General features: G+C 51.7%; 6 protein-coding genes and 1 non-coding gene across 7 annotated transcripts; 5 read left to right on the top strand and 2 right to left on the bottom strand.

The window, feature by feature from the left end:
• Positions 1–61,273: 61,273 nt before the first annotated feature.
• On the bottom strand, positions 61,274–65,401 carry ZNF511 (zinc finger protein 511). Its single transcript, XM_056851066.1, has 6 exons — positions 65,306–65,401; positions 65,070–65,161; positions 64,415–64,619; positions 63,661–63,785; positions 61,862–62,053; positions 61,274–61,343 (listed from the first exon to the last, which is right to left on the bottom strand). The coding sequence occupies exons 1-6, from the start codon at positions 65,399–65,401 to the stop codon at positions 61,274–61,276; spliced, it is 780 nt and encodes a 259-aa protein (XP_056707044.1).
• A 283-nt stretch (positions 65,402–65,684) lies between these two features.
• Positions 65,685–79,611, top strand: TUBGCP2 (tubulin gamma complex associated protein 2). Its single transcript, XM_056851285.1, has 17 exons — positions 65,685–65,852; positions 66,258–66,386; positions 66,492–66,677; positions 66,914–67,073; positions 67,526–67,733; positions 67,894–68,093; positions 69,314–69,503; positions 69,912–70,057; positions 70,889–71,069; positions 71,953–72,133; positions 75,439–75,611; positions 75,847–75,975; positions 76,948–77,068; positions 77,859–78,002; positions 78,131–78,259; positions 78,776–78,939; positions 79,494–79,611. The coding sequence occupies exons 1-17, from the start codon at positions 65,685–65,687 to the stop codon at positions 79,609–79,611; spliced, it is 2,727 nt and encodes a 908-aa protein (XP_056707263.1).
• Positions 79,612–82,905: 3,294 nt separating this feature from the next.
• LOC130479008 (erlin-1-like) lies at positions 82,906–92,973 on the bottom strand. Its single transcript, XM_056851286.1, has 11 exons — positions 92,894–92,973; positions 92,454–92,535; positions 92,223–92,269; positions 91,726–91,787; positions 90,161–90,286; positions 89,246–89,319; positions 87,077–87,135; positions 85,832–85,923; positions 85,088–85,177; positions 83,270–83,349; positions 82,906–83,112 (listed from the first exon to the last, which is right to left on the bottom strand). Exons 2-11 carry the CDS (start codon positions 92,487–92,489, stop codon positions 82,906–82,908), a joined length of 873 nt encoding a protein of 290 aa, XP_056707264.1. The 5' UTR covers positions 92,490–92,535; positions 92,894–92,973.
• Positions 92,974–93,089: 116 nt separating this feature from the next.
• Positions 93,090–108,669, top strand: CWF19L1 (CWF19 like cell cycle control factor 1). Its single transcript, XM_056851065.1, is given in 14 exon segments — positions 93,090–93,124; positions 93,233–93,335; positions 98,128–98,206; positions 98,669–98,770; positions 99,476–99,690; positions 100,486–100,604; positions 101,261–101,345; positions 101,442–101,553; positions 102,125–102,283; positions 104,025–104,104; positions 106,114–106,323; positions 107,005–107,124; positions 108,092–108,189; positions 108,525–108,669. Coding segments are annotated over 14 exon segments (1,662 nt in total).
• TRNAA-GGC (transfer RNA alanine (anticodon GGC)) lies at positions 95,685–95,756 on the top strand. Its single transcript has one exon. It is a non-coding gene; the product is annotated as a tRNA-Ala (tRNA).
• Positions 108,670–124,520: 15,851 nt separating the features above from the next.
• On the top strand, positions 124,521–191,015 carry PNPLA6 (patatin like phospholipase domain containing 6). Its single transcript, XM_056851064.1, has 36 exons — positions 124,521–124,805; positions 125,486–125,551; positions 126,855–126,942; positions 127,064–127,146; positions 127,623–127,720; positions 128,462–128,602; positions 132,234–132,393; positions 132,682–132,762; positions 133,286–133,414; positions 134,392–134,472; positions 135,580–135,730; positions 136,371–136,454; positions 136,561–136,667; positions 136,914–137,105; positions 137,667–137,744; positions 140,259–140,464; positions 141,308–141,439; positions 141,753–141,876; positions 143,930–144,043; positions 144,647–144,722; positions 144,923–145,063; positions 146,084–146,147; positions 151,359–151,527; positions 153,819–154,001; positions 155,587–155,705; positions 156,079–156,235; positions 156,914–157,030; positions 158,765–158,834; positions 175,508–175,624; positions 176,125–176,241; positions 182,158–182,306; positions 184,346–184,498; positions 186,688–186,804; positions 188,302–188,398; positions 189,539–189,654; positions 190,932–191,015. The coding sequence occupies exons 1-36, from the start codon at positions 124,521–124,523 to the stop codon at positions 191,013–191,015; spliced, it is 4,446 nt and encodes a 1,481-aa protein (XP_056707042.1).
• A 353-nt stretch (positions 191,016–191,368) lies between these two features.
• On the top strand, positions 191,369–234,503 carry MELTF (melanotransferrin). The gene is made up of 18 exons (XM_056851062.1): positions 191,369–191,451; positions 192,833–193,004; positions 193,988–194,189; positions 196,683–196,837; positions 202,866–202,965; positions 207,273–207,455; positions 208,103–208,262; positions 211,786–211,853; positions 214,426–214,613; positions 217,893–218,073; positions 224,307–224,458; positions 225,793–225,889; positions 226,468–226,665; positions 229,170–229,329; positions 232,300–232,367; positions 232,456–232,643; positions 233,924–234,122; positions 234,253–234,503. The coding sequence occupies exons 1-18, from the start codon at positions 191,369–191,371 to the stop codon at positions 234,501–234,503; spliced, it is 2,805 nt and encodes a 934-aa protein (XP_056707040.1).
• Positions 234,504–281,953: the final 47,450 nt, after the last annotated feature.

The following is a 281,953-nucleotide window of genomic DNA, read 5'->3' as shown; positions in this document are numbered from 1 at the left end:
TCCAAGAAATAAGAAAGCTGCCAAAGAAAGGGTTGTAGCAGGGAAACACAGTGTGGTGTCTAAGACAAAATTACTATGTTTTATAACAATATGTTTTATTACTATGTTTTATAACAATCGAAAATAAAGATAAAGCTTAAGAAAAACACCAAAACATTCATAGCACCAAAATACAATCTAAGCAATATTCCGGAAGAGTTTAAAGACCATGTAAGGAACAGATTTGCATTACTAAGTTCAAGTGAATGTAAACCTGAAGAACTATGGGTGGAAACTAGAGATATTATCAAGGAAGAATGTGCAAAGACTATTCCTGTAGCCAAAAGAAAAGAAAAACCTCGATGGATGTCTGAGGAGACTCTTAAAATTGCCAGAGATAGACGAGAAGCAAAAGTAGAAGGTGACAGAAATAGAATCAAAAGTCTAAGTGCAACGTTCCAGCGACTAGCACGTAGAGACAAAGAGACCTATTATAATAACCAGTGTCAAGAAATAGAAGAGAACAACAAAAAAGGAAGAACAAGAGATCTGTTCCACAAGATCCAAGAAATCAAAGGGAAATTTAAAGCACGGTTAGGCATGCTGAAAGATCAGCATGGAAATACATTAACTGAACAGGACAAAATAAAGAAAAGGTGGGAACAATACACTGAAGGACTATACAGAAGAGATGAAAGGATGACAGATTCTTTCCAAGAAGAATCTTTTGAAGAAGAACCTACAGTTTTAGAAAGTGAAGTGAAAGCTGCATTGAGAGCAATCGGGAGAAACAAATCACCAGGAGCAGATGGGATATCAATAGAGCTATTCCAAGCCACAGAAACGGAGTCCATCAAAATCTTGACAAGAATATGCCAACAGATATGGAAAACAAAACAATGGCCCACAGACTGGAAACAATCCATTTACATTCCAATTCCCAAGAAAGGAGACATCAAAGATTGCAACAACTATCGGACCATTGCATTAATTTCTCATGCAAGTAAAGTGATGCTCAAAATCTTACAGCAAAGGCTGTTACCATATATGGAACGAGAAATGCCTGATGTTCAAGCTGGTTTCAGAAAAGGAAGAGGCACTAGAGATCATATTGCAAATATACGCTGGTTACTGGAGCGTACGAGAGAATTTCAGAAGAAAATCAGCTTGTGTTTCATAGATTACAGCAAAGCTTTTGACTGTGTGGATCATAAAAAGCTATGGCTGGTTTTAAAGGAAATGGGTGTGCCACAGCATCTGATTGTTTTGATGCGCAACCTGTACTCTGGACAAGAGGCCTCAGTTAGAACAGAATATGGAGAAACGGAATGGTTTCCAGTTGGCAAAGGTGTCAGACAAGGATGTATTTTATCTCCCTATCTCTTCAATCTATATGCAGAACATATAATTAGGAAAGCTGGATTAGATTTAGATGAAGGTGGAGTGAAAATTGGAGGGAGGAACATTAATAATTTGAGATATGCTGATGACACTACATTATTGGCAGAAAATAGTGAAGATTTGAAACAACTATTGCTGAAAGTTAAAAGAGAAAGTGCCAAAGCAGGACTACAGCTGAACATCAAGAAAACAAAAGTAATGACTACAGGAGAATTACACAACTTTAAGGTTGACAATGAGGAAATTGAAATTGTTCAAGACTTTCTATTCCTTGGCTCCACCATCAACCAAAAGGGAGACTGCAGCCAAGAAATTAGAAGGAGATTGAGACTGGGAAGGGCAGCCATGAAGGAGCTAGAAAAGATTTTGAAGTGTAAGGATGTGACTCTGGCCACCAAGACTAGATTAATTCATGCCATCATATTCCCTATTACTATGTATGGGTGTGAAAGCTGGACAGTGAAGAAAGCTGATAGGAAGAAAATAGATTCCTTTGAAATGTGGCATTGGAGGAGAGTGTAACCAATTCCGTGGACTGCCAAAAAAACAAATCTGTGGGTTATAGATCAAATCAAGCCTGAACTGACCCTAGAAGCTAAAATGACTAAACTGAAGCTGTCGTATTTTGGTCACGTCATGAGACGACAAGAGTCACTGGAAAAGACCGTCATGATAGGAAAAGTTGAGGGCATCAGGAAAAGAGGAAGACCCAACAAGAGATGGATGGACTCAATCACGGAAGCCACAGCCTTCAATTTGCAAGATCTGAGCAAGGCTGTCAAAGATAGGACATTTTGGAGGACTTTCATTCATAGGGTCGCCATGAGTCGGAAGCGACTTGACGGCACTTAACACACACATAACAATATTCCAAAATGACTGAGCTTTTAGACAAGCACAGTATATGAAGAATGTACCAGTGAATACCTTACATTTCCAACAAATATTATTTTCATTAATATCTAGTTTATAAAACTTAAGAGGTATCCAGTAGACATTTGTAACTTCAGGTCCAATGATATTTTAATATATTGGGCATGCTCCTCTGATCCTGGAAATAATAGGTATGCATCATGACTAGCATTCATTTTCACTAGTAGCCATGGATGAACTTGCCCACTCCCCTCTTACAGCCTTCCAAGTTGGCAGCCATCACCACATCCTTGGGCAGGGAGTTCCACAATTTAACTATGTGTTGTGTGAAGAAATACTTCTTTTGGTCTATTTTGAATCTCTCACCCTTCAGCTTCAGCAGATTTAGAGCAACCAAAATGATTAGGGGACTAGAGCAACTGCCCTATGAGGAGCGATTAAAACACTTAGGGCTGTTTGGCTTGGAAAGAAGGCAGCTAAGGGGAGACATGATAGAGATCTATAAAATTATGCAAGGCTTGGAGAGAGTGGACAGGGAGAAGCTTTTCTCCCTCTCTCATAATACTAGAACGCGGGGTCATCTGCTGAAGCTGGATGGGGAGAAATTCGAAACAGACAAAAAGAAGTATTTCTTCACACAACTTGTGGAACCCCTTGCCCCAGGTTGTGGTGATGGCTGCCAACTTGGAAGGCATTAAGAGGGGAGTGGACATGTTCATGGAGGAAAGGACTATCCATGGCTACTAGTTAAAATGGATACTAGTCATGATGCATCCCTATTCTCTCCAGGATCAGAGGAGCATGTCGAATATATTAGGTGCGGTGGGACACAGGCAGGATGGTTCTGCTGCAGTCGTCTTGTTTGTGGCTTCCTAGAGGCCCCTGGTTGGCCACAGTGTGAACAGACTGCTGGACTTGATGGGCCTCCTGGGTCTGATCCAGCAAGGCCTTCCTTATGTTCTTATGTACCCTGCATTCTGGTATTACGAGAGAGGGAGAAAAGCTTCTCCCAGTCCACTCTCTCCATACCATGCATAATTTTATAGACCTCTATCATGTCTCCCCTTAACCGCCTTCTTTCCATGCTAAAAAGCCCTAAGCGTCCTAACCGCTCCCCATAGAGCAGTTGCTCTAGTCCCCTAATCATTTTGGTTGCTCTCTTCTGCACCTTCTCAAGCTGTAAAACTTCCCTTGTCTAGTGAAAGTTGTAAAGTCAGTAAAGCTGTATGAGGCCTTTTTTTCAGAACTCCACAAAGACCACAGAATATAGCATTGGTTTCATGGGGGTGGGGAATCTGAAGAATGTGTACTGGTAGTCCACCAAGACTATAAATAAGTCTATGGATAATATTCATTTTTAGGTTATTTATTGCACACAATAGTGAATATATTGAGAGAAACAAAAAAGTCTTCACCTGCTGGCGAAAGACACGAATACAGGGAGACATTTAAAGTGCTGAGTGACCCAAACCAAAGGCCAGCCGAAGAAGTTCGGGCTTAGAGGCCACCTCCCCCCGGGCAGGGCAAATGATTAATTTGACAGCCAGAAACCCGGCCCGTATTCCTCTACTATCTGGATAGGTTTGAGAGCAGAAGTTTTGGGATCAAAGAAGAAATAAGCAGCACCACTGGTGCATCAGGCTAACATAATCTCTTGTTCAAGGATTTTTGTGCCTGTGGTATCTGTCCTTTGATGGTCAGCGTAAGCCAAAGGCTGTGACACACAAACCTTGTCCTTCTGAAAACTGGGGAAAGGGAGGCCTTCTTCTCTCTTCTGCATGCCAGAGACCCCTTCTGCATGTCGGAATCACTCCTGTTTTTCTTGGAGTTGGTCCACAAGCACTGGACTCACTCGGGGGGGGGGTCTTCTGCACGGCTGCCCTCAGTGTGCATTTTCACAGCATTTTCACGCAGCTGAAATAAAGAGGATTTTCAAGGGAGGGGGTTGTCGTCATCAGTGTTGGTATCAGTGTCCCCCCCCCTTATTTTTTAAAAGAACGGCCCTAAAATATTGTTTCAGGGCTGTAGTGCTGTAATGATAATTAAGCAGGTTTTCTGAATTCCCAGCTTTCACTTTTTTAAAAAAAGCAGGTCGCTAGCCCCTTCCCTCATGGAGATAAGCCTTTTCCCTTATATCTCCACAAGGGCAGGGGAAACTGGGGGTTCAGAGAACCTGCTTAAACGGACATTACTACAGCGTTAGATCGATATTTTAAAGCCATTCTTTTGGGGGGGAAATTGAAATCACTGTCTTGGGGGTGGGGAGAGATTTAACAAAGGGTGGGCTGGAAGTAGGCAGGAGTGGGTGGGACAAAGCAAATGAATAGAAACACACAAGGGAAAAGCTGATTCAAAATCAGCTTCCAGGAAAAGATCAAGTTAAAAGTGGTATCAAAACAGCCAGAAAAAAAACAGAGGGGGGGGGAACAGAAGTGAACCCTAGAGGCAGAAAAATGTGTGCGGAAATCAGGGGGGAAACTGAAGCAATATCAAGGGCCTTCTGCACATCCCGTAAAAGGACTGAATGGGGCGGGGGGGGGGGCTTCCGTTTAGAAGCATGTTGGATGTAAATATACACTCTCCTCTGTGACCAGATTTATTATCACAAAGTAGAGACGACGCCAGGTTTAAGAAGCAAAGGGAGAAAAAAGCTTTTTTTATTTTGCCAGGCAAAAGAGGAAGACATTTCAGCCCTTTTCGGGTTCAAAAGTGAAAGTCTCCTAACAGACTCCGCCTAGTCCTCATATTTATACTTTTCCAGAGTTCTTTGTTTTAAGAGGATTTGAATATCTCCTCCTCTCAAATCCACCCTAACTCTGATCTCATTTTGTGGTCACATGTATATGATCTCATCTGTTATTTGGTGATATCCTGTACCAGATACGAAAAATCACCTGCTTTGTTCAGTTTAAGTTAGACAGGACTATTTTCTACTGACTTATATAAATAACCACAGCTTACAAATATAATAGAAAAATAACATTTTTCCAATATGCTAGAATTAAATTAATTAAAATCTTACACATCCCACAGTCCCCCCTCATGATCAAAATCAAAATTATTTTGAATCTTGATCATTTTATTATATTAACTTGCAATTTTAAAACAATAATGTAGACACAATGTTTCCCTAGCCACTTTTTTTTAACCCAAAGGACCAAATAATACATCAAAATGGCTTTCTAAAAGAGTCTCAAACATCTACTCTTGTTCTTTAGCTAACAATTGTGCTCTGGTTTCCAAGTTTTCAATCATAAGTCTTGTTGATTTCTGAATAAAAAATTAAGTTCGCCTGCAGGTTCGACCAACCACTTCGAGCCTCTTGCGCATGGACTCTCTCCAGTTGCAATGGCGTTGGCTGCCACGACGTCATCTACTGCCCTTCTGGTCTTGACCTCACACGGTGGTAGCACTTTCTTGCATTTGGACTAATGGACCCAGCCTTTCTTTCTATTTACCTTCACTGCGACATCTGTGGTGAAAAGAATTTGGAACGGACCCGTTTACCTGAGCTGGAGAGTAGTATGCTTTTAAGATTTTACAAACACCCAGTCTCCTATTAAAAAAGAATGGACAACAGAGTTTAGGGGGAGAGGTTGTACAACACAAGCCAGTTTTTTTTGGGTTTCCTTCAAAGCTGCACTTAAAGTTTTTTATATAGTTTTTCATATATCTGTTTCCAACCTCTTTATTGGGTGTTCCCTGATTCTAAAAATGCTAAAAGAGACATTTATACAGAGCCTCAAAGGGCAACAACTTGTGTGGCCCCCGGGCTAATATACGGATGCGTGTCAGTGTGATAGGCAATACATCTGACCATTTTAAATTAGTTTTTTTACAAATTTTAATTAACATCTTTTTTTAGGGTCTGATTCATTTTTTTTTTTTACTGTCCCTGATAACTGGGGTCGCCAAGCCATGTAAAAACTATATTTTATTTTCATTTTTTTTTAGAACTGTTTTATAACTTCCCTAACAAATAACCCCCTCTGTCTACATATACCCTTTGATATGTTACATGCTTTTGTTATGTGTTTTGTTTTTTGATAGATGCCCTTTCCATTGTATGATTGCAAGAATATTTCTATTAACCCTGTTCCCCAGATGACTATTTTAGTGTAATTGTGTGAGGATGTGTGTGATGTGTACCCTTAGGCTTTTTTCAACCACCCCCCTCTTGTTTCTGTAGTCCCTACTTTTGCCATCCAGTTCCTTTTCTTCTTCAGTGCAGGGCCCTGTAGGTGGTAGTGTAAAAACTGGGGTTAAAGTCATTACCATATCACAGGATGTTGATTTTGCTGTAGTCACTTTTGCCATTTCATCAGCTCTGCAATTTCCTTTGGCCTTCTTGGTATGTCCAGTTTGATGTTATTGTCACCTGTAACTAAATATTGTCCAAAACCTGTAAAATTAAATTTCCATGCTTTACAGCTCCCCACTAGCTGTCAGGACTCCTCGTTCTTTTCAGATGTATTTATATGCTTGTACAACTCCAAAAGCATCTTTGCTGTCAGTATAAATGTTCACAGTCTTACCTGCTGCTTTAAGTAAGGCCTGGTTCAATGCATATAATTCGGCTGCTTGTGCTGAAAATGACGCTGGTAATGGCTTTGCTTTAAGCACTTTGCACTCAGTCACCAGGCTGTATCCACTCTGCCTTTTTCCACTCACCACTCGAGAAGATCCATCAATCCAAATTTCGAGATCTGCGTTGTGGATAGGCTCATCTACCCGTGCCATGGTGCACATATCTACAGTCTGTAGACAGTCATGATATTCCTCCAGGTTAGTTGTTACAGGCAGCAGTCTAGCAGGATTTTTGTAAGCCACTTGGCTCCTTTCCGTTGTAACAAAATAGTCACTGCATGAGGGCAAAACACTCTGATTGGATGTTCAATAGTCAATTTCTTTGCTTCCTTCACAGCCAGGGCAGTTGCAGCTACTGCCCTCAAGCATGGAGGCCACTCTTGTGCCACTGGATCCAGCTGTTTTGATAAATAAGCTACAGGTCTTTCAGTTAGCCCACAAGTTTGTGTAAGGACCCCCGCCATGCAACCCTCTTTTTGCAGGTCAGGGATACCCAGAGCTGGTGCTGTCATCAAAGCTTGCTTCAGCTCTTTTTACTTATGTGCATTTTCAGGTTCCCACTACAATACTTCTGGTTCCTCATCATGGCATATTTTTATAAAGTCTCTGGTTAGTTTACTATATTCTTTTATCCACTCACGACAAAATTTTAATATTCCCAAGAAGGACCTTAGCTGTTTCTTAGTTTGAGGGAGTGGCATGCGATAAATAGACTTCCCTGTGTTATTTTGTGTCCCAAATAAATTACTTCCCTTTGGGCTACTTGGAGTTTTTTTTTTTTGAGACTCTATATTCTTTCTGTCCTAAGAAATTCAGCAATGAGATCGTTCCCTCTAACACCAGCTTCCCTGTTTTTGCAGAGATTATCTGGATTCTTTCACCCCAGGAGAAACAGGTCCTTAGAGTTGGCATCCAGTGGAATGCTAAAAAGGCATTTATCAAATCTGTCACACTAAACCATACATGGTGTCCTGATGGGATGTACAGGAAAGTGTGAGGATCTGACACCACTGGATACCCATGTTGAACAATTTCATTAATTTCCTTTAAATCCTCAACTAATCTCCATCCTCTTCTCTTTCCTTTTCTACCTGGCTTTGGCAATGCCAGAATAGGGTGGTTGTCTCCCATTTGTCAGCAACTGCTGTACTACTGGTAATTTTAACTGGCATTTACGCTCCCAGTCAAAGGTTACCTGTATGGGTGAAATGTTCAACTGGCCTGCATTGTCATCTTGCACTTACAGCATTCGTTTACAAATAATATATATACTATTTTTTTATTAATGATGCCACTTTTATGTTATAACAACATAAAAACAGAAAAACATAAAATAAAAAGACACTGTCCTTCAGTGTTACTCCTCTGAAGATGCCCGCCACAGCCGCTGGCGAAACATCAGGAAAGAAAACTCCAAGACCACGGTCACACAGCCCAGATAACCTATGAGAACCAATGAACTTTGACCGTGAAAGCCTTCAACAATATCCTGGCTTTAATTTGACTGTGTTTTAAAACACTTAATATATTAACATGATTTCTCCGTCCCTGGAGAAAACAGGCACCTAGCATCACCAATATCCATCTCATTGAATAACCATAACTATCCTCTCTCTTTATAAACCCTTCTGCTTTCCTCTCTTAAAGTCTTTCCCAACCATATCCTCAGCCCTCTTAAGCCAAAACACTTGCCCCTTCACAACACACTCAAAACATGCTCTAACTTTCTCATAACTTACTTATTCCCTCATATTAATACACATTGCCTTTCCACCTTGTAAGCATTTCCAGTCTGTTTCTTTTCTTATAAAGTTTTATACAGTTCACAAGACTCTGCTTTCCAAATCCCAAACACTTTGACTTGACCCTTCCTCCTGCGTTCAGCAAGAGGGCTGGTTCAGTCAGAGTTAACTTAAAATTCCTTTTTTTTTTAATTTTGTTTCACATTTTAAACTTTAGAGAAAGAAAGGATCTTCTGTTAACAAAACAGTATTGCTGCCTTGATTTACGACCAGTCTGATAGAGAGAAGAACAGAAACACTTTGAAGCGGAGAAAGGAGGGGCATGGGGGATTTTTTCTCTTCCAGTCTCTTCTTCAGAAAGAAGACAACCATATTACTTTTCTCCCAGCAAAGAACAGATTTTCAACAGAAAACAACAACAACACACACAACAAAACCAGACTACTCAAACAATTTGATTTCCTTTCGGCAACACAGTTTGAAGGGAGGAGGGAAACTCCTTTTGGCTGACGCCGTCCAGTATCCCAGGCTGGCCCCATAAAAAATAAACACGTTAACATTTGTCAAATAATCACATAACCCTTTATAAAATACTTCACAGAAAGAGAGGACACATAAATCACGCTGGACAAGACAAAACACAAAACTTACGTTCCCTTTTCTAGGCATTTACCTCTTCCAGTGCCCTGGAGGCAACTGGAAAAATTCCGGATCAGCACAGGATTTCACAATCCCTGGCTACTGCTTTTCACACTGACAATAAAATACCATTGGCTGAACCCTCTGTTACAGCCCCCGTTACCATTCCAACTCAGTGGCGTCCCACTGAGCCCCTTATCCATGGTGGCGTTGCTTCTGCCTTCTCCTCTTAGAAGGGCTTACCTCTAAGAACTGCCCCACCATTAAGGTCCCGTAATTCCTTTCCGCGGTTCCTTACCTTCAGCCCGTTGCTTCTCCTGGGTCGGTTTAAAAGTGGGACTCTGCAATTGCACTCACCCCCAGATGCTGTGTCTGCCAAGCTTGAGGACCAGCGAAATCGCCGGGTGCACCTGTCCTACAAAACTTCGACACCAGTCATCTATGGGCAGTTGACAACCAGATGTCCCATCTGGGGTGCCATAAATCTGTTGGATGTAAATATACACTCTCCTCTGTGACCAGATTTATTATCACAAAGTAGAGACGACGCCAGGTTTAAGAAGCAAAGGGAGAAAAAAGCTTTTTTTATTTTGCCAGGCAAAAGAGGAAGACATTTCAGCCCTTTTCGGGTTCAAAAGTGAAAGTCTCCTAACAGACTCCGCCTAGTCCTCATATTTATACTTTTCCAGAGTTCTTTGTTCTAAGAGGATTTGAATATCTCCTCCTCTCAAATCCACCCTAACTCTGATCTCATTTTGTGGTCACATGTATATGATCTCATCTGTTATTTGGTGATATCCTGTACCAGATACGAAAAATCACCTGCTTTGTTCAGTTTAAGTTAGACAGGACTATTTTCTACTGACTTATATAAATAACCACAGCTTACAAATATAATAGAAAAATAACATTTTTCCAATATGCTAGAATTAAATTAATTAAAATCTTACACATCCCACAAGCAGACAACTATGATTTGCCCCCTTCTCCCCTGGGACAAAGGCTACTCGCCTCGGGCCCAGGCCAGCATTTCAGCCCAGCAGACTGTCAAATGCTTGGCCAGGGTGGAGGAAAGGATTTTAACATTTTCTCTTACTGGTGTAACAGACCTCTAACGCGCACATCGAAGGGGGTCCTTTCCGGGCTTTTAAGAGCCGTGCAATATGAGCTTCGTACATTGCTTGTGGTGAAGAAATCAAGCTCCCTCTACTTTTAAATAAATGAAACAGAATAGGAGAAAGATGACCCATAAATATTTTATACCATTCAGCTGAGTAACCACCAGGTCCAGGAGACTGGTTTAGTTTCATGCTCTTTATTACAGTTTGAATTTCAGAAACTGTGATTGGGATGCCAGACGCAATTTCTGTTTCTCAGAGAGAAGAGAGAGTTTGATTTTATTTTTAAATGAATCCGTATTGTGGTGGTGGATGTCTGACTGCTTGCTATGTAATTTTGAAATAATCTGTTGATATCGGGCATTTTCCTAAATATTTCTCCCTTAGGAACATACGTCATTGGAATCAACAGATCTAATTGTCAACATTGCCAAATCTAAGGATATTAAATCCAGAAATTAGAGCCAAGGATAGAATTGAAAGATCTTCCTTTCCTCAGTTAGCGCGGTTCCTCAGTGGAACAGGCTTCCTCGGGAGGTGGTAAGCTCTCCTTCCCTGGAGGTTTTTAAGAAGAGGTTAGATGGCCACCTGTCAGCAATGCTGATTCTGTGACCTTAGGCAGATGATGAGAGGGAGGGCATCTTGGCCACCTTCTGGTCACTAGGGGTGTGGAGGGGGGAGGTAGTTGTGAATTTCCTGCATTGTGCAGGGGGTTGGACTTGATGGCCCTGGTGGTCCCTTCCAACTCTATGATTCTATGATCCTACAAAGTTGAAAAAGCCTCAAGTTTAAAGAAAAATCTGAAATGTGGAAAAAAAATTTGGAGGATAACCCCACACCCCGCCAAATAATAAAAATATTGCCTATAGCTGTAAGAAGAAATGAATGCCCTCAGGGGCTGTTCGTAGGCATACATTATTGCCAGCTTTCAAGCCTTGCTTTCTGTGAGTAAAAGGCAAGGGGAGGGGCTGTTTTAGCCTTTGGTGGAGGACTGATCAAGGGCAGGGCCAGAGGAAACCACTGGGTGACTTGATACTGTTCAAGTTGCGCAAGGTTCTCGGGTTCCTTTGCCAGGTCTAAGTCAAAATGCCTCCCCTGCAGTGAGCTGCTCCCACTTTCCCACTGCTCAGTGGTTAGTACAGAGCGTGTTTGACAGGCCCTGGTTTGTCCAGGCTGGCCCTGCAACCAGGGCTGAGTTCTTGGCAACCGCTTTCAGAACACTGATGGGGCTGCAGCATCGGGTTGTTTCCCAGCTGACTTTGCCCTCACATGAACACATGAAGCTGCCGTATACTGAATCAGACCCCCTTGGTCCATCCAAGTCAGTATTGCCTACTCAGACGGGCAGTGGCTCTCCAGGGTCTCAGGCTGTGAGGTCTTTCACATCACCTACCTGCCTCTGGTCCCTTTAACTGAAGATGCCGGGGATTGAACCTGGGACATCCTGCATGCCAAGCAGAGGCTCTACCACTGAGCCACGGCCCCTCCCCATGGCATCTGAACTGGAGAAATGCTGTGTGTTTGCTTCCCCCCCCCCCACTCACACCCTTGCATCCCTTTTGCTGGCCATGCTCCTGCAGTGGTTTGGGCCAAGAAACCTTCAGCTCCTTTGTGAAAGATTTTGCAGAGGGAACAGGAGACCTAGGTTGCCAACTGCCAGGAGGAGCCTGGAAATCTCCTGCTATTAGAATTGATCTCCAGACAGCAGAGATCAGTTCCCCTGGAGAAAATATCTGCTGTGAAGAGTGGACTCTACGGCATTACACCCTGATGAGGTCCCTCCCCACCCTAAACCCCATCCTCCTCCCCAGGCTCCATCCCCAAATCTCTAGGAATTTCCTAACCATTAGCTGATGAGACAGCAAGGGAAAAGTCTGCTGCTGTACAAGACTGTGTGTTGAGTCAGTGGGTGGGGAAGTCATGGTGAATGATAAAGGGGACTGGGTGGGACCGCTGTGCTCCTGTGCTCCTGACTATGTGAAACTACCAGATAAGCACCGAATGTTGACGTGTCATGTCTTAGCATGGAACTAGGATAAAAGTTCATTCCCCAGTACAATCGGGGCTCAGTCTTTTGTGCTTGTTAATGCGGGCTGAGCCGCAGCTGCAATAAAACTGTTTTCTCGACAAACGGTCTCGGGTCTATCTCGTCCACGAACCCCCGTTTTTCTGCAACACTGGCAACCTGGAAAGAGACCTTCTTCCTGCGCATCAGATCCTGGCCTAGACTGTGAAGCTCACAAGCGTGAAGGACGCCTCCATGTATCAAGAAGAGCCATGCTATTGAAAGAGGTGGAATTGCAAAGGAATCCTCTTTCCGTGAAAAGGGAAAATAAGATCTCAGCTGAAAAGGATGCATATCATTATGCCGTCAAATTGTCTCTCCTTCTGCAGCCTCTTCCGATTCTCCTCATTGTCACTTGTGGTTTGGCAAACTTAATTGTAACACGCAATTAAAGGCTTGAGCTGTTCCAGGGACTCAGGGAAGGATGCGACTGGACGAGGGTGGTGATCAATGTGGAAGTCTGACTGTCAGTTCAATTTTGGCCGGCTCAGCGAGTTCATCTGTCCTCACCAGCTTTGCCAGTAATTGCAACCACGGAGGGAGAACAGAAGGGGCTTGTGCAGTGGGGGGGGGCTTCTGCCGGGCTCCAGGAGGGTTCGGAGTAGGACAGCCATATAGCCCTGTTGACCCAGATTCCCAGATTTCATCCTCAAAAAGCAAGTCTCCGGGTCATCGTCACTGGGAGATAGGAAGCAATATGAGTAAGGTTTCCTGCTTGATTTGTTCAATGGAAATGGACCTGCTCCACCTTCCCTCTGCTCTGACCAAACGAGAGACATCTTGGCTGGGGCGGGCAGGGACCGCGGCAACTGTGGCCCGTTTTGTTTGTGTTTTGTACTTCTGAGGCTTCAGCTGGCTTATGAGGAAGTACCAGTAAGGGATGATCTGGAGCCAGGGGGGAGCAGGGGAGCCAAGGATGACTGTGAGGAGCTCCAAGAGGGTCTCACACAAATTGGGCTAATGGGCAACGATGTAGCAAATGAAATTCAGTGTTGCTAAGTGTCAGGTGGGGAAGGCACTGGCAAACCACCCCGCAAACAAAGTCTGCCTAGGAAACGTTGGGATGTGACGTCAACTCATGCGGCAGGAATGACCCGATGCTTGGACGGGGCCTTTTACCTTTACCTTAAGTGTCAGGTGATGCACGCTGGGGCAAAAAAAAATTTTTTTTTTTCGTCCTTTCTTTGCTCTGCAAACCGCCTTAAGTTTCAGTGAGAAAGGCAGGCTATGAATAAGCTAAATAAAATTAAATAGATAAAATAAATTACCTGCAGCCTCTGCTGCATAAGGGTCCTTCTCTTTCTCAGGCTTTGGGGAGCAGGCCTTTCTTCGCATGCAGACAGACAGACTGCCCCCCCCCAACTTAAGACAGCTGCTCACCGGCAACAACGGACCACCCGACAGAGATGCTCTTCTTCTGTCTACATTGGACGAACGGGTCAGTTCCCGCATGAGCCAATCAACGAATATAAACCTGACATAAGATATTGCAGCATTCAGAAACCAGTTGGGGAACATTTTAATCTTCCTGGGCATAGTGCTGTCACAGATCTGAACGTCACTGCTCTACCAAAACAGCAACTTCAAAGGAAATCTACAACACCAAAGTGCTGAATTAGAACTCGACAGGAAATTAAACACTACATGTCATCCTAGCTTGAAGAGAAACTTGGATTTGCTTACTCAGTACAATCTCTTAATGGCTCTACAGGACCCACTTTATAGAAAGTTCGATTGGTTGTTTTTAAGGTGTTGCATCATCCTAAATTACTGGTGCTAGTTAATTTTCGGGTGCTTGAAACTGCATCTTCCTTGATTAGCTGCTGTTTATTCCTTGAATTTTTGTTCATCTTCTCCCCATGAGAGGCTGGGACCTCTGACCTCCCTCTTCATCTGTTATGGGTAAAAACTAAGCACGAGGCAGTCCCTGTCACAGAGAATTAAGCCTAAAACATTTATGTTAGGATCCGCACCGAACCTCTCTCTACCCGCAACTCCTCCTCCCTCCCTCTCTGTAACTTCCCTGGAAATGTCTGCAAAATGGTTTCTTTCCAATATGCATCTGAAGAAAGAAGGGCTCACTCATGCAAGTTCATGCGAGAGCCAGCGTGGTGTCATGGTTAAGGGCGGGGGACTCGGACCTGGAGAACCGGGTTTGATTCACCACTCCTCCACATGAGCGGTGGAGGCTAATCCTATACATGAAGCCATCTGGGTCACCTTGGGCTAGTCACAGTTCTTTCCGAACGCTTTCAGCCCCACCTACCTCTTAAGGTCTGTTGTGGGGAGAGGAAGGGAAGGCTTTGAGACTCCTTAAGGTAAAGAAAAGCGGGGTATAAAAACCAACCCTTCTTCTTCTTCTTGCTGGAATACATCTTGTTCTTCTTAAAGGTGCCACAGGATTTCTGTTTCATTTTGCTACAATAGACTAATATGGATACCCCTCTGGAATTATCTGCTTGGAGGAGGCCGAGGGCTTTCCCACAGATTCAATTTACTCCTGATTTTCTTGACAGTTGATCCATAAGCATTGGGGTTGGTTTGGGCAGGGTCCTTCCGCACGTCAGCCCTCCCTCTGCATTCTCACAGTTGTGGAGTCAGTTCATTTCCTTTCGTACGTGCCTAATAAATAATCGGGATTTTCAAGGAAGGGGGCTGTAGTCATCATCAGTGGCATCACTGGTAAAAAAAATTGCTTGTTTATATTGATCTATCAATATGTTTTCAAAACCGGCACTGAAATATGGATATTTTTATACTCTGTTGTACTGGTAGGTTTAGCAGGTTCTTTGAATTCCCAGCTTTCATCTTTTTTAAAAAGAGAGACCCATCTCTGGCCTCTTCCCTGGAGGAGATATATAGGGAAAGGGCAGATTTATTTTAAAAAATCAAAAACGACACTACTGGTATTCCGGGAGGGGAGGAGAGGGAGTGGATTGACAAGATCAGCAGTCCAATCATTGAAAAGTGGGCTAGAAGTGGGTGGGACAGAGGAAACCAACAGAAACCTTACTCACGAGGAAAAAGGCAACTCGCAATGGGGTTTCCGGGAAAAGCATCCGGGAAAAAGTGGTCTCAAAAGAACCGGGGAAGAGGGGGATGAAGGGAAAAGGCACAAAAATGCATGCAGAGATCAGGGCTAAAGTGTAGCGCTATGGAGGCAGGACTGGCGGAGGGAAAGCCCCGGGGGGGGGGGAAAGCCCCAGGGGGGGGGGAAGGCTGGAGTTTCTGCAGGGGAGGTTTGACGTCTTAATTAGTTTCTCCCCCCCCCCAGCAGCTTCATCCGCATCCATTCCCCTTCCTCACAAAGGCATTAAGTCTGCTAAGAGCCCAGGCTAAATAACTGTATGACAAGCAGAGTCTTACTAACAAGGGAATTCAATTAGCTTTCTAAACTGATCCCACAGGCCAAGAGACGGGGTCGGAGCTAGACGGGGGGCGGGGGGGGGAGCAGTGTGGGGCCCTGGCGTGGGCAGAGAGGGGGCAGAGTGCGGGCCGCGATGGCAGTCGTTGGCCAGAGGTTGCGGCTGCCGCCTGGCTGCTGCAGGGAAGAGGCTGCCCGGAGCACCTCCTGCAGGGCCAGCTCACCACACCACAGGACTCCGTGTTCAGAAATACCTAGAGATTTGAGGGTGGAGCCTGGGGGTGGTGGGGTTTGGGAAGGGGAGGGAACTTGGTAGGGTATAACGCCACACAGGGCACCTTCCAAAGTAGCCGTTTTCTCCAGGAGAAGCGGAATAAATGTTTTAGATTAATAAATAATAAGTACGCAAGCAATCCGTGTAGTCTGGAGGTCAGTTGGCCCCCAAAAATCCAACTGTCCTCAACCAGGGCCAGAGCTTTTTCGGCCCAGGCCCCGGCCTGGTGCAACACCATGTCCAGTGAGGTGAGGTCCAAACCCTTCAGGGCCTAAAGAAATTCCGCAGGGCCTGTAAAACTGAGCTATTTGGGCAGGCGTACGGTTGAGGACAGCGACGGTCTGTTCAACTGGCACCCCATCTATTTGCACGATCTGAGCAAGGCTGTCAAAGACAGGACATTTTGGAGGACTTTCATTCACAGGGTCTCCATGAGTTGGAAGCGACTTGACGGCACTTAACACGCACACACACATTCCATCTAGCCGGACTCTCCTCCTCCGAGCTTGCCCTGCTTTGTGCCAGCAAATGGGTTAAACTGTCACAGCTGCTATAGTAGCAACGTTATGGACATTTTAAGACGCCTGGTTTTATTGTAATGTTCTATGTAACGTATAGTTTTTAAACTGTCTTTAGACTGTTGTTAGCAGCTTTGAGTCTAGCTTCAGCCAGGAAAGGGCAGCCTAAAAATTGAATAAACTAAACTAATTCCAGGAGCTCTCCAGACCCCACCTGGAGGTTGGCTACCCTAAGACCAAGCAATTTTTTGTGGCTCATGCTTCAGTGAGCCAATATGACACCCGCATGAAGCAGAAGATACTTTTTCCAGCTATTGGGCTGAAGAAGCCCAACACAAAACGTGTTTAGGATATCTACATCACATGGTCCAGGTTCCAGATTTTCTTCCGCATCCCCCAGATTTTCTTCTGCACCCCGGACACCGGGTCTACTTACCTGCGTTGTATTTGAGACCTCAGTCCAGCGGTCTGTCAGCTCTCTCAGCACCTGGGCTGTATCTCCCGGTTTGCCGACGTTTGCTTTTACCGCAGTCTACTTGGACTTCGGACTTTGCTATATTGGGGGTTGCATGATTGGGGGGTTACCGATGTGTCTTTGTACACAATTTGGTTTTTTTGTTTGTTTGGCTTGTTGCATTCCTTGTATTTTTGTATACATCCTTGGTGTAATAGATATACTGTAAGGTTGTTGACTGAGCCTTGGTGCTGTTTATTTGCTGGGTGCCTCTCCCTACAGCACCTGTTTTGCCTTTGTTGTAGGGGTCCCCTGGAGAAAATGGTCACTTTGGCAATTGGACTCTATGGCATTGAAGTTCCTCCCCAAACCCCGCCCTCCTCAGGTCCTGCCCCAAAAGTCTCCCGCCGGGGGCGAAGAGGGACCTGGCAACCCTACACGTGTGTGAAGGACGCAGACAAACACTGCCATTCGCCACAGATGAGAAAGCTCTGAAGCGATGCGTCGTATGTGCCTTGAGTCATCCAGACTGCTCATTCGGCTCGGGCCCTCCCTGGCTTCCCACCTGTTGGCCATGCAGCCTCTTGAGCAACTGGAGGAGGACCAGCCCGGGGTGAAGGCATCCAATGAGCCAGCCAGTCTTGGGCATGGGGCCCGTGCGGAAGCGCTGAAGACTCTGGACTCATCTCAGCCCCTTTGGGCTTCCTTGCAGCCATGAGCTCCAGTCTCCCTCCCCTTCAGGCATCGTTGTGTCGCTTTGGCTCATTCTGCAGCAGGAAAAGCAGCTCTTTGTATCCAGTACGGAAGGACATTGAGCTCCTCTTCAGGATTCTCGGCATGCTTCGTTTCCCAAAATTACTCTGTTATTTGTGCAATCCATTCATCCCTTAACGAGGCGCTAATGATGCTTTAAAATGGAGGGCAAGATTAATTCCCCGAACCCCTTAAAGTCATCGTGAAATAATTCTGGGAGGAGGAAGGGAAATTGGAGAGGCAGACTGATGGGCCAAACGGGGCCTGAAGGGGCCACTCGCCCCTCTCAGCACATCCGTGCGCACCTGACTCAAAAATGCAGGTGTGACATGTGGCTTGCACTTTGGCCAGGGAGTGAAAGGGAGGGCCACAGGGCTGTCAGACATAACCCTCTGGTCTCAGTGACTGCTTCAGAATGCTACAACAAGGGGAGGGGGATTAGGCCACCCCATTTTGAGTCTCCTTGTCACAATCATCCCTCTCTGCACCTGTTAGAATCATAGAGTTGGAAGGGACCACCAGGGTCATCTAGTCCAACCCCCTGCACAATGCGGGAAATTCCAAACTACCTCCCCCACACACACACCCAGTGACCCCTACTCCATGCCCAGAAGATGTTTGAGGGAGACTGATGTCTCCATTCCATGGGTCTTATTCCCAGGAAACAATTATTATTCTATTCACAGTAACAGACAGTCAAGTGATTTGTTTTGTTATGGTATTTCCTGTGGATCAGGGCCATGGGAGGGGGGCAGATAGAATTTTTGTTGGGGGGGAGCTCCTGGTGGCTGTCGGCAGCCCTCGATGCCCTCCCTCTCTTGAGACCTTCTGTGCCCCTCGGCCTCTGCAGCCAATGTGGTGCCAGTCTGCAGCCAAGAAGAAGAGGCTGATGATGGCCCCGAAGCGTCTCCCAGGCTTCCACCTCTGGAAACAGCCGGGACGTCTCTGCCTCTGGGGCTGTTGAGCCTCTGCTGCAAGAAGCCCCCAGGTAATTCCCCCCCCCCAACACAGCTCCCATTCCACGGGCATCCATTTCCCCCGGTGAGAAATTCCTTGTGACATTTTCACACAGACGCTGTTATGAATAAACCTGTTCCTCTCACCAGCACAAACCACAGTTGTAAAAAGCAGAACTGGTTGTGGAAAGGAGCCGACAGTGTGGAAAATCTGTGCGCAGGGCCCAGATCCAGCAGCCGGCCCGCACTCCTCTTGAGCAGCTGCGAGATTTGCGCATGAACAGCAGCGTTGAGTGTTCAGTCTGTCATCCGGTGCGGCTTCTCGTTCAAGCAGCTCTCTAGACTAATTGCCATCCTCTGCTCATCCATCAGGGGCTCTTGCTGAATTCTGGGGGAGAGAGGAAAACAGCCGGGGCGCAGCCGGGCGGGCCGTGGGGGGCCGTGGGGCTCTGCTTTCTGGGCACTTGAGGGGTCTTTGGGGGGGGCAGCAGGGGGATAGGACTGATGTCTTGTTTCCCAAAGAAGGTAGGGGATCAATTGGGAATGGGCTGGCAGAACTCCCCATTGCTTTGTAAACATGACAGTAATGCCAGCAAAACTGAGAAAAGATGGTCCTTCTCTTTGTTTCATTTTTGTTTTGAAATTGTGCTATTCACAGTTTTGATAGCCTAATAACGCCATAATTGCCTCAAGTCTGAATGACGACCAGCCATAATATGGAATAGTTTGGGAGCAGTTTAGAACCTGATAATTGGAAAGATTATGATTATAACAAAGCAAACAGTAAATTAATCTCCACCAGGATAATGTGACTGAGAAACACATCCAAAAGAATGTGGGATCTTTGTGTGTCTGACTTCCTTTTACCAGGGTGACACAAAGTCATTACGCACACCAATTAACTGAAATGTGGTTCACAGGAAAGGGGTATCCTGCTGGTTTGGACAACAAGCTATTAAGTTGTGAGCAACATTCATTGCTACGATGGCACAGAACACATTTCTGTAAAACAACTGAAAGATCACAGGAAGCCGGGGTGGAGGAGAAGCTCTTGTTGCCAAGGAAAAAGCTCCTTCTGAGGTGCTTGCATGGGGGGGGGGATTGCAGGAGCCATTCAGAGGCAGAAACACCTGAGTTGCTCCAGCAGCTCGTCTTGCGGGAATATGGGGTGTGTGTGTGTGTGTACACAATAAAAGCAGCTTCTTCCTCTAAAAGGACCGTCCCTTCCACGAGGTTCCTGGAAACCACCCCAAGTGCTGTTTCCCTGAGAGAGCAAAGAAGACTCTCTCACCACCTGATCTTCCCACACATGTTATCAGCTGAAATCTATCCCCAGCTATAGCCCTTCCTTGACTTTTGGCTGGCTGAAAACATCTTTTATTTTATTTTATTTTTTAAATTTACTTCATGTATAGCCCATCTTTCTTACTGAGACTCGAGGAGGACTACAAAATATAGAAAACAGTTCTGACAGTATAAAATATCCAATAAACAACGCAATAGGGTTAGGATAACAAAACTAGAAACTAATGCAAATCCCCCCCCCCCAAAAAATAACCTGCAGAAAAAGGATGGGTTACAAAATTGAACCCGAGGCAGCACAAGGAAGGTGATACAGACCATCACAATGCAATTGACTATAATCCTGTTTCCTTATTCCATTATATTGCATATCCATTACATATATTACATAAGAACATCAGAAAGGCCCTGCTGGATCGGACCGAGGCCCATCAAGTCCAGCAGTCTGTTCACACAGGGGCCAACCAGGGGACTCTAGGAAGCCCACAAGCAAGACGACTGCAGCAGCATTTATCCTGCTACATTACATGAAAATATATTTTTAAAACATCTTCAATAAAAATGCACACAAGATGTACAGGTACACCAGAAGGTGAGATAGGGATGGGTGATCCATGGAGAGCTGTCAGGGAATTCAACGGCCTTCAGTCAAAAGGCAAGTCTGCATAATGAGACTGACCAAGGTGGGGACCCCTATGAGACCTGTGGGTCAGGGGTCCCATCCTTTTCCTCCCATCCCCCTGCGGTCCTTCATCTCTCTGGCCAATGCGGGAGGGTAGGGTTGCCAACCTCCAGGTGGTGGCTGGCAATCTCCTGCTATTACAACTGATCTCCAGATAACAGTTCCCCTGGAGAAAAGGGCCGCTTTGGCAATTGGACTCTATGGCCTTGAAGTCACTCCCCTCCCCAAACCCTGCCCTCCTCAGGCTCCGCCCCAAAAACCTCCTGCCAGTAGCGAAGAGGGACCTGGCAACTCTGGTGGGGGAGTGCCTCGCCCCTTCTCCCCCACCTGGAGACCCACAGCACCGAGAACAGCATCCAGCTCCTTGCTGGATGCAGTCTTCCCCCCTCCACCCCTTGAGCTCTCTCTCTGCAGTGCCCTTTGCCCTCCGACAGCAGCCAGGCCCGGCCCGGAGAGAGGGGCGCTGGAGACCGGAGGCAGCCTCTCCCTCCCAGCACAGGAACTGGCCGGCTTGTTCCGCTGTGCCAAACAAGCACCTCTGCAAAGGCGGGAAGCAGCTCTGCCTCCTCCTCCCCTCTCGCCCCTGGCCGGCCAGGCGGGCACGGAACCCGGTTCTGACAGTGAGGAGATTGATTTTCCTCTCCTGATGGGCCACATTTTGCAAGAAATCTGTCAGGATGGATCTATGGCAAACAAGCTACACACACATTTAGAAAAGTTTATCCTCCTCCGCTGCAGAACGCAGCAGATTCTTCATGGTTAACCCAGAGCCTTGGCTTCAGCTCACTATTTGTAGAGGCCTTGGTGAGAAATCTTGCTATTGTGCAGGGGGGGGGGGAGTGAGGCCCCAAATCAGGGGCAGAAGGGTCCCGGTTTAAGCCCCACCACTGTGAGCTAAAAGGTTAACAAGAGGAGGGCTGAGAAATGCCCTTCTTCCTGCCTGGACAGTAGGGTTGCCGGCTCCATGTTGGGAAATACTTGGAGATTTGGGGGGTGGAGGTTCAGGAGGGCGGGGTTTGCTGAGGGGACGGACTTCAATGCCATACAGTCCCATTGCTAACGTGACCATTTCCTCCAGGGGAACTGATCTCTGTCGCTCGGAGATCAATTGTAATAGCAGGAGATCTGCAGCCACCACCTGGAGGCTGGCCACCCTACCAGAGAGGTGCGGATAGAGTAGATGCTGGTGGGCCCGGTGCAGCCGTTCGCTCTGCTTGTTGGTCTTAGAGGATGGATCTAAAGAGTCTCTCCCGTCAGGCCACTGGTCATTCTCGCCCAGCATTGTCCACTCCCTGAAGCCCTCACTCCCCCAAGTGGCCAGGAAAGGGGGCTTCTTTCTCAGCCTTCCTAACTATAAGGCAGGTCTGGTGCCTCCATGGGGTTGCCAGGTCCCTCCTGGCCACCGGCAGAAGCTTCGCAGAGGTGGGGGTTGGGGGGCAGTGATCTGCACTCCCAGTGCAAGGAGGACGTCACTTCTGGGTTCACACAGAAGTGACAGCATTGCGTTGGGGATGCCCTAGCACTCTCCCCACAAACTCTATGGTGTCCATAAAGTTTTTGGGGGGCAAGAATGCTAGCATGTCCCCTGGCATGACGCTGGTGCTTCCGTGCCAACCTGGAAGTGACATCACTGCGCTGGATGTTCGGATTGCTCCCCCCCCCTCGTCCGCTGGCCTTCTTCCTCCCACTGACCAGCTGAGGGTCGGTGGGCAGCCACAGGAATTGGCCGGCGATTGCCCACCATTACAGGGCCATTGGGACCCCTAAGCCTCAAGGCTCTTCCTGTCCTTGGCCCCCAGCAGCAGAACACGACTTTCTCACCCCCCCCCCACTCCTCATCCCACTGTAAATGGACAAGATCAACAGGTGCCCGTACCGGTGCCTCCTCTGTAGTGAACCCCACCCGAGGAGGTCAGGAGGGCTCCCGCACTTCTGGCTTCCTGCAAACTGTGTAAAAGAGAACTCTTCAGGAGGGGCTGCATTTTCACAGAATGGTTAAGGAAGACATTTCCCTAGTGGGAACTGGACTGTGGTCTATACTACTAATATGTATTCTCTGTTGCTTTATATTTTTATCTTGCTCTCACTGCACTGAATATTCACAGTTTCTTGCATTGGGATGTCATGTTTCATGCTGATGCCTTCTTTCAGATTTCTGCTATCCTAGTCCTACCATGTTCATAGAATCATAGAATCATAGCATTGGAAGGGCCTAAGAGGCCATCTAGTCCAACCCCCTTCTCAATGCAGGATCAGCCTAGACCATCCCAGACAAGTGCTTGTCCAGCCGCTGCTTAAAGACTGCAAGGTAGGGGGAGCTCACCGCCTCCCTAGATAGCCGATTCCACAGTCGAACAACTCCTACTGTAAAAACCCTAACCCTAACCCGCAATTTAAACCCATTATTGCGAGTCCTAGCCTCTGCTGCCAACAGAAACAGCTCCCTGCCCTCCTCTAAGTGAACAGCTCCCTGCCCTCCTTCAAATACTTAAAGAGAGCAATCCTGTCCCCCCTCGACCTCCTCTTCTCCAGACTAAACATTCCCAGCTCCCTCAGCCTTTCCTCGTGGGGCTTCTTGGTCTCCAGGCCCCTGATCATCCTCATCGCTCTCCACTGCACCCACTCCATTCTGTCCACATCATTTTTTAACATTGTTTATGTTGTTTATGAGCTGTTGCCTCTTTGCCATCTTCTTCACCTGTGCTGTGTTTCTGACAGTCTTTCAGACCCGTGGAGAAGAGATTCCACAAGACCAAGCCACCAAAGGCACTTGCGGGCAAGAGGCATGATGAAGCAGGCACCAGTGTGGAGGCAATCACATCTGACAACAGGAGCTCTGACTCTTGAAAGCTCCTATCCTGAAAACCTTGTTGGTCTCTAAGAAGCCCCTGGACTCGAATCCAGCTCTTCTACTGCAGACCAACATGGCTACCCTCTGAAAACATCTGCAAGGGGATCTTGAGAAGAACAGAGAAAACTGGGAGGCGATTGAGGCTGGAAAGAGCTGAGAAAATGGGTGACTTCAACCACCCTCACATTGACTCAAGAAATGCACGTTCTCGTTGTGAGAAAGAAACAAAATTTCTACAGCCCGCGAATGATTGTGCCTTGGAAGCACTCGTGATAGAAACAACTGTGGGGCAAGTGGCCCGAGTCTTGATCCTGACTGGTGCCCAGGAGCTGGGGGGAGATACGAGCCAACCGGGACTGCAGGGGACTTATGCTTGTGAAGAGAGAAAGCGGCCCCGGATGTCTAGTGGGGCCCCACATTTCTTTTCAGATGAGGAAACTTCTCATAAATTAGAGGACTGGTCGAAAAGGAGATTGAAAGGGAGAGTAATAGGGTTGCCAGGTCCCTCTTCACCATCGGCGGGAGGTTTTGGAGTGGAGCCTGAGGAGAGCGGGGTTTGGAGAGGGGAGGGACTTCACTGCCATAGAGTCCAATGGCCAAAGCAGCCATTTTCTTCAGGGGAAATTATCTCTGTTGGCTGGAGATAAGTTGTAACAGCAGGAGATCTCCAGCTGTTATCTGGAGGTTGGCAATCCTAGAGAGTAAAGATGGGCAAATATGTTCGGGACCCTCGGATGGTATTTCAGTCTGAAAATTTGGGGCTTTTCAAGTGAGAAAAAAATAACAAAGCCGGGGAACTGGTAGAGGTTTATAAATCTAGGCACGAGGCAGAGAAAGCAGACAGCAAAAGCCTTTTCCTCCCTCTCCCCACAAAACTCGAACATGGCTCAGTGGTGGAGAAGTCGCTTTGCATGCAGAAGGTCTCCGGCTCTGTCTTTGACCCTCTGTTTAAAAGGATCAGGCGGGAGGTGGCGCAAAAGGCCTCTTGACCTGAGAGACCCCGGAGAGCTGGAGGTGCCGACTTGGACAGTCCAAGGGTCGGACTCAATAGAAGGCAGATGCGTATGTTTCAGACACATAAAAGGAAGCAAGTGCTCTCGCCTTCATTAACTTCATTAACTAGTGGCCACCCCTCCCTGGAGTCTGGGGGGGGGGTCAAGAGGGTGGCCTTTACCCTCAAGCAGGGCTCGGTTCGGCCATAAGTAAGTGTACTCTTGCAGGAGTGAATCCTCAGGCCATCTTCCCTTTGGCATCATCCGGGGTGCGTAGCGGCAGCCCGTCTCTCTTCATGCTCCTCTCAGGCAGTCGGAGGAAGGGGGTGGGGGGCCGCACACCCAGGCGGGAGAGGCGCGGCCCTCTCGGCTTCCGACTTCGAGGCTCAGGGCCTGCGGAAGCTGCTTCGACCGGCCGGTCAAGGTTGTGGCTGCCTTCCTGGTGGAGGTTGTGGACGTGGCTCGGATGTGGCCTGGGGACAGCCCACCCAGCAGGCGGCTCCCATCCCGGCAGGGAGCCTGACGGGAGGCGGCAGAGGTCTCTGGGAATGGCCCCTTCCAGCCTCTCTACACACAAGGCCAGGACCCGGGAGAACTTGATCACACGTCTCTTGTTTGCCTCCCGCCTCCCCGTTGTGGACTCACTCGCCGTCTGCCTCTGTCGACATGCTAAGAGAAGCGAATCTCAGCAGCTACTCAGGCCTCAACCCTCCACTCGCATCAACCGCAGGCGCCTTGTGGACTCCTCCTGTTGCTAAGCAACAGCTTTCTCAGCATCCCTGCGACCTTGGGATTTGGGAGGGGGCTGCTACGGCTGCAGGCCAGAAGAAGGGGAATCCTCAGCAGGGCCAATTTGGGGAGAGCCGTTTTCTGGATCCAGTTAATGGGTGCAGAGCGACCGGTGCAAGAGAGCGCCGAATGTAGGTTTGCCTCCATTAACTGTGAATATCCGGACTGTGCCGAGGGTTAAGGGCAGCCCTCCTCCTTCTGGCGAGGTGTTGCCCTAGAGGGTTTGCCCAGAAGACCTGGGGAGGCCAGCGCCAGCCAGATTAGGAGGGACTGATCCTCCCCCCCCCCACTCCTCCTGACACTCAGCACAGGGGCTCCCCTCACCCCACCTCAGAAGGCAGAGGCCTGACTCCACCTGCCCCACAGAAAGGGACAGAAGCAGAAGGGGAGGGAGGTTTAACTTTGGCATCTGTTGAGCTCCTCAGAGTATTGCCCCCTCCCTTCCTTCCTCGGCTTCCTACTTCTCCAGCCTTTGTGCTTCCCTGGGGCTCATGAAGCCCCCCCCCCCGCTTCCTGGCTGGCTGCCCTCCCTCCAGGTTTCTCGCCAGTCCCGTCCAACTGGAGGGGGCGGGAGGTTTGGCCTCCTTCTGTCTGCTCCTCCTGCCTCTGTTTTGTAACTGAAAGACGAAACCGTTTTATTGCTGCGCTCATTGCAGCAGATGAGGAGAGGTGGTGCCATAATCAGCGAGGCAACTGCTTGGCACTTATATGGCGCCTTCAGTGCTTCAGGAACCCAGCACTCCTTGCAACAGCTTTAGGAGGTAGGCGCCTACCAGCCTGTCGAGGCCCTGGGGCCAGAGCCCCTGGGTTCAAGTGGCAGATGGCAGCCGAGAGTGTTCCACCGGTCCTTTCCACTGTTGCCCAGGCTCCGACCCTGTTCCCGGGCGTGGACCCCTCTTCACCGTGGCGAGGGAGAGGGAGGCGAGGGAGACGCTGGCCTCAGGCGCACAAAGCTGAGGGGCGCAGGAAAAGTATCTCGTGACTAAAGTCAACATGGTGTTGCTCTTGCTCTCGTTATTTGTGCATTTACCTTTTCACCAAAATAGCTACTATGAAAGTCTAGGGGGCACAATTGTATACTCTTGCCTCGGGTGCCGAAATAGCCAGTAATGTCTCTGCCCCCCCCCCCCATCAGATATCTGACCAAGGGAGCTTTGGCTCTCCAACGCTTATCCCTCGTCGGAAATCTTGTTGGCCTCTAAGGGGTTGCTGGACTCTAACTGAGCGGTTCTTGTGAGCGGCAGTTTCTGCCAATTGGCCCAGAACAGTCAATAGGCAAATCAGCCTGTGGTTTCCTAGATTTGCTCTGGACCTTTTTTTAAAAAATGGTGTGATGTTTCCTGCTTCATAATCCCCAGGTAGGCCGGGTGGGAGAGGGTCGTTCACCTGCAAGGGCTTTGCATGTTCATTTTGGCTGCTCATCAGTCAGAAACAACAGAGACAAGGAGCCACCCATTTCCTCCAGGTAAATTCAAGAACATTGACTTTTGTGCAAATAATTTTCTCATTTTAGTGCCTGTCCTAAATGAAACCAAAACAGTCATTTGGCTGCAGGAAACCTGGAGCTGACAAATGAGCGTGGGCCTCGGGTGGGGGAGGGGGAGACACGGCATCCAAGAGGGGGGGGGCATCTTGCAACGAGGGTCCATTAACATTTGCGTCTGCTTGTCCTTCCGCTGTTTTTTGACTGATTGGCTAATAACTTAATTTGTCATTTTGACATCTATGGAGAGTTCATACTAATTGTATTTAATGGAGTGTGATAAACGGAAATATTTTCAGTTGTTTGTAGTAAAAGGTAAATATGTTTCTGAATGGAAGGCTGTAAAACATCCCCAGCGCTGAGTAAATGCATGCAAAGGAACACAGCTGAGAAGCCAGGAAAACAGTCCTTGGAGAACTCCAAAGATGCCAGAGGAAGAGTTCTCTGACCAAGACCAGGGGGGCATCAGTCAGCTGGCTGGGAAGATGAAAAAGAAGAAGAAGAAGAAGAAGAAGAAGAAGAAGAAGAGAGTTGGTTTTTATCTGCTGACTTTCTCTACCTTGACTTGATTAAGTAGAATCAAACTGTCTTACAATCTCCTTCCCTTCCTCTCCCCACAACAGACACCTTGTGAGAGGCAGGTGGGGCTGAGAGAGTTCAGCAAGAACTGTGACTAGCCCAAGGTCACCCAGCAGGCTGCATGTGGAGGAGTGGGGAATCAAATCCAGTTCTCCAGATTAGAGTCCACTGCTGCTGGCCACTACACTCGCTGGCTCTCCATGATGTTTCCATGATGGCAAATGATTAGGGTTGCCATCTCTGGATTGGGAAAAGCCTGGAGATTTTGGGGGTGGAGCCTGAGGAGGGCGGGGTTTGGGGAGGGGAGGGACTTCAGTGGGGTATATAATGCCGTATGGTCCACCTTCCAAAGTGTCTTGAGTAAAGTTTACTAACAATACTGAGGAGGCTGATTGGATGATAATTTTCAGGGTCTGGTTTTTCTCCCTTTTTTTGTATATTGGGACAATAATTGCAAGTCAGTGTCCTATTTTTGGCCCTCCAGAGGAACTGCTTGGGCCAACTGTGTGAGGGAGGATGCTGGACTAGATGGACCACTAGGCTCTTCTTATGTTTTTAAGAGGGGATCCGACTCTTGACGAAGGAAGCTTTGTGTTTTTTTGGTGCAGGAGGCCCTGGCAGGTTTCTAGATTGCAAAGTTCCCTTTCTCTCTCTCTCTGTCTCTCTCCCTCTCTCATGCTCAATCACATACAAAGCTGGGAAATGGTTGTGCCATTTTAGGGAGTCAAAGTTCTGTTTCATTAAGCCCACTTTGCAAAAAGAGGTGAGGAATTACCAGGAATGCAACAGTGGAGAAACTTCAGAGGGTTTGAAAGTGAGTGCTTAAACTCAATGATGCTCTCACAACAAAAGGAATTCAAATATTCTTTTAAGGGACTTGAAGTGTCAGCCTATTGAAAGGAATAGATGTTTGTATATTTATTACTAAGTGAGAGTCATCTGGAGAACATAAATTGGTCCATGAGAAGATAATTCCTAATCCAAGGGAAGTTAATAAAGTGTAGATCATTACATACTATTCAGAAAACACTTCATTTTTAATCTGTTTGGGTGCATTAACCTCCACAGAATTAATCTTCACCAGCAGAGAATATTAAAAAAGAAAAACCTTAACTCCTTCTGATCACTAAGTATTGGTCCTTGTGTGGTCCTTCCATGTGGCTGGGTTGTCATTTTAATGTTTAACTGTCAGAGTTGAGGGGTGGATTTGAGCCATGCCCAGGCCTCTCTAGGTCCAGGATCTCTTCTTTAGGAGGACACACCTGGGAGAAAAGGGGAAACCTCCCAAAGCCCCTGTGCATCGAGGGCCACTGTTTCCCCATCTGCACCCTCAGAGGTGCGGAATGTGCCACTCAAGTAGCCCCTGAAGTCAAGCAGGGCTCGCCAGTGACACATGCAGGCAAAAGAGAGGCACATGGGGGAAATGCAGAAGACCAAGTTCAGGGAATGAGAAATCCCATGCCATCCATCCATTCTTAGTCCAGAGCTGCTGAGAAGAAAAGCTTAGAGGGGCACAATTATGGAGGTCCTGGAGCCAAGCAACCCATCTGCTCTATTTCCATGTGACTGTTGGGTTAGGTCTGGGTCACTGAAGGGGGAGGGCAGAGAGAATCCTTGCCAGGGACCCACGGTGGCTCTCAGCAGGCCTGCACATCAGCCAGCCGTGTCACAACATCATCACTTCCATGTGCACACATACCCCTTGAAGGCTCAGTGGTAGGAGCCTCTGCTTGGCATGCAGAAGGTCCCAGGTCCAATCCCCAGTGGCATCTCCAGTTAAAGGGACTAGGCGAGTAGGTGATGGGAAAGACCCTTTTCTGCCTGAGACCCTGGAGAGCCGCTGCCGGTCTGAGCAGACAATACTGCTCAGGAGAGTCTGGTTCAGTAGAAGGCAGCTTCATGTGTGACAGGTCCCATACAGCAGGCCAAGAGGTACCTGACTGTTGGTTCAATCGCATAACTTTTCTGTCTCCCAGCCAAATGATCTGTGGTTCATACGTAACCATTCTTTAATGGCTATTTCTGGAGTAATTAGCCTTCTTCTTTGCACCAATCAAACTCACTAAATCACCAAAAGCCCTGACCTGGATGGCCCAGGCTAGCCTGATCTCATCAGATCTCAGAAGCTAAGCAGGGATGAAGATGTCAACCCAGTGTGCGGCTGCTGTGAAAAAGGCAAATTCCAGGCTGGCCATAATTAGACGAGGAATAGAGAATAAAACTGCTGATATCATACTGCCCTTGTACAAATCTATGATGAGACCACACTTGGAATACTGTGTACGGTTCTGGTCACCACACCTAAAAAAGGATATTGCAGAGCTTGAGAAGGTGCAGAAAAGAGCAACCAAAATGATCAGGGGGTTAAAGCAACTGCCTTATGGGGAGCGGTTAAAACGCTTGACAACAGTACATGTGAAAGAGATCTGGGAGTCTTAGTGGATCACAAACTGAACATGAATCAAGAGTGTGATATGGTGGCTAAGAAGGCCAATGCAATTCTGGGCTGCATCAATAGGAGTATTGCGTCTAGATCCAAGGAAGTAATACTACCACTGTATTCTGCTTTGGTCAGACCTCACTTGGAATACTGTGTCCAGTTTTGGGCTCCACCATTTAAGAAGGATGTTGACAAGTTGTAGTGTGTCCAGAGGAGGGCAACCGGAATGGTCAAAGGTCTGGAATCCAGGCCCTATGACTTAGGGAGTTGGGTTTGTTTTGTCTGAAAAAGAGAAGGTTGAGGGGAGACATGATAACCATGTTTAAATATTTGAAGGGATGTCATGTTGATGAGGGAACTAGCTTGTTCTCTGTTGCTCCAGAAACTAGGACACGGAGTAATGGATTTAAACTAAGAGAAAAGCGATTCCACCTAAACATTAGGAAGAACTTCCTGACAGTGAGGGCTGTTCGATGGTGGAATGCCCTGCCTCGGAGGGTGGTGGAGTCCCCGTCTTTGGAGGTCTTTAAGCAGAGGCTAGATGGCCATCTGGGGGAGTGCTTTGATTGTGGGATCCTGCATGGTGGGGGAGGGTTGGGGTCGCTGGGGATGTGGGGGAGGTAATTGTTAATTTCCTGCATTGGGCAGGGGGTTGGACTAGATGACCCTGGAGGTCCCTTCCAACGATATGATTCTATGATTCTATGACCCTGGTGGTCCTTTCCAATTCTATGATTCTATGATCCAGCAGGGCTTTTCTTATGTTCTTAGGTTCTTGTGGTTGATCCCAGCTAGTACTTAATAGGAGACCACGAAGGAATACCAGGATCGCTACATGGAGGCAGGCAATGGCAAACCACCTCTGTTAGTCTCTTACCTTGAAAACCCTATTGGGTTGCCATAAGTCGGCTGCAACTTGAAAGCACTTTACAAACACACAAATCACCAAAAACTATATGTGTTCACTAAACAAATCCATCCCTTCTACAGCTGCTTGTGAAAGGCAGTAAAAATCAATTTTCTTTACCAGTGGAGTTCAACGCACCTCCATAAGAACCCTCTTTTCAGGGCAAAATTCAAGTCCAGTAGCACCCTGGAGACTGACAAAATTTTCCAGGGTGCAAATAAGAATCTGACGAAATGAGCTCTTACTCATGAAAGCTCCTGCCATGGAAAATTTTGTTGGCCTCTAAGGTGCTCCTGGGCTGGCATTTTGTTCTGCTACTACAGACTAAGGTGCCCCCCCCCACCTGAAACAGTCTTTTCTGGAAGCTGTCTGTTCTGAAGCGCTTTCTTTGTAATCTGTTTTTATTAAACATTCATGTAATTGCAAAGGAAATGAGTCCAGACAAATCATTCACAGAGAAACTGTTTTATTTAAGGTCCAAAAGATGCATTGTGATGGGATATTAAGTCAGATGCAAAGCTGGAAGGTTCTTCCTATAGAGGCCGGAGCTGGACAGTATAAGTGAATTTCAGCCCTCACCCATCAGATGCTGGGGGGGGGGGGCAACTGGGAGCATTCTTGGCTGGAAGCAGGAAATTGGGGGTGGGAAATGCTTTTCAATCTAGTGGCCTAATTAAAATCAGAATATACAAATTGCATACGACACTCTTGTTTCTCTCTGCTTGGCTCTACCCATACCTGTCTGGACTGGGAAGAGGGTTCAATGCTGGCACACCTGCGACACCCGTCCTCTCCACCACACAGATAATGCTGGGTAGAACAACAGAGCTTCACGCCGATACCGGCGGTCCTGGCGAGCTCGTGCCCTTGCAAAAGACAGCGGAAAGATGGCTCCATGGCCCAGTGGTGTGCCTGCATCCAAGACCGCCTCGCGCCTGTGTCTGAGTGGAGGATCCTCTGCCGCCCCACCACTGGACAAAGAAGGAGTCCCCTCGGTTGGAGCCAGTACCACCAGGGCTGGGTGGGCATTGCAGCAGATGCCAGAGCGGCTATATCAGCAATGAGAGGGGGGGGGGGGTGAGCAGCTGCTGCTGCTTTGCTGTGGGGGAGGGTCACCTAGCAGTGCTCTGGCACTATTGTCCGATGGCCCTACTCTGAAGACTCTCAGCTGGTAGGAAGGGGGGCAGGAAGAGGTGATATAATAACCATCTTTAAGTACTTGAAGGGCTGACATATAGAGGAGGGTGCTGAGTTGTTTTCTGTTGCCCCAGAAGGTCGGACCAGAAACAACGGGTTGAAATTGAATCAAAAGAGTTTCCGTCTAGACATTAGGAAGAATTTCCTAAGAGTTAGGGCGGTTCCTCAGTGGAACAGGCTTCCTCGGGAGGTGGTGAGCGCTTCTTCCCTGGAGGTTTTTAAGCAGAGGCTAGATGGCCATCTGTCAGCAATGCTGATTCTATGACCTTAGGCAGATGATGAGAGGGAGGGCATCTTGGCCATCTTCTGGGCATGGAGTAGGGGTCACTGGGGGGCGGAGGTATTTGTGAATTTCCTGCATTGTGCAGGGGGTTGGACTAGATGAGCCTGGTGGTCCCTTCCATGATTCTATGAAATCAGAGCCCCCTAGGAAACACTTGATGGAGTTTACCCCACGGGTCCCATCGAGTGGAAGTTCCCTTGAAAAGAGAACAAAAGAGGGGGGCTTTTCAATATGGAGGCAGATATTGGGGGGGGGGAGGTGCTGAAGGCCATCTAAGAAAACTGACCCATCAGGTAGCTTGTGCTCAGAGAAACCCCCCCCCCCAGGTGGCAGAGAGGGGCCTGGGCCCTCCCACAAGGGATTGCCCCGGAATCTAAGGATGGAGAAGAGGGTCTGTCGGTGGCTACTGGCCACGGAAGCACCACGTTCAACCCCTGAGCCAGGAGGCAGCAGCAGGGGAGAGGCCTCAGCCAATGTGCAGTGTGGTTGGACCTCCACAGGAACTGGTTGTGAACTGTGTCAGACAGGAAGCTGGACGAGATGCCCCCTCAGTGGCCTGATCCAGGAGGGCTCTTCTGGTGTTCTTATATTCTTATGACCCAACCAGATGTGATGCTATAAGCATTCCAAGAATGGGGCTCCCAGCATTTTTCTTTCTTTAAGCATGCCGGAGCCCCATCTGGATCAGGGCCTATTCAAAATGGCCCTGCAGAGCTGCTATTTGATCAAACGTACAGGTACACTGAATGAAGTCTGTGGGGTTCACAGCGAAATGCCTGGAGCAGGGCTGGAAAAGCAGCTGGCGGAAGGACTGAAGGCCCAGAATCTTCCCATGGGTGCTCAGCCACGTGCCTGATATTGAAAGGCGAAAGAAGGAAACGGAAGGGCTCTCCTTCTTTTTCAGGTGCACATGGGGTTGTTTATTCAAAATATCTTCCCCCTGCCTTCTCTCCACAAGCTCCAGCTGGCTAGCAAAACAGCAGAAGCTGCAACCTGCAGGACAGAAACACCACAAGTGTCCAACAGGTTAAAACCAACCCAGAATTAACCCACAGAGGTCAGCCAGGACAGAGTGAACACAGCGAAGAAACCACAACATTCAGAAACCAGTGGGGGGGGGGACATTTCAACCTTCCAGGACATTCAGCTGTTGATTTATGAGTAGCAGTTCTCTTACAAAGGGATGTCAAAGGGAGATTAGAAAGAGAGACCGCTGAATTACAGCTAATAATAGGGTTGCCAGGTCCCTCCTCGCCATCAGCAGGTGATTTTGGGGGCAGAGCCTGAGGAGGGCGAGGTTTGGGGAGGGGAGGGACTTCAATGCCACAGAGTTCAATTGCCAAAGCGGCCATTTTTCTCCAGGTGATCTGATCTCTATTGGCTGGAGATCAGTTGAATTAGCAGGAGATCTCCTGCTACCGCCTGGCAGTTGGCAACCCCAGCTAATAATGAAGTTCATAACAATGCATTCTGCTGGATTGAACAGAGATCTGGGATTCCTGTCTCATTACCAATGCTAATTTCTCCACTCCTACTATCCATCTGCATATCACACCTAATCCAATCACACCTGCTGATGTCATTCACTTGCTTTTGACATTTACATTGCCATTGTGTGTCTAATTCAGTCGTCTCTACTTAAGGGCAGATGGACTCTATTTCTAGCTGTATCTGAAGAAGTGAGCGGAGACTCACGGAAGCTCAGACCCTGCCAAAAATGTTGTTATGTTAGTCTTTAAGGTGCTACTGGACTCTGGCTCTTTCCCACTGCTACAGGCAGACTAACACGGCTGCCCATCGTGATCCATTTCCTGCATGTGGCCAAGTGAAGGTTCTCGTGGCAGCTGCTCCGGCAGGCCGTTCCGGAGGAAGGGGCCCCCTGCCACTGAGCATGCAGGCGACTGGCCTGCTGACAAATGGACCAGCTTTGGTGACAGGGCCACCAGGAGAAGGCTCAGCCCATTGGAACACAAAATTAAGTAGGTGGAACGAAGGGGGAGCATAGCTCAGAGCATCTGCTTGATATTCAGAAGGTCCCAAGTTCAATCCCCGGCATCTCCAGTTAAAGGGGCCAGGCAAGTCGGTGATGTGATAGACCTCTCAGCCTGAGACCCTGGAGAGCTGCTACCAGTCTGAGTAGACAATACTGGCTTTGATGGACCAAGAGTCTGACTCAGTATAAGGCAGTTTCATGTGTTCAGCTGAATTTAGGGGAGGAGCTGTGGCTCAGTGGTAGAGCATTTGCTTGGCATGTGGAAGGTCCCGGGTTCAATCCCTGCCATCTCCAGTTTGAAAAGGAACAAGCAGTAGGTCAAATGAAAGACCTTTCTCGACTTCCGCTAGAGACGCTGATCTGAGCGCCACGTTCCTCGGGAGTTCCCGAGGGACTCATGAAACGTTCAAATTAGGGGTGCACCCTGCACCCCTACCTGGCTCCTAAACAGTGGACCGGGAAGCAGGAACTCTCCTACAGCCTTGACGAGTGGTCTGAACCCCATTTTTCTGAGCGAGAAAGACTCTCGCGGAATTGGGTGCAGTCCCGCCGGCATCGAGGGAAAATACAATGCCGAGAACGTTTCTTTGGAATCAGGCTCAGATCTCCTCTACCTATTACCACCTAAGCAACCACATGGAAGCAAGAAAACCTACTCTTCTAAAATTTGAGTAAGTGACAAAAACTCTTTTGTTTTACCTGGCTCTGGAGGTTCTGAAGGATTGCCAAATACATCTATTAAATCCAAGCCTCCCCACCAGATGTATAAATGACTCTTAGGAAGAAAAAAACATCAGATAAATCGGCAGGAATCCTATCAATCTGATCAGTGGGTAGACATAACAAACAGGATCTTTTGAAAGACGTTACAACTACCAATCAGATACTTCGATGCTGAAAGGGGAGGGAGGAAGAAACCCCCCCTCCTTAGGTGTCGTCTTTCCGTCTTCAGTGCCTAATGCCATCGCGAGAGTATCATAGATCGTGAGACCGGAAGTGTGGCTCCCTTGTGTAACTGGCAAATAATTCCCAAGTTCCTGGACAAGAGGAGGTAATGGAAGGTCCACGGTCCTGCAATCTTTTGGGTATATCCTGTTCTCTGCAGCAGCTCTATACTAGAGTGTTTTCAACTTGATGGTATTCTAACATTAAAGTACTACCAACAATACAAGAATCCTGTTGAATTATCTACAAACTTTTTTATTTTTTGGTGTATTTGTCTGGACTTTACCAACTAAGTTTCAACAAAACCCTTAAAAGCAGCAAGCATGGAACGTGCGTTTCAACAGATGGATCAACTACTTGCCATGATAAACACCCAATGTCAATCTATTAACCAAAAACTGGATACTATTCTGGATGTAATAAAAGACATAAAGGACCAAGCTGCTACAACGAAGTCAGACGTGAAAGCAGTGGATTCTCAAATTGAGAAGACAGCTGAAGATCAGAAAATCCCCATAAAGGAAGTGGAGAGCCAGGATAAACAACTAGACGCTGCATCCTCTCAACAAGAAACTGCAACAGACCAGCTGCTTACGATGGATATGAACGTGAGAGACTTTGATTTTTGTCTTTACAATTTGCCTGAAGAATTCTTTGATACTAGCTTGGAGGACTTGAAGGGTGGAAAGGCTGGAGCTACTGGGATCTCTCTTTATGATTTTGGAATTGAAGAAATTACAATGCAGGTTTACTATGAGAACTCTATGCTTGCAGAGGGAACTTTACCAACAATTGGTTCTTGTAGGTTATCCGGGCTGTGTAACCGTGGTCTTGATATTTTCTTTTCTGACGTTTCGCAAGCAGCTGTGTCACTTGACACTGAGAGACACTGTCCTTCAGTGTTACTCCTCTGAAGATGCCGGCCACAGCTGCTGGCGAAACGTCAGGAAAGAAAATACCAAGACCACGGTTACACAGCCCGGATAACCTACAAGAACCAATGACCTCTGACCGTGAAAGCCTTCGACAATATTTACCAACAATATCCAAGGATGCTCTTTGGTGTTTGGTGTTAATGAGGAAAAGTGGAAGACACTGGAAATTCTGGACAAAAGGACTGGCTAAAAAAGTCTAGATTTTTTTGGAAATAGACAAGGAACTGGTTAAAAGGTCTGATTTTGGTAATAATGGTATAATTTACTATATTAATACATTAGAAAGACAATTTATAATGAATAGGTGTTGGGAGACATGGAGGGTTTATGGAGAAACTGTTTTATACAGTAGTTGATAATTGTTATTTATTGATCTAATCATTTACTATTAATGAGATTTATTAACTTTTTTCTTTGTTAGTATTAATTATTTTCTAATGATTATATTCAATGCTATATCTTTAAAACTGTATGAGATTTAGTTTAATGAATGTAATTAAAAATATTAGGATTAGAATTGTTGATACCAAAGAGTATACAGGTTTATCAATGGATGGAGGAAGACGTAGGGGAAGTCCTGTTCTTTTTCTTTTTACCTTTATATTAGATATACTTTCAATAAAAACATAATTTTTGATGGTTTTTAACAAATGTAGAAATGTATATGCTAGCTTGTTTCAGAAAAATAATAAAAATTACTTTAAAAAAAAAGTCCTTTCTCTGCCGGAGACCTTGGAGAGCCACTGCCAAACTGAGTTGACAAGACTGACCTTGATGGATCCAAGGGGGTTTGAGTCAGTATCAGGCAGCTCCGTGTGTGTTTGTGTGAAGCCTCATCAGGGCAGAAAGCACAAGCCCTGCCTACCCACGGGGAATGGGCTGCCTTCCTCCGGGTTTGATGGGGCTCAGAGCTCTTTGGTTTCCAGGGGGGAGGGGCCAGTTGGCCAGGCAACATTTTCTGGCCCTGCAGCCTGTGGTCTCCACAAATCAAAATCACAAAATCACACAAGGTTGGAAGAGACCACCAGGGCCATCCAGTTCAACCCCCTGCCATGCAGGATCCCACAATCGAAGTACTCCCGACAGAATGATGGCCATCTATCCACAAGCACAGTAAAGGGGTGGCCCCTTTGTAATGGCCTGCGGGAGGAGCTCCTTCAAGACCAACGGGATTTCCCAGCGTATAAGTTTTCGTGACTCAAAGCTCCTTCCTTCTGACAAACTGAGTTTTGACTCATGAAAGCTTCTACTCTGGAAAATTCTGTTGGCCTTTCAGGTGCTATTGGCCTCAAGTTTAGCTTTTCTTTTTAAACAAAAAACCCATGCAGAGCAACATGCGTCACTGACCATTTGGCCAGCTGCATAAGAGAGAGCTGGTCCTGTATGAAATGGGGGCACTGGTAAATCATGGGAACACATCCCCAATCCCTGGAGGGTCAAGAGAGCAGGGCTGTGCCCACGTGCCCCTGCTAGCATTTCAGAGAGAGGCAATCAGTGCCCATATTCACACCTGCCTGAGGTCTCTCTGTTTGCCCGTTCCTTGTCCGGGGAGTGGTGGGGCTGGGCTGCCATAGCGGCCTGGGGGGCTTCCAGCTGCCCTTTGTTGGGGGGTCCCAGCCATCCCCTGAACAGAATTCTTCCAGGCATGCTTCTCCTCCGCCTCTGTGCTGAAACTGCCATTATCCTCCACCTTCCATATGTAAAGGGTTTTCTGGTAAGGCCCAGCAGGACTCTTTCATGCCTGGTTCATGGCAGTTTCCAACCTGGAGGCATGTGGCTCGGAAGCTGGGGGTGTTGCATTCAGCGCCCCCCCCACCATGCGGAGCCCCCTCACTGCCTTCCCCATCAAGGATGGTTGCAGAAGAGGTGAGGTAAAGCCACAATGAGGCAGGAGCCCCCCCCCCAGGGGGTCCGGAGACGAAGCACGTCTCGATTTGAGGAAATGAGATTGGATCTCCTGACAGGGCAATGAAAGGTGATTGACGCTCATGGCCTCCCAGGAGCGAAAGGAGGAGGCTGTTCATGGCCGACAGATGCAAATGTATGCAAAGTGATTCAAGGAGCCTCCCCCCCCCCCACACATCTGTGGCTGGCGAGAACACTTGTTTGTCTTTTCGGTCTGCAGTGTCAGAGGGGCTGTTTGCTTGTGCCCAACTGGTAGCCACCGTGGGTGCTGGAGTTCAGAAGCAAAAATCAAACATGCCTCCAAGCTCTTCGAAAACCATCTCCAACACAGATCATGTGGAAATGCTTAGCAACATTACGCTGGGTGTGTCTCAGCAGTTCAATTCCCAAGCCCTTTCTTCAGCTTCTTAAAATTAATGCCACAGATGGGTTCATTTCCACGTGAGTTGCATGTGTCTGTCAAAACCGATGATTGCATACGTGGACATCATCAGGTTGTACAAATTTCTGTGTACAAATTTCATAAGAAGCCACAATCTTCCATAGGATACGGCCGTTTCAGATTCACAGCAATATGGAATCCTTCTTCAGTCCTTCAAATATTGCCTCCAAAAAGCCTTCAAATTTTGCTTCCAAAAAGTGTGCTGTCATACACAAACTTGTAAATCAGGTTACAAAAAGATGTCAGCAAAGTACATCACATAATGCAGCATTATGTGATGTACTTTGCTGGCATCTTTTTGTAGCCTGATTTATGCTTACCCTAGGTGGGATGGTATCAAGTTTGTGTATGACAGCACACTTTTTGGAAGCAATATTTGTAAGTATATAATCTTGTATTTTTGTTATTGTGAATAGCTTTAATCTTTAATAGTATAATTGAGATGTACATTTTAACTAATAGGAAGGACTGAAGAAGGATTCCATATTGTTGTGAATCTGAAACGGTTGTATCCTATGGAAGATTGTGGCTTCTTATGCAATTTTGTACACAGAAACTGGATTGCTACTGTTACTCTGTTGAGACTCTTGGAAAATTATTGTGGTTCGTTGCTGTATATATTGTACATATTGATTGTTAGTTTGTTGTGTGGTTACCTTGTTGAGTACAATATTGTACATGTTTTCACTTCAGTAGCTTATATAAATCGCACCGTTTTGTACATGACTGTTGCCCCTGTACTGTAATCCTCCAGGTACTAGCTGGAGATCGCCCGCTATTACAACTGAGCAGGTGCCAGCCAAGGTGTGGCTACAAAACTGAGTTCTGGATGAGGAAGCCCTTGGGGTGAACCTCACCTCTGTCGTGAATTCACCAGATGGCCTGAGACCAACCTCTCTCTGAGCCTCAGCCCTGGGTCGATCGCATGTCGTCGGGAGAGCAGTTGTAATTCTGGGAAGATCCCCGTCTGGAGGAAGGCAACCCTATGGACTACTCTTCTAGTCAGCCCCCTGATCAACTCTTCCAACAAAGAATCATTTATGATGACGAGACACCTCACCTCCACAGCCCAAGATGCTTCAGACGAACAGACAGACCCCAAAGAGGCACAAACCACCCGGCCTTCTGCCCTGAGAGGTGGCGCAGCCCCCGTGGCAACAGGACAGAGGTCGGCCGACGCGGGACACGAATTGTGATTCCCCCAGAGGAAGAGCGGGAGCAAATTCCGAGGATCCTTGGGACTCCTTGTGCCGCTCCAGTTACATGGCTGGGATGTCTCACATTTCTCTGGTTGACAATTATCTATATTTAGCTGATGAATGAATAACTGGCCCTGCTCTGACAAGGCCCGGCAGCCGGGGTGGATTTACGGGGCTAATTTCGGCCGGCTGTGATTCCTTTGGTGTCATCTCCTTTGCAAAGAAATTAGTCCTCCTCTCTCTCACCTGCTCTCTGAGCTTTTTGTGGCTGGCTGGATTTTTAAAAGCTAAGGAGTGGGGTTGATTTAAGTGCCTTCTTATCTTTCGGTGGGGAGGGGTATAAAAAAGCCGGCTGGCATTTCAAGCTTTATGTTGCCAGAATATGCAAAGAGGTTTGCCCCATTCATGGGAATGTGCACATCTGCAGAGAAGTGTGGTTTGGGTGATCGGAGGCATCCCGGCATGGCTAAACCACTACGGGCTTTGTGCATCGTTGTGGATGTAGAGTTGCCATCTTTGATCTGGGAAATTCCTGGAGATTTGGGGTGGTGGAGCCTGACAAAGGCAGGGTTTGGGGAGGGGGTTGGGGGTTTCCAGGTCCCTCTCCACCACCTCCCCCTCCTCACCCCTCTTTTCTGCCTGCCACCCGTTAACCCTCAGAGCAGAACAGGCACCTGCTGTCACCAACCAGTTTAGGGGGGTTAATTTGGGGAGGCCCATGGGGGGCACACACCCCTTCCCTTTAATTCCCTGGCTGGCAGCACCGCCTTCCACAGACATAGGGTGGCCCAAATGTGCTACCGAGCCTGAGATGTGAAAACCCCAGCAGAGCTTCTAAAAGATTTATTAAAGGATTATATTTAACAGGAAAGCAAAAAAGTGCAGTTTCCACAAGAGTGAATAGTTGGCCTGAACTTTAGTTCCAGAAAAGATCCCCCTGCCCTCACACAATAAAAGGAAATGGGGCAAGAAATAAGAATAGGGTTGCCAACCTCCAGATAGAAGCTGGAGATCTCCCACTGTTACAACAGATCTCCAGCCAATAGAGATCACTTCCCCTGGTGAAAATGGCCGCTGTGGCCATTGGACTCCACGGCATTGAAGTCCCTTCCCTCCCCAAACCCTGCCTTGCTCAGGTTCTGCCCCAAAAACCTCCCTCCGGTGGCAAAGAGGGACCTGGCAAACCTAAATAAGAATAAAATCATAACACATCTGCCTTGAACTGGTTTCTGCTTCACCTGTCTCATCTTTGTCCAAACTCTGGAAACCCCCACTTTCCCTCGCGGGGGGGGGGTCACCTCCCTACCCACAGCCTCTGCCTTGCTGGGCATCTCCAGGAAGGGCCACGCTGCACTCTTGGGGAAGAGGGTCGGGTACATTTCAAAGGCTCTGCTGCCTTCCTCGGGCTCCATCACTATTTTCCCTCCAGCATGGGCAAGGGCCAGCCAGCCCCTTCGCTCCTGAATTTCCTCTGGGAGATCTAGGCAGGAAGAGAAGGCCTATTCCCTCAGGGGCCAAGTGGCCAAGCCCTCAGTGGGGGGGGGAGGAACCCCCTCCCCCCCCCCGAGGCCATGTTGCCCACCACCACTGGCAGGGAGTTTCCATTTTTTTCATTTTCAGTGAGATAAATGTTTTTAAAATGCAGACTTGTGTTCTTGCTACAAGTTACAGGAAGTAAGAACTTGGAGTACGGGGTTCAGCTTTGGGCACCACAGTTTAAGAAGGATGTAGACAAGCTGGAACGTGTCCAGAGGGGGGCAATGAAGATGGGGAGGGGTCTGGCGACAGTGAGGAAAGGTTGAAGGAGCTGGATATGTTTAGCCTGAAGAGAAGATGACTGAGAGGTCTCATGAGAGGGAGGGCATGTTGGCCATCTTCTGGGCAAGGAGCAGGGGGTCACTGGGGATGTGGGGGGGGAGGTAGTTGTGAATTTCCTGCATTGTGCAGGGGGTTGGACTAGATGACCCTGGTGGTCCCTTCCAACTCGATGATTCTATGATTCCAGGTGATATTACCATCTTCAAGTACTTGAAGGGCTGTCACAAAGATGATGGTGCAGAGTTGCTTTCTGTTGCCCCAGAAGGTTGGACCAAAATCAACAGGTTGAAACTAAATCAAAAGAGTTTCCTCAGTGGAACAGGCTTCCTCAGGAGGTGGTGGGCTCTCCTTCCCTGGAGGTTTTCAAGCAGAGTCTCGATGGCCATCTGCCAGCAATGCTGATTCTGTGACCTTAGGCAGATCATGGGGTGTGTGTGCAGGAAGGGTTGCATCAGTGTTTGGCTCTTGTGGCCCTTTCTTGCATGCCCAGGGTAGTGCCGATCGTCACTTTGGGGTCAGGAAGTAAATTTTCCTCCAGGCCAGATTGGCCAAGGGATCCTTTATGTTGAAATACTTAACCGTTAGTTCTATCCACTCCCCCCACACTCCACCCCACTCCCCCCCCCCGAGATATTACCTCAAGCTGGACATCAGCCGCAGCAGAAACAGGCTCTCCTTACAGGGAATAATACTGGCATCATTGAATCGAAGATGACCTACATTCAACATTATTTAACTGTTTTGTTTTAAAATGTTCCATATTCGATTGTATTTTATTGTATTTAATCCTGATGTTAACCTCCCTGAGCCCGGCTTGCTGGGGGGGGGTGGGGAGCAGAAACACTGGTGACACAGACCATGGGACCTCTGTGCCCCTGGTCCCCGTGGCAGGCGCTTCGGGCTCCCCGGTGGAGCCAGCTGGCCAAAAGAAGAGCATCCAGTCCAAAATGAAAATGCAGCGCCTAAAAAGGGAAATTTGCTGGGCTGGCAAAGATTGTTTGGCTGCACCGTTGAGAAGCTCCTCATTGACTGAGAACGAATTAGGAGGAGGCAAATAATGACCCGGCGGTTGGGAGGCCGGCCGGACAGACAGGGGTCTGCACTCTTTGCCTGATGGCCATCAGAGCCCCCTCGGCTGGGGTGGGAGGGGGCCACAGGGGTTTCAGCGGCGAAGCCATCCAGGCACGCCAGCCACAGCTTGTTAGGACCGGTGCTTGACTGAGATGGAGCAGAAAGGGGGGGGGGAAGCGCTTAATGCCGCTCTTTGCCTTGATCTGAACAGTTTTAAATTAAAAATGAAACGGCAGATCACCTTCGCCCGGCTTATGATTATGGCACGTTGTGCCCTGTGATAGATGAAGCTCATCCCGGGCATGAGTGGCAGCTCAATCAGGCGAGGGAACTGCGGAAGGGGGGGGGGCTTCAAGGCAGAGCTTGATAACACTTTCCGTGTTCTTGAGGGAAGTGGAGAGCAAATCGCTTGACTCCAGCAGATCAGAAAGGAAACACTTGGCCCTTGACACAAGAGCCTTCTTGGGAGTGCATTAGATGGAATCGTTCGTATTCCCCAAAGGCTGTCTCATACCAGGAGGGAGGAGGCTGACTGGGGTTGCCAACCTCCAGGTATTACTAGGAGATCTCCTGCTATTACAACTGATCTCCAGCTGATAGGGATTGGTTCCCCTGGAGAAAATGGCCACTTTGGCCATTGGGAGGGCATTGAAGTCCCTCCCTTCCCAAACCCCACCCTCCTCAGGCTCCACCTAAGTCTGACTGACTCCTGGGACTTCAGGAGACCCTAGAGGTTGGGAGCAAGACAGACCCTTGCGAAGCGGGATTGGCACGTAGGTAGGGTTGCCAAGTGCCCGGTGGTGGTGGGTAAAATCCCGCCAGCTGATGGCCAGCGGGCACCATAGAGTTTTGGCCGAGATCGCTAGAGCGTCCGCATCACTTCCGGGAAAACCTGGGCCAAGCCAGGCTTCTAGACCCATTTCCAGGGAGAGTTACGGGCCCATTTTCTTGAATGAAAATGTTGGCCCAGAAGGCTATTTTGAGAAAGAAAAGCTGCAGCACCACACAGCTCTCATGGGGCCAGAAGTAGGGTTGCCAACTTCAAGGTAGTAGCTGGAGATCTCCTGCTATTACAACTGATCTCCAGCCGATAGAGATCAGTTCCCCTGGAGAAAATGGCCGCTTTGGCAATTGGACTCTATGGCATTGATGCCCCTCCCCTCCCCAAACCCCTCCCTCCTCAGACTCCACCCAAAAAACCTCCTGCCGGTGGCAAAGAGAGACCTGGCAACCCTAGCCAGAAGACAGACCTCACGGACTGGAGGCGGCTGGTTTGAGAAACACCGGGAAGCCGCCCACTTGTCCGGTGCCATGGGGGGGGGGAGAAGGAGAGGGCAGGCTGGAGTTTCTGGACCTGACAGATTAATGGGTCCCTTTGTCAATTGCAGGGGGAGCCCACCTACCCACCCACAACTCAGTGAGGCCAGGGGGCAGATGCTGCAGGGCTGCCTCTACCATGGGGCCCCCGCACAGCCAATATTTCCAACGTGGAGAATGTAATTTTTCCGAAGAGTGGATACTTCATTTCCAGGCAATTTGCCATATTAAAATGTGGGAGAAGATCTCAGGCTCTTGACATTAACATTCAGATCTTTCAAATTTGAGATAAAACAGGTCTCTAAAAACGCGGGCAAGATGCGGGGAAAGGCAGGGGGGAGAGTGAGGCAACCTCTGATGGTCGGAAACGGCATGCAGAATCCAAACACAGAGTCCCGAGGTCGTCAGAGGGGTGACCACGAGGAAAACAGCCGTGAAGAAAAGACCCCAGAGAAGCGGGAATCTGGCAGCTTTGCAAAACCGCATTATGTCGTCTAATACAATACACTCATTATAGGGCACAATCTACTTACCTTGATTTCAGATAATTGGCTGTCACTGCCTCATGTAATTAGCCAGACAATTAAGCACCTGATGAGGGATTCGCCACAATTGGCAGAAGTCCCTGGGTCTTCTGCTAGAAGCGGGGGGGGGGAGGTCCTCCTCTTCCTCCATCTCCTCCTTCACTTTCCCCAGCTTGGCAATCATAAGAGACACTCCGAGCCACCAAAACCCCATTGGGGGAGCTGGCAAAGACGGGCATTTAGCTTCTTGGGAGGAACAGCACCGACTGCTCCCTCGCCATAGTGGGACCAAGGAAGCCGTGAGACACGGGCCACTATGTTTCAGAGGAGGGCAGAAAGTTCAGGCTGAAGATTAGTTCAAAAGCATGTTGGGTATGTCTCTCTGAAAATTTCTATGACTCTTTTGTGAGGCATTTCACAGACAAAATTGCTCATATTGTCCGCAGTTTGGACTCTGTGGTTCAATCTCTGTTCAGTCTCAGGATGCTTATCAGAGCGCAATCTGGTCCCAGCTGTATGGATTACTTTAAATTGGTGCGGCCTAATGAGCCAGCAGCTTTGAAGTGTGTTGTCCTCCACGTCTCGCCTTGCCCCTTGCCCCTCTTGGCTGGGTTGGGCTGGTTGAATAGGTCTGGGAGGTTATAAATGGCTGTGGGGGTGGAGGCAGAGCCAAACAAGAACGAGGTGTACCTGAGCCCAGGTGACCTCCATAATTCCTGGCAAGTGGTCAACGGTCCATTCTTGGGCAAAGTGCTCAAGCATGTGATAGCCACACAACTTCAGGTGGTCATAAAAACATCAGAGGAGCCCTGCTGGATCAGACCAGTGGTCCTTCCAGTCCAGCATCCTGGACTGGCATAGTGACCAACCAGTTGCTCTGGAAAGCCAACAAACAGGGCACAGAGGCCAAGACCTTCCCCTGAGGTGCCTCCTAACACCGGGCTTTAGAGGGTTAAGGCCTCTGGATGTGAATATATCCTTTACTCACCATGATTAGTAGACATTTATGGACTTCTCCTAATCTAACCACCCTTTAAAGACATCTATGCTTGTAGCTATCACCACTGTTGGGGAATTCCACAGTTGAATTACTTATTGAGTAAAGAAATGTTTCCTTTTACTGTTGCTCATCAACTTTATTGGGTGTCCCCAAGTTCTAGTATTATGAGATGGAGGGAAGCTCCCTCTATCAATTTTTTCCACCCCATACATAATTTTATAAACCTCTATTATGTGTCTCCCCCCCACCCCCACCCCAGCCTTCCTTGTTTGGTCCCAGACCAAAGATGGCCATTCACCATCAGCCCAGTTGCCCTTTTCTGTACTGTTTGAGGTACTCCTAAAATTTCTTCAGGGGGAAAAGCCCCTGTACACACTGTTTTGAGAATTCGACTGCAAATACTGTGCAAATACTGAGATCTAATGAGATCGGGCTAGCCTGTGCCATCCAGGTCATTTATTCATCCACAGTGAAAATGCAGAGCTTCTGAACCACACGTGAGTCCCTCCCCCCTGAAAACTCTGCTTTGTAATTGGCTGTGGCATATTTGTTTGAAATATGTCACCAGCACCCGCCAGCCCCACAGCAGGATTCTTTCCTGAACTGAATGGCCATTTTACAGCCAAAGAAGAGAAGGGTCTGGACAAAAAAAAAAAACCACCCATTTGTTTCTGCGTAATTCTAGGTAGGGGTCCATAAGAACATAAGAACAGTCATTTGTGACATTCATTGTTCCATTGGTAGTCTTGCACTCACAAGCTAAAAAAAGATGCTTTCATGCCTATAAGAGGATGTGTATGAGGGGAGGGCGGCAAATCAGCCCGGCTCTGTTCCATCCTGCCGAGAATGGAAATGGGCCCACACTTGCTGTGAAACTGACCAAATAAGCAGCCTCGTGGTATTCCAGCATTATTCTTTAGCTAGTGCACTTGCAAATGGCTTTGAAGGGAGGGGCTGGATGAGGGATACAGACATGTGGGAGGGAGAAGTGAGAATGGGCATGGCGAGAAAACCCTGAAGTGACAAGTATGCACGGGAACGGCTTTTGATTTGAGATCGAGGCAAACTTTAAACTCAGGGTAAAACAGCATCCTGAAAACGCAAGGAAAACATGAAGGGAGAGCGAGGTGACTTCTGAAGGTTGGAAGATACATGCACACTTAAAATGAAGCTCCAAAGTAGTTGGGGGGGGGGGTGACCACGATGGGAACAACCGGTGCATAAAAGACCACAGTCTCTTGCCTTGAAAACCCTACAGGGTCCCCATAGGTCGGCTACAACTTGATGGCATTTTACACACTCACATCTCCACCCATAGTGATTCTGTGTGAGAATTTGTTCCCCTTATGTTATGTTATCTAGGTTGTTTCACTCTGTGCCATCTTTGATAATGTATAGCAACACCACCAACAACACACCCCAGCCTGGCCTGTCTATAGAGTTCACATCCACGGACAACCATGCCCCATTGGTTTCCCCAACTCCACCAGGCGTGTGAAACACCCACTAGATCTAAAATGTCACTTTGGCACCTGCCACCAACCACTCGAGCTCCTCCATCTTTAATGGGAGTCAAAATATATAAATTAAATAAAGCAAAGTGAAAATCTCACTGAGGTTCTCTGCAAGAGAGGATCCCAAGTCAAATATTCATCAGTGGGAATCAACACAGGCTCCTCAATTAAATCCTTGATGGGCGAGTGTTTGTAATGCTGCAGCTTAATAACAGCCCCACACCTGTTGCTTATAGGGCATCACCTGCTTCAGATGAGTGGATGTGGGGAGGGGGGTGAGGATGGTCTTCAAAGGCTTCAGGAAACCCTGTGATGAAGCAAGGGTGCCTCCTGCTGGCCTCTGGGCTTTATAGCACCCCAGGAATCCCAGGAAGGAAAGCCAAGAGATGCCCTTGTAAAGTCACTTGGCCTGGCGGGCGGCTGCAGGAGCTGGAGGCAAAGGGGGGGAGGGGGAGAGCATCGGACACTGTAGAACAACCATGGAGACTTAATGATTTACAGTGCAATCTTCAATGGGTCTACTCAAAATCCTACTCAAGTCTACTCAGTGGGGTTTACTCCCAGGAGAGTATTCTCAGGATTGCCCTGTTGGCTCCAGAAGTGGTTGATATCCGTTTATTAATTAATTGAAAGATTTATACCTGCTGGTCCATTCAAGGCACTTCATAATCAGCATCTTTAAAAACAGTTTCATAATCGCTTCATAATACTTGCAATTAAACAGCCACTATGACGAGCTCAGCCAGAGTCCGTTTCAGTGCCGCCTCCTACACAGAGTGGCCCCGGGGGGGGGGGCTGCCCCAGCAGCCCCTCGCAAGAGCCTGGCCTGCCTCTGTCCTGAAGAACAGGAAGATGTGGGCGGGGGGCTTTCCAGACCCCCCCCCCGCCTGCTGCAGGCCATTCCACAGCACTGAAAAGAGTCTCGATCACCCCAAGGGGGGTGGGGGATCTGCCTAGGTCCCGTCCTGCAACATTTCAGCAGGCCTCTCTGGCTCAAAGCAAGAACTATTGACCAACCGGGAAGACGAGGCAGCCGGTCTCTTCCGCGGGGCAAGAACAACGAAGCCCTTTACAGATCACAACCAGCTCCTTGCACTGAATCCCGCCACCCCACCCCACCCCCAAGACACCAACAGCCAATGGCCACAGTATCCACAGCAATTCACACCAGTGGACATAGGGAGTGGGAGCATTTTGTGCAGTTTCTTGGTGTCCTTCAGGGGCAGCAGCTCAACTCAGGTCATCTACGCACGGGTACCTCAACGCCACAAAGGCCAGTGGCCCAAGTGGCCATTTTCTCCAGGTGAACTGATCCCTATTGGTTGGAGATCAGTTGTAATAGCAGGAGATCTCCAGCCACCACCTGGAGGTTGGCAACCCTAGGCTCAGCAGGCCTCAAGCCTCCGTCGGGCTCACTGCCCAAAGCTCTGGAAGTACCCCGGGGCCCTTGCCAGGGGCCCCACAAGCACCCCACAGCACCAGCCTGCCTACTGGCACCCCGGGAAGAGCACGGGGGACTTAGTTGGCCACCCCTGGGTCTTTTCCAAGTGGTTTTAGAGTTTACCATAAGTACCCGTAAATCTGTGCTTTAATAACGAAGTAAAAGATGTCTTTCTGAAATATCCTTCTTTTTTTGTCCTGTTTTAAGCAAGATCAATTATCTTTGCCCCAGACATTTTAACTGCTATTTAAAATATTAGAACCCGCAATTAATTTTTTAAACCATATGAATCAATCTAGTCCCTTTAAGTCTCATTTGGAAATATTGGAACAAGGGAAATTATTCCTTTCTCTTTTTTCCCCCCAGCCAGTTCTTTATGTGAAGGGAAAAAAAATTCCCTGCTTAGAAAACATTTTAATTTTGATCAGTGCTTTTTTGTTTTTAAAAAAGGGTGTGCCGTGTAACATTGGGCTCTTTCCTGAGAGCCCTTAGATGCAAACCCCCCACCCAGGCCCCTCTCTGTCCTGTTCCGGGGTGAGGGTGTGTCCTAGGGTTTCCAGGTCCCTCTTTGCCACCGGCGGGAGATTTTTGGGGACGGAGCCAGGGGAGTGAGGGGTTTGGGGAGGGGAGGGACTTCAATGCCATAGAGTTCAATTGCCAAAGCAGCCATTTTTCTCCAGGTGATCTGATCTCTGTCGGCTGGAGATCAGTTGCATTAGCAGGAGATCTCCTGCTACTACCTGGCAGTTGGCAACCCTGGTGTGTCCCTGCTGCCTCCTGGCCTTCCTTAACGTCCCTTACTTATTTCCACTGCCACCAAAGGCTCCCGCCTTCGACTTCTTAGTTGGACCCACAGAACAGGACGGCTTAGTTCATAGAATCATAGAACTGAATCCTAGAATCGTCGAGTTGGAAGGGACCTCCAGGGTCATCTAGTCCAACCCCCTGCACAATGCAGGAGATTCACAACTACCCTCCCCCACACACACCCCAGCAACCCCCTACGCCATGCAAGGAGATAGATTTGGTAGAACAACAGAACGATCAGCACATGGGGATGGCTCCGAGGTAAAAGGGGATCCTTTAAATAAGACAGTTGCCTTCTCTTAAACATAAACAGAGTTTATTTAGAAGTAAAACAGCTTAACAGTGGTGCGTACCACCACAAAAAAAGCCCTTATTTTGAAGATCATCTGGTGAGTGTTTTCTCCATATTTTCAATATAGAAAAATTTCCAAGGTGATATTTATCAGCTTCCTTTCTTTCTAATTTTATTCTCCACACTGAAAATCAATTTTGCAATAATGTTGTCATATAGATTAGGAACTTTTGATGTGAATTTATTCAATGTAAATAGTCCCTCCTGGGCTAGACCGATCCCTCCCTCCTAGCGATAGAAAGTGTACCAGTCACAACTATTTCCTTCGAAGGCGGTCCAAAGTGAGAACTTGGTAGAGGCAGAGTTTCTGTAGGAAGGGGGCCTTCGCCCTGGACGCAGCACAGCTTTGCACAGCGGCGCACAGACTTAGGAGGGGGCCGGACTCCCCCCCCCCCATCTCTCTTAAAGCTCAGCCGCTCTCATTTCCACTGTGCCATAAATGTTTTACTAGAATCTCCCAGAAGAGCTGCAAGTGACCCAGTCCATGGAACGGCTATTTTACATTAAAGGCACGGTAAAATAACTGCTGGGCAGTTTACAGTCCAATCGAGTCAATGTCAGCGGAAGGACTCTGGAGGCCTGGCTGGCTGCTCAACGGCAGGCGCGAGCCGAGAGCGAAGGGGAAGACCCACGGGCCGCCCAGCAGCACACTGCGGGGTGCCCCCTGCAAGTGGTTGTCCCTGGTCCTGGGCCAGGACTCTAGCCGCCATGCGATGACACCTGCCTAGGGTTGCCAACCTCCAGGTACCGGCTGGAGATCTCCTGCTGTTACAACGGATCTCCAGCCGACAGAGATCTGTTCCCCTGGAGAAAATGGCCACTTTGGCAGTTGGACTCTATGGCACTGAAGTCCCTCCCCTCCCCAAACCCCGCCCTCCTCAGGCATCGCCCCCCCCAAAAAAAACCTCCCGCCGGTGGCAGAGAGGGACCTGGCAACCCTATACCTGCCCCAGCTTAGGAGGCTTTGACCCTGTTCCGCTGGAGCAGAGGAAGTTCCACTCCCGGCACATGGTGTGACCTTCCGCCTGAGGGTGGCTCTGGGCCTGGACCCTGCAACAGCAGGGAGCCTCTGGGCATCGCAGCCCTCGCATCCCCGTGGACCAAACGCAACTGCCAGCCTGCTTCCTTCTTGAGCCAGCGTGGTGCAGCGATTAAGAGCGGTGGTTTGGGGGGGTGGATTCTGATCTGGACTCTGACCAGGTTTGATTCCCCTCTCCTCCACATGAGTGGTGGAGGCTAATCTGGAGAACTGGGCTGGTTTCCCCACTCCTCCACACGAAGCCAGCTGGGTGACCTTGGGCTAGTCACAGCTCTCTCAGCCCCACCCACCTCACAGGGTGTCTGTGTTGTGGGGAGGGGAAGGGAAGGTGATTGTAAGCTGGTTTGAGTCTCCCTTAAGTGGTAGAGAAAGTCAGCATATAAAAACCAACTCTTCTTCTTCTCCTTGGACACCAAGAAAGGTCGGTTAAGAGAGTCTCCCTGTCTACATTAAAGACAAATACAAAATCAACTCCGTACACATTTCTTAGCACTTTCCTGGCTAATAATGGCAATGAAGAATTATTAAATTTACTATTACAGGTTTTCAAAGTCGTGTGTGTGTGTGTGTGTGTGTGTGTGTGTGTGTGTGTGGCCAAATGTCCAGTTTGGAGGGGGGGGCACCTTGCCAGTGTCCAGTGGCACCGCAGCGCCCTCTGCTGGCGTTTCTATCCTTCAGCGGGCAAACAGTTTGTCTGTGAAATAAAAACAAATTTAATCTAGAGCTGAAATGATCTCTTCTCCTCTTTATTTGAGAGCCTGAAGCGGCTGCAGCACCAAATCTGAGCTTTGAAGATGTTAATTTGATTGACAAAGAGGACAATTTCGAAATGATCTCTGTGGAGAAGCTGATCTGTTATCAGTTGCTGCAGCCCATCCATTGCGGGCGGATGGCGGCCCCCAAACACCCAGCGTGACGTCTGAGGAAAGAGTGATAAATTGGGAGACTTCAGAGTCATTTCAGCCCCTTTGTATTTCTACGGAAAGAGGCTGGACAAATGGAGGGCTCTGCGAGGGTTTCCCCGTCTGTCCTTCCACGCCCCCGTACACAAACCAGGCAACGCTACGGGCGGAGCTAGAGTTTGAAAAAAATGATGGAGCTTAAAAAAAAATATGGCCTAGGCAAGAAAGTCTTAGCCAAGACAAGATCATACTCACAAACTTTTGTTTTGTTTTACTTTATTTTATTTATAGACACTCTAAAACAATAGCAACCCAACGGTGCTGGAAAGGGTGGGCTAGTAGAGCCAGCTCTCTCAGCCACCCCCCTAGTAGAGCCAGTAAGAGCACTGGGACACCTCCCAGTAGGCGGAGGGCTGCCCCGGGGCAGCCCTGTGACAGATGGCCTGATCCCGGCCCACCCAAGCATTGGGGTTCTATGATTCGATGGTTACTATCTTGGGGAGGGGCCGTGGCTCAGTGGAAGAGCCTCTGCTTGGCATGCAGAAGGTCCCAGGTTCAAACCCTGGCAGCATCTCCAGTTAAAAGAACCAGGTAGGCTAGCCTGATCTTGTCAGATCTTGGATGCAAAGCCGGGTCATCCCTGGCTAGTATTTGGATGGGGAACCTCCAAGCAATACCAGGGGCGTGACACGGAGGCAGGCACCACAGAACCACCTCCAAACATCTCTTGCCTTGGAAGCCCTACGGGGTGGCCATAAAGTCAGCTGTGATTTGATGGCCAAAAAAAAGGAAGTAGGATAGAATCATAGAGTTGGGTAGGAGGCCCTGCTTATAAAGTGGTACTGAGCGAGAAGCACGGGGATCGGGGGGGGGGGGATTGGTTTTACTGACATATCTTGGTCAAGGATCAGATGTCCCACCAATAACATAAGAATAAAAAACGATTGCTTGAAGAGTATTTAAAATGTAATTAAAGCACTTCTAATTATAGAATATTATTCTAATTAAGGCTGACAATGAGGAACTTGAAATTGTTCAAGACTTTCTATTCCTTGGCTCCACCATCAACCAGAAGGGAGGCTGCAGCCAAGAAATCAGAAGGAGATTGAGACTGGGAAGGGCAGCCATGAAGGAGCTAGAAAAGATTTTGAAGTGTAAGGATGTGTCACTGGCCACCAAGATCAAGTTAATCCATATCATCATATCCCCTACTACTACGTATTGGTGTGAAAGCTGGACAGTGAAGAAAGCTGATAGGAAGAAAATAGATTCCTTTGAAATGTGGTGTTGGAGGAGAGGGTGACGGATTCTGTGGCCTGCCAAAAAAACAAATCAGTGGGTTCTAGATCAAATCAAGCCTGAACTGATCCTAGAAGCTAAAATGACTAAACTGAGGCTGACGTATTTTGGTCACGTCATGAGACGACAAGAGTCACTGGAAAAGACAGTCATGCTAGGAAAAGTAGAGGGCAGCAGGAAAAGAGGAAGACCCAACAAGAGATGGATGGACTCAATAAAGGAAGCCACAGCCCTCAATTTGCAAGACCTGAGCAAGGCTGTGAAAGGTAGGACATTTTGGAGGACTTTGATTCATAGGGTCACCATGAGTCAGAAGCAACTTGACGGCACTTAACACACACACACAATTATTGGGGGGAAGTAGTTCTAACCACAAATCTCAGGCTTCATATAGATCGTTGCAGTATTGTTTGTTTGTGTTGTTTCATTCAGAAAGGCATTCAGTAGCCCACATTTATAACCACTAATACAGATTAATACAGATCCCTGTACATGTGAAGGATGGAGGGAGGGAAAGTCCACCTTTCACTACTTGGATAGATAGTTAGGAAATATTAACGTGACTGTTCATACTGTTCACAGAGGTTTGCTGTTGTATTATTTAGTATGTTTCAACTTCCCAGCCAGGGTAGCTGACATCCAGTTTCCCTAAGATGGTCCCTGCAGCCACAATTTCCTCTGCCCCCACTAGAAATATTATTAAATCAATATAATGTTATTAAAAATATGTGCATCAGTTCCTCTGAATTCCCAGCTTTCATTTAAAAATAAATATAGGTGTCTTGCACCTTCCATTGTGGAGATATAAGGGGGAAAGCATATGTCCACAATGAAAAAATACAGAGATGTACTTTTTAAAAAAAGAAAAGAAAGCAGCATATTCAGAGAACCTGGTCGACGTTGAAGGCCCTGGGATTCTGTCCCTCCTGTCCCTCTTCTTGGCATCATTATAACACTATTCTGAAATAACGATCCTTTAAAAAAGTCTTCACCCCCCCTTCCCACAAGGGCTGATCCTTCAGCATCCATACCTGAGTTTGAGGAAAGAGCCAGCAATCCCTGAGAAGGCAGCCCTTCCCTTCCCGCCCTCTCAGCGGTCAATTAATTTGCCTGGGAGGAGAAGAAAGAGGCGAATTCTTTAAAGAAATGGAGAGTAGCCCTGGGAGGTCTCAAGAGCACTTTGGCTGCTCCCCACCCCCGACATTCTCAAAAACGAGGCCTTCAGAAGATGGAAAAGCAGCAGCACCCCCCCCCCAAAAAAAAACCGTGGGCTGCAAGCAAGAGGCAGGACCCAACTAGCCCCTGGGCGGCCTGTGAGCCAAGCACCACCAGGGCACCAGCCTGACCCACCTCCTGAGAATCTCCTGGCAATGTGGTGGGGGCGGGGTGCTTGAGCTTGCCACCGCAGGGGTGTTGGCCAAGGGCAAGCCTTCCCCCCTCGAGACTTCTGACAGCTTCGGTTCAGGCCCCATGGACCACGCGACAAGTAAAGGGGATGCCACTTGCAAGCAAAGTTCTGGGTTTCAAGGTGGCCGCATCAGGAATCAGCACCGGGGGCACTTGGATTGCAGAACACAGCAGGGCAAAGGCACAGACAATAAGGACTCTCCCCTTCCCCACCATTTCCTCTTTTCTTTCCTTGGCAGCCCCCATAGCCTCTCCCCTTTCCCTGCTTCCTTCTCTCCTTTCCACCCACCAGCCAACCTATTGTTATGCCCCCCTTCAGATTTCCCTCCTTCCCTCCCCCTGGCAGCCTCTCCCCAGGAAAACTCTGACACAGCTGCGTGGGGGGCCCCGGTCAGAAAAAAGTTGTGTGGGGGCTGCTGCCACCCAGCTGGGACTGAGTTGCACAGTAGCCCCTGTGGGGCCAGAGCCCCGTCGTCTGGTGGCTGCCCCTGGGTCTGCCTGAGCCCTAGTCCAGTGTGTGTGTGGTGGGGGTGACAGTAGCTGTGGCCAAGCAGGAGACCCTGAAGCTGTGAGTTGTGGTCTGGGGTGAGGCCCTTTCGGGGTTGGCTTTGGCCGTGTGGTCAGCTGTCTGGGCTTCAAGTGGATCTGAAATGGCAGCCGAGGTGCTTTCGGGGGGGGGGGAGCTATGTTGGTCTGCTGCGGATCCAAATCCAGGAGCACCCCCAAAACCAACAGGATGTCCAGAGTATCCCCTTCCAAGCTCCCTTTGTCCAGGCATCCTTAAAGTCCAGGTGCCAGTCTGCCAGCTAGGGCACCCGAGTCCGATGTCAGGATTACCGGATTGGGACCTACCCTGGCCGCAGAGAATCCCACCTCTTGACCCTCTGTGCCACAGTCCTGAATTCCAGATGTGGATATGATTGAGATAAGATGCAGGAAATGGAGAGAGAGAGAGAGAGAAATGCTGATGATCGAGGGGCTCGCATGCAACCATCCATCTGTGTGCACTGTCAGTATCCTACCCAAAAGCATTTCTCGCCAAGACTGATTCAAATGCATTTGATGTTTAAAGTTAATGAAGCAAAATTATTCATAGGAATGAATTGTTAGAACACAGAATGTTTCAAAATTCAGGAAGTACATTTAAAAATGGTTCTACTATCATTGAATTAGAGAAGTCAAGGACCTCAATTTATCAGTGCGAAAATGTTCAAGGTGCTTTAAGGTAATCAAAAGTGAGGAGGAGAAAGATGCGCCAGGCGTCTCGGCTCGTGATACAATTGCCATTAAAGCCCTGCCAGATTATGGCTCAGGCGGTCACGTCAGGTGCAAGATTTATTACAGAATAATGCATTTCCAGGGGGGAGAGGACCGAGTCTTCACGATGGACGTAAAAGTTAGCAAAGAGACGGTGATTAATATGTGACCCAAGAGACACGGCTGGGTTGTGTCACATTCATGGAAACTCCCCTCCAGAAGCTGCCCCTTGCTTTGACCGTGAGTTGGCTTGACTCACCCCTGCACATCTAACACCTGGCTCTGGATTAAGGTTGCCAACCTCCAGGTGGTGGCTGGAGATCTCCTGCTATTGCAACTGATCTCCAGCCGATAGAGATCAGTTCCCCTGGAGAAAATGGCCACTCTGGCCATTGGACTCTATGGCATTGAAGTCCCTCCCCTCCCCAAACCCTGCCCTCCTCAGGCTCCGCCCCAAAAAAACCTCCCACCGGTGGCGAAGAGGGACCTGGCAAGTGGCAACCCTACTCTGGATCCTGCCCTTCTGTTTTGAGGACTGCGGGATAAAGACTGCAGTCAAACATTTTATGTGGGGCTGGAGAAGGAAAAGCTAAACCAACAGTGAAGTTGGGAGGGTTCAGGCTTAGGACAGAGGTCGAGGAGTGTAAGGCACAGAAAGGGCCTGGTGATTCAACAAGGCAACTGCAAAGATGGGAAAGCCGGGGGAAGGGGGCAGAGCCAACGAGGGAGGGAGGAGGTTCTTGTATCCTGTTACTTCCACTGTGTGAGACAAGATGCTGGATGAAGACTCTGGAAGCAGACAAGAGCGGCTTGGATAGACCAAAGGGAGCCTGGCCCCTACCTTGAGGAGACATGCCATTTCCTTATGTCTCTTTGAGGGAAGAGGCTAGAGACTTACTTTAAAAAAGAAAGAAAGAAAGAAAGCTGGGAATTCAGACAACCTCCTAAACCTATAATTACAACTGTATATCAATATAATGATATTTCAGTGCTGGATTTTTTAAATGCAAAAGCCCGGAGTGGGGTCACCAATGGAACATATCGGCTGCCTAGGATGGTGGTGGTGAGGCTCCCCCTCTCTGGCAGTCTTCAAGCAGAGGCTGGACAAACACTTGACAGGGATGATCCAGGCAGATCCTGCATTGTGCGGTGGGGGGGTTGGACTAGATGGCCTCTATGACCCCTTCCATGGTTCTACAACAGCACTCTCCCTTGAAAATCCTGTTCACTTAAGCATGTGTGGAAGAAAATTAACTGACTCTGGAACTGTTAAAATGCAGAGGGAGGGCAGATGTGCGGAAGAACCATGCCCACACACGACCCCAAAGTTTGTGGGTTGACTGCCAAAAAAAAGCAGGAGTAATTTGAGTGTGTGGGAAAGCACCCCCTATCTCCCCATAGTGAGGAGAACCCACTTGATGATACCCTTAAGCAACACGTCAGGTGGCTGCACAGAGGATGCCGGCATCACCCCCCCACCCACCCCCACACACACACATAGGTCATTCTACACTCCCTCCCGCTCCTCCCCTGATCCTGCCCTTTTCCCTGGAAGCTTAATGTACAGGGTTTTTCCTACCCCGCTTTAACCTCACAACAATCTTGTGAAGTGGGTTAGGCTGAGACAAAAGGGGTTGGATCCACTGCAGACCCCTGGCAAAGACCCCCAGTCCTCCCGGCCGTCCCATCCCCCCGCAGCCCTTTCTGACCCTGAGAAAGGTGAGACGAGACCCATAAAGAGCAGGTTGCATTAAAGGAACCCGGGTGCAGCCCAGGCCTGACCACTGTTGCCAGAGAGCCCCCAGCTGATAACGGAGGCCAGAGGGAGAGAGAGGCACACGGTTGACGCAGAAGTGTGGACTAATACCACCACAGAGGGGGATGAGGCGTCCATTCAAGGTAAAGCCCCTGCTTCTGGGGTGTGCTGTTCGGGGGGGGAGGGGTCTCTTGACCTCTGTTTGATTTTTGTGGGAACTTTGGGCATTGTAGTCCCAGGGTGCTGGGGGACCTTTGACGTCATCCTTGGGACTGCCCTTGTCTTCACTCAAGAAATGTTTATATGTATATTAAGGCACCAATGTGACGATGCCAAGACCATTACTCAGCCCTCACTTACTCAGGGGAGGGGGATGTCCTTTTTGACCTTGGGCTCCGTGATTACAGTACAAAGAACAAAGAAGCCATCTAACACTTTTGTAAGAAGATTTTGCTAAAGCCTGAAATTGTTGCATCCCTATTAAAGCAAACGAAGCCTGGCCTTTCGCAAAAGGGGGGGAAATGCAACAATTTGACAGTGACAGAGGTCCGTTTCTCCTCTTCCTGGTTTCCGTTTCAGTCTAATCCTCCTCAAATGGCATCAGTCCTCTCGCACTTGTGATCATGACTAAATCTCTCCACTTCACAAGGGAAATGCTGCATTTGCTCCCCAAGGAGAGGTTACGGGGGCTTTTGTGCTTGGAAAACACCAGGGGGGAGGGAGGGAGGGAACCCCAGGGGGGAGCCCAGGGCCTCTGAACAGGTATCTGATTGATGGCATGGGGGTGGGGGGGGGGAGAGAGTGTAAAAACAGCAAGAGTTCTGTGGCACTTTGGGGGCCGGAAGCCCCCTTGGCCAATGTTATGGTCCAGCTTCTGGAAGACGTGACCTGGAAGTCTGGCAAACGAACATGTGATTCTGAACAATCCATTTGGCAACGGGGGGGGGGGGAAGAGGCACGGTTGCCCACTCTCCCTGCATGCAGCACCAGCAGAGGAGGGTCCCTCTAGTGCGACCAGCCACCTCCAGTCTCCTTCCGGGGGGCCATTTGGGGTGACAGTCCACATCCGCTGTCCCCTCCCACGTTCTAGAAAAAGCCCCCCCGGGAGACTTGGGCTCCTGCTGGACGTTGTTCTGTTTTGGACACCGGAAGAGAAAGTAGGGTGCCAGAAGGGTCTCCCAGAGGCACATATGATGGTCGCCACTGAGATTCCCTTTTGGAGGGTCTTTGCTCTCCTCCCATCGCAATCCCTGACTTGGGCCCAGCTCATTCAGGTCAGACATCGTCTGGCTGTGGGCATCCCAGAAGGCAAAAACCCAAAAGATCCCACCGAGAACTATACCTATTGTTGCCCCTCCCCCTTCTTCCCAGGAGCTGAGGGTCACACATGCGGTGTCCCCCCCCCTTTCTCCTTTTATCGTCACAGAACCCTGTGGGGCAGGTTAAGCGGAGAGAGTGGCCTGGCCCAGGGGAGCTGAGCTCAGGCTGGAGGACCCTGGCTGCGCCAGAGAGAGGCCCCACCCCACCGCGCCCAGGACTGGGGCAGCAGACCTTTGATCGAGGCCTCTCCGCGGTTCCGAATCGGTGCCACGGATCCTTCTGCGTCCGCGTTCTGCCCAAGGGAGAGTGGGACCTGCACTTGCATCTCTTATCCCCTCCCCCATAAAATCACCAAGTTTGTGGGGATCACCCACCAAGCCTGAGCTCAGCGGGGCAACCGAGGGTCCAGCTCAGGAGTCCCAACATGGTGTCCAGAGGTACCCCAGCTCCCACCAAGGGTTTCTAGAAAATGGGCAGGGCCATTGGAGGTTTGACGGACTACAGATTTTAAAAGCATTGCTTGGATAGCAGCTGCCACCACGGCACAAGGGCCTGCACTGCAGGACGGAAGGTCAGCCGTTTTGAGGACCCCACCTCCTGCATCAGCAGTTTTGCAGTTATGCCCACCACGACCGTGTCAGAACTCCAAAGGTGCCCAGACTCAGAAAGGTTGAGGACCCTTGGATGAGCTAAATGACACATATGGCGTGAGCCAAGACAGAGGTCCCCTGACCCTCCTCAGTCACACGGACTATCAGGGGACTCACCTGCTGAAGCGCCCGTTGCTTGCTGAGTCCGGTGAGCAATGGGAGGAGGGGATTCAGGCTTCCCTCCAGTGGCATTTCCCCCAGTGGGTATGGCCACAGGGGAGCCCATTTGTCCCCAGGGAAAACAGCCCGTTTGAGGGGGCTGATGGTCCTGTCACCTGGACCTAGATAGTGGTGGCTGACCCGGCTCTGGAACTGAGCTGCACTGGACAAGATGAGCAGCCACCCAGCTCAGGGGTGTGTGTGTGCGTGGAAGCCCCAAAGCAGGGATAACAAGCAGGTTGTTCCCACCAGCTGACGGGCTTCTGCTGTCACATCTGGCACACCAAGGAGCAGCCAACAAACGAGGCTGAGAGGGGCCATCCACTGCCCAATCTTTAAGCGACAAGTTGTAGCGGACCGAAGTGGCAGCAAACGGAGCGGCAGCCGTGGTATCGGTTGCTTGGGGGCATCTGCGAGAAGCAGGTAGAGCCAGAGTGGGTCAGATGCCAGCCTAGGGGAGGAGTTCCTCTGCCCACACAGGACTGCGGCTCCAGCACACGGAGAACGTTCAGCGGCAGCCCTTGAGAGGAACGCTGAAACGTTCAGCCGCAGCCCTTGAGAGGAACGCTGAAGCCTCCTGGGATCTGCAATCAGGATTGTTCTTCCATCCCTCCAACCCTTCAGAGTAGCGGCTTTAAGCACAACAGCCCTCCCCCCCCCCATTAGCAGGGCTGTAGAAGCATCCCCCAAGGGAACCAAAAGACCACATTCCCCAAGGGAACCACAAGACCACGGCTGAATCAACAGAATAACTTCACAGAGCCAGCCAGCCCCCTGCCAGGGCCAGATCCTTTTGATCTAACACCTTCCTTGGAGAATTCTGGAAACCGAATGTGGTGAAGAGGCAGTTTTCCTTCAGGAAGGATTCGAGCAGCGTTCCTTGGACTAGAACGAGTTCAGCCCATTCCAGGCTGTTGCTGGTGAGCCAACTGCCAAACAGAAACAGCCTGGCTCGCTTGTTAAAGGTAAGAAACCCTCCCCCCGGAATAGCCCGGGGGCCACTCGGTCTCATTCTGTGAATACACAGGGATGGTCGCATCCGCCCTTTCAACCCACGGAAGCGACCCAGCAGTTATGGGGAGTCAGTTGCCCTCCTGCTCTCCTTCCCCAGGTGTTCCTCACCTCAAAGAACACTTTGGAACCCCCCCCCCCCATTCTACCCACCACCCACAGGCTGCATAAGAACAGACAGGGAGGAATGGGCGGCTCTAAGCTGAAAGGAACCTTCAGTGACAAAACCCCCTCGGACTGCATTTGGCCCCCAGGTCGTGGCTTCTCACTCTCGGCTCCCACTAGTTCTCTCCTCATCAGACTTTAAACTCCCGGAGGCAAAGAAAGACAAAAACACAGGGTGAATTTTTGGCTTATATTTTGGAAACTAACAGGAAGCCCTTCTATTGGTCTCTGAGGGGACAGACCTCCCCCCACCCCTCAAGCTCCAGACGTGGGCCTGTGAGTGGCTCCCCAGAACATCGGCTGTTCCACTGCCCTGACGCAGTGAGCGGAGCTGTGATCTAGGAAGCCCCTCCCCCGGTCCCACTCTTGGTTCTGCCCGAGACCCACGGGTGGGGGGATGGGGGGGAGCCACTCTCTCTTGGCCTCACCCCCTCATCTGCCACTTGGGGACCAAGTGCTCCTTGGGGACCCTTTGCTCCGTGGTTGTAAGGACCTCTGAGATCATGTATGTGCAGCATCAGTCCAGAAGGACAATACAAATGCTAAGTACTACATAAGCATCTGGAGGTGCTTAGGACCCACTTTCACCTCAAAATCCATCCCTTTTTAATGGCACAAGTATTGAATGGAGGAGGGTGAGCGGCAGGAGCAGGCAGCTGTGGGCTCTGTGCCCCCTGAAGGCAGGAGACTGTGCCAGCCGTTCCTCTGCCCTTGCAGACGCCAGAAGCAGGCCCATTCCCTCCCACAGGTGTGTTCTGCCAGGCAGTGCCTTTCTCCTTGGCTTCCGAAAGCCCGCCTGGAACAAGGACTATCGTGCTCAGGCTCTTTTCTTCCTGCTTTTGAAGCCACGGGCGGCTCCTTGCCCGAAACAAATGCTGGGTGGGATTCTGGAAGACAAAACACAAGGCCACTTCGTTAGGTATTTATTTATTTTGAAAATGTATGCGGCACCTCTCCAGAGACCTGCTTCACTAACCCTTTAGCTAAAATCCATCATAAAGGTTTAATAAATTATTACAAATTGGAACAATAATTAATTGCAGCTGAATGATGTCAGCGAGAGGCTCTCTGCTTTCTGATCTGCGTGATCTTGCAAAGCTGAGGCTGAAGAACAAAGCAGCCGAGAAAACACCCAAACCAACGCTGGGCATTTGGACAGACAAAAATGACTTGGTCCGCTGGTCTGTCAAAGACCAGTCAAGTATTTTTAAAGTATTAGTTTGATTGAATGTTTTAAGGGAAGGAAGGGCACATGGAAACCTGAGGCAGTTCCAGAGAGTTTTATGCTAGAATGAAAACATGCCCCGGGACTCCTGCTTGCACAAAAGCATGCGTACCAGGCATAGCAATGAAGTCAAGAAAGAAGATGGAGCCAGGCTCTTCCAAGGTGACAGGGGAAACAGACCTGGTTCTCGACAGCCGTGTCTCAGGCGCTGGCAGGACCCACGTGCCCCCCACCCTGGGCTGGAGGGCCTGATCCACTGCGGTCTCACTAGGGCCAACCTCCATGGCATCCCCTGGTGACGGTTCGCAGCCTTCAACGTTGACATCCATTGGCACAGCGGGATCTCTAGACGGAGGCTTCATCGTTTTTGAGCTGTGGCAAAAAAAGAATAATTTTCTGGGCTTTTCCCTCTGGGCTGACAAGATATTGATTCTTTTATTTTTCCTTTCTTTAATGGTTCTGCTCAAATGACCAATAGGTCTTATGCAGCACCATGCTAACGCACAACAACCAAAGTATTTAATATCTAATATATGCCCATTTGTTAGATAGATAGGTAATTCATTTACGGCACTTAGCCAGTCAAAACATGATAAAACGGAAAGCATGGACTAATAGATTCTTACAATCAAAGAATTACAGTCTGAGTCATAAAGCATTTTTAAAACAAAAAAAAGTATTGTCAAAGGCTTTCACGGTCAGAGTTCATTGGTTCTTGTAGGTTATCCGGGCTGTGTGACGGTGGTCTTGGTATTTTCTTTCCTGACGTTTCGCCAGCAGCTGTGGCAGGCATCTTCAGAGGAGTAACACTGGGGCTCCATGCAAGATCGCATCTCGTGGAGTTGCAATGATCATGAGAACGGTGATGAAGCAGCCCAGAACTACACGGGGGGGAACTTGCCAATGATCTCAGGGCAGCTGGGACCATAGTCACCATGAAAACAGTTGGTAACACACTACGCCGTGAAAGACTGAGATCTTGCAAAGCCCGCAAGGTCCCCTTGCTCAAGACAGCACATGTACAGGCCCGTCTGCAGTTTGCCAATGCACATCTGAATGACCCAGAGGAGAACTGGGTGAAAGTGTTGTGGTCAGATGAGACCAAAATCGAGCTCTTTGGCATCAACTCAACTCGCCGTGTTTGGAGGAGGAGGAATGCTGCCTATGACCCCAAGAACACCATCCCCACTGTCAAACATGGAGGGGGACATATTATGCTTTGGGGGTGTTTTTCTGCTAAGGGGACAGGACACCTTCACTGCATCGAAGGGACGATGGACGGGACCACGTATCGTCAAATCTTGGGTGAGCACCTCCTTCCCTCAGCCAGGGTATTGAAAATGGGTCGAGGATGGGTATTCCAGCATGACAATGACCCAAAACACACGGCCAAGGCAACAAAGGAGTGGCTCAAGAAGAAGCACATTAAGGTCCTGGAGTGGCCTAGCCAGTCTCCAGACCTTAATCCCATTGAAATTCTGTGAAGGGAGCTGAAGGTTCGAGTAGCTACACATCAGCCTCGAAATCTTAATGACTTGGAGAGGATCTGCAAAGAGGAGTGGGACAAAATACCTCCTGAGATGTGTGCAAACCTGGTGGCCATCTACAAGAAACGTCTGACCTCTGTAATTGCCAACAAGGGTTTTGCCACCAAGTACTAAGTCATCTTTTGCAAAGGGATCAAATACTTATTTCACTCATTATAATGCATATCAATCTCTGACTTTTGTCTTCTGGGTTTCTGGGGTTTTTCCTGATGTTATTCTGTCTGTCACAGCTACAATAAACCTACCATTAAAATTATGGACTGGTCATTTCTTCGTCAGAGGGCAAACGGGCAAATTCAGCAGGGGATCCAATACTTTCCCCCCTCACTGTATGCCAAGCTCTGCTCTCCTTCCAGCAAATGCCCATTTCTGCATATTCGTCCATTCCAAGGCAGAGCGTTCCGAGAAAATTAAAACAGTGAGCGTATTTACCTTTTTGGTTTCATAGGTTTATCAAACCTGAAGTCAGAGGGATACTGGTGTATTTTGATCAAATGGTCCTTCCGGTCCTTCCTGCTCTTGAACTTCTCCGTGCAGCTCTCCACCAGACATTGGTACTAGATGAAGGAAAGGTCCTTCTGTTACTCGGCTGCTCTCTGTAAAGTCAAAAAACCCACCAGGTAGCTCTCACCTCCGGCAATTTCCCAGATTTCAGATGTGCAGGGATAATAAAAGCACGAAAGCGAATCCTAGCCAGCCCCTAGCCCTCACCAGCTGAGTCCCAGGGCTTAGTCACCAGCCTCAGGGTTTCTTGTGTTTGCCCTTGTGGAACAGAACAGTGGAAAAACAGGCAAAGAGCTACCTATCGTAACAGCAAAGGGACTGGTGGGATGTGTGTGTGGTGGGCAGGAGAGTCCGTCGCTCAAAGGGCAGAGCACCCGCTTTGCATGCGGCCGGTCTAAGCTTCCGTGCCTGGCACGGGTGGCCGAAAGGCTTTCAGCCAGTGGGACTGCTGGGAAAGGCCTCTCTCTGCCTGGGCCCGCGGAGAGCCACCGCTGTTCTGAGCAGGCAATACGGAGGCTGATGAACCAGCAGTCTGGCTCAGAAGGTGGCGGCCTTGGGAAGCTTTGGAGATGAACACCTGGGCTAGGGATGTGGTGATCCTGCCCAACTGACACGCCCACGTGTGCCGGGTGTGGCTGGCTGTGTTTTCAACGGGGGGGAGGGGGGGCCTTCGCAGGCTCACCATGTCCTGCTTCTCCGCCATGACCTGGAAGAGGGAGTCGTGCCACTCCAGGAGGTGGAGGTCCAGCAGGTGGGCGGAGGGGAAGGACCTCTTGCAGGCGGCGCAGACGTTCCTGTGCAGCAGGTCGTAGTGGTGCTCGTAGCTCTCCAGGGTGCGGAAGGCCTGGCCGCACCCCGCGCACGGGCAGCAGAGGGAGTCGGCCGGGCTGGAAGACAAACGGCCAGGCGGGTCAGCCCCCCCCCACTCGCCCCACCCCCGCCCAATGGCCTGGGCAGGCTGCAGCCGGAAAGGCTTCGGCCTGGGCCTGGAAGAGAGAGGCCGCTCCCGGCCCCACCCCCATCGGAAGCACCACGCAGCTGCCTTGATCCTGAATCAGGCACCCCCCCTCCCTCCCTCCCCCCGGTCCACCCAGGCCAGTCCTGCCCCCTCAGGCGGGCAGCGGCTCGCTCGCTCTCTCGGGCAGGCAGGGGCCCCCAGCCCCACAGGCCTCACTGGCTGGTTGGGGGGGGATCCAGCCTCAATGCAGGAGGCGGCAGGGGGCAGCGGGGACGCCCCCTTCGCCCAGGCAGCGCGGGGGCTGGGTCGGGGCCCGGGAGGGAGGGAGGGAGGGGGCCCGGCCCGCAGAGAGACCCTCCCCCCCCCGCGCCCGGCTCACCCGCCGCCCTCCTCTTCCTCTTCCTCCTCCTCCTCCTCGGCCGCGCCGCTCAGGAGGCCCCTGAGGTGGAGGTGCCGCCGCACGTCGCCCTCCTGCACGGGGGGGGGGAGAGAGAGATGGGGGGGCGGGTGGGTTTCAGCCTGTGGGGGGGTGTGGCGGTCCGCCCCCCCCCCCGCCAGCCGGCCCCAGCCCTCCCCCCGGGTTGGGTCGGTGGGCGGGCCGGGCCGGGCGGCTACCTCGAAGAAGGGGTGGGCTGCCGGGAGGCGTCGGCGGGCGGGGGAGAAGCGGAAGGGGGCCCCCGGCGGAGGGGGGGGCGGCGGCGGCGGCGACATCCTCCCCTCACACCCGCCCCGCGGCCGCCGGCGCCGGGGGAAAGCGGGGAGCGGAAGCGGCCCCGGCAACCCTCCACTTCCGGTTCCGGGTGGGGGGGCGGAGGGAGGGGCGCAGGCGCAGCGCAGCGCAGCGCCGGCCGCTCGCGGGCAGGGAGGAGGGGGAGGGGGAGGCGCCGCTGGGGGAGGGGTCCGTCCGCCCCACACACGCGCACGCGCTCTCTCTCCCTCTCTCTGCGTGGGGGGTGGGGGTCGTGGGGCCCCCCGGGGTTCCGCGGCGGCGGCCATGAGCGAGTTCCGGCTGCACCACGACGTGAACGAGCTGCTGAGCCTGCTGCGCGTGCGCGGGGGGGCGGGCGGGGGCGGGGGGGAGGGGGCGGAGGGCTACATGGAGCTCCTGCAGAAGAGCCGCGGACCCTTCCTCACCACCACCGTCTCCGCCCTCGGCGCCAAGGCAAGCGGGGGAGGGGGGGGCAGGGGGGGATGCGAACCCCCTGGCGTGGCGCGGGGGGTGGGGGGCTGGACTAGAGGGCCTCTGAGGTCCCTTCCCGCTCTTCTATGATGCTGCGGGGCAGAACTGAGGCAGACGGTGAGAGGTGGGGCGGGGGGGCACCTGGGCCATTCTCTGGGCATGGAGCAGGGGGGGTGTCCCTGGGGGTGTGGAGGGGGGAGGGGGTTGCGAGTTTCCTGCCTTGTGCAGGGGGTTGGACTAGATGACCCTGGTGGTCCCTCCCAACTCTTCTACGATTCTATGAGGCCCTGGAAGGGGGTGGGGAGAGGGGGGGGGTCCAGGCCCTTCCCCCCTCCCCACTGACACCCACCTCTCTCTCCCCCCCCTTCCTCACTTCCTCCCGCGCAGGTGAAGCTGGCAGAGTTCTCCCGCACGCCCGAGGACTTCCTCACCAAGTACGACGAGCTGAAGGGCCGCAACACCCGGCACCTCGACCCCCTCGTCTCCCTCCTCGCCCAGCTCGCCGACCACAAGGAGGTGCACGGATGGGGGGGGAGGGAGGGAGGGAGGGGGAGCCACCACCCCCCGTCCCACTCCCTCCCCCCCACCAGGGGCTCTGACCTCTCCCTGGTACCTTTGCAGACCCTCCAGTACTTGCAGCAGAACGCCAAGGAGCGAGCGGAGCTGGCAGCAGCCACAAGCACCGGCCCTTCCTCCTCCTCCTCCTCCTCCGCCGCCCCTTCTGCTGCCCCCAAGATGACCGTGCAGGAGCTGGAGGAGCTGCGGAAGCAGCTGGGCAACGTCACCACCAGCTCCACCGCCCAGCAGGTAGGGGAGACTCCCCCACCCCACACACACCTCGCTCGACTCACTCAAACACTGAAATGTGGGCAAGACGGTTGAAGTTTGGTCATCAGAGAAATGCGCTGCCCAGGGCTTCTATCCTGGGACAAGCGGTTGCCCTCCCCTTCCCTCCTTTCCCCTGTGCCTTTGCTGCTGAATGAGGCGGCACAGCCAGCCGTCGGAAGGCCCGGTTTGCTACCTGCCCTCTCTTCTCTCGGCAGCCTCTGGAATCTGTTCGAAAGACGCTCAGAGAGAAGCAGAACAAGAAGAATTCCGGCCAGCCCATTCCGTTGTTTCCTGCCTGGGTCTATGAGAGACCGGCGCTTATTGGGGATTTCCTCACTGGCTCCAGTTTGAGCACAGACACAACGGTGCCCATAGGTGAGTCTTGAAGAGGAGCCCAGGAGCTCTCTGCTTCCATCTTAGCTGCGCCTTCATCTGGAGGTTTTATACTTTGCTTTCTTCCCAAAGCCGCTTACAACACAGGTCTCCCCTCCTGTGTTCTGTGCTCACAACAACCACCCTGTGAGGTCAGAATTGTAATTAATGTTTCGTGGCGATTATTCCTCAGAGTTGTGTAACAGTAAACTGGGGCGGGGGCTAGGAGGTTAAAGCCACGTAATCCAAATAAACCAAGTTATGAATTCATCTGGCTATGCAGGTCAAATCAAAACCACAGCTAAAATTGTTGTTTCCTTCTTTTTTACATACTTTTGTCTTTTTTTCTGGTCACCCTGAAGGTGGCAGAGATCAAGAGAAATGCTTTTGGGGAAAGGCTGACTTTGTGCCCTTGAGAAATGCTCCTGCTTTCTACCCTCGTGTTTCTTTACCAGGATCCCTGCCCCTGGCATCCCAAGAGTCCTCAATTGTGGAGGACCTGCTGTATGTTTTGATTGGCGTGGACGGCAGATATATCTCTGCTCAGCCACTGGTCGGGAGAGAGAACCGAACTTTCTTAGTGGACCCTAATTTGGACGTGTCTGTCAAAGAACTCGTCACCAGGATTCTTCCCGTTGCTACAAGTTACTCCATAGTAACAAGGTACCAGCTTGGGGGGGAAGGGTCTCTCTTTTTTTTCTCCTTCCTTGCTTTGTTCCAGCATTTTTTTGTGCCTTCGATCTCCGGCAGTGTTGTGGAGCTAGAAACGGCCAGGCGTGCATTTGTTTGTGTGGGAGACCTCTGACACCTGCCTTCTCCCCAGGTTCATAGAGGAGAAGTCCTCCTTCGAGTACGGGCAGGTGAACCACGCGCTGGCAGCCGCCATGAGGACCCTGGTGAAGGAGTACATGATCCTAATCACCCAGCTGGAGCACCTGCAGCGCCAAGGGCTGCTCTCTCTCCAGAAGCTCTGGTTCTACATCCAGCCCACCATGAGGACCATGGAGATCCTGGCCTCTCTGGGTGAGGGGGGAGCCCTTCTCTCTCTCTCTCTCTCTCTCTCTCTCTCTCTCTCTCTGGGGGCTGCAGATTCTTGCACAGTTCTCGTCCTCTGAAATGTTCTCCTTAGAGCACTCCCTTTCTCCTTTGGCCTTCCATCCAGGGCCCAGATCACTTAACGGTTTCTTGACTGAGTGAGAAAAGGGCCTTTTGTGCCTGGCCAGATGTGTGGCTTCTGTGGAGGGCTGTGCTCATCGGAGCAGACGAGACACCGTCCATCTGCCGCTGCCCAGAGCAGAGGGCTCTCACAAGCACCCTCCCCCCAGCCCGCAAAGTCAAGTTGCCTGGCTGACACTGTTCCTGGAGGACTCACCATCCAGGCTGTTAGAAGCAGCATCTTTTCAGGCCCTGGTGGTAAATATGCAATAGTATGACGCTGGAGCCCTTTCTGAATGGAGAGGGAGCCTCTTGCAATCCCAGAGGCTTGTCTAGGAGAGGGAGCGCTTGATGTCGGCCAGGGCGTTCGGTGTCCCAGCACCATCCGGAGGGTCCTGTGGCTCCTGCAAGGCCCCTGAGAAAAAGGGGATTGGGACCTGCAGGAGTCCAGGGTTGGGATTCTGCCTAGATGTCTCTGCAGATTTCCCCCCTCATGCAGGAGAACTCTGATCAAGTACTTGAAGGGCTACTGTATAGAGGAAGGTGCCGAGTTGTTTTCTGTTGTCCCAGAAGGTCGGACCAGAACCAGCGGGGTGGAATTAAATCAGAAGAGTTTCCATCTAGACATTACGAAGAACTTTCTAACAGTTAGAGTGGTTCCTCAGTGGAACAGGCTTCCTCGGGAGGTGTTGGGCTCTCCTTCCCTGGAGGTTTTGAAGCAGAGGCTAGGTGGCCATCTGTCAGCAATGCTTGTTCTATGACCTTAGGCAGATGATGAGAGGGAGGGCAACTTGGCCCTCTTCTGGCCATGGAGTAGGGGTCACTGGGTGTGTGTGGGGGAGGTAGTTGTGAATTTCCTGCATTGTGCAGGGGGTTGGACCAGATGACCCTGGTGGTCCCTTCCCACTCTATGATTCTGTGATTCTATTATTCTATTTCTAGGGGTCCCCCAGGAACAGCATCTGGGAAGGGGGTGTTGGGGGCTTTTTGGGGGGGTCAGTAAAAATCCCCACTCAGGCCCACAGAAATCTAGGCAGGATCCAACCCCAGGGTGGAGCCAATAGAAGTCCCTTTTCCTTTTCCCTCAGCCGCTTCTGTCGACAAGGGGGAGTGCGTGGGGGGCTCCACGCTCAGCCTGCTCCACGACAAGACGTTCAACTACACGGGGGACAGCCAAGCGCAGGAGCTCTGCCTCTACCTGACCAAGGCCGCCAGCGTCCCCTACTTTGAGATCCTGGAGAAGTGGATCTACAGAGGGATCATCCACGATCCTTACAGGTGGGCTCCTTCCGCCTGGCTTTCTGGCAGACTTCTTAGTTGCAGCGATGTCGGGATAAAGTGGGTTTTGTCAAAGCACAATTGTGTGGATGGAGTAGGGGTGTGTGGGTTTGTGCACAGGAAACCTTTTCTCCTCTAAATTGGTGGAGCTTTTATTTCAGGGTTCTGTGCAATTATTAACTTAGCAATATGCAAACTAGAGAAAAATAAAAAGTTTTGCCTGCTTGAAAAACCTTGCAAAGTTGCTCACCTTAAACCCCGACTGGTGTCCTGGCTGTAAGCGGAAGAAGTGCCCTGGCCAGTTGGGGGGGGGGACACTGAGCCCCCACTCCTGATCTCTGCATTGAAGCCTCCCCGCCCCTGATCTCTGCACCTTCCTTCAGGTGCTGACCTGTTTTAATTCCGCAGTGAGTTCATGGTGGAAGAACATGAGCTGCAGAAGGAGAAGATCCAGGAAGATTATAATGATAAATACTGGGATCAAAGATACACCATCGTCCAACAGCAGATTCCCTCCTTCCTGCAGAAGATAGGAGACAAAATACTGAGCACAGGTAAGGAGCAGGGACCGGGGCCTCACCAGAGACAGCATGCCCCCGACTTCAGCGAAGTTCCAGCCCCTGGCGCTGCCGTTTTGTGTCTGGGAATTCAAAATCCTGCCATAGCTTGTTCATTTTAATAGCGGCTTGCTGGAGCAGGAGAAGGTAACATACCGTATGTCTCGAGGAGAGATGCTTGTCACTTAAGAATCTTAAAAGACAGAATATTAAAAATTTCCAAAAAGCTCAACCCATAATTTGCTCTCTGGCTTATTCAGAACTGAGCCGCTGGTTGCCAAATGACTTTGTGCTTCACCTAAAGCGTGATTTTCAGGAGCCTTCAGCATTGACCTCACCTCCAGGGTGGGGGTTGACTACATTGTGTGGCAAGATTGGTGAGACCTTCTGCAGTGCCAAACCCCTTCCCCCCGGGCTCCATTCAGGTGCCACCATATTCACAAGCAAGCAACCGATGCCAGTCGGTGTGCCTTTGCCTGCTGCTTGGCCTCCTCTCCCTCCCCCCCATCTTGCTGTCTCAGTGCACTGGAGGCTGTAAGGGTGGAGGCCGCTCGGTGGAGTGCTGTCTGTGGCTTCCGGCATCACAGCAAGCCGCGGCAGTGACCGGCTGCGGCTAAGCAACCAGCTGAGCCCTGCTTTGGTACCAACGTCCTCAGCCTTTCGGGTCATCTGCCTGCAGTGGGAGGCCGTCCAGACCTTGTTGAGCCTCTGGGCCCCTTCCTGGCACAGTCAAGGACAACTGAGCTCCACGGAGGTGTCCCTCTACTGACCGAGGCCTTGCTGGTCTGCCTTCGTCTTCACCAGAGTTCCACTTCCTCCTTCCTGCAGGAAAGTATTTAAATGTTGTCCGGGAGTGCGGCCACGACGTTACGTGTCCGGTGGCAAAAGAGGTCATCTATACTTTAAAGGAGCGGGAATACGTGGAACAGATAGAGAAAGCCTACAACTACGCCAGCAAAGTCTTGCTCGATTTCCTGATGGAAGAGAAAGAACTTGTGGCCCGCTTAAGGTTTGCTTCGTTCTTTGATAGCAAGAGTTTTAAATATTTCAGAGTATTCTTTTCATTGCAAGTTGGCCGTGCTGCTACACGTGTGTGGAGGAGCGTTCCAGTTACCCGGGACTTTGGGGAAATTTATCACTGAAACTCAAGCCAAGTTTGGCCTTCCTATCTACCGAAGCGTGGAACAGGGGCGCCGTTAACCTCAGCGTCTCTTGTGTGATGGTCATGTTGAGGCTGCAGGGGGAACCTTGCCCCAAAGCACACCTGTGCTCTGCCCCAAAGTCCACCACCCTCTGCCCTTGGCATTCTTCACTAAAGGAACTTCAGGGGTCTGGCAGCACCCACCTGCACCTGCCTGAACTGTCTGGATTGTCCGTTTGTGTGTATCCCTCTGGGATGCGCCACATAAAATAACTCGCTGGCTGGCAGGCAGAAGCCACAGCAAGTGGGGGGGGGAAAGGTGTGCCTAGAATCCTGAAGGACCCCTCCATTGCCCCCAAAAGTCCCTCCTCTCCCCCGCCCATTCTTCTGTCTCAGTTCTGTTATGTGCAGTTCTGTTATGATTGCCCCCCCCCCCAGATTTGTAGCTAAGCCCATTGTGGGGGCATATGACTCACTGCTTTCATGCTTTCCTGGGAGAGGTGAAACGGTGCAGAAATGCACTCTGGAATTGAGCTTTCATGGTGAAGTGGAAAACCCCCTTGCTTGAGTTGTGGGTCTCCTGTGTGTTTTTGGTGCGTCTCATCTAGTAGCGTCTGTCGCATGCTGCTTCCACCCCTCGGTTGGTTGTCTGTGTGGCTCTGGCAGTCCTCAGTTTGGTGCCGCTTCTGCCTGGGCCAGGTCTCGATTTCCTGTTTCCGTGTCAATTAACTCGCTCCTTTTGAACAAGCAGGTCAATCAAGCATTACTTCCTGATGGACCAGGGTGACTTCTACGTGCACTTCATGGACCTCACGGAGGAAGAGCTGAAAAAGCCTGTGGAGGACATCATCCCTACCAGATTAGAAGCTCTGCTGGAACTGGCGTTGCGGATGAGCACAGCCAACACAGACCCTTTCAAGGATGACTTAAAGGTGAGCGCCAGAGTTTCCCCCGCCCTCTTTCCCCAGCCTCTGCTTGATGAAGTCAGGCTGCAATGGGGGAATTTGTCTGTGCGCCTGGGATACGAGGTTGTGGCGGGCAAGCGTCTAGAACTCACATGGCCTCCGGGCAGGCTCCTTGAGGACGGGGGCTGCCAGAACTGTGGGGCAATTTGGGAGAGGTTGCAGCCAGCACCACCCCCCCAGCAACTGCCTAGTGCTGCCCTCCATGTTGGGAATTGTGATGCCCTGATACATTCAGGGTGGCTCACAATAGTCATTAATAGCCATTTCTACAAAATGATTAACGTAAACAGCATTTAATCTTGGTCAAGGCTGAAGGTCCTGAAATTAAAATGAAGTCACCGCAGCAACACTGTGGCTTCCTGGAAGCTGGGACTCCACGGGTGTGCTGTCGTCATGTGGATGAGAGGTTTCCAGTCTTGGGGCTTCCCGATGGAGGTGGCTCCACGGGGGGAGACCTGGGAACTCCTTCCCACTTGCACAGCCCAACAGGAGGGGAGCCTCTGTGTCCCTGCGGAGGCAGCGGGCAGCGTCTCAAACTTTGGCTGGCTCAGAAGTGATCCTCAGAGGCTTCCCAGTGGGGCTCCTTCCTCCATGAAAGTCCAGTGCTGTCCAGCCATCTGTCGCTGCCTCTTCCGAGGCTGGTCGCTTCGCAGAGTCCCCTCTCCTCTCCACCAGAGAATTAACGGGCTAAATATTGTCGAAGGCTTTCACGGTCAGAGTTCATTGGTTCTTGTAGGTTATCCGGGCTGTGTAACCGTGGTCTTAGTATTTTCTTTCCTAACTTTTCGCCAGCAGCTGTGGCAGGCATCTTCAGAGGAGTAACACTGAAGGACAGTGTCTCTCAGTGTCAAGTGTGTAGGAAGAGTAATATGTAGTCAGAAAGGGGTTGGGTTTGAGCTGAATCATTGTCCTGAAAAAACTATCAAAGGTAATGTGCTAATCATTGTCCGGTAAGTCTCAAGATAATGTGCTAATGAGGGTGTGGTATGTTAATATGGAACCATTGTATCCTGAAGTGATCTGTTAATGTGTGAAATCCTAAGCTAATCTGCATGGCTATTGTTGACTGCAGTCTTTGTTAGTCTGGAGGTTTTCAGGACAGGAAGCCAAGCCTTATTCATTCTTAAACTCTCTTATTTTCTGTTAAAGTTGTGCTGATGTTTATGAATTTCAATGGCTTCTCTGTGCAATCTGACAAAATAGTTGGTAGAATTGTCCAGTCTTTCAGTGTCTTGGAATAAGACCCTGTGTCCTGTTTGTGTCAGTCCATGTTCAGCCACTGCTGATTTCTCAGGTTGGCCAAGTCTGCAGTATCTTTCATGTTCTTTTATCCTTGTTTGTATGCTGCGTTGTGTGGTCCCGATGTAAACGTGTCCACAACTGCAAGGTATACAATATACTCCTGCAAAGGTGAGGGGGTCTCTTTTGTCTTTTGCTGATCGTAGCATCTGTTGTATTTTCTTGGTGGGTTTAAACACTGTTTGTAGGTTATGTTTTTTCAAAAGTTTCTCCATCCTACCGGAAGGTCTACCAGAAACCAACTCACACAGATCGCTACTTACACAAAAACTCCAACCACCACCCCCCACAGAAAAGAGGAATAATCAAAACATTAATGGACCGTGCAAGACGGATCTGTGAACCACAGTTTCTCAAGGAAGAAACTAATCATCTAAATCACGCACTGCTAGCAAACCTCTATTCCAAGAATGAAATCAGAAGGGCCATTAAACCAAACAAAAATCAGAAAACTCAGGAAAAACAGTCTCCCATAGGAAAGGTATTCTTGCCATTTATTAAAGGAGTCACTGATAGGATGGAGAAACTTTTGAAAAAACATAACCTACAAACAGTGTTTAAACCCATCAAGAAAATACAACAAATGCTACAATCAGCAAAAGGCAAAAGAGACCCCCTCACCTCTGCAAGAGTATATCGTATACCTTGCAGCTGTGGACATGTTTACATTGGGACAACAAAACGCAGCATACAAAAAAGGATAAAAGAACATGAAAGATACTGCAGACTGGGCCAACCTGAGAAATCAGCAGTGGCTGAACATGGACTGACACAAACAGGACACAGGGTCTTATTCCAAAACACTGAAAGACTGGACAATTCTACCAACTATTTTGTCAGATTGCACAGAGAAGCCATTGAAATTCATAAACATCAGCACAACTTTAACAGAAGAGAGTTTAAGAATGAATAAGGCTTGGCTTCCTGTCTTGAAAACCTCCAGACTAACAAAGACTACAGTCCACAATAGCCATGCAGATTAGCTTTGGATTTCACACATTAACAGATCACTTCAGGATACAATGGTTCCATATTAACATACCACACCCTCATTAGCACATTATCTTGATACAGGACAATGGTTAGCACATTACCTTTGTAACTTTTTGCAGGACAATGATTCAGCTCAAACCCAACCCCTTTCTGACTATATATTACTCTTCCTACACACTTGACACAGAGAGACACTGTCCTTCAGTGTTACTCCACTGAAGATGCCTGCCACAGCTGCTGGCGAAACGTCAGGAAAGAAAATACCAAGACCACGGTCACACAGCCCGGATAACCTACAAGAACCAATTAACGAGCTGTCTGAAATACAAGCATACGTGTGATCCAAAAGCCGCTTTTGCTATGAAGCCCCCCCAAAGGGAGGGGAAGGGAAAGGGAGTTCCTTCCCCACCCAACATGTAAGTCTGCATTGTAGGGAGGAAATGCACGAGGCCGGTTATTTTATTTTAGCAGGCATAGGAAACATGCAGAATCCTCATATTTGCAATGCAGGTGACTTCAACGGAGGAACGTGTCTTTGCACACACGTTCCCAATATTACATACGGGATCCTTAGTTGCCAGGTTGCATTCGCTCTGCGTCCCTTCTGAGAATGAACTTTATCAATCTCATTATTTTCCAAATTATCCATCACCAGATCAGAGATAAACAAACATGCAGGGTGAAATATGCTCTTGTTTTCAGAAGATGTGCTGTGTGTTCACGTCCTGCTCAGGCGCATTCCTAAGGAGCCGCTTCTGCTGGCCTCCTTGTCCTGGCCTCCGGGCGCTGCTAATAATGGATACCGGCCAAGATATTTGGTGTGTGTGTGCATACGTGCGCCTGTTGCTGGCTGTTTGGGTTTGCTTTGAGCCCTGGGGGCTGTAAGCGTAGACTCGTTTGTGTCGCCGTGTTGGGCTTCAGGGTGTTGGGCTTAGCCTGAAGCGTCGTGACCTGGTCTTCCTCCTGGTGCCTCTTTCTAGGTTGACCTGATGCCCCACGACCTCATCACACAGCTCTTGCGGGTTCTGGCCATTGAGACCAAGCAGGAGAAGGCCATCATCCACGCGGAGCCCACAGAGCTCTTGCTGAGCGGCCTGGAGGCCTTTTCTTTTGATTACATTGTCAAATGGCCGCTCTCTCTCATCATCAACAGGTAAGTCCTGCTGACTGATGGATCTCCCTCGGGGTCACCATGTGACGTCGGAACCCTGCTGTGAGGGAGGGGACGTTTCGGCCTCCCTGAGTGCATCTGAGGGCTCCTGGGGTGGGGGAAGATGGGCGGGTGGTTTGTGGCGTGGGGACCCCCGGCTGGCTTGCTCGGCCCATGCCGCCATCCTTGAGCTGCCGAGAGGCTTCTGTGCAGCGCACCCCCTTTGTTTGGTCTCCAGGAAGGCCTTGACCCGCTACCAGATGCTCTTCAGGCACATGTTTTACTGCAAGCACGTGGAGCGGCAGCTGTGCAACGTCTGGATCAGCAGCAAAGCGGCCAAGCAGCACTCCCTGCACTCGTCCAAGTGGTGAGGGCTCTCGCTTTCTCGGCAGGAGAGTCTCAGCTGTCAGATCAAGGTGCCATTCACTCCCCCCGCCCTCCCCGGTGGCTCAGCTTCTCTTTCCTTGCCTGCTTGGGGTCTTCCTCTCTCAACGGGGAGGGGCTGTGACTCAGTGGCAGAGCATCTGCTTGGCCTGCAGAGGGTCCCAGGTTAAATCCCCGGCAGCATCTCCAGTTAAAGGGACCAGGCAAGTAGATGATATGAAAGACCCCTCTCTGCCTGAGACCCTGGTCTGAGTTGACAACACTGACTTCAATGGACCAAGGGGTGTGTGATTCAGTATAAGGCAGCTTCATATGTTCATGTGTTCAATGGAAAAATCTGGCGACCGGCATGGGAGAGGAGGCCCGCATCTGCCTGTGGGCTCATTTGGGTAGATTTGTCTTTTTCAATCGCCCCTTTCCATGCCTCTGCCTGCTTCAAACCGCCAACGGAGTGCCTCTTAGAAGGAAACCTCAGACCTGGAGCCTGGCGCTGCCCAGATTTCCCTGGGTGACGGTGGGGCCCTTTGCTTGCTGTAGCAGAGCTGGCTGCCCTGATGGGGTTTAGTGGGGAGATGGGCTGGTCCTCCTTCCCCCATCTCAGGTCTCCGCGGATCTCCCCGGCCCTTCCTGGGTGGTGTGGAGGAAGTGGGCAGCGCCTCGGCTTCCTTGCCCAAGAGATGCTGCTCTGTAGCCCCTTCCCTCAGGCCTGGGGGCAATTTGGTGCGTTTCCTCGATGCTTCCCCTTGTCCGGGCCGAGCTCAGTGATCAGCCGGGCTTGTCCTTAGCCCTCATGTGCCCTGGAGCGCCGGGAGAGCGGAGGCTCCTTCGAGGCAGCTTATTCAACCCTGGACCACTCTGGTAGGGTATTCCTCGCCAGGCACCCGGTGACGCTGGTGTGTTCTGCGTTCCCGACCCCTCTGGGGAAAGGCAGCTCACGGTCCCCTCTTCCCTCCAGGTTTGCTGGGGCGTTCACTCTGCGTCAGCGCATGCTCAATTTTGTGCAGAACATCCAGTACTACATGATGTTTGAAGTGATGGAGCCCACGTGGCACATCCTGGAGAAGAATCTCAAGTCGGTGAGTCTGAGCTGGGGGCGGCCCTCTCTTCTCGGGAAGAGCCTGGCAGCGGGCGTTCGAGACAGAAGTCTCACCCGCCTCTGCTCTCTTCCATCAAGAGTAAATGGAGGGCCCGTGAGCTGTGCCCTCTCCCTGCAGGGATGATGGGGGGTGGGGGGGCTGCGTGTTCTGACAAGGCCAGGCAAACTCGACTTCATCCTTGCCAGGCCAGAGAGCAAACCACTGAAGAGTTCTTTGCCCTTTCTGAGAGAGGCTTCGGTGCCAGGCTGGCCGGCTCTTGGTCTGCAGATTGCCAGATTAATTGCTCAAAGGTTTTCACGTGCGCCCGCCTTGGGGACCCTGACTGGGTGGGAAGGCAGCTCAAAAAGTGCTCTTCTTAGTAATAAGCGCCAGTGATTGCATGAGATGACTCTGTCGGGGGATCGCTTTTCTGATGTGCGTGTGGCTTGAGCCATTCCAGCAGTGCTAAGGATGGCTCCCTGTGCTCAGAGCCCCTGACTTTTAGTGCTGCTTCATTCTCTCTGGGTCACGCCTCACGTCTAAGTATCCTCATCCAGGTGTGGCATCCTCGGCAGCCCCAGGGTCTCTGGCCCATGGAAGCGTGAGTGGAAGGAACGGTGGGAGGCGGTCAGTCTGAATACTCCTCCAAGGGGGGGGGGCGAGGTGCTGCCGTCACAGCTGCCTCCTGCTGTAGTGGTGGACTCCTCCTCCAGGCTCCTCCTGGGCAGCAGCTAGTCTGAGGAAGAGAGCCGTTGACGGGCCAGGCGGGTTTCTCTGCTGTGCCCAACAGGCCTCCAATATAGATGACGTCTTGAGCCACCACACCAGCTTCCTGGACAACTGCTTGAAGGACTGCATGCTGACCAACCCGGAGCTGCTGAAGATCTTCTCCAAGATGATGTCTGTCTGCGTCATGTTCACCAACTGTATGCAGGTGAGCCTTTGTGCTGCGGGGGAACAACGCCTGGCCTTGGGGAGAAGGGCCGGCGGCGGCATGCTCAAACGGCTGGGGTTGCCGGGGAGTCTGTGCTGATCCTTCTTCTCCTGGCTTCGCCCCACCAGAGGTTCTCCCACAGCATGAAGCTGGACAAGGAGCTGGGCCGCCTCACTGTGGAACACGGGACCATGCGGGGTCCCCCGACTGAGCAGGAGCGGGTGGAGGAGTCCACAAGGAAGCACCTGGCCAACAGGGTAAGGGGAGGGGGTTAGCAGGTCACAAACATTGTGAGGCTTCAGAGATGTTGTTCTACCCATTGTCCATGTGGTACAGTTAGCCATGATTCCTTATTGTCTTCCGCAAACATATGTTTGGGGAAAGAGTCCCTGTGAGCATGTAGAGTGTGCATTTTCCCCTGAATGGTCCAGGACTCTTCCACAGTTTTCCCTTATTGCTCTTTGCCTTCGAGGCACTGAGGGTTTTTTGGGGGGAGGGGTAGCTCAGTGGTAGAGCACCTGCTTGGCACGCAGGAGGTCCTGGGCTTGACCCCTCTGACATCGAGGGGGGTGACCTGAGGCCCCTCTGCCCGTGGGAGGAGACCATGCTGAGCTTGATGGACTGGGGGGGGTCTGGGTCCGCATCGGGCAGCTTCACGTGTTCAGAGGTGCTAGCTGTGTTTTAAAATGCCCCCCACCCCTGGGGGAGGGCACGCGGTTGCTCTGCCAGAGAGTCCCCGCCTGAGGGAGGTGCCTTGTCTGGCTGCCCCACAGCTCCTGGCTGAGCATGCGGAGGCCCTGCAGGTGACGTCCGGCTTTGAGGCCACCATCAACAAGTTTGACAGCAACTTCTCCGCTCACCTCCTGGATCTCCTGGACAAGCTGAGCCTGTACAGCACCAGCGACTGCGAGCACAGCATGATCAACATCATCTACAGGTGAGGAGGGGTCTCCAGCAAGGGCCCTCCTGGGGGGGGGATGCTGCTGGGGGGCCGGGGGGCCCTCTCCAGCCTCCTTCCTCTGGGCACAGAGTGGGGGTGGGTGGGAGAGGCAGTGGGAAATTCCCTGCGTTGTGCAGGGGGTGGGGTTGGACTAGATGACCCCGGAGGCCTCTTCCGACTCGGTGTCCCTGTGCATCTGACCTCCAGAGACACAGGAAAATGTACGAGGGAGCCAGCGTGGTGTAGTGGCTAAGAGTGGTGGTTTGGAGCTGTGGAGTCTAATCAGGAGAACCGGGTTTGATTCCCCACTCCTCCACATTAGCGACGGAGGCTAATCTGGTGAACTGGGTTTGTTTCCCCACTCCTTCACACGAAGCCAGCTGGGTGACCTTGGGTTAGTCACAGCTCTCTCAACCCCACCTACCTCACAGGGGTGTCTGTTGTGGGGAGGGGAAGGGAAGGTGATTGTAAGCTGGTTTGAGTCTCCCTTAAGTGGTAGAGAAAGTCGGCATATAAAAAACCAACTCTTTCTTCTTCTCTTCCTCATCCAGGCTGGACTTCAACGGCTTCTACACGGAGCGCCTGGAGCACCTGTCTGCCGAGCGGAGCCAGAGGGCCGCCGCTGCCACCCAAGCAACCCCTGCCCGAGTCGTGGTTGCCGCTCAGTAGCCTCCCGCTGGAAGGCGCACGTGCTGCCCCAGGGGAGGGACTGAGAGCGCATCGTGTGGGTGTTTGTGCGGCACAAGCTCCGTGGCTGCTGCTGGTGTGTATATGTAAAATGATTGTTTCTGAGGTGCGTCTACACTTTTATACACAAAACTAACTTGTACAGTTGTGTGTTTTACTTAAAAATAAAAATCTTTAATGGGCTTTGGAAGTACGTATGCCTCAGGGTCTGCTTGCAACGGAGTTGGGTCAAAACGGTGTTTGTCCTTTGAGTGGCTGCGTGCACTAGATTGGGATTTGTGGGGTCTGGTGCTGGCTTTTATGTGCTTGGATCTCCCCCCCCCCCGGAGGGGGTCACAGCTCAGACTGAGCATGCCCGGAGGAGGAGGGAGAGCCATCCCGTTCCCTTCCCACTCCATTTCTTCCAAAATGTACAAGTAGGTTGCAGTGAGTTCAAGAGGCGCTTGTTGCCGGGAAGGCAGGAGAGTGGTGTGCTGGCACTTGAAGGACAACCTGTTTTTTACTGCTTGTGGTGCCTGCGAGTCACACTGATGGGATATGACGACCAAACCGACGGGCCGTCCAGTGAAAGGGGAAACGGCCAGATGCCCAGCTGAAGGCAGCCTGAGGGGCAGCCCAAATATCAAGGGTGTTGTCTGAAGGGCCGGTCACAGGCGGTTGGTGTATGTGCCTCACACAGGAGGGGAATCCGCCAGCAGATGCTTCCATAGATCTGGTGGAACAAGGTGTATCTTGTGGGCGGGGCCTATGCGTGACATCATAACCAGAGGTCTGTCGTAAGTAGGAGGGAAGATCGCTGTCGTTTCATGTGACAGCCTGAGCGGCAGATGAAAAAGGCTGTTGCTTCTCCAGCGTGCAGCTGTGACGTCAAGACCCAGGGAGCGGGCTCTTCTGCCACTTTAGAAGCAGCCAGGGCAGGAGAATCATAGTTGGAAGGGACCACTAGGGTCATCTAGTCCAACCCCCTGCACAATGCAAGAAATTCACAAGCAGCCGCTCTGAGCCCGACCTTCGGGTTGGGGAGAACGGGATAGAAATGTAATAAATACCTCCCCCCCCCACACACACTCCCAGGGATCCCAACTCCATGCCCTGAAGATGGCCAAGATGCCCTCCTTCTCATCATCTGCCTAAGGTCATTGGATCAGCATTGCTGACAGATGGCCATCTAACAGCAATGCTGATTCTATTAAGTAACTGATGAGAGGGAGGGCATCTTGGCCATCTTCTGGGCACGGCCAAGATGCCGTCCCTCTCATCAGCTGCTTAAGGTCATAGAATCAGCACTGCTGTTAGGGAAAGTGTAGGCTGTAGTCCCACAATCACTTTCTGTCTTCCCCTCTAACCTGACTTACAAGACAAGCCAGGTGGAAGGCACAGAAAAAACCAGCCACAGAAGCAACAACCCAAGGCAGTGGTCAAAGGGACAGAGCGATGGACTGGTGGGAGCCCCCGTGAGGCACGGGTGGCCTCGGGCATGTCGTGGGGTCCACTCACACATCACCGTACCAGATAAGGCTGCCTGGAGGCTGTGGGGACCATGAAGGGAGTGACAGTGTGCTGGGCACGTCTTCCCCACAGGCATCTGCTTGCTTGATGACGCATGACACCGCAATAGCGTTGCCGGTCGCTGCCTGTCCTGTGTTGGGGAGAAGCCCGAGGTGTTTCATAAACAGCCGGGGGCTCCGAGTGGTTAATGCAGAGCGGTCTCCTTCCCGAAATACTGCTGAGCAGTTGAGAGTGCCTGTGTCGTCATGGTAGACATCCCAAACCCCCCACCTCCCGGGAGACGAGTGTCTCATCAGTGTAGGGGGAAAGGAGTGCCCAGCCTTGAGGAAGGATGAGCAGAAACTCTGGGATCGCTCCTGGGTAAGAAACGGGGCAGGTAAGTCCCTACCGCAGAGGCTGAAGGCACAGCAGGCGGCAGAGACGGTGGCAGCAGCTCCCACAGCAGACGAGAGCCAAACAATATTCCTTCCTTCCATAACACCCACCCTCTGCCCAAAAAGGGAGAAGCCCCGGCACAAGATCAGGTGCATCTCACACAGACACCATAAGAAAGGTTATGAAAAATAGCTTTATTTTTCCCTTATTCCAAAGTTCAGTATTGCATATACATTTGACAAAAGCAACTTTGTAAAAAAAAGCCCCATCACAGATTAAACATTTCCAGTCATTTAGAAACACTCTTGCAGGTAGCAAGCCAAGCGTTTCACAGATAAATCAGCATTTCTTACCTGACAAATAGTTTTTAATTCGGCAGCTTGTGTGCCCCCCTCCACCCCACAGAAAGCCTGAGCTGAATCCCATTTACAATCCTTGCATTTTTAAATTCACAGTCTGAAGAACAACTAAATATCAGAGATGAGGAATTTGGCACCCCAGCAAGGATGAACTTGCAACCGCACCCCCACCCCCAAGCTCCCACTTACTGTAGCAGTATGCCATGGGGCACCCCCAGCTGGGCAGCAGGCTAATAGGGGCATTATGAATAATGCAATAAGTATCTACTCTGCAGTGGCAAATGAGCCCCCCCCCCACTTTGCCTTTTCCAGCAGAGACAACAGTCAGCCTCAAGCATTAAGCTTCCCCCATCTTCTGTGCCTATTAGAAGTGCCCACCCGGGCTCCTCTCAGCCATTCCTCTCCAACTTCCTGTAAGAAGCCTTCAGGCGGCATCTTGCTCCAATAAGTGAGGGCAAAATGCCAGCTCCAAATGCACAAATGGAAGGCTTGCCTGAAAGCCCTCCCCCTGGAAGTTTACATGGGCCTCCTTCGGGAAGACTTTGAGGTCAGGGTGCTTTGCCATCAGAGCACCCTATTCGGAATCAGTTCTTTGGCCATCTGCAAATAACTGGCCTCGGCCTGGCTCTTCAAAGCAACTGAATCTCCCTGAAAAGCCCAGAGCTAAAATCAGGCCCCCTGGAGTTCCCGCCAGACACCCCCCCTCCCCACAGGATTCAGTTCAGAAGCAAGACGCCCGTGTGAGTGGGACAGCCCAAGAGGTAGATCCGAGGGCCTCCTTGGGGGGTCACGTCCTCCAGCACGGTCAGAGCGCTGTGCTCACCATTGCCTGCAGAGGACCACACAAGATCCAAGACCGTGTTTAGGCCACAGAAAGCAAATCAGTCTTCTATATTATGACAACAACAACATTCCCAGATAAGGCAGATGTGAGCCCAAGGACCCAGGCACCAGACTAGCCATGAGTTCGGACGACTGAGGCGACGCAGGGCAGGGCTCATGCCTCTGTGCCCCCCCCCGCCTTACTGAAGCATCACGTGGTGCTCTCTCTGTGCCTGAGGGAGCCTCCCCCAGTCCTTGAGATGAGCCGGCCCCCACCGGCAGTCCTTGCAGCCACACAGTCGAAGGCACAGGAGCCCAGGAACAAGCTGGGAGGGAGGCTGTCTCCGAAATACAGCTTGCTGTTGGTGGCGATGGCCTGGTACTTGGCCAGTTCCAGGTAGGCTGGTGTGAGCTTCACCTGTCGAGCGAGTGAGAGAGGGTATGTGAAGAGGCCTCCGAAGGACCTTTACACTGCACGACCCTGGAGAGAAGCTCCCAACACCACCAAGAGGAGGGGAGCGGCTCTGGGTCTCTCCCTCTCCTCGACTGCAGGTGCAAAAGGGATGGCAGCTCACCTTGTTCGACACGGCTGCCTTCTGAGCAGTGTAGTAATGCGCGTCTGCCTTCGCCTTCTCCCTCGCTAGGAAAGCAGCATCTAAGAGAACGACAAGAACGCCTTGCTAGGCAGGGCTACAACGGGAGGTCCCAGTGGGCAGCTGGGGATGGGGGGTGGGGGTGGGACTACCTGCCAGCAGCTCACAGCCCTGGTCTGAGCACGGTCAGATCCTGAGAAACCCATTTGCTCTGCTAGTTTGCTCAGGCAAAACAAAACCTGAAAAAGCAGGCTCAGAAGGCAAAGCCCACACCGGCTGCTTTAGTCTGGCAGCAAGCTGAGGCAGGGAGGGGGCCTTGCAACCAGCTCAAAGACCCCGCCTGTCTCTCCAGGCGGGGCCTCCAGAGCAAAAGGGGAGGTTTGTGCTAAGCGCTGGAAGGCAACAGAGGATGCAGCTCTCTCTGGTTCTGAGGCCTGAAGTAGAAACCTCCCCGCCTGTGTTTGGGGTTCTTTCTGCACCCAGGAGAACCGCCAGTATTTTGCAGGCAATAAAACACAAGGCTTCCGGAACCACATGAATGACAGCACCACCCAGCTGTATCTCTGCATCCCACTGATCCGGAGGGTCCAACTCATCCCCCCCAGCCATATCTCTAACTCAGCACGGAACAGAGAGAACTACCTTCCTCCCCCCGCCCTCTTCTCACCTGCTTACTCTAGGCTGCCAAAATGGAAACTGCTTCTAAGTAGTGCCTACGAAGCGCTCTTACCCTGATCCCCTTGACCAGCCTCAGCCATGCCCTGGATTCTTCTTTGCTCCCATATCCAGTCGCCCAGCTGTGCCCCCCCCCCCCCCGGTACAAGGCCAGAGAGCCCACTCCAGCCCCGGGGCTACAGCCACACGACTGCAATCACCTCGACACCTTCCTCTCTCTCTGCCTCTATCCAGACCTCCACAGCCAAATAGTTCAGCTCTCCTGGCATTCAGGCCCTAAAGTGTCCTCTTTCAGACTTTATTGGCTTTCCAATCCCCATTTAAAAGTCATCAGCCCCATCTTCCCCCCCAAAAAAGTGACTCAAAGTGGATTATAATGTAACTTAGAAACAGCAACGGCAAACATGAGCAGCCCAAAGAAAAACCACTTCTCAGTAGTTCTGCCATGCAGTGCCCTAAAAACCAGGGGAGTCAGCATTCACCCCCCAGAACAGGAGGTGCGGCTGCAGCAGGAAGACCACCCGGTAGCTGCCCAACCGCCCTGCCACTGGGACGGCGAGAAGGTACCGCTCTCCAGGCAGGTCACGTCAGATGCACAAGCTCCCACTCCTCATATTTCCAAAGCTCTCCCGTCTCCCCCTTTCTCAGTGTCTCTCTCCACTCCTCCAACAGTGGTTGGGAGGTCTTCCTGGTTGCCGAGTCCATGTGTGGACCCCCTTCCTCCTGAAGGACCCCTCGGCCTTCCCTCGCACCCCTCCTCAAAGGCCCCCTCTTCCTGGTGGCTGGGATGCACTCCCAGGGGCAAGCAAGCGTTGGAGCACATCTGCCCGTGTCTTGCATCTCCCCATTCTCCAGTGGAATGCCAAGTGGCTCACGGGGGAAAGGGGGACTCCCGGAGAGCCCCCCCCCCGCCCAGGTGCTGCCCACCCCCAGACCTGCCCCTGCTTTTCTTCCAGGCTTGGAGCTGGGGAAGGAAGGGAGATGCTTCGAGCCCCGAGCGTCTCTGCACAGAGGGCAGCTGGCCACACAGCAATTGCTGGGCCGAGCGGCCAGCCCTCCGGCACGGAAGCAGCTCCTGGGGACAAGGAACTTTCGGAAGGGGAGGAAAGAGCTGGTGACACTTACCTTCCAGCTCAGAAATTCGCTTGCCCGTTAATGTTTCCATGACCTTCTGCTGGTTTTGAATCTTGGCCACCTGAGCCGCCTTCTCTGCTTCTGCAATTAGACATCAGCCCATCAAAACCGACGGCCGCCTGCAGCTCCAGCAGCCATGGCCGACACAAGCTCCCAACAATGCCGGCGGCGGCAGGCAACTCACCGGGCATTTTCTATGCAAAAAAATTTAAATATGGAAATAATGTCCGCAAAAGAAGGCAAAGCTGTCGGATGCCCAAGCACCGGGGGCTTTGTCCATGCGCCCATCTAACAGCCCCCTGGCACCTGTAGATAAACAGACTGTATTGCCATATGTGGGGCGGAAAATTTTTCCATGGGAAATTACACCATCCCGCTTCACTGCTCCAGCCTGAAGAAGAGACCTCAAAAAGCGTGGGCACGCCGACACGGGTCGTTTGGACGGTCCTGATAAAAGGTACGATGCGGATTGTATTCTGGGGTTTTGAATTTGTTCTTTTAGATCAGCCCTGCTGACCTGCTTCCTGCTCCTTGACCGCCCCCCCCCCCCAAAGCAGGCCACAGCAAGAAGCTCCAGGACTTCCTCTTTCTGGGGGAGGACTGCCAATGGAAGCCCTCACCATGGGCATCTGCCTGGCTGCCCCTGAAGCCGAACGGCCCAGCCAGGGAACATTCCGCTCGGGGAGTGCTGGAGGGGCTTAAACCTGGGGACTCCCCAAAAGGGCAGCCAGTTACCTATGAGTGCCTTCCTCCACTCCGTCTCTGCCTCCTTCTCCACAACTTTCTGCTTCTGAGTCGCGATCAAGAGTTTGGTCTTTTCAGTTTCCCTGCAGAGCAAAACAGAAAATACTTCTCCAGCTACCTGCTGCCAAGCCCACTCCACCGGCCTAATTTCCGTGCCTCCAGCACCGGCGGGTCAGAACAGCCTGTGGCCCTTGGCGCAAAAGCAGCGGTGGCAGGTGGCACCTTGGGGTGGGGGCACAACCACCCTCTTGACCGGCACTTCCTATGGGTTTCTTCCACTGAAACAGCACCGTTGAGCTTCCCACGTCCTCATGACAAACACCACAAAAGAGTAAACGATCCCACTGCCGGATGAACTCCTCCCCCCCCCCTGCATCTGCTTCCTTTTACGCCTTCTATATGCCCCTGTGTACCTGCACACAAACACACATCCCCGCTGTTCCACCATCAGTTTAACGGAAGTTTCTCTAAGAAAGGCCAAGTTTTAAAATGTGGGAGAGGGGGCGATTTACTTTCCCCCTTTGCTTAACCATATACTATGCAAATGTCTGATCAAGTCATCTTTGTAAAACTCCAGCATCTCTCGTTTGGAGTGCAGGACGGTCTAAAAGCCGTGGGGACACAGGTGGAGAAGTAGGGCATCCTCGCCAAGAGTTAATGCCCCTCCCCCCCACACACACTCTCTACGGACATGGCTGTGCACATCCACCCTCTTTAAGGAACAAATCTGGCAGCCCCAGTCCCAATCCTTGTGAGCCCCCTCTGCTCACTCCCCCTCCCTTGCAAGGACTCTCCATGTATTCCTACTCCCTGCTTCCCGTTCTGAATCCATAAGAGGGCGGCCAGTTCCTTTATCCCGACTGCTAATCTGGCCCAGGAGTCTTTGGTGAGAGACCTTACGGAAAAGCTGTTTGGAAGTCCACAAATATAATCGACTCCAGGCCTGGAGTACCTGGCGGGGGCTCCGGAAGAGCCAGGGAAGCAGCAGTGTTCAGGCTACGCGTGCTCACCGCCGGTTCTGCTCTTGCAAGGAGTACCCACAGCCCCACACCTTCAGGTCTCCAGGAGCAGCCAAACAACTACTCGGGATGTAGCTTCACGTGGCCTCTAAGGGCACCGGAGAAGGCACGTAAAGTAAGCTTGGCTACTGGCCCAGACGCCCGGGTCCTGCCCCCCACCCCAGCAAGGAGCATGCTGATGCAGGTCCCAGGTGTCACTCCAGCAAGGAATACTTACACAAGTTCAAAATTCCTCCGAATGGCTTCAGGGATTTTGGGCTTTGTCACACGCACAGCCTGCATGGAAAAGACAGACCGCAGAAGTCCGGCTGCAGCCTGGTGCTGGGGGCTCTTTTCCTCAGCCTGGGGCCACTCGCTCGACGGACGGGGAATACTCTCTCCACACACACACACCCCCAATCACCAGCACACTGTTCAGCATATTTCCGGCAGGCTCCCCTCTTGCACCTCTCCTCATGGGGTTGGGAGTGGAGAAAAGGGCCATCAAGTCATAGCCAACATATGGTGACCCCTTGAGGTTTTCAGGGCAGAAGATGAGCACAGGTGGTTTGCCATTGCCTGCCTCTGCGTAGCATCCCTGGAATTCCTTGATGGTCTCCCATCCAACTACTAACCAGGGCCAACTCTGCATAGCTTCCAAGATCTGATGAGATCGAGCTAGCTTGCTATCCAGGTCAGGGCTGCACCCCTTCTAAAAGTAATCCCCTGTGCAAGAACCGGGTCATTACTGATCCATGGGGTGACCTCACATCCCAACGTTTACTAGGCAGATTATGTTTACGGGGTGGTTTGCCAGTGCCTTCTCCTGTCATCTACACTTTACCCCCAGCAAGCTGGGTACTCATTTTACCAACCTTGGAAGGATGGAAGACTGAGTCAAAACCTTGAGCCAGCTACCTGAAACCGACGTCCGTCGGGATTGAACTCAGGTCGTGAGCAGCTGTTGACTGCAGTACTGCAGCTTACCACTCTGCGCCACCAAGCTGAATGGCACCCCTCCTAACGATGGCAAATTTCTGGGAATTCTGAAGCCACAGGGGGAAACAAACCTCAAGAATTTTGGGAAAGACTAAAATATGCCATACTTTCCCATCAACCTGACATTTATTTTACTAATTTAGCAGCATAATACATAATTTTTATAACAACATACAAAACTACTTTGGCATATTTATAGAACTTAAAAGTATAAATATCTTAGTTTTCTATGTGAAAACAGCAAATATACTCAATATTTGAGAGCTGTAAATAAGTGTAAGGATGTGTCGCTGGTAGTCAAGATCAAGATAATTCACACCACAGTATACTTCATTACTATGTATTAGTGTGAAAGCTGGACACTGAAGAAAGCTGACAAGAAAGTAGATTCTTTTGAAATGTGGAGTTGGAGAATAATTCTTTGGATACTATGGACTGCCAAAAAGACAAGTGGGTGCTAGATCAAATCAAGCCTGAACTGTCCTTAGAAGCTAAAATGACCAAACGGAGGCTATTGTACTTTGGTCACATTATGAGAAGACAAGAGTCACTGGAAAAGACGAGAATGCTAGGGAAAGTGGAAGGCAGCAGGAAAAGAGGAAGACCCAACATAAGATGGACGGACTCAGTCAAGAAAACCGCGGCCCTCAGTTTGCAAGACTTGAGCAAGGCTGTTAACAACAGGATGTTTGGGAGGACATTGATCCATAGGGCTGCCGTACATCAGAACAACTTGACGGCACTTAACACATACACACAAGCCGTGGAAAAAAGTAAAAATTGAAGATAACAAAAGATAATGTATGTTATACATTTTGAGCGAGAAAACTGTTTTCACGCAGGCCACCTTTCCTAGAAATCTCGCTGGCTGCCTTTTCCTTCTGAAGATGTTCCTTGGTGATGGGTGCTGCTCTCAGCCCACCCAGCTCAAGCGCAATGCTCCCCTGGCCACACCCTTGAGATTTCAGCAATCAATGCCTCAAGAGCAGCAACAGAAAGAAAGGATCTTGGATGCTGCCGCTTTGGCCCGCTTGCAGAAGCAATGCTGCAAAGCTCCTTTCTGCACAGAATGAAGGAGGCTAAAAGCAAGGGGGTGGGAAAAAACCCTCCTTTCCTTTTGGGGCTTGAAGGGAACTTGGGCTACTAAGGGTGCCTAACTTTTATCCACACAGCAATCCCAGGCGGTTTGGTACCCCACCAGAATGTACCGGGAACCTCACTACACCTCTTAGTTCCTACCCAAGGCCTTATCCAAGACCATAATAACCATTTATGAGGCTCTTCATTTCCAGATGCCACTTGGGAAGCCTTTTCAGGCCACTCTGCAGGGCAGAAGCCCCAGCGAGCCACAGGGCCATTTTTGGCTTTGGGGGCCAGAATGGGGAGGGGGTGGGAGCAGGGGGCCTACCTGAATGGTGATCCCTGGAGCGATGGCGTTCAGGTCCTGCTGCAGCGCAAGCTTCAGGTTGTCATCAATCTGATCTAGGAGCCGGGGAGAGGAGAGGGGAACAGGGGTCATTGCCCAGCCAGTGGGGTGTGGAGGCTTCCCACAGCTCTGTCCGGCACTCGGGTTTATTTCTATCACATCTGCCAGCTGACAAACAGAACCTATCCTAATTCAACACACTGATCAAACAAGGGGCAGACAGGGAAGGAAAAAGGGGTCCCTGAAGAGGACCCTGCGCCTGGCCCTGCACCCCCCTCCCCAAGGGGTGAGGGAGGGAGGAAGAAAGAGGCAGCACGCCTCCCCCACACCATTTTAAAGCAAACCAGCTTTCAGGTTATCGTCTGAAAACTGTTTTTAGGAATTTCCCTCTACGCCCAAGTCACACAGAGAAATCTCACCTAATCTCTTCTGAGAGTTTCATGCAGAGAAATCTGATTTGCTTATCACATTTTTGCTGATGCTGATTTGCTTATGCATTTTTATAGAAAAATATCAGTCTTACCTTATTCTAAAACTTTGTGTGATTATTATCTGACTCAATGATTGGTTCTTAACTATTGATAGGTTAATTGAACAGTTGCATCTAAGAATGCATCTGATATGTGGCCATTATTACCTTTTCTCATGCAAGATAAGAAAACCAAACTCAACTCTAAATCTCTATTAAAAGGCAATAAATCTAATGCTTCTGCAACTCTTTTTAATTAGCTGTTAAAGATAAAAGAAAACCCTCATGCAGCCAGAAGTCACCAAGAGCTGAACCTAGCATGAGTCCACAGTACAGGGGAAACCTGCCTGATCAGCAAGGAAAGTGACGATGCAGAGGCCCCACAATATGGCGACGGCTCTTGGGGGAAGAGCTCAATGTACACTTACCAAAGAGCTCAATGTACACTTCCTGGAGGGTGTGGGCACTGCAGAACTGGTTGAGCTCATGGTGGATCTTGTTAAAGATGAGAGCCTTGTCGTAATTGGCAGTGAAGTTCCGCACGATGTCGTAGACTGGGGGGGAGGCGGGCGGGAGGAGAGAAATATTGCGAGGTCACATCAACCAAGAACACTCCAAACAAAACACACGGCTACGTCGGCCCCCTGCGCTTCTCACCAGAGCCCCACGAAGCCTCAGCAAGTGAAGCAAGTCTGGGAAGAACCCACTGGGGGCAGCTGTGAAGCTTCCAGACACATTCCCCTTTTTGGCTCTCCCTTCACCCACCACGTTGCTTTCAAACATCCCCCTGCAAACACCACCATGGTTTCAGGATGTGTAGCTATGTGTTGCTACTGTGCTCTGGGCATGCATCCTGGTTGGCGCAAGAGATGCCCAGAGCAGTGGTTGCAGAAAGAAAGAAAAGCCTGCCCCTGTGGCCACTGGAGTTCTGTGCCCACTGGAGCTCCCCAGGGTCTTCAAATGCCGCATCTTTTCTTGCTGATACCGTAGGAGGTTTCCTTTCCTCCCTCCCCAAGACTGTTTTGGACGCCTTAAGGAGAGGATGCCTATTACTTTGTGCAACTATGCCCAAAATCTGTACACCTGCAGCAATCTCTTCTGAACCGCCTGTAAGGACGGGATAGCCCAGGAGAACGTGTGTGGGTGGCCGAATAAGGCTGCAACCCATCCCCTGCCCAAGTCTGCTGCCCAGATACCCTCAACCCCAGATTTCTCCTTTAAACCTGCCCCCCCACCACCACTCCAACACTGCTTCTCCTAATTCTACGTCTGCAGCCCAGGTCCCAAAAGTCCCCTGGACATCACCCCCGACAGACCTGCCCTGTCACCTCTGCTCCCACCCTCCGTAGCTGGGTCTTCCCTTTGCTCTGGGAAGCCTTCCGGCACACCAGTCTCCTTGCAAAGCATTCTGGCAGCCTCACATATGCCAGTCAGTCCACCCGGCTCAGCGCTCCAGGCCCAGCCAAGGGGCCAATTGTCCGAGCAGCTCCAGTGGCACTGGGGGGCGGCTCCTGGTCCCACCCCCCACCATGCTCAGGGGCACCACCGGCCTTGGTGTCCTGCCTGCAGGCCTTCCAGGCCATCTGGCCGGCCCCAGCGGGAGACTGGATGGGACTGGGCCCTTTGATCTGGTCCAGGAGCACTTCTCTGATACTCTTGACTCTGCTGCTTCCTCACTGTCAGCCCCTGCCAAATCAGCCCAACTGACTACGCAGTGAGATCTCTACCAACTGCTTGCTGTCATGCTGAGTTTTATTCATAAGAGATTTTGCCTGTTTCTTTCACGGTGCCGTTCTGAACCTCTGTGTCACTGTACGCACTGGGCACACTTACTCTTTGCGCTTGTGTCCAGTTTAGGAAACACAGAGAAAACAATACTAAGCAAATGCATCTGAAAGCCCTGGCAGAGAGAATTCTCAGCCCCTCCAGGCATCCTCATCAGTTACCACCCCCCACCCCAATGTCTGATGAAGCACTTCCAAGACAGCATTACCTGCATGCGGTGCCAGCATGTTGACAACTTCAATTCTATCGATGTAGAGCATGACTCCACCGCTAAGAGAAGACGGTGCTTGTCAGTGACACCGGACAGATGTTTGTTCCCTGAACCCACAAGGCCATTCAGCCCATGCCTGTTCAGATCACACAATGCATCTCTCTCCTGTTGCTGCAGGCAGGACTTAATCCTGACGCCCAGGAATCCTCCCTGGGCGGCTCAGCTGGCAGCCAGAGGAGGAAGAACTGGCCGGCACAATAACAGCTTAACCCCCAAACTCCCACCAGGGGTTTTGCACAGCAGGAACTAGTTAAGACTCTGGTTTTCAGAGCTTCTGTCTTACGTGGGCCAGGCTGAGCCAAACATCTGTCTGAGCGCTCTGTGACAGACCCACCAGGGAGTGGGGGGCCCTCCCCCCCTCTCAACCCCCCCCCCCAGGCAAAGGTCCCGGCCGGACATGCAGAGAGCACAGCCCCCCCCGGGGGGGGCCCTACCTGGTCCCACAAGGCACGTTCTTCACCGTGTCGGTTTGCAACGTTGTCTGAAACAGAACAGGAAAGGCCGCTTAATGCTCGGCTGGGCCTTGGCCAGGCCGGGCCCCCTGACCCCCCCCCACCGGCAGCGTGGCCCGGGGAATGCCGGGGCCGCGGCTGGCAGCCAGCCCAGGGCCTCCAGCAGCCGGGTCCCCCAGCCCCCCCCTCCCTCCGCCCCCCGGGGCCACCCACCTGCACGGCTCGGAGGGTGGTGACGAAGGGCAGCATGATGTGGTAGCCGGGCCCGCTCAGGCTGGGCAGCAGCGCCCCGCCCCTGCCGCAGAACAAGAGGGGGGGTGTGGGTGGGTGGGGGGGACACGGGGGGGGCTAGGCGGAGACCCCGCCCGCCCGCCTCACCCCCCCTCCGGGCCCAGGCAGAGGGAAGGGGGCGGCGGGGGAGGGGCCTCTCCTCCGCGCCGCCCCCACACGCCCCCCACCCCTTCCCACATGGGCCCTGCCAGCAGCCCAGGCACGGGGGGGAGGGGGGAGGGGGGAGGGGGGAGGGGGGAGGAGCAAGGGGATCGGCGCCCCCCCCCCGCCGCCTCTCTCCGCCCCCGCCCGCGGGACTCCCCGCCGCGGGACTGAGGCGAGGCCCCGGTTCCCCCGTCGGGTCCCCCCCCCGCCCCACCGACCTGTAGTAGAGTCCCCGGTGGCCCTCGGGCACCTGGTGGAGGGCGGCGGCCAGGAGCAGGAGGAGGAGGGCGGCCCACGCCCCCACCCACCCCGCCGACGCCCACCGCCCCGCGCCCGCCATCGCCCCACCGCCGCACTTCCGGCGCACGCGACACCGGAAGCGGAAGCGCCGCCCGGCAGCGCGCGGGCCGGAAGATGGCGGCGCCGGGCGGAAGGAGGCCGCTGAGAGTGTGAGGAGGGGGGGTGCGTGTGTGTGTGTGGGGGGGTCGGCGTCCTCCCCTCCCCCCTCCCCTCGGCTGACCCCCCCTCTCTCTCTCTCTCTCCCCCCCCCCGGGCAGGCTGGCGTGCGGCGACGCGGAGGGGCGCCTGGGGACCCTCTTCCGGCGCGTGGAGGCGGCGCGCAGGAAGGCCGGCGGCGGCGGAGCGGGAGGAGCCTTCGACGTGAGTGGGAGGGAGGGAGGGGGGGGCGCCGCCTCAGAGCCCCCCAAACCCCTCCGAAGCGGGCCCTTCTCTCCAGGGCAGCGCGGCCTCCTCGGCCTCTCCCTCTCTCTCTCTCTCTCTCGCCGGGAGGGGAGGGGAGGGGAGGGGAGGGGAGGGGGGCGACGACGGTGGGCTCAGGTCCCCCCCCCCGCGCAGCCTGCGAGTGCTTCCCCCGGGGCTAAGCCGGAGCCGCCCCTCTCTTCTCCTGACCCCTCTGACGGGAGGGCTGCCTCGCAGCAACACAGGAAGCCCCCCCTTCTGCTGAGTCAGACCCCCCCCCGCGCACACACACACACACAAACACCCCCCACCCCGGTCCCCCAGGGTCAGTCTGGTCCACTCGGGCCGGCAGCGGCTCTCCCAGGGGTGTCTCAGGCAGAAAAGGGCCCTGCCCACCCCCTGCCTGCCTGGATCCCTTCCACCGGAGATGCTGCCTGCCGGGGATGGAGCCCCGGGGCCTTCAGTCAGGCCGAGCAGAGGCCCCACCGCCCTCCTCCACACGGGAAGCTGCCTTCAGGGTCCATCAAAGTCAGTATGGCCTACCCAGACCAGCAGCCGCTCTCCAGGGGTGTCGCAGGCACAGAGAGGCCTTTCACATCACCGACCTGCCCTGGATCCCTTTAACTGCCACTGGCACTTCCAAATCTCAAAACGTCCTCTCTTTGACAGCCCGGCTCAGGTCTTGCAAACTGAAGGCTGTGGCTTCCTTTATAGATTCAATCCATCTCTTGTTGGGTCTTCCTCTTTTCCTGCTGCCCTCAACTTTTCCTAGCATGACTGTTTTTCCAGTGACTCTTGTCGTCTCATGATGTGACCAAAATACGACGGCCTCAGTTTAGTCATTTTAGCTTCTAGGGTCAGTTCAGGCTTGATTTGATCTACGACCCACTGATTTGTGTGTTTTTTTGGCAGTGCACGGAATCCGTAACACTCTCCTCCAACACCACATTTCAAAGGAGTCTATTTCCTTCCTTTCAGCTTTATTCACTGTCCAGCTTTCAGACCCATACATAGTAATAGGAAATGCGATGGCATGAATTAATCTAGTCTTGGTGGCCAGTGACACATCCTTACACGTCAAAATCTTTTCTAGCTCCTTCATGGCTGCCCTTCCCAGTCTCAATCTCCTTCTGGTTTCTTGGCTGCAGTCTCCCTTTTGGTTGTTGGTGGAGCCAAGGAACAGAAAGTCTTGAACAATTTCAAGTTCCTCATTGTCAGCCTTAAAGTTGAGCAGTTCTCCTGTAGTCATTACTTTTGTTTTCTCGATGTTCAGCTGCAGTCCTGCTTTAACACTTTCTCTTTTAACTTTCAGCAGTAGTTGTTTCAAATCTTCACTATTTTCCACCAATAGTGTAGTGTCGTCGGCATATCTCAAATTATTAATGTTCCTCCCTCCAATTTTCACTCCACCTTCATCTAAATCTAATCCAGCTTTCCTAATTATATGTTCTGCATATAGATTGAAGAGATAGGGAGATAACATACATCCTTGTCTGACACCTTTGCCAACTGGAAACCATTCCATTTCTCCATATTCTGTTCTAACTGTGGCCTGTTATCCAGAGTACAGGTTGCACATCAAACCAATCAGATGTAGTGGCACACCCATTTCCTTTAAAACCAGCCATAGCTTTTCGTGATCCACACAGTCAAAAGCTTTGTTGTAATCTATGAAACACAAGCTGATTTTCTTCTGAAATTATCTTGTATGCACCAGCAACCATCGTATATTTGCAATATGATCTCTAGTGCCTCTTCCTCTTCTGAATCCACCTTGACCATCAGGCATTTCTCGTTCCATATATGGTAACAACCTTTGCTGTAAGATTTTGCTGTAAAATCTTTGCTGTAAGATTTTGAGCATCACTTACTTGCGTGAGAAATTAATGTGATGGTCTGATAGTTGCTGCAATCTTTGATGTCTCCTTTCTTGGGAACTGGAATGTAAATGGATCGTTTCCAGTCTGTGGGCCATTGTTTTGTTTTCCATATCTGTTGGCATATTCTTGTCAAGATTTTGATGGACTCTGTTTCTGTGGCTTGGAATTGATATCCCATCTGCTCCTGGTGATTTGTTTCTCCCGATTGCTCTCAGTGCAGCTTTCACTTCACTTTCTAAAACTGTAGGTTCTTCTTCAAAAGATTCTTCTTGGAAAGAATCTGTCATCCTTTCATCTCTTCTGTATAGTTCTTCAGTGTATTGTTGACCTCTCCCTGAGACCCTGGAGAGCTGCTGCCAGTCTGAGTAGACAATACTCACTTTGATGGACTCTTAAGGGTCTGATTCAGTATAAGGCAGCTTCATGATGAGGGGCTGTGGCTCAGTGGTAGAGCATCTGCCTGGCATGCAGAAGGTCCCAGGTTCAATCCCTGGCATCTCCAGTTAAAGGGACCAGGCAAGTAGGTGACGTGAAAGACCTCTGCCTGAGACCCTGGAGAGCCGCTGCCGGTCTGAGTAGACAATACTGACTTTGATGGACCAAGGGTCTGATTCAGTAGAAGGCAGCTTCATGTGTTCCCAGCTTTTCTTTATTTTGTCCTGTTCAGTTAATGTATTTCCATGCTGATCATTCAGCATGCCTAACCGTGCTATAAATTTCCCTTTGATTTCTTGGATCTTGTGGAACGGATCTCTTGTTCTTCCTTTTTTGTTCTTTTTCTTTACACTGGTTATTATAATAGTTCTCTTTGTCTCTACGTGTGAGTCGCTGGAACGTTGCACTTAGACTTTTGATTCTGTTTCTGTCACCTTCTACTTTTGCTTCTCGTCTATCTCTGGCAATTTTAAGAGTTTCCAGACATGCATTGAGGTTTTTCATTTATTTTGGCTACAGGAATAGTCTTTGCACATTCTTCCTTGATAATATCTCTAGTTTCCACCCATAATTCTTCAGGTTTACATTCAATTGAATTCAGTAATGCAAATCTGTTCCTTACACTGTCTTTAAACTCTTCAGGAATATTGCTTAGATTGTATTTTGGTGCTATGAATGTTTTGGTGTTTTTCTTAAGCTTTATCTTGATTTTTGATATTAACAATTCACGATCTGTACCGCAGTCGGCTCCTAGTCTTGTTTTGGCCGAGTGAACAGTGCTTCTCTATCTTCTGCTTCCAATTATGTAATCTATTCGATTTCTATACTGGCCGTCTGGTGATGTCTATGTATACAATCTTCTATTTGGTTGCCTGCAACATGTGTTTGCAATGAATAAATTGTTGTCTTCACAGAATTCTACGAGGCGTTCTCCTGCTTTATTCCGTGCTCCCAGCCCAAATTTGCAAACAACATTTGATTCTGCTTTGTTTCCTACTTTTGCATTCCAATCACCTATGATTATCAGCATATCTTGTTTAGGTGTGTGATCAATTTCTTCCTGAACACTTGCATAAAAACTTCCGATTTCTTCCTCATCAGCATCCGTAGTTGGGGCATAAACTTGAATGATGCTTATATTGATAGGCTTTCCCTGAAATCTGATTGATATTATTTGGTCAGACTTTGCATTATAGCTCCTGACTGCCTTTGCTACATCTTGCATCACTATTAAAGCAACTTCGTTTCTTCTCTTTTTGTCATTCCCTGAGTAAAACACTTTGTAATTTTCTGATTGAAAATGTCCTAATCCAGTCCACTTCAATTCACTTACCCCCAGGATTGAAATGTCCAAACGTTCCATTTCTTGTTTAACAATTTCAAGCTTGCCCTGATTCATGCTTCTCACATTCCATGTTCCTATTATATGCGTCGAACAGTTTCGAACTTTCCTTTTGCATCTATTCATGTCAACCACTGAACGTCCTTTCAGCTTTAGTCCAATCGCATCATTAAGAACAGCGCTACTCGTACTTGTCCTCTGCTCTTGCCCAGTAGCTGATTGAGTGCCATCTGTCCTGGGGGTCCCATCTTCCAGCACTATATCTTTTTCCATTTTGGATTGTCTCATCATAGGGATTTCAAGGTAAAGGTTGGTCAGAAGTGGTTTACCAGTGCCGCCTTCTGCACAGTACTAGCCAGGGTTAGCTGTAGTGGCACTGCCGTTGTCTACGAAAGATCCTCCGCCAGTGTCACCTTCCACTACTGCTGCTGCCCAGTAGCTAACCTTCAAGGATTCCTTTGCCCCCGTTACCATTGGAACTGCCTGTTCTCTTCTGCGGATGTGGCCATTGATCCCTGAAGGGGGTGGATGCATCTTCGTCTGGTGTCTCAGCTGAGACCATTCCGTCTTGAGTGACTCTGCTAGGAGTTTAGTCTCTTGATAGCGCCTAAACCCCATATGGTATTGCTCTCAGCTTCCCTGACACACACAAACCCCCTCACCACGTTAAGGTGTGCATCCAGAAGGGGGAGTCATACATAGAAGCAGATAAACAAAAGGTGAGCGGCCCACAGACCACTGGTCGTAGATCTTTTCCCAAGCAGGGAGGCGTATGTAGGTCTGCAGTTTATTTTATTCCCACCACTGCCCCGTGGAACTGGTCCTGCCAAGAGTCAGTGACTGGCCCAAGTCTACCCAGTGAGCTGCCCAAGTAGGTGATGTGAAAGACTTCTGCTTGAGACCCTGGAGAGCCGCTGCCGGTCTGAGTAGACAATACTGAACTTGATGGACCCTGGAGGGTCTGATTCAGTAGAAGGCAGCTTTCGTGTGTGTTCATGTGAGCTCCATGACCAAGTGGTGATTTGAACCTGGTACCTGGCCGGCTGAGCTTACAGCCTCCTTAATCTGGCTCTCTCTCTCCTTTGAATCTTTCTAGCTGCTCTTGTGTGTCGGGAATTTCTTTGGCTCTGCTCAAGATCCAGAATGGGAGGACTACCGAACAGGAACAAAAAAAGGTATAGAAAGGCCAGCCCACAAGAACGGTTCCGTCCAGCCGTCACGCACGCTGTGTGCATCGGAACAAAATGTGTCAGCAGCATGGTTCACTCCCAGAAACCAGTGGCATGTTGCAGTGGCCGGCCGTGTCTTCTGAGCTTGTACGCCACTTCAGACTGCAGCAGGAATGCTCCTCCAAACAACAAGTTGAAATCCAGATAGAAAATGAAGTTGGCAGGGAGAAGGGTTTTTTTTGCTTAGCCTTCAGTTCCTGGTCATAGATACATGTATGAAACACACATGCTGTAAACGTCTTGCTCCGTATGAGCTGCCTGTAACTCCCCACTACATATTGATGGGGGCTGGGGGGGATTCTCAGGCTGGGTTTCCTCCCCCCTCTCCCCCCCTTTTTTAAGAGCAGTGGGAACCCTTTGTGCTTTGGCATCTCAAGCTCACTCAGCCCGTGGCTTTCTTTTCCTCAGCTCCTATTCAAACGTATATATTGGGTGCCAACAATGAAGAGACGGTTTGTCACTTTCCGGATGTCAGCGGATGTGAACTAGCTGAGAACATCACTTATCTGGGTAATTCTGAGAGCTGATTAGTGATTGTTATCATGGTGATGAGGGACACAACTGCGAAGCCTGTCTTCATGCCTTATAACAACAGTTTGAAGTTATGTTGATGGGTGTGTCTTGGAGGAAGCTGCTTTATCATTGTTTGCGTTTAGTGTTTTACTTGAGTGGTATATAAATGCCAGAAGGAAGGAAGGAAGCCCACTTGAGGATGTCGTTTTGTATGTTTTTGAGGATGAGGTGCAAGAGGGTCTCCTGTTTAGGTGGGATTGAATTACTGGGGCAGTGAAGCAGCTCCAGTCAGCCCAACAAAGGCTGAGCAGCAGTTTAATGACATTTCCCTGGACTTGGGACTGAATTTGCCGGGGGAGACACTGTGGGTGAGGAGGATTCCGTAGCCTCCAGTTATAGCCCAGCAGACATGAGTCCTGGGGGTGGGGAGTCTTCTGGAGACAGCAGGCAAAGAGTCCTCTGATCAGTGTGTGTGTGACCTGTGCAGCATCCCATGCGAGAGCATCCAGGGGGAATTCCTGCTAGTCAAGGGGCACCCATCTTTGATAACCAACTGGATTATTTTGTGCACGCCTCTGCAGCTGAGTCCGAAGGTCCTTTGGGGTGTGCGAGTGTTGGTGCCTCTGTTCAGGGGGGCGGCCTCGTTCGCACCAGGCTCTTGATAAGCTCTGGTGCAAACTTTGCGTTCTGTGTTGCATGAAGGGCGCAAAGGAGTCTTCAGTGGAGCCTCCGGACTTCAGATTGCGTACCTCAGTGGTGCCGAGTCCTCGCAGGAGCCAGCCCCGGCACACTGCTTTAGCTCTAAGGACGTGGCTGACCTCAGAGCATCGTTGCTGTCCACTCCGAAGTTCAAAGGCATCGACATCCTGCTGACTTCGTGTTGGCCCAGAGGGGTAGAGAAGTTTGGAAACCATCCTGTAAGTACTCTGTTGGGACCTGAACCCAAAGGGAGCTGTTGAATGGGGCCTGTCTGTTCTGTTGCTTGCCCGCTTGTACTTTTTGGTCAACTGCAGGATGATGTTTTCTTGGCTGCCGGTGGCATGAAACTGGCATTGAGATGGCTGGCTTTGGGGTCTGTGTATCCTCCATGCCAGATTAATCTTCACTGAGCAGCTCTATTCGAGTCTAGTCATGCCTTGGAGACTGACAAGTCTTTGCCTCTGAAAAGCTTATAATCCAAAAATATCTTCTGCAAACCAACACGGCTTCCCTCTGCAGCTAACTTCACTGAGCAGTTGGCCTTTCCATGGTTGCTGCTGGGAGGATCCTGCCTGTTCACCCTCCCTCGCCCCCTTGGTGTGTTGCATACTTGCATTTCCCTAACTTGTGGAACAGCCGACACATGTACATTTTGTATACACACCGCCTTTCAGAAGTTGTGCGAATGCAGGGGGTGGGGTGGCAGGTTAGGTCTCCCCTCTGCGTGTGCTACCAGAACACAAAAACCGTTCTTGTGTGTTAATTAAGACTTTCCAGTTACGGGATGAGACTGTGAACAAAGGCACAGTACTGTGGTGGTGGGAGAGAACAGTGTGAGAACCAGAGAAGGTAGAGTGTGTTTTCTAGAAAAAAGTCTCTGGCTAGCAATATATATTTCAGCAGATCCTTCCCACTGCAGCACTTGGGTGGAGGGGCTTCCCCCTTCCCAGCCCTTTTAAGTCACAGAAGAACAAAGTGAAATGTTTATGTGCTTTTTAAAAAAATGATAACAGGGTGAAGTGGACACTAATAAATGTGGCTCTGGGCTCGTATCTGCGCTAGCTGCCAGTCTAAAGCCAAGATACCATTTCAGTGCTCTACAGAAGATCTACTACGAAAGACTGCCTTACAGGTATGTAGAATCCTGCAAGTTATTTAAAGTGAATTGTAAGCTCAGGCTTCTAGGAGTTGTACTTCTAGGAAGTATTGTGAAGTTAATGGCATCTGAATTTGATAGCTGCTTTTAGTGGGGGCTCCACCTGTTTTTCATCTCTTGTTAAATTTGGGAAAGGAAGTCATTTTCAGCTCCTTGAATAAAACAGGTGCTGCTGGGGGTGGGGGGGGAAGCAAGACCAAAGGAAGAAAATAGGGAGACATTCACAGGAATGTTCAAGCCCCTTGTTTTTTCATAAAAGGTCATGTGAAATATTACAGTTCTGTGTCAGAAAAGACTCAGAACGAGCTTTCTGCATCTGTATATTAAAAAAAAAAACAGACAGACCTTACTTTGGTGCTCAGATACTTTGGTTGCCATCCAGCCTCCGTGAGGCATAAATGACCTTGTGGACGGTCACTTTGGTTCAAAGGAAACTAGTCCGGGCCTTTGGCCTGGGACTGCCGGGCAGCTGAGTGGGGCTGGCCTTGATGGAGGCTGTCACAGTTGAGTTGCAGAAAGAGCGTATCTAAGACCCGAAAATGCACGGACTTTGTTTCACATGAGATTGTTCCTTGTGTGCAGAGGCTTTCTGTGGTTCTTGGAAAACGCATGTGTCTTTTGCTCTCCTGCAGAAACCACGCCGTTCTTCAGGAGTCTGCACAGCATGTGAGCAGATTCATAGCCCTGGCAAATGTTGGCAATGAAGACAAGAGAAAGGTAAAGGCGCACAGCCCTGCTTCGTGTCGCCACTGCTACCAGAAGGCACAGTTTTCATTGCCTGCCCCCGTTTCTGACTTAGTTTCTTCCTTCCAGTACCTCTATGCATTCAACATCCTTCCAATGAGTTCCATGGAGCCTGCAGAGCTGGTCAGACAGCCCCAGGATGTCACGGAGAACCCGTACCGAGGGCCGGGAGGATGGGATCGCGGCACCCAGCTGCTGCCAGGAGCAGAGGTAGCGCGCTGACTGTGGCGGATGGATGGTCTCCATTGCTGTAGGGAAAGCGCTTGTGGTGCCTGCCTGTGGTCCCTTGAGGCACAAGCGCTCGGTGGTGCTCGTGGCGCTCTCTCTCTGAGTCCCTCTTCCTGCCACCTCCCTCCAGTACTCCACAGAGAGCTGAGCGGTGTCCTTTGTGCTTGACGCCGGGAGTCTCCCAACCCCTTTGCCTGGCTCAGCAGTTTCTGCTTCAGGCTTGGAAACTTGAGTGGAGCAGCACAGGAGATGCCCTTCTGTACCTGGAGACGATGGGTTCAGCTCCCTCACCCCACAGACTTCACACCTGGTCAGTTTTCCAGGTTCTTCACCAAGAGAGAGCTACCCAGAGTGAAGTGTGTAGCCAAACATATCGCAGCTCCGCCCTGCTCACCCCAGCAGTTTCACAGTTTTCCTTAAACTTTCTTTAAAAGGGGAGTGGTTGTGAAAGGAAAAATATTTTGCCTCCATCTGAGATATCCTTGGGAGTAAACTTCTGCCCCAGGTTTCAGTGTCTGCTCAAGAGGATGGGCTAAATGCAGCCCCGTTTTTGACTCCGTAGGAAGAGCCCAGGAGCCAGTTTTTCTTTGATCTAAGCAGCAAGCCCAGAGGAAAGAAGCGAACCTCTGAGGGTCGAGCCGGGCAGCAGCAGCCGCACACCAAGCGGCCCCCTTGCAAGCCCCGTGAGTACCGAATACTAACTGGAGGGGGCGTGCACGTGGGTGAAAACTGGCCTTGGGCAGACTTGGAGTGTGGAAAGGAGTTCCCTAGTCAGGGTAGGGTTGCGCCGTTACAGGTATAGAAAGCCCAGTTCTGGCGTGGCCTCCCTGGGACAGTTCTGGGTAGAGCTCCTTGAGCCTCCCCTCCCCCTGCTTCGTGCCCCTGGCCATCCCCAAGGGAGTCCGTTCTTTCACAGGCTGATGGGATTCGTCCCAAGTCAGATGCCGCCATTTTGCGTGATTGTGCTGCTTCCTCCCTCACATGTTGGAAAGCGTAATTCCGATTATCAACCTCTACCCAAGCTGCTTGCCGTAGCCACCGTTTATGTAACCTGCAAGGGCTGTGCTTACACTGTTGATTCCATTAGATGTCACTCCTGGCGGCGTGATGTAACAGTACTAACTAGCTCCACCTGAAGACAAAATTATGGAGGCATGCTTTTGCTGGCTTCCTTGAACCAGAGGTAGAAGTGCGATTCCATTACAGAACGTGCCACAGCACCCGTGCCTTCCCCCGCCTACTGGTTCCCACAACTACTGCCAGCACATAGTCAGAAGGAAAACTGCCCAAACTGAGACTCCCTGCTGAAGTTCCCTCTGTGGGCTTCTGGCGCCTGTTCTTGCGATTATGATTCTGCTTCCCCTCTGTTTACTGGTATCAGTGCAAATCTGCCTCTGCCTTTAATCCCTCCCTCCCAGTTTTCTGTTACACCATGCCACCAGTAGTATTTCCTGATGGGGGAAACAGTATAGTGATGTAACAGTAATGGGGGGCGGGAAGCTGACTGTACCAGAACAGGAAGGAATGAAGCTGCAGCAGCCTGACTATGTAGAAGAAATGGCGACTGCGTGGCTCAGAGCTGCCTGACACAGGTTGACGAGGCTGTTGAAGCAGCCTTGTCAGGGACTCACACACCTTCTCCTGTTGGCCATGTCTGCGTCCAACTTGGCAGTATCTTAGAAATGAGGAATCTGACTTGGCAGGCCTATGGAGAGGTCAGAAAGATTCTTCCCCCGCCCCAGTATCATGATGCAGAGTTCCCACTTTCCCTCCCCCAGCCCCTTCTTCTGTGGCATCAGGGACTGCTGCAGAGGGAGGGGAGGATGTGGGGAGATCCTCTGCTGCTGGGGATGGGGGAGAACATTCCTGTCCATTCCTCAGGTGGGGTGAGCTCCAATCAGGGGCAGCCTTCCTGGTTCCTTTGGGAACTGGAACCCCGCCCATCTTCTGCTGATGTTATCTGCCATTTACACCCCACTAAAAGCCTTGGCAAATAAAATAACCTGCATTCTACTAGTAAGAAGAAACCTTAACAATAAGCCCAGTCTTTCACTGCACCCAAGAAAGAAGCCTTGTTGCACGGAGCCCAGTGTGCCCAATGATTGTGCATTTGAGGACCGGCCTCTGTCCTCTGGACGATGCTTCCTTGTGGCAGCGCTTCAAGGGTAAATTCCTGCCTTTCTCAGATGAAATATCTTGGCCTTCAGGGCTTTGCTGAATATTTCCAGCCAGGTGTAGTACAGCATTTGCATGTGATTGAGGAAGAGCGTTGGTGATTTGGCTAGAGAGTTGTAGCCAGGGCCTAAAATTTCCACCTCTAAAAGGGTGGTCTTGATGCCAGAAGCCTGGCAAAGGGAGTAGATTCTGCCGCCTTACGCCTCGCAGCTATTTACTCTGGGTTTTGTTTCCTCTCCCATTTCAAAGCCCTGCCAACAGCAGCCTGCTGGTTTTGTCTGGCGAGCCCAGAGGTAGAGAAGCATTTGGTGGTGAGCATTGGGACACACGTAAGTATCTCTCTGTGGGGTACCTCGAGAGGAGAGGGCCCTTCAATGACACCTGTGGTCCGCTTTGGGGGGGAGCGCCCTTTGGTCTTCAAAGGCGCAGTGCTTGTTGTCTGCCACTAGGGGCCGCCAGAGGGCCGTATGGGCAAAAATAGCCCAAAATCACAACGGTATTTGGGGGGGGGGGGTGACGACATTGGGGGTGGGTGACATCACTCCATGGGTCAGGAATGACCCGGTGCTTGCACAGGGGACTACCTTTACCTTTTTATTGGGGGGGGGATCATTCTTGTGAGTGTGCCCTGCTCTCTAGCCCAGGGGTGTCTGATTCATTTGTTATGAGGGCCAGATATGACATAAATGTCACTCAGTGGGGGCCGAGCCGTGCCTCGCCAGCCCAGATTGAGAGTGGGGGTGGTGGTGGTGGCTCGCAGGCCGGATAAGAGCTCTCAAGGGGCCTTGTGTAGCCAGCATGATGTAGTGGTTAAGAGCGGTGGTTTGGAGCGGTAGACTCTGATCTGGAGAACCGGGTTTGATTCCCCACTCCACCACATGAATGGCGGAGGCTAATCTGGTCAACTGGATTTGTTTCCCCGCTCCTCCACACAAAGCCAGCTGGGTGACCTTGGGCTAGTCACAGCTCTCTTAGAGCTCTCTCAGCCCCACCTACCTCACAGGGTGTCTGTTGTGGGGAGGGGAAGGGAAGGTGCTTGTAAGCCACTTTGAGCCTCCCTTAAGTGGTAGAAAAGGGCAAGAGTCCAGTAGCACCTTAAAGACTAACAAAAATATTTTCTGGTAGGGTATGAGCTTTTGTGAGCCACAGCTCACTTCTTCAGATACCTTCTTCAGATACGAAAGCTCATACCCTACCAGAAAATATTTTTGTTAGTCTTTAAGGTGCTACTGGACTCTTGCCCTTTTCTACTACTGCAGACAGACTAACACGGCTACCCACTGTGAATTAAGTGGTAGAGAAAGTCGGCATATAAAAAAACAACTTTTCTTGTGTTTGACACCCCAGCTCTAGCCTGTGCCCAGCTTCCAGAGTCCTTCCCTCCGCACTCGCTTGGGAACGCAAGGACCAGGCCAGCCGTTCTGGCTGAGCTCATGCCTACAACCTGCGGAGTGCGCTTTCTTGGCCTCTGACTTCCTGGTTTTGTGGCTGTGCTGGTGGCGCTCTGTGCTTCTGCTGGGCCCTCCTCACAAGATCAGGCACACACAGGCTGTGTGTGGAGGACGAGGGGATGAAGGGGTGCCGCAGGCCAAGATCCCGCGTGGGCACAGGGAGCTCCCTTGAACCGGGTCAGGACTGTCTCGGCCAGCCTGGTCTCCCTCAGACTGATCCCCTGAAGAGATCCAGAGAAGCGTGGTGGCCTGTAGCCTAGCCGTGGCCCTGCTTCTCTTCACATGTGCCCCTGTGCTAGAAACAGACCCTGTGCTCAGAGGCCATGCCAAGGAGGGACCTGGCTCCTATGCCCGGTTTGTAGGCCCTGCCGGGCATCTGGTTGGCCACTGGATGAAACAGGCTGCTGGACTGATCCAGCAGGGCTGACTCTGTCTGCTGCCCTAAGTGGGCGTGGGGGTGCAGGTAAAGGCGGCTTTTGTGACTTGGGGGGGGAGGGGGGCTCAGAGCCTCATTACTGCTGGCTGCTTGAACCTGCAGAGGGCCCACAGATGGGGGAGAGGTCTGCCCCCGGGGGGGTGTTTCCCAGGGTCTTCTGCAATGAAGCCATGCAGAGGAGTTGCCCCCCCTCTCTTTCCCATGGCCCTGGAAGGGGGCGGGGGAGTGCAAAAGCCCTGGCATTTCCCAGGCAGCCTCCCTGCTTCTTCTTAGGCGCGCTCCACGTGCGCTGTTTATTACTGATGTGGCCATAGCTTTCCGGGTGTATGTGTGTGTGAGTGCGCTCTTGACACATGCGTCCTTTTCCCAATGGTGTTCTCTGCTTGTGGCCAGAGGGCCGGGTGTGGGGCTGAGTCTCATGGTCCACGTGGGGTCTGCTTCCTCCTTCTAGTGCTACCTCGCCCTTGCCAAGGGGGGCCTCTCTCCTGACCACGTGCTGGTCTTGCCTGTCAGGCACTGTCAGTCGATGGTGGAACTTGCTTCGGAGGTCGTAGAAGAAGTGGAGCAATACAAGTCGGCCCTGAAGAAGTTTTTCCGGAGCAAAGGGAAAAGATATGTGGCGTTTGAAAGGAACTACCGGAGTCAGCACCTCCAGCTCCAGGTGAGGGTTGCCGCCCGTGGCTGTGGGAAAGTGTGACGCTGGGAGGAATTTCTTTGCGGGAAAAGAATTTCTTTATTTGTCCCCAGGTGACACTGGGAGGAATTTCTTTGTGGGAAAAGAATGTCTTTATTTGTCCTCTATTTTAAAAAAAAGAACAGTGACTAAAAGTTTTCAATCAGATTTTAAATTCTTTTGGAAAGTGTCTATCTTGCATTTCTCCTTTTTTCACAAGATCCCCAGTGGGGAGTAAACAGCCTTCTGCCTCCTTGGTTACTCTTGCAAATACACTCCAAGGGTGGCCCATTTGAATAAGTTGCCTGCTCCTGTGTGAGCTCCATTGCGCTGTGGAAGGTTCTCCCTTGGCCAGTCAGAGAAGACGGTCTCTGAGTGGCGTCAGCCTCCCACAGAGAGTGAAAAGGACCCCAGGGGCCGGGGAGGTGGCCGGGAGAGCCGCCACCCTCCCTGGCCCTCCCCTCCCACAAGGAGGTCTTTCCTCCAAAGTTCATAAGTTTAAGCCTGTCAGGGAGGGGGTCGACCCCTCCTGTATGATGAGCAGCTGAGCTGAGGGGCTCCCTACAGGCCCCTGTGATGGAGTCGCTGCTGCTGCTGCTTTGGCTCCTCTTTGTGGGGTGATGCCAACGCAAGGAGACCTCAGTGTGGGGAAAACGCCCTTCCTTCCAGGTCGTTCCTGTGCCCCAAGATTGCTGCACTACGGAAGACATCAAGGAGGCCTTCGTTGTCCAGGCGGAGGAGCAGCGGATTGAACTGCTGGAAATCCCAGAACATTCGGCTCTCAAGCAAGTACGGGACGAGTTGGGTTGGGCTTCCTTTGCACATGAGGGTTGCGGTCGGTTTGCTCCAGGGGTTGCAGAGTGCCGGGGCCAGCCGCTGTCACCCTCCTTCCCAGGCCCACTAGCAGGCAGGATGTGCCCACTGCGTGGGTGCCCCCCTTGCTCACCCGGAGGCAGCCGAGAGCCGTGTGGTGCCGCCCGACAGGCCTCCTGCGTAGTCTGCCCCACAACTCCTGCAGGTGGGCCAGGAGAGCGCCCTCTGCCTGCCTGCCTGCCTGCAGCAGTGGGTGGTGCTGCTTGCTGGGTGCTTCGAGGGTGAAGGCAGAGCAGTTCATGTGAAGCGGTTCCCATGAAGATCACCGGCCACTGCGAGGGATGTGCCGGTAGAGCGGGGCAGGGAGGGGAACGACGACACAGGCTGCATCCCGCTCGGGATGCTCGCCTTGGTCCTCAGAGGCCTTGGTCTGGCCTGCGGTGGGGGCTGCCACACTTCTTGAGAGCCCAGCTAGGGTAGTGGCTAGAATGTCAGACTAGAGCCTGGGAGACCCCGGTTCAGATCCCCCACTCTGCCATGAAAGATTGCTCTGAGGCCTTGGGCCAGTCACACACTCTCAGCGGATCCTGCCCCACGGGTTGTTGTGGGGATCAAATGGCGAGAGAAGAAGGATGTGGACCCCTTTGGGTCCCCCTGTGGGAGGAAGGGCGTGTGGCGTCTCAGTGAACCTGAGTGGCCGTCATGTCCGCTAGGCTCTCTCTCGGCTCCCTCGCAGCTCTGGAGCCCCCTTTCCCATCACGGGAACATTGCCCGAGTCCAAGCAGGAGCGTTTTCCACAGTTGGCCCAGGACCTTTCCGTGCAGCCGCCGCCCCACCCCCACCCTGGCAGTTTTGATGGTCGGCTCCCACACTGAGCCTTTCGTGCGCTTGGGTGTAAGAAACGTTCCCGGGTCGACCTGTACGTTGCATGTTCTCCTTTCAGATAGTCCAGCCTGGAACACCCTATTTCTACGTGGAGCTGGATACCGGGGAGAAGCTCTTCCACCGCATTGAGAAGCATTTTCCCTTGCAGTTTGGCAGGTTGGTTGGTTGCAGCTGTCCCGGGGCTGTGCCGTGCTAGAGCCGCAGCCCCAAAGCGGAGCGCTGTGGGAGGGGGCGGGTGCCCTTCTCGGCTGCCGGTGGCTTGCCCTGGGTGGGCCCGCTTGCTCCCCTGCCCGCATCTGGGGCCGAAGGCGCCGGGCCCAGCCTTGGCCTTGAGAGCAGTTGCCCCCGCTTCCCTTCCAGGTGTGGGGTGGTTGGGCTGCCGGCAGGCCTGGGGTGAGGAGTGGTCCGGAGGTGGGGAGGGGGGCTCACGGCCTCTGAATGAGCAGAAGGCCCAACCCTGCTGTTACTTCCCCTCTTCCCCCCCCACGCAGGGAAGTGCTGGCCAGTGAGGCCATCCTTGGCATGCCTGGCCGGGCAGACTGGAGGAGCTGCCAGATGGGGAAGGAGGAGGAAGCTACGGCTGCCCAGGCCTTCCGCCAGGCCTTTGAGCCCTTCGACGTGGCCCAGGAGGACTGAGAGCCTCCTCCGGAGCAACGGGGTGGGGTCCCGCTCTTCCCGAATGGGGGGGGGTGTCCACTGCGGCAGGAGGGGCCGTCTCCACATTCTGACCCCGCTCCAGAGCCTCCTCCCTTCCCCAGGCGGACACAGCGGAAGCCTGAAGGTGCCCGGGAGCAGCGGGCAAGGAGAGGGGAGAGAGGGAGCTCTGTAGGGACCAGGGCCCTCCCCCAACCGCCCATCGAGTCTGGAAGGGCTGGCAGGGCTGTGTGAGAGAGAGATACGGCCTTCCTCTGCTCCTTGACTTGGTCCGGAGCTGGCAAAATGTGACTTGGCTTTGTTTATTGTGAAATCTAATCCGGAGGGGTGTGTGTGTGTGTCTGTAAATAAGCGTGGATGGAAATCCAATTATTGGTGTGCTGTAAATTGTGTTTTACCCTTTTAAATAAAAGGATTTTTAATGCCTGGGTTGTGCCAGTTCTCCCCTCTTCCTTGGCTGGTGCGGCTGATGTTTGATGCCAGCGGAGGCTGTGGCTTGGATCTGTCTGTGGGGAAAGGGTGCCCCTGTGGCGTTGCTGGGGCTCTTCCCACGTCTGTCCGTCCGTCCACAGACCGTGCAGATTGGAACTGGGGGAGAAGGGCGCCCTCGTCACGGTGGGACGCTCTTCCCTGTAGGGCTGGACCTTCCATGAAAGCTGCGTGCCAGTCTGCGCTCCACAGTAGAAGAAACGCCCACGTAGGTTGTTCACTGTGAAATTTTATCATGTGAAAAAATCAAGGCCACGGGTGTCTGGTTGTAATAGACAGGACGTCTGAACTAAAGTCTTCAGCTGATGCCGGGAGGCACACGTTCTGTGCTCAGTGGGCAGGTCTGTTCAGGAAGGAGCATAAAAACTCTCTCTCTCTGCATAGGTGAAGAATGTGTGGCTCCCTGTCAGGCTTTGTATGCCAGCAGTTTAACTTCCCCCTCCCAAGATACCTGTTGAAGTGGGCGCCTTTTGGGTAGCCGGATTTTTAAACACAAGGTTTTTTTAAAAAAGAAGATATTTCCCTGTTTTTTAAGTCCCCTGTATATTTACGGCTTCAGTTTGTAAGCCCCTTTGAGCCATTTGGGAAAGATAGATATAAATATTTTAAGGAATTAATAAACGTGTGTGTTTTTAAAAAAATCTCCAGCCCCCTCTGCTCTTTTCCTCATAATGAATATTGCCCCTCTCTGGGACCACCAGTGGCAGCGTACAGGGCCATGAAGTCTGCGACCCTGTCAGCCTGCAGGGCGGCTCCAGGACCCAAATTTTAAGATGCCTCTGAGCACATAATGACATTAGATATTCAAAACACGTGTACCCAGCGTCGAAAGAGTTAACCTGCATTGGGAAGCGGGGTGAAACTTAAGGACTGGTTTCGGCTCTCCAGCTGAAACCCTTCCCAGTAACAAAAGGCAAGTGATCTTTTATCACAACTTGAGAAAGTCCTGTCCAAGTTCCTCTTTCACCTCCTCTTGAAGTCCCCTTGGCTCTGGGGCAGAGCTGGAAGCAGCGCAGAACTCAACCTGTACAACGCGTTGGGTAAGCAGACCGGTGGCAGTCCGGATGCAGCAGGTTTGGCAAGCTGGTGGTTTTAGGAGGTGCGCTCCAAAGGAGGTTTGGGGCACCCGAAAGTCTTCTCAGACTGGCAGCAGAGGCTCCGGTGGGCCCACGGCTGCTCTGCTTTGTGCGCAGGGTCTGATGCTGGGGCCACAAACACCCCGACCACCATCAGCGGGATAGCCCTGAAGGTGCCCCAGGGGCTCTGTTTCTCAGGTGCGAAAGTTTTAAAACAGTGGCTTGTTTTCTACAGTATCACCTGTGCAAAAGCAGCGATTGATTCTGGGTGCCTACTCTGCGCGTTCTCTGTGGTGGCCCCCGCTTTGTGCGGAGGACGTCAGGAAGGCTCCCCTGCCTCTGTCATTCCACAGAATGGACATCTTTGGGAAGGAGGGATTTTTATGGAGGGATTAGAATCGTAGTGAGATAGAACTGTCCAGAAGAGGGGCTGGGGGCTGGCTGCGTCTCCTGTCCCTTTGTCATCCCATACCCTGCATGGCTCCCATACCGCCCTGGGTGGGCGGCTGCTCATGTTCTCATTGTCTTTTGCATTCCTAGTCCTGTTGCATCGTTCATCAATAGACCCGTAGGATCGCGTTGTTGCCCCTCCTTCAATTCCCCGTTTGATTTTTTCCTTTGGCTATTTCTTTTTGGCCCTCTGACCTCCTGTGACACAGGAGATACACAACTGGGGGATGTGGGTGCAGATAGCAGACACTCCCTGCTGGCAACGGCAGTGAGGGAGGATGTTTCCTGGTTGTGCAAGGTAGGGGGGGGGGAGAAAGGAATTGGCACATACGTGCAGAACCAGTCACGAAGATGCCCATATGTGTCAGAACCGTGGGGCCTCTGTGGATGTCTCCGCCTGTCAGGAGAGATTCCCTCCTGCCTCCCATTAGAGGAGCTGCACTAAAGAATTATAAAGGCTTTTTTGCCTGTGCAGAACTGACTAGCAGCGGCGGCAGCAGCATTCTCCAGGATTTATCGATTAAAGGGAGATTAACAGTCTTTAATTCTGACAATACAAGAGTCAGGGGTTTGAGTTCAGTTCTCTTAACTATTAATCAGCCAACCAGACAGAACACCTGCAGAAACATTCATCTTTGGTTGAGAAAATAAAATCTTTTTTTTATTGAGTAAGACTGGGGGGGAAATTACAGGCATGAAAAATTAACCCTACCATTGCTGTGAAGATAAATACTAAAATTACTAAAGTTCCCAGCATTGCTTAATCAAGTGATAGTTTTAGCAAGTAATAGTTTTAAAGGCAAATCAGGTTCCGGCTTGTTGCCTCACTTCTTTTAGGGGTTATCAGAAAGCCGCACGTTGTTCTCACCCAGAAAACTCTCCTCATCGTCCGTCTTCTTCTGAGACCTCCTGTCCAGAGAAATCTGATTTGTTTGTCAGAGTAGTGATTATTTTTTTTATAAAAAAAATATCAATCTTATCTTTCTCTAAATCTGCTCTATCATAATCATGTGGCCATTATCTCGATAGCTGATTGGCTTATTTGCACTTATATTTAGTTATGAACCAATCAGCATGTGCATGAGTTACATCCGACACAGCAGTATAAGAAGTCCAATCTCAACTTAACCTCTGTTTAAAAACAGTTAATCTAACTTTTCTGTAACTGTTTCAATTAACTGTCCAAGATGAAAGTAGCTCTAAGCAAACGAGGTTCATTGACAGTTTACAAGGGGCTTTTGGACTCTGGGCTAACTGGCAAACTCAGCAAGGAAAGGGGTATAGTGATCTCATAGCTACCACTTCGCACCTTGCTTGCTGCTGCTTCTACAGTGGGGGCCATGGTTCCTATCCCCCCCCCAATGTGGAAGCAGCCAGAATTAGATTACTTGTGGAAGTATCCTGGGGGCCCATGAGCAGGGACTGCAGAGGGGGTGGCTCAAAAAAACGGAGGCCCCGTGGTTCTGCTAAGACCAACCACGTGGATCGCAGGACAATTTTTTTGGGGGGTGGGGTTATATCGGGAGAGGTGGTCCTGTAGAGAGGACAGTCCCACACCGTTTAGGGCTTTAAATGTCAATACCAAAACCTGATCCGGTACTCAGTCTGGAGCCAGTGCAGCTGGTGGCGCATGGGTGGTATACACTCTCTCCATGGGGTCCCCATAAGGACCCCCACCCCCACCGCATTCTGGCCAGTTGGAGCTTCTGGAGCAACTACAAGGGTAGCCCTGCGTAGAGCGACTTACAGTAGTCCAATTTGAAGGTGACCGTTGTGTGGATCGCTGTGGCTGATTCGTGCCTGGTTGGGAACTAGTCAGGGCCTAACTGGTTCTTGACATGGCAGCACGTGGTTTCCCTGTGAGGAACACCGGTGTGGGCGAGAGATGGTAGTTTCAGAGGAGAGTCACCAGGGCCACGGGACCGAGGGAAGCGGCACCCCCTCCATTCCACCTTGCGTGAAAGGACGTTGGGCAACTGGGCTGAGGACCGCAGGCACCCCCACAGGGCACGTGGCCTCAAGTGGTGCAATTAACCTGGTTGTGGAAAGATTTCATCAGTACCCGGAGCCACCTGTTGAGGCGATTGGCCAACCAGGATCAGGCCGACGTTGGTCGTTTGCCCCAGAGAAGGACGTTCTCGGCCTCCTTTCGCCAGCGTGGCCGTGTGTGGCGGGTGGGGCCTGCCCTTCTGGTGCTGTTTTGACCGCTGCTGTGCCCTCGTTTCCTGGGGGCCTTGGCTTTGGGCCAGTCTGGCCTGGAGGACGTACCTGGGCTCCGAGTCTCGGGCCCTGCGCCTGGAAGGTAGGGCCTCCCTCCCTGAAGGAACTGGGGTTGTTTCGTCTCAGTTCTGCAGTGGAACAGGCTTCCTTGGGAGGAGGTGGTGGTGGGGCTCTCCTTCCCTGGGGGTTTTGAAGCAGAGGCTGGATGGCCATCGGTCAGCCAGGCTGGTTCCGTGGCCTTGGGCCGGAGAGGAGAGGGGGGGGCACCTCGGCCCTCTTCTGGGCGTGGAGTGGGGGGGGTCAGTGGGGGCAGCGGCGGACCGGGCAGGGTGTCCGTCTGCTTGACGGCCAGGGGGCCCCTGGGGAAGTGGGCGGGGGGCCCCCCCTGAAACATTGGTCAGTCTGTTAAAAAGGCTAACGGCCTTTTTTGGGTAGCTTGAAAATGGACCAGAAGTTCCAATATTATGGTTATTTCTGCACGCGCGTAGAAGTGGTGTCGTGCGACTGTTTCAATAGACAGATCCTGCAGGCTGGGGCCGGTCCTGGGGCGACTCCGCAGGGAAGCTCAGCTGGGCGCCCCAGCCGGGGGCTCAGGGCTGCATTGGACGTGCTGTAGAAATCGAAGGGGGGGGTGCGTGGGTGGGGGGGGGGCTCCTGTCTCCTGGCAGCCCCTACGCGTGGGCCCTGTGTGCCCCGGGGGGGGGGCGGCGGAGGTGGTGGAGGTCGTTGTCCGTGTCCTGCCTCGTCAGGGGGTTGGACGGGAAGGCCCCCGGGGGGGGGGGGCGGCGGCGGCGGCGGCCCCTTCCGGCGAGCTGTCATTGTCCCCCCGCCCCTCCCCCCCCGGCGCCTGGCACTTCTCCGCGCGTCGTTTTAACGGCCATCTTTTAAATGTCCTGGGGTGGGGGTGGGGGTGGGGGTGGGGGGGCGCTCCCTGAGAGCCTCGGGCCCTTGGGGCTCCGGCCGGCCGGCCTCCTCCCCCGCCCTCAGGGCAAACGTCCTACCTATAGGCGGGCGAGGGAGGGAGGGAGGGAGGGAGGGGTCCTTCCGTCCTTCCGTCCTTCCATTGGTGCGGCCGGCCCGGAGCGCGCCTGGAGGCCCCGCCCCCTCCCCCCCTGCGCCCCAGGGGGCCGCCCGTGCGTCAGTCTCCCGGCGCCCCGCCCCCGCCGGCCCTGCCCGCCAATGAGCGGCCCCCGCGAGCCCCCCTCCCCCCTCCCTCTCAAGCGCCGCCGCCGCCGCCGCCGCCGCGGCTCCTGCTGGCTGGGCTGGGCTGGGCGGGCCGTGCGGGGGGGGGGGCGGATCCGTGGCGCCGGGGGGGGCGGGGCCCCCTCCTCGCCGGGCAGGTAAGGGCGGCCCCCTCCTCCTCCCCCCTCCCCCCCCCCGCTCGGGGCTGCGGCCGGCGGGGTGACCTTGGGCCCCCCTGGCCTCCCTCGCAGGGCGGTTGTCGCTGAGGCGAGGGCGAGGGGCGTGGCGCGGCCGCACTCGCTCGGGCCAGGCAGCCCGGGGGGGGTTATCCCCCTCCCCCTCTCTCTCCACGCCCCCCCTCCTTCCCCCCGGGAGGGAGGGGGGCGGGAGGAGGAGGACCCCCCCCCCGCGACCGGTAGGCCCCAGGGTGTGAAGAGGCTGCGGGGCTGGATGGGTGACGCGGGGCCCCCTGCGGGGTCTGGCGGGGGCGGGGCGGGGGATTTCCCTGGTGGTCTTTCGAGAAAAGCACCACGTAGTGGGGGAGGGGAGGGGCGCCCCCCCCCCCGAGCCGAGCCCTTGCAGCCGGAGGGCGCAGAGAGAGGCCCCCCCTCTCCTTCCCTTGGAGGGGCAGGCGGGGCTCCCCGAGGAAAGAGCCTCTCTCTGCGGCGGGGGGGGAGGGGCCCCTGTCCTGCTCCAAGGAGGTGGTGCGGAAGACCCCCCCCCCGCCCCCGCCCCCCCTCTCTGCCCTGAGACCCTGCAGAGATCAGGCCGCCCCTGCAGGTAGACCACGCTGCCCTCAATGGACCAAGGGGGGGGGCTGGTTCAGTCGAAGGGCCGCGCCTGGTGGGCTCGCCTGCCCTCGCCACGCCCACCCCCAGGCAGGCAGGCAGCCCCCCACCACCACCACCCCACCACCCTCTTTGAAAAACCATTGACCGGATCCGTACATTATGCCAGTAAAATTGCCCAGCAGAGCAGGAGGAGGGGGGGGGCGGGAGGAGGGCCAGGAAAGGCCCCCCCATCTTCTTTGCACCAGGCTTCAGCCGCAGAGCTTCTCCTTGGCCAGGGTCGTGCCGGGCCGGCCTGCCGACTCCGTGCTGGGCCAGGGAGACCCGCAAGCGCCTGGCGTGCGCGTGCCACTGCGTTGCCGAGCGGTGCCCGGGCCCCGGGCTCTTGGCAGCGCAGCCTCATTTCACAACCCTCCCCTGAGATTCTGTGGGTACGTTTAGAAGCTGCTCTGAAAGAAAACGGCTTTCGCTGCGCTTTCTGGTCAGCGGCGGAGCTTCGGCACCAATAGATGAGGTCCACAAGGTGACGGAGGAAGTGCCTGGCCCAGATCCGGATGCCCTCTTCGTTGCAGGCTGCCGGTTGTGCCCGGGTGACCCCTGCTGCTGCTGCCCTTGCTGAAAGGCGCTGCAGGGTTCCTCCTGTGTGTGTGTGGCGTGGGGGTGGGGGAATGCCTGGGCTTCCTTTGCTGCTGACCTCTCTCAGCCTCCCCGGCACAGCTATGGTGGAAGTAGCAGTGGGAGGGGGGGTCCTGCAAGCCTCTGTACCAAGGGGGGGGGAGAGTTGTCTGGCAACCTGGATCCAGCAGCCCCCTGTGCCCCCACCCCACCAAGCGGAAGGTTGTTGCTTTCTAATCAAGGCGGGCCACCTTCATAGCTGCAGCCCCAGTAATCCCTGGGCTCACGATCTTCAGGGGAGGCGGCGGCAGCGTGGTTGGCAGCTTTGGCTGAGCGCTGCGGCTGGGCCAGCCCCTCCTTAAAAGATCGGGGTTGGCCCTCTATCGTTTGATATTCCGATATTTAGCAGAGTGCATTAAGCTTAGCAAAACAGCAGAAGCTGACTCGTGCGTGCGTGAAAATAAAGAGCATCAGTGGTTTGCTCTAATCAAACTAAAGTACATTTATTGTGGAAATACACTTTGGATAGGAAAAGGACAAACAGGGTCCCCGACCCTAATCTACCTTGCTAATTCTCTAGATGTAAAAAGGTAGCTGCCTTCCACTCCCTCTTGGCGGTGAGAAGGCCTGAGCGCGGAGCGCTGGCTCTAGTGGCTTCTTGGATGAAGGACAAAAGGGGGGGAAGAGAGAGAAGGGAAGTTTCCCCTGACAATAGATCTCTAAACATCAAAGGGGACCGGAAATGAGGGTGAGGTGTGGCAGGAGATGACCTCCTCTATCCTCTCTCTCTATCTGACTCTCTGGTCAATTCCCCCCCCTCTCAATGTGGAGGCAAGTGACACCGTTAGGAAGGGCAGATTTCCCAACAGGTGTGATGCCAGGGGCCCAGGGCAAAGGGCTGGCTTTGTCCCCTACTGTCTGGGGTCGCTAAAGCACCGCCCCCTCCCCTTGGGTCCTGCCCAGACACCCAGGCCATCCTTGGAGGCTGTCCTTAATGTCCACCTGTCCCCCAAGGAAAGTGGGGAGGGGTTGCCGCGGGGCAACTACTGTCGACGAGCCTGGCGCATGGGGGAACTGGCAGAAAGGTGGGAGGCGGGCCAAGGCCTGGCAGGCGGAAGTGGGCAGGGGCAGAGGGAAGCTTCATGCCTGGCTGGCAGGGGGAAAGGTGGGGATGGGGAAGCCAGCCTTCTGCGGAAGAAGCCCCAAGCCCCGGGGGGGGGGCTGCCGTTCAGCCCCCTCCCTCCATGGTCTTCCAGGCGGTACCAATTAGGGTAGAGATGTTGAAGGCCCAGGGGACAAGGGGGGGAGGGGAAGAAGCAGGGTTTTTTTCTGAGGACCCTGGCAGAAATGGGAAACATGGGGCAGCAATAGGGGTGGGGGTGGTCCTTTTTCCCCTTTCGGAATTAGTGAAATGTTTTTAAAGCAAAGTTGTACTTAAACGTGTACTCTGAAATGTTGGTGTCATTATCTAATGCAGTGAATTGGTTTATATAATTTCTGTATATGCGCTAGACGTACAACATACATAAAAGAATGTTTGTTTTTTAAACTGGCATAATTTTGGCAACAGTTAATATGCTTTAATGTGTTTAAAAGGTAAAACATTACGTGACAGTTCTTGTGTTTCCAATGCTGTTACTCGATTTCCAGGTGTGCTGGTGGTCCCGCACAGAATGACTAGAGGAGCGTTTCGGTCAAAATAGCACACTTTCTTTTGGTTGCCCCACAGTTTGTTTTTACCTTTCCTTTTTATTTTCTTCTACCTCGCAGATGGCGAAATGAGGGCCCGGATGGGTGCTGAGGGAGCCGGAGGGGGCAGCAGGGGGTAACTCTCTTTGCAGTTTTTCTGATAACAAAGAAGATGCTTATACTGTTAAAATTCCACAAATGCCAAACAGTACAATGTATTGCTTATATTTGGTTCTGGGGGAAAAAATGTTGTTGTTTTTTCTTGTGGCTTCAAAACCTCTGGAAAGGTTGTATCTCTAGACCCAGAGTCTAGGGACAGAAGGAGCCGCCCTCTCCCCTGGACATGCCTCTCCCCCCACCCCCAAGAATGGTCTGTTCTTCTTCCCGTGGGCGGCTTGGCTGTCCTCACCGAGGGCAAGAGCTTTTTCCCTAGTGGCCCCCTGCCTCCCAATGCCCCATCCGGGGGCCCGGTGGGACCTTTCTAGATGCCGTGGGGCCTGTTGGAAGGAGTCGTTCACCCTGGCTTTCCACTGAGGGCGGTCGAGGCCGATTTCCCACATTGCCAACAGTTGCCACCTGGTTTTGACAGCCGTTTGGGGGTGTAGGCTGCCGCGTGCCAACCGATGGTGTTTTATTTTGATGTTTGTTAGGATGCTATTTTGTATTTTTAAGATTTTATTGGACGTCGTACTGTTGTTGGTTGATTGATAATTGAGCTGTTGTGAGCCGCCCCGAGACCCGTGACGCAGGGGAGGGGAGGGGTATATGGTTAAAATCAAGTACAAGGCAGAGGGGAGCCCCTGTCCTGAATGAGGAGGGGCGAGGGAGGCGCTGGGCGTTGCGACTGGGGGCGCCTGGCTGTTACGCACTTTCTGCACACCCAAGCACTTCAGGAACTGGGTTGTTGCGGGGGGGGGGGAGTCCAGGCTCCCCTTCTGCCTGTCGCAGCCGTGATTCTCACTACGCTGGCTTCTGAGTTCCTGTGTTTAAGGTGCTTGTTAGGGCTGAGGACTTAAATAACTGCCTGATTATGGCCTGGCAGCCATTAGTTTGCATCCCACAAGTAACAACAGTATCATAAGTGATCAATATTAAGAACAGAAGCGATGAAAAAGAAGCCAGAGCATAAGAACAGCATAAGACACCCACCAGGGAGCATAAAATGATATGGACAGAATAGTCCTCAGGCTAGGTTAGAAGCAAACCATAAAACAACTAAAAAAGATTTTAAAACCCTTTATTAAAAATATGCTTCTTGAGCTGGTGCTGACAAGAGAGTAAGGTAGGCACCCAGAAAGCCTCGGGGAGGGGGGGCATTCCACAGGCAAAGTGCCACCATTGAGAATGTGACCCACGTCACCTCTGCGGGTGTGGGCACACAGGCCACTGGGCTGAAGAGCCAGATCATAATTGGCAGGCTGGGCACAGTGGGAGAAGATCATGGAGATGAGGAGACTTTAATAACACCTCCTAAATCCTAGAAAGCACAGATAGAACCGTAGAATCATGGAGTTGGGACCACCAGGGTCATCTAGTCCAACCCCCTGCACAATGCAGGAAATTCTAAACTACCTCCCCACCCCCAGTGTATCCAGAAGATGACCAAGATGTGTTCCCTCTCATGATCTGCCTAAGGTCATAGAATCAGCGTTGCTGACAGATGGCCACCTAGCCTCTGCTTCAAAACCTCCAGGGAAGGAGGGATCCCCTTCTCCCGAGGAAGCCTGTTCCACTGAGGAACCGCTCGAACAGTTAGAAAATTCTTCCTAATGTCTAGACGGAAACTCTTGATTTAATTTCAACCCTTGGTTGAACATACTTGAGGAACAGCCAGTAGGCATGCAGATTTTAATCAGACCACCACAAAAGAACATGAAAGGATTTCGCTAGCTAACCCTATATTTAACAGCAGCATACGCTACCCTTTCTGGGATACACACGCCCTGTCAGATCTGGTCACTTTGGTTCCAGGGCCGTTGTGTGGACTGACCAAGGTCTGTGCCCTTCCCCCCCCCCGCCCCCCAATATCTTGGCACAGAATTGCAATCCAGCCTAACATCTTTAGGGGGTTTTCTGTAGCCAAGGAGTTTGTTCCTAGAGCTAAGCAGACTCCAGGGTACCAGTTCAAAGTTTCCTTGCAAGCTGACTCTTGAGCAGCCATTGCCAAAGCATGAGGGTTTAACCGAGTTCAGCACCCCAAAGAGAAAGCCAGTAACACTCCATCGTGACAATTTGACAGCTTAGTCAAATGGTGCAATTGAGCGTGGATTTCTGTTTCCTTTGCCAGGTGAATCTATCACTATACACCGGTCCCTCCCTTCCTGGGATATAACTTGAGGTTTAATTGCTCCATTCGAGTTGATAGGCCAGGGTTATTGTAAGAGCACATTTATCCTTTCCTAAGAAACCCTAAGTCAGTTTCTGACTTAGAAACATAGAGCTGGAAGGGACCTAAGGGGTCATCTAGTCCAATCCCCTGCACAATTCAGGAAATTCACAGCTACCTTTCCCCCCACCCCCATCCCCAGTGACCTCTGCTCTGGGCCCAGAGGGAGGCAAAACACCTCCAGAATCCCTGGGGCAGTCTGGCCTACAGGAAATTTCCTTCCTGAACCCAAAGTGGCGATCAGCCCTACCCTGGGCATGCAAGAAAGGGCCACGAGAGCCAGACACTGATGCAAACCTTCCTGCCTCACCCCCCTCATGATCTGCCTAAGGTCACAGAATCAGCATTGCTGACAGATGGCCATCTAACCTCTTCTTAAGAACCTCCAGGAAAGGAGCACTTACCACCTCCCGAGGAAGCCTGTTCCACTGAGGAACCTCTCTGACTGTTAGAAAATTCTTCCTAATGTCTAGACGAAAACACTTTTGATTTAATTTCAACCCATTGGTCCTGGTCTGACCTGGGGCAACAGAAAACAACTCCGCACCATCCTCTTGAAGATGGTTAGCGTATCCCCTCTCAGTCTTCTCCTCTCCAGGCTAAACATACCCAGCTCCTTCAACCTTTCCTCTCATACGACTTGGTCTCCAGACCCCCCACCATCTTTGTTGCCCTCCTCTGGACACATTTGCAGCTCGTCTACATCCTTCTTAAACTGTGGTGCCCAAAACTGAACCCAGTACTCCAGGTGAAGTCTGACCAGAGCAGAGTGAAGACTTCCTTCCCTCTTGGTGACTTATCCCCCTCCCCCCGCGTCACAGGGCTCAGGGCGGCTCACAACCGTTCAATCAACAATCAACCATCAGTGGGAGCAGAGGGGCTTCTCCCACCCCTCTTGAAGCCCTGCATCGTCTCATCTCCAGTAGGGGAAACTGAGGCATGGTGTGCTCCACAAGGGAGCATATCGTCACGTGTTCCCTTGTCCCAGGCGAAGGAGGGCAAAGGCGCAGGGCAGTTGTGGGTCCGCTGTCCCTTGTGGGCAGTTTCCTTTGACACTTTGCGCATCTCTCCACTGACCCCAGAGCAGGCGTCTCATGCCTCCCCCCCCCCGCCTGGAGTCTTAGAAGACAAGGAAGCCATCCCTCTGCTCCCGGGGTAGTGCAGAGAGGCAGGTCCCAAAAGAGGTCCCTGCAGGGCAGTCTTCTAGTTTCTGTTTGTCCCCGTGAGATTTCCCTGGTGCGCTTCCAGCTGAATGGAACTGATTGCATCAGACGGGCGGTTGCACAATCCGGAAGTGTAGAAGCGGAGCTGCTGCCGCCGCTGCTGCTTTTGTCCTCCATGCCTGTGACAAGCAAGTCTAGAGAAAGTCTCATTAAGGAGGAAGATTCAAGAATTCCTGATCACAATAACTGGTTTCAGAGGACAGCCCACGTGGGGCTTTTTGGGGTATAAACCTTTGAGACAGCCTTATGCCCGGAAAGCCTTGCCGCTCGATTCGAGCCCAGGAGCACCTGAGAGACCCAACAAGATCTTCAGGGTATGAGCTTTTGAGTTGCTTTATGGGAACACAAGCCGTCACTGGGAGAGACCAGAATGCCAGGAAAAGAGGGAGACCCAACCTGAGATGGATGGACTCCCATCAAGGAAGCCACAGCCCTCAGTTTGCAAGACTTGAGCAAGGCTGTCAACGGCAGGACATTTTGGAGGACGCTGATTCATAGGGTCTCCATGGGTTGGACATGACTGGATGGCACATCACACACGTGCACAAAAGCTTTGGAGAGTTTCAGAGGGTGGCGTCTGGGCATTGGTCTGCAGTAGAACAGTCCAGGAGCACCTTAGAGACCAGCAAGGCTTTTGGGGTATAAACCTTTGAGACGGCCTTATGCCCGGAAAGCCTGGCTGCTCTTTGGGGTGCTGCTGGACTCCCGTCAAGCTTCTGGGAGTCAAAACTCCCTTAATAACTATAATGGCTTTGCTCAGGTTTCTGGGCGGTTCTTTCAAGACACAAAATAATTACCTCCCTTCTGGGGATGTTGTGTGTGTGTGTGCTCGTGTGCTCGCACCAGCAAGTCACAGCTGACTTATGGCAACCCTGTAGCGTTTTCTAGGCAAGAGAGGTTCGGAGGTGGTTTTGCCATTTCCTGCCTCTCTGCCTGGGTTGAGACAGTTCTGGGCACGAGGGTCACCCAGCAGGCTTCATGCGGAGGGAGTGGGGAATCGAACCCGGTTCTCCAGAATGCAGTCCCGCTGCTTTTAACTGCTGCCCCATGCTGGCTCCGGGCTGCCTTCTGCTGATGGTTTAATGCTCCAGTGAAGTTAGGTGGTGTACAGATTCCCTGTTGTCGGGCTGTGTTTACTGCTGCTTTTCTGTTGCCTCCAGCAGCGTCTTGCCTCTGCTCTCTGTGTCCGTGTTTGTTGCTCCATCTTGGCATAGCTTCCCTTCTGGAGCTGCCCGCGGCTGGCATCCAGCTCTGTTCTGTCAGCACGGCCTCTGGGTATGAAAGGAGGCTGGTGTGCGCCTCTGCATCAGGAGCGATTTGCAGATGCTGCACTCCAGGGGCGGGGTGGTGGTGGTGGTGGTGGCGAGGCATGGCCACAGCCCGGGCCCATGGCAGGCCGAAGCCACAGGAAGGACTGTGTGGCTCGATCCTTGGCTTCTGGGTGCTGGACTGCTGGAAGGAAGGAAGGTGTGAGCTTTGAACGAAGGCTGGGCCTTCTGACTCTGAGGGCAGGGATGGAAGGGCCGTCCTCCTTGGAGAGCTTGGCCGCTGTAGCAGAAGGTGCCGCTGAGCAGCTAGGGCCTTGGGCGGGATGTTCCCAGTGCCCGCCCCTGCCCTGGGTTTGCCTTTGTGCCACAGGGAAGTGCTTGTGCGTGTTGGCAAAGGACTGGGCAGCGTGGAAAGAGAGCGGGGGGCAAGGGGGCCCCTGCATGAACAAGGAATCTCAAAGGAAACCGGGTGTGGGTGTGTCTGCACATGCTGTACGTGCTGCTAGAGTGTGGCTTCTTGTTGCTTAAAAACCGACCATCTTCTCTTCGTGTGTGTTGGGTGTTGTTGGGTACCCCTGCCAGGAAGTCTGGGTGGAGTCTGTCTGCCCGGTTTGTAGCCCCTGCACCTACCTGCGTATTAAGAGGTTTTATACTTAAATTAAAAATAATAATTTATTAAAGCAGTTCACAGGTATCACAACCAAAACAAAGTCCAACAACTGAAAATAAGTATTTGGGAGATACTCAAGGAAAAGATTTTTTACAATCCTGATCATCAGAAACAGATTGAAAGGGTTAATTTTGACCTGCCTAGTGGAAAAGGACTAGCCGGCCTCTCCGCAAGCCAGGAGCGCTGGAAAAGCCCTTCTTCGCAGCAGGGGCTTCCCTCTCGGGCCCCACGGGGGGGGGGGATCGTGAACATCGGGAGGGTTCCTATGGGACAAGCCCCCTCCCATGCCAAAAACCCTGTAAAAAACCTACCTGCCTGAGCCAGGGAACAGTGAGGCCATTTAGGCAGGGGGAGGTTTTTGCCTTGGACTGGCCGCTCTCTAGATGCACATTTTCCCCATCCAAAGTCTCTAAACTCAACAATGAGCCCCCGTGCAGACTTTTGAGAATTTGGGTGGGGGAAATGTGCACCTAGAGAGCGGCCAGTCCAAGGCAAAAACCTCTCCCTGCCTAAATGGGGGGTGGGAGTTGTGCCTGGCCCCTAGGGCATTGGCAGTGTGGGTCCACTGGAGATTTCTGTCTGCCGAAGGGATTCCTGTCCGTCCGGGGGGGAGCGTGACCTGTCTCCCTCCTGGTTCCTGCTGTGGCCCCAGATACCCCCCGGGAATGCTGATACTGGGGGGAGAAAGGGGGTGACCTCCCTCCAGGCACTGCATGGCGGGGGAGTTGGAAGTCTGGGTGGGGGAGGGCATGCAGAAATCAGTAATAAAAAATCGCCCCCATTTCTGTCTTTGAAAATCCTCCATGGGATCCAAGCCAGTCTCTAAATAGGGGCAGCACACAGAGCTCAAGAAAGTGAGCCAAGCCACAAACTACAGACAGTGATTGCTTCCCCACACAGCGCTTCCTCCGCCCTGCCTCCCCAGCGGCTTCTGTCGTAACCTGGGGGGGGGGGCTTCTGAGTTTCCCCTTCCCCAGGTTGGGTTAATGAACATTGCTGGGTGTGTGTTGTGTGCCGGGGGCGGGGGGCGAAGTTCAATAGCCTGTTAGTAAAAGGGGGCGGGCCTTCAAGACTGACTGCCCTTATTCTGGCAGGTGTGCTTCCCCCCACCCCTGGAGAGGAGGGCTTCATTCAGCCGCTGGGGTGACTCGGCAGCCTCAGCCAATGGTGGGCTGTGGAACCGGAGGGGGAGGGGGGCGCTCTGGCGGGAGGGCCCGTGGGGGGCAGCTGAGAGGCCAGAGCCCCCCCCATCCCAGGCGTGTCTGCAGGGGGAGGGGCCCCTGGGGCTGGGGGGGGCACGGGAGTGGCAGCAGCAGCAGCGGAGCTCGGGGGGGGGGGGAACCTCCGGCTCCTCCTCTGCCTCCCCGGCCTTCCTCCCTGGCGGGAGCAGGTGAACCAGCCGGGTACCCTTTATCTTCCTTAGGAATGATGGCCACTCGCACCCCATGCCCTAATGGGAAAGGGCGGGTGTGGAGCTGAAGAAGCCCCCCACCCCCAGCCACTGTCTCAGCTGCCCCTGGGGTGGTCGTGGCCTGGATCTTTTCCGGGGGCGGGCTCTCTACACCTGTACGCTCAGGTCTCATAGAACTTCATTTTCTTACCTGTGAAAGCCACCCCCCCTTAATGTGGGGAAACTAGCATTGCTCAGTGGAACAGTGGGCTTTATTTCTGTGTGTGTGTGTGACCCCCCCCCCCCTGGCTCCAGGCAGGTGCCAGAGCCCAGAGCCATGAGCTTCTCTTGAGAGGTCCCAGGTTTCTAAAGGAGTGTGCAGGACAAATGGGTGCCGCGTGGGGGCCCCCTGGCATCCTGGGGGCCCCAGTGGTGGCTTCTGAGTCTGGAGCGAGCCGTGGGGCCTTGGCTGGGCCCGAGTGCTCCAGAGAGCCCCACAGGCGGCTGCTCCTTGAGGAGCCTTCAGGGGACATGGACAGAAAGCACAAAAACCACCATGGCGAAAAGTGGGACCCAGTGAAGCCGTCGGGGCCCACCCTCCGCTCCCCGTTACGTTGCCCGTGTGCTTTGGTGTTCCAGGGCAGGAGGGTGGTGGAATCCCCGTCTTTGGAGGTCTTTAAGCAGCGGCTGGATGGCCATCTGTCGGGAGTGCTTTGCTTGTGGGATCCTTCATGGCAGGGGGGTTGGACTAGATGGCCTGTATGGCCCCTTCCAACTCTGTGATTCTATGAATAGGAGGTGCTAAATGAATTTCTCTCTTGCCTTCAGTGTCTTCCATGGGCTGAGCTGGGAAGCCGAGAGCAGCCATGGGTCAGAGTGAATCAGAGCCACAGGAGGAGCAGGAGGTACGGCTGCCCTTGCCCACGCGGGAGAGCCAGCAGGCCAGTCTGCCTTCACCAGCCAGGCATCTTTTCCCTTCTCCCCTCTTCCTCCGGCAGACCCACAGGGGAGGTGCTGTGGCTTTTGCACTTCCCCGGACTCTTAAATCCTCGTGGTTTGAGAGCTTTCCCAGCCAAGCATGCCCACTTTGTTTCTGGGTGGTGCCCTTAACTCTCAAGCTTTCATCACCATGTGGAAGGTGGGCGGATGGCACAGCCCTTGGGCATTACCGTGGCCTGGTGGCTGACACGAGGGTGCCACCTTGTGCATCATTAAACCCCCTCACTCGCCTCCCTCCTTCCCTTGCCCCCCCATATGTTTCTGAGCGCCCCCTCCCTCCCTTCCTCCCTCCCTCTTGCTCCTCCCCTTCAGGGCCTGTTGCGTTTTCTCCCCCCCCCCCCGCCCCCCTGCAGGGCTCGGTGTCGGCCGTCCTGCCCAACATCAAGCTCTTTGTGGAGGATCAGCTCCAGACCAGCATGGTGAGGGGTGGGGTGGCAAGGAGGGAGCGGAGGTTTTGACTCGAGGGCTGGGTGAGGCTGCGCCCACCCATAGCAGAGTGGTGGGAAACCACTGCCTTTTAATTCCAGCGTGGTGTAGTGGTTAAGAGCTGTGGTTTGGAGCGGTGGACTCTGATCTGGAGAACCGGGTTCGATTCCCCACTCCTCCACATGAATGGCGGACTCTAATCAGGTGAACTGGGTTGGTTTCCTCACTCCTCCACATGAGCAGCAGAGGCTAATCTGGTGAACTGGATTTGTTTCCCACTCCTCCACACGAAGCCAGCTGGGTGGCCTTGGGCAAGTCACATTCTCTCAGCCCCACCTACCTCACAGGGTGTCCGTTGTGGGGAGGGGAAGGTGATTGTAAGCTGGTTTGAGTCTCCCTTAAGTGGTAGAGAAAGTCGGCATATAAAAACCAACTTTTCTTATTATTATTCTGCTCTTTATGCTCGTGGACCAACAGGTCATGAGCAAAACCAATACAACAAGTTCAATAATACAAAAATTACCAAACATTCAGAAATACAAAATCTGAGCACTGCAGTTAAAAGGAAGTATCATTAAAAACCATAGATAAAATTTTTGCCACGGCAAAGGTTACATTTGGATCAGTATCAGCCAATAGCTTTGCAACTATCTCTTGCTTTAGGGCAGGTCCCTGCTTCTGGGTGTGTGCTGTGATCCATTTGTCTCCGGCGAGATCCTGCTTTTCACAATCTACAAAAAAATGCCAAACAGTGTCCAAACTCCCTGATCCACAATCAAAATCACTCGGAAAAGGGCACCCCTGAAAACCTGCCTGCCAACTCCCCCAATGGCAGGGCATTTAATCTGGCCTTGGAGAAAAGCACTCTGTACTTGGCAACAGTGAAAAATTTACAACAGGCAGGAATGGGGCCTTTGGAATGGGGAGGCCCAGAGGGCTTGTCCTTCCTGCAGCATCGTGCATCACACATCCTGCTCTCAGATCTCCAGCTCTGGCCAGGTCCAGGGAGTGAGTCTGTGGGACCAGGGAGGTGCAAGCAGAGCCCCCCTTCTTGCTCGGGCTGCAGAGTAAAGGGGGAGGCAGGATTTAGCCACCCTGTCTTCAGGAGACTTCTTCTGTGCCTAGTGGATAAATCTCTGGTTCAGCCCCCAGGGTGGTCAGACGGCAGCTCTCTGCTCAAGGCCAGGGTCTCGTATGCGCAGCTCTATCCCGGGAGAGCCTTTCCAGCCAGAGTTCTGTGGCATTTCCACCGTGCCGTGGTCCATGTGCCAGCTGAGCTCCGCCTCTTCCCCACAGGTGTTGGGGGTGATGATAGGAGTCGGGCTGTCGGTGCTGCTCATGGCTACCTTGATCCTGGTGTTGGTCCGCCGGTTCCGCCTCCAGAGTGAGTTCCTGGTGGGGGTGGGGGGGTGAGAGGCGCATCCTGGGGGAGGAGTGTCCTGTTTTAGGTCGTGTTGGGGAGCTGCCGTTCTGATCCTGTGGGCTCCTGCCTGTTTTTCCTGCAGGGTTTCAGGCCCAGGAGCAGCCCAAGTATCGATTTCGCAAGCGGGATAAAGTGTTATTCTACGGGCGTAAGATTATGCGCAAGGTGAGGCTTCGGGGCGTGGCTCAGAGGGGAGCAGGGAGCTGGGGGGGGGCTGAGCTGCAGGTGTGAGGGGCTTCTTTGGGATGAACCGGTAACTCTTGGCCCCGTGCAAACGAAGCGGCACCTCAGTGGGTGGACTCAGTGCAGAGCCAGGGACTTTTGGGGGCTCTGTGGAATCTTAATTGGGTGGCAGGAACTTGGCCTTTCTGCTTGCTCAGGGAAGCCTCCTGGTCAGGCATGTTGTTTTCTTTTGAAGGGGGGTTGTAAAAGGTAGGGTGTTGCTTTGGATGAGAATTTATACTCCTTGTGGGAGTTTATCATATGGATACTGTGCTTTCTACCAGAGGGAAAAGCAAGTCCTCCAGCCGTTGAAATGCATTGGCGATGGTCAGTGAGCCTGCGCACACATGGGGCAAAAGGCTGCCCAGTTGGCATAGTTCCAAGAGGTTTCTTTCCATTGTTCACCTATCTGCTGGCAGGTTTCCCAGTCCACGTCCTCCCTGGTCGATACCACCATCTGCTCTGCTTCTCGGCCCCGCATGAAGAAGAAGCTCAAGATGCTGAATATTGCCAAAAAGTGAGCAAGTGGCCCTGGAGAAGGGGAGCTCTGGGCACTTTAACGTTTGTGTGTGTGTGAGGGGGGGCATATTTGGCCAGTGCCCTTGAAGCGCTGGGGTACTGTGAAGAGCTGGGTGTGGGCAGAAAGGAGGAGGGCAGAACAGCCGCCCTGGGCAGGATTCTCCACCGCTTCCCTCTTGAGGCAATGTGCACATAGTTTGGAAACATTACGTTTGCTCAATTCTGCCTCTCTGTACTATTAAACCCTCCTGCTTCTGGCCAGTCCTGAGTGGGCAGGGGAGTTGTTAATCACACCCACCCACCCACCCACCTCAATAGATATTCAAAAGTTGCAGTTAGGGAAATCTCTGAATCCTTCCCAGCTCTGCAGCCAAGTCCTCTTCAGTAAAAACGGCTGGAAACCTCTGCTTCTTAAACTTGCCTGTTACTTCCCCAAAAGGAACCATGGAGCGCTTGTGGAGGGGGAAGGCTAGTTGAGGGGTGGGGCAGCAGTTTGGAAATGAACTAGCCGGGGGGGGGGGGCAGGGTGTCATTTTTAGAACCTGAAGGTCTGTGTGGTTTTCTGAAGGATTACAACGTGGCGAGGGAATGCTTCCTCACACCCAAAACCAGCACAGGGGGAAGATTGGTGCAGAAGCAGCTGATGTGCTTGGGGGGTGGGGGGGGGCAGAGGCTGGCCGTGTTGCCGCCTCCACTGACGTTCCTTCGCCGGTCCCCCTCTCTCTCTCTCCATGCTCAGGATCCTGCGCATCAAGAAGGAGCTGCCCACCCTGCAGCTGAAGGAGCCCCCTCCCTCCGTCCTGGAGGCTGACCTGACAGAGTTTGACGTGGCCAACTCTCACCTCCCCTCGGAGGTCCTCTACATGCTGAAGAATGTGCGGTAAGCATCGGCTGGCTCCACGCGTGTGAGGGTCCCAGGTGGGAATCAGTGGAGGCCTCACGAAGGGTCTCGGCAGCCGACGCATGGCCCGAAGCAGCGGCTCTCCTGTTTTCCGTGTGTGTGTGTTAAGTGCTGTCAAGTCGCTTCCGACTCATGGCGACCCTGTTTTCCATAGCCAGACTCTTCCTGGCGCATAGCAGGCCTGGGTGAGAACAGGGGGGCCTCCTGCTTCCCTAGCCGTTTTCTACACCGAGGTCTCCCTCTGGATTATTTGTCTGAGATGGGAATTGCACTCCTTTCATGGGTACTGGTGTCTGAAAGTAATTCCGAGGGAGGCTCCGGGTTGTGTCGCGCCCCCGTGCTGTTTTTACCATCTACATGAAACTGCTCTGAGTGGGTTGTGTGGAGATTTGTCATGACGCTGAGTTTCTCTTTTTCAGCACAGGAAAAAGTGAGTCAGGGGTGTCCTGGACAGGTGGTAATGGGCTACAGGCGATGGCCCCTGGTTTAGTCAAGATATACTAAGGTATTGCTCAACTAACAAAGGAACAAGGAGAATAAAATAGAAGTCCAGAGGCATATTAAAGACTAATAGCATTTGTTCCAGAATAAGTTTCCTTGATTCAGACCTCACTTCATGAGGTTCATACGAGTGCCCAGTCATTTTCTACGCCCTTTTCTAACCAGAGTTCCATAAGGGGGTGGGGGTGGGGGGGTTGTAGCAGGAAGAGTCGTGAAGGGGTCCGCTTGGCCTGGCTGGGGCTGTGCTTATCCCCCAAGAAAAGAGACGTGAGAGTTGTTGGGAAGTGTAGATTTGTTCCAGATAGGGTGGCCAGATGTTACACTGGCATAGTTCACAGAGGAGGCCGCCTCTTGCCAGTACCGGCTGCCTGCCAGGTTGTTTTCAGCCCCTGGCCTAAGAAAGAGCTGCCCTTTTTCCCAAGGGTTGGAGTTAGGGTTGCCAGCTCTGGATTGGAAAATACCTGGAGATTTTTGGGGCGGAGCCTGAGGAGGGCGGCGTTTGGGGAGGGGAGGAGCTTCAATGCCACAGAGTCCAAAGGCCAAAGCAGCCATTTTCTCCAGGTGATCTGATCTCCGCCACCCAGAGATATGTTGTAATAGCGGGAGATCTCCAGCCACCACCTGGAGGTGGGCAACCCTCGGTTGGAGGGAGAGGAGGAAGGAGGCAACAGAGAGAGAGAGAGAGAGAGAGAGAAGAAGCCCGAGGGGGGGGGGACTACAGCCAGAGACCAGGGCCTGTGGGAGCAGGAAGGAAGGGGGCACCATCAGCAGGGCTTCAGCGGTTGGAGGGCAGGGTTTGGCCTCCTGCTGTCAGGCTGAAGCTCCTGGGAGAGGCTTGGTTGCTCTCGGCTGTGTCGGGGGGGGGGGGGGGGGGGGAGCTGGGAAGAAGGCCCTGGCACCCAGGGAACTCTCCCTGTTGAACTGGTAAGCGTGAGGCCTCCTTAAGGCTCTCCCTTGAAACCCAGTTATTTCACCGAATTGATGGAGGCCATTCAGAGAGCCGCAAATGTAGCAGGAGCTGCTGGATCTCCAGAGAGCAGCGTAGTCTCATCGCAGCCGGTTCATGTGGCCAAAGCAGAAGTGATCACACCTACAGGGAAGATGTGGAACTCAAAGCTTCCCAGAGTTCATTGAGAGCCATGAGAGCAACGGAGCCTGAGACCAATACACGGAAAGCGGCACAAGAGGACCGTGGACTCTCGAACCAGGCGGAAACACCCACAGCTTGCTGCACGGATGGTGGCCCAATTGAAGGGATTTGGAAGAGAGACAGTGTTTGAAGGCCGGGTGGAGGAAGCAGGGCCGTTTCACGCCTCAGTGTCCACAGCAACACCTTACAAGGGAGCAGGCAGACCTCTGAGGGGGGGCTGTGAGTAGGTCCTGCTCAGGGAGTCCTGCAAGGAAATGAGATTGGGCCAAAGTACTTACCTTGCACGCAGCATCCTGGTCGACTCTGGAGCACAAGTTTCCATGGTGTGCATTTGCGGTGTTGGAAAGAAGTCACTGAAGGAGCGGAAGCCTTTCCCAGGGATTGTTCAGGGTCACAGGAATATGGCAAACCACCTTACTCCAGGTACCCTTACTGTGCCTTGCAAATGCTTCGTTACAGAAGGAGGTCCCAAGGAAGCCCTGGTGGCAACAGATTTCATCAGATGCTGCATCTGACGAAGGGAACTTTTACTCTCAAAGGCATATTACCCCTCCCCCCGAATCTTGTTGGTCTGTAAGGTACCACTGGACTCAAATCTAGCTCCTCAGATAACTGTGATACTGATCTAACTTTTGGAAAGGCTTCTGTTTTGTGTTGGCTGTAATACCTAATTGGGGGGGGGGCATAAACAGAGATAAGTGAAGTTACTGTGGAAAAACCGTGACCCTGCCCCCCCCCCAGGAATGTGATGGTTATTCTTGGCAGAGTGGAGAAGCATCTTACTGGATTGCCCATAATTAGGGCCAACTTGAATTTCCAGTGGCCCTGACCCACCGTCAGGAGCTGGAGGCGGTGTTCATTGTCACAACCATCTCTCAGGTTGTATATCAAGGTACAGATCTGGGAACATTCCATTCAGATGTGATGGGTGTAAGCAGATGTGCCCCAGAAATACTGGGACAACGTCCTAACTCTACCACCAGCTAAGACAGGAATACCAGGGACACCCTCAAATAAATATAAAGAATAGGGAGTAGACAGAACCTTTTGAGGAAGAGTTGGAGTTGAAAAAAATAATTCTTTCACCAAAACAGCTGCAAGCAAGTCAGAGCTGCTGGAGGATGAAGTCTTCTCCATGGGGACATTAATCTAGAATGTAGGTGGCTATAAAAACACCAGTATGAGACTGGAAAGGCAAGACCTGCGAGATTGGGGCCCAGAGGGATGCCAGTACACTATCCAGCTATCCTAGACCATCAGCGGGCCCAGATGATGGAGAAGAGGCCTCGTTAGGCCCTCTGCAAGTCCCTGGGCTGTTCTTGTCAGGAACACAAGACGGTGGGAGTTGTGCATACGTGGACTATGGCCAGCTGGATAGTGTCACTGAGAAGATGCCAGGCCCCTCTCAAGGATCCATGGACAACTCCTTGGATCTGCCGGTTAATGCTTATCAGTTCTGTACCCAAGACTTGACCAGTTGTTCTTGGCAGGGGGAGGTACCCCCCCCCCCTGAGGACCAACCCAAAATAACCTCCGCTACCAAGCAGGGACTTTTAAAATTTAATGTTATGGCCTTTGAACTTTGTATCAACATTGCAGGTTTAACCACCTTTGGAGTCCCCACCTCCACCCCGTACTCTTAGTGAGAATGTTTTCAGTAAATAAAAAAATGTGGCTTATGTGGGTCTGACCTTGGGTGCCCTGGGTGTGGGCTGTCCTGTGTGCCCCTTCTGTTCTGCACAGTGGCTGGAATGGAGCCTGCCAGGCCACCGGCTGGATTTCACCGAGAGAATCCCTGGGCGGCCCATTTCCACCCACGCATGGTCCCCCCTCTGTGTTGGGTCTCTGTGGTTGGGTGTGAGTGTGGGGCGGGGGGTAGGTGGGTCTGAGAGGGGTGCCTCTTGTGCCACGAGGGCTGGGGTGGTGACGGCGCACCCTCCCTCCCTCCCTCCCTCGCAGGGTGCTGGGTCACTTTGAGAAGCCCTTGTTCCTGGAGCTGTGCAAGCACATGACCTTCCAGCAGTGGCAGCTGGGCGAGTATGTCTTCCGGCCCGGGCAGCCCGACACCAGCATCTATGTGGTCCAGGACGGCAAGCTGGAGCTGTTCCTGTCCGAGCAGGTGAGGGGCAGCAGCGACTTCAGGGAACTCCGCACGAGACCGGCGTCTGCGTGAGCATCGCCTGCTTTGGCATTTCTTGCAGCCAGCATCACTGAAAGGAAGAGGGTTCAGCAGTCGCACGGCCCGTGGTGGTGCACAAACGCCTGTTTGTGTTGCCGGGATTTGCACTGGGGTCTTCTGTGGGTTCCGTGTTCAGAGGTCGGGAGGGGGGGAATGCCTCCGTGGGCACTGTGGGTTGGCACCTGGCTGGGCTGGATACTCACGAGTCTTTGTGTGGGTGTGATTCAGGATGGAAAAGAGACCCTTGTGAAGGAGGTGTTCCCAGGCGACAGCGTCCACAGCCTCCTCAGCATCCTGGACGTGATCACGGTAGGATTCTGTTCTGCACAGACCCAAGAGTTAATTCTCGGCTCCCGTCCCCTTTCCCTCCTCCCTCCCCTTCCCCATATTTCTCACATTTCAGCCTCCCAGGCTGTCTGCAGGGCACAGTGTGGGACCACCAACCCCCCCCCCCATGCCCTGCAGCCTCCCCCTCCCCTCTTCCCCATTCCTGCTACTGTGTCTTCCCTGGCTTGGCCTGTGGGGTGAGGCTGCTCCTCTGACTAGTATCAGCCAAGGCCCGGCCTCCTTCGCTTCGGTGGGTGGAAAAGGGAAAAAAAGCAGGATCCCTTTGAGCATTTGGCTTCTCCGGGTAGCTTGACTGAGAAGAGACTGCTGCTTGGCCTAGGTTCTGGGATGGGGGTGGGCTGATTGCGGACCACAGAGGTGGTAGGATCCTTGGAATGAGACCCCTGCTGTGCTGGGGGGGGGTGCACGTGGGGCACGCTGTCATCTCACGCGCAAGAGCTGGCCTCTGCCAAGCACTGAGCTCCTCTGGGTGTCTTCCTGGCAGGGTCACCAGCGGCCGTATCGCACTGTCTCTGCGCGGGCAGCAGAGGACTCCACAGTGCTGCGCCTGCCAGTGGAGGCTTTCTCCGCGGTCTTTGAGAAGTACCCCGAAAGTCTTGTCCGGGTGGTTCAGGTAAGCACCCATCCAGGCCCATCCCTTGTCTCTAGTCCTCCTGCATCTGCTCCATCTTCCTGCGGTGTCTCATTTTTGCATGAGTTTAGTTCTGCCTGTGTGCACCACGGCTCTCCTCAAGATCATGTCCAGGGCTCACCTGGGTGGGGGTGGGGAGGGGAGAGCAGGCCTTCCCTGGGGTGGAGCTTGTCCCATGAACGACAGAAGCAAAAAAAAAGAAAAAGGAAAGACCGAAAATATGTGAATGTTGCATACTTTAAAAGTACTGCATCTTCGGCAGACTATTTCGAGGGCATCTGCATCTGAAAACAGTGGGGGGCCCTCCCAAGGGCTTAACGGCAGCTTGGCCTTTTTAAAAACTTTTTTTACTGTGTGTTTTCAGACATGCCAGAAGGCTAAAATGTGATGAGGCCAGGGTGAAAATGAAGGGCTCAGTCCTTTCTCTAGCGTGGGAATTGGCCCCCAAGTCCTTCTCGAGGAGGGGCAGTTTCCGAGAGTAGTGTCGTATTGGTCTGGAGTCGATACAAGTCCAGCAGCACCTGGGACACCTCCGAGGTTTCCAGGGTCTGCGCTTTCGAGAGTCTGACTTCCGCACTCGGACAGACTTGTTGGTCTCTGAGGCACTGCTGGCCTCGCACCGAGCTCTCGAGGGGTAGCGAGTGAAGAGGCCTGGCCTGGAGCCAGACACAGGCCTTGTGCTCAGATCCATCCCAGGTTCTGTGCTCTGGCCCTGAAGTGGTCCGTAGCCTGAGAGCGGAGCTACTCCTGGCCACTGTGGCGCTGATGGGTGAAGGGGCCTCTCTCCTCCACGGCCGGCATTTCGTATTTTCTCTCGGACCTGCTGTGCCCAAAGGGCTGCTCCTGTTCCAGAAATGGGTCCCTCCGCATGGGCCTGGGTGCCCCATCCCAGCTGCCCGGCAGGCCCCCCTTCCTCATGTGTTCACTGCCATTTGCTGACCTGCCGCTTCTGGTTCCAGATCATCATGGTGCGCCTGCAGAGAGTCACTTTCTTGGCCTTGCACAACTATCTCGGCCTGACCAACGAGCTTTTCAGCCATGTGAGTGACCTGCTCAGCTGGACCCTGGTAACTCTCCTCCCCCCTTCTCCCACTTTTCGGTGGGAGACGTGAAAACAGGACCTCTTTGGGCATCCGCAAGAGTTAACACGCTTCTCAGGATCTTGCCCAGAGGTCTGGCCCCGTCTGCAAAGGGCCCTCGGGGGGGGGGGGGCACTCCGGTGTTATTCCTTGAGTTTCAGCCTCTTCTGGGAGCGGCTAGATTAAGGATGCTGGAACACCTGCCTGCCAGTTCGGCTCGTGCTCTGTTTGCCAGCTGTGTATTGAGGCGTGGCTTTTCGATGATCCTTTTGATGGTTCATTGATCTGTTTGTGGCTGGCAGGTTGTTTCACTGTATTCCTTACTAACCATGCAGCACAGAGCAAATAGCTTTTTGCACACACGAGTTCTCATACAGCCTGATTGACATCGACTGACTCCCTGTCCTGGCTGCATAACTGCTCTGCTTAGCAGGCAATTTTTAAATAGACAATTAGATCGCTCCCAAATCATAGAAATCGGTCATCAATAAGTCCTTTGTTTCAATAAAATCCTGCCCTTCGGTGTTCATCTTCCTTAGAGATGCTAATGTCTGCTGACCAGTTTGAATAGGCAGCATCCTTGCACATGCTCAGTTTTGGGGAAACCTGAGCCATTCACGGTTGCCCAGCATGAGCCAAACGGACTGAGTGATCAGCTGGCGTCCCATGGCTACCTTTGAACATGGGTCTCTGGCAGAAGCCTTCCTCAAATCTTGGTAGGGCTGGAGATGTCAGGGATTGAAACTGGTGGAGCCAGGGAGCTGTGGGACCGTTCTGACACAACGATTAGCCAGACATTGGCAGGCTGGGGCTTAACGTCTGTCCCTTCTCTAGATTTTTCCATACAGGCTTTAAGTCTCACCAAGACTTACCTGTAGCTGGGCTGTCTGTTTGGTGGGCTGCCCTGAGAGAGATGCAGTAGAAGTGTACGGTCTCTTAGTGCGTGCAGTGTACATTCTCTGCCCCAAATGCCAGCTCTTTCCAAGTGCCAGAGAGTCGGGCAGCTGGTGGTCTCCAGCCTCTGCAGCCCCCCAGCATCAAAGATGTGGCTCTGCTTCCTTTCCCCAGGAGATGCAGCCGCTGCGGCTTTTCTCCCAGCCAGGCCACGCCTCCCGCACGAGTCCTGTCCGGCATGGCAAGCGCGTCGTCAGCACCTCCTCTGCCGAGGACGCCAAAGAGAGTGCTGGGAAGCCATCGGATGTGGCCATCAAGGACCAAGGTGGGGGAGCCTGCCCTGGGCATCATCTGCTGGCGGGTCGGGAGACCTCGGCAGTGAGACCGTCCATCTGGCCCGGCCAGCCTTTGCTCCCTGCCCCTCCCCCTCCTCCCCAGCCTTTCCCCTTCAGCCCTGCTGGCCCTTTCCGTGGCCACTCTCTTCTTCCACCACAGAAGCTGAGGGGTGGAGTGGGGCAGAGCAGGGACAGTTGATTAATCAACTTGATTAATCAAGCTGTGGTTTTTCCCCCAGCCCGGCCAGGCCTCCCGCACGAGTCCCGTCCGGCATGGCAAGCGCGTCGTCAGCACCTCCTCCCAAATAGAACAGTCTCCAAAGATGGGAAGGGCCTCTCCCTGTGTTCTTAATTCCCATTCAGGAAGAGATCAGGAAAGCCCCTTCAGACCCTCTGGGGTCCCCAAGCCATGTAGGGTTCTAAAGGTCAAAACCAACGCCATGAATTGAGCTTGGGAGTGGGGCAGAGGCCTTTTAGATAGATACTTTTATTTACAGCCGTCGGCCAGCATAAAGGGCAGAGGCCTTTGTCACTGCTGTAGTATTGGACTCACACGCTCTCAATAGCTGGCCCCAACCAGTCGGCTTCCAAACATGGGGCTGAAGAGGCTCCCTGTGCGTATTCTTCTAGGTGACCCTTTGAAGCCTGGTCTACTGGAGCCGCCTTCCGCCCCGCTATTGAGCCGCTGCATCTCTATGCCAGTTGACATTTCAGGTATGGGTCTCTCTTGGCATCTTTGCCCTTCTCGAGAGACGCGGCATCCATGATCCTGGGCACTTTGGGTGATCCTCAGGTAACTGTCGGTTTCTTTCCCACTCAGGGATCCAGAGGGCCCCTCGGTCGGACTTCGACATGGCCTACGAGCGTGGGCGCATCTCGGTTTCCCTCCAGGAAGACAGCTCCGTCTCGTTAGCTGGCTTTGCCCGAGTAGGTATCTGCTGTCCAGGATTCTCTCTTGGCACCTGCAGGGTGAGCCTGCAGGCCCTGAGCTTTAGTTGGGCCATGAGAAGCATTTCCGGCTGGACATCTGCTTGTAGCAGGATGCCTTGAGCTGGTGGGAAGGGCTGCTGTGCCGTTTCTGCACTTTCCAGGGAAGTCTTCTTTGCCAATCGTCTCGTCTTCCTTCTTCTGCCTCTTGTGAGCTTACCCAGGGCTGTCCTTTCTTCCTGGCAGTCAGTCTCCCATGAGCCCCGGGAACGGAAAACGGTGACGGTAGAGGAGCAGCCATCCGGGGTCTACCACTACAATTACTGTGAGGATGACTCAGCAGGTGGCGACTGCCCCTTTGGGCCCTACCAGGGCCGCCAGACGAGCGCCATCTTTGAGGCTGCCAAGCGGGAGTTGGTCAAACTGATGAAAATCGAGGTAGGGAGGAGACCTCCTGTGCTCCTCTGGGTGGGATTCCTGCTGAAAGGCCTCTTTCTCTTTGCTGCGGGGGCCTTGGAGCTGGCCCTGCCTGCCTGGCTTGTGTGGGGCAGGAGAAAGAGCAGGCCTCTGCTCTTTCCCCCTCCCGAGAAGAGCAGAGGGTGCTGGAGGGTCAGCTGTGGAATTTCTTCACCTGTTACTCTGAGTCTTTGCTTCCTCTCCTCGCAGAACTCGAATTCTGCTGCAAGACCAAGAGCCGGGACTGTTGCTCACTGTTTTATGCTAGGGCAGGTCTGCACTCCCCACTTGGTGAGGGGCTGTTGCTCTTGCTGCCAGTTTTGGGCAACCAGAATACAAAAACCTCAGCACTGTGTTGTGGGTCGCTCTGAGACTGAAAATACTGTGGCTCTGCTTAGTCTCAAATACTGTTGTAATGGTAAATCAGCGTGCACTTTTACTTAGGCAGTATCTAAATAATACTCAGGAAGGTGCAATTTAAATCTTATCTTTTTCCAACCCGGATGTGATCTGCTGCTTCTGTCCTCTGGGCTCTTCCCACAGGACTCCTCCTTGCTGAATAACCGGGTTTTGCTGCATCACGCCAAGGCTGGGACGGTGATTGCCCGCCAAGGGGACCAGGTAAGGATGGGGGGATGCCTGGTGGCCAGTAACCTGGCCAGAAATGAGAGGACGTGGCGACCGCTGATGAGATGCTTCAGCGTCATTTTCAACAGCAGCAGGCTTTGTGACAAGAATGCCCAGTGGCGGCACGGTGGGCTGGCTGTGGCAGCAAAATTATGCGGAAGCCCAGGGCCCACCTCCCAAGGCTACAATGACATGTATTTCTTAGGAGCAACAGAAGGGGAAAGGAAGACGTGGGGACTTTACACTTTGGATTCATCAAGACATTCAGCAGTCAGGCAGTTTCTTTCTTTCTTTCTTTCTTTCTTTCTTTCTTTCTTTCTTTCTTTCTTTCTCTCTCTCTCTCTCTCTCTCTCTCTCTCTCTCTCTCTCTCTCTCTCTCTCTCTCTCTCTCTCTCTCTCTCTCTCTCTCTCTCTCTCTCTCTCTCTCTCTCTCCTCTTCCCCCATTGAATAAGTTTTCCTCACTCGTTATAAGTGCTGATAGCTTGACTCATCCTTTACAGATGTTAATTAGTTCAGCTACATCATTATCACGTTTCTGTACTGTACAAATTGGATCAGTTTCAATGTGTTTTCACGTGGCCCCTTCCTTGATTAGATCTGATTTTATGTTAATCCTGCTCTGCCCGTCCATCTCCTGTTGGGACCAGTTTCTTTTTGATTGGCCGCTGTGTCAGACCGTCCATGTCTTTATTTAACGTCTCGTTGAGGCTCAAGGCGGAGAGCGTAGCTGTAAGAACAAGGCAACAAAGACCAGTAGAAGACAGACCATGAAGTAAAACTGGATCACACAATTCAAGGACAAGGAAATAAAACAGTTTAATAAATCCCATAAATTGGGATTTATTATATTTCACAAATAGAGAACAATTAACTAGATTTCACAATAAAGGAAAAACGAGAGAACAGCGGTGGCTGGGATCCAATTTGTGCAAATGGACTTAGCACAGTTCTACTTGCGCAACATCTTGTGCAACACACCCAGCTGTTTCTCACCGATAACTTGTAATCCCAAATTATATTTAAGAAATATGCCAAATCTGTCACATGGGAACATAAGTAGAGCCATTCTGAATCAGAGCCAAAGGCCTTCCAAGTTGGGGGCCACTACCACATCCTGTGGCAGGGAGTTCCACAATTTAGCCATGCACTGTGTGAAGAAGTCCTTTCTTGGTTGCTGGGGCCCACCTTTGAGGGGGCATTACTGTAATCAAGTCACAGGGGAACTTAAAACCCCTGGACTGAATTAAAGCAGTGTGCTGGCCACTCAGTCACTGCGCTGGTTCCTGGCTGGACGCTCCCTTGCAATGTTCCGTTTTTGCCTCTGCAGGCCTCAGCCTCTGTGGCAGAGCAGCCCTGCTGGCCCCGCTCCGTTTTTCCATCTTCCCATGCCTGCTAAGCTCCCCCAGGAGTCTCTGGTGAGGAACCTTGCCAGAAGCCTTTTGGCGGTCCAAAGGTTTAAAGTCTGGGTCACCTTTAGCCACCACTTGCTAATCTGCTCAGAGACCTCCAAAATGTTGGTGAGGCAGGATGTGCCTTTGCAGGAGACTTTCCCAGCAGGCAAGGGGGGAGGGGAACCATATATTTAAAAAAAAAAATTGGCCAGGAATGGACATGAACACCACAAGGAAGTCAGTAACGAAAGGAGATTCTTTAGATCACCTTTGACATGGACCCTTCAGAGTAAATGCCGGGTGTTTCTGTAACTGCTGTCCAAAACCTTTCCCAAAACCTTCCTGACAATGTTTGAAGACAAGACCAATAAATGTGACCCACAACTGCAAAAGCGAACTGTCGTCAGGATGCAATTTTTTTTTTAAATTGCCAATAGGGATAAATATTGCTGGATGAAAATAGCCCTCATTCACCTTAGGTGGCAGTTCCACCTTTGGAACAGAAATACATTGGAGAAAGACTGGAACAGGAAACAGTTAAGATCCAGACAAGAAACCCATTTTCTTTGAAGCACAGTCTGGGAAATCTGTTTAACATTTGTTGATGTTTTCGTTTTTTGTTCATTTACAAAAATGTGCCTCCTGCCTTTCTGCCCTCCCGAGTCCCCCCCCCTCCCGGGGGGGCTGTCAGACGGCACAGGGAGGAGTCCTTCGCCAGGGGCATGTGGAGTTCTCATACAGCCTTCAGATCTGTGCCCCCCCCCCGGGCCATCAAGGGCTTTGCCGTTTAAAGCCAGCACCTTAAACTCATCCCAGGAACCAAGGGGGGTGGGGTGGGGGCAGCCAACGCGGTTGTTCCGGAATCCAGAGTGTTCCGTAGCAGAGACCCGTGGTTCTCAGCAGCGGCAGGCTGTCTGCTGCCTTCTGCCCTGACTTCAGGTTCAGCCCCCCGCCCCGTTAGAAGAGCCTCGTTCTCCAAAGGGGGGAGGCCTCCCATGCAGCCCCCTCGGCTTCCTGCCTTCCCCTCCGACACCTGTCCTGGAGCCTCTTCCCTGGCGAGGCCCTGCTGAAGTCAGCCACTCTCTCTGCTTCCTTCCATGCTGGCTCTCCCGGCAGGACGTCAGCCTGCACTTTGTGCTGTGGGGCTGCCTACACATTTACCAGCGGATGATTGACAAGGCTGAAGACGTGTGCCTCTTCCTGACTCAGCCGGGCGAGATGGTGGGCCAGCTGGCCGTGCTCACCGGAGAACCCCTCATCTTCACCATCAAGGCCAACCGGGACTGCACTTTCCTCAAGATCTCCAAGTCTGACTTCTACGAGTGGGTAACATGCCCCAGGTTGCCTTATTGGGGCCCTCACTGTGTCCCCATCCCCGGCACCTGTGTCATCCTCGCATCCTGTGTTTTGGCAGTGGCGGGGATCCTGACCTCCCTTCTCCACAGCCCTGTCTTCTATTGCGGAGGCTCCGTGGCGGAGCATGGCCCTTGCAGGAGCGGGAAGCCCTTTGCACTGGAAGGACCATGCCCCGCCAGGCAGGACAGGACTGGGCCACAGGAATGAAGGAAGGGCTGAGATGCCTGCCAGAACTCCCCGGGTGCTGCCCAGAGGCTCCAGTGCTCATTGCTCTCCACCTTGCCAGCAGAGGCAGAAGGGAGACAGAAAGCTGCGGGTCGGGTAGTGTTGGCTACAGGAAGCAGGAGAGGAGGAGCTCCTCAAAGGGATCTCCCCCATTGTCAGCATAAGGAGCTGAATGACCCTTGTTTAATGTCTTCAGTAGCGTGGTAGACACCAAAAGTTGAGACCCTTCGCATTTTAACCACACCACCTAATCTCGCTGAAAATAAGGGGGTTTGACTGGTGTGGTTAACACTGCTGCAACCCATAATGAGCAGCCATAGATTTCTACATGTCACAGCTTGGAAGGGTTCCAGTTTCCAGCCACTGCCCCCAAAAGCCGTGTACCAAGCAAGCCTTGCTCTGAGACAGGCGGTTTGGCTCGCCTAGTCCTGGTAGCGCCTTCTCAGGGTCTCCATCAGAAGTCTTTGTCCTGCCCTGAAAGTGAACCGTGGGGGGGGACTGAATCGGCCCCTTCTGTGCGCTGCCACTGAACCGGTAGCCTGGCCGGTGGCGCTCTGCTGCTGATTTCTCTCTGCCTCTCCCAGGATTATGCGTGAGCAACCCAGCGTGGTCTTGAGCGTCGCTCACACCGTAGCGGCCCGCATGTCTCCCTTCGTGCGCCAGATGGACTTTGCAATTGACTGGATGGCCGTGGAAGCCGGACGGGCTCTTTACAGGTGAGAGGGAGGGGCTTTGCGGCCCCTTTGCCACCTTATGCAGATTCCCTTTTTCCTTAACAGAGTGTGGGGGTTTGAGATGGTCCCTCCCTGTTGCTTCGGCTCAGTGGTCTCCATTGCAGTTGGAGTGGGGGGCTAGAGGCAGGCTCTTCAGGGGCTGAATCCCCCAGGTGCAGGGGGAGCTTTTCCCTACGAGGCCCCCAGGGAGCTGCTGATCTTCCCTACGCGCACACACTGTGCCGGGTGAGGGCCCCAGCTCCAGTGGATCACGCAGCCGATGCTGACCAGCGTTTCCTGTCCCCCTTTTCCCCAGGCAAGGCGACAAATCCGACTGCACCTACATTGTCCTGAATGGGCGCCTGCGATCCGTGATCCAGAAAGGCAGTGGCAAAAAGGAGCTGGTGGGGGAGTACGGGCGTGGGGACCTCATTGGTGTGGTGAGTGCTGGCAAGGGAAACGGGGGACTGTTGGCAGCTGCTTGCGTTGCCTTAGCTACTTGTCTCTTACTGGTTTATTTCCTTCGTTTATACTCCCACTTTCCTCCTCATTGAGATTCAGGGTGGATCTTTGCATAAATATGGAGAGATTTTGCACCCATTTGCTCTCTCTCGCCAACACCTTTAACTACAGGCAGCTAGTGGAGTTTGCTAGCTGTAACTGAGCTGTGGGGCCTACCTGTGATTTCACGCCCCGCCCCACCCACCCCTTTGGGAGACACGGTCTGGGTACTGGGCAGTAATGAGAAGAAGAGTTGGTTTTTATATGCGGACTCTGTACCACTTAAGAAAGAATCGGACCGGCTTCCCTCCCCACAACAGGCACCCTGTGAGGTAGGTGGGGCTGAGAGAGCTGTGACTAGCCCAAGGTCAGCCAGCTGGCATCATGTGGAGGAGCAGGGAATTGAACCTGGTTCACCAGATTAGCCTCCGCCGTTCATGCGGAGGAGTGGGGAATCAAACCCGGTTCTCCAGATCAGAGTCCACCACTCCAAGCCACCGCTCTTAACCACTACACCACGCTGGAGATGGGGTGCAAATCAAGGTTGGAAATTCTCCTGGCACAGGGAGCTTCGGAAGATGGCCTGAGGTCTTCAGGGTTTCTAGGCTTCAATACTTGGGGTACCGGCAGCTGAGTTAAGCCTGCCATTGTGTGTGTACGCTTATTGAGCCCCAGTGATCACCGCGGGGCTTACTTCCAAGCGAACAGGCGTGGGGTGGTCCCTGCAAGCGCTACCAGGCTGCAGCTGTTTTGCAGCCCTGCTCTGGTGACGGCTGAAACCGGGTTTGGTTCTGGCAGAACTTCAGGCCTTGCAGAGGAGTTGCCAGGCTTGTTCCAAAGAGGGCCCCTCCTGCCTCTGAATGGCCCCTTCTCTGCTTCTGAGTAGGCCCATTAAAACATTTTAAAAGAGTTTTCTCCAGTCCCGATATTGACCAGTGCTTTTGATACCTCCCGTCACGCTCTTCCCCAGTTTTCTAAGGGGATAGTCTGCTCTAAGTCAGATTCCCATTTCTTTCTGCAGTCCCATCTTATTTTGTCTTTCCCTTGAAGGCATAAACAGATCATACCAATAAAAGTGTAAATAACGTGATCCACATCAATAAAAATGGGCCAATAAAAGCAGCCAATGAAAGCAAACTGAAGCCAGAAAAAGTCTTGTAAAATGGAGCAGTCCAAACTGATAGTAAAAAGACAGTTTTCAGGGTTGGAACAATCCAAAAAAGTATCTAATGTAGATGGAACTCCTTAGTTGAAAAGCCTGAATAAAGAGAAATGTTTTGGCCTGGTGTGCAAAGGACAGTAAACTGGGGACCAGGTAAGTCTCAAGGGGGAGACATTCCACAGGTGAGGGGCCACTACCAAAACACCCCCGTGTCTACGTGCCACCTCCCCTTACCTCTGCAGACAGGGACACAGAGAGCCGGGCTTGAAAAGAGAACCTCATTTGGCAGACTACGTGCCCCCCCACCCCACACATCACCACTATTCTGTTCTGAGATCCTGAGCAAGAGAAGAGCATTTTTTAATCAATGGAACAGGGCTGTAGTGAAAATTTTAAGCAGTTCATAGAATCATGGAGTTGGAAGGGACCACCAGGGTCATCTAGTCAAACCTCCTGCACAATGCAGGAATTTCATGACTACCTCCCCACACTCCATACCCAGAAGATGGCCAAGATGCCCTCCCTCTCATGCCCTCCTTCTCATTGACTCGTTCATTATATAAATTAGACTGTGTTTTATTACATTGTTCTCTAATTTTTGTTTCATTGCTAAGTTGGTTGTGTATGTATTTCATTTTTGTTTCTGTATCATTTCTATTTGTTTAATCTGCCTTGAGTCGTAGCCAGAAAGGCGGACTAGAAATGAAGTAAATTTAAAAAGCATGCTCCATTTGGCATGGGCCTTGACTTCGGAGGAGCTCCGCCTTTCCGTGCCGGGCACCCTGAGGCCAGGGCTGCCCATGGTAACCTGCCACTTCTTGGGCCCTCAGGTGGAAGCCCTGACCCGCCAAGCCCGAGCCACCACTGTCCACGCCGTGCGGGACACAGAGCTGGCCAAGCTGCCTGAAGGGACCCTCAATAACATCAAGCGGCGATACCCTCAGGTGGGTGGGCGCCCTGCAGGCTTTCAAGTGGTACCAGACATGGGTGTTCTGAGGCAGAAACCACATGAATAGGCATACGGTTCTTAGCATGCAGAAGGGTAAAGCAGCAGAGCAAAAGAGTTGAGAGTTTGATATGTACTTGAGGTCCATCCACACTATTGGAAACAAGACTGAATAAATTCACGAGAAAAGGAGAGGTTTCAGTCTCCCACAAGACTTGCTGTGTAATTATCTTTTTGTAGACTAACACAATTTCTGGCAGGGTATGAGCTTTTGTGAGTCACAGGTCACTACTTCTGATAATCACGAAAGCTCAAACCCTGCCAGAAATTTTGTTCGTCTTTAAGGTGCTCCTGGGCGCTTGCCCTTTTCTACTGCTACAGATTAACATGGCTGCCCCTCAGGATCTGTTATTTTTTCGGGTACTGCCCATGCCTTGGCCACCCTGGCCCCCACATGTGGCCGTGAGGGAGCCGTCTGCAATCCATGCCAAGAGCTGACAGCTGCTCTTGGGCTTTCTTGTTGACCAGCCTGAGTAGACCACAGATTCTGGCCTCTTCCCTGGTGTCCTTTGACTCTGAAGCCTGTTTATTCTTTACCCAGGTTGTGACCCGTCTCATCCATCTCCTGAGTCAGAAGATCCTGGGAAATTTGCAGCAGTTGCGCGGACCTTTCCGAGGTGGGCATGTGGCCCTTGCAGCTTCCATTCTCCTCCCGCTGCCTGCTCCAGAGTGTCTCCCTTGCGCTGTGTCCCAACAGGGGAGAGAGTGTGGGGCTGCCCTGCTGTGCAGTATCCCATTTTTGGGCACGTCCAGTCCTTGACTGCTGCTTCAGGGCCTCGGGCTTTGGCGGTGATCAGCGCGCGCATCTCTCTTTCAGGGCCTGGTCTTAGCGTGGCCTCCAGCTCGGAGCTGACGAACCCGGCCAGCAACCTGTCCACGGTGGCCGTCCTGCCCGTGTGTGACGATGTGCCCATGGCAGCCTTCACCTTGGAGCTGAAGCACGCCTTGAACGCCATCGGTGAGCCCCGACACTTAGTTCTCCTCTCCTTCTTCTTTTGCAAGGATATGTTGGAAAAACAAAGTTATTAAAAATATCTGCTGTTCATTCAGTTGAGGACATTCTGTTAAGAGCAGAAGAGAAAAGTAACAGGGATCCTGCATGGGGGGCGGGGGAGGGTTGGGGTCACTGGGGATGTGGGGGGGAGGTAGTTGTTAATTTCCTGCATTGTGCAGGGGGTTGGACTAGATGACCTTGTTGTTCCCTTCCAACTCTATGATTCTAAAAGAACAAGAAAAAAGTGCATTATAACAAAATTAAAACAAATGTAAGAAAATAGCTACATCAAATACCAAATAGAAGAAAGAATTCAACAGTAAAGCTGATCATGTTGCTTCCATAAAGTATAAAAATAGCATTTTCAACGTAGACTAACTACAGTTCAAAAATACTATATGCCATCAGCATGTAATCATAAAGGGTACCAGGTGACAATTTATACCTGGATTAGACCTCAGAACAAAGTATCAAAATTCACGTATAATTCTCTTTGTCAGGGGCTTAAAGTGTTTAGATGTCTTACATCAGTAATGATGAGAGAATCTGATATTTTAGCCGCCTCCTATGCTATGAAGATAAACAAAAGTGTAGTATGAGATCAAGACTTCCATCCAGGACCGCCTTAAATACCAGGAGGCAGCCAAACAGAGAAAAAAATGGGGAGGGCAGCTCTCTCTTCCTGACGGTCTCCCTGTTGGTCTGCAGTAGAATAGCTGCAGTGGAACAGCTGAGGAGCGCCTCAGAGACTCAACAAGATTTTCGGGGTGTAAGCTTTCAAAAGTCAAAACTACCTGATGAAGGGAGCTGTGATTCTCAAAAGCTGACACCCTGAAATTCCCTTTGGTCTCTTGGGGTGGTCCTGCTCTCTCTCCCTGGTGCGCGCTCTCCTGACTTCTGTCTTTTCGCTGATCCTTCGGCCCCCTCGTCCTCCCCCTCGTCCTCCTCCTCCAGCGTGGCCCAATTGTGCTTTGGTTTCCACAGGGCCGACCCTTCTGCTCACCAGTGACATCATTCGAGCGCGGCTTGGGGCCTCCGCCCTGGACAGGTACTCTGTGAGTGTGAGCATGAGAGTGCATGTGAGCATAGGCAGGGAAGTCCAGATGTTTTCCAGATGGTTAGCCTCCTATGTGTAAGGGATTTTGGTACAGGAGAAAAGCTGAAGGAGTCTCTAGGCTGCAGATTGGAGGTCCTCAAAATTTATCATTCCGACAGCGCAATCCTAAGGGGAGTGTCGCGGTTCAGGCCGTTAAGTGCCTACACTCTTAGAAAGGACCCCTTCCTAAGAAGGGATATGTTATCTTATTCAGCGAGACACCACTAGACCGGAATCAACGGTTCCTAGAAACTTGTTATTGCTCCTAGGACATCTCTTGAACATGCCAATAAATTTATAATAATGGACAAGCGTAGAAGTATATAAAAAACACATTTATTTACATTATACAATATATGCTTTTTGGTTGCAAAGCCTTAAAATATCTTATAAGGATAGACATCATTAGTCTTAAACATGTTTATGTAGCAAGTAATCATTCACATTCTCTATGCCTCCATAAAGGAGTATTTTAGTCAGAATATACTCATACAGTATCCTTAGTGCAATGCACCTTCATTCAGAATATAAGGTTACAGAAATCCTGTCAAAATATGGTTAATTCTTTGGAGAAAGATTTGGTTAGAAGCATCCTAACTTAAATCATTCAAAACATTATAATATTTCTGTACAGAAGACACACTATACCTTGCTGTGTCATCTGTGTCATCTGGAGTCCTTTAAGAGTCTAAGCTCTATGAGGACATATGAAGTTATCCCAGAGTATCTGTATTTGCTAAGTCTTGAATCCTTTAAAGACTTCTATTAATATTCTTAACTGATCATCATTAAGATCAGGCATTGTGTATGTACATGCTATGCATGCTCTTTCTAGTTTTAGACAGCAATGCTGAATATATAAATACTATGTGTTAGCTTAAAGCTGTTTACAGTCTCTTTGACTGTGCCAATCTGTGTATATGCATTGTGCATATCTCACAGAGTACAGAGAGTCTCCTTTCCCTTCTCTGGTCTCTTGCTCTGAGGAGGTTCAGAAGTCCCTCTGTTAAGTAGAGGACGTTCTGACACAATCTCAGAGGTCTAGCTATTAGCCCTGTATTCAGGATGCTTCTTAGCATTGGTAAGCCAAATAGGCTTAGTTTGTAAGAATCCATAAATCTGATGGACTCTCAGTGTTCCAATACATGGAAAGATCACTGCACTTAGATTCCTATTCAAAGAATAGGAATTCTAAGGGTCTCTATCCTCTTCTAGGAATAGAGCAGTCTCACAAGAAGACTGTAAGTAAGATATGTTGAAATATCCAGATCTTGATACTTCAAGATACCTTAGAGAACTGCTGTCCTACGCAAGGATCAGAGTTTCAATGTTTTACATCTCAAGCCTTTTGAGATGGAGAAGTGTTACATCAGACAGCTGCAGTCTGCCAGTCATAGCACTCTAAAGTGCTAGCTGTTCTGCAGCTGTATTTATGCTGTTTCTAGACTCATTAAGAGTGAAGAAAGCTCCTTTATCCCCTCCTCCTTATCCTTCCAGAGGGGTGCCGTTATTCTCTTTTATCAGATACCAGGAGCAGTGCAGCAATAGCTTAGTAAGCAGCTGCTCATGTCTTCTGATGTCTTATGTCCTTATATGGATTTCCTTCCCTTTCACTCCTCTGTGCTTAAAGTATAAATACTCATTTCTGAGTTACATGATCACGTTACATATTTAATTTCTATACCATCCTCTTCGTTAGGACTATACGCATTAAATGAGACTACTTAGAAAGCTGTAGCACAACGTTTAACTATATAACTCATGAAACACAATTATTGTTTACATTTGTCACTTTGTAACATCTTTTAGTAACTGACAGCCTTGGGCAGATTACAGAAGAGCAAGTAAGCTTGTTACTCTTATCTTTGAGAGAACGTTAAGCACAATTTCAGCTATTAATGCACTCTTAGTACATTAAGATATCTTAAGACCCTGAAAAGGACAAGTATTCTGCCTTTGGTATTCTTTGAGATTCTGACATCTGGCAGCTGAGTCAGAAAGGTGACTTTTGCACACTTAGATAGATAAGAGGAAGTGCTTTACGCTGCCCCTTCAAGGACAAAGCCAGAGTAACTTTAGTAGTTAGCTTTGATAGATCTAACCTTGAGCTAGCCTGTCAGCATGACACAGACATTCATTATACATTACACAAACCTCTGTAGTGGCTTAGTTTGCATGATGTGTTTAAGCTCTATATGGAATTAATTCTGCACATGTTCACATGATTATGTCAGGGCCTGTTACAGGAGTTACTCCAATCTAAGCCCATTCATTTCATTGGGCTTAGACTGGAGTTACTCTGCATAGGATTTCACTTTTAGTGTTATAGATTCTCTAAAATCTAAATTCCATGTTCAAAAAAGTCAGGTTCTGTCACCCAAAGAGATTGTGCTTATTAAGTATAATTAAGAAAAACCTGTTCTTTAGCCCTGCCTGGCCCTTGCTGACGGGGACCACCAGGCGCTTCCTGTGTGGACGGACGTAGACAGTGAATTGATTCCGTTTATGGCAGAAGGTGACGTGCTGGCTCTGGAAACCAGTCTGTGCTTCTGATGAGGGTCTAAGCCCTGCAGCTTGATCTAGCATAAGTCATCATCTAGAACAGTGATGGCAAACCTTTTAGAGACCGAGTGCCCAAACTGCAACCGAAAACCCACTTATTTATCGCCGAGTGCCAATGCGGCAATTTAACCTGAATACCACCCCCAGAGGGGGCCCAGAGGGAGAGGCTAGGGTTGCCAAGTTCCTCTTCGCCATGAGTGGGAGGTTTTTGGGGTGGCGCCTGAGGAGGGCGGGCTTTGGGGAAGGACTTCAGTGCCATAGAGTCCAATTGCCAAAGTGGCAATTTTTTCCAGGGGAACTGATCTCTATTGGTTGGAGATCACTTGTAATAGCAGGAGATCTCCAGCTAGTACCTGGAGATTGGCAACTAGTTCCTTAGTGTTTTCTCTACATATCAAGACAAATGGAAAGGTGTTTAGAGGATGACTTGTGGGCACTTCAAAGGAGGAATAGGACTGCACGCCCCTCCGCCCTCACAGACCCAGAGGGTGCCGGAGAAGCCGCTGGAGGGAAAGAAGGAAGGAAGGAAGGAAGGAAAGAAGGAAAGAAGGAAAGAAGGGAAGGGAGGGGGAAGGGAGGGGGAAGGGGAAGGAAGGGAGGGAGAGAAAGAAAGAAAGAAAGAAAAAGAGAGAGAAAGGGAGAAAGAAATGGAGCAAGGGATAGAAAGAAAAGTAGGGAAAGAAAAGGACAGAGGGAGACAGAGAAAGAAAGAGGCCAGTTATGCATGGGAGGTATTGCCTTGGATTTGCCACTCTCCAGATGCACATTTTCCCCATCTGGATTCTCAAAGCTCTGCATGGGGACTTACCGATGAGTTTTGAGAATTTGGATAGGGAAAATGTGCATCTACAGAGTGGCAAATCCAAGGCAAAACCTCCCATGCTTGAATGGCCAGAGACAGAAAAGCCTTCCTGCTCGCTCTCTCTCTGTGTCTCTCTCTAACACACACGCCCCCCGCCTCCTCCCTCAGGCGGCAGCCTAGAAGTGGGGGGGAGCACGCAGAACAGCCCGCAGCGCACGGGGCTCCGGCAGACCCTTCCCTTCCCGCGGAGGTTCGGTGTCCTGCCCCGCTCCTACACACCCATGGAGGGCTGGGGCAGGTCCTGGGTGAGGGAGAAGGAGCTGGGAGAGGAAGGGTGAAGGGGCAGGAGAGGCAGAGCAGCCCAAGGAAGGCCAGCAATGTAGCGGTGTGGCTCAGGCCCACCAGCCAGCTGGGCGGCGCGCAGGAAGGCACGGAAGGGGAGAAGGGGGGAGAAGGGGGGAAAGGGGGGAATGGACAAGGGCCCAGAAGCCTTCCCAATCAGGCACCAGCTGCGAAGGGGGAAGAAGGGAAGGGGGGGAAGAAGGGAAGGGGGACAAGAAGGCAAAAGAAAAAAGGAAAAAAATCCTGCCCCGCTGACAGCTGCCCCCACCTAGCCGGGCCCGCCGCCAGGGAGGGAGGGAGGGGAGGGAGGGAGGCGCCCCAGAGCCTCCGCCTGACTTCCTGCCCTGCGGCTCACCAGCCACCAGCCCTGCTGCTGTGCCCTTTGCCTATGGATGCCTCCCACGTGCCAGGGGCGAGCAGCAGCAGGAGGAGGATTCCCCGCCCGCCCGGCTGGGCCTCGCCGCCACTGCCCGGTGGGGATCTCCCACCCGGCTTGCCTGCCTGCCCCGAGGGGGGGATGCGGCGGTGGGGCGCGGCGGCGGCAGGCTTGTGAGAAGCAAGCAGGGTGGGGCAGAGGGCGCCTCCTTCGCACCCACCGGCCAGCCACGCCCCTCCGCCCGCACAGGCCCAGAGGGCGCCGGAGAAACCACCGGCCATGCCGAGTGTGGGCGCCCGGCTTCTGTTCCCCGCTCTCCCACCCGCCTGGCCGGCCGCGCACGCTCCCGCGGCGGCAATGGCAGCTGCTTCTGTGGGAGAGTCTGGGGGCCACCACCAATGATGTCGGAGGTTCCCCACCCCTGGGGTACAGCCTCCCCCATTCGGGGCGGGGCAGAGCCGGAAAGGCCTGCGGCTTGGAGGAACCGCGCGTGCCGGCAGAGAGAGCTACGCATGCCGGAAGTGGCACGCGTGCCATAGGTTCGCCAACACGGATCTAGAAAGTATGTCATCATATGCAGTTTTTATTTTGTTTCTCCTTCTCCAGCTGAGGTTAGCATTTGTTGTCTTCGTGGCTACCCTTCTCATGTTCCTCTGGACTGTCCAGACTCTTCTGCAGATCCAGTGATGTTTGCACAAAATATAGAATGACCCCGGAAGGCCATGTAGTCCAGTGGCCAGCCAGTCGCCCCGGAGAGCCAACAAACAGGGCATAGAGTCTCAGCCCCTTCCCTGAGGCTGCCTCCTGGCCCTCGGGGTTCAGACATCAGCTGCCTCTGTAGGGGAAGGTTCCCTTTAGTCGCCCCGTCCCTTGGTGGGCCCTCTCCTCCATGAATCTGTCTAATTCCTTCCTAGAGCCATCTGTGATCGTGGCCCATCCCTACATCTATTGGCAGGGAAGAAAGAAAAATGTCAGAGTGCTTTGCTTGGTCAGTCATCCCCCCCACTCCACCCCTGTGTGCTGCTTGCAACGGGGGTGGAGGTCCAGCGGGGAAGCCAGAGTCCTTCTGTTCCTTTTGCAGCATCCATGAATACCGGCTCTCTGGTTGGCTGGCCCAGCAGGAGGACATCCACCGCATCGTGTTGTACCAGACGGACTACACCCTGACCCCCTGGACTGTGCGCTGCATCCGCCAAGCCGACTGCATCCTCATTGTGGGCCTGGGGGACCAGGAGCCCATGTTGGGGGAGGTAAAGGAGGGGGCCTCACGGCAAGAAGGGAGCGGGCCTGGGAGACGCTGGGCTCCGGTCCTGGCAGGGGTTGGGTGGAGCTCAGCTGGGGGTGGGAGGAGGGGGGTTCTGTGCTGCTGCTTTGGAGCCACTTAGGGGACTGTCAAGGCTCAGAAGACATCTGATGATCACATGGTAATTGGCCGGCCCATTCTGGTACTTACTTCTCTGACAAGTTTGCCCTTTGCCCAAGAACAAAGGGAATTATTTTTACATTATTTATAGCATTCCTTTTTCACTAAGACTCAAGGCAGATTACACAGTATGTAATAATGCGATTACATCGACATCTAAGAAGGAATGCCATAGGACTAGGATTGTGAAAACTGGAAACAATGCAAAAAGTATTGGATGCGTATCAAACAATGCAGAAGGTGGGATTACAAAACGATGCAGTAAGAGCAGAATATATGCAAGAATCAGAGGTGCCTTCATAAATTGTTGTCACCCCACAGATCCACGATGCTTGTAACCATGCCCTCCTGAGCTGTTTTACATAGTTTATGGAATGGCAGAAATGGGGGGGGGCGCTTCCTGACTTCCTCAGGCAGGCTGTTCCTCAAGGCGGGGGCCACAGCAGAGAATGCGTTGCATGTGTTCATGTGTATGGGCAGCTCTCAGTTTTACCCATTTGCGGGATGGCACCTTCAGAAGGTTTTGCTCAGACGAGCAAAGTTGTTGAGGCAGAGCGTGGCAGGAGAGGCGGGTCCCGCAGAGACGAGGGCCCCAAAGTCCATGAAGGGCTTAGCCTTGGATAACCAGTAACTTGAATTGAACTTAGTAACTGATAGGCAGGATGGGTGTAATATGCACACTCTGCCAAGCTGCAGATAATAACCAAGCGTTGGCATTCTGTACCAACTGGAGTTTCTGAGTTGACTTGAAGGGGAAGCCCCGGTACAGTGCATTACAGTAGACTCGTTTCAAGGTAACCGTGATGTGGGTCCTTGGGGCCAGATCAGCCAAGTCAAGGGAAGGCGCCAGCTTTTGGCCTAAATGAAGATGGAAGGAAGTGGGGTTTTTTGCAGCTTCGTTAACTTGCTGGGTCCACCGTAACCCTAAGCTGTTTACCCAAGTCAGCCAGGGTCAGCTGGAACCCATCCCATATGGGAGGGCCTGCGCCCTTCAAGACCTCAGCTGTCCCAAACAAGCCTCACCTCCGTTTTGTCAGGATGCTGCTTCCGCTTGTTGAGGCGGAGCCTTTTAACCAGAGCAGCCAGGCAGTGGGGGCTCAGGGGCCTCTCCTGCATCCCCAGGCAGTTTGATTAAAGCCATGTGGAGCTGGGTGTCATCAACAGATTGATGACAGCCAAGTCCCAGCCCATGAATGATTTCTCTGAAGGGCTTGACAGACGGATTGGGTAGCATGGCGGATAGGACTGCAGGCAGGACGCTGATGGCCACCCAACTCCAATAATGACCCTCTGAATCTGGTCCATAATGAGTAATTTAAACCCAAACTCATCCCTGATACCTATTTCTTCCTCCAAGCATCTCAACAAGATGGCGCGGTTCCCTATATCAATGGCTGCTCATAGATCCAGTAGGAGTAGCCAGGAGGCATGGATGGCCCTTGTCTACTTTTAGACAGAGAGATCAGCTAAAGCTACTGTGGCAGGACAGGTCTGCTCTGACCGGTGCTGACCTCCCTCCCTCTTCCTCCCTGCCTCCCTCCAACCGCTGCCACCACCTGCAGCAGGGTGAGCCGGGCTCTTCTTCCCTCTGCATCCCTGAGGTGAGGGTTAGTGGGCAGATCTGGGCCTGGGACAGCCAGGCTTGACTTCCTGCTCTTCCTTGGAAGCTCACCCAGTGACCATGGGGGCCCCTCCCACCCTGTCCCTCTCACCTCTACCTAGTGGAGGAGTTGTTCGCTTTGTGCATCTTGGCGGTTGACAAAACAGACCCTTCCTGCCAAGCGTTAACCGTAGAGTGTTCCGCAGAGGCGGCAGACCCCCCCCCTCCAGCAGCTCCAGTTAAAGTGATCCAGTGATGTGAAAGGAAGGAGGGGGCCGCCCCTAAGGCTTCAGGGTGCCCCCCATCGCCTCTCCTGGGAGCAGGAATCCATGACACGAGACTGCCTCAGTTGTGGAGGGCTGGCAATCAGGATTATTTAAAGGGAGTGTGTTCTCGCAGATGGGAGGGTACAATATCCTATGCAGAATTTTAGCATATAGATGTGCGTGTGTGTGTGGGGGGGTGATGACCAGCCTGTGTGCGAAGGCAGTGCACTCACTTTCCCTTTTTCTACCCAGCTGGAGCAGATGCTGGAGAATACGGCCGTGCGTGCCCTGAAGCAGCTCATCCTGCTGCACCGTGAAGATGGGCCCAGCCCCGCCCGCACTGTGGAGTGGCTCAACATGCGTAGCTGGTGCTCAGGACATCTGCACATCAAGTGTCCACGTCGGGTCTTCTCCCGGCGCAGCCCGAATAAGCTGGTACCCGTACACGTTGTTTTCTGTTTATCACACGTGCCTCTCCCTCCATTTCGTGCCACCCAACAGCCCCGCCGCACCCTTGGCCTCGCCGCAGCTCTCCTCCCGACCCCCCTGGCTCCCCTGCTCGCCCAGGCAGCCTCAGATCTCCCCACCTCCAGGCGTCCTCCTTCTCTGTCCTGGCGGCCTCCTTCAGCCTGGCACAGTGTCATCCCCCCGGTCACCCCCAAGCCTTCCTCCACCAAGCGTGGTGTAGTGGTTAAGAGCGGTGGTTTGGAGCAGTGGAGTCTGATCTGGAGAACCAGGTTTGATTCCCCACTCCTCCACATGGGCGGCGGAGGCTCATCTGGTGAACTGGATTTGTTTCCCCACTCCTACACATGAGGCCAGCTGGGTGACCTTGGGCTAGTCACAGCTCTCTCAGCCCCACCTACCTCACAGGGTGTCTGTTGTGGGGACGGGGAGAAAAGGTGATTGTAAGCTGGTTTGATTCTCCCTTAAGTGGCAGAGAAAGTCGGCGTATAAAAACCAACTCTTCTTCCTGCGGTGGCTTCCGTATCTCAGGTGGAGAAGGCTGAAGGGACAAATGCGGGTGGGGGTGACTTGGCAGATGGAACAGTTGATGCCCTGAAGCAGAACAAAGCTGAGACAGATTTCAAAGACTTCCCTTCAGGGGTTCTGGAAGGAGTGGCAATAATTTCTCCAAACTAGGTTAATGGGAAATAAAGTGACAAATGAAGTCCAGTGTACAAGTACAAGAAGACATGGAATTGGGGTAAAAAAATCGAACTTTAAATATATGCTGGTGGCTTCTGTACTGGTGGCAACTGGCCTGGAAAAAGATCTTGGGGTCATGGTGGGCAGCTCTGTGAGGAAGAGGAGGAGGGCAATGCAGAAAAGGGTCCGTTTCATGTTGGGGGTGGTTAGGGAAGGGATGGAGAACAAAATGGCCTGTGCCCTAATGCCCTTGTGTGCCTGTCTAAGGTTCTGCTGTATTAGGGAACTGCTGTGTCCATTCTTGTAGCGCTGGAAAAGAAAGGGCAACCCAGATGATTAAGGAGTTGGATAACCTTCCCTAAAAGGAAAGGCTGGAGATTCTGGGGCTTTTCAGTTTAGGGGGGAAAAGGCAACTGTGGGGGAACATGATAAAGGATTATAGAATTATCACTCCTGGGGTGGAGAAAGTGGACAGAGAGAACTTTTTCTCCCTCTGTCGTAACACCTGATCCTGGAGCACCCAGTGAAGTTGAGGGGCAGCAGGTTCAGAATGGGCCCAAGGAAGGCCTTGTTTACTCAAGAGTAGTGTGTGCCCCTCGCTGCCACGGGATGTCGTGCTGGGCCACTCTGTTAGTTGCCTGCAGGAGGGGGCGTTGCACAAATTCCTGGAGGACTGACCCACCCGCAGCTGTTATCCGCGCAGACTAAATTATCCACGTAGACCTCCCAGGGACATGCGGCAGTTCACTGGGGAAAACAGGATGCGAGTCTAGATGGCTCATTGGTCTGATCCAGCACTCCTGCTCTTACATTCTTATAAGGCTGTTGTGTTTTTTCCCCTCCTTTCCCCTCCTCCCCCCCACCCCCCCAGAGAGAGATGTATGAGAAGGTTTTTGAGAAAAATGCTGATCGCCACAGTGACTGCTCCCGTCTTGCGCGAGTCCTCACGGGCAACACCATTGCACTGGTGCTGGGCGGAGGCGGGGCCAGGTAATCTGCTCCAAAGGGCCCCGGGGGGGGACCTTTGGCAGGTGGCAGCAGCAGGGGCCGGCTGGGGGCCCCTGAGTGGGGAACAAGGCCTTCCGCCCACAGGCAAGGGGGCCCGCCAGGTGACAGTTTACTTCTGCCACACCTGAACAGCCAGACCCCTGTGGGCGATTCCTTAGGAGGAATGCCTGATTAGGACCACTCAGGCTTCCAAAGGCTCTGTCTGCTGTAGCTGCTGTCAGTCTGGAAGAGCTGAAGACCCCTTCTGGCTCTCCGGAGGAGGAGGATGGGGAGGACTGGCAGTGGGAGGGATTGACGGGGGTTGTGTTTGGGAGGCTGGCGGCCTTCAGCGGCATCTCCCTTCCTTTCTCCGCAGGGGCTGCTCTCACATCGGGGTGATCAAGGCCATGGAGGAAGCTGCCCTGCCCATCGACCTCATTGGCGGCACCTCCATTGGTTCCTTCATCGGTGCCCTCTACGCCGAGGAGAGGAGTGCTGTGCGCACCAAGCAGCGAGCCAGGGAGTGGGCCAAAGTGAGCGAAGACAGGGGGGTGGGTGGATTGGGGAAGTAGGGGAGAGCAGGCCCAGGCTGTTCAGCCTGTGAAAAGCGTGCAGGATCCCAGCAAGCCATAGGCCACAGGTGAGGTTCCCTCCTGCAACACCTCCAGTTGGGAGCTCTGCATTCAGGGCACGTGAAATTCTACTTGCTTGCCTACCTTGAGGAAGGTGGGTGCGGGCAGCTGCTTGGGGTGGCAGACCCCCCCCCGTATGGTGTAGTGGTTAAGAGCGGTCGTTTGGAGCGGTGGAGTCTGATCTGGAGAACCAGGTTCGATTCCCCACTCCTCCACATGAGCGGTGGAGACTAATCTGGGGAACCAAGTTGGTTTCCCCGTTCCTACATACATGAAGCCAGCTGGGTGACCTTGGGCAAGTTACAGCTCTGTTAGAGCTCTCTCTTCCCCACCTACTTTTCAGGGTGCCTGTTCTGGGGAGGGGAAGGGAAGGTGATTGTAAGCCGGGTTGAGTCTCCTTTAAATGGTAGAGAAAGTTGGCATAGAAAAACCAACTCTTCTTCTTCTTCTCTCCTCCCTTGGTTGCTCGCTGGAGGGACAGACTCCAGAATCGCTTGGGATTCCAAAGAGCAGGGGGTGACTTCTCCCTGGCCGCAGATTGCCCTCCTCTCCCAACATGCTTGTCTGTCCTCCCCACAGAGCATGAACTCCGTGTTTGCCACAGTGCTGGACCTCACCTACCCCATCACCTCCATGTTCTCTGGTTCTGCGTTCAACGCCAGCATCCGCAAGGTGTTCCAGGACAAGCAGATTGAGGTATGTTTCCGTCAGCGGTGGGGGTGAGCCCCCCCCCCCACTCTCTGATCGTGACGGCCACAGGAATGAACAGATCTCCCGCTTCCCCTCGGGCTCTTCTCAGCAGCTGTAGCTTTTACACTCCCTCTCCTTATATTTATTTAAAATTCTATTTAAACCATTTTTATGTCACCTGTGGAAGAATGGCCCCACTGACTCCTGAGCACCGCACAGCGTTGGCCCCCGAGGAGTCTAGAGGCACTCACTGACCGTTCCAAGCCTCTGCCTACCAACGCACCACTCCCCCTGTGTGCCCAACCCTTGGACGGATTTTCTTCCTCTCTTCCCCTTTGGTATGCCACCACCAACTGCTTCATTTAGGCATGACCCACCCCGAGGGCCAGCGCCCCCAGCTTCACTCCCTGCACTGCCTTTCTAAGGCTCGGCCTAGTAGCTGTGTTTCCTGCTACCCAACAACTGGTGGCCACAGGGTTGCCTGCCCACGCTTGTGTGCTCCCAAAGAAATAGCGATTTAGCTACTGACAGCAACGGGTTGAGCAAGGAATACCAGAGAAAGGCTCTCACGTGCCACTCCCCTGCCCCTGGCTCTCTACATTCCCTGGCTGCTCTTGTTCTCAGGCAGGCTCTTTCCACTTAGAAACGACGGGGTTGTAACAGCTTCCCCTCCCCTCGGAGTCTTCGTCCAGGCAGCCAGAGCTTTGTCTTCTCCACACAGGAATGGCGGCCATCAAAATGGAGCTCAGGTGTGAGAGTGCCTTCCTCTAGTTGTACTGGTCATGGTGGACCTGTAAGGACAGATCCTTCTCTCTCTCTGTGCCGAGGGATTTTGTCTTTTCTGTCCCCCCCCCTTGTGGGTCAAAGAATCCTTTTCTGAAATCTCCAGGAAGATACCATCTACCCGCCCCCCCTTGCCCCCCCTCCCAAGTCTCTGTGTCAGCTTCTTGGTGTTGGACGCCAGCTCACAGTGCACAGCTTTGGTGGTTGGTATTTGGGCGGCACTTGGGAGCCATTGACTCCCCCCCTTTCCTGCCTGCCCTCTGCTAGGGGAGAGAAAAACTTTTGAAACTTAACGTGGGGAGGGTTGTGTCAAGCCTTTCTTTGAAAGAATGTGCATTTCTCCACACCGCCTCTCCAGACAGTTTAGGGCTCCCAAGGCGATGCACAGCCCAAAAGTGAAAACAGGGATGGATGGATGCATGGATGGATGGATGCATTTAAAAAACAATTAAAACAGTTCAACAAAACACAAGCGCTTAGACACAGAAACAGGAGCGAGGATCACTGAAGGACTGTCCCAACAAACTACCCGCTGCTGAGAGACGTCGGAAAAGGGGGGAAAGCAGATCTGCCTTGGGGGGCCTGGGGCGGAGTTCTGCAATTTCAGTGCTGAATCCATCATTCTGAGGATTTTCTAGTTTTATTTTGTTCTTAAGAAACTGTCAGGTGACACTTCCTTATCTAGGGTAGGGTAGATTTTCAATGCTCATCATCATTTTGTATCTTTCTCCCAATGCCAGCTGAAACTGAACAAATTTTGCCAATCTAGTGCATAAAAATGAGCACAATGTTTTCACGCTGCAGAGTTTTTCTGTTATTACTACAAAATTTCTGCTTGAGTGCCGTGCATGTGGGCATACACTCGCGTGTGCAGCGGGGACAACGCGTTCCCTTCTCGCAGCCTCCTGCGTGAGGCCCAGAGTGCGCTCTCAGCTCTCCCCACTCTGCCCCTTTCAGGATCTGTGGCTCCCCTACTTCAACGTGACAACCGATATCACCGCCTCTGCCATGAGGGTCCACAAGGATGGTGAGTGTTCATTTCCAGCAGCACAGAAGCCAGGGGTGGCTGGGGGATTTAACAGACACACACACACCTGTGCTGTAAAGTTTGCCAGCAGCCCATGGGATGCAGGCTCTTAAAGGGGAGGGGAAGGAAGTCCCGCTTCCTGCGGTTGGGATAGAAGCAGCTGTCCCCAGAGAGCCCTGCTTGGACGCTCAGAACGGACCTCCCGCACTGCTAGATAGTTCCTGCTGCGTGGGCCGGTGGAGAGATGGGGAGGTCCTGAAACAGCTCAGCAGTTTGGGGCTGCCCATCCATCCTCCAGGCCCCCCCCCCTTGGATGGAGGACTTGGAGGCTGGAAGTCTGTTGCCCTGAATCGCAACCAAGAGTGCCCAGGTGAGAGCAGAGCGGCTTCTGCCAGAGGCCGACCCTCCCCCCTCCACTCTGAGAGAGACACAACAGGGGCGGAAGGGGAAAGCTGGCTGCTACTGAACCCTCAAGAATGAGCGGCCTGTGTCCCTCTCTCGGAGAGAGGCCCACTGACCCACCCATCCACTCTTGGGGGGGGGTTCAGTGGCGGCCGGCCTTCCCCTTCAGCCTCTGTTGTAGCAGCCCGAGTTCTTGGGTCACCTCAAGACAGTGAAGGGGGAGGGGGCTGGAGGTCTTCCCAGCAGGCTTAAGAAGTTGGCTGGGAAGACTTTTTGGACACGACGCGATTGATGCTGCACCATGGAAGGGGGCGGGGGGGGGATTCCACTCATGTTTTTTCTCTGGCAACTACCAGAAAGAGGCTTACTAAAAAAAAACCTTTGGATTATGGGGCGCAGGGCTGTTGCATCCATGAACTCCAGTCCTTGAGCTCCGACACGGAAGGAAGCCATGCCGCCCCTCTGGATTGCTTTTCACGCCTCTTTGGGAGGGGAGGGGCCCTCCTCACCCTTCGGCCAGGTTTTGGGTCCTGCCTCTCCTTGTAACATTTCTGCTGCTCACTAAACCTACTAATGGGACCCTGGTTTTCTCTGGATTGGCGCAGCCGGGCCACAATGCTTGGTTTCTAAGCGGGGGGGGGGGGGGAGCTGTGCAGGCTAGGCCCGTCCTCCCCTCCCCAGGGCCTAGGGGAGGGGTTGTGTCTGGCACAGAGAAGGAAGGGGGTGGGCTGTGCAGTGTCCCCTTGTGGCCCCACTGGTTGTCGCAAGCGTCAGATCTCACCTGGGACATTGTCTGCAGCCGTGCCTGTCTGCAGGGGTGGGGGCCGGAGGGGCTGTAACTGCCTGGCTTCCTTCATTCTCTTGCCTGTCCTCCCTAACACAGCTAACCCTTTCCCCTCCCTGCCCCCAACTGGCTCTCTCTGTGGGTGTGAGAAAGGGCTCGTAGCTTTCCGTGTCTAGGAACTGGGGTTTTGGGGCTCAGGTGAGGAAGCTTCACTGCAGGTTCTGCGCCCTTTGCAAGCGGGAGGGTGTGGGGAGAAGCTGGGTGTGGTGTGGGCCGGGGGCACAGCGCTGTGTCTGGCTGCGAGCACCCGTCTTCCGGCTGCTGGAGTCTCCGGTGTCTCTAGTGTTGCCTCAAGGACAAAATGTCTCTGGGGAGTAGGCTGTGCTGTTCATTCTGGCCTGCCGGGAGCTGACCCAGCTGAGGAAGAGCAGAGGCGGTTTGATGTAGCTGCCGCCGCTGCCACCACCTTTCTCAGGCATGCCGTGTACCCACCAGCACTCTGGGACCTTTCCCCTTTGGAATAATTCTTCTGCTTTATCTCATTTGCCGCTCACTTCACCCACCAAGACTGGAGGCCGTTGGGCTCCCTCGTGCACACAGATCCCCCTTCGTTTCAGTGGGGCAAAACCCTGGCGTCCCTTGTGACGTTTGTGACAGTCTTATTCTCCAACTGAGCTCGGAGGACATCTTCAGCAGCGGGTTTTATCGTCCTATGCTCAGGGAGGCAGGAGTTAAAAAAAAAATCTTCACTTCTCCTTCTCTGGGCTAGGAGTGCCCCCTGCTTTCCAGTTTTTCTCCTGCCTTAGAGGGAGCATCAGGTCTATTAGCCAGCTCTACAGCCAGCTTACATCTACCTCTGTTTTAAATACCTTTTTCCTAATTTATTCCTTTCCTCGTGTTGTTACTTACCTCCCGCGTTTATTACCCCTGTTCCTCTTCCCCGATTCCAGCGTTAAAGCTAGGTGGGTCATGTGTCTCTCCTTCCCCCCCCCCCCCCCGCTTCGGCGCTGAGGAGAATGGCAGCTAGTATGGAGGAGAACCTAGAGGAACTCATGTCCGGAGACGAAGAACAGGTCTCCGGACTCCTTTCGCCATTCAGATCGCACGGGGCGACTTCAAAGACCCGCAGGGAGAGCTGGCGGGCGAACAAGCCTGGTGCGAAGGCGGCGGCCGGCAAAAAAAGAGGCGCCAAAGAGGACGCGAAAAGCGGCACCAAAAAGGCGCTCGAGGACAAAATGGCCACCACAACTCCCCGTTTGGCCCAAGGGGGCAACGAGGGTGATTTGGATCCCGGGGCTTCAGGAACCTGCCGAGAGAATGGCGCAGGAGGCGAATCAACAGCCGGGTCCGGTAATCCCTTAACCCCTCTGTTCCCCTGCTCTGTGGGAGGTGCGGGTAATCGGGCCATGATAGATCTCATGCGGCACGCCCTCAGGGAGGAATTTGCCCAAGCCGGGGAGCTGTCTCTCAGGGAAGTTGCCAGGTCCAGAGCCTCTTCTCCTGGGACCTCCGTGTCAACCCGTTCTAGGCATAAGGGAGTTATACCAGAGACGTTAGCCATGCCGGTTCTTCCAAGGCGGCTAAGAAAACTCCCCCCCCCCAATAGAAAGTCCAGGGCTTCCCCGCCAGATTCGGAGGGAAGCGAGAGAGAGGAGGGCAAATTCTCCTCAGGAGAAGACGGGGGGGGGGGAGGAAACTATTCCCCAAGATCAGCAGTCCCTTCTTTTCGCAGGGGAGGATTACCAGGCCCTTCTTTCCAAGGTCATGGGAACTTTAGACTTGCATGAAGACGAGCAGAATGAGGCGGCTAAGAGCAAGGCCATGTTCAGGGGCACCAAGGAGTTTTTTGCCAGGCTGAGACCCCAATCTTGCTCTGTCCCTTTCCCAGAATACTTTGAAGACCTAGTAAGGGCTGAGTGGGAAAGGCGCCTGTCAGGCAGACAGTTCCCTGCCGCCGTAAAGAAACTTTATTCCCTGGAACCCAGGGGAGCGAAGCTTCTGCAAGTGCCTCTAATTGAAGCTCCGGTAGCAGATTTGCACTCTGCAGGCCTAGTCTCTGAGGACGGTACAGGCAGCATCAGAGACCAGCTAGATAGGAAGGCAGACCACGCTGCCAGGAAGGCACATGAGGCTTCTGCTACATCTATCCAGGCCTCCGCTACTGCGGCCCTGGTGGCTCGGGCTTGCATTATGTGGTCTCGTAAATTGATTGATTTGGTCCCACAGGATAACAGGAGAGTGTTGGATGGCCTAAACCACGTCCTCAAGGCGGTAACGTTCCCGGCAGACGCCACACTGGACTCGGTCACCTTGTCAGCCAGGGCGCTAGCAGCAATCTCAGTAACACGACGGGCCCTATGGCTCAGACCCTGGTCAGCAGACAACTGGTCAAAATCGATCCTCCTGGGCTATCCCTTCGGCTCTAAGCTCGAGGACATTCTTATTGAAACAAAGGACAAAAAGAAGGTGCTTCCTAAGTACCTGAAGAAGGAAGGCAGATCCTCGTATTCGTCCTTTCGGCCCTTTCGGACCTCCCACATCCTGGCACTATCCAGGGCAGACAACAGAAGAGGGAGCTGGTCCTCCAGAAGAGGCTTCTTTCGCAGGGGATCCAGATTCAGCAAATCATCCCAATTCAACCAAGCCCAAGATAAGCCTGGCAGGTTCAATGACAAACCTGGTAAGCAATGACTGCACTCAGTATCCTGTGGGCGGAAGACTCCAACACTTCGCCACAGCCTGGGAATCTACCCGGACGTACGTCTGGGTAGCAAAGATTATACGCTACGGCTACAAATTGGAATTCCGCAGAGTATCTCCAGATCGCTTCATCGTCTCTCACTCCTACAAGCAAGAAAAGCGCACCCGTACACGGGAAGCAATAGAGCACCTTCTGGACATAAAGGCCATTGAGTATGTCCCCTTACCGGAGCAATGCGCAGGGGTATACTCTTACTTCTTCACAGTGCCCAAAAGAAATGGGGATTGGCGCTCGATACTAGATCTGAAGCACGTGAACAGGTACATCCGTCTCAAAACGTTTCAGGATGGAGACCCTGCGCTCGATCATAGACTCTCTGCGTCCCCGCGTGTTCTTCACTTCTGTGGATTTAACAGAGGCCTACACGCACATTCTGATCCATCCTCAGGACCGCAAATACCTGCGGTTCTCGTTCAACCGATGTCACCATCAATTCCGGGCTCTCCTGTTCGGCCTGTCCTCGGTGCCGAGGGTGTTCACAAAGGTCCTGGTGACTCTAGTGGCCCACCTGAGAGAAGAAGGAATCCATGTCTTTCCCTATCTGGACGACATCGTGGTGATGTCGCCATCCAAGCAACTGTCCAGTCAGCACACAAGCACAGTGCTCTCGACCCTAGAACAGCACGGCTTCCTGGTGAACAGGAACAAAAGCAACCTCACCCCTACGCAGTCGATCAGACACCTGGGAGTGATTATAGATACGGCCTGGGGCTTGATCTTTCTCCCAGAGGACAAAATTGCCAAGATCGCAACATTGACAAAGAAAGTGATTGTCTCCAGATCTACGGGCCTTTTGTCACTGGTCAAGCTACAGGGACTAATGGTGTCCTGCATCGGCTCCGTCCCGTGGGCTCGTTTCCACATGTGAAGTCTACAGTGGTTCTTGAAGCCGTACCAGGCACAGATTGTTCTGAAAAGGAATGTGCTGCTTCGCATTCCTCCCCAACTAAAGGTCAACCTGAGATGGTGGACCAAGTCTCTCAACTTGGCCAAGGGCCAAAGCTATCTTCGGACAGAGTCCATTCAACTGTTCACGGACGCCAGCTTGGAAGGGTGGGGAGCCACCCTCCTGCAACACATGGCTCAAGGCCAGTGGACCAAGGAAGAGACACATCTCCACATCAACAAGCTAGAGCTGAGGGCGACCCAGAACGCACTAGTACGTTTCCAACCTCTGCTGGAGGGTCAACATGTCCTCATTCGAATGGACCACATGGCAGCAAAGGCCCATCTGAACAAGGAAGGAGGGTCTTGTTCCTCCTCCCTTCACAAGGAAGCCGAGAACATCCTGAGCTGGGCCAAGATCCATCTAGCCTCCCTCAGAGCAGAACATGTCAGACGGGTGTTCAACACGCAGGCAGACTGGCTGAGCCACCAGCAGATAGACGAGGGAGAATGGTCACTGGACAAACAAGTCTTCCTGCAGATAACGAAGAGGTTCGGGAACCCAGCGGTGGATCTGTTCGCTGCTCCAAACAACCACCAAACTCCAAGGTACTTAGCAAGGTTCAAACACCCAGGAGCCGAAGGGATAGATGCGCTGGAGTCGACATGGCCTCAGGGACTTCTGTTTGCTTTCCCTCCTTTTCCAATCATCCCAAGAGCACTTCGAAAGGTCAGACAGGAAAGGGCTCAGGTCATCTTCATCACCCCGCACTGGCCCCGAAGACTGGTTCTCCACCCTGAGGGAACTATCTCAACAGGAACCCTGGCCTCTACCTCCAGTTCCGGATCTGTTGCACTAGGGCCCTCTGCTACATCCAGATCCAACATGGCTGCAACTGCCCTCCTGGGCCTTGAAAGGCGACGGTTACTAGCGCTAGGATATTCGGCGAAAGTAGTCTCCACCATGCAAGCTGCAAGAAAGGAGTCTACCAAGTGAATCTATAACTTCTCTTGGAGGGCATTCGCCTGATGGTGCGGACGCAAACACCTGGATCCAATGTCCATCTCTGTAGGAAAACTACTGGAATTCCTCCAAGATGGAGCGGTCAAATCATTGAAGGCATCCACTCTTAGAAGACAAGTGGCAGCCATAGCTACTGTGATCCCACATCTGGAGGGCTTCGCCATCGGCAGACATCCTCATGTGGTCGCCTTCCTGAAAGGGGTATCGGCTATGTCCCCGCCAGTGTGCCACAGATTTCCCATGTGGCGTCTCAACGTAGTTCTCCAGGCGTTAACAAAGAATCCATTCGAACCCTTAAGAGAGGTTTCCTTATCCTTCCTCAGGATGAAGGTGCTATCTCTTACGGCGGTCACCTCCGCAAGAAGAGTCTCTGAACTGGGATCTTTCTCCTCCAGAGAGGGGTTGTGCATCTTCCATACGGACAAGGTCGTCCTGCGACCAGATCCGACTTCCATCCCCAAAGTAAGTTCAAGGTTTCACCTTCAACAAGAAATTAATCTACCATCTTTCTGCCCATGTCCTTCCCATCCTGAGAAAGGTTGGCACACCTTGGACTTGAGATGGGCTTTGCGGATCTACCTACGTCAAACGGCAGAGATTAGGCTTTCTGACGCCTTGTTCATCTCATCTACTTCTAACATGGGCAGTAAGATGTCCAACATAGCCATCAGTCGGTGCATTCGGCGGTGTATACAGCTCTGCTATCAACACAGTAACATCCCTGAGCCAGCCGGGATTACCGCCCACTCAGTCCGCAGTTCCGCTACTTCGGCGGCATTCGACAGGCAAGCCTCAGTCGAAGAAATTTGTAAAGCGGCAACTTGGTCTAGCCTATCCACCTTCACCCATCACTACAAGATAGATTCCTTCTCCTCGTCGGCAGAAGGGTCCTTCAACACGTAGTGACAGACATTTGACCCACCCATTGATGTACAGCTTTTGAAGATCCCGCTGCTGAAGATGTCCTCCGAGCTCAGTTGGAGAATGGGACCTTGAAAATATTGTCGAAGGCTTTCACAGTCAGAGTTCATTGGTTCTTGTAGGTTATCCGGGCTGTGTAACCGTGGTCTTGGTATTTTCTTTCCTGACGTTTCTCCAGCAGCTGTGGCAGGCATCTTTAGAGGAGTAACACTCCTCTGAAGATGCCTGCCACAGCTGCTGGTGAAACTTCAGGAAAGAAAATACCAAGACCACGGTTACACAGCCCGGATAACCTACAAGAACCAATGGGACCCTGGCTTACCTGTGAGGGTCCCTTCTCTACTGAGGGAGGAGGACATCTTGCCCGCCCAGGGTGAAGAAGAGTGGTTATGAGTTGAAGAAAGGGATCCGACAGAGCTCAAGCAAGAATTGATGCCAATCATTGGGAGATGATCTTCGATCCATTCCCCCTATGTTGTATGTGTGCATAGTTCCGTGTTATTAACGGCTCTGATTTTCTGTTCGCAGTGTTCCTCAAGTTTAGTCGTTCATATTGTCGCGGTTCGGGCCGTTAAGTGCCTACACTCTTAGAATGTACCATTTACTAAGAAATGGAGTTATCTTATTCAGCGAGACACCACTAGACCGGAATCAACTGTTCCTAGAAACTTGTTATTGCTTCTAGGACATCTCTTGAATACGCCAGTAAATTTATAATAATGGACAAGAGTAGAAGTATATATAAAAAACACATTTATTTACATTATACAATATATGCTTTTCGGTTGCAAAAGCCTTAAAATATCATATAAGGATAGACATCATTAGTCTTAAACATGTTTATGTAGCAAGTAATCATTCACATTCTCTATGCCTCCATAAAGGAGTATCTTAGTCAGAATATACTCATAAAATATCCTTAGTGCAATGCACCTTCATTCAGAATATAAGGTTACAGAAATCCTGTCAAAATATGGTTAATTCTTTAGAGAAAGATTTGGTTAGAAACATCCTAACTTAAATCATTCAAAACATCATAACATTTCTGTACAGCAGACACACTATACCTTGCTGTGTCATCTGTGTATGTGCATTGTGCATATCTCACAGAGTACAGAGAATCTCCTTTCCCTTCTCTGGTCTCTTGCTCTGAGGAGGTTCAGAAGTCCCTCTGTTAAGTAGAGGACGTTCTGACACAATCTCAGAGGTCTAGCTATTATCCCTGTGTTCAGGATGCTTCTTAGCATTGGTAAGCCAAATAGGCTTAGTTTGTAAGAATCCATAAATCTGATGGACTCTCAGTGTTCCAATACATGGAAAGATCTCTGCACTTAGATTCCCATTCAAAGAATAGGAATTCTAAGGGTCTCTATCCTCTTCTAGGAATAGAGCAGTCTCACAAGAAGACTGTAAGTAAGATATGTTGAAATATCCAGATCTTGATATTTCAAGATATCTGAGAACTTCTGTCCACGCAAGGATCAGAGTTTCAATGTTTTACATCTCAAGCCTTTTGAGATGGAGGTGTTATGCCAGACAGCTGCAGTCTGCCAGCCATAGGACTCTAAAATGCAAGCTGGACTGTGGCTGGTATTTATACTATTTCTAGACCCATTAAGAGTGAAGATTATTCCTTTCCCCTCAGGAACTTTTCTTCCTTAGCCCTTGAAAGGATAATTTTATTCCCTTTCGTATCCAAAACCAGGAGCTTTGGTGGTTTCTTTTCCTGTCTTCTGATATCTTATTGCCCAAATATGGACATCCTTTCCTTTCAGTCCTCTGTGCCTAAAGTATAAATCCTTATTTCTGAGTTTCATGATCAAGTTACATATTTAATTTCTATACCATCCTCTTCGTTAGGATTATACGCATTAAATGAGACTACTTAGAAACCTGTAGCACAACGTTTAACTATATAACTCATGAAACATAATTTTAGCTGACATTGTCACTTTACAAACTGTTTTGTTTACATAAGTTTAGCAGGTTTATATTCTGCCGCTTTCTCTGCTGCATTCTCTGCTGCAAGATTACAGTAGAGCAAGGAAGCATATTATCCTTATGTTGAGAGAATTATTTTTAAGCACACTTCCAACTATTAATGCACTCTTAGTAGATTAAGATTCTGACATCTGGCAGCTAAGGCTTTTACGCTGCCCCTTCAAGGGCAAGCCAGAGTAACTTTAGTAGTTAGCTTTGATTAGAGCTAACCTTGAACTAGCCTGTCAGCATGACACAGAGTTGCCTGGCAGCATGACACAGAGTTGCCTGTCAGCATGACACAGAGTTGCCTGTCAGCATGACACAGACTTTCATTATACATTACACAAACCTCTGTATGTGTATGTGTGTTTAAGTTTTATATGGAATTAATTCTGCACATGTTCATAAGATACCATGATCATGTCAGAGACTGCTACACCCTCTCCTATGAACATTTGCAGCATTTATTCCCGCAAAATATTCAACATGTCACAGAAATACAAAAACACAACTTAGGTACTTTCATTAAGTTGTAGAGTCTTTCAATTTTCTTGGATCTGTCATTCCAATTTTTTGAATCCTCCATTTCTTATCTGTTCTCACTCCGAGGCTTAAGGGAGAGAGAGACCCTTAGTTAAAGGGTCCAAGACAGTAAAAGAACTTAATTTTGTATAAAGCTTCTCTGCATATTCTAGAGAAGTACTGATACCAAGTATTGAATACAGCAGTATTCTACCTCATTTTATACATTTAAGAATATGAGATGGGAATCCATGAGCATAACATGCCTCATGAATCCCCCCCATGCTCATGGAATACCATAGAATCAATCACCAAAAGTAAGTAGTAGTGAGAAACAGTATCACTATTACATATCAATACAAATCAAACTGTAATACAGCAGAGCCATTACATGTAGGCTATTACAAAATATTACAAAATAACAATGAAGTACAATGAAGGAGATGCCGTTACATAAGTCTTCATGCCATAATATAATGTCTTCTTGAATCAGTTGTCTTCAAACATTTGCATCTGCAAATCCATAGTTCTTCCTACCTCAGTGGAGGAAAGTATTTAAAAACAATCTGTTAATCATAATTCCAAAGCATTTAACAGTAGCTTTACTTTTCAAACCAGTGTTAAAGCTTAACTAAGCTCATAATTGCAACTGCAATCATACAGTCCTTTAGTGTTACTTCTCTGAAAACACCAAGACCAGGGTCATATAGCCCATATAATTTACAAGAACTTTGACCATGAAAATCCTTGACAATATATAGTTCAAGCAGTCTATGCTTGATACATACAAATTGTGGCATATATGCATTCCTTTTAGCAATGGTTATAATTGCATTGGAAACCTCAGTTTCATAAAAGCTTATTCAGTGAACGAGAAAGAGTAGAGAGTTACACATATCTTATCTGGAGCTGTTGGCTCTGAGCCCAGACACAGCTCTCTTCATTTTTTCTAAAGTCAAGCTTCGGCACAGGAAAAAAGTGGTCGTTTTAAAATGTACTGTAAATGATAGAACGCTCGTTCATTCTCAAAAAAGGTTAATCTCATGTAGATCGAGATGAGCCCTCAAGTTATGTATGATTTCGTAGGGTTGCTTTAAACCCATTCCAGAATTGGTCTTTTTGGCTTTTGGTTTAAAAGCATGGCCAAACGTTTGTCTCAAACAAATTGGAGTTGCAAGGTTAACATTGCAACATCTACAAAAATATGTTCTGGGTTCTTCCCTTCAGATTGACATCCAAAGTGCCAGAAACCATGTTTCCTGGTCATCTCATTGTGAGAACCCACAATTAAATTGGAGCAGAATGTTGGACTGCTATGTGGGCCCATATCTTTCAACATGAGTATTAATGCAGAATTAGCTAATTCTAAGAAATCATTAAAATCATTTAACACAAACTCTCACTGTCACTGTCACTTTGTGTCAGTTGTGTCATTGTGTAATCTTGTATTCTATGACACAAGTAAACATGACATCCTTACAGTCATAGTTCAATTCGGTATAATACTAATGCATTCTGAATTGTAACAAACATGAATAGTATATTTATAATATACTCACACACCCATAAATCTTAAGACCTGCTCACTGCAGAGACCAGAAACTTGTGTCCCCCTTAGTGGGCAGCACTCATTATGGGTGAACAATTTATGTTCGTAAAATGTAAATGTGAGAAGCTTTCACATTCTCAATATATAAGTATAGGCAATACCCACATTACATTGTATATTTATTACATTTAATTAGGCATATAGTCAATTATGCCATACTTTTCCTGTGGGAAACATATCATTTTTACCTCCAATTACCTGGTGCCATGAAATACTCTAGGAAATATTCTTGTTTACACCCTTGGCGTAATCTTTTTGTATTCAGCTTTCAAAACTCTAGACCATACTATTTCCATCTCTGGATACATATCTTCTTTGAAGCACTTTACTTGCTTGTAGTCATATTTTGCTGAACTGTGAGCTTTTCTCAGCCATGTTAGCCAGCATATGAACATTAGTATATAGAAATCTATACAGTCTTGTTTGACTATTTCTTCTTATCACCAGAGCTTCTTTGGAGTATAAACCTACAACTTTGTTGTGGTTTTCAATGATCTTTCACTTCAAGTTTATCTTCAGGAAGAATAAGATTACAGTTTCTTTCTTTCTGTATCAGTATGTAAAAAATATTATTTCTCATTCTGGTCATCATAATACAATTCTTCTTGTTGTGCTGTTTAGTCTTGGATAATCATCCGCAATGAACTCTTTTGTGGGCCATTCACGAAGTTTTTTTTTTCAAGAGGAATAACACAAAAAAGAGTCTCAATGTCCCGTTTACGTAGCTACATATCTTGGACTTCCTAAACTGAAGTCCCTCTCCTTAGGACAGAATGAGGTTAAAGCTTCCAGCTTCTCTTGTATATGGAGCTTCCATAATACAGACTCACTGATCTTTAATTCTTTTTCCAATGGCATTGGAATATACTGTAATATACTGAAGCATAATTATTTCTTGCTTCTTTATCATAAAGCATTTATGCTAGTCTTGCATTTTCTTCTTGGATGCAAAGTATATAAAAAAGTTCACTGTACCTTTATCAAGGCTGTCTTCAATCCTTTGTTGAATGACAAATATGGTTAATATGGTTGTTTCTTCCATATTTCTTCTGACATGAATATTGATTCATCACATTTATGGTATCATCAGTTCCTCCAGCCCATATAAGTTTGCATTTTAGACAGTCTCTGAGGAGTTTGCCTCAAACTCATAAAGGTCTATCATGAGAGTCCTTATTTCAAAAGGTCCTCTATGCAAAGGTTTTGACTTGCTGCAATCCGATGTACACCTACTGGGTGGTATCCCAAAACATCAATTGCTCACAAGCTGAGAAGTATTCTTGCTTCTGAGTATATAAATGGGTTGGATGGATAAACAGTTGTTTTCACGCATAACATATATCACATCATTTTTCAGACATCAATACCTGCTTCTGATGGTTAGTATGGATAACCAGTGTCAAGTCACCAAGCAGGGGTAGGTTCCAGATCAGAGTTAGTCACTTATTCTGGGGGGTGACTTTTCCTGCCAATTCAATCAGAGACTCATCAGGTTAGTCCCTGTATATTCTCTTCTTCAGCTGCACATCTTATGTAGCAGATGGATTCCAATACAGTTCAGATACAGTAGGCCTTAGACATCTGCCCGTTGTTTATAGCTGTGGAGTAAATACAGTTTTACTTACTTCTTTAACAATGATCCCTTTGGGCTGTGTTCCACCATATTATGTTCCACTATGTGGTTTTAACAACTCTTCAAAATATTCTCTTCAGATCATTGTTCAATTATTTTCTTCAAACATATATGGTCCTTTATTCTCAGATGACCTCAGGGTGGTGATGGCATTTCACCAAATTCTTCTTTCACATCTGCTGGAAAGTAAGATCTAAAACACTTGTACTTTCTGAAAAGTATAACATATACTTATATAAAATATCTTCATGTTTCTGAACATTATCATTGGTCTGAGTAACATCAGCTGAACCTTATCCAAATTCCTAGACACCAAGATTCCTTTTACTCTATTTGGAGATAAAAACGAAATATTTTTACAATGAATCATTGTATATTTTCTTTCAATCATATTTTTAATGCATGATATTTACTTAGTAATTACACATTGGGGAACAAATAGGAGTTCAATCATACTACATGTCATTCTGTCCTTTTTTCGCTCCACTTACCCATTACTTAGGGTGTGACAAACGCTCCTGTATTGATGATCATAATTGCCCAGGTTTCAGTTTGTCTATCCAGCAGACAACTATTTGTCCTTAGTACAATAATCTCATAATAGCATAATGAGGAACAGAAAAGTGAGTAGCAGACATCCCTTCAACCACCTGAACACTCGTGGGTTAAGAACCAAGTAAAGAAACATACATTCCATTTCATTAATATTCATTTGTATTCATCATGTCTTACATTCTCTTATATAAGTACATGTTTCAGAAATTCCAGATATTTTCTAATCTGGCATATAGCATTGTATGTGTACCTTAGTACTTCAATTCAACATATCAATGCATTTAAAACCTTATGTACCTTAGTACAACCATCAATACATCTTAATGTATCTTAATATATCTGACTGCATATCATACAGTTATCACATAGAGTTGCTTACTTGCTCAGCCACCTGTAGGCTGTTATTGAAAAGGCTAGTACAGTATAGTAGCCTTCATTTCTCTATAAGTACTTAGAGAAATGCCCATTGGTTTAGTTGTGCCCTGGCTCAATGTACAGTATACAAAGGGCAGTAGATTGCAAAGTAATGTTACCTTTACCTTCACCTTATGAAGTCAGTCAATTCCTGACTGTGGTATTGTCATTGTAGTCACTTCTACAAGCTTTGCAAATATATAGAGCCAAAATCTCCTAAGCCATGCTTTAGGATCCTGCAGGAATAAATACCAATGGTTTAAATTGTGTGTTTGCAAAACACTCTGAATTCGAACCCACGTCTGGATTCAAACCCTTCGCTCTGTCCTGCCGCGGTCGCCAACTGTCGCGGTTCGGGCCGTTAAGTGCCTACACTCTTAGAATGTACCATTTACTAAGAAATGGAGTTATCTTATTCAGCGAGACACCACTAGACCGGAATCAACTGTTCCTAGAAACTTGTTATTGCTTCTAGGACATCTCTTGAATACGCCAGTAAATTTATAATAATGGACAAGAGTAGAAGTATATATAAAAAACACATTTATTTACATTATACAATATATGCTTTTCGGTTGCAAAAGCCTTAAAATATCATATAAGGATAGACATCATTAGTCTTAAACATGTTTATGTAGCAAGTAATCATTCACATTCTCTATGCCTCCATAAAGGAGTATCTTAGTCAGAATATACTCATAAAATATCCTTAGTGCAATGCACCTTCATTCAGAATATAAGGTTACAGAAATCCTGTCAAAATATGGTTAATTCTTTAGAGAAAGATTTGGTTAGAAACATCCTAACTTAAATCATTCAAAACATCATAACATTTCTGTACAGCAGACACACTATACCTTGCTGTGTCATCTGTGTATGTGCATTGTGCATATCTCACAGAGTACAGAGAATCTCCTTTCCCTTCTCTGGTCTCTTGCTCTGAGGAGGTTCAGAAGTCCCTCTGTTAAGTAGAGGACGTTCTGACACAATCTCAGAGGTCTAGCTATTATCCCTGTGTTCAGGATGCTTCTTAGCATTGGTAAGCCAAATAGGCTTAGTTTGTAAGAATCCATAAATCTGATGGACTCTCAGTGTTCCAATACATGGAAAGATCTCTGCACTTAGATTCCCATTCAAAGAATAGGAATTCTAAGGGTCTCTATCCTCTTCTAGGAATAGAGCAGTCTCACAAGAAGACTGTAAGTAAGATATGTTGAAATATCCAGATCTTGATATTTCAAGATATCTGAGAACTTCTGTCCACGCAAGGATCAGAGTTTCAATGTTTTACATCTCAAGCCTTTTGAGATGGAGGTGTTATGCCAGACAGCTGCAGTCTGCCAGCCATAGGACTCTAAAATGCAAGCTGGACTGTGGCTGGTATTTATACTATTTCTAGACCCATTAAGAGTGAAGATTATTCCTTTCCCCTCAGGAACTTTTCTTCCTTAGCCCTTGAAAGGATAATTTTATTCCCTTTCGTATCCAAAACCAGGAGCTTTGGTGGTTTCTTTTCCTGTCTTCTGATATCTTATTGCCCAAATATGGACATCCTTTCCTTTCAGTCCTCTGTGCCTAAAGTATAAATCCTTATTTCTGAGTTTCATGATCAAGTTACATATTTAATTTCTATACCATCCTCTTCGTTAGGATTATACGCATTAAATGAGACTACTTAGAAACCTGTAGCACAACGTTTAACTATATAACTCATGAAACATAATTTTAGCTGACATTGTCACTTTACAAACTGTTTTGTTTACATAAGTTTAGCAGGTTTATATTCTGCCGCTTTCTCTGCTGCATTCTCTGCTGCAAGATTACAGTAGAGCAAGGAAGCATATTATCCTTATGTTGAGAGAATTATTTTTAAGCACACTTCCAACTATTAATGCACTCTTAGTAGATTAAGATTCTGACATCTGGCAGCTAAGGCTTTTACGCTGCCCCTTCAAGGGCAAGCCAGAGTAACTTTAGTAGTTAGCTTTGATTAGAGCTAACCTTGAACTAGCCTGTCAGCATGACACAGAGTTGCCTGGCAGCATGACACAGAGTTGCCTGTCAGCATGACACAGACTTTCATTATACATTACACAAACCTCTGTATGTGTATGTGTGTTTAAGTTTTATATGGAATTAATTCTGCACATGTTCATAAGATACCATGATCATGTCAGAGACTGCTACAATATGTTCTAAATTTATCCTGCTTGGGAAGTTATCAAACTGGAAAGCAGGGGGCACTCCTAGCCCAGAGAAGGAGAAGTGAAGTTTTTTTTTTTAACTCCTGCCTCCCTGAGCATAGGACGATAAAACCTGCTGCTGAAGATGTCCTCCTCCCTCAGTAGAGGAGGGACCCTCACAGGTAAGCCAAGGTCCCATTCTGTTTCCCCAAGCGGATATCTGCATGCTGGGAGTGCGTGGTTGCTTATTTACTTCCTTTCTCATCTGAGACTCTTCCTTTCTCATGAAGACTCAAGGAGGATCTTAAGCCGGCCTCTCTGTCCGGGCACTCTCCCCTCTTAGATATGGCGGAGAGCCCCCTTCTCTGAGCACCCTTCTCTTAGACTGCCCCTGTGTGATGATAAGGCCTGGATGAATTCATACGATGCATGCTGGGTGGGGGGGGGGGGTCTCCTCTGCCCCATAGAGTGGACTCCATGAGCTTTGGGCCTTTTGTCGTTTTGGTAGCACGAGCCTTCATTTCCTCCGAGGCCCCCTGTCAGGAGGGGAAAGGAGCTTCTGGAAGACACTGCAGGTTTGCTGCGCCCCATACAGACTTGAGAGCAAGTCCTTTTGCCCTCTGTGGCAGCCCTGGCTCTTGCTGAAATGACCACCGTTGTAGGGGGGATGCTCTCTCGTTTCACAGAAGGAGTGTAGCCACAGACGGGTTGGGAGCAGAAGCATTCCTGTGCGGGGAGGAGTACTGGTCCCAGGAAAGAAGACTGTGCCCCCACTGCCTCCTCTGTCCTTGCTGCCTCAAGGCCTTCCCCCCATCCCCTGGGGTATTTCTCCTCCGGTCAAGCAAGCCTTCCAGGCTTCACATGCACATGCCACCATGTGGGCGGTGTGTTTCTGCTGCTTCTGTCATTGTGTCATTTCCTGTCCTGTGCTCCTCCACTCCACTCCTCCTCCTCCCCCCCCACTCCCTTTGATCGAATCTCCATCTTCATTCGGCAGGCAGCGTGTGGCGCTTCGTCCGGGCCAGCGCATCTTACACCCCCTATTTGCCTCCTCTCTGCGACCCCAAGGACAGTCACTTGCTTGTGGATGGCTGCTATGTAAACAATGTCCCAGGTCAGCATTGCGTTCGCCTCACTTCCTTGGCTGGTGGACCTTCCTGGGGACACGCGCGGCTCGGCAGGGGGGGGCGTCGTCCCGCAGCGGTTGTCTGGGACGCGGCTTCCCCCTGCCGAGCCGTCTATCCTCCTTCTTTGGCTAGAGCTGAACATGAGAGGCTTGGGGTTGAGAGTCTGAATCCTGCCCCCACGGGCACACATTGCCCAGGCGGGTAATTCTGCAGGGCACGGAAATCTGGCCCACCATGGGGGTCATGCAGAGCATTCATTGCCCAGATTTGGAATTGTTCGGAGGCTGCCTGGCTGCTCATATAGATTTGGAGACGATCGACTGGGAGGCAACTGGGCACCGTGTTGCTTGACTGCTCTGCGAAGCGCCTTGCAGAATTCCCCGGCCTGGGCAAGCAGGCTGAGGCCGTGCTGCGCTTCTCCGAAGGGCTCGTCGCTGCTCGGGGTTTCTCTCTGCTCTTCTGATTGCCTTTGTTCCCACACGGTTAGGCTCGCTGTGGCGGTACGTGCGAGCTAGCATGACCCTTTCCGGGTACCTACCGCCACTCTGCGACCCCAAGGATGGCAATTTACTGATGGACGGCGGCTACATCAACAACCTCCCAGGCAAGTATCGGCAACGGCAGGGCAGCCCTCTGCGCCCGGGAAGGAGAGTGGCCCTCACAAGCCCTCCTGGGCCTCGCTGTGTCTTCCGTGGCATCCACCCTCAAATTCTCTAGTCTTCCCCAGTAGCTAGCAACCTAGAGAGAAAGAGGGGAAGGATTTGGGGAACCAATTCAGACCCCTGACTGGTGGAATTCAACAGGGAGAAAGGGCTTTGTGGCCCTGTGTTTGTTATGGTAGCTTCTAATTGACTCTCCAGTCTGATATGTGAGTGAGTGAGCTGATTTCCCACACTTCCCCTGTCTGTCTGTCCGTCTGTCTGATGGGGCTCCTTTGCTTGCCACTCACACAAGAGGTGCACCGTCATTGCACACAAAAACGCACATGCACACACCCCAGGGCATTCAATTATGATTCCTCCTCTCTTCTGCCAAAGGTGTGCAGGAAGGCAGGGGTCACGTAAGGGAAGGCAAGCCTTGGACTTCTTCAGTGCCAGTGAGCAGGACCACATCTGGGATTCTGCGCTGGTGCAGAAGCAAAAGTTCTAGAGCCAAGAGGGCCTGATATTGGCACCCACGCTCTTTCCCTTTCAGAAAGGCAATGGTGAGGGGAGGGGGGGACGCTTCCCCACTGAGTTCTCTCTTAACTGTCTCACTATTATAAGCTTCATTTGTTCTCCAAGAAATAAGGAAACAACTGTGGACAAAGTAGAGGTCTGGCTGCAGAGTGACTCTTTTGGTGTAAAACAATATAAACAACAGGAAAATAATACGGAATAGCCACGTGCCTCGGGAGTAAGCTGGGCCTGTACGTGGTCCTGCAGATGTTCTTCCGCGGTTTGTTGGATGTCAGAAGAGGCTTCCGTATTCTTTCCAGGGAAAAGATCTGTAGGGACAGTAACACGTTTCTCCGTCATAGCGGCCCTCAGAAGTGCAAGAGAGTCTCAGAGGCTCTCAGAGTGGTCAGTCCGCAGCACCCGCCTGTGCTGACCTTTGGCAAGGCAGCTGGGGCACAAATGTGTTGAACGCGCTCTGTGGGAGCCGCCGTCGCTGGTTCAGCATCTCTGAAAGGGAGGGAATCCACAGATCTGCAAGCCGGGCGGGGGCTTTTGCCAGACGCGGACAATGCGGAGACCGAAATAGGAGCAGGTTGTTCACTTCTAGCTTTTGAGTCGTCAGGGTAACTGCACAACACCCTTCTTGCTGCCAGCTCCTCAGCTCCTTTAGCTCAGGAAGAACTCCTGCTGTACCTTAGAAGGCTCTAAGCAGGTGCTCGTCACTCCCCCGAGGGCAGGTCTGGGAGGCTTTGGGTTCTCCCGAGTTGCCCATGCGCTGGTACAGAATCCCAAACGTGATAAGAGACCTATTACAGGAAGCAACTTGTTTGCATGTGGCTTGAGTTTGTGTCCTGTGCGCTTTCAACCTGTACTGTACACACCTGCCAATAATTTCTTGTTCTGCTGGTCACTTGTGTACTCCAGACACAACACCCCACGCTGTGAGTGGCAAAGGCGGCAGAACCAGGGGAGGTTTGCCCAGCAGGAGGGCCGCTTTGGGTAAAAGAACTGGTTGCCAGGATTGGGGGGGAAGAGGGTCTTGTTCACCCTATAACTGTTGGCAGCCATCTTTACAATGGCTCAGGTGTTGGAACGAGGAGAAAAAGATAAATTGGTTGTATATTTCTTTAATGTATTTATAGCCAACATTTTCACAATGTTGAGGGCAGCTTACAAAATATGCACGGCTAAAAACGTAGCTGAAAGACGTACATCAGGTTGAAACTGCAGCTCTAGTCAGGGCCAGTTCCAGGGGGCACCGGACAGATACCTGCGTGACCCCCCCCCTCCACCTGCCTGTGCGTCAGGGTATGCTGACGCCAGCCCTGATTTTTGCAACATATACAACCTCCTGCTTCCAGTTATTGTCTGCTCGGACTGGCAGTGGCTCTCCATGCTCTCAGCCAGAGGTCTTTCACACTACCCTGATTGTTAACTGGAGACGCTGCCTGGGATTGAACCCGGGACCTTCTGCTGCTGAGCCACATCCCCTCCCCTTTCCCAGCTGGGCCCTGAAAAAGCTCTGCAAGTTTAGAACAGGCGGCAGCCAGGTGGGGAACATTTCTCCTCCCCATATCTCTGCAGGGCAGCTCGGTCCTTCAAGAAACAAATGTGGGAGTTTTCCCCCATTTGTAAGGCCACAGATGTATGGACAAATACAAGCATGTCCAAGTGGCTGTTCCAATATTTCAAAAAATAAGCCCGTCTGGGAGGGGCCAAATTGGTCGCCAGCTGACCCCCTTCTGCCTCGATTGAGCTGCTGGTCCCATGCGGTGGGGGCAGCGGCAGCAGAGGTGGCTGTGAAGTCTGTTTTTAGATTTCACCCCTAGGTGGTTGTGCGTCGACCCTTGCAAGATCTTGAAGCACGGATTTTAAAACAATGGTAACTGAAAGACATGAAGAATGTTAAACACTTTTTAATTGGTTCCATGTTCCTTTTACAATGAAAGCATTGTATTTTAAAATGTACCCTGCACTCAACAAGACTGACTCAGAGCTGCTGGGCAAGTTTTTTGTTTTATTATATTTATTTATTTCCATTCCATGTTCCCGGTGTACTGTGAGGAAGGACTTCTTCACTCAGCAGAGGATTAAATTGTGGATTCACTGCCAGTGGAGACAGTGATGTCCACAAGCATCTAGGCTTTTTTTGAGGGTGGGGTTTATGAAGGACCCTAAAGGCAGCTTGGTCAGACCCTAGAAGGCAAAATGGGGGGGGGAGGCTTGGCCTCTCTACCCTGTCTCTTCGCTATCCAGGACAACTGGTGGGCCGTTCTGTGGAACAGGACACTGGACTAGAATGGCCACGAGCGAGATCCAGCAGGGCACTGCTTACATTTTGAAGGCTGTACAGATGGAAGACCTGACCTGAAGGCAAACCGAGTGTTGGCAGTCTGAATCCTAGAATCCTAGTGTTGGAAGGGACCACCAGGGTCATCTAGTCCAACCCCCTGCACAATGCAGGAAATTCACAACTACCTCCCCCCCCATACACCCCCAGGGAACCATACTCCATGCCCAGAAGATGGACAAGATGCCCTCCCTCTCATGATCTGCCTAAGGTCATAGAATTGGCCTTGCTGACAGATGGCCATCTAGCCTCTGCTTAAAAACCTCCAGGGAAGGAGAGCTTACCACCTCCAGAGGAAGTCTGTTCCACTGAGGAACCGCTCTAATGGAAACTCTTTTGATTTAGTTTCAACCCGTTGGTTCTGGTCCAACCTTCTTGGGCAACAGAAAACAACTCAGCACCCTCCTCCGTATGACAGCCCTTCAAGTACTTGAAGATTGTTATCATGTCCCCTCTCAGTCTTCTCCTCTTCAGGCTAAACATACCCAGCTCCTTCAACCTTTCCTCATAGGACTTGGTCTCCAGACCACATAATATAGTGGGACAAGCTTTTTCATCAACTATTCCAGCACAGACTGCAGCACGGGGGGGTGTTTCCTCACAAGGAGGAGGATATCCCCTTACAAAGATGTGCGCTCTGTGTCTTGACACAGCATCAGTGGACTCTGGTTTTGTCTCAGGCACGTGTGGAGATGGCGGCCCTGATCCAATGGAGCGAGGACTCCCTTTTAACAGGTCTCAGTCCTCGCACTCCAGGCAGAAAGGGGGGCCCTGACTGCCCTGGACCCTGATGGTGGTTTCTGGTGCTCTCAATAGGGGAGTTCAGGGACTAATTCCCTGGGAGCCCTTTCAATACATACATATTTGTTGTCGTGCATTGTGGGGCTTACCTCGGAGCATGGAAAAGAGACTTTCCTTTGTTGATATCCCGCTTCCCTCCAGATCATTGGGTCTCAAAATGGCTTACGTCATTAAAACCAGCTGAAATCTCATTTCACAAAATCACTTAGCAAGAAGAGAGCCAGCCCTTTACCCCCCCCTCCCCATCATTCCACCTGCCCGCCACTCACAAGCTTCCAAAAAAACACATCCCAAAAGCTCTGCTTTGCAGAGCCTTCTACAAGGTTTGGGAAGAGAAGCTTCTCGTGGTCTGGCATTGCTTGCTGCCCGTCTAGGATGGAGATGGCTTTGTCGACTCTCAGTATAAGAGCATAAGAAAGGCCCTGCTGGATCAGACCCAGGCCCATCAAGTCCAGCAGTCTGTTCACACAGTGGCCAACCAGGGGCCTCTAGGAAGCCCACAAACAAGACAAGTGCAGCAGCATTTATCCTGCTTGTGTTCCACCGCACCTAACTCAGTAGGCGTGCTCCTCTGAGACTGGAGAGAATAGGCATGGATCATGATTAGTACTCATTTTTACTAGTGGCCATGTATAGCCCTCTCCTCCATGAACACGTCCTCTCCCCTCTTAAAGCCTTCCATGTTGGCATCCATCACCACATCCTGGGGCAGGGAGTTCCATAGTTTCATTATTCGGTTAAGTAGTGGTTAAGAATGGGGGACTCTGGAGAACCGGTTTTGTTTCCCCACTCCTACACATGGAGCCTGCTGGGTGTCCTTGGGCTAGTCACAGTTCTCTCCGAACTCTCTCGGCTCCACTGACCTCACAAGGTGTTGTGGGAGAGGAAGGGAAGGCAGTTGTAAGCCGGGTTGAGTCTCCTGAAAAGGTCAGAGAAAGTTGACATAAAGCAACCAACTCTTCTCCTCCTCTGCCATGTAACTGGCTAAAAGACTCTCCGCATGCTCTGGTCCTCTCCCTCCCTCCGGCTTAAACCTCCTTCAGCCTTTGTCCCCGTGGCTTGTCTCTTTGTCCCTCGTGTGGGTCTTTTTGGATCCCTCCGCATCCCTCTTGGGCGCTGGGGCTCCGGTGGCCGCCTCCCAGGTGAATTCCGGCCTGTGCAGAGCAGCGGAGAGGCCGGACTGCCAGAGCTGCCACCGTTTGGCCTGGTTCTTCTGCAGCCGGGACTCCCTGTGGGGCCGGGACCTCTTGTTAATAACGGGGACTGTTGTTAGAAGTGGGGTTTTTTGCCTGACTTCTAGCCTTTTAAGTCCGCCTCCATTTTATTCTGAAGACAACCATCGTGCGAGGTAGGGCAGGCAGATGATTGCTCGGAAAGCGCCAGTTGCAGGGAGCAGCCTGGGTTTCTGTGCTGCTGTGCTCAGAGGGTCGGAGGGAGTCGTGCAGCGACTCTTCCGTGGCAGAGCAGGGCCAGGGTCCAGCGCTCTGGCCCCTGCGCCAAGCCCTGCCCCGTGCAGCGCGGAGGCTGCCTGCGCAGCCACAAGAGGCAAGAGGAAGCAGAGCGGGCTTCCCAGGCGTGCGGGAGGCCTCCGCCAGCACACGGGCTGGAGCTGCCATGTTTCAAGCCGGAACCCCGCCTTATCCGGAGTTCCACATGGCTTACAATCAGGTGTAGATCAAGAGTATAAAAGTGACCATCGGAGACACCAACCGTTTCATAAAACGAGCTGCTGCCCATAAATACCCATCTGTCCTTGCTGAGAGAGCTGCTCCTGGTGAAAAGAGGGCACGGCCTGTCCAGTTGGCCCAACTGATCCTGTGGGCTCATTGTCAAAGCACAAGGATTGCCCCTCGAGCTATGGGGGAGGGCGTGTGCCCACGGGAACACACACCTGTCCTCGAGGTGAGGTTTGAGCTGAGCCAGAGAAGTCGGGCCCAGAAGAGCGCCCCTTCCGTTACTCGTGGTGCCGCTGATGATGAGCAGGGTTGTCAACAGGCATGGAGACAACGTGGCCCTGGGACTCAAGCAGCAGTTCCTAACACGGAGGTAAACAACACCTTCTTATGGCTGCATTAAAGCAACAGAACACTTTTTCTTCAGGCAGTTGGCAGCCCTAAGCCGCCCTCTTCCCCCCCCCCCGCATTGCTCCGTTGTCAGATGTGCCTCCTGCCTCCCCATCCCTCCCTTCTGACCCTTCTCTATCCCGACGTAGCCGACATTGCGCGCAACATGGGGGCCAAGACGGTCATTGCCATCGATGTGGGCAGCCAGGACGAGACCGACCTCTGCAACTACGGGGACAGCCTGTCGGGCTGGTGGCTGCTCTGGAAACGCCTCAACCCCTGGGCAGAGAAAGTGAAGGTAAGGAACCCCCCCTGCCCCGTTATCCCACCATCTCCCACCCCACGGTGCCCACAGCAGCTGGCCGGGTGGAGGCTCTCCAGAATCTCACCTGAAAAGGGGTTCCTCAGGGTAGCGCCTTGCGGGGGGGGGGGGGCATGCGCTCTCTGCCAGGATCCCTGGTGTGAAGATGGGCAACGGGGGGGGGGGGTTAAGGACCGCAGGGGCCCACGCCCACCAGTCAGGGGCCCATTGGCCGACCCTCCAGAACACCCACCCACCCCTCTCAAAGCAGCACCAGCACCATGTGGCAGGTCTTGCAGGCGGCTTGGCTCCTTGCTTGCACGGCCACCTCAGCTGGAACGAGTCTGCCCGTTGCTGCTCAGCCGGGGGCCGTCCTGCACCAGGCTCAGCTGGGAGCAGAGACAGGAGCCGGCTGGGCCTGTGCTGTGGGGGGGAGGCGCACCAGCGTATCTCGCTTCCATTAAGGCGTAGGGAAGAAGGTTGCTTAGATGGGGCAAACTCAGATAAAGAGTTGCCATTCGAAGTCCTGCCCCCCCCCCCAGCACTGCTTCCCTGATCCAGCCCCACCCATGGCTTCTTTGAACTGAAAATAGAAACACCCAAGAAACCTTTCACAAGCTTGTACGGGTGAATAGAAGCTGGGGCACAGAATCCGGGCCATCGATGCCCTGGTCAAAACTACCCCCCCTCCCCCCGTAACAAAATGTTTTACTCCTGCATCCAGATGGAGAATCTGGACTAATTAGTTCTATATGAATTAATCTATTGAAACATTTGGCCTCAGATATCTCCAGGATCTGATAAAAGTTATTTGCAACCCATTGTTTCTGATGGTAGAAATGAATTGTGAGCTGTTCTTCGAACTCAGACCAGCAAGCCAGACAGAAAACCTTCAGAGTCTCATCTTTTATTTTAAAAGAAATAGTTCTCTTTATTAGACGAGACGTTAGAAAATACAAGCATGTGAAAATTAACCCTCTAGATAGTGCAAAAACAAATGGCCAGATTATCAAAGCTCCTACCATTTCTCAACCATTTAGAGTAAGTAAGATTTAAAGCAAACTAGCTTTCAGGTTATTGTCTTAAACTGTTTTTAGGAATTTCCTATAAACCCAAGTCATGCCCACCACCCACCCACCCACCCCCAGAAATCTCAGCTAATCTCTTCTGAGAGCGTTCCATCCAGAGAAAGCTGATTTGCATTAATACATTTTTACAGAAAAAAGCAATCTTATTTTATGCTAAATCTTTCTTAATTTAAATATGTGATAATATCTAGATAACTGATTCTTAATTATTGATGAGATAAACAGGTGCATCTAAGAATATATGTGATGTTTGCTCATTACCTTGTCTAAAACAAGATTAGAAGGCCAAACCTAACTCCTAATCTCTATTAAAGGGCAATAAATCTAACATTTCTTTTAACTGTTTTAATTAGCTGTCAAAGGTAAAAGAAAGACCTTATGCAATCAGAACTCGCAGCTGAGCTTGGTATGAGCTCACAGTTACAGGAAAACATACATGATCAGCAAGAAAAGCTGATGACCTGGTCAAAACCCTGCTATGCCCCCCCTCCCCTGCCCCCCCCTTTAGCCTCTGTAGGGAGCCTTGGGGGCCGCCTCTCCCTCCCTCTCTTTTTCTCATTCACTCTCTGGAGTAATAATCTAGGGAAGGGAGCAGTTTCAGAAAGAGATGTGGGGGGGGGAGATAAGATTAAAAATCTACCCACTTCTATGCAACGCTCTGATTTGAATAGCACCCCCACTCCCCAGTACTAGTTAGTTACCTTTAAAACCTGGAGAGAACCATCCACAAATTGATGAGGCGGTGATGGAGATAAGAGGGCCAGAAAGAGCCTGGGGGGTTGCAGGCATTTGTGAGGAGGGTCAATGAGAAGAGAGAGAAGGAAATGGGAAGGGGGGGCTTTGTGTGTGTGTGTGTGTGTGTGAGCGAGAGAGGGTGTTTGCATGGAAGGGAAAGCCAGGAGGGCCCACTCCACTGACCTGAGCCTTAATGTGACCCTTCCCTCCAAGGTCCCAGACATGGCAGAGATCCAGTCTCGTCTGGCCTACGTTTCGTGTGTGCGGCAGCTGGAGGTGGTGAAGACCAGTTCCTACTGTGAATACATCCGCCCTCCGATCGATCGCTTCAAGACCATGGATTTTGGCAAGTTCGACGAGATCTATGTGAGTCCTGGGGCCCAGCTAGGCTGCTTGGAGGGGCGAAAGCTCTTTTAATTTTCTGTCTCGAGGGCTCGTGAGTGAGGGTCCGTTCACCTTTTCGAAAAGCTGCAAAGAAGACAGTATGTAAAGTGACTTTCCCAGGCCCTGGGTTCTCATGCTCAATTGCTTGCATCTGAAGAAGTGAGCTGTGGCTCACAAAAGCTTATACCCTGCCAGAAATTTTGTTAGTCTTTAAGGTGCCACTGGACATATTAGGTGCTGTGGAGCCACAGGCAGGATAAATGCTGCTGCAACTGCCTTGCCTGTGGGGCTTCATGGAGGCACTTGGTTGGGCCACCGTGGGAACAGACTAAGGGACTTGATGGGTCTCATCCACCATGGGCTTTCCTTGTGTTCTTATGACTCTCGCTCTTCTCTACTGCTTGCATAGTTAGGAAGCTGCCTCATATTTTACCTAGACCTGGTGCTGTTTGCTGGGAAGGCCAGGCGCTTTCTGTGACTCAGACCTATTTATGGGTGCTCCGTTTCTTGCAAAGCAGGTGCTGAGGGGGGGGGGGTGCGTGGAATCTCTGCTACCTGATTTGGAAGCTGTTTCCTTAGTCTCTGGTCTGTGGGGACTCTCTCTGCTTACTCAGTCGTCAAGGAGGCGCGTTGTGAGCTGTGCCCAGGAATCCTTTCAACTGTCATTCCTGAGTATAATCCAGGGTTAAGTCGTGACCCTGGGGACTGTTGCTGGGGCCCAGACCGAGTGAGTCTCTGGCACAAGTTCAGTCCTGATTGATTCCGCCAGGTCAGGGCGAGTGATGGCTGACCCGCTGTTTCCCAAGCCTCGTGTCTCACCAGATGCCAAGGCTGCGGGTCCGTGAGATGAGTGATTCCCTCTGTCGGCAAGTGAGGGCATCTAGCTGACCTTGGCCCCAGAAACTGCTTGTATACAGGGGCTCAGCCATGGGACATGTGATGGAATAACAGGGTGCTTCTGTACATGTGCAGAGTGCCTTCTCCTTTCTGAGTAATTGCAGCCAGTATATAACACACCAGAGGCAAATGCTTCCAGGACAGAGGGTGCCCCTTCTGTGCCGGCCAGAATTTCCTGCATCTGTCTTGGAAAAGCATTCCCAAGGAATGGGGAGGAGGCCAGCCTTTCCTAAAAGTGTTGCATTTGTGGGGCGGGGGTGGTGGTGGTGGCACCGGCTCTGGAGACTTTCTGCAGGGGCCTGTTTTTCATTTGCCCAAGGAAGTTACAGCAAGGTGCTTTGCAGTTAATGCCCCCCCACGGCCCTCCCTACTCCTGAGGAAAATTCCCCCACTGAACTGGTCCTCAATCCTCTGAGAACTCCCCAATCACTATCAATCTCATTGTGGTTTTTTCCTCCACTTAAAGGGCTTAAAAAGAAAACAGTGAAGGGCTGAGGGCGGAAAGGTGACTGGAAAGAGCAGAAGATAATGAACTTGGTAGTGAAGGGGTTAATTAACTCAGCTGCAGCTGACTTGTTGCTGCCCCTCCCCCATTCCTTCCCAGGCAATTGTTTATGCATTCCCCCTTATATCACCGTAAAGAAAAAGACTAAATATTTTTAAAGTAATAGCTGGGAATTCAGAGGTGAGGAAACTCATTTGGGGAGGGGTTGTTAACCCCAAATGCCTCTTCCCCCCGGGTAGCTACCGGCCTGTCAACAGATCCTTTCCTCTGTGTTCCTTGCCAGCGTGGTGTAGTGGTTAAGAGCAGTGGTTTGGAGCGGTGGACTCTGATCTGGAGAACCGGGTTCGATTCCCCAGTCCTCCACATGAGTGGCGGAGGCTAATCTGGTGAACTGGATTTGTTTCCCCACTCCTTCACACGAAGCCAGCTGGGTGACCTTGGGCTAGTCACAGCTCTCTTAGAGCTCTCTCAGCCCTACCTACCTCATAGGGTGTCTGTTGTGGGGAGGGGAAGGGAAGGTGACTGTAAGCCGGTTTGAGTGGTAGAGAAAGTCGGCATATATTACTCCTGGTTGTGTCTCTCCCCGCTCCCCCCTGGCCCCCGCATACTAGAAGTTGTGGCTGACGTGGTCACCTCTTTCTCATGCCTGACAGAATTGTGAATGATGGTGACTCCCTCTGGGGACTTTGCTGTAGACCCAGAACGTGCTCTCCGTTGTATGAATCCCGACGCAACGTCTGGATTGCCTTGTCTTTGCTCTCTTCCATAGGATGTGGGTTACCAGCATGGAAAAGTGGTGTTTGATGGCTGGTGTCGTGGGGATATCATTGAGAAGATGGTAAAAGACCGGCACTCTGCAGACTTCTATGAGAGCAAGCGCATGGATGTAAGTGGGTGTCACTGGGTGTCCCTCCCACCCCCATTTTCTCTCCCCTGTTTTGCCCTCCCCCCCCCCCCGGAGACACAGGGGAAGGAGGGGTCACACAAAAACATGTGAAGCCGCCCTATACTGAATCGGTCCATCAAGGTCAGCCTCGTCTGCTGAGACCGGCAGCGGCTCTCCGGGGTCTCAGGCAGAGGCCTTTCACATCACCTACTGCCTGGCCCTTTCAACTGGGGATGCTGCCAGGGTTTGGCCCGGGGGGGGGGGATTCTGCGTGCAAAGGAGAGGCTCTTCCTCCACTGAGCCGCAGCCGCTGATCATGGCTCAGCAGTAGAGCATCTGCTTTTCCCTTTTTGCCCTTTATTCCCAGGGAGGGAGGCAGCCTGAAGGCTGGGGGGGGGGGTGCTTGGTGTTACTTGGCTCGGTTTTAGCTCAGGGCCACCAGGAAGCACGCCCCTGGTGTGGCCTGCCTTGAGAGACCAAGAGAGCCCTTCCTCAGTACAAGGCAGAGTTTCCTGAGTTCAAGGAGGGAGGGAGGGAGGGAGGGAGAAGCTTGCCCACCAGAAAGCCTCTTAGTTCGGGCCCGTGTGATGGAGCAAGAGAAGCCCTTGAGGGTCGGAGGGCTCCAGCCTCCAAGCACAGCTCTCCCTCCTCTTCTGAGGAAGGAGAGCCTCCCTCCCACCCCCAGATGGGGCTGGGGGATGTGCGTGGGGATCCTGGGTGACAGCAAGGCTGTCCAGCAGCTGCTCCTCCAGGCCAGCAAACACAGCCCGTGGTCCAGTGGGCAAGGCAGGCCCTCCCTGCTGGGCTGATGCCAGGGAGGGCTTCCTGGCACACATCTCTGGAGCTCCTGCTTTGCCTCCCTCTGGGCACAGAAGAGGGGGGTCACTGCGGGAGTGAGTGGGGGGAAGGTAGCTGTGACTCTGCTGCCTTGTGCAGGCGGTGGGACTGGGTGACCCTTGGGGGTCCCTTCTGTGCCTCCCAGAAGCAGCTCGCCCTCCGTGATCTTTTCTTTTCTCGGTCTTTCCAGCTGCTTCCCCACTCGGCCCAGCTCTGCTGCCCCCACCACTCTTGTTTAGCTGTGGGCTGTCTCTCTTCCCACCTTTATTTTCTGTCTCAAGGCCCGAACCCCCTGGGAGTGGCTTCTTGGTGATATCCACATGCCGGTACCACCACTCACCTCTGCCCTGGGACTGATCTCTCCAGGGGTTGCCTTGGCCCCTGAGTGCTGGGGGACTGGGGTGCTGGTAGACACCCTCCTCCGCTGGACCTCCGCCACCAAGAGAGCAAGGAGTCTTGGCCGGCAGTGCCCATGATCAGTTCTTCTCCTGTTCATACCTCGTGAGCTAAGCCCAGTTGCTGTACCGTTCGAATCCTCGTGAACTATTCAGCTCCTCTCCTCCACCTGGGGGTGCCCTGCTGAGCCCCCACCCCCACCCCCCTGCTCACCATGGAAGAACCTCTGCCTCAACACGCCCCTCCCCTCCTCTCCTCGTCCAGGTGCTGACGTGTCCCAGTGCAGGCTTCACAGACCTGGCTGAGATCGTGTCTCGCATTGAGCCGGCCAAGAGCTACGTGTCAGACAACTACGCAGACGGTGAGCCCCCGTCCTTGGCGGGTCTGACTTCCCTCCAGCCGGGGGCCTGGGACTCAGGAGGTTCCCCCCTTCCCCCTTCGTGTTTTTCCCTGGCCTCCCCCTGGCATAGCTGAGGGCTTGAGGGCTCCCCCCTCTGGGCTCGGGGGACAGGGGCGTGACTCCCAGGGTTTGTCCTCTCTGCCAGCCACAGATTTGCAGAGGGGCTGCAGTGAGAGGGAGACGGTGGAACCCAGTGGCTGGCTTATGGGGCTGAATTCTAGGGTGAGGGGGTCATTACTCTGCCCGCACAGTTGAGCATAATTTTCAGGACATTCCCATTTTCCATCCTGCCCGTTTTCCCAAGGAGCTCAGGGCAGTGAATCTGCTTCTCTTTACTCACCTCAAAACACTGGGAGGTGGGGCTGGACCGGGAGAAAATGACCGGCTCAGGGTCCCCCCCCCCCTTGAATTTCCTGGTATGTTTGTGCTTGACCCTGGGGGCTCTCGGGCCTCGTCCAACACACAATGGCCACTGGTTTACTGTGTGGTTGTCTGTTGTGTGGTCCTGACTTTATTTCGACATGATCTTCTGTGAGATCCTTTCCCCACTTGGCCACTGCCGTGGTGGAGGGAACAGCTGTGTAGAACCCCCCAGGGGGGAAGCCGTGGCGACTCATTGTGGAGATGGACGTGGCACGGGCTGCGTAGGCAGAGGGAAGAGCTCTCCCGCGAGCAGGCAGGCACACACATACACACACACGACACAACAAGAGAGGGCAGAGTCACCTGCAGGAATGTCTGAAAATTATTATTGCGGGTGGGTTTTTGTTTTATTCACTTTGTTTATACACCACCTTTCTCCGCAATGGGGACCCAAAGCATTGGGGACCCAAATCGTTCTCCTCTCCTCTGTTTTTATCCTCACAACAACCCTGTGAGGTTGGTTAGGCTGAGAGCATGACTGGCTCAAGGTCACTCAACAAGCTTCCATGGCAGAGTGGGGATTCGAACCTGGGTCTCCCAGATCCTCATCTGACACTCTAGCCTCTACATCACACTGGCTCTCTAAAGGGCTGATTCTGAGGGAAGGGGGGGAGGCGTGGCAAAAATCCTGAGGGGTCACCCCAGGGGTGATGAAGCTTCTCTTTGCCCACAAAGCAGGAGAGGAATCCGACTATCTGACCGAGTACGAGGAGGACGGAGTAGATGCCGTGCAAGAGGAGGAAGATCAGGAACTGCTGTTTGCCCCAGCCGAGCAGAACGCCGCCTTTGAAACGGTAGGTGGAGAGACCACCCCCCCGGAGGGGGGCCGGCCGGCCTGTATGGGCAGCCCAATTGCAGATGATACTAAATTGGGAGGGGTAGCAAATACTGTAGAAGACAGAGACAAGATGCAGGATGATCTTGACAGGCTGGAGAAATGGGCTAGAACTAATAAAATGGACTTCAACAAAGACAAATGTAAAGTTCTGCATTTAGGTCGGAAAAATCAAATGCATAATTATAGGATGGGGGAGACTTGTTTGAGCAGTAGTGTGTGCAAAAAGGATCTTGGGGTCTTAGTAGACCAAACACTGAACATGAGTCAGCAGTGTGATGCAGTAGCAAAAAAGGCAAATGCAGTCTTGGGCTGCATCAACAGAAGTATAGTGTCCAGATCAGTGCTGGTATCGCTTTACTCTGCTCTGGTTAGACCTCACCTAGAGTACTGTGTTCAGTTTTGGGCCCCGCAATTTAAGGACGTAGACAAGCTGGAACGTGTCCAGAGAAGGGCAACGACGATGGTGAGGGGTCTGGAGACCAAGTCCTATGAGGAAAGGTTGAAGGAGCTGGGTATGTTTAGCCTGAAGAGGAGAAGACTGAGAGGGGATATGATAACCATGTTCAAGTACTTGAGGGGCTGTCATATAGAGGATGGTGCCAAGTTGTTTTCTGTTGCCCAAGAAGGTAGGACCAGAACCAACGGGTTGAAATTAAATCCCTAGAGGATCCAACCTAGCAGCTGGTCAGCAGAAGCCTGTATGTGCCTGAAAGATGTTTCTGTCATGCCGGCTACTCTCTGAAGCCATCCCTGGTTCAAATGTGTGTGCCCCAGCCAGGTTTCTCCTCTGTCTCCCTGTGCTGCTGATTTGTTCCTTTAAACCAGCCTGTAAATAAATAAACCTTCTTAGTCGTGTTGAAGCACATTGATTCATAGGGTTGTCATGAGTCAGAAGCGACTTGACGGCCCGTCACACACGCACAGTTGTTTGTATACTAATCCTGCCTCAGTGATCTCAATAACCTCCTTGTGCACCACAAAGCTGACCTCCCGGCAGCGAACCCCAAGCTGATCCACTGGCTACCTTTAGAACACCTGGTAACTGAGGGGGAGGTTTATGGCTATAAAACAAACCTAGATCCACTAAAACCATAGGAGACCGTGTGCGTCCCCTCAGTTGGTTTAAAAAAAAAAAAAAAAAAAGGCCGGTCACAGCTGACTTTCATGAAGCCGTTTGGTTTCTGGCTCCTGTTTTCTGCCGTACCCTTATAAGTGGACTCTTTCTTCTTTCAGGACGAGGAGAAGAGTCTTCGGCACCGCCTCCGAGGGACCTCCCAAGAGACTCCTGCTCCTCCCGGCTCAGCTGCCACCCCTTGAGGATTGGTCTTACTCAGCCGGAGAAATGGAGAGACTGTGACCAGATTTTGCCCTCCCCTTATAGGCTGCTGTGTTGGCGAGGGGGGGGAGCAAGGGGGGCCCCCACGTCTCCTGCCGAATCCTTGGCTTCTGCCCAGCATAGCAGTAGACCCTCAGGGCTCTGTTGTGCTCTCTCTCAGTGCCAGCTGCTGCTCCTGGCATGTGCTGCAGAGCGCCGCACAGTGAACACGTCGCCACAAGCCCACAGCAGTGCCCTGTGCTGGGGTGGGATTCTGAGACCACCGTGCTTTCGGGGCGGGAGCCGTAATGAAGAGCTCCAATGTTAGGACTGGCCAGTAGGCACATCACGTGTCATGTTAGAGGGGGGTGGCGTGGAGAGGAGAGGCGGGAGTCTGGAAATTCACCAGAGGGAGTGCAAGAAGCGACCTTCTGCCGAGTGAGTTGAGCCGCTGGTCCCACGGTCAGCCTTGTCCATTGTGGCTGGCAGCGGCTCTCTCTCCAGGTCTCAGGAGGGGCGTCCTTCCCCTCCCTTTTGACTGGCGATGCTGCCGGGGGATTGAACCTGGGACCACCTGCATGCACAGGGGACGCTCCCCACCCACCCCACGTCCCAGGATGTGTGGGGATCTTGACCTCTCCCATTCACTAGCTGCTGTCTGTTTGGGCCGGACAGAGTTTGGCACCCTGACTGGTCGGGATGCCGGCTGATCCATTCCGAGACCCAAAGCAGAGTGAAGAACTCCCGGCTTTCCTGCTCCAGCCATTAGCAGTATAAACACCACCGCTGGACTCAGTGCTGGAAAATAGATCAGGTAACTGACTCTGCCGGCTCTGAGCTGCCCCAGCATTTGTTGGCTTTATGTTGCTTGTTTGCCAGAGGTTTCAGACTGCAGCCCACACGGACTGTTATCAGATTTTTTTTTAATTGATAAAACAAACTGTTCTTAATTTTATGGATGAAATAAAAAAGAGACACTTGTTTGTGGGTGGCTGATGGATACTGAGTGCCGAGCCCTCTCTGGGTGGGCTGGCCGGCCGGCACATGGGCCTGTTCAGGCCGCCACACTGAGCACAGGCAGGGGCGGATGCTGCACTGGTGCTGCAGGAGGCCAGAGGGGGTGTCATGGCAAAGAGGGGTGGTGGTCTGGGCACGTGGGGGTGCACTCGGGTTTTTGAAGGGGGTCGTATTGCACCTTTGTGCATTCAGGACAGGAACCAAAAGGAAATAAGCAATAAATACAACATCTGATGAAAAGACTCAGTTTTTTAGGAGAACAAGTCAAATAGTTAAAGACGGTATTTTTACAAAAGACCTGCGACAGAGACTGATTAACGTAGTGTAGCTTTTGTGAGCAAAAGCCCCCCGTCTGATGAAGGGGTCTGTGGGTGGCAAGCGTTTATGCCATAAGAGGTTCGCTGGCATTCGGGGGCCCAGGTGTGTTCCTTTGGCAGCATCAGACTAGCACCGCTGCTCCCGTTAGAATTAATGTCCAAAACTCTCCATCAAAACCACCAACAGCTCAACTACCACGCTCTCCACATATTTTTTAAAAGGGAACCTTTGCTACCTCTGCGGAGATGTTGCTTTCCTGACCTCTTTGTGAAGGGGGCCGGATGCTTGTGGGGGGCCACAGTCAAGGGGAGGAGTGGCTGAGACAAGGACCCGGTGTGGGCCAGCTGGTGGGTCCCAGATGGCACTCTGGGGTAGCACAGGAGACTCTTGGCAGGCATTGAGGTGCCTATTCTGAGCAGGCGTGCAGGATTTTCCACCCCCCACCCCGGTCAGAGGGCCCTCTTCCCACTGTTCCTAACAACAGGATAGTTTTGTCGGGGCACTGCTGGAACCTGGCTCGCAGCCTGGCTAGGATCTGCCCCGCTTGCCTGGCCATGTGGAAAAAGAAGCAAAAAGGGCATTTGTACCAGCAGCTAGTGCTGCAGAAGCGCTCCCAAGGGCGGGGGCCTGGCCCCTGGAGTGCGCAGCGGCTACCTGTGAGGCTTGCTGGTTCTTTGGGAACAGGAGAGGCAAAGGAGCAGGGTTCCACAGGAGAGAGAAGTCTTGGGGGGGGGGGGGAGCCTGCTGTGATATTTGGCTACCATATTCCAACCTACTCAACCCTCCCTGGATGGAGAGTTGCAACTCCTTTTGTTTGGCATCCCCCCCCCTGCCCCGGGGGAAGAGGCCATTAAACCATGCTGTACTTCTGGATTGGAAAGTTGGAAGTGGATTAAAATTCTCCGTGCTGGGTGCCGGACCAACCAGATGACAGAGCTCTCCTGTGGCCTCTTCTGGGAAACTTAAAAGCACCTGTGTTGAGCCTAAGTCAGTAGTACTTTTGGATTAAGTAGCAGGCAGAGAAAACTCATCCCTAGAAAAGAGCCTGAAATGTCTAGATGGCGTTAATGTGTTGCTGGGTGAAACCAGGAGGCCACAGCGACGTGGCAGAAAACCTGGGACGGGCTTCTTCAGACAGCTCTTCAGATTTACTTGATTTTATTTGAGGGATGTATACCACACTTTTCTCCCCAATGAGGACTCAAAGAAGCTCACAACATCACCCTCCCCTCCCCCTTTTTATCCTTACGACAACAACCCTATTGGCTAGGTTTGGGTTAAAGAGAATGACTGGAAATGCTCTACTGAGCGTTTACGGAACCCGTTTTGCTCCGTCAGAGACAGGAGAAGCAGGGCGGAGTTGGGCGCCCTGGGAGCTGAAGCTCGACTTGCGCAGGCGTCGTGCATGCCGTCTCACACGGGACTGTTTTCAGGACGATGCAGGCGCAAGAGAAAGGGTGGGCCGCCCTCCTTGTGTGGAAGCAAAGCCAAGAGGCCGCCGGGTGGGGTTCTTGTGCTGCACAAGTGCCCCCTGAGAGCCAGGCTCCTCCGTTTGGTCAAAGACCTCTGCTGGGGTTTTAAGGAGATCTTTTGGGCCCCGGGGTGCTCTTCCCGCTGGCCCTCCGTGGACCATTTCTAGGCCGTTGCTCCATGGCTGAGCTTGAACATGGAAGAGAGGCACCGAGGGCCCGGGAGAAGCGTGGCCAGGCAGCCCCCCGGCCCAGCAGAGAACGGGTCAGCGGAGGCACCTCCAGCTGTGGCCGGGAGGGCGTGTCCAGTCCAGGATGCCTCTGGCTCTCCGGGCAGGAATCCAGCTTCGCCGTGCCCCTCCACAGCTTTGCGTACCTTTTCCCCTCACACAAACCTCTTGCATTTTTGTCCCTGTTGGTTACATGTTACATGTGGTTGGAAACTGAGTTGGGCCCAACAAGAGCAGGGGCTGAGGCCATGAGCAGGGGCTGAGGTCAAAGACGGTCACTCAAGAATATGCGGAGGGTTTTCTCGGGTGATCAGAGTATAACGTCATTCAGAACTTCCTGCCCCGATGCCTGGAACTGCCTGCGCCCTACGGCCTCCTCATTCGGCCTCAAACGCCCCCTCTTGCACAGCCTTGCAGTCCCCGGTTGCTGAGGGAAACGAGGTCTCAACCTGGATGCAGAGTTGTCATCCGTCGCCCCCCCCCCGTCCCCCGGTTCTCTCTGCCCTCCCGTCCCTTTGTTGCAGGGGCATAAAACGGCTCACAGGAAAAAGAAGTGCACAATGTTAGCAAACCAAACCCCAGACCATATTTTGGTCTGGCCGGGATTCAGTTGCTGGCTCATCCAGTGGCATCAGGTACGAGGCGCAGGCTAGGAGCCCAGAGTCCAACATCTCCTAGCCTGCGGCTCGTGCCCTTTGACCTGCCCCTCTGGCCACGCCCGGGCATTAGAGGCATGCCTGGAACAGGAAAGGACGCCCATCAGGTTCTCAGAAGAAGGGACACGATGGTCTTGCCTCGTTTGGTGTCAGGCAGACAATATTGACCAGTGGCTAATTTTTGATGGGTGGCAGCCAGCCTCCCTCCTTCGTCGTCGTCTTCTTCCCAGAAGACACCCGGCAGCGTTTGATCTGTCCAGACGTGCCCAGGGGGGCCAAGGGCACCTTCCCGGCTGGTGTCTTGGTTGGTCCTGCTGAAGAGGCACCGCCTGGCTGGTGCTTTTGGAGCCTCGGGCGCTAGGTGGTGCTGAAGGGCCGGCCGGCTTCCAGCCCCCAGTCCGGCCACTTGGGATCCGCTCCCAGAGGCAGGCTGGCTGGCTGGCTGGGCTTCCCTTCAAGGCAGTCATTCAGGTGCCCGGAGAGTGGGGGGGGGGGCATGTTTTTCCCTCCACCTACTGACGTGGGGTGGACGTGCCCAGAGACAAGAGCCTCTTTTGCCAGCCTGGCTTCCGAGGAGGAGTGGTCTGGAGAGGCACACTGCCTGACGAGGTCCCGCCACGGAGGGAGCTCACATTCCTTCCCCTGGGCCGCTGGGGGGGGAGAGCGAGAGAGACAGAGAGCCCTGCCATGAAGCCCTTTGGACCTGCTTGCGCTCTTCTGCTCTGCTTTCCTCCGGGTAGGTTCCGCACACAATTACAGCAGTGATTTCTCTTTGCTGCAGGGCAGGAGATACCGGGGGAGGCCTGGACGTCCTGCTGGAGATGTGGGGGGGGGGGCGGTTGCGGTTGGTACCCGGAGCTTGGCCAAGGGCTTCCATGAGGGTTTCCCTTTTAGCATTGCCTGCTTTTTCTTTTGATGTGCTGGTTCTGGGGGGGGGGAGCAGCTGTCCAGGCTTGATGACTGGAAAGGCCAGTTTCTGATCCCCATAAAGGGAGCCTGTGGAAGACGCATTGCCTTCACCTGGTCTGAGAGGTAGAAGAACCCGACAGGTTCGGACAGGGCATTTGGTCTCCTCTGCAGATAGGAGTAAGAGGAATCCTTTGGCACGTGGGCCTTTCTTCAGTCCTCCTCTTTCTACGATATGAAGCCTGTGAACCCCACAGGGGACCAATTCTCTGCTTTTTGGCCTGGGTGTGTTTCGCCATGCGGCTTTCTCATAGCCCACGTCCAGATATTTCCTATGAAGGTTCCCCACGCCCAGGTGACAGCAGCTATCCAACACCTAAGGGGCAAAGCGCAAGACCGTCAAACCATCTGCCAGCATGGGAGCTGGGCGGGCGCATGTTGAACAGTCATCACAGTCGCCCCCATTGAAGTGACGGGGAGGCCCGGCTGCGGGGTCCCCGGTGGGATCCGTCATTCACTGTGAATGGCCTTTGTGAAGCATTGCTCAGCCGTCCGGGTTTCCTGGGCCGAGTTCAGCCCAGACCTCTGCTCTGCTCCTGCTCTCCCCGTCTGCCCACAACTCTCTTGGCGGTGCCCCTTGCTAAGCTGCCCGGGGTGCTGAGCTGGGTGCTAATGCCCAGCCTCGGGGCCAGGGCCAAGCATTTTCTGCGGCCAGAGGCAGAGTTGTTTGTCTGGAACAGGGTGGGGGTGAGACGGGGCTCGGTGGCTCTCTGAGGACATGCTGGAAACAGGTCGGTGGTTTGGAAGTATTGGCCGGGAGAGAATGTTCTGGGGCAAGAGGGGGCGCGGAGTAGACCCCAGGTGCTCCCTCCGGTCCAACCCTGGCCAGGCAGAGACCTCCCAAGGAGCCTGCCTGCCTGCCTGCCTGCCAGCCAGCCGGACGCGCAAGCGGGGCTGACGGCTGCTTGGGCGCTGCGTGGAGCCGTGCCCGGGCCCTGCTGCTGCCCCCCGGGTGCCTGGCCCGCTGCTGGGAGTCCAGGCCTCACCGCCCCTTTGCTGCTCCTTCCCTGCAGGCCTGGCCCTGAGCCTGCTGCGGTGGTGCACCGTCTCCGACCAGGAGCTGGCCAAGTGCAGCGAGATGAGCAAGGCCTTTGCCGGGGCCAACCTCCGGCCCCTGCTGGCGTGTGTCAACGGGGGCTCTGCCGGCAACTGCACCGCCATGGTCAACGTAAGTCTCGGATGGGCTCAGGGGTGGGTTCACAGGTTGAATGGCAGGAGAGCAGACCAACCGCAGCTTTTGATTTCCAGGGAACCTCTGGCCCTCCCTCTCCTCCGGACTCGCACGCCACGTTTTTCTTGGTGTCGTGGTTAAGAGCGGTGGTTTGGAGCAGTGGTTTCTGATCTGGAGAACCGGGTTTGATTCCCCACTGCTCCTTCACATGAGTGGCGGACTCTAGTCTGGTGAACCGGGTTGGTTTCCCCGCTCCTCCACATGAAGCCAGCTGGGTGAGCTTGGGCCAGTCACAGTTCGAACTCTCTCAGCCCCACCTACCTCACAGGGTGTCTGTTATGGAGGGGAAGGGAAGGGGATTGTCAGCTGGCTTGATTCTTCCTTAAGCGGTAGAGAAAGTCGGCATATAAAAACCAACTATTATCATTATTATCTCCGAGGTGTTCTGTTTTGTGCTCAACGCTAATTAAAGAAGCTCCAGTTGACGGCTCACCTCTCTGAATGAAACAACTGAGGAATTGTTGACGGTGAAATAAATGTGTGCGTTGCCAAAGCTTTGCTATTGGCAAAGTATAACGGGGCCTGTTGTGTGTTAAATTATAAGTTACGAGCTGCAGTTACAAGAAAATGGGGTTCTTTTTAAATTCCTTTCCATAAAAAACACTCCAGAAGTAAAGTTGCCTCGAAAAACCAACAAGCAAACCTGCCCGTGAGTTGTAGCCCCACCTGGTGAACTGACCCCCCCCCCCACTGGCTAGTCAGTTACGGCGTCCTGTGAGCCCCCCAGCTAGACCTTGGAGTCCTTCTTGGAGAGAAGTCAGGGTATCTTGACAAAGGGAGTTTTGACTCTTGGAAGCGGATGGCCTGACAATCTGGCTGGTCTCCGAAGCTGCTGCTGGACTCGAACCGAACTGTTGTGCTGCAGAGCGACCCACGGGCTCAGTCTCCCAGCCTGTCGTGATTTGGGAGGTGCTCTTCAGTGGCGTGACCGGCCGCCGAGAGGCATCTCCTCTTCTTCCCCTGCAGCGCTTCTCTTCTCTTTCCTGACGCCCAGCGGCACAGGGCGGAGGGCGCGGCAGCCCCATCCGTCTTCAGGACTCAGCTGGGAAGCAGGAGGGGTTTGGGCATCCTGTAGTCGGAGGGAGGCATCATCCAAGGCGAGAGAGAGAAGCGACGGAGCACCACGTTGGCCGTTTGGCATCTCCCCCCCACCCATCAACTGGATGGGAGGGACGGTGAAGAGGCCGCGGTGTTGCCGAAGCTTCTCTGGCATTTTGCAGCGTGTGTGTGTGTGGGGGGGGTTGGATGGACAAGGAGGAAGCTGGAGTGTGGCAGGAGAAAATGGCCAGGCAGGGAACCGTCCCTTGGGGCCGCTTGATAGGTACAAGCCCTCTGCACAGAACCCGAGATCCTTTTTACTGGAGACTTCAGGGGCTGGGATCCGGGGGCTCTCCTTGCAATGCAGGGCGTCTTTACCTGCCTCTGAGCTGTGGCCTCTCCTCAAATCCAGAATCCCACAGTTCCAGCTCAGAATACTTTCCGTTAAAGCTTTTCTTGGAGGCCCCGATTCTCCAGTGCAGCCTGGGGGGCGGGGGACAGGGGCATTAAATTCAGCTTGGCTTAAGCAAAGCCGACGGCCTCCTCTGGGCCTTGAGAAAGTTCCCCTCTCGCCCCCTCCCTGGGGGGGTCTTGTGAAGGCTGCCGTGGGCATGAGGCTCTGGGAGGCCTGTCTGTGATCCTCAACAAAGCCGCTCTCTTTCTCCGCTGACCAAATGAGGAAGTTCTGGTTAGAAAAGAAAATCCTACATTCAGGATGGCGACGACTGAGCCACAGTTCCCACGTTTGCAAAACAAGCTGCAGGATGCGGGGCTGTTCCCATTTCTTTTCTCCACTCCAAACCCACTGGCAAGGCCCCCTCTCTTCACCCCCCGCCCCCTGCTCCATCCCTCCCTGCCTGTGCCGTGTGCCTCCCCTGCATCCTTGGGTTCTGGGCTCTGTACTTGGAGCCGTAGTGGCAGGCGGTGGGGGGGGGGGGCTCTGCTGCTGTAGAGGGCTAAGTGCAGCAAAGGTGTTGTCACACTATTGCGCTGCCGTTCCTGGTGTCAGGAGATTTACCTATCTCTCCTAGATAAGGGGGAGCAAAGTGCAGTCCCCCCGCCCCAGCCATCATAGGCCAAGGACTGGTGTCCTGTTGCAAGGAGCCGGCGTTCTCCCTCCTTGCCTCCTGGACATCCACATCCTGTCCTGGTTCTCTTGGCCTCTGTCGTGGATCCCGTCTGCTGACATAGCCGCCCAGGCAGCAGTTCTCCTGGCGAGCCATTTCTTGATTTGCTCCAGTTTACATCTGGCCTTTCTACTGACGAAGCAGTCATTGATGGCTTTACAAAATAAAAAAGAAATGCTGACATACGATACATGAAGTCTGGGCTTCTGTTCCCCCCATCCCCTTGCAGTGTGGCTACAGGGCTTTTAGCTCATCGCTAAAAGGAATTAAGAAAAAGAATCCTTAAAGTGTGAAGTCCACTGGCCGGGCTTAGTGGTGGCCGTGAGCATGGTTGCCCTAAATGATGATGAATGAAAGAAATGCTTCCTTCTGGTCGTTCTGGATCTTCTGGCCATCCGCTTCGTTGCCCCCCCCCCCAGCCCTACTATTACGGGAGAGGAAGGAGCAGCTCTCTTTGCCCACTCGCTTGCCTGCAGTTCTGATAGCCTCTTCACATGAACTATGGCCAAGTCAGGTATCCACCATCCTATACTTGTGTGTGTGTGTGTGTGTTATCAATTTTACATTAATGTAGAACTTTGCATTTATGTTTGCTGAATTTCATTTTACTTACTTAGTTTATTTATAGCCTGCCTTTCTCACGGGGACGGCAGATTCCAAGATATTTTAAAAAATGCAGTCAGCATGAGACATTCCATAAACACTGCAACAGGATGAGGATGACAACATTAGAAAGCAAACAAAATCATGTTCGTTTCAGCCCAGCTTTCCAATCTGTCAGGGCTCTTTTGAATGTCTTTCTGTCCTCTAAGGTGTTAGCTGCCTCTCCCGGCTCTGTGTCATCTGCAGGTCTATTAAGGATTCCCACCAAGGCATTGATAAAAATGCTAAACCGTGCTGGTCCCCGAACCAATCCTTGCAGCCCCCTCTCAAGGAGTCTTTCCCGATTGGTGAACTGCCTTTCTTTGACCACCACTTTTTGAGTCTGGCTCACCACCATCAGGCTCTGTGGCCCACATAGAATCACAGAGTTGGAAGGGACCACCAGGGTCATCTAGTGACAGTGCCACAGTCCCCACGTGACCAGTTCACTAAACAGGATGTCGTGGGGTACTTTGTCAAATTCCTTGCTTAAATGAAGATGTATCTGCAGCATTCCCATGATACAGTAATCCCGTAACCCGGTCAAAAAACATAACAACATTAGTCTGACATAGGGTTACCAACTGTCCACTTATGGTGGGTAATCTACCGCCCATTACTGCTGTTGCCCGCCGACTCTCAGCTGGTTGCCGGGTGGAAGTAGGTGGGGGAAGAGAGAGGGAGTGACCGGCATCATCTACACGATGATGTCACAGTGTAACCAGAAGCGCCAGCGAGAGGCTTTCCCTGACCCCTCCTGTTCCTAAGTTCCCAACCAGCCGGCTTCACTCCCCCCACCCTACCACCACTCAGCTGTTTGGCGGGGGGTGCGGGCTTTCTTTTTTGCTTTGCTGCATCTCCGCAGCTCCCCTGGCTCCCCAGCGTGTGAGCTTTCTTTGCCACGCTCTGCCCAGTGTCCCAGGTTTCTCAGGCAGGTTTCCTCCCCGGCCACTTTCCCCCGAGGTTTCTTGTGAGTGCTGGACGCTTCTAGCACTCGCAAGAAACCGAGGGAAAGCTGACTTCTGCTAACTATGGTACTATTTTCAAAATGCATGTAAATTAACCACTTCATAATCTGTTCTTGAAGTCAAATGGATGCGTCTGTAGTTCCATATTCTCTTTTTTTTTTTTACCTTGTTGAAGACCTCCCGTCTCCCAGCACTTTATTGGCCCTCCAGGGTTTCTAAAAGAACATCGGGCCACCTCTTTGGATACAATTCTTCTGGCACCGAAGACCCGAAGTGACTCTATTCCAGGACCAACTGTCCCCATCGGGATCTCCTGATGCACCTGTCAGAATGCAAACCAAATTTCACCAGGGGCAGCTGGGCTCTCAAAAACCCTAGTTCTCCACCAAATAGGGCTAAGAGCAAATTTCCTCCATTGGCAGGTAAATCCAGGTGTACACGAAGGGCATCCCAAGGCCCTTGGAACTGTCTTCCATCATCCTCAGGAGCACAAAAATCACTGGATCTTTCCTCTTCAGGACAGGCAGATCATGGCGTCTTCCCTCCTATTCTGCTTCCGTTTGCAAGATTAGTCCTTCACATCCTGTTTACCCATCTACCTTATCTTAGATTCTCCATTCCCCATTCTCCATTCCTTCTATCCTCAGTTCCAGTGCTGTTTATCCCACTGCACCTTTTGGTCCCAATTCCTGCAACCCTTTCTCTGTCGCGGGGTTGGCTGACTCTGGACTAGCAAAATGGGGAGGGGGGGCACAGTTGGGGTGAGCATAAGCATAATTTTAATTGGGCATCTTGAGGACAGGCTTCTGACTCTACAGGAGACAATGTCCTAAGAGGAAAATGTTCTAGGCCCACTTTTCTCTGCATTCTGCTAAGAAATACATAAATTAAAAATACAACTGGGGTCTCATTTTTGCCACCAACAACTGGGTGTGGCTGGTGACTTCATCTGCCACATTTAGGAATGTGTATAAGATGGTGTCTAAAATTCAGGGTGGGGAAAATCGAAGTTCTTATTTACTCGACAAGTAATCAAATATGAAATTTGCTGCCAGTGGATGTAGAGATGGCAACAAGCATTGATAGTGTAAGAGAGGATTAGACAACTTCCTGGAAGAGAGGTCTATCAATGACTTCTAACTAAAAGGGAACCTCTCTGTTCAGAGGCAGTCAACCTCTGAATCCCAGTGCTAGGAGGCAATGTCAGGAGAAGGCCTCGGCCCACGGGCCCTATTTGTTGGTCTTCCTAGACAACTGGTTGGCTGCTGTGTAGAACAGGATGCTGGACTAGATGGACCAGCAGGTCTTATATTCTTAAGAGGCTTTGTTTCAGAGGACCTTTGGTGGACGGTGAACTGTTTGGGGCAGATCTGGCTGCATTTTTAACCTGGGAGCTGTGAATCTGTGCGTCGTTTTCATGTGTTGGTGGACTGTTGCGCCGGTCTGCTCTGCTGTCTCTCTGTGGTCCCTCTTTAGCCTAAGGAGATAAGGTGTGATATAAATGTTTTAAACAAACAAACAATGGCCATGAAGCCCCAGCCTGCACCAGATAGAAGCTCCGGCATGGATGGGGAAGAGCACAAAACAAAGCGCCTCGAGGAACGCCATCAACCGATGCCCCGACCAGCTCAGGCAGGGGAGGCTTTTGGGTTCCAGGGTGGACGGGACACTGGCAGAAAACCCCCAGCCTCTCCCAGCAGCCCTGATCAGATCTGGGCACTCAAGAGCAGAGAGGCCCCTGGAGAGGGAGGTGGGATTCCCATAGACAGTCAGGGCCCCCCACCCACGTGAGAGCTGCCCCCACACACCCCAGAGCCAGGCAGGCAGAGCTGGGGAAGAGCAGCCCCAGCCTCCTCTCCAGACAGCCCGGCCTCCATGAGGCAGGCCAGGCCAACAAGCTCCTCCAGGCGGGTGGAAGCCGCTTGCCCCCGGCTGTTGATTGCAGCAGGCTCCGTGAGCCCTTGCCCGGGCTTTATGGGATGCCCAGAAATCCCTTGGTTGGAACGGGCTGAACGGCAAGAGATTTGGTGGCAGGGCCAGGAGACAAGGTCCGAGTCAGGGCAAGGGCCTCTTATGCACACACGGGGATTTAAAACTCTTCCTGTCACACAGGCATGTGGTGGGAGTCTGAGCTTGTGGGATGCCAGGGCTGAGCCCGTTGTCCTGAATGCCCTCCTCTTTTGCACACAGGCAAGCTTGGCGGATGTCATAACCCTGGATGGGGGCACCATTTACCAGGCTGGGAAGGAGTACAATCTGAAACCAGTGGTGGGCGAAGCATACGGCCAAGGTAAATGGCAAATCCCAGCGCCTTTTGCCCTGTTCAAACAGGACTTAGACTAGCATCTGCCTCAAGGATACTGGTGCTGAGGGCACCCTTGTATGGAGAAGGGGGGCCTTCAGGGCCGTGACGCCAGCCAGCCAGCCAGGAGTCACTTCTCCCGCTTATAAGTTGCGCCCTCTCTGCGCTTTGTCATCATCACCCTTGCAATCCCCACGTGGAAATAGTTCCTGCTGTCTGAGAGACTGAAGGTACCCGGAAGCGCCGTTCCCAAGTTCACGGCAGAGGTGGGACCACTTGGATTGTCACCTGCCACCAGGCTGCCCGAGTTCAAACCCACTAGACCCCGGGGTCCCCAACGTTTTTGAGCCTAGGGGCACAATTGGAATTCCGACATGGCACGCGCGGGGGGGGGGCAGCGACAAGATGGCTGCCCCGGCTGAACTTCCGCCACCCAGTGCAGATCCTGGTGCTGTGGCGGCAGCTGCTGCCAGAGCAACAATTTAAAAAGTCTGCACAGCTAATCAAATATCCAGTAGTCAATCAAACGCCTTGCTGGGCAAAAGCCCCACCTGGCACCGCCCAATTCCTAAAGACACTTGGTGGGCACCAGAAAGGGTGGGCACCATGGGCACCATGCTGGGGACCCCTGCACTAGACCCAGGTTAAATATAATTCATGCAAAAAAAATGGCCATCTGTGGAGGAGTAATGATGAGCTTTGCTAGAGGAGCTGGCAGCAGCAAAGGGAAACTTTGCACCTTGGATCACCTGGAAGGAAGCAGAAGGGGGAGATCTGTGCTCTCGCATGCGCCCTCTCTGCCCTCGGCCAAAGGACTGGCCTTGGCTGATCTCGTTGTGCACTTTACGAGTCCTTATTCTCATGTGCACCAACTACTCTTCATACTTGAGAGGAAGAGAAAAAATACCGGTCAAATATTCAATGCAGATAAGAGCTTTCCATTGACTCATAGCACTGGAGAGCCCAATTCTACATGTAGCGCAGGCAGCTTGAGTATTCCCATAGGGCTGCCAACCTCCAGGTACTTAGCACAGGTAAAAGGTACACAAATGCACAGAGCCAGTTAGCAAAATGCAAATATTAATAGGTGCTAGAAAAGAGAGACAAACAGTGTGAAGCAAATATTCCTAACAACTGTGACTAAACAATTTACAATATATACATGGAATTAGTAATTTTACAGGCAAAAAAGTCCTCTTCTTAAATATTTCAAAGATGATCCGTTCCAATGGCATAAGTTATTCTCAGGTATAGATCCAAAATTTTATAGATCAAAAGCTGGGGGACGGCCGTTTCACCTTGGTTTCTTCAGCCCCACATTATCTCTTCCATACAATGGTAATTTCAAAGCCTAGCAAAGTCCATAAAGGTTCAATATTAAGCCACAGCAATGTCCACAAGTTCCCAAAAGGGATACTAACGTAGTGGACTAACTACTAACGTTAATATCCCTTTTGGGAACTTGTGGACATTGCTGTGGCTTAATATTGAACCTTTATGGACTTTGCTAGGCTTTGAAATTACCATTGTATGGATGAGATAAAGTGGGGCTGAAGAAACCAAGGTGAAACGGCCGCCCCCCATCTTTTGATCTATAAAATTTTGGATCTATACCTGTTGGATTTATACCTGAGAATAACTTATGCCATTGGAACGGATCATCTTTGAAATATTTAAGAAGAGGACTTTTTTGCCTGTAAAATTACTAATTCCATGTATATATTGTAAATTGTTTAGTCACAGTTGTTAGGAATATTTGCTTCACACTGTTTGTCTCTCTTTTCTAGCACCTATTAATATTTGCATTTTGCTAACTGGCTCTGTGCATTTGTGTACCTTTTACCCGTGCTAATTTCCAAACCGCCAAGGTATCGGCACGGAGGTGCCTTTGTTTTGTTTTTGCTAAACCTCCAGGTACTAGCTGGAGATCTCCTGTTATCACAACTGATCTCCAGCCGACAGAGATCAGGTTCCCCTGGAGAAAATGGCCGCTTTGGCAATGGGACTCCATGGCATTGAAGTCCCTCCCCAAACCCCGCCCTTCTCAAGCTCCACCCCAGAAATCTCCAGGTATTTCCCTACCTGGAGCTGGCAACCCTGCATTCCCGGCAGATGGCCGGCCAGCTGTGCTTCAAGACCTCCTGCGAGGGAGCTGCTTCCGTTCCGTTGGGAAGCGTCTCCTAATGTCCAGCCAGTCTCTGCCGGCCTGTAGCTGAAGGCCTTTGGCTCGTGTGTCCCGTGCGTCCCGTGCCCCCCCCCTGCCTCTCCGACCCGACGGCGGCCTTCCGCCCCACCCCCACCCCCACCCCCACCCCCACCCCCAACAACACCAAGGTTGACTGTTCCAGCTGTGCTTCTAGCGCCTCGTGAGCTGCCCTGGGGCCCTTAGGGTGGGAGACGGGCATTAAATACATGGCCAATACATCTTTCTCCCAGGGGTTCTTGGGAGATTTGTTGAGGAGATGCCTTTGTGGCCGGGGACACTTTCCGCCTCGCCCGGCCTTCCTAAAAGAGCCCTTTTGCTGCCCACGGCTGTGTCCTGAGTGAGCCTGGAGACCCCCGGGAGGACTGCTGATGCTGTTGCGGTGCCGCCACCCCCCCACCTCCCCACCCCCGGTAGTGTGGCTGCGCTCCGATGACTAGGGTTGCCAACTGCCAGGTAGTAGTAGTAGATCTCCTGCTAATGCAACTGATCTCTGGCCGATAGGGATCAGATCACCTGGAGAAAAATGGCCGCTTTGGCAATTGGACTCTACGGCATTGAAGCCCCTCCCTCAGGCTCCGCCCCCAAAATCTCCCGCCGGTGGCAAAGAGGGACCTGGCAGCCCTACGTATGACAGCTGCCATCCTGCGTCCCTGTTGGTGTGCCTCTGTCAAACCGCTGTTGCTCAGACCGACCGAGAAAGAAAGGGCTTCCCTTTGGCTCCCTTTGTTTGGGAACTCTGGGCCTGCCCAGGGTTGGGGGAAGGAAGGGAGGGGGCCCCCAGAGCAAGGATGGCGCTTTCTCGGGGCCACCATCTCAATAAAGGGAACCCCATGAAAAATGCCGGCTTATTTGACACATGAGAGCCTTGCAGGACTGGCTTGGGAACAGAAGGCGAGTTTGTCTGCATGCTCTTTAGTTGTCTGTTTTTATCCCACCCTTTCTCCAAAGAAGTAGAAAAGGGCAAGAGTCCAGGAGCACCTTAAAGACTAACAAAAATATTTTGTGGCAGGGTATGAGCTTTCGTGAGCCACAGCTCACTTCTTCAGATACAGCTAGAAGGTGAATCCATCTGTCTTTAAGTAGAGGAGAGTGAATTCAGACAAGCATTAGTATGTAAATGTTAACAGCATGTAAATGTGAATAGCAGGCGTGATGGGATTAGGTGTGGTATGCAGAAGAGTCTGTGATGTCCAGGGGAGAGATGGGTGTGGAGAAATCAGCATTGGTAATGAGCCGTGAATGCAAGGTCTTTATTCAGCTCAGGAAAATGCATTGTCTTTAGGATGTCACACACTGGTCTCCACTCCTCCATTTTATCCTCACAACAGCCCTGTGAAGTAGGCTAGGCCGAGAGACAATGCCTGGCCCAAGGTCACCCAGCAAATTCTGTTCCATCACGGGGGTTTGAGCCGGGGTTGCCCCGGTCTTAGCCCAACATTTTAACCCGTGGCTCAGCAGCCTTTTGCAATTAAAGAGCCTAACTATGCTGAAATTCAGAACAAGAGACCAACACAGAACCGGTATAAGAAAGCCCCCTTGCATAACCGAAAATATGCAACAACAACGTTGTTGATAATCGTCACGTTCACAAATAAGCCATTGAGTTTCTCCAGCCCAAAGGAAACGGCACGCCGAGGGGGTCTCCCCATAAGCAAGCAAGAGGCACCCAGCAGTGTGTCCCCTGGGCGAGGGGGGGTTTCAGTGCCCTGGCAGAAATCAGCCCATGGTTCACTCTCGGCCATCTGGCAGCTCTTCACCTCTCTCCTTTCTGTAAAGCACAGTCGCATAAAAACCTTGGGTCACCATTCCCTGTGCAGGCCAGTCCCTGGAGCGGCCCCACCTACCATCTCAATGCACCTCTACTTTTCTTGTGTTATAAGAGTGATGATAACCTGGTTCTGTGCTGACCCACGTTGGGCTGTTGTGGTGTAGGATGCAGCACCCACCCACCCCCGGCATCCTCTTGGTATAGACTAAGCCTGGTGCTGCTGGCAGAGTCCCCACGGACGAGCCCCAGACCGTGCGGCCAAAATGCTGGCGGTCACACCCACTGGCTTCTCCCCGCCACCCCCCACCCTTCTCTGTCCAGATCTTGGCACTTCCTACTACGCGGTGGCTGTCGTGAGAGCCAATTCCTCCTTGACCATCAACAGCTTGAGGGGCGCCAAGACTTGCCACACGGGCATCAACAGGACCGTGGGATGGAACGTGCCCGTGGGCTTCCTGATTGACAGCGGCCGGATGGCAGTGATGGGCTGCCAAGTTCTCGACGGTGAGCGTCGGCTGGGCCCTGCCCTGCCCTGCCCTGCGGGGATGGCCTTTGCTTCGAGCCCCGCAGGCCCGGAGTGGCAAAGGGGCAAACGGCCAGCCTTTTCTCTCGTAAACTTGGGTGACCCTTAGCAGTCAAGGGGGAGGATATTCTGCCCACATATAAGAGCCCCACTCATTCACCTTGGGGGCCCTTTTGTGTACCTTCATTTCTCTGCACTGCAAAAGACCAAAAGGTTGCCAAAGACCAAAAGGGCAGGTTCTCGGGAAGGCAGCCCTTGCAAGCGCTTGCGTTGGTGTGTGGGAAGGAGAGCCTGCCATGTCCCGGACTTGCAAGATCTTGATCCTGGCTGCCAGCTCCTCAGGCTTCGAGCGAGAATTCCCACCAAGACCGCTTGCTTGTGCGTCTCGAGGCCCCCGTCCGGAGGGCTCTCTCGCTCCCGGGCTTCGAATGCAGCCCCATCTTGGCCCTGTGTGTGAGATGGAGCCCCGCAGTGGGGGGGCCCTGCGCAGGATGGCTTCTTGGCCGGCCCCCTGGATGCAGGCATTGGGCAGGGGCTTCACGTCAGTTGGGGTCTCGGGGGCCAGCAGAAGGGAGTCCCTCCCTTCATCCAGAGGAATCCAGCACTCTGGTCCCTCTTTCCCTTCCAGCTGTGGATGAGTATTTCGATGCCAGCTGTGTTCCTGGAGCCAGTGTGGTGGGCAGGCCCCCGCTCTCGCTCTGCAACCTCTGCAAAGGGGACGGAGCGGGACACTGGAAGTGCGAAGCAAGTCCCAAGGAGCTGTACTACGACTACGTGGGAGCCTTCAGGTATGGGGGAGAGGAGGGGGGACACATGCCACCAGCTCCCCCACCCCAGGTGTCTCCGTTTTCACTGCGCTTGTCCTGGCGCCTGTTGCTCCAGACCAGGGGTGTCGAGCGCAATTATGGCGGGGCCTGTGGGCAACCTTACGCTTGACCCCCCCCCATTCCAGACTGCCTGAGGGGCTGAAGGGCGTCCTCTGCAGGTGGACCACGCAGGATGTCAGGGATGCCTTGAAAGGAAGGTGTGAGAGGGGAGGGGCCTCTGCAGTTGCCCATGGCTGGCAAGCCCCTTCTGGAAGACCCGGTGGCCTGCCCTTGCCCAGCGACTCCTGTTGGCTTCCTCCCCGTTCTGGGGTTCTCTGGGGCTGCTGCTGCATCTGGACCCCCCCCCCTCAGCCCAGCCCAGCGGCGTCTTCCTGCTCCTCCAACCCCAGTTTGGGGGCCTCCTCCTCCCCTCCTCTCCTTCAGCTGCTCAGCTGGCTCCTGCTCTCTCCAGGCCCTTGCTGTCCTCGCCACAGGAGCATTTCCTTCTTGACCAAAGCCCGGGGTTTTTGCAGTGCTGACCTGGGCCCTTGCCTTGGCCTGTCGGCGTCGCGGCTCCTCTCCTCCCACCGCCTCCCCACCTTCAAAGATGCCCTTTCTCCCTTTGCGCATCTTCACGTGGGTATATCGCACGATTCTAGGGTTGCCAATCTCCCGCTATGACATCTGATCTCCAGACGACAGAGATCAGTCCACCTGGAGACAATGGCCGCTTTCCAAGGTGAACTCGGTGGCATCGTACCCCACTGAAGTCCCCCCCTTCCTCAAACCCAGGCTCACCCCCAAAATCTCCAGGCTGTGTTTCCCAACGCCGCGCTGTCCCCTCTGCTGCCCTGCCTTCGTTATCAGGCTCATTGGCCTCCCTTTGGCCAAGGCTCTCGCAGGAGAACACCGGAAGAGCCCTGTTGCATCAGGCCCAGCGGCCCACCTCGTCCGGCAGCCTCCTTTACACGGCTGCCAACCGGGTACCCTGAAGGGCCGGCACGCAGGGCATGAGGCTGAGGCTTTCCCCTGATGCTGCCTCCTGGCACGGGGACTCAGAGGTTGACTGCCTCTGAACATGGAGGTTCCCTTTAGTCACCATGGCTAGTGGCCACAGAGAGACCTCTCCTCTGTGAATCTGAAGCTATCTATGCCTGTGGCCATTATTATATCTTCTGGAAGCAAATTCCACGTTTAATCACTCTTGGCATAAAGAGGTATTTCCATTTGTCTGTCCTGAATCCGACTGCCCATCAACTTCGTTAGGTGCCCCATAGAACTATTCCCTTTCTCTATCCCATACATAGTTGTATAAACTTCCATCATGCTTACCCTTGGTTGTCTTTTTTTCTTACTCTCCAGCCTTTCCTTATAGGGAAATTCTGTTTAACCTACCTGCTCCTCTCAGCAGGCAAATGAATAGTATTGTCGAAGGCTTTCACGGTCAGAGTTCATTGGTTCTTGTAGGTTATCCGGGCTGTGTGACCGTGGTCTTGGTATTTTCTTTCCTGACGTTTCGCCAGCAGCTGTGGCAGGCACCTTCAGAGGAGTAACACTGAAGGACAGTGTCTCTGACACTGCCCTTCAGAGAGACACTGTCCTTCAATGTTACTCCTCTGAAGATGCCTGCCACAGCTGCTGGCGAAACGTCAGGAAAGTAAATACCAAGACCATGGTCACACAGCCCGGATAACCTACAAGAACAAATGAATAGTATTTTTAAAAATGCTAAAAGTAATGCAGTATCCTCAAGGATTAAAATTTCTATCAATGAAAAAGGAAAACCATCACCCTTTTCTTTTAATAAAATTATGATTTTTTAGATTAATCTTAATTGTAGAATTCTGTGAAAGGGAGACTGCAGCCAAGAAATCAGAAGGAGATTGAGACTGGGAAGGGCAGCCATGAAGGAGCTAGAAAAGATTTTGAAGTGTAAGGATGTGTCATTGGCCACCGCGATTAAGTTAATTCATGCCATCGTATTTCCTGTTACTATGTATGGGTGTGAAAGCTGGACAGTGAAGAAAGCTGATAGGAAGAAAGTAGATTCCTTTGAAATGTGGCGTTGAAGAAGAGGGTTACGGATTCCGTGGACTGCCCAAAAAAAAAACACAGATCAGTGGGTTATAGATCAAATCGAGCCTGAACTGACCCTGGAAGCTAAAATGACTCAACTGAGGCTGTCGTATTTGGGTCACGTCATGAGACGACAAGAGTCACTGGAAAAGACAGTCATGCTAGGAAAAGTTGAGGGCAGCAGGAAAAGAGGAAGACCCAACAAGGGATGGATTGGCTCAAAACAGGAAGCCACAGCCTTCAGTTTGCAGGATCTGAGCAGGGCTGTCAAAGATAGGACATTTTGGAGGACTTTCATTCATAGGGTCGCCATGAGTCCGAAGCAACTTGACGGCACTTAACACACAGAGATTAATCTTTTAGCCTTTACAAATCTCGTAGGAGATTCTGTAAGCCTGCTTCAAGATGTTGTTGTTGAGAGGTGGAGTATGCATAATCTAAATTGATTTATTTACTCCAAAGGGAAAATAGGCAAGAAGAAATAGGCAAGGGGAAATAGGCAAGAAGAACCTCATCCAAAAACCTGTAAAAAGAGAGGTTTTCATTGGAGTCTTAAAGCTAGAGACGTTCAGCCAGATGCTAAGGGAGATGTTCCAGAGGTGAGGAGCCTCCACCAAAAAGATCCTGTCGTTCATGACCACATGCTTCACCTCGCCGCTGTAAATTATCTGATCTGCTGAGCAAGTTCAGATAGGATTGGCTGACCTTTCAAATAAGGCAGTTTCCAACCATTAAGAGTTTTAAAAACCTACAGGCTGGTATTTAGAACTGGGCCCAGAAGCAAAGTGGCAGCCAGCGTGTCTCTCAAAATTGGCCAACTACATTCCCTGTAAGGAGCAGCTGGCACGGCTGTCTTGCTGCGGCATTTTGCATTAGTTGAAACTTCTGGCCAGTCTTCTAGGCAGCCCTACAAAAAAATCTGGGTGTGATCCTAGCAGTGTAGCCAGGCCGTGTCAGACAAGGAGCGCTTGAACCTTCATGCTTGATTCTGGTCACGAAGGTTACCCTTTGCCTTTGGCAAGAAGCTGGACTCTTTTACTGAGGCTGCTGTCATAGGAGGCATGCGGGGGTGGGGGGGCAGCATATCCCACTGAGCATGATGCAGCCCCTAGGGTTGCCAGGTCCCTCTTCGCCACCGGTGGGAGGTTTTTGGGGCGGAGCCTGATGAGGGGGGGTTTGGGGAGAGGAGGGACTTCAGTGCCATAGAGTCCAATAGCCAGAGAGGCCCTTTCCTCCAGGGGGACTGATCTCTATCGGCTGGAGGTCAGTTGTACTAGCGGAGGTTGGCAACCCTATGCAGACCGCTGGCCCCAAAGCTTCCCAGGGGCAGGAGAAGGGGCTGCTGCATTTTCAGGGTCCCCTCAGAGTCTGCGTCGTGATCTCGGCGTCGTGCAGCGCCAGGCCTGTGCTGACGGGGGGTTTCCTGCAGGTGCCTGGTGGAAGCGGCCGGAGATGTCGCCTTCGTGAAGCACAGCACGGTCTCGGACGCCACCGGTGGTGAGTCAGTCTCTGGCTGGGAGCTGCTTGTATGGCAGTCCTGCAAAGTGGGCCACGGAGGTGGGGGGGCCTCCCGGTCCAATGGCAGGGGAAGCAGGGAGGGCCAGAAAATGCTTTTTTGCTGGAAAGGTGGGCATGGCTGTAAGGATGGGAGCGCACCACGGCCTGAAATCCGGAGCAGGGGGTCCCTCCGGGCAAGCAGCGAGAGGCGGGTTCAGGGGCGGCGATCTGCATCCCCTGCGTGAGGACGTCACTTCCGGCTTAATGCAGGAGCAGCAGCACCGCGCCTGGGGATGCTCTAGCACTTCCCCCAAAACGCTATGGTTTCCATAGATAAGGTTGCCAACCTCCAGGTACTAGCTGGAGATCTCCCGCTATTACAACTGACCTCCAGCCGACAGAGATCAGTTCCCCTGGAGAAAATGGCCACTTTGGCAATTGGACTCTATGACATCAAAGTCCCTCCCTTCCCCAAACCCCACCCTCCTCAGGCTGTGTCCCAAAATCCTCCTGCCAGTGGCGAAGAGGGACCTGGCAACCCTATCCATAGAGTTTTGTGGGAGAGTGCTCAAGTGTCCCCTTGGCGCAATGCTAGGACTTTCTCATCAAGCCGGAAGTGATGTCTTTGTGCAGGGGACGCAGATCACTCCCCCCTTCCCCCAGCCTGCTTCCGCCCGCCGACCAGCTGAGTGCTGGAGGGTAGCCGCCTGTTAGCGGGCAGCTGGGAGCCCTCAGCAGGGGCCAGCATTGAACAGTGCGGGGGTGGGGGGAGGCTTGCCAGGCCCTGCAGCCCCACCAGCGGGAGCTCCGCGGGGCCGTGGCCTTAGCGCGCGATACACCTGTGTCACTTCCGTTTTAACCCAGAAGTGGTGGGGATGCTCTACTGATCCCGGCCAAAACCCTGTGGTTTCCATAGAGTTTTAGCCGAGGGTGCTAGAGCGTTTGCTTCACTTGCGGGTTTACCCCAAAGTGACGCGTGCAAGCCCACAGTGCCCGCCGGCCCTCAGCTGGGGAAGGCTGGCCTGAACCGGGCCCGGCCTCTGCGCCGCATTGCAGGTGGGGATCAGTTCCGGCCTCTGCATGTTCCGCTTCCTCGGAGGGAAAGGAGACCTACAGCTGATACAAGAGCATGTGCTCTGCTGCTTGCGTTGCCCCTGTGTGTGTGTGTGTGTGTGTAAAGTGCCTTCAAGTTGCAGCCGACTTATGGCGACCCCTTTTTTGGGGGGGTTTAATGGCAAGAGACTAGCAGAGGTGGTTTGCCAGTGCCTTCCTCTGCACAGCAACTCTGGACTCCCTTGGTGGTCTCCCACCCAAGTGCTAACCAGGGCTGACCCTGCTTAGCTTCTGAGATCTGACGAGATCAGGCTAGCCTGGGCCATCCAGGTCAGGGTATCTCCCATAGATGGACATTAAAATTGTACTATTAATAGTCTGCAACAAAACCTCTTAAAGTTGGTAATACACTAATCGGTATGCCTTGTAGAAATCAGCTAGACAGGTGTCCTGTAGCACCTGAGAGACCAGCAAGATCTTTGGGCTGTGAGCTGTCGAGAGTCCGAGCTCCCTTTGTCAGACACGAGCCAGAGTGGAGACCTGGGAGTCTTTCTATGCCAGTCAGGAGGCGGGAGGGGTGTTTCCACGAATGCAGAGGCGCAAAGCCTCTTGTAATCAGACTGACTAGAGCAGAGGGGGAGTGCATGGGAGGCACCATTCCTCGGCATCCTTTACAAGGGTTCTTTGCTCCTCCCCTCCAACCTTCTGACTGGGATATAAAGACTCTGAGATCTCTATTCCTACTTGTGTCTGACGAAGGGAGCTTTGAATCTCAAAAGCTGATACCCAGGAAATCTTGTTGGCCTCTTAGGTGCTACTGGGCAAAGATCAACTGCTCTACTCCAGGCCAACACCTGGCTATTCTCTAGGGTTGCCAGGTCTCCCTGGGCTCTGGCAGGGGTGGGTAGGGTTGCCAGATCCAGGCTGGGAAACTCCTGGAGATTTGGGGCTGGAGCCTGTGAAGGGCAGGGACCTCAGTGGGGTGCACAGTGCCATAGAGTCCACCCTGCAAAGCATCCATTTTATCCAGGGGATCTGATCTCCGTTGTCTGGAGATGAGCTGTAATTCCGGGGGATCCCCAAGACCCACCTGGAGGCTGCTGGCATCCCTATCTGGGTCTGAAACCGTGTTTACAGAAATCAGTGGTTTATGTTCTCATTATTCCTCTAAGTTGCACATTCTGTTTGGGGAAATCTCTAACTGACATTTTTTTAAGCATTTGAGAAATGTCCCTTTGCTTGCAGTTCTAGAAGGAAATGGACTGTCTAGGTTTGCCAACCTCCAGGTGGGGCCTGGAAATCTACCAGAATTACAACTGATCTCAGTTCCCCTGGAGATAATGGGTGCTTTGGAGGGTGGGGTCTCTGGCATGATTCCCCACTGAGTTGTCCACCCCCCCAAAAAAAAACCTCCAGGAATTTCCCAACCCATGGCTGGCAGCCCTCTGTGGGGCTGGCGGGTCGATGACTTGGCTTCTGTTGCTCCCCAGCCTGAGCGCCACTCTGATCCCGGTTCTAGGCTCCGCTCCTCCCTCGTGGGCCCAGAAGCTTCAGCCACGGGACTTCCAGCTCCTCTGCCGGGACGGAACCAGGGCGGAAGTGACGGAGTGGCGCCGGTGCCACTTGGCCCGTGTTCCTGCTCACGCCGTGGTGGCCAGGCAAGACACAGCAGGCGGCCTCGTCTTCCAGCTGCTCGACCAGGGACAGGTGACCTTCGACCTTTGCCGTATCCTTTCAGGCTGGGTTCCAGTTCTGTGGGTGGCTTTCTTGGGCGCTGCAGCTCCACACGGACGGAATGAAACGGGATGACATTTGCAAGAGGACATTTGCCTTCTGCAAACACCCTACAGTTTCCTTTGGTCCCCTCTGTTCATAGCAGATCTTGTGTGGGGGGGGGGGAGTGTCCTGAAAATGGGTCAGAGGACAGAGGGTTTCCTCTGCAGTCATCGTGATCACAGGACGGGCCGGAGACCAGAGATAGGCGTCCACTTCCTTCCCCAGAGCCAAGAGCAGATCCGGGTTCCCTACACTTTATCAGGGTGGGAGGTTCACGGGAGACACCGCTGGGGGTCTGCAGGGAGCAGGTGTGCAGGAACAGCCACCTTCATTGGAGCAGGGGGCTTGACTAGAGTTGCCAACCTCCAGGTACTACACTAGAAAAAAACTCTCACCAATTCTGTAAAGTAAGTAGGGCAAAAACAAACATTACCAGGCTCAAGGAATTAATGCAAATACCATCTATATTCTAAACAATGAAGGCAATACTCGTATGCGATTTTGTACTTTTTTGTATGTGCCATGTGGCTGTTTGGCATTTTACGTGTCCACGGATTTCCATCCTGTTTTGCATTGCCTTCATTGTTTAGAATATAGATGGTATTTGCATTAATTCCTTGAGCCTGGTACTGTTTGTTTTTGCCCAACCTCCAGGTAGTAGCTGGAGATCTGCTATTACCACTGATCTCCAGCTGATAGAGATCAGTTCCTCTGGAGAAAATGGCCGTTTGGGTAATTGGACTCTATGGCATTGAAATCCCTCCCCTCCCCAAACCCCACCCTCCTCAGGCGCCGCCCCAAAAATCTCCAGGTATTTCCCAAACCAGAGCTGGAAACCCTAGACTTGGCGTAGGACCTCCTGCTGTTCTCATAGAATCCTAGAGTTGGAAAGGGGCCACCAGGGTCATCTAGTCCAACCCCTGCACAATGCAGGAAATTCACAACTACCTCCCCCCCCACACACACCCCTTCAGTGACCCCCTACTCCATGCCCAGAAGATGACCAAGGTGCCCTCCCTCTCATCATCCGCCTAAGGTCACAGAATCAGCATTGCTGACAGATGGGCCATCTAGCCTCTTCTTAAAAACCTCCAAGGAAGGAGAGCTCAACCACCTCCCAAGGAAGCCTGTTCCACTGAGGAACCGCTCTGTTAGAAAGTCCTTCCTAATGTCTAGATGGAAACTCTCTTGATTTAATTCTCTGATTGCCCCCTCATGACAGCCGTTTGGAGGGAGGGGCTACTACTCCTTCTCAACATCTGAGAAACGCCCATAGGCTCATCAAGTTTGGGGATCCCTCGTGTGGCCTCTTGAGATTCAGTTAACACATTTTTGTGTGTGTGGAAGAGCTGCGCTCTCTTTAACTGCTGCAAGTCACACATCCAAGTAGTACAGCTTTTCCTGACAACAGAGAAAGCTCGGAAGCGGGTCAATGCGTTTCAGTTGACTGTGCTCTTAGAATTGACCCCTTCCTGAGAAGTGATATGTTATCTTACAGTGAGTCACCTACTAAGCAGGACTCAACTTATTTACTCACAAAAGTAAGTCTTTTTATTGAATAGCTTCAATGTAATAAATGTGTATACATGTGTGTATATGCAAGTATTACAAAGTCTTAAAAGCAATAACAATGTATACAATAAAGCAAGCAAGTTCTACATACTATTTAGTTTTAAAATCCAATACTTAAAATATAACAATTAAAGAAGTCTGGTTTAATTAAAAGAATCTGATTCACACTATCTAGAATAGTATATAAGTAAATCAATACATACCCAAAGCCAATTTTCTTTTGAGATTCTCTTAGTCCAAAGACTTATCTAGCTTTTCTAGCCTATCCTTGCCTGTATTTGTACTGCCAAAAGTCACCGTATTCCAACTTAGCCAGATTCCTACTGCTAGATTATTTTACTGCTTTCCTGCAGACTACCATATAAGGATTTCCTCTTCCAGCTGGTTATTTGCTGATTATAGCTATTTCTTAGACAGTTTTTAGCTTTAATACACCTCTATAATGATTAATTTTATCCGCATCTTCATCTCCTAAAGAGCACGATCAAAATGAATCTATTTTCAACATTCTGTTACAACTCTTTCATATTCAAACATTAGTACCCAATATAACATTATATAACACCATTTGACAATGCCTGCAGTCACTGTTAGTGACAGATTGGAAAAATCAAAAGGCGTAGGATTTCAGAAACTTAATTTTCCAAAAGCGTAGGATTCCAGAAGAGTCCTCAAAAAGAGTCTCTTAGCCAGGCATGTTCATTTTAAATGAAAGACAAGCCTCTAATGGTTTTTCATGAAAAATATGGTTTTACATTGAAGAATTCTGCATATGTACAATACTAATACAACACTTCATATGCTCTAATATGTCAAAGCCTGTAACAGCTTTACCAATTGAATGTCTGCCTGTTACCCACTTTTCCCCTGGTAGGGCCCTTAGAGAACCTGCATGGTATAGCGGTTAGAGTCTGTAAGACCCAGGTTTAAATCCTTACTATGCCTTGGAAGTTTTCTGGGTGACCTTGGGCCAGTCACACAGTCTCAGCTGTACCTACCTTACATGATTGTTGTGAAGATAAAAGGGAAAGGGGAGATTGTTATAAGGCACTTTGGGTCCCAGTTGAAGATAAAACTGGAGTAAAAAGTGAAGTAAATAAATAAACATTCAACAACTCCTGAGAGGCAGAAAGTCAGTAGGTAATTTTTAGGAGGTGAGGGTCCTCAAAGCCCGAATTTTTAAGAGATAGAAAGTGTTGTTCTCTATTAAAACCTCTCCAGCTATTTATTTGTGCCCCATTTTTCTCACCAGTGGGCGCCCACAGTGGGCTTACAACACCGTTCTCCCCTCTTGCATTTTGCCCTCACAACAACAGCTTTGTCAGCTGAGAGGAAGTGACTGGCCCCAGGTGACTGGGAGTGAGCGGATAACCGGCGGCCAGCGAGCTTCCATGGCCGAGGTGGGATTCCCACCTGCCCCCCCCTATCCCAGCCCGGCACTCTCGCCACCGCCACGCCATGTCAGTCAGGCCCAGGGAGGGGTGGGGGGCAGTGCTCAGCTGAGGAAAGGCCCTGGGCAGAGCCTTGGCTTGTGGGCCTCCCCCCTCTAAAGCAGCCCCTCCTCCGAGGGCTCGGTGCTCCCAGGTGTGGCCGCAGGGATGCAGGTGTCTAACAGGTGCCCGTCTGCCAATGTTACAGCAAATGTTTAACGGTGAAGCCTCCAGCTTCCAGATGTTTGACTCTACGGCCTACGGTGGGAAGAACCTGCTCTTCAAAGACTCCACCACACACCTGGTTCCCGTTGAGCAGCAGACCTTCCAGGCCTGGCTGGGGGAGGAGTACCTACATGCTGTGCGGGGCTTGGATTGCGACCCCACAAGTAAGTGCTGCTGTTGGGGGGGAAAGGGCTGGACCAGGAGACGGATTCTCTCCTGTTCTGGATGGGGTTGCGCTCCCCAGGAAAGGAATCGGTTCTTGGCTGGGGGCTGCTCCTGGACCCCTCCGGGTCTCCTGTTGGCTAAAGTGGAGGCAGCGGTGGCTGGGGGGCTTTCACTAGCTTGGGCTGGGGAGCCAGCTGAGGCCCTTCCTGGGCAGAAAAGATCTTGCCGCCATGGTGCACGCCCTGGAGCCAGCTTGGAATGTGCTCAGTGTGGGGCTGCCCTTGAAGACGAAGCTACAGCTGGTACAGAATGCTGGAGTGGGTCGTAAAGCCCATGTCCCTCCGGTCTTGTCCTGTCTACACTGACTCCCAGTTTGATTCTGGGCCCAATTCATGGTGTTGGTGTTGACCGTTAAGGTCCTGTACAGATTGGGGCCAGCATCCTTTATGGACTGCCTTCGCCCACATTAACCTACCCATCCGCTCAAGTCATCTTTGGAGGCCTGCTTTAGGTCCCCGGCCATCTGAGGCACACAGGGGTGTGTGCGTGCATGGGGTGTTCAAGGCAAGAGACATTTGGAGGTGATCCTGCCATTGCCTTCCTCTGTGTGGGCTGAGAGAGTTCAGAGAGAACTGAGACTGGCCCAAGGTCACCCAGCAGGCTTCATGTGGAAGATTGGGGGGATCAAACCTGGTTCTCCAGATTAGAATCTGCCGCTCTTTACCACTACACCACACTGGCTCTTATAGACAGGTGGCAACCTGAGAAAGGGCCTTCTTGGTCATGGCACCAAAACTTTGGAACTCCCTCCCCAGGGAGATTCACCTGTCTTGATCTAGTGTTGTCTTCTGCCAGCGGGTGGAGACTTTTCCCCTGTTTGGTACAAACACACACACACACCCAGTAACTGGGAGCTGGAACGTGGTTGCTTTTTGCGATCTGGGGCTGCCTCCACTCGGAACCTCGTACCTCACCCAATCCAATAAGAAGGGTGGGGCTGCCGGAGGCGTTTCCATTTTTGTTTTGCCCGTACTTATTTGGGCCAAACAACGACAACAAGGAGGGCTCTCTGTCCGCCAAAATCACGGCCATTTTGTATTTATTTTTTTGGTCCCCCGAAGCTGGTATTGGCCTCCTCCTCCCTGGTGTTTGGTGTCAGGCGCACCGCCCTGAGGACTCTGCGTGGGTTGGAAGGCAGCATTAGAAATGTTTTTTTTAAAAAACAACAACACAGACCTGCGAAGTCCGAGGACCTCTGGGAGTTGGCCCCATACCCCGGAAAGCAGGGGCCTCAGCCAGCCCTTGAACAGGGGGAGGGGGAGAGAACTGGAGCAGCCAGAGTCTCATCAGACAGGTTTTGTGGGAGGTGGAGGAAGTGACTTTCAGACAGGCAGAGAAGAAAAGAGGTGCCAAAGGGGCCAGAAAAATAAGTTTGGAAACTGTTGGATGTGTCTCCCAGAAGTGGAACCGGAGGGAATGAGAACAGAGGAGGAGGAGAGGGAAGGTGGTGGACGTCAACCCTTGTTAGCCAAATTGCTCTTTAACTTGGGGAATTAGCAAGCAAGATGACAAACGACAATATTTATATAGCGAGAACAACCTTTGTATACCGGAGCCGGTAACTGTGACCTTTAAATAAGGATAGAAGCAAAGGATTCCAAATTAAGAGAGTTTATGTTGTTTCCTTTCAAATCAGTGATGCATACACACATACAGAGAAATCTAAGAAAGGCAAAGAGAGTAGTACAAGCACAGATGCCAACGTGGCAGGGATCGTTGATGGGGCGATATTTACCGTTCTTGAAGAGGTGTCCAAGTTCACGTAGACTAAGACAGAAGAAATTAAGAGCAAAGGCAGGGGCAAGGGGTTCCCATAGACTTGGCCAGCAAGGCGGGAGGGAGCGTGGTCAGGCTGCGCAAAACCAAACCAACAGAGTAACGGCAAAGATGCCAGGAAAGACCTAAGGTGACATTGTGGGCTGGGGGCACCCCAGATATACTGTTTTTCTGGGGGCGGGGAGAGGGGATTTACCCCTCCTAGGTTCCCAGGTGACAAAAGGTGACAAAAGGATTAATCTGTGGCTGCCGGGGTGGGTCAGTGAGAATTTGGAAATCTATTCTGATTCCAATGGCTTTTGCAACCCGGGAGGAACTGGGAGATCTCTGCTGAAGTGATTAACGTTCTGGAACAATAGGCGGGATCTCTGCAAATGTCTGGGGATCGCTGCTGCATAGCTGGAGGAACTGCTGCATAGCTGGAGGATATCGCTGATATCAGGATCGCTGCTGATTGTCCATTAAGCTGCTGATGTTGCAGTGGGAATGCGGGGTGTTGGCACTAACTACGTGACTGTCTGCTTTCCATGACATGGCTGCGGCTGGAACAGGGTTTTCACAGGAACATGGAGTCTCTCAGGTTCACTGGAGGTTGCCCTTGCTTCTGTTTCCTAGCTGCTGGCTGCACGGAGATTGCAGGAGTGGCCGTGTCAGTTTCAATGGAGCGCACAGCTGCTGTCCAGTAGCGTTTGGAGCGGGCGCACAGCTGGAACAGTAGTTGTGTGCCTGCATATCTGGTTTCCAGGTCCAGTCCGGGAGTGTAGGCGGCCCGTATGCTTTCACCCTCCTCCCCACATCCTGTGGCCCTGGGAGATGCCCAGTCAGCCAGAGGGACAGATGGGTGCGTGCACATTGCCTCACTGTGTGGTGAGGAGTTTCAGGGGTTGTGCTTAGCTGGACTGGTTCTCTTTGGAGGAGACAACATGGGAGCCGAGCATTTCCTCTGTTTAGGAATATGCAGACCGAGTGGGGGAGGGTGGGGGACAGAGGTTCTTGGAGAAGGCAGCACATCTGCTACCCCCCATCAGATCCCAGAGAGAGAACATAAGAACACAAGACAAGCTCTGCTGGATCAGACCAAGAAAGCCCATCAAGTCCTGCAGTCTGTTCCCATCGTGGCCAGCCAGGTGCCTCTAGGAAGCCCACAAGCAAGGCGACTGCAGCAGCACCATCCTGCCTGTGTTCCACAGAGAATAGGTATGCATCATGACTAGTAGCCATGGATAGCCCTGTACTCCCCTCTTAAAGCCTTCCAGGTTGGCAGGAGGCTTCTTTCGGGTTCTAAACCCATTAGAGAGAGAGAGAGAGAGATTCTGGTCCTCAATGAGCTAAAGAACTTCCCTGTGCAAAGCTGAGCCTGAATTATAGGGACAGTTTTCCTCTGCCTCCACTTGGTTTTATGACCCTCTTTTATGGCAGTCCTGCGGAGTCTTTTCTGATAAACTAAAACATACAATATATTGTCGAAGGCTTTCACGGTCAGAGTTCATTGGTTCTTGTAGGTTATCCGGGCTGTGTAACCGTGGTCTTGGAATTTTCTTTCCTCACGTTTCGCCAGCAACTGTGGCAGGCATCTTCAGAGTAGTAACACTGAAGGACAGTGTCTCTCAGTGTCAAGGGTGTAGGAAGAGTAATATATAGTCAGAAAGGGGTTGGGTTTGAGCTGAGTATTGTCCTGCAAAAGTAATGTGCTAATCATTGTCCTGTAAGTATCAAGATAATGTGCTAATGAGGGTATGGTATGTTAATATGGAACCATTGTATCCTGAAGTGATCTGTTAATGTGTGTAATCCAAAGCTAATCTGCATGGCTATTGTTGAATGTTGTCTTTGTTAGTCTGGAGGTTTTTAGGACAGGAAGCCAAGCCTTATTCATTCTTAAACTCTCCTCTTTTCTGTTAAAGTTGTGCTGATGTTTATGAATTTCAATGGCTTCTCTGTGCAATCTGACAAAATAGTTGGCAGAATTGTCCAGTCTTTCAGTGTCTTGGAATAAGACCCTGTGCCCTGTTTGTGTCAGTCCATGTTCAGCCACTGCTGATTTCTCAGGTTGGCCAAGTCTGCAGTATCTTTCATGTTCTTTTATCCTTGTTTGTATGCTGCGTTTTGTGGTCCCGATGTAAACTTCTCCGCAGCTGCAAGGTATACGATATACTCCTGCAGAGGTGAGGGGGTCTCTTTTGTCTTTTGCTGATCGTAGCATTTGTTGTATTTTCTTGGTGGGTTTAAACACTGTTTGTAGGTTATGTTTTTTCAAAAGTTTCTCCATCCTATCAGTGACTCCTTTAATAAATGGCAAGAATACCTTTCCTATGGGAGACTGTTTTTCCTGAGTTTTCTGATTTTTGTTTGGTTTAATGGCCCTTCTGATTTCATTCTTGGAGTAGCCGTTTGCTAGCAGTGCGTGATTTAGATGATTAGTTTCTTCCTTGAGAAACTGTGGTTCACAGATCCGTCTTGCACGGTCCATTAATGTTTTGATTATTCCTCTTTTCTGTCGGGGGTGGTGGTTGGAGTTTTTGTGTAAGTAGCGATCTGTGTGAGTTGGTTTCCGGTAGACCTTGTGACCTAACTGAAAGTTTGTTTTACGGATGACAAGGGTATCAAGAAATGGGAGTTTACCCTCAATTTCCTTTTCCATGGTAAACTGAATATTTGGATGGATATTATTAAGATGGTTTAAAAAGTCCATTAATTTTTCTTCACCATGGCTCCAAATAGTAAATGTATCATCTACGAACCTGAACCAGACTGTAGGTTTGTAAGGTGCTGATTCTAATGCTGTCGTTTCAAAATATTCCATGTAAAAGTTTGCTATTACTGGACTGAGTGGACTTCCCATAGCTACTCCATCAATCTTTTCATAAAATTCTTGATCCCATAGGAAATAACTTGTTGTCAAACAATGGTGAAATAAGGCTGTTATATCTTCTGGAAAAATCTGGTTAATCAATGAGATTGTGTCTTTTACTGGAACCAAGGAAATACAACAAATGCTACGATCAGCAAAAGACAAAAGAGACCCCCTCACCTCTGCAGGAGTATATCGTATACCTTGCAGCTGCGGAGAAGTTTACATCGGGACCACAAAACGCAGCATACAAACAAGGATAAAAGAACATGAAAGATACTGCAGACTTGGCCAACCTGAGAAATCAGCAGTGGCTGAACATGGACTGACACAAACAGGACACAGGGTCTTATTCCAAGACACTGAAAGACTGGACAATTCTGCCAACTATTTTGTCAGATTGCACAGAGAAGCCATTGAAATTCATAAACATCAGCACAACTTTAACAGAAAAGAGGAGAGTTTAAGAATGAATAAGGCTTGGCTTCCTGTCCTGAAAACCTCCAGACTAACAAAGACAACATTCAACAATAGCCATGCAGATTAGCTTTGGATTACACACATTAACAGATCACTTCAGGATACAATGGTTCCATATTAACATACCATACCCTCATTAGCACATTATCTTGATACTTACAGGACAATACTTTTGCAGGACAATACTCAGCTCAAACCCAACCCCTTTCTGACTATATATTACTCTTCCTACACCCTTGACACTGAGAGACACTGTCCTTCAGTGTTACTCCTCTGAAGATGCCGGCCACAGCTGCTGGCGAAACGTCAGGAAAGAAAATTCCAAGACCACGGTTACACAGCCCGGATAACCTACAAGAACCAATAAAACATACAATGTTTTCATCTTCCCTGTGGCAAATTTTTCTGATGTTTTTAACAAGATTGGATAACTAGAACAGTCTTTAGTGTGCTCAAGATGGAGTTTTCACAGATTTATTTGGTATTGTTGCAGGATCTGCTGGTTTGTTTTTAAACTGTTTCCTAACCCCAAGTCTGTCTTATTCACTTGTGTACACCGTTGTGTTGTCTGTGACTGACCGACAATGACCCCCCCACACACAAAAAACCTCTTTCTTGGGTCATGGTAACCAGCTCGGGCTCCATCTGTCGATGTGGTTGGGATATTTTTTTTTTGCCCCTGACAGATCTGATTTTAGCTGGGGAAGCCCCCCAAACAAGAGGCCAGAGGAACCAGAGGGCAGTATACTGAGGCACGCGAGGGATGGGCCGTGGGTCCCGCTGTTGGAAAGATGGTTGGAGTGTTGAGGGTGTCTCATGTTCCTCCCCCGATGTCTTCCCCTAAAAGATCTCAAGCTGCTGGGCTGGGGAAGATTTGTCTGGCCCGGAGGCCCCAGAAAGCACCTCCCAATCTGAAGGGGAGGTTCTGAGCCAGGTGGACGGTGGCTGCGACGGGGAATGTTGTACGTTCAGAACTTAGGCTGTGTTTTCAGGTGAGGATGTTAACGTCACGGCTGACCACGCGACTTCTCCCTCTGCCCTTCCACTGTTGATGTTTCCATGCAGGATTGCCCAGCTTTCTGCGCTGGTGTGTCTTGTCCACGGAGGAGATCTGGAAATGCAGCCAAATGGCCGCGGCCTTTAAGGACAAAAACCTGAAGCCGGAAATCCACTGTGTTTCTGCAGCGAGTCCAGAGGAGTGCATGGAGCGGATCCAGGTGTGGGCCCGGGTGTGGAAGCCGGCCGGGGCTTCCAGGGAGGCTGTTGTCGGTCGGTGCCCGTGGCAGGCCCACGCCTCCAGGGCCACTCAAGCGTGCAGCCTGCAGCTCCGGGGGGCGGGGTGTGGACTCTGCAGGCACCAAGAGCTTTCAGAGAGCCCTCCGCCCCCTCACACAAGCACGGGGCTCAGTCCCTCCTCGAGGCAGCGCGCCAGGGGCTCGAGGCCTTTATGGAGCTCCAGGAGCACAAAGACGGCTCCCCCATGGTGGGCCGCAATGCCTGGCTGGGCACCCAGTGTTGCTACAAACACAGAGACCTTTGCAGTGCCAACACAACGCCCACGGAGTAGAGGGGGTTGTCTCGGGTTTCCCTCCCTACAGACACACCTGGTAGACTTTTTGCCCTTTAAAAAAATGGTAGCAGCTGTATCACCAACAGCTTTGCAATCCAGCAACTAGTGATTTTGTAGGGGCGGGGGGAAGGCAGCAAAAGGCTGTCTTTTGAGGTGGGGGAAGCTGAACCTGAAGAGAGGCAGGAAGGGGAAATGGTGCCAGTGAGGGGTGGGGGAGCGTCCAGAAATCCACACTTTCTGTGTGTGTGTGTATGGGGGGGGAATCTCTCAGATTATCAGAGAGCCCCATGACCAAGTGGGGCATTGGGAAGGGTTCGGGCACAGGAAGCTGCCTCTTCTGCGAGAGACCCAGGTCAGCCTCGTCTCCTCTGACTGGCAGCTGCTCTCCTGGGCGTGTTTTCAACCTCTCCTACCCGACCCTCTTAGCTGGAGATGCTGGGAACGGAGCCTGGGACCAAGCAGGTATCTTCGGGTGCTTGGCCGTGTCGGTCTGTGGTGGGAGAGCAAGACCCCCAAGCCCACGAGCACTGCAGAGACCAGCCCCGGACATCTTGTCGGTCTGGAAGGTGTTTCTGGGCCTGAGCCCCTGGGACCCAGGAGACGCTCTGCTGCCGCCGAGCCAAGACCCCATTCCCTTCCGGGCTCTACCTGTCCAAAAAGGTTACAGAACGTGTTGGAGGGGAAAGAAGGATGTTTTTTCTTTCACAAACCAAGGAGGTGATCAGGAGCTTTACGAGTGGTGTCTTTATGGCCATTCAGCCACGGGTTATCTGCCCCGAGGTCAATGCTGTTGGGAAGTGGGTTTTTGTTTTTGGTTTTTAGCTTTCACACCCCTCCTGGGGTTTGGTTCTCTGAATTTGCAGCCGTCCTGGGGCAGCTGAGCCCCCCCCCCTCACCCCACCTCACCCCCCCCAGTGACTCAGCCGAGTCCTCCGCAGGGCCCAGCTCTCCAGCCACACCCTTGTTTTCCTTTCCTTGCAGAAAAGAGACATTGATGCCGTCGTTCTGGCAGGAAAGGACGTTTACACGGCTGGGAAGAAATATGGCCTGGTGCCTGCTGCCGGGGAACGTTACGCAGGTGAGGGAGCCGGAGGACTCTGGCTGGTGTGTCCGAGCCACCCCCACCACTGTCTGGGAAGCAGAAGGAAGCAGGAAAGCGCCAGGCGGAGAGTCATCCCCCCACAAACAAACGCAAGAACACCAGTCGCCTCAGGCAGCCCGCTCTCCAGCCCCGCTCGGGGGGGGGCCCTCTTGTCAGGCTCCGGGTAGGGTTACCAACCTCCAGGTACTAGCTGGAGATCTCCTGCTATTACAACTGATCTTCAGCAGATAGAGATCAGTTCCCCTGGAGGAAATGGCCGCTTTGGCCATTGGACTCTATGGCATTGAGGTCCCTCCCCTCCCCAAACCCCACCCTCCTCAGGCTCTGCCCCAAAAACCTCCCGCAGGCGGTGAAGAGGGAGCTGGCAACCCTAGCTCCAGTGCCTCATGGCCTCCCTGCTCTGACCGCCTCATCCCAGGCCCCCCGTCAGCAGAAGCAGGGCTTGCGACACCAGAAAGTAGGGCTGCAAAGCCCGGGGTGTCTGGCCCTCCCGAGGGACCTGTGTGTCCAGGGAGAGGGGAAGGCATCGGGGTTTCTCTCTTATGTTCCTCCAGATGGGGACACGAATGCCACCTACTATGCCGTAGCAGTGGTCAGACGGGATGTTTCCAACGCCTTCACCATCCACGAGCTCAAGGGGAAGAAGTCCTGCCATACTGGCTATCAGAGGATGGCCGGATGGAACGTGCCCGTTGGCACCCTGCTAAGAAAGGGCTTCCTTCAGCCTCAGGGCTGCAGCAGCCTCCTCCAAGGTAAGTGGAAGGTCGGGGTCCTGAGGCCATGGCCCTCTGGGGCCGGAGCCGGGTCTCTGCCATGCAGCGGGGAAGTCCTGGGGCGGAGAGGAAGTGTGCGATTTGCCTGGGCGAAGCCATGGGTGATGCACAGAAAGAGAGGACTTTTCATTTCCCCTCGCCTACTGTGACAAAAAAAGGGGGGGAACACTTGGACTAAAAAAAAAATTCTATTGTCAGAATTTTAAATGTGTATATTACTCCTCACTTGGATTGTGCTCTTGCTCCAAGGAGCTCAGGGTGATGTAAATTGTGGGGAGGGGGGGGAGACTGTTGCACAATAATCTCCTCACAACTACCTGCAACTTTGCATACAAGAGTTGCTCTCAGGTCCAGTCCCTGGCTTTTCAAAGGACATAAGAAGAGGACATAAGAAGACCAGTGTTCCAGGTAACCTGGCATCCTGTATCACACAGTAGCCAACCAGTTGCCCTGGAGGGCCAGCAAATAGGCCCCGGAGACCCAGGCCTTCCCTGACATGGCTTCCTATCTCTGCGCTCAGACGTTTCCTGTCCCTGAACATGGAGGTTCCCTTTAGTACCCGTGGGACGTTTTTTGGCCATTCCTCCATGAATGTGTCTCATTCCCGCTTATAGCCATCTGTGCTCATGACCATCAATATGTCCACTGGACAGGAGTTCCACAATTTAAATTCTTGTTGAGAAAGAACAACTTCCGTTGGGAATCTATTACTCATCCAGTTGCTCCCTAGTTCTGGTATTTATGAGTCAGAGGGGAGAAGTTCTCCCTACCCCACGTATAATTTTATAAACCTCTATCTTGGCCCCCTTAGTTGTATTTTTCCTAACTGAACAGCAGCATCTGTTTTAGCCTTCCCCCAAGGAAAAGGTGCTCCAACCCCTGAATCATCTTGGTTGCCCCTCTTCTGTCCTTTTTCCAGCTCTGCAGTGTCCGTTTTGAGATGCGGTGATCAGAACTGCACCCAGCATTCAAAACGAGGCCTCATCATAGATCTATACAATATTGGGGGATTACAATATCAGCCATTTTATTTTCAATTGCTTTACTAATAATCTCCATCACAGATTTGCCTTTTTGACAGCTGTTGTTGACATTTTCATCAATCTATATTTATTTACATTATTTCATAATATCTGTCCACTATAACCCCACTTCAGACACAAGCCGCATATATTTAACATTAAGAATTTTTGTTCCAAAGTACATGGAAACATAGAGCTGGAAGAGAAGTAAATAAATAACTCCTTTAAGACTTGGTGCTACCTTCCCTAAACTGAGGAATGCATTCTATCTGGGGTTCAATTAGCGTGGGTTGAACCAGTTTCAAAGCTGTCTTGAGTCTCCCTTTCAACTTCCTTGTGACTGGTCCCCTCATTTTTGTAAAGTCCTATAAGGAATCAAGTGTGATTGTTCTGGCGCAGAGGAGAGCGATGAGGTTGATCAGGGTCCTGGAGAATCCAAGCCCTGCGAGGAAAGGCTGAGGGAGTTGGCAACGTTCAGTCTGGAGAAGAGGAGGCTGAGGGGGGAACACAATTGCTCTCTTTAAAGTATTTGAAGGGCTGACACTTAGTGGTGGTGGTGGCGGTGTGAAGGGACCTCAAGTCACAGCTGACTTATGGCGACCCTGCAGGGTTTTCAAGGCAAGAGATGTTGGGAGGTGGTTTGCCATGTGGAGGAGTGGAAAATCGAACCCAGTCCACCGTGCTGGATAGGACTCACAGTAAAGGGTTTCACTTATGCTTGGAAAGGTACCAGCTGGACATTAGGAAAAATTTTTTTTACAGTAAGAGCAGTTCAGCAGTGGAAGCAGCTGCCTAGGGAGGTGGTGAGCTCCCCCTCACTGGGGGTCTTCAAGCATCATAGCTGAGGGGTCTCAGGCATCAGGCATAGGGAAAGACCTTTCTCTGCCTGAGACCCTGGAGAGTCACTGCCAGTCTGGAGAGTCACTGCCAGTCTGAGGAGGTGCCACTAGACAAGGTTGATAGACAGAAGGGTCTGATTTGGTATAAAGGAGCTTCATACGATGCTTGTGTGTGCGTGTGTATGGGGGGGGGGGGTCTAGCAGCATCACACCCGCTTTGCATCCACTCACGGGTTCTCAGGGAGCTGGTGGTGGCAAAGATTTTTCTCCTGCCATAGGAAGCTGCTACCGAGCACTATTGAGCTGGGTTCTCCACTAGCGTCAGGTGCTTCCATATATGTGCAAGCATGTATGCACACCCCGAGTAAGCATGGCTGAAAGAGAGCAACCAGCCCTGTGGGGTCAACCTGTGATCTCAACAGGTGCATGAGTGTTTGATCCTCCTGGCTCAAACCTCTCTGGCCAGTTCGGCCTACTTTAGAACGTCACACTTCCAGTCCTGTGAGAGCTGCAGGAATCCTGGCCAGGCTGGTGGCGGGAGTGTCCAGGCCCAGAGCTGGTCCCTTCCTTTCCTTTCTCATGGAGCCCCAGTGAGCATCTTCCTCACCTCCTCTCCTTCCAGCGGTCAGCACCTTCTTCTCGGCCAGCTGCGTTCCTGTTGCCAGGAGGGATGATGACTACCCAGCCAGCCTTTGTGAGCTCTGCATCGGTGATGACAAAGGGAATCATAAATGCAATGCCAGCGACCAGGAGCGCTATTATGGCTATGCCGGAGCCTTCCGGTAAGGGGGAAGGAAGCACTCAGGCAGAGGTGCCTCAGGGCCTCCAGCTGTTGGGTTTGGGGAAGCCAGAATGAGTCTGAGTAGGGAAGGTCAGTTCAGAGGCTCTGGGTAAAAATAAAAGGAGTAAGAAATAATAGTGCTGTTGGCCATCTTCTGGGCATGAAGTAGGGGTCACTGGGTGTGTGTGGGGGAGGTAGTTGTGAAATTCCTGCATCGTGCAGGGGGTTGGACTAGATGACCCTGGTGGTCCCTTCCAACTCTATGATTCTATGGTGGTGGTGGGGGGTCTGCTATAGACCACCCAGCCAGGCAGGGAGCAACCCTCAATCTCTAAGGGAAATTGGTTCTTGTAGGTTATCCGGGCTGTGTGACCGTGGTCTTGGTATTTTCTTTCCTGACGTTTCGCCAGCAGCTGTGGCAGGCATCTTCAGAGGAGTAACACTGAAGGACAGTGTCTCTCAGTGTCAAGTGTGTAGGAAGAGTAATATATAGTCAGAAAGGGGCTGGGTTGAGCTGAATCATTGTCCTGCAAAAAGTATCAAAGGTAATGTGCTAATCATTGTCCTGTAAGTCTCAAGATAATGTGCTAATGAGGGTGTGGTATGTTAATATGGAACCATTGTATCCTGAAGTGATCTGTTAATGTGTGAAATCCAAAGCTAATCTGCATGGCTATTGTGGACTGTAGTCTTTGTTAGTCTGGAGGTTTTCAGGACAGGAAGCCAAGCCTTATTCATTCTTAAACTCTCCTCTTTCCTGTTAAAGTTGTGCTGATGTTTATGAATTTCAGTGGCTTCTCTGTGCAATCTGACAAAATAGTTGGTAGAATTGTCCCGTCTTTCAGTGTTTTGGAATAAGACCATGCAGATTAGCTTTGGATTTCACACATTAACAGATCACTTCAGGATACAATGGTTCCATATTAACATACCACACCCTCATTAGCACATTACCTTTGATACTTTTTGCAGGACAATGATTCAGCTCAAACCCAACCCCTTTCTGACTATATATTATTCTTCCTACACACTTGACACTGAGAGACGCTGTCCTTCAGTGTTACTCCTCTGAAGATGCCTGCCACAGCTGCTGGCGAAACGTCAGGAAAGAAAATACCAAGACCACGGTCACACAGCCCAGATAACCTACAAGAACCAATGAACTCTGACCGTGAAAGCCTTCGACAATATTCTAAGGGAAATATTTAGATTTATTTATTTGTTCCCAGTTCAAAGCGAAACCCTGAATTTCCTACCCAAACATCAGTTAATGTATTTCTTAAAACTTTTATTTAAAATTAATCTGATTACTGTAGATCTGAATAAACAAAACATGGTTGAATAGATACACAGCCTACCCTAAAGAATTAAATGCTGCATAAGCACCCGTGGCATTCCTATTCTACCCAAATGGATTTCAGGAAAAAGCTGAGAGTTCAAGGCTTCTTACCCAGAATTTTGCCAATTAAAAGGAAAGCAGATTTAACAGAATTCCGAGAGACTGAGGGGTTATAAATTGTGGCCATCTTATACAGATGCTATTACATAGGCCAACACATGCCTTTACTAAATAGGGTTGCCAGGTGTGGGAGTTGCAGGGGCTAGAGGGGGAAATTGCTGGCAGCAAAATGTCAAGGCCTCTGTTGCTGGTAAAGCATCAACGTCACTTCTTCATTTTGACTGGCCTGTTCAAGGCTGAGGAAAGGAGAAGTAAATTATGAGAAATCAGGGAAACTCCATTAAGACTCAGTTAAACCTTGCATGTCAATCATATCTATAGATTCCATATATGAACTTCATAGCACACGTGATTAATACTACATTCCATCACAGTAAAACCATCGTCTTCTTTTAGTGAAGACATAGGAATGAACTAATTCAGGAGAGCCATTTCTTAACATTCTTACATTGAAACTCACATATGCAAGAGAGCCAGCGTGGTGTAGTGGTTAAGAGTGGTGGTTTGGAGCGGTGGAGTCTGATCTGGAGAACCGGGTTCGATTCCCCACTCCTCCACTTGGGCGGCTGAGGCTAATCTGGTGAACCGGGTTGGTTTCCCCACTCCTACACATGAAGCCAGCTGGGTGATCTTGGACTAGTCACAGTTCTCTTAGAGCTCTCAGCACCACCTACCTCACAGGGTGTCTGTTGTAGGGAGGGGAAGGGAAGGTGATTGTAAGCCGGTTTGATTCTGCCTTAAGTGGTAGAGCAAGTCAGCATATAAAAACCAACTCTTCTTCTTCAATTAAAGCGACATTAGAAATATATGGATTAATTTGCTTCCTCTTGCATTTGATATGTAAGATGTATGTAAAATGACTGTCTGCTGGATTGTACAACAAGGAATATCCAAAATAAGTAAATAACAAAGCAGCTAGTGTCAATAACGGAAGGCGGCTCCTCCACAGCCAGACAGTGCGGGGGCTCAGGCCCCCCTTCTGACCGTGGGACAGGCAGCAGCTGCCAGACACCCCCCCCTCTCCACAGTCCCTCTTCTTCTTTGCTTCGTCGCCCTCTGCTGGCTGTTGCTCGGATTGTTTTAGCCCTTCACCTTGGGCACGTGAGGTACAGGTGTTTGTCCAGACAACAATTATGTTCAAAGTTGGACTAGATATACTTGTGCAAGGCGGAGATATTTTAAGGGTGTTAGCTACAGTAATCAAAACGTGATGCTGATCACAGCCCAGGGAGGTTCCATTTTCCCCCCTGTGAAAGCAAATGCTCCACGCATGAAGGACCCCCCCCCCCCACCCTCCACATCAACGGAGTGTATCAGGGAAAGCCTTGAAGTGCCCTCGGGGTCAGCCCTCACGGTCAGACGGAGCTGCCTGAGCTTGCCTTCCACAGAGCAGGCAGATTTAAGAGCATTGTTTTGCAGGGGGCTGGGGGTTGGTGGTGGTGCAAAGGCTGGATTCTTCTTCATTGGTAATAAAACCGTACTAAGCAATCCACGGCTCTCTCTGTTCTACAGGTGTTTAGCTGAGCATCGTGGTGATGTGGCTTTTGTCAAGCACTCTTCCGTCTTTGAAAACACGGATGGTATGGTGTTGTTTTCTGAGCGTTGTGGCCCCTCAATCTCCCCGTTCCCCTTTCTAAGCTGTTCGTTGAGCCAGTTTTCCCCTTCCAGGTAACAACACAGCCTCCTGGGCCTCCCCGCTGCAGTCGAGTGATTTCCAGCTCTTGTGTCCCAACGGGGCCCGTGCGGAAGTCAGCCAGTTTGCCCAGTGTCACTGGGGCCAGGTGCCTGCTCGTGCTGTCATGGTCCACCCGGACACCAACGCCTTGGCTGTGTATGGACTTCTCAGCAGAGCTCAGGTACCAGCCCCCCCCGCCCCCACCCCCCGGTGGGTACCAGTGCACAAAGAAGGCTTTCTTTGAGACAGGCACTGGTTATGATTAGGGACCCCAGTTTTCCCCCTCACTGCTAGGGTTGCCAACTCTAGGTTGTGAAATTCCTGGAGGTTTAGGGGTGGATCCTGGGAATGGCCAGGGTGCAGGAGGGGGTAGCCTCAGCAGGGATCTAATGCCATGGAGGGCACACCCTCCAGAGCAACCATCTTCTCCAGGGGAACTGATCTCCGTGGCTTGAAGAGGCCTCCAGGCCTCATCTGGTGGTTGGCAACCCTACTCGCCCGAGTACGCTTCAGTTGCCTTTGGTGACTCCTCTACAGCCATCAGTGGCTAGGCTTGTGGCCACCGAGCGGTAGCTGTAGCACCCGCCGTCCCGAGGAGGAGGAGGCTGCCGTGCCTGGCCCACAAAACGATGCTCGGAGGAGCTTGCCCAGCTAAGAACACTAAAAGCCCCCTTTTAAAGTCTAAAAGAAAGCACCAATAATAACAGCTGCATAACAAATATAATAAACCTGAACATTAACAGAAGAGCCTGCATGGTCAGGCATTGTAGTAGCCAGTAAGAGTAACAACAGCAGGTGGGTCAGGGTATCCAAGCAGTAGGATAAAAACAAGAATCCTGCCATCCACAAAGAGTGACTGACAGGTGGGGGCTCCACCTGCGCCAAAGGCCCCCTCTAGAAGGAGAGCAAGTGGTGGGCGCCTGGGGGCAGGGGGCTGCCACACCTGGGTGAGGTGCCTAAACTTAACGGTATGCAGGACTGAGGCTCTTGAAAGGGTTGTTGTGCGCAAGTGTCTGCTTTTGACAGTGTCCAAGTGGATTTTTAATTGTTTACTGCCTGCCTACATGAGAGACCCAGGGCTCTGTTGTTCACTCTGCTGCATCCCTATTACCCAGGATCGTTAAAAGAGCCACCTCCATGTTCAAAGGCATCCAGATATGGACTGGACAGGTGGGAGCGCTCTCTCGACACTGCTCGACCTGTTGACCTCCTTAGGGGTTCTGCAGGAGGAAGAGCTGCAATCTAAACAGAACATGGCCCAGCCCTCCAGGGAAGCACTTCTGTTCCTGGGCCAAGACCCTCCCTCCTGTGCGACCGTGAATCAAAACGGCCTTTGCTGGAAGAAATCGGTCAGCCAGAGGAACAACTCAGACATCCCCCAGGCCTGCAAGGAAAGGTTTTGAAATGTGTTAACTTTAAGACATTTCCTGGTACAATGGAAAATCTCTGCTTGGATTTCAGGATTTCTTTGGAAATGACACCAATGGACAAGGATTTAAAATGTTCGATTCCGCAGACTTCCAAGGACGAGATTTAATCTTCAGGGATTCCACCGTTGAAATTGTGCCCGTTGGGGAGGAAACCACCTTCTCATCTTGGCTGGAGCAGCAGTTCCTGGCGTCTCTAGAGGGTCTGGAGTCTCTCCGGTGTTCGGGGGCAGGTGAGCGTGACTCACCACTCCTGTCTTGTCTTTTCCTTGTTCTAACAGCATGGCTGGCCTGCTGACAAGGCGGGAAATTGGCCTCTCCCAACCTCAGCAGAATCCCTGGCAGCACTGCTCTGTCTTGCAGTCCCTGAGAGGGATCTAGAAAGATCCCGCAGGGCCCGGTTGGCATCGGGCGTAGAGCTCCACCAGCCAGGTGCCGTTAACAAGAAAGCTCTCGCCCTCGCTGAGGATGGTCGAGCAGCTCGTAGGCCGGGCACCACCAGGAGACCACGGGTGAAGGGACGAACTGTTCTTCGGGGCACATACAGGGGGAAGCGGTTACAAGGGTACGAAGACCTCAGGCAGTTTTGGGCTTTAAAGGAACCAGCACTTTAAACTAGACTGGCAACCTGATAGGCAGCCAGGGCAGCCTTTTAAGTACAGGGTGAACGTGAGATGACCACGAGGTATTGGTTGCTTTATTGTTATTTATTTATTATATGTATACCCTGCCCTTTCCTGGCTAAACTGGGCTCAGGTCAGCTTCCAACAATAATAATTACAATACATTACAATAGGACATTTTGGAGGACTTTCATTCATAGGGTCGCCATGAGTCGGAAGCGACTTGATGGCACTTAACACACACACACAATATATTGAGTACCCAGCTTGCTGGGGGTAAAGGGAAGATGACTGGGGAAGGCAATGGCAAACCACCCTGTAAACATAGTCTGCCTAGTAAACTTTGGGGATGTGATGTCACCTCGTCGGTCAGTAATGATCCGGTGCTTGCACAGGGGACTACCTTTACCTTTTACCTTTATAAAATTAAAACATATAATTTAGAAGAAGAAGAGTTGGTTTTTATATGCCAACATTCTCTACTTTTTAAGGAGAATCAAACCAGCTTACAATCACCTTCCCTTCCCCTCCCCACAACAGACACCTTGTGAGGTAGGTGGGGCTGAGTGAGTGTGGAGAACCCTGAGTAGCCCAAGGTCACCCAGCTGGCTTCATGTGGAGGAGTGGAGAAACCAACCCGATTCACCAGATTAGAGTCTGCTACTCATGTGGAGGACTGAGGATTCAAACTCGGTTCTCCAGATCAGTCCACCGCTCTTGACCACTGCACCAAGCTGGCTCTTTAAAACCTTGCATCCCAATTTAACGTAAACAAGGTGGCGTCCTAACTACATAGCTGCTTCAAACAATGGAAAAAAGATCTTAGATGGTGAGGTTAGTCTGAGGTGAAAATCAGGAGACTGACCATGACCCAGAAGCTGCCAGGTCCTCCAGGGAATAGAGACAGGAGGGGAGGGACAAGGGGGGGAGGACTAGGATGGGAAGGGGGAAAGGGCAGGGAGAGGAAAGGAAGGAAAGGAAAAGAGGGAACGAGGCGGGAAGGGAGGCCACCGGATCCACTGAACCATCACTGTCCTCAGCCGTATGCCTGCTGGAACATCTCCGTCTTATAGGCCCCGTGGACTGCGCCAAGTCCCACACAGGGCATGGGTCTCGCTAGACGGAGACTTCCAACCACAACATCCAGGCACTGGGAGAATCATAGAATCATAGAGTTGGAAGAGACCACCAGGGTCATCTAGTCCAACCCCCTGCACAATGCAGGAAATTCACAACTACCTCCCCCCACACCCCCAGTGACCCCACTACATGCCCAGAAGATGGCCAAGGTGCCCTCCCTCTAATCATCTGCCCAAGGTTATAGAATCAGCATTGCTGACAGATGGCCATCCAACCTCCTCTTAAAAACCTCCAGGGAAGGAGAGCTCACCACTTCCCGAGGAAGCCTGTTCCACTGAGGAACTGCTCTGTTAGAAAATTCTTCCTAATGTCTAGACGGAAACTCTTGATTTAATTTCAACATGTTGGTTCTGGTCCGACTCTCTGGGGCAACAGAAAACAACTCGGCACCCTTTCTATAAGTACTTGAAGATGGTTATCATGTCCCCTCTCAGTTGTCTCCTCTCCACCTCTGGCCGTTTATCTAGCAGGAGGAAGAACTGGGTGTCATCAGTGTATTGGTGGTACCCAACTCCAACCCTCCTGATGAGCTCCTCAAGAGGGTGCATTGAGATATTAAATAACCTCAGGGACAGGATCGACCCCAAGGAACCCCATGACCCAGGGGTTGCCTGGTCGAACGCTCATCCCTGATGGCTACCCTCACACTGTGTCCCTGGCGGAAGGAGGCAAACCCTGGCAGGGCAGGGCCAACAACCCCCCTGAGAGGCCAGGGAGCTGGCCAGGATGGAATGGTCAACAGTATCAAACGCTGCTGACCAATCCAATCAAAGCAGCGGCACTGACCCGCCATGATCAACATGGGTCCTGAACCAGCATTCTGAACCAGTTGCAATTTCTGTCAATTCCTAGAGCTACTTGGTGTCGTTTCCGGATTGTACCTGGAAGGTATCAGTGTGGAAGCTGGCAGTGGTTTTTCATTTTTCTCCTGCTGCCGTTCCAAGGAGTGGCGGGCCGGGCAGTGAAAGCCATCAGTGGGAGGGCAGGAGACCAGGCAGCCCTACGTGGTCCCCACCGTTGGTCAAGTGCAGCATGTTTAAAATTCCACAGAAAGAATCCAAGACACTTTAAAAACAAGAGTCTTTTGTTCCCTCATCATTTCCCATTCGCATGGAAAACTTAGATTCACAAGGCATTTACAACTGAGAAATAATCCCCAGGATTCTTTATGATAAAGTCGGTTCTTCTCACTGTAAACACTTCTGCAGTTCTAACTTATTAGTCTTTATATTACTGTTCCCAGTTAGAATCCTAGAGTTGGAAGGGACCACCAGGGGCATCTAGTCCAACCCCCTGCACAATTCAGGGAATTCACAACTACCTCCCCCCACCCCAGCAACCCCTACTCCATGCCCAGAAGATGGCCAAGATGCCCTCCCTCTCATCATTTGCCTGAGGTCACAGAATCAGCATTGCTGGCAGTTGTCCCTCTTTCACCCTGAGCTTTAGTCCAGCAGCAGGGCATGGGTGGGGGGGCGGTAAACACATCCATGGAAGATATGAATTATGGCTGAATGAGACCTCCAGATTCAGAGGTAGCCTCCACTGAATACCAGCTGTGGGGGAGAGCCATGGGGGAAAGAGGCTGCCTCTTCAGATGCTTCTCAAGGGCATCTGGTTGGCCATTGTGGGAAGCAGGATGATGGACATCTGATAGATCCAGCAGGGCTTTTCTTATATTCTTAAAGATCTTTAAGATCTTTGAAACCCTGGAATGCCATTGACAATCAGAGGACAGACAAATGGTTTGTCTTGAGATATGGCAGTTTCATATGCCAAAAGCAATAGATCATAGAATCATCGAGTTGGAAGGGATCACCAGGGTCATCTAGATTGGACCAGATGACCCTGGTGGTCCCTTCCAATCTATGATTCTATGAAACTGCCACTTGTGTTTTCTTGTCTTATATTGCATTGCAGCTACGCAGTCCGTGAATGTCTTTTTTCTGCTGATGGCAAGTCTTGGTCTCACGACATTCTGCTCCTTGTGATCAATGCATCAACAACAGAGAATGCCAACTGGGGGTGTTACCCTAAGTAGTAGAAGAAGAAGATTTGGTTTTTATATGCCGACTTCCTCTACCTTTTTTGGAAAATCAAACCAGCTTACAATCTCCTTCCCTTCCTGTCCTCACAACAGACACCCTGTGAGGTAGGTGGGGCTGAGAGAGTTCAGAAAGAGCTGTGACTGACCCAAGGTGCATGTGGAGGAGTGGAGAAACCAACCCAGTTCACCAGATTAGAGTTCACTACTCACGTGGAGGAGTGGAGAGTCAAACCCAGTTCTCCATATTAGAATGCACCACTCTTAACCACTACACCACACTGGCTCTTCTCCTACACCACGCTGGCTCTCTCCATTTTTGTTGGGGGAATTAGTCTCCACTTTAGCTGGGGGAATTAGTTGGAGCCAGAGAGTGAGAGGGGGGTAACTGGGATCAATAACCTATGTATACCAAGATAGTCCTGGGTGAAAACTCTCAAATGAGCAGGCAGCTGTATAATTAAAATTGGTTTTATTAAATAATAAAATAATAAAAACAATAAATATATTTTAAGCAATGAACATGCGCACACAAAGCACACAAGGGCTAAGAGTAAAGGGAAGTAGTTGGAGAGGGTTTTCAGGGATGGGTGATAGGGATGTCCAGGGAAAGCAGCGCTGAAGAAGAAAACAACCAGTGTTTCCAGGAGCAAAGGAAAAGAGCCCACACACAGGTCGCGGTGCGCGCACAGATCCAGAACACACACTCTATGAATGACCAAAGGACCAATAACAGCAATTCTACTTTTGTTTCAAATCATAGGATACATACTTGTAGTATATGTTTTGTGCATTAGAAGCTACTGAAGATCATTTAACACAGAACAATGGGAATCTTGAGCAGAAGTCTACTCAAAGTGTCTGACCACACGAGAGCCATAAGAACATGAACATAAGCTGCCTTATACTGAAAGAGACCCTTGGTCCATCAAAGTCAGTATTGTCTACTCAGACTGGCAGTGGCTCTCCAGGGTCTCAGACGGAGGTCTTTCACATCACCTGCTTGCCTAGTCCCTTTAACCGGAGATGCCGGGGATTGAACCTGGGACTTCTGCATGCCAAACAGATGCTCTACCACTAAGCCATGGCCCCTCCCCAGCTTGTTTATACCTTTCCAGCTTGTCTGTATTCTTCTTATACTGTGGTGCCCAAAACTGAACACAATACTCTAGGTGAGGTCTTACCAGAGCAGAGTAAAACTATACCATCACTTCACATTATCTGAACCCTATACCTCTGTTGATAAAGCCCCAACCCACATTTGCCTTTTTAGCTTCTGCATCACACTGCTGACTCATGTTCAGTGCGTGGTCTACTAAGACCCCTAGATATTTTTCATACCTACTACTGCCAAGACAAGACTTCCCCATTCTATAATTATGCATTTTATTTTTCCTACCTATATGCAGAACTTTACATTTATCTCTGTTGAAATTCATTGTATTAGTTTTAACCCAGTTTTCCAGCTTGTCGAGATCATCCTGTCTCCTGGTTCTGTCTTCCACAGTATTTGCTACCCCCTCCCAATTTAGTATAATCTGCAAATTCAATACATATCCTCTCTACTCCTTCATCCAAATCATTTATAAAGATGTTGAACAACACAGGGCCCAGGACAGATCCCTGTGGCACTCCACTAGTCACTCCTCTCCAAGTGGACAAGGAACCATTGACAAGCACTCTTTGGGTACGATCTATCGACCAGTTACAGATCCACCGAACAGTAACAGGATCTAAACCACATTTTCCCAATCTGTCAACAAGAATATTATGGGGAACCTTACCAAAAGCCTTACTGAAATCTAGATAAACTATGTCTACAGCACTCCCCAGCCCTGACCTGGATGGCCCAGGCTAGCCTGATCTTGTCTGATCTCAGAAGCTAAGCAGGGTCAGCCCTGGTTAGTATTTGGATGGGAGACCACCAAGGAATAACAGGGTTGCTGTGCAGAGGAAGGCACTGGCAAACCACCTCTATTAGTCTCTTGCCATGAAAGCCCTAAACCATAAGTCGGCTGCGACTTGACGGCACTTTACACACACACACACACACACACACACACACACACACAGCACTCCCCTGATCCAGCATGGTAGTAACTTTCTCAAAAAAGGAGATAAGATTAGTCTGACATGAGCTGTTCTTGAGAAACTTGGGAAGAATGCTTTAGGCTGATTGAGCAGGGGGTTGGACTAGATAGCCTATGGCCCCTTCAGCTCTATGATGCTATAACCCTGCTTGGCTCCTGGCCAGGTACATCTTCCTCTCTTTGCCCCCTGTAGTTTCACATGAAGTGCAGGAAAAACCCTGAACCACTTCTGCGATGCGTCGCAGCAGCATGGCTGGTGAGGGAGCTGAGGCAGTGACAAGCAAAGTCCGTGGCATGTTTGTATTCTCACCTGAGGATCACAATTATGACACTTGCAGCTAATTATGACACTGGTAGCCCTGCTGGAGGAGATGATGCAGGGACTTGAGGCCCGCTTGTCCACAGGGAAGAGTTCATGGGACAGAACGGATGAAGCACTCTTGAGAGGGCAACAGGAGGAGGAGGAGGAGGAGGAGGGAAAGTTGTCTCATCACATGGAGGAGCCCCCAACACGGGGGGAGGAGGAGGAAGAGGGTGCAAGGAAGAATGTAGCCCACAAGAGCAGGAAAGCCAGGAGACAATCTGAGCCCCTGTTGCTAGGCAATGGGCTCCAGGGTCTCCCCAGAGATATTGATTCTGGATGACTGGAGCAAGGGCTCCTCTCCCAGCCTCCCCGAAGCTTGAAGAAAATTTCTCAGGCCCCTGTGGATGAGAGGAATCAAACTTCCGCTCCCCAAATTAGGGAGAGGCGTGTGCTGGTAATTGGGGATTCCTTACTGAAGAGGGACAGAGGCTAAAGTGTGCTGACCAGGCTGGTCATCTTAAGAGGCTGGTGGAACTGCCTGCCACATGATTTTGGGGGAGGGTCTTCCAGGGGTTTGAGTGTCATCTACATCTGTGCTGCGTTCTTTGCCCACTTAGGGAACAAGTTGTGTGCGGAGGGGGAGCCCTCGGACACCCCCGTCCCAGTGTAGCTAGCACAGCAGTATTATCGGGAAGGCTGGCCAGAGTGTAGCGTCTTGGCAGAGGGGCCCGGCCCCCTCCAGCTGGTCCCTGCTGAGGGCATCTCTGACACTGCAAAGTTTGCTCCTGTGTGTACGTACGGCTCTTGTGGATATGGTGCCATTATTTAATCTGTACTTTATGATGTACATTAATTAAAGAAGGTGGTGGTGATGAGCCTGATACCTTATGATACCTAAAAAGCTCCAGCCCTGGAGATGGCACCCATAACAGAGACTCACTGAACTGTTTGAAACATTGCTGCCTGCACATTAATAGCCTGCTGCTCTGGGCTAGTGCTCCATTGCAACAACAGGCTGTTCCAGGACAAGAGACCGGATCACCTCTGCAGAACCTGCAAAAGAATTGCCATGATCCCTGATTGCCTCTCGACCCAAAGAGAAGCCATTATTGCAAGGCGAGAGCATCACGTAGGCCTTCTCTGCATATTCCCCCCCCCCTCTCTTCCTGTATCTTGTGGGAAAACATCCTCAGCTATCTACATTAAAGGATTCCCCCTGCCGCCTCCCTGGAATGTGAAGATTTACAACCTCCAGAGAAGGACCATCTCAGGATGTAAATCAAGGGATGCCAGCTTTAGAAAACAAATTGTCACTTGGCCCGATAATCACAGCCATAGAAAAAGTCTTTTGATCCTTTTTTAGGAAGGAGCCATCTGGAGAATCTCACTCCCCCCCCCCACCCCCAGAAAAGGGTATATTTTGCCCTACCCAACAAGGCTCAGTGCAGATCTTCCCCCTTCACTCTGCCCTGTCTCCCTCATGTGTTAAGTTCCATACACCCCTCCCTCCCACCCCCGCACCCCCCGCTGCATTCTGTCTACCTCTATGCCACGGATTTTGGAACATCCCCACTTCTAGAGATTGGTAAAGTATCCTAATTAATAACTCCCTCAATGTCTCTAGCTTACCTCCTTTATCTTTATTCCTAGTTTCTTGTATGTGTGTTATTTGTAACATTGAATGAATGTATATATATATATATATATATATATATATATATATATATATATATAAACCTTTTAATTTGGAATTCCTGAGTCTGTCTTTATTTGGGGAGTCACTGAGAAAAACCCTCGTAGACATAGGGCGATCCCGGCTTAATAAATACATAGTTACCGATTGCTCAAGCTAATTCCCCATCCAAAGAGCAATTTTGGTAACAAGCCGTTCTCTGAAGTGGTGACTGGTGATGCTGCCCTGCACTTTCTGTGGGGTGCCCCACCCCAAGTCCTGAGCACGCATGCCTGTTGATGCCCTGAGCCCCTGCAGGGTATGCTGGTTGCAGGCGATGGGGAAGGCTCTTGCCGAGGTCGCTCTGTAGGCGCTGGAGGGAAGGAAGGCTCCTGTGCTGTGTTACTCAGAAATTTCTCCCAAGAAGGTCAGCGAGTGGCCATGTGGATGGCCATCGGGACACCAAGGTGTGCGTTTCTGGAGGTCCCACCTGCATCGATGCAGGGTTCCTTCCCTTAGCCCCTGTTGCCATAATCCACTAGTTCCTCTGAATTCTCAGCTTTTGCTTTTCAAAAATATAGCCCTTTTTATTGCGGAGCTATAAAGGGAAAGGTATAGGTGGTTTTTGAAAGGAATGGGGCTGGGAAGCTGGAAGATCACTGGCAAGAATTCACTGCTCAACTGATCGTGTGAACATGCTGTCACACAATGGCGATGAAAGCAAAATGGGAGACCCACAGTGTGGATGCAGCTAAAGAGTTAAAAATGAGAGGGCAGCCCTAAGACTGAGGAGAGGCACACAGGAAAGGGGAGGGGGTTTTTTTGTGCCAAAAAGAGACTTCTAGAAGCCTTTCCTCCATCTGCTTGGCCTCCCCCAACCCACTCCATTTCTGTTGGGATGTTAAGGCCAAAAGCTGCCCCGTTGCAGTTGGTAAGACAGGGGTCATTGCTCTGAATACCAGTTCAGGGAGGGGAATTGTGGGGGGGGGGAGGCAGCACTCAGCAGGGCCTCCTCTGGAGATTTTGGAAGAGCAAAAGAGCTGGGAGTCATCTGCATGGCTTTCAGGGGTTCTGGTCACGCTTCGGCCTTAGAGAAGCTCCACAGCTTACGCTGACACCTTCGGGGGGGGGGGCAGGCATGTGTGGAGGGTCCGGCACACACACACACACACACACGGGGCTTGGGAGACCACCGCAGGCCTCTCTCTCCGCAGGAGCTCTCAGCAACAGCTGCTCAAGGGACCTTTTCTTCCTAGCGGCTGCTCTCCCTCCTCGCCCCATCAGGTTTCCCAAGGCAGCATCCGTTGGCAGGTAGGACACAGCGGAGCCTAGGATTGGGCCGAAGCCCACAGCCTCCCCCTCAATTCTCTCCCCCCCCCCTGCAGCGTGTCCACCTGTTCCAGCCCCACTTCAGCTTGGGAGGGGGGAAGCCTTGCAAACTGCTGCTTTAAGCACCCGCTGCTGCTGCTGCTGCCGGTTCTGCCCAGACAGCTGCCGGGGATGCCCTAGAGTGGAAGAGCTGCTCTCTCACGGATGCTCTGGGGTTAGTCCAGGCCTTTGTGGGGTGGCTGGAGGAGACCCCCGTGCTGGGTTGTTCCAGGACACCCTGGCAGCAGATTCTGGGGTCTGCAGCCAACTCGTCTGGTCTGACCCTGATGGCAAAGGCGTGGGGGCCTGCCTCCCCACACCCTCTCCCTCCTGGGTGTGTCCTCGGTCAAGGAGAGAGCGGTGGGGGGGCTGTGTCCCCGATTCCTGGGGGGTGGGGGACGCAGCCTGCTATGGGAGGCGATCCGGCATCAGCTTCTCCAGGGCGTCATAGGTCAGGTGGCCGTAGGTGCCGCCAAACTGGAACTTGTAACCTAGAAGAAGACCGAAGGCGTGGGCAGAGCGTGAGGCCAAGGAGACTCCCAAGGAAGAGCAGCCGGCTCAAGCCAGGCAACACCATCACCTCCGGCCGGCTCTCCCTGCAGCAGGGCTTTCCCCTGGGGGTGGGGGGGAGGTGTCAGGCCTGTGTCTCAGTTGGGTTCGTTTTCCCACTGACCAGACTCAAGGACTGTTATGCATACCTAAACCCTTTTGAAGCTGTGGGAACCACAGCGCTGTTTGTGTTTTGTAATCTCATGCGTTTTTTCATGCTTTTATATTACCAAGTGCAAGCCAGCAAGCTCCATTGCTGTCACCTTTTCTTTATGCTCTGTTAACCTATTTTGACCAGTAAAAACCAGCTTCTTTGGACCTGACTGTCTCTGATGTGGTTTCTGGTTCAAATTGGGCCAAGGGCTGACAGGAGGTCAAAACTGAGCAGCTGGAGCTGCTCAGGACAAGGGGGATGCCATTTCCAGGGAACCGTTGCCAGGCGCAGGACCAGACCCTTTGGCCCGGAGACGCTGTTTCAGAGAGAAGGATCCGCCACGGAGGCCCTGGTTCCTGAAATGGATCGGCTGGTGTCGTCTGGGGAGGGGGGGCGCAAGAATGGCCAGCAGCGGGGGGGCCCTGGAGCGGCCAGAAGGCCTCTGGGGTTGTCGGCCAGGCAGCTGCCTCAGAGCTTTGGAAATGGTTTGGCCTGACCGGGCCAGATGTTGGGAAAGGAAGCTGGGGGTGTGTGGGGGGGAGCGGCCTCCCATGTTCCCTGGTGGCGCCGCTGCCTTGGTTAGGCCCTGCATCTTCTGCCCCTCTGAAATGGGGGCTGAGAAAACACAGGGGGGAGCTGAAAAGCGGAGCGAGACCGAGCCGTGTGCTGCCTGGGTGCAAAGGTCTGGCATTTCTGGGGGTGCCGGACCCTGGGCCGGCGGAGCTCTTTACACACGAGCCGGGCCTGTGGGGCTGAGTCCAGGCCGTGGGGTGGCTGCTCTTCCTTCCCCAATGGCTCCATACTGCAAGCAGACAAGTTCCAGTGGAGGGGGGGGTCTGCTCCTTTCACGGGAGGGGCTACAAAGCAAAAGTACTGTTTTATCTGGGCCCCAGATTGGAGAGCCGACCCTCGGGAGGCTGGGCCCTCTTTGGCTGTGCTGGGGCCAGAATTGTTGTCTGTTCCTCCTCCCGGAATAAGCAGTGCCAGGCAGGAACCGCATGGAGAAACAGGCCGGCGGCCTGCGCCCAGAGACCCTTGGACAAGCGAGCCGGAGGGCAGCGATGCGGGGGAGGGTCTTCATGGCGGAGGGAAGCTCATTCCCCAGCTGAGGAACGTGACGGCCTCCTGAGAACCTTCTGCTGCAGTCAGGACAGAACCCCTCCCTCCCCCCGCTTGTGGGGAAAGAGTCCCGAGGGTCCCTGTCCAGGAGGGCCATGGGGCCCGGAGCCAGCAAGCTAAGCCCCAACCACCTCTGCTGCAAGTGCGGCAGGGGCTGTTGGGCAGAGACTGGCCAGGGGCGATGCCCGTGCCACGTAGGGGCACAGCAGACAGACTGCTGGTTGCTCCAGCATCTTGGACTGACCCCACTTATGGAGTCTGCCAGTCTGTCCTTGGGCCAATTGCAGCCGCAAGCCTCCGAGCTGTGGGGCAAGCCTTTGAGCCAGACATGGGAGGGCCCCGCGGGGAGCAGAAGGGAGCCCACAGAGGCCTGGGGCAGTTGCCAAGCCCCCCACTCGCTCACCCGACACGTGGCCCCGGTAGTGGGGCAGGAGGCCCTTGTCTGTGGGGTAGGTCTTCACCAGTGGCGGCAAGACTGGGCCTCTGCTCTTCCTCTCAGCGCTCTTCTCCAGGGGAGTCTCAGGCCGTTGTTTACGAAGCATCTGGCGAAACTCTGCCCAGGCTCAGCGGGTGAGGGTGGGGTAGTTTGCCCCATCAAATAGCGGGCACGGGGGACAAAGCCCGTAAAGCCAGCAGGGGTCACAGAAGGGTTACAGCCAGGACAGACGCCCACCACGGCCCCCTCGGCACCGGGGACAGCCGGGGACAGCAGCTCTTCAGGGAGCAGCCCTGCCCTCTGGTCGTGCCCTCCCACCCCCGGAAAGTGGCAGACCTTAGGGCCCCCGCTAAGGTGAGTGTGCTGCAGGGATGCTTTCCTCCAACAGGCTCAGATCCTCACCTGAAATGAAATGTTTTGGGGGGCCGCCGTCCCCCGCTGCAGCAGATGCTCCGTGCAGCTTGAAAGCAGAGGTGGGCACTCCGGGGGGGGGAGAATCTGCCAACCGAGGCTTCTCCTTAGCAGTGGGGAGCTCAGAGAAGTGGCCAGGCCACAGGTTAGGCAGATCACTTCAGAGGGCAGCCGTGGTGGTCTGCAGCTGGACTGGAGGCCAAGACCACCTCAGAGACAGCAAGATTTTCAGGGCAGGAGTTTTCCAATGTCCACAGCTCTTGCAGGTATCTGACAAAGTCGAGAGCTCATACCCACCCCCCACCCCCACCCCCAAATCTTGTTGGTCTCTACTATGATACTGTAGTCTAGGGTTAGTCAGAGTGAAATGTGGGGTCTTGAAAGCACCTCCCCCTTTCCCCTTTTTTTCTGAGCCTGTGTGCATGCATGTCAGGAAGGGGAGGGGGGATAAATGACAGAAATGGGCTCTTTCAATACTTTCCCATTGGATAAGGGAAGGGCCGTGGCTCAGTGGCAGAGCATCTGCTTGGCATGCAGAAGGTTCCAGGTTCAATCCCAGGCACCTCCAGTTCAAGGGACCAGGCAAGTAGGTGATATAAAAGACCTCTGCCCGAGACCCTGGCGAGCCGCTGCCAGTCTGAGTAGACAATACTGATGTTGATGGACCAAGGGGGGGTCTAATTCAGTATAAGGCAGCTTCATGTGTTCATGTGACCTTTCTCTGTCTGAGACCCTGGAGAGCTGCTGCCAGTCTGAGTAGACAATGCTGACTTCAATGGATGAAGGGTCTGGTTCATTAAGCAGCTGCTTCATGTCTTTGTGAGGGAGACATGGCAGTCAGGAGAAATCCAGTTTAAGTAGGGTTGCCAGGTCCCTCTTCTCAACCGGCAGGAGATTTTGGGGGCGAGCCTGAGGAGGGCGGGGTTTGGGGAGGGGAGGGACTTCAATGCCATAGAGTTCAATTGCCAAAGCAGCCATTTTTCTCCAGGTGATCTGATCTGTAACGGCTGGAGAACAGTTGAATTAGTAGGAGATCTCCTACTACTACCTGGCAGTTGGCAACCCTAAGTTTAAGGTCTATCCATTCATTCAAATGAGTCCATTCACAAGTTCAGAACAAGTTCAGAACAATAGACACCCCCCCCAATAGGGGCAGAGGATTCTTATCTCATTACAGATGCTAATTTTCTGGGGGGGCCCAAACATTTTCCCTCTGCTCTAATCTAGCTGGCAGCCCATTGGCAGCAATGGGAGAGGCTACACAGCCCATTGAAGATAATGGGGGAAAAGAGTGTCAGTTGACTTGCATTGACTCCATTGAAAGACATTATAGCCCAAAAACGGTTGCAAAGAAAACGTGGAATGGATTTCGCAGTAAGGTTTCTAAACTGTTCTGAGGTGGAGATGACAGACGCCCAAGGGGATTGAAAGCCCCTGGGACCCACAGAGGTGTTCTAGGGTGGGGATGACAGCCCCTGGGACCCCTAGAAGTGAACTTAGGTGGTGATGACAGATCCCCAAGGGGAGTGAAAGCCTCTGGGACCCCCAGAAGTGTTCTTGGGTGGGGATGACAGCCCCTGGGACCCCCAGAAGTGTTCTTAGGTGGTGATGACAGATCCCCAAAGGGAGTGACAGCCTCTGTGACCCCCGGAAGTCTTCTTGAGTGGGGATGACAGCCCCTGGGACCCCCAGAAGTGTTCTTAGGTGGTGATGACAGATCCCCAAGGGGAGTGAAAGCCTCTGGGACCACCAGAAGTCTTCTTGGGTGGGGATGACAGCCCCTGGGACCCCTAGAAGTCTCCTTAGGTGGTGATGACAGATCCTCTAAAGGAGTGAAAGCCTCTGGGACCCCCGGAGGTGTTCTTGGGTGGGGATGACAGCCCCTGGGACCCCTAGATGTGTTCTTAGTTGGTGATGACAGATCCCCAAGGAGAGTGAAAGCCTCTTTGACCCCCGGAAGTGTTCTTGGGTGGGGATGACAGCCCCTGGGACCCCTAGAGGTCTCCTTAGGTGGTGATGACAGATCCTCTAAAGGAGTGAAAGCCTCTGGGACACCCGGAAGTGTTCTTGGGTGGGGATGAAAGCCCCTGGGACCCCTAGAAGTCTTCTTACATGGTGATGACAGATCCTCTAGGGGAGTGAAAGCCTCTGGGACCCCCGGAAGTGTTCTTGGGTGGGGATGACAGATCCCCAAAGGGAGTGACAGCCTCTGGGACACCCGGAAGTGTTCTTGGGTGGGGATGACAGCCCCTGGGACCCCCAGAAGTGTTCTTAGGTGGTGATGACAGATCCCCAAAGGGAGTGACAGCCTCTAGGACACCCGGAAGTGTTCTTGGGTGGGGATGAAAGCCCCTGGGACCCCTAGAAGTCTTCTTACATGGTGATGACAGATCCTCTAGGGGAGTGAAAGCCTCTGGGACCCCCGGAAGTGGTCTTGGGTGGGGATGACAGCCCCTGGGACCCCTAGAAGTCTCCTTAGGTGGTGATGACAGATCCCCAAGGGGAGTGAAAGCCTCTGGGACCCCTGGAAGTGTTTTACGGTGGGGATGACAGCCCTTGGGACCCCTAGAAGTCTCCTTAGGTGGTGATGACGGATCCTCTAAAGGAGTGAAAGCCTCTGGGACCCCCAGAAGTGTCCTTGGGTGGGGATGACAGCCCCTGGGACCCCTAGAAGTCTTCTTAGGTGGTGATGACAGATCCCCAAGGGGAGTGAAAGCCTCTGGGACCCCTGGAAGCGTTTTAGGGTGGGGATGACAGCCCTTGGGACCGCTAGAAGTCTCCTTAGGTGGTGATGAGAGATCCTCTAAAGGAGTGAAAGCCTCTGGGACCCCCAGAAGTGTTCTTGGGTGGGGATGACAGCCCCTGGGACCCCCAGAAGTCTCTTTAGGTGGTGATGACAGATCCCCAAGGGGAGTGAAAGCCTCTGGGACCCCTGGAAGTGTTTTAGGGTGAGGATGACAGTCCTTGGGACCCCTAGAAGTGTTCTTAGGTGGTTATGACAGATCCCCAAGGGCAGTGAAAGCCTCTGGAACCCCCAGAAGTGTTCTTGGGTGGGGATGACAGCCCCTGGGAGGCCCAGAAGTGTTCTTAGGTGATGATGACAGATCCCCAAAGGGAGTGACAGCCTCTGGGACCCCTGGAAGTGTTTTAGGGTGGGGATGAAAGCCCCTGGGACCCCTAGAAGTCTTCTTACATGGTGATGACAGATCCTCTAGGGGAGTGAAAGCCTCTGGGACCCCCGGAAGTGTTCTTGGGTGGGGATGACAGCCCCTGGGACCCCCAGAAGTGTTCTTAGGTGGTGATGACAGATCCCCAAAGGGAGTGACAGCCTCTGGGACACCCGGAAGTGTTCTTGGGTGGGGATGAAAGCCCCTGGGACCCCTAGAAGTCTTCTTACATGGTGATGACAGATCCTCTAGGGGAGTGAAAGCCTCTGGGACCCCCGGAAGTGGTCTTGGGTGGGGATGACAGCCCCTGGGACCCCTAGAAGTCTCCTTAGGTGGTGATGACAGATCCCCAAGGGGAGTGAAAGCCTCTGGGACCCCTGGAAGTGTTTTACGGTGGGGATGACAGCCCTTGGGACCCCTAGAAGTCTCCTTAGGTGGTGATGACGGATCCTCTAAAGGAGTGAAAGCCTCTGGGACCCCCAGAAGTGTCCTTGGGTGGGGATGACAGCCCCTGGGACCCCTAGAAGTCTTCTTAGGTGGTGATGACAGATCCCCAAGGGGAGTGAAAGCCTCTGGGACCCCTGGAAGCGTTTTAGGGTGGGGATGACAGCCCTTGGGACCGCTAGAAGTCTCCTTAGGTGGTGATGAGAGATCCTCTAAAGGAGTGAAAGCCTCTGGGACCCCCAGAAGTGTTCTTGGGTGGGGATGACAGCCCTTGGGACCCCCAGAAGTCTCTTTAGGTGGTGATGACAGATCCCCAAGGGGAGTGAAAGCCTCTGGGACCCCTGGAAGTGTTTTAGGGTGAGGATGACAGCCCTTGGGACCCCTAGAAGTGTTCTTAGGTGGTGATGACAGATCCCCAAGGGCAGTGAAAGCCTCTGGAACCCCCAGAAGTGTTCTTGGGTGGGGATGACAGCCCCTGGGACCCCCAGAAGTGTTCTTAGGTGGTGATGACAGATCCCCAAAGGGAGTGACAGCCTCTGGAACCCCCAGAAGTCTTTTTGAGTGGTGATGACAGCCCCTGGGACCCCCAGAAGTGTTCTCAGTTGGTGATGACAGATCCCCAAGGGGAGTGAAAGCCTCTGGGACCCCCAGACGTCTTCTTGGGTGGTGATGACAGCCCCTGGGACCCCTAGAAGTGTTCTTAGGTGGTGATGACAGATCCCCAAGGGGAGTGAAAGCCTCTGGGACCCCCAGAAGTCTTCTTGGGTGGTCATGACAGCCCTTGGGACCCCTAGAAGTGTTCTTAGGTGGTGATGACAGATCCTCAAAGAGAGTGAAAGCCTCTGGGAACCCCAGAGGTATTCTTGGGTGGGGATGACAGCCCCTGGGACCCCTAGAAGTCTCCTTAGGTGGTGATGACAGATCCCCAAGGGGAGTGAAAGCCTCTGGGACCCCTGGAAGTGTTTTAGGGTGGGGATGACAGCCCTTGGGACCCCTAGAAGTGTTCTTAGGTGGTGATGACAGATCCTCAAGGAGAGTGAAAGCCTCTGGGACCCCCGGAAGGCTTCTTGGGTGGGGATGACAGCCCCTGGGACCACCAGAAGACTTCTTAGGTGGTGATGACAGATCCTCAAGGAGAGTGAAAGCCTCTTGGAACCCCAGAGGTCTTCTTGGGTGGGGATGACAGCCCCTGGGACCCCTAGAAGTCTCCTTAGGTGGTGATGACAGATCCTCTAAAGGAGGGAAAGACTCTGGGACCACCGGAAGTGTTCTTGGGTGGGGATGAAAGCCCCTGGGACCCCTAGAAGTGTTCTTAGGTGGTGATGACAGATCCCCAAGGGCAGTGAAAGCCTCTTGGACCCCCGGACGTGTTCTTGGGTGGGGATGACAGCCCCTGGGACCCCTAGAAGTCTCCTTAGGTGGTGATGACAGATCCTCTAAAGGAGTGAAAGCCTCTGGGACCCCCGGAAGGCTTCTTGGGTGGGGATGACAGCCCCTGGGACCACCAGAAGACTTCTTAGGTGGTGATGACAGATCCTCAAGGAGAGTGAAAGCCTCTTGGAACCCCAGAGGTCTTCTTGGGTGGGGATGACAGCCCCTGGGACCCCTAGAAGTCTCCTTAGGTGGTGATGACAGATCCTCTAAAGGAGGGAAAGCCTCTGGGACCCCCGGAAGTGTTCTTGGGTGGGGATGACAGCCCCTGGGACCCCTAGAAGTCTCCTTAGGTGGTGATGACAGATCCCCAAGGGGAGTGAAAGCCTCTGGGACCCCTGGAAGTGTTTTACGGTGGGGATGACAGCCCTTGGGACCCCTAGAAGTCTCCTTAGGTGGTGATGACGGATCCTCTAAAGGAGTGAAAGCCTCTGGGACCCCCAGAAGTGTTCTTGGGTTGGGATGACAGCCCCTTGGACCCCTAGAAGTCTCTTTAGGTGGTGATGACAGATCCCGAAGGGGAGTGAAAGCCTCTGGGACCCCTGGAAGTGTTTTAGGGTGGGGATGACAGCCCTTGGGACCGCTAGAAGTCTCCTTAGGTGGTGATGAGAGATCCTCTAAAGGAGTGAAAACCTCTGGGACCCCCAGAAGTGTTCTTGGGTGGGGATGACAGCCCCTAGGACCACTAGAAGACTTCTTAGGTGGTGATGACAGATCCTCAAGGAGAGTGAAAGCCCCTGGGAACCCCAGAGGTCTTCTTGGGTGGTGATGACAGATCCCCAAGGGGAGTGAAAGCCTCTGGGACCCCTGGAAGTGTTTTAGGGTGGGGATGACAGCCCCTGGGACCCCTAGAAGTCTTCTTACGTGGTGATGACAGATCCTCTAGGGGAGTAAAAGCCTCTGGGACCGCCGGAGGTGTTCTTGGGTGGGGATGACAGCCCTTGGGACCCCTAGAAGTGTTCTTAGGTGGTGATGACAGATCCCCAAGGGCAGTGAAAGCCTCTGGAACCCCCAGAAGTGTTCTTGGGTGGGGATGAAAGCCCTTGGGACCCCCAGAAGTGTTCTTAGGTGGTGATGACAGATCCCCAAAGGGAGTGACAGCCTCTGGAACCCCAGAAGTCTTTTTGAGTGGTGATGACAGCCCCTGGGACCCCCAGAAGTGTTCTTAGGTGGTGATGACAGATCCCCAAGGGGAGTGAAAGCCTCTGGGACCCCCAGAAGTCTTCTTGGGTGGTGATGACAGCCCCTGGGGCCCCTAGAAGTGTTCTTAGGTGGTGATGACAGATCCTCAAGGGGAGTGAAAGCCTCTGGGACCCCCAGAAGTCTTCTTGGGTGGGGATGACAGCCCCTGGGACCCCTAGAAGTCTTCTTAGGTGGTGATGACAGATCCTCAAAGAGAGTGAAAGCCTCTGGGACCCCCAGAGGTATTCTTGGGTGGGGATGACAGCCCCTGGGACCCCTAGAAGTCTTCTTAGGTGGTGATGACAGATCCCCAAGGGGAGTGAAAGCCTCTGGGACCTCTGGAAGTGTTTTAGGGTGGGGATGACAGCCCTTGGGACCCCCAGAAGTGTTCTTAGGTGGTGATGACAGATCCCCAAAGGGAGTGACAGCCTCTGGGACCCCCGGAAGTCTTCTTGGGTGGGGATGACAGCCCCTGGGACCCCTAGAAGTCTCCTTAGGTGGTGATGACAGATCCCCAAGGGGAGTGTAAGCATCGTGGACCCCTGGAAGTGTTTTAAAGTGGGGATGACAGCCCTTGGGACCCCTAGAAGTGTTCTTAGGTGGTGATGACAGATCCTCTAAAGGAGTGAAAGCCTCTGGGACCCACGGAAGTGTTCTTGGGTGGGGATGACAGCCCCTGGGACCCCTAGAAGTCTTCTTAGGTGGTGATGACAGATCCTCAAGGGGAGTGAAAGCCTCTGGGACCCCCAGAGGTCTTCTTGGGTGGGGATGACAGCCCCTGGGACCCCTAGAAGTCTCCTTAGGTGGTGATGACAGATCCTCTATAGGAGGGAAAGACTCTGGGACTCCCGGAAGTGTTCTTGCGTGGGGATGACAGCCCCTGGGACCCCTAGAAGTGTTCTTAGGTGGTGATGACAGATCCCCAAGGGCAGTGAAAGCCTCTGGGACCCCCGGAAGTGTTCTTGGGTGGGGATGACAGCCCCTGGGACCCCTAGAAGTGTTCTTACGTGGTGATGACAGATCCTCTAGGGGAGTGAAAGCCTCTTGGACCCCCTGAAGTGTTCCTGGGTAGGGATGAAAGCCCCTGGGACCCCTAGAAGGGTTCTTAGGTGGTGATGACAGATCCTCTAAAAGAGTGAAAGCCTCTGGGACCCCCAAAAGTGTTCTTGGGTCGGGATGACAGCCCCTGGGACCCCTAGAAGTCTCCTTGGGTGGTGATGACAGATCCCCAAGGGGAGTGAAAGCCTCTGGGACCCCTGGAAGTGTTTTACGGTGGGGATGACAGCCCTTGGGACCCCAGAAGTCTCCTTAGGTGGTGATGACGGATCCTCTAAAGGAGTGAAAGCCTCTGGGACCCCCAGAAGTGTTCTTGGGTTGGGATGACAGCCCCTGGGACCCCTAGAAGTCTCTTTAGGTGGTGATGACAGATCCCCAAGGGGAGTGAAAGCCTCTGGGACCCCTGGAAGTGTTTTAGGGTGGGGATGACAGCCCTTGGGACCGCTAGAAGTCTCCTTAGGTGGTGATGAGAGATCCTCTAAAGGAGTGAAAGCCTCTGGGACCCCAAGAAGTGTTCTTGGGTGGGGATGACAGCCCCTGGGACCCCTAGAAGTCTCTTTAGGTGGTGATGACAGATCCCCAAGGGGAGTGAAAGCCTCTGGGACCCCTGGAAGTGTTTTAGGGTGGGGATGACAGCCCTTGGGACCCCTAGAAGTCTCCTTAGGTGATGATGACAGATCCTCAAGGAGAGTGAAAGCCTCTGGGACCCCCAGAAGTGTTCTTGGGTGGGGATGACAGCCCCTGGGACCCTTAGAAGTCTCTTTAGGTGGTGATGACAGATCCCCAAGGGGAGTGAAACCCTCTGGGACCCCTGGAAGTGTTTTAGGGTGGGGATGACAGCCCTTCGGACCCCTAGAAGTCTCCTTAGGTGATGATGACAGATCCTCAAGGAGAGTGAAAGCCTCTGGGACCCCCGGAGGTGTTCTTGGGTGGGGATGACACCCCCTAGGACCGCTAGAAGACGTCTTAGGTGGTGATGACAGATCCTCAAGGAGAGTGAAAGCCCCTAGGAACCCCAGAGGTCTTCTTGTGTTGGGATGACAGCCCCTGGGACCCCTAGAAGTCTTCTTACGTGGTGATGACAGATCCTCTAGGGGATTGAAAGCCTCTGGGACCCCCAGACGTCTTCTTGGGTTGGGATGACAGCCCCTGGGACCCCTAGAAGTCTTCTTACGTGGTGATGACAGATCCTCTAGGGGATTGAAAGCCTCTGGGACCCCTGGAAGTGTTTTAGGGTGGGGATGACAGCCCTTGGGACCCCTAGAAGTTTTCTTAGGTGGTGATGACAGATCCTCAAGGAGAGTGAAAGCCTCTGGGACCCCCGGAGGTGTTCTTGGGTGGGGATGATAGCCCCTAGGACCACTAGAAGACTTCTTAGGTGGTGATGACAGATCCTCAAGGACAGTGAAAGCCTCTGGGAACCCCAGAGGTCTTCTTGGGTGGGGATGACAGCCCCTGGGACCCCTAGAAGTCTTCTGAGGTGGTGATGACAGATCCCCAAGGGTAGTGAAAGACTCTGGGACCCCCGGAAGTGTTCTTGGGTGGGGATGACAGCCCCTGGGACCCCTAGAAGTGTTCTTAGGTGGTGATGACAGATCCTCAAGGAGAGTGAAAGCCTCTGGGACCCCTGGAAGTGTTTTAGGGTGGGGATGACAGCCCCTCAGGAGCCCCGTGGCGCAGAGTGTTAAGCTGCAGTACTGCAGTCAAAAGCTCTGCTCACGACCTGAGTTCGATCCCAACGGAAGTTGGTTTCAGGTAGCCGGCTCGAGGTTGACTCAGCCTTCCATCCTTCCGAGGTCGGTGAAATTAGTACCCAGCTTGCTGGGGGTAAAGGGAAGATGACTGGGGAAGGCACTGGGAACCACCCCGCAAACAAAGTCTGCCTTGGAAACGTCGGGATGTGACGTCACCCCATGGGTCAGGAATGACCCGGTGCTTGCACAGGGGACCTTTACCTTTACCTTTATGACAGCCCCTGGGACCCCTAGAAGTGTTATTAGGTGTTGATGACAGATCCCCAAGGGGAGTGATAGCCTCTGGGACCCCCAGACGTCTTCTAGGGTGGGGATGACAGCCCCTGCGACCCCCAGAAGTGTTCTGAAGTGGTGATGACATATCCTCAAGGGGAGTGAAAGCCTCAGAATCCCCCAGAAGTGTTTTAGGGTTTGGGATGACAGCCCATGGAAACAACAGGAGTGGTCTGAGGTGGTGTGACAGTATAGCTTGGCTAAAGCTCGAGTAGCTGTGAGGTTTGTAACGTTGGACTGCACCCCGGCGCAATAGCTGCAATCTGCAAGCCAGTCTCTGCCTGTCACCCAACGGTTCATTTCTGATTTATACATGTCCGCCTGCAGGCTATCCCCCCACTTGACTAGTCGTACCTTTCCCTGCTATTAGTTGCCTTAGACCTCATGCTTCTCATATAAACTGCTTCTTATTCGACTATTATTGGACGCCTGTTGCTTTGGATTTGACAGGTGGACTCAGACATTTGAGGTGGTGATGATGACCCCTCAAGGGGAAAAACCCCAGCGTCCCCTGGACATGTTCAGGGTGTGGGTGATTATAGCCCCTGGCATGCCCAGAAGTGTTCAGAACGGGGTATGACAGCCCGCCAAGGGGGTTGAGAGCCGCTAGGTCCGTCGTAAGCGTTGTGGCATCCGTTATATACATTTATGTTCGCTTGATGGTGGAGAAATTTGTGATTCGAATATGGAGAATAAAATTAATTACATGTAACCATATTAGATTGATGAAAATGTTTGTTGATTTATTGCTGAAAATGTAACTGTTACTAGAACTTGCTTGATTACACATTTCAATCGATTTGTGGGTACATGGTGGATTCCCTTTTTCCGTTTTCCTTTTTGTATCCTGATCTTTAAATAAAAACAGCAAATGAAAAAAAAATGTTCTGAGGGAGTGATAAAAGCCCCCATGACACCCTGAAATGTTCAGAATGGGGTGATGATGGGCCCTCTAGGGGATTGAAAGCCCATGGGACCCCCAAAAGTGTTCTGAAGAGAAGGAATAATGAACTCCAGGGGATTGAAAGCAACATGGACCTTGAGTGGTGCCCTGAAGGGGGGATGACAGCCCCCCAAGGAGAGTGAAAGCCCCTGGGATCCTCAGAGGTCTTCTGTGGTGGGGCTTACTGCCCCAGGGGTGGAATGACAGATGCTTCAAGTACACTCAGTGTTCGCCACCTTGAATTATTAATGTAACTGTGACACCAGATTATAATAAATATTGTGGGAAAGTGTGCCCATTTCGCCAAAAAATTTCCATGAAACTATTAGAACCTATGCTTTCCTTGAGAATCATAAAGTGATGCAAGCAACCGCAGAGTAATTTACCTTTCCCCAACTGTTTTTCCGTTTTCCGTGTTTTCTTATTTTCTGACTTACGTGATAAAAATGGTGTCAGATCTAGCTTTAGTCCCTCCACAATATTGCCCATGCTTTTAACTATTGATCCAGAACATCCCCTCCTACGTGTCTCTGTGAAAGATCCCATACCATAATGTAGGTCATGGCCCCATGAACATTTTGCACCTAAGGGCAGTTTCGTGATTATGACACACCATGTTGGGTACACTAACGAAGTGAGAGCTGCTGTGGGGGGCAGTGGCAGCCATGTAAGGATGGCTACAGTGTACTTTCTTTCACACGATGAAGATCCTTGTAATGTGATGGAAGCTCTTGACAAAGAACTGTGTTTAAAGTTGAGCGCCACCAATCCTATCCCAAATAGAATACCATTTTCACCAAATCATGCTTGTGAAATCCTATGTCTCTCGGACAGACCCAGCCACGGTGATCCACCCCACTGTCACATCCTGGACAGACATCATTAAATCGCTCTAGACGAGGTAACCCAAGGGCCTGTTCTAGGAACTTGAGCTGGCCTCGCATTCAGTGCTGTCCGTGACCGTAGGGACCCCTTGGAAGGCACTCATTCAATCTGAGCTTCACTAGAAGATTTGCCTCCCAATTGAGCTCTGGATCTGATTTAAGTTTTAATCCTTGAGGCTGAAAATTGATCTTTGAACCCGCAGTACAGTCTTTCATGTCACACACCGCAAAGAGCACTACGCTCTTCTAGAGTGAATTGACTAGCGATCCCTGGGAATGGATAAGAGCAAGAATGGGTGGGAACTGGCACTGAACTCATAATGGCTCCGCAGAAAAAGGTTGCATGCATTGTGGATTCTTCTGAGCAATATTTAACAAATAACAAAGCATAAGGAGCACAACTTAATTTGGCCATTCCAGGCCAAGGCGTCTCCAAAAATACCCAGAATGGTCCAGAACGCAAATATAAAAAAAGGGGGGGAATGCCTTTCAGATTCTCCAGGGAAATTTTTTAAATCCAAATGCGGAGACAGCACACATCTATTAACCCTTCCGACCCCAGAAGCCTCATGAACAGACATAAAGCAAAACACAGGACGAAGGAAAATGGAGGGATTTGTTAAAATCCCGCTAGACAAACATTTGGAAACTAACATGCAGAAATGGTGTTAATTCATTAATTGTTTCTGCACCCAAAAGCCCCCAGAATGTTAATCTTTTCCTTTTAAAAAACCAGTGTGATATTTCATGTTGACATAACATTTTTTTCTACAATTCATCAAATTCCAAGCTCTTTTTTAAATTCAAAAGTGTCAATCAACAATTGTCGCACATATGTTCTCCCATTGCATCTCTGCAATGAAAAGGGCTGGAGACATTCCTGTCAACATAAGAAATAAAGATTTTCTGCAAGAGACATTGTTACAAAAGAAGAACGATGTAATGATGTTAATGTTTTGATCAATTGAGTAACTATAACATAGAGGGTTTCTAGGTCCCTTTCCCCCATCACAGGGAGGGTTTTGTGTCAAAGTCTGAGGAGGGCAGGATTTGGGGAGGGGAGGGACTTCAATGACATTGCATTCAGTTCGCAGAGCGGCCACTTTCTTCGGGTGAGCAGAACTCTATTTGCTGGAGATAAGTTGTGATAGCCTGTGATCTCCTGGTACTAACTGGAGGTTACCAACCCTGGTCCCAGAGGGGGTTAACTACTGCTGCTGGGAACATGGGACGGTAAGATGGCTTTTGGATGGGTTGGCCAGGCAAAATTCTACCCACATTACTTCTACCTAGGGTTTGTGGAGCTCTTTCTGAAACATTTGCAGCCATGCAGTTTTGAGGAGCATTACAGACAACCAGGAAAAACGCCAGGAAACTTACAAATGCACTATGATGCCGTGGAAAGAACAGTTCCCCACAATAACAAGCATGGGCAAAACACCATGTGTGGACTCATGTTGAACAGGTATTAAGCAAATCCAACTAGAAGACACATTTCATTCAGTTACAGTGAGTCCAACCAATTTGTTATGGGGATCGTGACCTCAGGCATCATTGAAATTCTCCAACATCATATTAATCCCTTCTCCTTAAGTGTTTCTGACCAAGGGATTCAACCTCTCACAAGGTTAAGTTTGTTAAAATTTGCTCTTTTAAAGTCCAACATAAATGTCTGAGTTCGTACAGGTTTTCCTGTCCCCAAGATTGTACATTACAGTAGTACGTGGTCAAATCTACCCAGGGTGACTACAACTGTGACCTCATCAACCAGTTCCTCCCTGTTGCTGAGAATCAAGTCTAAGATAGCAGATCCCCTAGTTTCCCTGTCCACTTTCCGGAATAGGAAGTTGTCAGCAAGACAAGTCAGGATTTTTCTGATATTGCATTTTTAGCAGCGTTAGACTTCTAATTGTGATCCTGGTAATTAAAATCTCCCATTGTCCATATGAACAGAGTTTACCAGAAAGGGATGCTTCTCCGCTACTGTCAACTGTCCCCCCATTATGGCAGTACCCGCTGTAATTGATCTTTGATCAGCTCTAAATTAATCTAAACTTGCATTAAACCACATTATTTTGTTGTTAGAAGTTCTGCAGTGCGCCGCTCTAAACCTGATCTAGTCATGAGTGGCCAGCATACCTTCTTGTCATATTACTGAAGAAACTGACAATCAGAACACCTGCCGAAAGGCAGTGGTACTAGCCTAAACTCCCCCATCCTGGACTAAACCAATCATGGAAAAGAACTGAGGGGAAACTGAAACTGAAATTGCTTATGCAAACCTTCCTCTGAGTTGTGGTTGGAAGGTCTTTGCTGATCCTTTTCATAGAGTTGAATGATCCAGACTGGTGCTCTGAGGTCGCTCAACCTCTGACTTGTGAAAATGGCTACTTGGAAAGACGTGGATGTGCATTTTGAATGCAAGCCATATATAACTGATCAAAAGACTGAGCTTGCTATGGACGAGGTACTTCTGATTCTGAGAAAAGAAGATCTGGATGAAAGCAGGATAATCACTTTCCCACCAGCGCTGCCAAAGGGAGGTGAGATATATATATATTCTCCCCGCTCCCCTGAACCCCGACACAAGCTTGATTGCCACTTTGATCAGTATAGATGGGTATCCAAAGGTTCAAACTTCCATCGTGGACGTAAACACCCACCATGTGTACTGAAAAGGTATTATTACCTGAAAGACCCTAATGGGTTAAAGAAAGACTCATTGCCTGGATTTAAGAAGCATGTGTATTGCCTAAGGGAGCCAGGAGATTCTACTCCACGATTTGTCATTCATTACCTAGGAGATGAGAGCTTGTACCAGCCTTCATGTCATGGTAATCGGAAATCATCCAACAAGCCTTTCGTGGGTACCATGAGACAGGTCTTTTCAGAAATAGAAAGTGGGCTTGAGTTGAACAAAGAGCCAATGAAGGTATATAAACATTTGCAAAGCAGAAAATCTCAGGATGCTTCCATCAAACATATGCCAGTTGATCGTCCCGCAAATCTCAAACAGGTACAAAATGTGTCATATAGACAAAAACTGAGAAGACGCATCAGCAACGATGAAGTGTTCAGCACTGTTGAACTCTCTGTGCATCTTGAATCGTTTATATTTAAGTTTATGATGCTGCCTGACCTCACCTTTTCATTTGGACATCCAGAGCTCATTAAAGAGGCATGTGCTCTTATTTCCTAATCAAGTGAGGATGACAGCTTGCCCCAGCTTGTCTCATATGATACCACTTTTAAACTTGGGGATTTCTATTTGTCTCCCATAGTGATGAGAAATATAACATTGAAAGGTGATCCAGTGTTCCCTTTGGCTTTCTTGCTTCATAAGAAGAAATTTATGTCCTATCATCAAGATTTCCTGTGTGAGATACTGACAAAGTTGGGCATAGAAAATTTGAAGAAAGTACCATTTGTGACTGATAGAGAAAGGGGTATTGTGCAGCCCTTGCAACAGAACTTCCCACAAATCCCAAATGTCTACTGCAGAAATCATATTATGAGAGATGTGAGGACCTGGGTTAAAAATCATGGAGGGAATAAAAACGATCTTAAAGTTCTCAAAGACCACATGGCGCAACTTTTGAATTCAGAATCGCATGAAGAGTATCATGAGAGGTACGGACGATACAGCATCCTGTGGAGCCTGCCTTTCAAGCAGTACTTTGATAAAGAACTAAAGGACAGCATTCCAAAACATGCTGCAAGATTCTTCACTCAAAAATTTTCAGCCTTCAGAAATGATATCACAGCGACCAATAACATTAGTGAAAATATGAACCGGGTCATAAAGAATGAACTGGAGTGGAAGGAGATGCCTGCAGATTGCCTGGTACTTGCAATGTACTATATGCAAACTTTCTTTCTGTATGAGTTCAGACGGGCATATTGTGGTCTAGGGAATTATTCTCTCAAGGAACAGTTTTCCCACTTGCAAAAGACAGCAGGGGAGTCACAGTTTCCACCATTATTTACTCTGGAAGCAATTGTTGACAGTATCAAATCAAGTAAGCCCCCACCAAAGAAAGGTGTTGAAAAGGCTGAAGGTTACAGGAAAAGTCAAACTTCTCTGGCAAAACTCTGTGTAGACTCCGGAGGAGTAGCCCTCTGCCCGCAGAATGCTACCTTAACCGTTAGAGATGTTAGCGGCTACAAAGTGCAGGCAGTGAAACTCTTCCCCGAACCTGCTGTCTGTTCCTGCGCAAGTACTGGTCGCTGTTACCACATTATTGCAGCACAAATGTCGTTAGACTATGTAGAGAAAGCCGACAGACGAACTTACTCACTGTCCATGCTTTTGAAAAAACGGAGAGGCAGATATCAAAAATCAGGAAGAAAAAAGGCAAGAGTGGGGGACTATGATTACAGCATAATACCAGCAGCTGATTCTCTTCTGGGTTCATCACAACAGAAACATGCTGACTTTGGGAGTGCACAGAAATTTGAAAATATGCTGGATATATCGGAAATCACAAGAACACAGACTCCAGGTTCTCCAACACCGTATTCACTGCCAACAAGTTCCACTCCTAAAGCAAAAGAGACTTTACAAACAGATGAGAAACAGGATGATCCTTGGAATAAGGTGGCCACAGAAATGGACAGAAAATTGTTTGACAGCATACCGTCTAATGTCAGAGATTCACTGAAGCCTGGAGGATGGCTCTGTGATGACGCCATAGAGGAAGCCATTGCCAATTCATCTGCCAAAGAGACCTGAATGAAAAGATTTTACTTTGTCCAACATATATATATCAAAGTGTGGCTCTTGGCAAACCTGATATTTTCTACCCATTTCTAGATAGCAAAAAGGCTTTAAACAAGGACATTTTACTCCTTCCTTTCAACACTGATTTATACTCCACTGGACTTCACTGGGTTCTGGGCATCATTATCTTCAACACAAGAGAAGTTATCATTGTGGATTCGGCTAAAGATCTGGACCGATCACGGCGACATGGCGACATCTTGTTGTCAGTCGCTGATGCATGTCATCGAACGGCAGGAGTTCCTTTCAGGCATGCTCAGTGGAATTTATTCTTGTGTGCAGACACCGCTCAGCAAAACAATCCTTATGACTGTGGAGTGTACACTACATTAAATGCACATAGCGTCATCTCAGGAGAAGAATATGATCACATATGCAGTGAACGTGTCCGACACTGGATTGGGGTGAATGTAGCTTTGCACAGGAATTGTAAATGCAGACGTATTTCCAAACAAAAAAGACTTCCGGAATCCTACCGAGACTTACACCATCAACTTGATTCCACGGCTGCGGAAGTACACATACAAGAACAACCTCTGCAATGGTACATTTTGTCATTAGTTAATAAAAATACCAGCCGATGGTCAACCTACCCAGAGAAGTCCTGCCAGGGCACGTTCACACCTGAAGATCGCATGGTTCTCTGCTGCATCTGCAGACACTGGTACCACACAGCCTGCCTGCCATCAGCAACAATGAAACTCCCAAAACATTTCATTTGCCAACAGTGTGTGCAGTCATGATGAGATCAAACTAGTTTTGTTGAAGAGTTTAGAAGTTTAAAAGTTGCACGGTTCAACAGTTAAAATGTTTAGCAGTTAAACAAGTAAACAGTTCAGAAGTTAAACGTTTGCCGGGGCTTAATTAATAGCGCATCACAGGCCACAAGAATCAATCAGGTGATGCTCGAGCTGCATGCCCGTTTTAAAGTGGAAAACACCGCATCTTGAATGGGAATGCAAGATTTCGCCTGAAAAGAGTCACCAGAAATTCAACGGCGACTGATTAACAGAGCAATCAACAGCAAGCCAGGACTGCGCTGATGGTTCAGATGAAATTGTTCATGATGATCTCATCAACATCAACCTGGATGGCATTGGATGTTCCCCTTCCATAGAAGCAGGTAACGTTCTTTCCACCCCCCCATTGCCGATAAAAATTATAATGAATCGCCCCAACTTTCCCTGATCAATTGCTAACTTTGTTCCCCCAATAGGTAACAGGTGCAACACGGTGAGTGGTGGGTCTACCAAACCATCTTCCGGCCAAGACCTTGATGAGACCATAATTATTCCCCAGTTTAAGCTCGGTTCTTTGTGGTGATGATTGGATTGGCATCTTCATGTTTTGGCCCCCTCAGTGCTCAGGTAAGGTACACCAGGAAGCTTGGCTGGGATGTGGGTATCTGGTTTTTTAATGGGGGGGGGTCACCATGGACTTTTCCAACTTAAAACCATGGCTGGGATGGTGGTTCCTTGGTTTCAACACGGGGGAGATGTCATGACAACCAATCACCTTTGCTAGACGATGTGTTGCTTCGGTTCTAAAAAAAAAAAGGAGCATGGGTATCTGTAGATGATACCTTTGGGAGGATGTTTGTTTAAAGGATGTAAGTGACATGTTTTCGGAAAAATTAGAAACATGACGCATGATGCATACGTTCTCTACATTTCATTTCCTGGATAAAGAAGACACACTGTCCCCGTCTCACCGTGTCTCACACGATGGTTTACATTTTTTCTCCTTGAAAGGAGGTAGTCCATATTTTGGCAATTAAGATGACGCAGGGGATCTTCATGGAGGCCAAAAAGCATCCAAAGTCAAGGAACAAGGTGGTAATTTCTTTTTCCCTTAAAGTATGTTCTAGGTGAGAACAATGCTCTGACAGTAATGAGCATCTTCAAGAACACGTTCCCAACACGGCACTGGGGAATGCCGATTGTGACATTTCTGCATCAGCTGCCTGTGGGTTCCCTGTTATATGGTTCTGTGTTGATACATCAGGAAAGATGACAGGGTGCCTCCATCCATTATGTGCATTTTTGAGCATTCTAACGTGAACACAATTTTTTTGAGGTGGATGGAGCACCTCCCAGCTACACATTGAGTATCTTTGGTTGTGTATGCAGGACAATCATCTCAATCTTTCACTGATTATTTCATTCCAGGGATGTATCCTACTCTCCTTTAATGGCTGGAATGTTTTCTTTTTCCGAAAAATGGCAAAAAAAGAAAAAGAAATACTCTACTGTTTCTTGGTAGCTCAGAGCAAGAGGATGAACATCAAGTTACTAAGCTATCTCTGGCATGACGTCTAGCCAATGCCAGAAAACAGGAAAGGCGACTCTCGGTGCAAACCAGCAGATGACATGCTACTGTGCCAGCAACGCAGTCAATATGAAATGTTGACATCAAGAGATCTCGAAGAGGAGAGATAGAGTCACGATGAAAATTGCACATTCAAGAGCATGATGGGTAAAAACAAGCTGAGAAGGAATATCTTTCAGGATGATATGGACAGAAGAATGGCTTTCAAGCAAATGCCCATAAACGCATTCAAATTCTGGAGAGAAAATCTTCATTCCATGACAACAGAGGAGACATCACGTAATGATGCCAGTGAGCCAGTGGATGCCCACAGTGACTCAGTGGGGAGTTCACCTCCCGCTGGCCGTGACAGTTAAACCTGACCTCCCGCAACCGCCCTTGCAAAACCGATCATTTGAGGGATACGAAACAACTCAGCTGCACCTGCATTTTCAGTTCTGGCTTTCCATGTCAAGGTGACCAATTGTTGCTGTTGAGTATAACATTAAAAACACAGTCATGGTCCATGTTCTGCTTATGGCGGTCTTTTCTATAATTCTATGAGAGTCATAGGCGGTCGGTTCAATACATGGTTTGCGGTAGTGATGTCATGCAAGAGGAACACTATGATTTTAAACTTTTTAAAAATACCACAAACAGTTGCAAAAAAACTTTATGATAACAATGCACAAACACAAACTACTCTAAAATAAAGAACAACAAGATACCCCGCCACTAAACTCCATTTACACCAGTTATTGAGGGAAACCTCAGGTTGCAGTTATTCAGTTGACATCCCTTTACAAAAGGTTATTTTATTTAGGTTCATCAAAATGAATTGAAATTTTAAAATGAGATGATGTTATTGCTGTTGTCTATTTTGAAAGTGACAGCAGAGTTAGTGTTTCTGTCTCCACCACCACCAAATACTTGTGCTTGTCGGAAGCGCTTTCACTCCCCCTGGGGGAACTTTCATCTTCACCTCAGACCACCCCTGGGGGTCCCAGGGGCTGTAATTCAAACCCTAAAATAATTCGGGGGTTCCAAGCTGCTTTTGCTACCCTTGGGGATCTGTCATCACCACCTAAGAATCCTACAATGGGTCCCAGGGGCTGTCAAACCCATCCTGGAAGACTTGTTGTGGTGCCAGAGGCTTTCACTCCCCTTGGGGATCTGTCATCACTGCCTCAGAACACTTCCAGGGGTCCCAGGGGCTATCATCCCCAACCAAGAAGACGTCTGGGGTTCCCAGAGGCTTTTACTCCCCTTGGGGATCTGTCATCACCACCTCAGGACACTACTAGTGTTCCCAGGGGCTGTCATCCCAACCCAAGAAGACGTCTGGGGGTCCCAGAGGGTTTTACTCCCCTTGGGGATCTGTCATCACCACCTGAGGACACTTCTAGGGATCCCTGGGGCTGTCATCCCCACCAAGAAGACGTCTAGTGGTCCCAGAGTCTCTCACTCCGCTTGGGGATCTGTCATCATAACCTAAGAAAACTTCAAGAGGTCCCAGGGCCTGTCATCCCCACCCAAGAAGATGTCTGGGGGTCCCAGAGTCTCTAATTACGCTTGGGGATCTGTCATCACCACCTCAGAACACTTCTAGGGATCTGAGGGTCTGTCATCCCCACACAGGAAGACTTCCGGGGGTCCCAGAGGCTTTCACTCCCCTTGAGGATCTGTCATCACCACCTAAGAAGTCTTCTAGTGGTCCCAGGCGCTGTCATCCCCACTCAAGAAGACTTCTGGGGGTCCCAGAGGCTGTCACTCCCTTTGGGGATCTGTCATCACCACCTAAGAACACTTCTGGGGGTCCCAGGGGCTGTCATCCCCACCCAAGAAGACTTCTGGGGGTCCCAGAGGCTTTCACTCCCCTTGGGGATCTGTCATCACCACCTAAGAACATTTTTGGGGTCCCAGGGGCTGTCATCCCCACCCAAGAAGACTTCTGGGGGTCCCAGAGGCTGTCACTCCCCTTGGGGATCTGTCACCACCACCTAAGAAGACTTCTAGGGGTCCCAGGGGCTGTCATCCCCACCGTAAAATACTTCCAGGGGTCCCAGAGGCTTTCACTCCCCTTGGGGATCTGTCATCACCACCTAAGAACCCTTCTAGGGATCCCAGGGGCTGTCATCTCCACCCTAAAACATTTCCAGGGGTCCCAGAGGCTTTCACTCTCCTAGAGGATCTGTCATCACCACCTAAGAAGAATTCTAGGGGTCCCAGGGGCTGTCATCCCCACCCAAGAACACCTCCGGGGGTCCCAAGGGCTGTCATCCCCACCCTAAATAACTTCCAGGGGTCCCAGAGGCTTACACTCTCGTTGGAGGTCTGTCATCACCACCTAAGAAGACTTCTAGGGGTCCCAGGGGCTGTCATCCCCACCCAAGGACACTTCTGGGGGTCCCAGAGGCTTTCACTCCTTTAGAGGATCTGTCATCACCACCTAAGGAGATTTCTAGGGGTTCCAGGGGCTGTCATCCCCACCCAAGAAGACCTCTGGGGTTCCCAGAGGCTTTCACTCCCCTTGGGGATCTGTCATCACCACCTAAGGAAACTTCTAGGGGTCCCAGGGGCTGTCATCCCCACCCAAGAACACTTCCGGGGGTCCCAGAGGCTTTCACTCTTTTAGAGGATCTGTCATCACCACCTAAGAACACTTCTAGGGGTCCCAGGGGCTTTCATCCCCACCCTAGAACACCTCTGGGGGTTCCAGGGGCTTTCAATTCCCTTGGGGGTCTGTCATCCGCACTGTAGAACACCTCTGTGGGTCCCAGGGGCTAGAACACCTCTGTGGGTCCCAGGGGCTTTCAATCCCCTTGGGGGTCTGTCATCCCCACCTAAGAACAGTTTAGAAACCTTACTGCGAAATCCATTCCGCGTTTTGTTTGGAAACGTTTTTGGGCTGTAATGTCTTTCAATGGAGTCAATGCAAGTCTCACTCTCCTTGAGGATCTGTCATCACCACCTAAGAAATCTTCTAGTGGTCCCATGGGCTGTCATCCCCACCCAAGAACACCTCCGGGGGTCCCAGAGGTTTTCACTCTCCTTGAGGATCTGTCATCACCACCTAAGAAGACTTCTAGGGGTCCAAAGGGCTGTCATCCCCACCCTAAAATACTTCAAGGGGTCCCAGAGGCTGTCACTCCCCTTGGGGATCTGTCATCACCACCTAAGGAGACTTCTAGGGGTCCCAGGGGCTGTCATCCCCACCCAAGAACATTTCCGGGGGTCCCAGAGGCTTTCACTCCTTTAGAGGATCTGTCATCACCACCTAAGAACACTTCTAGGGGTCCCAGGGGCTGTCATCCCTACTCAAGAAGACCTCTGGGGTTCCCAGAGGCTTTCACTCTCCTTGAGGATCTGTCATCACCACCTAAGAAATCTTCTAGTGGTCCCATGGGCTGTCATCCCCACCCAAGAACACTTCCGAGGGTCCCAGAGGTTTTCACTCTCCTTGAGGATCTGTCATCACCACCTAAGAAGACTTCTAGGGGTCCCAGGGGCTGTCATCCCCACCCAAGAAAACTTCCGGGGGTCCCAGAGGCTTTCCCTCCTTTAGAGGATCTGTCATCCCCACCCAAGGACACTTCTGGGGGTCCCAGAGGCTTTCACTCCTTTAGAGGATCTGTCATCACCACCTAAGGAGATTTCTAGGGGTTCCAGGGGCTGTCATCCCCACCCAAGAAGACCTCTGGGGTTCCCAGAGGCTTTCACTCCCCTTGGGGATCTGTCATCACCACCTAAGGAGACTTCTAGGGGTCCCAGGGGCTGTCATCCCCACCCAAGAACATTTCCGGGGGTCCCAGAGGCTTTCACTCTTTTAGAGGATCTGTCATCACCACCTAAGAAACCTTCTAGGGGTCCCAGGGGCTTTCATCCTTACCCAGGAAAGCTTCCAAGGGTCCAAGAGGCTTTCACTCCCCTAGAGGATCTGTCATCACCACCTAAGAACACTTCTAGGGGTCCCAGGGGCTGTCATCCCCAACCAAGAACACTTCCGGGGGTCCCAGAGGCTTTCACTGCCCTTGGGGATCTGTCATCACCACCTAAGAACACTTCTAGGGGTCCCAGGGGCTGTCATCCCCACCCAAGAAGACCTCCGGGGGTCCCAGAGGTTTTCACTCTCCTTGAGGATCTATCATCACCACCTAAGAACACTTCTAGGGGTCCCAGGGGCTGTCATCCCCACCCAAGAAGACCTCTGGGGTTCCCAGAGGCTTTCACTCTCCTTGAGGATCTGTCATCACCACCTAAGAAATCTTCTAGTGGTCCCATGGGCTGTCATCCCCACCAAAGAACACTTCCGGGGGTCCCAGAGGTTTTCACTCTCCTTGAGGATCTGTCATCACCACCTAAGAACACTTCTAGGGGTCCCAGGGGCTTTCATCCCCACCCAAGAAAACCTCCGGGGGTCCCAGAGGCTTTCCCTCCTTTAGAGGATCTGTCATCACCACCTAAGGAGACTTCTAGGGGTCCCAGGGGCTGTCATCCCCACCCAAGAACATTTCCGGGGGTCCCAGAGGCTTTCACTCTTTTAGAGGATCTGTCATCACCACCTAAGAAACCTTCTAGGGGTCCCAGGGGCTTTCATCCTTACCCAGGAAAGCTTCCAAGGGTCCAAGAGGCTTTCACTCCCCTAGAGGATCTGTCATCACCACCTAAGAACACTTCTAGGGGTCCCAGGGGCTGTCATCCCCAACCAAGAACACTTCCGGGGGTCCCAGAGGCTTTCACTGCCCTTGGGGATCTGTCATCACCACCTAAGAACACTTCTAGGGGTCCCAGGGGCTGTCATCCCCACCCAAGAAGACCTCCGGGGGTCCCAGAGGTTTTCACTCTCCTTGAGGATCTATCATCACCACCTAAGAACACTTCTAGGGGTCCCAGGGGCTGTCATCCCCACCCAAGAAGACCTCTGGGGTTCCCAGAGGCTTTCACTCTCCTTGAGGATCTGTCATCACCACCTAAGAAATCTTCTAGTGGTCCCATGGGCTGTCATCCCCACCAAAGAACACTTCCGGGGGTCCCAGAGGTTTTCACTCTCCTTGAGGATCTGTCATCACCACCTAAGAACACTTCTAGGGGTCCCAGGGGCTTTCATCCCCACCCAAGAAAACCTCCGGGGGTCCCAGAGGCTTTCCCTCCTTTAGAGGATCTGTCATCACCACCTAAGGAGACTTCTAGGGGTCCCAGGGGCTGTCATCCCCAACCAAGAACACCTCCGGGGGTCCAGGAGGCTTTCACTCCTTTAGAGGATCTGTCTTCACCACCTAAGGAGACTTCTAGTGGTCCCAGGGGCTGTCATCCCCACCCAAGAACACCTCCGGGGCTCCCAGAGGTTTTCACTCTCCTTGAGGATCTATCATCACCACCTAAGAACACTTCTAGGGGTCCCAAGGGCTGGCATCCCCACCCTAAAACACTTCCAGGGGTCCAAGAGGCTTACACTCCCCTTGGGGATCTGTCATCACCACCTAAGGAGACTTCTAGGGGTCCCAGGGGCTGTCATCCCCACCCAAGAACATTTCCGGGGGTCCCAGAGGCTTTCACTCCTTTAGAGGATCTGTCATCACCACCTAAGGAGACTTCTAGGGGTCCCAGGGGCTGTCATCCCCACCCAGGAACACCTCCGGGGGTCCCAGAGGCTTTCACTCTCCTTGAGGATCTGTCATCACCACCTAAGAAGTCTTCTAGTGGTCCCAGGGGCTGTCATCCCCACCCAAGAACACCTCCGGGGGTCCCAGAGGCTTTCACTCCTTTAGAGGATCTGTCATCACCACCTAAGGAGACTTCTAGGGGTCCCAGGGGCTGTCATCCCTACCCAAGAACACCTCCGGGGGTCCCAGAGGCTTTCACTCTCCTTGAGGATCTGTCATCACCACCTAAGAAGTCTTCTAGTGGTCCCAGGGGCTGTCATCCCCACCCAAGAATACCTCCGGGGGTCCCAGAGGTTTTCACTCTCCTTGAGGATCTATCATCACCACCTAAGAACACTTCTAGGGGTCCCAAGGGCTGTCATCCCCACCCTAAAACACTTCCAGGGGTCCAAGAGGCTTACACTCCCCTTGGGGATCTGTCATCACCACCTAAGGAGACTTCTAGGGGTCCCAGGGGCTGTCATCCCCACCCAAGAACATTTCCGGGGGTCCCAGAGGCTTTCACTCCTTTAGAGGATCTGTCATCACCACCTAAGGAGACTTCTAGGGGTCCCAGGGGCTGTCATCCCCACCCAGGAACACCTCCGGGGGTCCCAGAGGCTTTCACTCTCCTTGAGGATCTGTCATCACCACCTAAGAAGTCTTCTAGGTGTCCCAGGGGCTGTCATCCCCACCCAAGAACACCTCCGGGGGTCCCAGAGGCTTTCACTCCTTTAGAGGATCTGTCATCACCACCTAAGAAGACTTCCGGGGACCCAGAGGCTTTCACTGCCCTTGGGGATCTGTCATCACCACCTAAGAACACTTCTAGGGGTCCAAGGGGCTTTCATCCCCACCCAAGAATACTTCTGGGGGGCCCAGAGTCTTTCACTACCCTTGGGGATCTGTCATCACCACCTAAGAAGACTTCTAGGGGTCCCAGGGGCTGTCATCCCCACCCAAGAACACTTCCGGGGACCCAGAGGCTTTCACTGCCCTTGGGGATCTGTCATCACCACCTAAGAACACTTCTAGGGGTCCAAGGGGCTTTCATCCCCACCCAAGAATACTTCTGGGGGGCCCAGAGTCTTTCACTACCCTTGGGGATCTGTCATCACCACCTAAGAAGACTTCTAGGGGTCCCAGGGGCTGTCATCCCCACCCTAAAACACTTCCAGGGGTCCCAGAGGCTGTCACTCTCCTTGAGGATCTGTCATCACCACCTAAGAAGTCTTCTAGTGGTCCCAGGGGCTGTCATCCCCACCCAAAAAGACTTCTGGGGGTCCCAGAGGCTTTCACTTCCCTTGGGGATCTGTCATCACCACCTAAGAACATTTTTGGGGTCCCAGGGGCTGTCATCCCCACCCAAGAAGACTTCTGGGGGTCCCAGAGGCTGTCACTCCCCTTGGGGATCTGTCATCACCACCTAAGAAGACTTCTAGGGGTCCCAGGGGATGTCATCCCCACCCAAGAACACCTCCGGGGGTCCCAGAGGTTTTCACTCTCCTTGAGGATCTGTCATCACCACCTAAGAACACTTCTGGGGGTCCCAGGGGCTGTCATCCCCACCCAAGAACACTTCCGGGGGTCCCAGAGGCTTTCACTCCCCTTGGGGATCTGTCATCACCACCTAAGAACATTTTTGGGGTCCCAGGGGCTGTCATCCCCACTCAAGAAGACTTCTGGGGGTCCCAGAGGCTTTCACTCTCCTTGAGGATCTGTCATCACCACCTAAGAAGTCTTCTAGTGGTCCCAGGGACTGTCATCCCCACCCAAGAACACCTCCGGGGGTCCCAGAGGTTTTCACTCTCCTTGAGGATCTGTCATCACCACCTAAGAACACTTCCAGGGGTCCCAAGGGCTGTCATCCCCACCCTAAAACACTTCAAGGGGTCCCAGAGGCTGTCACTCCCCTTGGGGATCTGTCATCACCACCTAAGGAGACTTCTAGGGGTCCCAGGTGCTGTCATCCCCACCCAAGAACACCTCCGGGGGTCCCAGAGGCTTTCACTCCTTTAGAGGATCTGTCATCACCACCTAAGGAGACTTCTAGGGGTCCCAGGGGCTGTCATCCCCACCCAAGAACACCTCCGGGGTTCCCAGAGGCTTTCACTCCTTTAGAGGATCTGTCATCACCACCTAAGAAGACTTCTAGGGGTCCCAGGGGCTGTCATCCCCACCCAAGAACACTTCCGGGGACCGAGAGGCTTTCACTGCCCTTGGGGATCTGTCATCACCACCTAAGAACACTTCTAGGGGTCCAAGGGGCTTTCATCCCCACCCAAGAATACTTCTGGGGGCCCCAGAATCTTTCACTACCCTTGGGGATCTGTCATCCCCACCTAAGAACACTTCTAGGGGTCCCAGAGGCTGTCACTCTCCTTGAGGATCTGTCATCACCACCTAAGAAGTCTTCTAGTGGTCCCAGGGGCTGTCATCCCCACCAAAAAAGACTTCTGGGGGTCCCAGAGGCTTTCACTCCCCTTGGGGATCTGTCATCACCACCTAAGAACATTTTTGGGGTTCCCAGGGGCTGTCATCCCCACTCAAGAAGACTTCTGGGGTTCCCAGAGGCTGTCACTGCTTTGGGGATCTGTCATCACCACCTAAGAACACTTCTGGGGGTCCCAGGGGCTGTCATCCCCACCCAAGAACACTTCCGGGGGTCCCAGAGGCTTTCACTCCCCTTGGGGATCTGTCATCACCACCTAAGAACATTTTTGGGGTCCCAGGGGCTGTCATCCCCACTCAAGAAGACTTCTGGGGGTCCCAGAGGCTGTCACTCCCCTTGGGGAACTGTCATCACCACCTAAGAAGACTTCTAGGGGTCCCAGGGGCTGTCATCCCCACCCAAGAAGACCTCTGGCATTCCAGAAGCTTTCACTCTCCTTGAGGATCTGTCATCACCACCTAAGAAGTCTTCTAGTGGTCCCAGGGGCTGTCATCCCCACCCAAGAACACCTCCGGGGGTCCCAGAGGTTTTCACTCTCCTTGAGTATCTGTCATCACCACCTAAGAACACTTCCAGGGGTCCCAAGGGCTGTCATCCCCACCCTAAAACACTTCAAGGGGTCCCAGAGGCTGTCACTCCCCTTGGGGATCTGTCATCACCACCTAAGGAGACTTCTAGGGGTCCCAGGGGCTGTCATCCCCACCCAAGAACATTTCCGGGGGTTCCAGAGGCTTTCACTCCTTTAGAGGATCTGTCATCACCACCTAAGGAGACTTCTAGGGGTCCCAGGGGCTTTCATCCCTACCCAAGAACACCTCCGGGGGTCCCAGAGGCTTTCACTCTCCTTGAGGATCTGTCATCACCACCTAAGAAGTCTTCTAGTGGTCCCAGGGGCTGTCATCCCCACCCAAGGACACCTCCAGGGGTCCCAGAGGTTTTCACTCTCCTTGAGGATCTGTCATCACCACCTAAGAACACTTCTAGGAGTCCCAAGGGCTGTCATCCCCACCCTAAAACTCTTCCAGGGGTCCAAGAGGCTTACACTCCCCTTGGGGATCTGTCATCACCACCTAAGGAGACTTCTAGCGGTCCCAGGGGCTGTCATCCCCACCCAAGAACATTTCCGGGGGTCCCAGAGGCTTTCACTCCTTTAGAGGATCTGTCATCACCACCTAAGGAGACTTCTAGGGGTCCCAGGGGCTGTCATCCCCACCCAAGAACACCTCCGGGGGTCCCAGAGGCTTTCACTCCTTTAGAGGATCTGTCATCACCACCTAAGGAGACTTCTAGGGGTCCCAGGGGCTGTCATCCCCACCCAAGAACACTTCCGGGGACCCAGAGGCTTTCACTGCCCTTGGGGATCTGTCATCACCACCTAAGAACACTTCTAGGGGTCCAAGGGGCTTTCATCCCCACCCAAGAATACTTCTGGGGGGCCCAGAGTCTTTCACTACCCTTGGGGATCTGTCATCACCACCTAAGAAGACTTCTAGGGGTCCCAGGGGCTGTCATCCCCACCGTAAAACACTTCCAGGGGTCCCAGAGGCTGTCACTCTCCTTGAGGATCTGTCATCACCACCTAAGAAGTCTTCTAGTGGTCCCAGGGGCTGTCATCCCCACCCAAAAAGACTTCTGGGGGTCCCAGAGGCTTTCACTCCCCTTGGGGATCTGTCATCACCACCTAAGAACATTTTTGGGGTTCCCAGGGGCTGTCATCCCCACTCAAGAAGACTTCTGGGGGTCCCAGAGGCTGTCACTCCCCTTGGGGATCTGTCATCACCACCTAAGGAGACTTCTAGGGGTCCCAGGGGATGTCATCCCCACCCAAGAACACCTCCGGGGGTCCCAGAGGTTTTCATTCTCCTTGAGGATCTGTCATCACCACCTAAGAACACTTCTAGGGGTCCCAGGGGCTGTCATCCCCACTCAAGAAGACTTCTGGGGTTCCCAGAGGCTGTCACTCCCTTTGGGGATCTGTCATCACCACCTAAGAACACTTCTGGGGGTCCCAGGGGCTGTCATCCCCACCCAAGAACACTTCCTGGGGTCCCAGAGGCTTTCACTCCCCTTGGGGATCTGTCATCACCACCTAAGAACATTTTTGGGGTCCCAGGGGCTGTCATCCCCACTCAAGAAGACTTCTGGGGGTCCCAGAGGCTGTCACTCCCCTTGGGGATCTGTCATCACCACCTAAGAAGACTTCTAGGGGTCCCAGGGGCTGTCATCCCCACCCAAGAAGACCTCTGGCGTTCCCAGAGGCTTTCACTCTCCTTGAGGATCTGTCATCACCACCTAAGAAGTCTTCTAGTGGTCCCAGGGGCTGTCATCCCCACCCAAGAACACCTCCGGGGGTCCCAGAGGTTTTCACTCCCCTTGGGGATCTGTCATCACCACCTAAGGAGACTTCTAGGGGTCCCAGGGGCTGTCATCCCCACCCAAGAACATTTCCGGGGGTCCCAGAGGCTTTCACTCCTTTAGAGGATCTGTCATCACCACCTAAGGAGACTTCTAGGGGTCCCAGGGGCTGTCATCCCTACCCAAGAACACCTCCGGGGGTCCCAGAGGCTTTCACTCCTTTAGAGGATCTGTCATCACCACCTAAGAAGACTTCTAGGGGTCCCAGGGGCTGTCATTCCCACCCAAGAACACTTCCGGCATCCCAGAGGCTTTCACTCCCCTTGGGGATCTGTCATCACCACCTAAGAACATTTTTGGGGTCCCAGGGGCTGTCATCCCCACTCAAGAAGACTTCTGGGGGTCCCAGAGGCTGTCACTCCCCTTGGGGATCTGTCATCACCACCTAAGAAGACTTCTAGGGGTCCCAGGGGCTGTCATCCCCACCCAAGAACACTTCCGGGGTCCCAGAGGCTTTCATTGCCCTTGGGGATCTGTCATCACCCCCTAAGAACACTTCTAGGGGTCCAAGGGGCTTTCACCCCCACCCAAGAATACTTCCGGGGGGCCCAGACTCTTTCACTCCTTTAGAGGATCTGTCATCACCACCTAAGGAGACTTCTAGGGGTCCCAGGGGCTGTCATCCCCACCCAAGAAGACCTCTGGGGTTCCCAGAGGCTTTCACTCTCCTTGAGGATCTGTCATCACCACCTAAGAAGTCTTCTAGTGGTCCCAGGGGCTGTCATCCCCATCCAAAAAGACTTCTGGGGGTCCCAGAGACTTTCACTCCCCTTGGGGATCTGTCATCACCACCTAAGAACATTTTTGGGGTCCCAGGGGCTGTCATCCCCACTCAAGAAGACCTCTGGGGGTCCCAGAGGCTGTCACTCTCCTTGGGGATCTGTCATCACCACCTAAGAAGACTTCTAGGGGTCCCAGGGGCTGTCATCCCCACCCAAGAAGACCTCTGGGGTTCCCAGAGGCTTTCACTCTCCTTGAGGATTTGTCATCACCACCTAAGAACACTTCTAGGGGTCCCAGGAGCTTTCATCCCCACTCAAGAAGACTTCTGGGGGTCCCAGAGGCTGTCACTCCCCTTGAGGATCTGTCATCACCACCTAAGAACACTTCTAGGGGTCCCAGGGGCAGTCATCCCCACCCAAGAAGACTTCCGGGGGTCCCAGAGGCTTTCACTCCTTTAGAGGATCTGTCATCACCACCTAAGTTCACTTCTGGGGGTCCCAGGGGCTGTCATCCCCACCCTAGAACACCTCTGGGGGTTCCAGGGGCTTTCAATTCCCTTGGGGGTCTGTCATCCGCACTGTAGAACACCTCTGTGGGTCCCAGGGGCTAGAACACCTCTGTGGGTCCCAGGGGCTTTCAATCCCCTTGGGGGTCTGTCATCCCCACCTAAGAACAGTTTAGAAACCTTACTGCGAAATCCATTCCGCGTTTTGTTTGGAAACTTTTTTGGGCTGTAATGTCTTTCAATGGAGTCAATGCAAGTCAACCGACACTCTTTTTCCCCATTATCTTCAATTGGCTGTACAGCCTCACCCATTGCTGCCAATGGGCTAACTTTGTCATTCGTTTTAGTACATCCCTCCATGGAGCAGGCTTCCTCAGGAGGCGGTAAGATAAAATATTCCCTGGAGGTTTTTAAGAAGAGGTCAGATAAAACTTAATAACATAAAATTGAATAAACTAAAATGTAATAAAATGGGGGGGAGCGCCCGAGCCGTGGGGGAGGAGGGTGCTGCCCTCCCGTGGCCAAACCGGTGCACTGCAGCCGAGAGGCCAATTGACCCCACCCAGGCCAGCCTCGGCCGCCCGGTCCAGCCCCCTTCCCCCGGTGTGCGTGCGCGGTTTCCTGGGCCAAAGAAGGCACGGTGGGGGGGCGCGAACTCGACGCCCCGCCTACCAGTGGCTTCCACAGGGGCTAAGACAGGGAGAGGAGATGCCGCCATCCGGTGGTCAAGGGAATAATCTGCCGGCGAGAGGCCGCCTTTTGCCCTGCCTGGTGGGAACTCAGCCCCTGCACGAGGGCCGCCCCGGGCTCGTTCCTAATAGAAGCGTCACGGCAGCAGAGTGGAACCTCCAGCTACAGAGGCAGTCCGCCGGGGAGACATGCAGAGCTACTCTGACGTCACCCGATGCCCGGCTGCCAGTCTGTCTGCCGCTACCCCACGGGGGCTCTCTGCGCATGCTCCAAGTAGTGCACTCAGCCCCGGCGTGGGGAGGGGTGTGTGCGCAGGCGCGGGACGGCACGGGCGCGCGGGAGGCGGCGGCACGTGCAGCGGCGAAGCGGACTCCGCAACCCCGCCCGGTAAGGCGCCCGGTGCACCGGAGGGGGGTCTTTGGCGCGAAATTCCCCGGGGGGGAGGGAGCGTATAGCGGGTTTTATGACGCAGCACGAGGCCCGCGGTGGTCTTGCAAGGCTCTAACTTGGGGTGGGGGGAAGTTAAAAAAATAAGTTACGGGCTTGCGAGCTGGTTTTTTTTGGGGGGGGCCGGGGAAATATGGACGTTTGGGGGAAATTTGAAATATATGCAGTATTTGTTTTCCTTTAAGACCTAAATTGCTTTTAGCGATGCAACCAAATCAAATTTAGTTAACATGTAACGTATTATTATTGGTTTTCGCACGTGCCTGTTGTGTCTTAATTTCCTGTAAGAAAAATGGCTGGAGTAAAGAGTTGCAAACCGTTGCATCCTCTATATAGATACACTGTTGCATGTTTCCTTTAAAGTTTGCCTTTGGAGAGGTGGGAAATAAATTCTGTAGTAAAGTAAAAAAGTGCATTTGTACAGAAGCTCCCTATTGACCCACAGGTGCCACCCGTTTGGCATATTGAGCTCAACTGTATCACACTGAAAATACTAAGTAGTTTAATAATCTCTGATCAAGCACATTAAACTATTAGCATTAACCAAAAACAATCTTGAAACTGCTGTAAAGGCACCTAACAGCGCATGAGGGTTTTTTTTGTTTTAGCGCTCTGCAGATTTCGCAATGTTTGCAGTTGAGAAAATCCTGTTTTTTCATGCAGTGCATTTAGAATGAATGTTGTGCTTCTTGAGGAAAAGGTTTTCACACTCAAAAATGAAAACAAAGAATTCCTAAATTTAGTACAGTGGCTGACACTGCGGGCATTCTGGAGACACGACTGGGTTTTAATTTCCGGAACTCAGCATTACAAACCTGGTACAAATCCAGGCCGCAGTTTACGAAGAGGTTGGCCGAAAGCGGGCTGCCCTCGCCTCTCCTCCCCACTCTTCATGTGCTGTGTGTGTGTGTGGGGGGAAATCTGTGTGATGAAATTCCTCTGCTGGTTTTGCTTGAGTGTTCTTGCCTTCAGGCTTTGGCCCAGCCTGCAGAATAAGTTGAGATGGGAAATGGCTGCTGTGCTTGAGATTCAGCAAAGCTGTGGGACCTTTTGGGGTTGAGATTTCAGGGGGAATTCCAATCTGCCCCCCCCCTCAAGGCCAGAATCGCGGCGCCAGGCAATTAACCACCTTGCATTCAATGAGCTGTAAATGCTGAGGGAGGGGGCCACCTGTGGGAAATGGGAGGTCTTGGACTGCAGCCCCGCCCTCCTCGTTGGTCCTTCTTCCACCACTTTGGTCACCTGGTCAGCAACAGGTTTCCTTCAGTAACTGAGGCCACCAGCCAAGGATCTGATTGGTCCATGAGCTCAGACCCCCTTTCCCTCTTTTCTCACAGAATATCTACCTGAGTGAAGCCCCTTCCCCTTTAGGATTGTTGGGGGGTATCTCTGGCCCCCCTTTCCTCTCAGAATACTTTCTGAGTAAAGCCCCTTCCCCTTTGGGCTTGTGTGGGGGGTGGTCTCTGCCCCCTTTCCCCCATTTTCTCTCAGAATACCTATCTGCGTGAAGCCCCTTCCCCATTTTCTCTCAGAAGACCCATGTGAATGAAGCCCCTTCCCCATTGGCCCTGTGTGGGGTCTCTGTCCCCCTTTTCCTATTTTCTCTCAGAATATTTACCTGTCCCTTTTGTGTCTGGTGAGTTTTATAGCCCTCCATTTTCTCTCAGAATATCTACCTCCAGCGAAGCCTCCTCCCTTTTGTGCCTATTGGGGTTTATAGCCCCCCAATTCCCCCCCCCCCATAATAAGCCCCTTAGTGATGCACTGCCCATTTTTCACTTGCTTTGTAAAAAATACAACAGGCTTCTACTTACCGGCAATTTTTTTACAAGTTTCTGTTCTTTTCCCAGGAAAGAAGGCCAAAAAAACACAGTGTCTTCTGGCCCACCTGAGGAGCCTGTCGCCCTCTTCACCCCCTCTTCTTGCCTCATGGTACTGTTGGTGACAAGTGGAGACAGTGGTTGACTTCCAAATCCACCCCCAATTTGTGGAGGTGGGGAGCTTGGAGCTGAGGAATAGCGGGGGGTCTGTGTGTGTGTTTCTGTGGGGGGGCTTCTATCTTCTGTTGGAGGAGTTAGGGCTGAGTATTGGGGAGAGAACTGAGATCATGAGGCTGACTGCCCAAAATTTAGGTAATTAAATGTGGTGGGGAATGGATTGTCCTGCCTGGAAAGCTTCTGAATTCCACGACCCCTCTCTTAGTGTTCGAGGTGCTGCATGATTCTGAGTCTCTTTCTTTTGCTGCAGCAGCCAGCCCAATCCCAGGTGGAGAAGGACTGGAAGGGAGAGCAGCGTGTGGCATTATGGGGGGCTGGAGCCCTGTGCCTGCTGACGAGAGAGAAAATGGCAGATAGGCCTCTGCGGGGCAGTGCTTGGAGTACGGATCCTGCAGCCTGGTCTCTCTTTGCTGCCTCATCTACTGCCAGAGGTTAGAAAAACGCCTCTTCCATTCCACCACTTTGACTTCCTTCTGGTAAAGATGGTCAGGGCTGCCCTGAGAGCCTCTCCCTCCTTCTCGCTCCTTGTTCTTTCTGCCTGTCTCCCCATACCCTTTGCATGGGGGCCTGCTATTTGGCAATCTCCCCTGTGGCATTTTCCTCCAGGCAGTCTGTTTACTGGGCTTCATGCCTCCCTCCTAGTTTTCTCTCTGAAAATCTGCCTTAGCCATGCTCCAGCCACAGTCCCCCCCCCCCCCCCAAGGGGTTCAGGCTCATTCCCCAATCTGCCTGTTAGGGTTTATTGCCCCCCCCCCCCAATTTTCTCTCATAGTTAGCACCTAAATGATTGCCCTTCCTGTAATTCAGTTGCTTGGTTAAAAAAGAAAAATTAAAAAGTGATGTTGCTTTCATGTTAACTTCAAACAAGTTTCTGGGTTTTGTTGTTTTTGTTTTTACAGAAAAGAATGGCCAAAAATTCAGTTTCTTTTCCCCATGGCGCCAGAATGTCCTGAGACTGCACATCTCTTTGGATGGCCCTGTCGTGGCTCCTCAGGAACTGGTCACCCTGTTCACCCACCTTCTTTCTTCATCACACTGTTACTGACTAGGGGCGACAGTGCTTGACTACCATATCCACCCCCCAATTAGTGGAGGTGGGGAGCTTGGAGCTGAGGCACACTGGTGGTGGTGGGTCAGGGAAGCGCTTCCTTCCACTGTTGAAAGAGTTTGGGCTGAGTATTGGGGAGAGAAAAGGGAAGTTGAGTCTGACTGGCCAAATCAAAGGTAATTAACTGTGGTGGGGGAAATCATCGGTTCTTGTAGGATGGTGTCTCTCAGTGTCAAGTGTGTAGGAAGAGTAACATAGAGTCAGAAAGTGGTTGGGTTGAGCTGAATCTTTTTGCAGGACAATGATTCAGCTCAAACCCAACCCCTTTCTGACTACATATTTCTCTTCCTACACACTTGACACTGAGAGACACTGTCCTTCAGTGTTACTCCTCTGAAGATGCCTGCCACAGCTGCAGGCGAAACATCAGCAAAGAAAATACCAAGACCACGGTCACACAGCCCGGATAACCTACAAGAACCGATGTACTCTGACCGTGAAAGCCTTCGACAACATTTTGTGGTGGGAGAAAGCTTGCATGTCTGCAAGACTTCTAAATTCCATAGACCGTCTCTACGTTAGAAGCCTCGTAGCCTGCTAAATCCCAGGTTAGTAGTGGGGGGGCCATGAGTGCCAACCTCTCCATATCTTGAGGCCTTGAGTGCGGGGTGTGATCGACTGTGGCATAATGGAGGGCAAGAGCTGTGTGCCTGCTGACAGGAGTGGGAATGGTAAGTGGTGCTCATCTGCACAGTGCTTGGAGTCCCGGATCTGCAGCGCGGTCTCTCTTCACTGCATCATCTACTGCCATAGGTAAGAAACCCCCTCGTGCACTTCACCACTTTCATTTTTTTCTGGTAAAGATGCTCAAGACTTCCCTGATCGCCTCTCCCTCAAGGTTTTGGGGGTCGGGGGGTTAGGGTGAGGGTTGGGGGTTAGAGGTTGGGGTTAGGGGGTGGGGTTAGGGTTAGGGTCAGGGTCAGGGTTTGGTCTTAGGTTTGGGGTTAGGTTTAGGTTCGGGTTAGGACTAGGGCGAGGGTTAGAGTTGGGGTTTTGGTTAGGGTTAGGGTGGTTAGGGTTAGGGGGGTTGGGGTTAGGGTTAGGGTTGGGGGGCTAGGGGGTTAGGGTTTGGGTTGGTGGGGAGGGGGTTACGGTTAGGGTTTGGTTAGGGTTGGGTTAGGGGGTAGTGGTTAGGGGGTTAGGGTTGGGGTTGGGATTGGGGTAAGGGTTGGGGGTTAGGGTTAGGGGGTTAGGGTTGGGGTGGGTTTAGGGTTGGGGATTGGGGTTAGGTTTAGGGGTTGGGGTTAGAGGTCGGGGTCAGGGTCAGGGTAGGGGGGTTGGGGTTAGGGTCAGGGGTGGGTTAGGGGTAGGGTTAGGATTAGGGGTTAGGGTTGGGCTAGGGGGTTAGGGTTAGGGGGTTGGGGTGAGGGTTAGGGTTTAGGGTTGGGTAGGGGGTAGGGGTGGGGGTTAGGGGTTAGGGTTAGTGGGTTAGGGTTAACTGTAGGGGTAGGGGTAGGGTTAGGGGGATTGGGGTCAGGGTAGGGGGTTAGGGTTAGGGTGGGGGGGGTTAGGGTTATGGTCAGGGTTGGGGTCGGGGGTCGGGGGGTTAGGTTTATGGTTGGGGTTAGGGGTTAGGGCTAGGGTGAGGGTTGGGTTAGGGGGTAGGGGTAGGGTTAGGGATAACTTTAGGGTTTAGGGTTGGGGTTAGGGTTGGGGTAGGGTTGGGGGTTAGGGGTTAGGGTTTGGGGGGTTAGGGTTGGGTTTAGGGTTAGGGGGTTGGCGTTGGGGTTGGGGTTAGCGTTAGGATTAGGGTTAGGGTGGCGTTAGGGTTAGTGTTAGGGTCAGGATCAGAGTCATGGTTTGCTGTTAGGGTTAGGGTTAGAGGGTTAGGGTTAGGGGGTTAGGGTTGGGTTAGGGTTAGGATTAAGGTTAAGATGAGGTTAGGGTTTGGGCTTGGGTTAGGGTTAGGGAATAATTAGGGTTAGGGTTGGGTAAGAGTTTGGGTTAGGGTTAG

This window comes from Euleptes europaea, chromosome 6, assembly GCF_029931775.1.
Source record: "Euleptes europaea isolate rEulEur1 chromosome 6, rEulEur1.hap1, whole genome shotgun sequence".
Classification (NCBI taxonomy): domain Eukaryota; kingdom Metazoa; phylum Chordata; class Lepidosauria; order Squamata; family Sphaerodactylidae; genus Euleptes; species Euleptes europaea.
Note: the sequence above shows the minus strand (reverse complement) of the source record. Positions and strands in the feature narration are given on the sequence as shown.

Excerpts from the sequence above, each read along its gene's own strand:
- TUBGCP2 (XM_056851285.1), top strand. The coding sequence starts at position 65,685 with ATGAGCGAGTTCCGGCTGCACCACGACGTGAACGAGCTGCTGAGCCTG. Across the intron at positions 66,678-66,913 it reads CCAGCTCCACCGCCCAGCAG|CCTCTGGAATCTGTTCGAAA; the intron begins GTAGGGGAGACT and ends TTCTCTCGGCAG. Across the intron at positions 70,058-70,888 it reads AGACAAAATACTGAGCACAG|GAAAGTATTTAAATGTTGTC; the intron begins GTAAGGAGCAGG and ends TCCTTCCTGCAG.
- ZNF511 (XM_056851066.1), bottom strand. The coding sequence starts at position 65,401 with ATGTCGCCGCCGCCGCCGCCCCCCCCTCCGCCGGGGGCCCCCTTCCGC. Across the intron at positions 64,620-65,069 it reads GAGGAAGAGGAGGGCGGCGG|CCCGGCCGACTCCCTCTGCT; the intron begins GTGAGCCGGGCG and ends TTTGTCTTCCAG. Across the intron at positions 62,054-63,660 it reads AAACCTATGAAACCAAAAAG|CTCAAAAACGATGAAGCCTC; the intron begins GTAAATACGCTC and ends TTTTTGCCACAG.
- LOC130479008 (XM_056851286.1), bottom strand. The coding sequence starts at position 92,489 with ATGCTGCCCTTCGTCACCACCCTCCGAGCCGTGCAG. Across the intron at positions 92,270-92,453 it reads CCACCCTCCGAGCCGTGCAG|ACAACGTTGCAAACCGACAC; the intron begins GTGGGTGGCCCC and ends GTTCTGTTTCAG. Across the intron at positions 87,136-89,245 it reads CTCCAGGGATCACCATTCAG|GCTGTGCGTGTGACAAAGCC; the intron begins GTAGGCCCCCTG and ends TTTTCCATGCAG.
- MELTF (XM_056851062.1), top strand. The coding sequence starts at position 191,369 with ATGTTAGAGGGGGGTGGCGTGGAGAGGAGAGGCGGGAGTCTGGAAATT. Across the intron at positions 207,456-208,102 it reads GGGCTGCCAAGTTCTCGACG|CTGTGGATGAGTATTTCGAT; the intron begins GTGAGCGTCGGC and ends TTTCCCTTCCAG. Across the intron at positions 218,074-224,306 it reads CTTGGATTGCGACCCCACAA|GATTGCCCAGCTTTCTGCGC; the intron begins GTAAGTGCTGCT and ends GTTTCCATGCAG.
- PNPLA6 (XM_056851064.1), top strand. The coding sequence starts at position 124,521 with ATGGGTGCCGCGTGGGGGCCCCCTGGCATCCTGGGGGCCCCAGTGGTG. Across the intron at positions 144,044-144,646 it reads TCAAGCGGCGATACCCTCAG|GTTGTGACCCGTCTCATCCA; the intron begins GTGGGTGGGCGC and ends TTCTTTACCCAG. Across the intron at positions 156,236-156,913 it reads GAGCCAGGGAGTGGGCCAAA|AGCATGAACTCCGTGTTTGC; the intron begins GTGAGCGAAGAC and ends TCCTCCCCACAG.